Raw genomic sequence first — 288,358 nt, 5'->3', positions numbered from 1 at the left:
TTAAAATATTCATGAATTTTTTCGTCGCTGAAATAATAAACTAAACCCACAAAAAGAATCCCACAAGTGATCTTGAACGGCCGTTTGTTCGCGTTCACACCCGTTCATTACTTCTGTCCGTCAATTTTAATGAACCCCGTTGTTTGACGACGGCTTTTTAAAACTTTTAATCATACTATATTTGTTTACGTTCCAAGACAATGGCACTTGCTTTGAAACGCAAATCCAGATTTGATGGAAAAGTTTTGTCATTCTTTTCGTGTTTTATTGATAGTAAAAAAGAAAAATAGGTAAATAAATGGCAGGCATTGTTCGTGCAAGTGAATTCGTTTTAAAATCTTTTTTATTTATCTCTAGGCCCCAGGTTAACAATTTTTCTACTTTTTTTTTAAATTCAAACCAGCCTCCCCAGACAGTGTCATTCGTGACACTTTTAGTATCGAAATCAATTCGCTTCTTTTTGCACTTAGATACGTAACGTAGGTAACGTACGTTTGCGAATTTGAGTCTGTCATTCATGACCTTTACTTTGTCTAGGGGAACAGTAATGTCTATGCGGTTGAGATGATATTACTGCGGTTCTTTTCCCGCATCACACATGTTTTAAAGATTATTAGTAATTATTTTATATTGCACAAATTACTAGTAGTCTTGTTTCCTCGTGTTAAGCTAAATAAGCTTGTGTTACAAGTGGACTCACCACAGTAGTCCAGCGGGTGGGATCTCGAGTCGGCAAGTCCGACCCCTACCGTTTGGCTATCGTGGCTTCTGTATTTACTTTATTTATTTACTGTTCGCTCAGCTTCCATCCGCACACCACAAAATTACCTAACATCCCTCCAGTTCCTTGTCAAGGCTTAAAATATATTAACTCAAAAACAAATTGGATTTTACATCGCAGAACAATTCGCGTCGTAACACATTTACTTCAAAGAAGCCGCTCTTCAGTTATTTACCCACTTACTTCGCCTCGGGTAAGCCGTCTGGTGTACGAGTAGAAAAGCTGTATCTCAAAAATGATATTATCTGCTTCAGCAAAAACGTATATTCAGAAGCACGAAACTTTCTCCTTAATAATAATATTTTCTTGTATTGAATTTGGGTTTGTGGCAATAAAATCGTGTGTGGAATTTGCCTGGCGAAACTGATTTATTAATAAGAATGTTAATATTTTTTTGTTCAGGCCATACTCTACCGCGCGGCCCAATGCAGATTGGTAGTAGGGTTGCCAACATTAGTTACTGTAAGATGTTATCAAACCGCCTTAGCTCACTGAAAAATGGCATGGTTACTGCTTACACAAAAACTGGAGGTTGTTACTAACTTTGATCATGAGGAATAAAATGTTCTGAAAATTCTGTAAAAAAAAAACTATTTTGTATTGAGCTAAACCTGGTTTGGCTGTAAGTTAACACTCAGTTCGCAAGTCACTTTATTGTGTAAGGAGTAACTAAACATTTTTCAGTGTACTAAAACCTTAGGTACCAAGTGATATTAGCCTAGACTATTTAACATACCTTTAGAAGCACGAAGATATGGGCGGAATAGTTACCCATCTAAAACCAACAGCTGCGTACGTTACTTAAACTTTGGTCATCGCCACCAAAGCGCTACCGCCTCCGACCTATTCAAAACCTAGCTAGACCAAGCTCTAACAAAAAAACCTAGATTATACCTAGCTGTGAATATGTGCCCTAATCTTCTAAATATATACAACTCAAAGGTGACTGACTGACTGACTGACATAGTGATCTACCAACGCACAGCCCAAACCACTGGACGGATCGGGCTGAAATTTGGCATGCAGGTAGATGTTATGACTTAGGCATCCGCTAAGAAAGGATTTTACGAAACTCCACCCCTAAGAGGGTAAGACGGGATCCACGTGTTCGAAGTCGCGGGCGACCGCTAGTGTCTTATAACATCACAAGTAAATATTAGTACGTCCAAAAACTAATCATTATTAATGTAATGGACAAACAAAAAGTGCCAGTTTATGGCGTGCCTTAAGTGAGTCTATAAAAGGCCTCATTTATGATCGAACGAAGATGGAAATGTGCGGATGTTCTTTTATTCATTGGAATATTGTCACCTTTTGTGTAGAGAAGTTTATACTTTCAAATTTGAATCAGGGCAAAGGTCACATTACTGAGTTGGGAATTATCAATACAGTGATAATGTTATTTCCCTTTAAGTACTTCAAAGTCTCTAAGCAGAGATATTATGAAATCGTCTTCTTTTTCTTCTTCTATAATTAAAACTGCTAATAGTTATTATTATTCTTATTTTCAAAATTCTTTGTTTCCCTTTTTCATAAATAGCACATATTTCATACAACTGTATGTATAAGATACTAACTACAGTATTTAGCTAGAATTTGGACTCGTAAACTTTATGAAAGCAAATCGCTCTTCATTGTATAGTTCACGTCAGCTTGGGATACAAAAACATAACTTTGCGAGATTTTAAGAACAACTGGCGCAGAACTATTGCAGAGGGCGAACTTAAAGTAATATTTGCTGTTCGCGTCTGGGCAAACATTTTGTAAATGTTTTGAAGGGTTTTAATAGAGAGGGAGTACTAGGTGAGCGTATAAAGTTACCACTCGCAGTTGAGTAATAAGAACCCTAGGGCTACATCTGAACTTAAAAGCAGGTGAAATGACGGTCAAATTTGCTTCTTGTCCTTGGAAAAATGCAACGCATACCTGTCGCGTTGCTAAAGTGACAGGCTATGTGGAACTTTTTTGACAACAATAATAGCGCTTGTCATGCGTTTAGTGTAATTATTTGGCAAAACCAGTGTGCTGTAAATTCGCACCATTGAAGCCATTAGACAGAATAATAATAATAATAGTGTAATTATTTAAAACCTGCGGTGTGTAATCTTACCAGTTTGAGTTCAAAGGGACTCTAGAGATACCTACGAGTATCCTGTCTAATAATGCTAATATCTCATAATAATTAAATTAATAGTCCCATCCTTTATTTTTGATTCTTTGTTATAATTCTACTTATGTTTAGTTTAGGTATTGTTTGGTCGATTAATAAAATGTATTATTATTTACGTTTGTGAGCAAAGACGTAAGAAAAGGCTAGTATCCATAAATAGCTTATTAGGAAAGGACGTTATTTTACGACGCCGTTACACCGAATCAGTGAGGGGCTAAAAGTATCAGTGACATATATGCTTGAAGTAGGTAACATAGCATACATTATACGAGTACTCGTGAAAAAGTTTCTTTCATGATAATGAACACACAATATAAGAATACGCAGACAAAACAAACAACAATTTCAATTCATATAAAAACACTGATGCTTTCAATAGACGTTCTTATTTAAACTAATTTAGATGCTAGAATTCTGCACCAAACATTAAGAATTTAGTTTAAAAGAAATGGTAGAGTTCTGTACCAAATATAACGTTAAAGAAACTTTTTAAACGGCCGCTCCATCCGCAAAAAAATGCTTTAAAACTCAGTTTTAAAGTCTAAAAAGAACCTAAACTGTTATACAGACGATAGGGATGGTACCGGATCCGATCCACTGTCCAATTAACGTCATGTCTTTCGCATTTCGGCGCTCGAGTGCCAAATTAAAAATGTACAAAGAATAAACTGTGCAGTGTTTTTGGTCTATGAATAAATTGTGTAGCCACTACGTGGAATGTAGATCACTATATACATCGCTCATCATTTTAAAAGTTGACGCAAAACTTTGGTTTTACAACGATTTGGTCACCATAATCTGTCGAGTCTTCCAGAGACTTGGCCCACTTTTAGCTTGGTCCACGGGCCAAGTTAGAATTTTTAAATAGTTTTTCTTGTAGTGACTGGGCCCACCTGGACCGTTCAGTAGTTTTTGCGTGAAAGAGTAACAAACATCCATCCAGACATCCAAATTTTCGCATTTATAATATTATTAGGATTAAACACCAAATCATCAAAAATCTACTCTAGACGCATAGAAGTGGGCCCATTACATTACATTGTAATATATTTAATATGGGTTCGAGGATATATCGAATGGATAATATCAAGATATAATATCCGATAATATCGGATATTTTCGAACCTGTGGTTACAATAAATATTTGGCATCGCGCAGTCATCTTATCGAATTCCGATACATACTGTGCTGTAAATGGGAGTTCTATGCGATGGAGGAGACCTCTTTCAATATTGATTTATTTGCTTTCTATGGAGAGATACAGGGTGAAGCTAAAATCTTTTTTGTAATAAGATATACAGATTCACTACCTGGTAGCTAGGGAGTCCCGTATTGGATCTCATCATCACTTGCCATCAGGTGTGATGTAATCAATAAATAATCATATGATGTGACTTTGTTCCAAAATTATTTAATGTTTTACATTAATAATATATTATTGACTTTCCTACCTCTTCACTTGAACTTGACAAATTTTGAAAAAGATTGTAGGCGTCTTCGATTTTTAGGACCAACTGATATAGCTTTGTTCATGCATCCACACGAGCTTATGTAAAAGAATATCTATGAAATTCAAAGTGCTTTATACTAAGTGAGAAGTTTAACCCCAAAATCCTACAACACCCTGTATTGCGAGGCTCGTTAAGTTACATAACAGATCCCCCGGGCCTGCGTATCCGAATGCGTATAAAGTTTAACGCCTTAAGTGCGGTTCGAACATTCCTTATGCAAGCTCCGCGGAATCTCAACTACATTCTGAATGTTTAAAAAACAACAGCACATACTAAGGACTCTTTCCCACAGAGACATTCCGTTTTTTTGCAGAATCCCGTTTAATAGTTTGTTTGTTTTATCCAAATGACGTCCACTGCTGTGGGCTGAGTGTGAGTTTAAATCAAACGTCCTCACTAGTGAGCGCGTAAAAAAAATGAACGAAAATTGTAGTTCTTGAACGTTTCCGCTAGGGGCGCTGTACAATCCGTTATACATTTTTTTTAATTTGGGCATTTCTAATTTCAGAGAGAGCGCGGAGCTATTTATTGGTTTACGCGTTGCTCTCGCCTACGTGATTTAGAATAATTTTAATTGTTGAAAGATTTTAGGTTGCATAGAATGAAATTTTTTTACGTGCTCACTAGTGGGACGTTTGATGTAAACTCACATTCAGCTCTCTGGACAAAGGCCTCCCCCAAGGATTTAGTTAGTTTGCCGTTTAGTAGTGTTTTAATACTAAACATTCACACGAAAAATGAACACCCTGTTTGCAGTTTCCCACGAAAAACCGATCCGTTTGAATTTCGAATTCTGTTTTGTCAGTAACTGGACCAGTAAAAAACAGCATCCAGTTTACAAGTACTTCTTGTCTAATAGAAGTGTTCCCACTAGCAGTTCCCTGCATACATTTTTTGCAAAAAACTGTACCGCAAAATACGGAATACTGTCGTGTGAACTCACAAGTCGTGAAAAAGGGCACTTACTTGTAATGTCGACTGGGATGGGTTTTCCAAATCTCTAGTAAAATTCGCAATCGTTAGCTTAACTGAACACGTAGGCGTCCGTATCATAGTGAAATCTTATTATTATAAAATACAATAAGAACTCTTTCTTGACTAGACATTAAAAAAATATTCTTATTTTACAAGCACTAACTATAATAATAACGCTAACGATAATCTTATGATAGAAGCTACCTACTTTACTTCTAGCTCTACTTAACGACTTACTAAAAGATAAAGCAAAAACATACACGTCCGAAGAAATTATATGATACTAGCTTTCCGCCCGCTGCAGCGCCCGCGTGGAATTTTGCAGACAAAATTCCACGCGGGCGAAGCAGCAGGCGCGATGAAGTTTTTCTGTGACAGATCACAGAAAAACTTTATCGCGCGCGTTCCTGTTTCAAAAACCGGGATAAAAACTATCCTATGTCCTTTCCCGGGACTCAAACTATCTCTATGCCACATCAAAATCGGTTCGGTGGTTTAGGCGTGAAAGCAAGACAGACAGACAGCTGCTGATAGCTTTCAGTAGGCCTTAATTTCTTCTTTCTATTCTTCAGTTCTGGTTTTCAGAGTTCAAATAAAGTGTTTTATCAGCTTGTGCTGTAAAATAATTGGTTAATGATATAACTAATTAACTGCCCTATTGACAAATAATGTCAATCGATGTTAATCAACGCGCTTAATGATTTAATTTTAGCCTTTTAGACGAAAATGTACGTAAATTATGACCATTTAAATTATATTGGGGCACGTTTACGAATACTCGTAATATTTTTATTTTAATTAATAAATAGTGATTGATTGCTTCAATTAAGGAGTTAATGACTACAGTCAACCTATTTCTGTTAATTATTGTATAATAAACAGGGCTGCTGTTCATGTCGTTAACTTAGATCCAAAGCTTCTAAGTATAGGTTTTTCACTTTTAGGATTTATTGGCTCTCACTGTAAAGTACGGTATTTAGGTATTAACGGGACTATTCCCACCTCTCGTTCCCACCGCTGCAACTCCTGTGTAGCCAGGTTCTACAGCTTGACCGCCAATGAAAACCCAACTAGTGAAGGTCTTTGTCCCGGGGGAAAGTTAAACTGTCATTGGACCCGCAACGAAATTAATCGAAGGAACATAGGAGGAGTTCGGAATTAAGGTTCGACTCTCCAGTAGAACGTGATAAGGTATTAGCGTAGAACAGAAAATACCTAGGTATATTGTTTTGTTCGAGAGAGTTCACGAAACAAATACCTACAACCGTTGTTGGCAGTTTCCAGTCTAATATATGCCAGAATTGGTCAGCTCGTACGCTCGCTATCCTGAGCCAAAATAGTTAGTTATTAGTTTGAAAACATTGTTCGCGACTGTTTATTCTAGAGAATACAATTCTATGTTGCTTTTCGTGAAAGCCAAACAACTTTGGTGATTTTTAGCAGTTGGTAGTTAGTAAGCAGGATTATGCAAAGGTGCGGTGAATCGAATCAAAGATAATTTCAGATAAAGCGGAATACTGAGTTTGTCACGTAGTAATGTAGTATAGTGACGTAACAGATCTGTAATGGCATAATATTTTACGTACTGTGAAGGACACTTGTATACGTGGAAGTTGAATAGGTGCTCTGCCTTTATTAAGAACCTTAATTTTGTTCGATTTTAATGCATAAAATACTCTGTAGTCTGTCACAGAAAAACTTTATCGCGCGCGTCCCTTTTTCTATCCTATGGCCCTTCCCGGGACTCAAACTATTTTCATGCTATTTTTCTTTTCGGTTCAGTGTTGTATTAAAAATCGGACAGAGTTACTGTTGCATTTATTAATATTAGTAGGGATTAGGTTCGTGTACCTATAAACGTTAACGAAGTTAGTAACTTAAAACAAGAAGACAAAATTAAAACAAATGCTCTGTGGCGCGCAGTGAACTGCAACTTTCTGAAACGGTAATGAAGAATTTCAGAGACTTTAACCTTTTGTTCTCTGCAACGTCGTACAATAAACATGAACCAACACCGTTCCTCCAATTTCAAGTTATCAAGTTTCCTCTGTAGGCTCGGATTGTTCGAATTTTGGCCTAAACTCTGGCCCCTGTTTGAAACTTTCGCAACTTTGAATTAAAAGGTGTTGTTTCCGTCAATTAAAGTCAACCGTGACAGAACGTTCCGTTCTGTACGAAGTGTGAATGCTCTTTGTTTAGATACAGTTGAATGTAGCGGTTTGTTTTGAAGAACGTACCAATTTGTGGGCTTGTCTTTTGTTAAAACATTTCTACTTCTGACATTGTTGGAGTCCCTCTGAAACAACATAAATCACTCCTGGGTAACCGCCCTCAATGCACTCCTGGGTGACTACCCTCAATGTGACATATTTGCGGACCCTTGCGGCCTTGGCAAAAAATGTTGTCAACTTGTCAATCCTTTTGTGATCAGTGTTCTCTTTAGTCTTTAATATGTTGTTATTATGTTTATTGTTATTTAACTATTTAATTACGTAATAAGGTATAACATAATATATGCACAATAATGAGTAACTCTAGAGATACATATTAATATGAATGCAACTCCTGACATGCTTAATTTTTTCCTAGTGCTTTCCAATTGCAACGCATGTCGTTTAGTCTGAAATGCAAATCATTATATCATTTCAGCCATCGGATGTCCACTGCTGAACGTAGGCCTCCCCCATTGATTTCTACATTGGCTGGATAGAACCCATTTGATTTGATTCTATAATTTATGTATTTTAAAGCAACAAATACTTACCTATTATGTGTTTATATTTATTATTCTTCCTTAATGCAAGCTGTGACAGCTTTAGTATCCGATTTTACGATCCATTAAAACGCGATTGCAGAAGCGACGTCATCAAAAACTAAAGCCTTCGCTGTGTTAACCTCAAAACCTTGAGGCGTAGTGGATTAGCATAAATTATGTAAAAAGATGTTCGTCAAATATTTTTTTGCTTAAAATGCAAGCTTGCAACGGAACGAGTATCACTCGAGTTTGAGAGCTTAGGGTATATCAGCAGTTTCAACAAGCTTTCCCCTTTTTAATTATTATTGCATAGACAGCATATTAAGGTAAACACTGTGGCATCTTATGTTGTACCTAACAAGGCCGATTTTGCACCAAAAATATACAGTGTAATGTGATAGACTACGTGACTGTAACTTTTTCTGTGCTCACCATTTTTTCTGGCTTAAGTTACGTAACATACTTTTCCTAGACTCTTCTAACTAATGGACAAACTTTAAAGAATTATCCGACTTTGGTCAAGTACCTCTTGAAGTTTTATCAATTTAACTTTCTTGTTTGAATTTAATTTGAGTCTGTTGTGTAACTGAAGGAGTTCCTGGGTAAATACTAATTGCTTAACTGATTCTTTTCTTGATTCTAGATTTATTTCTTGTTTTAAATAGGAAACAAATAGGTCTATATTATTTTAACTGAATTGCGTCAATTTTTTACCATTGTATAACTTAATTAGTCGTTTATATGGTAGTAGCTTAGGTACTATGAAAACACTGAAAAAAGTAATTATTCAAATCTACCTATAAATTGAACTTAACACCAACCCAACTTGAAATTTATTCGCTCTGGAAAACAGGATCTTAGCAATTTGTTTGTCTAAAATCAAATTACTTTTTCATTCCATCTTCGAGAAATAACGTTTAATTTTATGTAGAGTAGGTATACTAAATCTAATGAATTTAATCGCGAGTGTTGAGCGTGAATTCATTATACGAAGCTTTGGTTATTTAAAAACTAGCGGCCGCCCGCGACTTCGTACGCTTGGATCGCGTTTTACCCCCTTAGGGGTGGAGTTTCGTAAAATCCTTTCTTAGCAGATGCCTACGTCATAACATCTACCTGCATACCAAATTTCAGCCCGATCCGTCCAGTGGTTTGGGCTGTGCGTTGATAGATCACTATGTCAGTCAGTCAGTCAGTCACCTTTGAGTTTTATATATGTAGATAGATACACCTACACAATAACAAAGACTTATAAAGCTATTACAAAGAAATTACATACTTTATGCTATAGGACTAGTGCTTAACTCAATCAGTGTCTGAGGTAGATATGGGGGCGGCATGGAAGGGTGTTCTTGAGACGTTAAACGTCAGCGAGACTTCAGATATGCTTCAGATTTGTATGTATGTGATATATCTTAATCTGTAAGGGCTATATTTCACCGGGACACCATGGCGGCGCAACCAGTGGCGGCTACAAACAAAATGTATACAGCTTTGCGCAACCAAACGGACACCAGGTAAGTAACTCTCTATATAGCTGTATACATTTTGTTGGTAGCGGCGACTGGTTGCGCCGCCATGGTGTCCCGGTGAAATATAGCCCTAAGTCTAGATACTCGTATTAGCACGTCACTACCTTGTTTAATATACCACGCTATTTCTTATAAGATACACCATACAAGAATACGTGGTAAATTCAGATAACTGCTCCTGAATCAATAATGTACCTACTACTGCTATTTCTATTTATTTATATTAACCGGCAGACAGTGGTGACTGAGTTTGTTGCGGCGCTTCTTCTCAGCACTTGCCAAATGTTGGTCTCGAAGCGCTGGTAGGGTAAAAAGATTGTGAGACATGTAGAGGCTCCTTAAGAGCAAAATATTTGACGATTTGTAAGTACTATCAGGCCTGTTCATCTCCGCGAGTTTACATCGAAAACAAAACACGCACGATGGCCCACCTACAGGATACTATTCGACAAGGCCTCACATACGAGCGAACATTGACTCACGCACGCGTATTCTTGTGTATGATGGAAGAAAATAAAGAAAATGGTGTACTAAATACTGTGCAGTATTTAACTGCCTAAATAATAATAAAAACACAGAATGTACTTTTTTAAGTTGCCTCAAGGCACTGAGAGGTAAATAAGTAGTTAATATTATTCATGATAATTCATGCTAAATCATGTATTTCCTCCGCCGTTTTCCGCAGTTTGGCACCTCGCGTCACATCATTTTACCGAAGTCAGCCCTATAGCTTCGGCGTAGTGCCGATCACTGACGTTTGTCAACAAAATGGTGCTTTACTCTTGAGACAGGCTAAATTACACCATATTGTTAATGACATTGAGTATACATTTTTTTAAATACCTTCGCGAAGTAAAACTTCTGTACTTAGTACTTATTATTATTCTGTGGTACTATACATATAATAATCTAGATAAATAAAGAAATTTTGACTTTGACTCTATGCTCTGTCAGTGTCACCCCTCCCGTGCCGCTGCCATACCTCAGGCATAGACTGAGTTGAGCGCTACCTATAATATTTGCATCTGATATTCAATTAATACACTCGACAGGAAATAAATCGCACCTCCTGCGACAAACACTTTCAAACGTATGCATCCCCACTTCCTACCAATATTGGCACCATTTAAAAGCCTAGTTCTAAACTTCATTTCATTAAAAGAAAGGTTTTTACCCCAAAAATGTGTCTTTTGAAGGATCCAGGGTCACTTCTTCAAAAAATAGGTAGTTACGCTTGAGCCAACTTTGATAGCTATAAAACTGTTAAGTTGGGATTAATCGCTATCAATCTGTTAAAGAGGATACGTGTGATCATTATTTGGTTTTATAACCATAAAATTTGGTCTAATTGATGCCAGAGCTGAGCCCAAAGTGAGGTCTTTTTTCAAGTCACATTTATGGTATATGTTAATAATTTATTAAAAAATTAAATGTGTTTTTCTTTAAGGATATTTATTGGGCTTTCAAATAACACCAATATCGTTGGGGCACCATGATTGTGTCAAAAGAAAATCTTTAAAGTTTGCGTCGCGGAAGATGCGGTTTATTTGATGTTGAGTGTAGTTAATTCATAATACTGTCAACATGAGCTAGGGCTTTGGAACTGTTCGGGGCCGATAAGATTAAACGGATCATGTCGCAGATGTTCGGGCAAACAAACTAACTCAAATAGTACTATTTCAGCTGGAACTTTTGAATTCATAGGCCCTTTAATTACGGGGAAACTTTCATTGAATATTTAATTTTAAGGCTGGGTTGCACCATCTTACTTTAACTTTGACAAACGTCAAAAATCTGACAAATTCCATACAAAAAACACAGGTTATCGATAAAGTTACGGTCAAAGTTAGGTGGTGCAACTCTGCCTTAATCTATGCATACATTATTTTTGGGCTTCAGCTTGAACTTTGGAATCTATTTTATGATTGATACTTGTATAAAACGATTCTATGAAACGTGTAGGTTGCACGTAAATAACCTTTTCACCCCCTGGATAGATTAATGCCAGTGTTGAAAATATACTTTAGTAAACCATTAATAAACGATCTTACTCTGTTTGGATTATCAATTGAATATTAAGCACAAACACGTGTCGATACGATCGCCTAATTATTCAACAAAGGTTATCGAATCAAATTTATGAATTTATGAATTTATTTACTTTATGGTTATGGCCTTTTCTAGCAAAGTCAAAATTTATTTATTTGAATAGACTACTTAAATAGTACTTACAAATCGTCTATTTCGCTCTTGAGGAGACACTACCAGCGCTTCGAGACCAACAATTGGCAAGTGCTGAGAAGAAGCGCCGCAACAAACAACAAAGTGGCTACAAATTAACCCTCCAATCCAGTAGTAGACGACCTTAACTCAAGGGACAATAAAGCTGAAGGTTACGCCAAGACAATAATTACTTTTCCAATTACAGCGTCAAGTGTCACTGGCAATTGTAGAAAGTGTGTTGGACTAGTAATGAGTCAGCAAATGAACCTAAACAAATCGAGGGATTGGCGCTGTTTGGGAGGGGTAAGGCCGTGGCTTTAGCTTAAGCGGGTACCATTAATCATGGGGTATTTTGAAAAGCGACTGCCCCTTTTCCATCCATCCATCCATCCATTTCCATTCTTTTATAATGTGAACAGCTAGGGACTGGTTTTCGCTGCCTGCTGCTGTCTTTCCCCAACACTATAATCCGGGCCTCTTCAAGGCGAGAGTGAATAGGCACTTACAGGGCAGGTATGTGACATCGTAGACTGCATCTCATTTGTAAAATACTTGCTCTGTTCTGCATACAATCTAAAACCAGATGAATTGATACTTTTCGTGCCTTTTTTGGGGTGCATACTTTTTCCAAGTCAACGAAGTGCGACGAAAGGGGTAAACGTAAAAGATCTCGATGGGTCGAACACGAACTGTACCATGAGCATTTCCACGTGGCTCTTTCTAAGAACAGAATTGTGTATCTCTCATAACCCGGTGGTCCGTCTAAACCAAAGACGAGTAAAAGCTCCCCGGACCATTTCCAACTTCAGTTCTACTCGTATAAGGTATCTTTCTCAGAAATATCTTCAGAAATTTTCTGTTCATAAACATTTTCACATTCGCTCACAGTCTCGTAACTGTGTAGTACCTAGTGGAATTCAAGATTTTATTTCATTTACTCGTAATGGATAAAGGTATTTTTATATGTGACTTTGTGATAATTTTATGAATGGTTTGTACCTAATAGTAAATGTTGGACTAAAAGTATTTTTCAGTTTTTTTTTTATCCACAACGAGGAAGCTCTTGGCCTGTATCTCGAATCCTCAACCACGGAGGAACTGGCTATCTTACCTCTAACTGCCGGAACACAACAATGCTGTAAACATTGTTGTTATGGCGACAGACTTAGGTAAGATGGTGGTAGCTAGCCAGGCGGACTTAGAACAAGCCCAAACCGAACAGAAAAATCTGCCCCCACTGGGAATCGAACCCGGGACCTCTGCGTCTGAAGCAGGTGGTCTTACCACTAGACCACAGAGGCGGTTAAAAAGTTAAATGTAGAGTAGGTTTACCTAGTTTTGTTGTTATGCATAATTTTGCTGATTTTTCTCTCTCTTTAAATATGCTTTGGCCCGTTTAATAAAATTTTCAACACTCCTAAACTGTGAGCTAGGGTTTGAGTAGGGTTAGGCATAGTAGCATTCTAGAGGGCCCATTCAAGAAAGGCTGAGGTTAAAGTATTCCAGTAACGTTGGGACTTGGGACTTCGTTTATATTATGTATTGCTGCCCTATCTATTTGCATCAAAAGTGGAACCTTTTGTCTGCCAGCATTGATTATTTACTGGCCGTATTGAAGGCCTGAGCAGACAGTGGGGCTTGAAACAATGGACCCGATTGTGCATGTGACATACGCGTCGATTGTGTTTAAAGTTTTTGTAAATTTATTCGACGATGTGATTGATCAGTCCAAAATGAAAGTATAACATAATATAGGATAAGGCGTAGTGTAGGCGTATAATTATAATACCCACGAAGGGTTATAGGTAGGTATTAATATAGAATATAGCAACAGCCGCCCACGACATTGTATACTTTAATTACCTAGGCATTGTTAGGTCTTGTTTTACCCAATTTTCAGAAATCGGCAGCCTTATATTCGAAATCTCCACTTTCACTGGTTGAAGTGGCACGTTTTAACACAATTTTGATAATGTGTATACCTACCTACAATTAAAAAAACTGTTTTAGGTAGAAAAAGTATAATTATGAAATGTAATAAATATGATAGCATCTTAACTCCCTTTAAATTAAAAGTGAAAGTAGTAAGAAGTATGTTTTATAACAGACAGGACTGGCTTAACACACTGCTGAACAACCGTTGACCCACTGCACGTCGTGGCGCCCGACCCGTGGCTATTTTCCGACCTAGTGGACTAACGTTTTCTGTTCGTGACTGCTTGGAAAATATCCCCACGTTTCGTATCGAATTTAGATCTATTCCCATTAATAATACGAGTTAAAAGTTTAACACTAAGTAAAATAATTTAAAATTTAGTTTTTAGTCATGAGTCCACTACACAATTTTCGGCTTCTCGATGGTCTTATTTCTTTTTCGTTATCAGTACCTATGAAATACATTTGAAAGGTTTCATGTCTTTATGATTGTTAGAAGTTTGTGATGGTGGAATTTCAAATAAACATAGTTACGCACAACCAAATAACACGCTCGACGCTCGTATTCACAAACGATGCTTGCTAAGGTGAAGTAGCAAATCGAACTCACAGCGTTGAATAGAGCTCTGTGATTGCTTCGTGTGAGACCCTATGCATCCACGCGCACTGTGAGACCTCATAGTAATGTTTGTGAATATGGGCGACAATGTTTCAAGTCACGTAAAAGTTAGGTACGTAGGTATGTTGCTTTCAGAGTTGTATCTGTCAGCGATTTTTCAGTCTGGCTTTCCCGAATTCACCGCTCGTGACATGGCTCAGTCTGTCTGACCGTTACGTCATATTATTATGTTTATCTGCCCTGATTCAGACAGGTTAGTAACTACACCTACACGGCTACACGAGTATCAGCCGGCTGAGTAGATGGATAAATAAAAAGTTTAATTTCCAAAACACACAATAAGCAAAAAGTAAGGGTAAGAAGCACAGGAGTAGCAGAAAAATAGTCACATTACAAGCAAAAAAAAAAGAAAATCCAGCGCTAAGGTGTAAGTGTGCCGCAGCGATGCAAAAAAGCAGAGAGCTCACTTTAAACACTGCTCTAAAAAGTGCAGATCACTGATTTTCAGCTCTTGCGTGGAAAAAGAAAGTAGTACTACTGGTAGGAGTAACTAGTAGGAGGTTTGAATCCCAGAGAGGTTATTATGATGAACATTTTGTACCCAGAGCTGAGCTCAGTTTTCAGGTGGGGTAAACAAATTAAAAAACCGAATTATGTATCCTAACTGGGAAAATTCTCTCGTAAATTTTTCAAATTCGGAAAAAACTGAACGTCCTTTTTCAGTGGGATTTTTGCTACTACGCGGCGCAAATATCGTGTGACATTGCAAAGTTTGGACAAGACTGTTTTGTTTTGTCTGCTGGGGTGGCTGTGTATTAATAACAAAATGTAGTTATTAATGCCCTAACACCGCTATTATCATCAGCCGTGACTGTTTCCCGAAGCAAACAAATTAACGACGGCTTTATTACGTAGGCCTTTGTTAGTCTTTCGCGATAACGTCTGAGGCTGACAGCCAGTTATTGGTTTTAATCTGGACCCTAGAACTAGGCCACGTTAGAGTATAAATAAAAACGATTATGATGTGCCAAATAAAGTTTTTCCCGTCGAAGTAAATTAGAAAGGATGGAAGAAAATTACTTATCTGGCGATTGGGAATCGAATCATCTCGATATTTCTATATTGGTAGTTTATTTTTGTTTGCTCTTATGGATTTAGCTAGAAGTAAATTGTATTATCTACGCGTTATATTGATAAGACTAAGATTAGAAACCTATTTTTATGATCGACATTGAACACCTAGAAAGAAAGAAACCTATTTTTTTGAAATTGTAGACTTTTACCCGGTTTATATGCCTTGTGCTTTCATTAATTAAACACTTTTTTTTAAATACCAACTAATAGTAATAGTTAAAAACAATTTTCGTCCACAACTTATACATTAATTTATAATATTAATAGTTGCCATAAGTGAGCTGGATCTATAGTTATATGTTAGTCGGGGAGTTTATTTTATTAATACAACCTGTCAAACCGGCTTATTTATTTAGGTCTCGGGGACAGCAGAGACAGCTGTTTTCGTAATATCAAAAAAGACAAGGGTAAAATTCACACATTTTTCCTTTTACTCGGACTCCATTCATATTTAGCAGCCGTCGCGGCGTCGTAGAAGCATTTAGTCGTGAAAAATAGATGAAAATACCCAACGGTGTCCGACTGGTCGAACTTATTTTACACTTTTTTTTTTTCCTCATACGGTACTTCTATGGACTCGTTCTCACGGCAAGCCAGCTTTGCAGGATTGCAGGACTGTCGTGTGAACAACTTTCATGTTTAAAGATGTTTAATTATTTTTTATTTTTTTCAATTACAATTAAATCTTCAAGGACAACTTGTCACAAGTGGCGTCCGTTTGCGTTTTATACAGATACCAATTTTCATGAATTTTCTTGCGTTTTCTTTAGCTTAATGTAGTCTTAATTTACCCACTAAATTTCATAACATTCGAATTTGTGGTTCCTTAAAAATTCGGAAAAATGTTACTATGGAAAAATTAATTTTCGTTAAATTCTCCATACAAATCGCTAATTTTATAGGTAAGGACCTAATATTAAAAACACGTATACTACTAAAGGAGATCCTGCAAGAACGGGATGTCTCTGTTTGAATAAGCCCTTAAATGGACGATAGTTTTTGTAATACCTTTACTTTTCCTTTTTCCTGGTACTGCTGTGAAATAAGGACGAAATCTTATAACTTTACGAGTACGATATATCTCTAGTAATTGACAGGTAACGTAGGTATTGAAGAAATAAACCATAAAAAATATCCCTCAAATTAGGCAGCTGCCAACCACTAGCCCCAGCAGGCACAGATATTATTGTCTTAAAACGTACTTACATTCCTAAAAAATAACTTTTAGTCCGTCAATTAATATCAAAAAATATTGGACACGTATATTTTTATTTGTCAATCAAACAAGTTATTACAAAGTTGTGATGCGTTAAAGTTCCGCGTGACGTCACAAAGTGCTACACTTTTAAGCATGCCATGACGTCACGGGCCTCTTCTTTTGAAATTTGGCGCACTATAACTCTTTAAATATTCATTATTTTAAAAAACTTAGAAATACGTGTCTCAAACTCTTGCTTTTTTACCCAGGAAACATCCCTATAAATGAAACCTGTATAAAATCTATGTAAATGAAACCTGTTTTGAGACAAATAAATACATTCTATTCTATTCTATTCTATTCTATTCTATTCTAGCGTTGAAAATCCAATTAGTTATCAATTAACTGTAATATAAAAATATGAATAGCTTGAAGATAAATAAAAATTAAGTCAATTGAATTGATTTGATGGTCATTTCATGACGTCGCTAAACTTTAAACTCCCACGAACAAAGTATTTAATTTATAGTTAGTTTAAACTCTACAAATGCATGCAATTAACAGTCAATAGCCAAACTTAAACCAATAGAGCATAGATGTTTAATTGATTTGCTTTATTAATTACAACTGTTTAAATATCGTCTGATTGGGCGCAAATGATAAATGAGTTTGGTATGAACTAACTAAAGGTCATCCAGGTTTGGAAAGAAACAATAGACAAGCGGAATGGCAAAAGTGCAGAAACATTGACACTAACAATCAATTGACATTTATTTTTAGGAGCTGTCAAACAGCGATTCCCCTAATCCTAGGCGCAGACCATCGATTTTTCGTCGGCCGATAGTTTAGTCGGGCAGTTGATCAGTATGGGCATGTATGGAAGTGCGCACATTACTCCGATTCGATTTGGCCGATTCTTCATACAATTTAAAATCGGGCACAACTATCGGCCAACTAAAAATCGGTGGTCTGCGCCTAGTCTAAGTTTTTGTAACAATGCTATGACGTCACTGGTTTGCCAATTCAATCGACTAACTACGAGTTTATTGACTTCCAATTCAAAGTAACTTAAAAGGTGACTACTATATTTTGTACAATTCGTGCATTGAAAGTACCTATTCATATGGTGTGAATTTACATGTTCTTTGTTGTCTGCGAAAAGTAACAGATATGTACCTTTAATGTGTTACGAATTTTGGTGAAATTAACTGGGTTTTTAATTTGCGTGTGCAGCTACCACACGCGAGTCATCATAGAAACTGTGGGAAATGGATAAATGTTTTAGGACTTGCAGTATTTGCACCGCAAATACAAAGCGCACCTGTTGTCAAAGCTAGCTTAATCCACATACCGTAAACTAGCGCCCGTATTCACAAACGATGCTTGCTTAAGTGAAGCAGATCGAACGCACAGCGTTGAATGGAGCTCTGTGATTGGTTCATGTGTCACCCTGTGAGACCTCATAGTAATGTTTGTAAATATGGGCGTAAGTACCTCTAGTTACCATGGACTACCTAAGAGTAAATTCATTTTAGAATTTTCCACGTTGGTCACGACAAAATCAACATAGGTAGTACTCGCACATTCAAGTACATTGAAATAAATTTTATTCCTAAATATGGAATTGGGAGTGAGGGAGTGACTAAATATTATCCAGACTCCCAAATAAGGCAATTCCCAAATACCGTTCACTTTACGGGTAATATGCGTTGGCTGTAAAGGTGAGGATACATTATAACTCCAAATATAATTATGTAACACCTAAATGTACTATTAAGGAAGCAATAAACATAATTATTGAGTATTGAGTACAACATTTTCTCGTAACGTAACATTGAGCGAATATAAGCAAAAAGCTTATTATAGTAGATACTCGTATTATGAACCTTTTCAATGCAACCCTCCAGTGTATTCAATACCAATGCTACTCGTATGTTTGTTGAATGAGAATATTTCTCGTTATTGAATACAGACGATCTGAAAAGCAATTTATATATAGTATTGGCATGCAGCGTTTGAAAATATGTGATTTCCCACTAGGCAAAAGCAAGCGTTTTAACTGCCAAGAAAACATGAAAAATAAGTTAACTTTTTTTTTAAATCTGATCATAGACTGCATTTCTCATCATCAATGTGATTACGGTCAAGTGCCTGCCTTGTTCTGCAAAAAAAAAACTAACCAATGAGTTCATTCGTTGGTCTGCTGTATGAGTACAAAATATGTATAAATATGCATATTTCTTCTCAGCACTTGCCATATGTTTGTCTCGAAGCGCTGGTAGGGCCCAAAAGATAAGGAGACATGTAAAGTGCCCCATAAGGGCTACCTTTTCTTTTTTTATTATTTTCTATTGACGTTCATAAGTGCCACTTGTGGTCTAAACTGAATAAATATTTTTGATTTTGATTTTGTATAATGTCAACGTGTGACACCCGTGAGAGACACAGAAGAGCCATCCAATGTTCTGTTACAACAAAATGCACTAATGTACGCTCACCTTTATAATACAACGCGGAGAGCTCGAGGGCTCTTTGCGCTTCAAATATTCAAATTTCACTAAACTCCTTCAATTTTCCCTTTTAAATTCTAAAATGGATGATGGATGTATTCAAATAGATTTGGAAATATATTTAATATCATAGGTACCTACGAAGCATATGCGTAGTGATTTCACTTTGGAGATACACCTTTCATTGAAGGGTGAATTCATTGAACTAATGCCTAACATAAAAATAAACTCGCTAGAAGCTTTATATGTCTGCTATTTTCATCAGAAAATGCATATTTAGGCATCATTATATTTCAATTCCAATAGCCCTTTGTGCTCCATTAGCATTCTGAGGTATTTATTTAAATATCAGTTAATCTAAAATATGCAAAAATATATTGGAAATTATAAAAATTTACATTCAAATAAAAAAAGCTTCAATTAATTAGTTTAATAAACATTCAAGTTTACTTAAATCCAAATCAACCAATGCTTATTTTTGTCCGTCTTTTATTGAAACCAAGTCTTTTCTGTTTAATTTATTGTCATTTTCCATTTCCTTAAAAGCATTGGACACTTTGTCATTCCTAACAATAAATAGAAGCGTTCAAAGAGCCGTCTAATGCAATCACCGGAATTAATTAAGTAAGTTACGATTATCCGGTAATTAGGATTCCGGACAACACCCGGTAATTAGGTGTGTTTGTTTGGCGGAAATTGGCCCGGACGTAGGCACGGCACAACATTGGAGTCAAGGATCATGTCTGGAAGTTCGCTACATTCACACGTCATACTACTTATTCATCGTCACTTACAAACACAAAAACTTATTCCTTCGGAACATAACTTTATTGTATCTACTTGTGTTACCTAGAGCAACGACGAGCTGTCAAACGAAACCGATTTTGGATGACACTGAATATCATTTGTGTGTCAGAATCAGGATTATTTCACTGTTTTGTACAATAAATCAATCATTGAACCAGTCACCGCATTTCTGAAGCACTACTTCTCATAAACATCCACGATTTCACTCACGTAAAATCTGAAAATATGTCAAAGTTCAATTTTTTAGCGTGTAAGTGCCTCTGAGTAGAATACATTTGTCACCAACCCCTACTCTTCCCGCGGGTGTCGTAAGAGGCGACTTAGGGACTACACATCAAACAGAGAACGGGCAGCAGCGCTCTCTGATAAACATCAATCTTTTAAACTGCGATCTCCAACCCGCCTGCCAAGCGTGGGGATTATGGCAAAACCCTCCACTGTAGTGGAGGAGGCTCATAGTCCAGCAGTGGACTGTAAAGGGCTGTTGATGATGAAGTGCCTCTGAACTGTCAAATAATTGCAAAAACGGTTCTGTTTGACATGACGTCGCATCACGCATCTCTTTCTTTGTTGCTATATTCCGATAGGTATAATATACCTTGGTACATATTATGTAAATATTTCAATGACTGAATAATTTATTTTAAATGACAAGAGTGCATGGACGTAATCCTGTAAATGGCATTTCCTGAAATAAATGTGAAACAGTGGGTCTAGACAAAGTGCAATAATAATCGCAAACCAGTCGAAAAGTGGTCGAAAAGCCCCTTTTTTGTATGGAATTTGACGGATTCGATTTTCGATTCGATCAAAAAGTGCGTTTTGTCTAGGGGGGCTGATTTCAGCTTCGGGGCTTTAAGCAGCCCCGAGACGATCAATTGCGATTGTCAATGTATTTACGTTCCAATTGACGGAAACGATTTTCAATTGCTCAGCGAAACGATCAATATTAGCTTCAATGGCACCTGTCAATAATTGGGCTTCAATTAAAATTATTATCAATTTGCTTCAATCACGTAAATTCAATTGACAATTGCTTCAATGCCTTTTGTAAACGATCAATGTCAATTGACAATCACGTAGAATTGACAATGGCGATTGATCGTCTCGGGGCCACTTTAGATATTTTGTTGCGGTGGCGTGGTAAGGCAAGCATATTTTAGGATGCAATAAGTTGAACACAATAAAAAGGGCCTAGATATGACACAAGAATTTCAATTTGACCTACAGTATTTAAAATCAGTCAGCAACGCCTTAACAACAGAATAGACGCAAATACAAACAAAGTTACGTACTTTCCCAACCATAATATTAGTTCGGATAGCAACATAATAATGACATACATTCGAATTCAAAGCTACGAACACAGTCAAGTGTTTGTTGTGACAATTATTATGTAAATTGCCTTCCTTGTCAACAAGCCCTTAATGTTTCGGTAAAACAATATTTATTTTGGATGTTTGATAAACTTTGGAAACAATAATAATAAGCAGCCTAAAGTAAGCCTTGTAACGGATAGATAAAATAAGTTTAATTCCGCTTAACCCAAATAATTTATAATTAAATTTATTTATGTAGTACCGAATCACCAAGTATAATCCAACTGAACTTTGTTTCTAATAAAAATATTTATAAACTCTGTAATTTGATGTCGGGGTTTTTCGTTTTTATTAGGTTAATTTTGATGAAACTTTTCAGTATCAAAGTAGCACAAAAATCCCATTGTGAGCTATTTAATTTAACCCTGTATGACGTGACCAAAAAGTTAAGGGCTTAGTAAAAATGTCACACGTTGGGAGCCAATAAAAAATTATCCGAAAAACCCTTCCCAGCTTACGCGAAGTTTTAAATGAATATTTTTGCTGGCCGTAGCGTCAAAGTAAAAGATCACAATCAAAGTAAACCATCTTCATTAAGTTGTGATTTTCGAATATGGTCCTGAATTTTTCGTAAAAAATAACATTTGAAAGTTCAAATTCTCTGAGTAGAGAATAACCTCCTCCTTTTTTGAAGTCGTTTAATTAAACCTCTATGTACTTGAAGTAACGAAAGCGCGATAAATTGTCAATTTACTTCATGCTAATTCAGAGTTTTGTCTTCTAATATTGTGATTATATTATCGAAATGAAAAAAAATATAAATGTGACTACAAGAATTCAAATGGTATTCGTATCGTATGGTTGCACTTATCCATGTTGATTCTTTGAGTCACAATGAGGTAGTGAGTACATACTTAGTATAAAGGTTTTATCTCATTTTTAAACCCTTATTATACTAGAAGTCAATAAACAAGGAGGCATTTGTCAGAAGTCAGATGCATAGTAAAGGTTCATACCAGTTGTTTAAACGTGTTAGGCATACTATTATCTTTTACTGTGACTTTCGGCTGACGTTGGTAACGAGAGGAACTTGAATATTAATGAAGGCCCTTAAAAGTTTACAAATCACACACGTAGCCTTGCTGAAAAAGTCTACATAATTTTAATAAAAATTCAGAACGTGTGACTCCGAACATTGATTAATATAGAAAGTATTTTTTTGAATCAATACAGTTAAAAATTTTAGTTTTTATTGGCGTTTTAATCATCTTTATATAATGGTTAGTTATAGTATGTTGTACCTACCTACCTACATTTTATTCCAATTCGAAAAAAATACGGTGAGCAAAACTGCGTGCACTGAAATACCTTTTTCATTCCATAAAATTTTACCCTTATCTATGTTCCACCCTATTCTACTCTAAACTACACCATATTTAACTCCATTCTATTCTACCTTACCTTACCTGCTTATTTAACTTTATTCTACATTTTTCTACACTTACCATCTCTTTTCAACGCCAATTACCACTAATATATGCTATTCTACCTTTTTATGAATCCTACGCTATTCTGAAACTTTCTACACTTTGTTTGTTACTCTACACACTATTCTTTGATTTTCCACTCTGTTACTTTTTCTATTTAACAATATTATAATATTCTACTCTTTACTACTCCATTCTATCCTATTTTACACTATTCTACTCCCTTCTTCTCTACTCTACTATTTTCTACACTACACTTTCCTACAATTTTTTACTCTCTCATACACTGTTCACTACTGTTCTACACTATTCTGGTAGGTACTTTCTACAATTTTGCTACTCTATCCTACACTATTCTTCTCTTTTCTACTCACTAATTCTACTCTTTTTACTCTATCTTTCTAATCTAATTTTTTTCTACTCTCTCTCTCTCTCTTTGTACTCTCTGAACTCTCTTCTCTTTCTACACTCTCCTCTCTTTCTAATCTTCCTTCTCTTTCTACTCGTTCTACTCTTTCTACTCTTACTTCACTTTCTACTCGTTCTACTCTTTCTACTCTTCCTTCTCTTCCTACTCTTTCTACTCCATTTACTCTTTCTACTCTTCCTTCTCTTTCTACTCTCTCTTCTCTTTCTACTCTCTCTACTATTTCTAATCTTCCTTCTCTTTCTACTCTTCACTCTTTCTATTCTTCACTCTTTTTACTCTTCACTCTTTCTACACTTTTCTCCACTATTATGCTATTATGTACCGTAAAAGTATGCGAGTTACTTAGCCTTACAGGGCAACTTTGGTTCAAAATAACTGTTAAAAAGGAGCAAACAATCTTGCATCCACTAAATATTTATAAGAATTAGTAACGCTTTTTAATATTACCCTGTCGAATTACGAGTATGTTGATATCCACATTGCTATGAATAGAAAAGGTGGGTAATTAAATCCCTTTTGTTTTAAGCTAAAGTTGCCCCCAAGGGTTACCTTAGTAAATACGGCAATCTTTCTATTGTTTTCATTTCATTTTACACTATACACGCTACTCTTTTAGCCTTCTATTTTACTAACTACATACTTAATTCTATTACCGACATTACACTGCAGTATACCTATTCAATTCCATCCCATTCTATCCTATTCTATTCAACTAAAATTCCCACTACTAAGTCACTAATTGTATTGTCAAATCGTAAGTTTTCGTTTCCAATTATTGCGCCTATTTGTCACAAAAAGTAGGTATTCGTACATATTTAAAGAACTTGTTTGAACTTGTTAGCTGAAATAACTTCTAATTAATTAGCTTTAGGCAACTTCAAGGTTCACGTTATTTATACCTTTTAAGCTCCAGTTTTCTCTTCAATTGTAACTATTTTAGTCCATAAATAATGTCCTAAATGTAGGTATCTAGCTCAACAGCTACTAATTAATGTTATCCCGACATTTCAGCTGCTGCTGAGAAGGATTATACAGTGTGTCCGGGCTTGTAGTGATCAAACTTTAATGGCGTAATCTATAGACAATTTTATCGATGAAAATACTTCAAATTTGGGGCTGGACCCATTTGTCGCAAAATTACGAGGATTTAAGTTTTTAAATTTTAGTTTTCACCTCTTCCTTCAAAAACAAGTGAACACGTGGGTAACTTAACATTAATAAGCGAATATTTGATATCATGCGATAGTCAATAAAATTATCTATTAAGTAGTACAAGTAGAAAACGGACACAAGTTTCATACATTTTATGGAAGTAAGAATAGATTGAATTAGAAAAAGACATGATTTTTTTCACTTCTTTTTCAGTTATTTTCCAATACAAGAAAAACCAGGTCGTTAAGGTATGTTTTATTTGCATTGTATTATTAGTATTTGAGCTATTCTACAAAACAAATGTATATTTATCAGTCTACGTTTATTAGTTTTGACGTAATTGTTGAACAAAGATACCCCTTCCCAGCCGGTTCCATAGCGCGTCGGAATAGGCTGTGTGATTCTTTCAGGCAGTGCATTTTCGCATGTTAGCAGCGCTATGGAACCGGCTGGGAAGGGGTATCTTTGTTCAACAATTACGTCGAAACTAATAGACATAGACTAATAAATTTACATTTGTTTTGTAGAATAGCTCAAATACTAATAATACAATGCAAATAAAACATACTTTAACGACCTGGTTTTTCTTGTGTTGGAAAATAACTGAAAAAGAAGTGAAAAAAATCATGTCTTTTTCTAATTCAATCCATTCTTACTTCCATAAAATGTATGAAACTTGTGTCCGTTTTCTACTTCTACTAATAGATCATTTTATTGACTATCGCATGATATCAAATATTCGCTTATTAATGTTAAGTTACCCACGTTTTCACTTGTTTTAGAAGGAATAGGTGAAAACTAAAAATTAAAAACTTAAATCCTCGTAATTTTGCGACAAATGGGTCAAGCCCCAAATTTGAAGTATTTTCATCGATAAAATTGTCCATAGATTACGCCATTAAAGTTTGATCACTACAAACCCGGACACACTGTATAATAGCTCTTTCATTTATTACGGGAAATACAATTATTCATGTAGGATTAATGAGTTTTGTGTGTAACGGAATAAGGATGGCGTATGAAAGATAGTTTATGATTTGAACGCTGAATGATGAGGAATGGTTGGTCTATGGAGGAAACGGAAGGGATGAATGAGGAACGAGGATTGAGAGAGAGAATAGTAGCAGGCCTGTTCATCTCCGCGAGTTTACATCGAAAACAAAACACGCGCGATGGCCCACCTACAGGATACTATTCGACAAGGCCTCACATACGAGCGAACATTGACTCACGCACGCTATTCTTGTGTATGATGGAAGAAAATAAAGAAAATGGTGTACTAAATACTGTGCAGTATTTAACTGCCTAAATAATAATAAAAACACAGAATGTACTTTTTTAAGTTGCCTCAAGACACTGAGAGGTAAATAAGTAGTTAATATTATTCATGATAATTCATGCTAAATCATGTATTTCCTCCGCCATTTTCCGCAGTTTGGCACCTCACGTCACATCATTTTACCGAAGTCAGCCCTATAGCTTCGGCGCAGTGCCGATCACTGACGTTTGTCAACAAAATGGTGCTTGACTCTTGAGACAGGCTAAATTACACCATATTGTTAATGACATTGAGCATACATTTTTTTAAAAACCTTCGCGCAGTAAAACTTCTGTACGTAGTACTTATTATTATTCTGTGATAGTAGTTTAAAAGTTTAAAAAAGGAGTCTATTGTATGCTGTGAGTGTGTTGTGAGTTGTGAAAGACTAATATTGTTAGTATACTCGCCGTAACTACATCCCTCACAAACTCGTAGTAAAAAGCATTACAGAGTTTAATAATTCCATTTACAATGCACTTAACTGCCACATAAGGTAAACACCTATTGCTCCCTAGCCAATTAATCACTTTTTCCATTAGGTAAAGGCGAAGCGAGGTAGTATGTACATGACTTGCTGTTAAGTTAACACAAACACAATTTAAACAAGTAATTATGCACTTTCATTATATTGACGGCAATTGCATTGTAGGTCAACATTATTGAACATTTCTGCCAACAGCGATGTTGGTTTTAAATAGCTGTGTACAGTAAACGTAACTATTTCAAATCATGCCGCGCCAACATTCGTTTAAAACTTCATTCGTTTCGCTCGTTCTAATCAACCAATAGCAACGCTCGATTCCTACGAGCATATCGATGGGAGTCGATCCTGATTGGCTGAGAAAACGAGTGTGATGGCCGTCCTCGTCGCGAGCTGCAGCGTTTAAAATTGCTGTTGCAAATATTTTCAATTTCGCTATATTTTGACTGTATTTCCGTCTGAGAAGTGTTGTGGTGTGTTCTGGGTGAATTATCTCTGTGCCCCATCGTTTGCACCTGAATCCGAAGACTACCAGCTGGGATCCGACCTGCGCGTGAAAACCGCGTGGCTGCAGACCGCACTCGCTAGATTTCAAAAGAGGATCAGAAGAAACCACCCTGTCCACTCGTACGTGGAAGAAAAGCCTGCTCCCACCGGTAAGTGGTTGTTTATTGGTGGTGGGCGAGCGAACCGCGATTCGTAAATTTGTTGGCAGGGCTCCTTTCAGGGGTTCTGACCCAGAGTGCTGCAATCGGCCTGTTCCGGCAGGGCCATTGACTGCACAAGCTGTTTACTCGTAAAACAAAAAGTGCCCACCCGTGGTTTCGTGATTAGTTTTCCTACAAAATGTATAAGGAAAAGCAATTCATCTTAGACGGAAAAATACAAGATAGTTTTTCCTTGACTCTACCTCTAGTCTCTGTTACAAGCAAGTAATGTTTTCAGTCTTCACTCTTATCTTAGTAGGTAAGTAGGTATTCTGAATGTGGTGAAACTTGATCTTTTTATAGGGCGCAGGTTCTAAAAAAGTTTTAGTAGCTGTACTAACTATTATTGACTTTCACAAAAGTTACACAAACTCTCATATACCCTGTGACAACAACAGATAAAGCTCTCGCGCCTTTTTAGGGTTCCGTAGTCCTGACAAGGAACCTTTATAGTTTCGATATGTCTGTCTGTCTGTCTGTCCGAGGTTTTGCTTGGAAACTATTGGCACTACGGAGCTGTTAATTAATTTGTAGAATGAATTAATTACGCCGACAAAACGGTAGAATAAAATTAAAAAAAAAACATGTTTAGGGTAGCTCCCCTACATGTAAAGTGAGGATGATTTTTTTTTTCATCTTCTATCCCATTGTGTGGGGTATCATTGGATAGCTCTTTTAAAATGACTTAGGAGTTGTATTAAAAGTGACTTTAGATGAAGTAATTGCTTACTTCTGAAATATATTTACCACAATATATTGTGGTAACGACGGACAAAATATTATAACGACGGACAACTACGGAACCCTACATTGCTCGTGACACGACACGCACTTGGCTATTTTTTTATACACACTTCGCATGTTTTGATTGAAAATAATTTTTTTTTATGTAAGTCACACACACGGCTATGCCTAAAATATTTATTATTTTTATACACCATTTCGCTTTATAACAGTTAACTGAAAACTAATTGGATTTTCAAGACCAAAATAATTAGTTTTTCGAGATGATCGTTTTCAATATTGGTTAATTGAAGTTTACAAGGACACAGCTTTAAAACAATCAAATATCCTTTCTAGTTAGTTCGTTCGTTTCAGCCGAAAGACTTTCACTGCTGGACAAAGGCCTCCCCCAAGGATTTCCACAAAGACCGGTCCTGCGCCGCTCGCATCCAGGCGCCTCCCGCGACCTTCACCATCCTTCATCCTTTCTAGTATTTAGGTGAATTCTTTTAATACTAAAAATATGATGTAAATAATTCAATAGCTACGTAATACTCGTACTCTAAACGCCCTCAATGTTTAGAGTGCGAACCATCTACTCGATAGAGAGCCATCGGGCCGTCAGTCGCGCGCAGACGTGAGTGATGTAGAGCTCTCTATTTCAACAAGGTGATAACATAGAGTTGGCTTTCATTAAAATTTCTATGCTGAGATGTTGCTATGAAAAATATGATAAAATAGATTTTTTTTTTAAGTTTTTTTATGCAGAACAAGGCAGGTATTTCACTGCAATTCCACCTGATGTTAAGTGAGATGCAGTCTAGGATGGTACATATCTGCGTTAGTGTCTATTCACTCTCGCCTTCAATAGGCCCGGATTATTGCTTTATGGTAGAGTTCAGTATAAGAAAAATATAATATCAGTTGTCCCAGTTGTAAGATTAAGTCACAATTAGTTTTACATCCTTTAAGGTAGATCAAGACTTGAATCTGATATAATTATGTTTATTTCAGCCCTGAAAAGTAAATTACCAATCGATTAAAACAATTCATAATTGATTATTATTAATGCTTTTGAAGCAAGAAAAGAAACAGAATTTCAGTAAGAATTTATCTGTTAATCACATGATTCAATATTATCACAGGCCAAGTAAAGACTAGAAATAATTAGAAAGGCACGTGACCAGGCGGACCATTTCTAATGTTCGGCATTCAATTAATATTAGTTTACTTATGGTATAATGAACTATGATTGAATTATGAAAACTGAGAAGTTTATGAGCCCATTCCCACGACCATCTAGTTTTGCGGGATTTGTAATGCAGGATTCCGAAAAACTGGACTGCCTTATATAAAAAGACACTGATCTTAACGCGACATTTATTAATGAGTTACATTATGTACTCACGGCTTGACGTTTCGGCTGTTATGCTGCAGCCGTGGTCACAAGCAGACTGGCGGCTCCCGGCGTCGTCCGTTCAGGGGGGCTTGAAAATTTTAAGTGATTTTGAATTCGAAAGGTCAGTTTTTTGCGGAACACTGAAAATGGGATGCAAACCAGTTCATGCAAAAAACAGGATTTCTCCGTGGGAATGAACGATAATAATAACTCGTATTTGGGAAATATTAAAACATGTTTACACACTTGATAGGCAAATTGAAATGTGTGGATTTTCCTGTTTCAGAATTTTTCCTAACTTTTCCGTAACTCTAGATTTCTTTTTCACATAAATGTGCTAGCACGTGCGTACAAATTATAAGTTCGTACACGTACGAGTACATCAATAGATATTCACGAATATTCTGTGATTTCACATTTCATCGGCATATTCTCTACATTGATTATGTCGTCGATTCGTGTTCAACGATCATTCACACTGTTCTCACTATCATTTCAATCTGCTTGTCTTTATCAGAACTATTTGACTCCACTCAACAATCAATAATTCTATATCTTCTCACTGCTAAGATATTACCTACAATACAGAGTGGAAAATGTTCAACAATGTCAATTGTTAATTTTCAGACATCAATTTAATATTATGTCATAACCATTAAATGGTAATCAATCATTATTGTAAAGCATTATTACGTATTACCTATTACGAAATTCGTTAACACTTGTGTAATTAATGGACTAAATGTCGTCCAGAATTACCTCTTTTGTGCAAGTGACAGAAATGATCAAATTTGACAGGTAAGTAATTAAGTTACTTACCTTAAATAGGCTTTCATTACCTAGTTAGTCTAGTTGAACACCTTTTTATTCACTTTATTAAATTAGAGAACGTTTTCACCGAGGGCTATGAACCTAAATCTCAGATGCTAAAGGTCTAGGAAAATTTTAGCGTTACTTTCTCGCGTTAAAAACATAATAATATACGACCCAGCTCACAGGTTGTAAAAGGTACAAATATACAGGGTGACTTTGCAAACAGTTGTAAAATTTTTAGGAGTGACTCAGAATCAGTACCTACCTAACTCAATCGATTTACGTGAAGAAAACATTTTCTTTTTTCGTAGTTACAAAGGACATCATCCACGTTTCATATATTTTTGGTCCAAAATCAAAAGTGCCGGCCAACAAAAAAAAGTGCTGTATTCTGACAGAATACGTCTGCCTTAGCATTTGTTACTATGGCACCAAAGCCGTAGCTCCACTGTGCGTCGAGTATTTGAGATCTAAAAGTCATCGACTATTCATACATTTTTTGTTCAAAATCAAAAGTGTCGGCCAATAAATAAAAAAGTGCTGTCTTCTGACAGAATACGTCCGCCTTAGCATTTGTTACTATGGCACCAAAGCTGTAGCACCACTATGCGTCGAGTATTTGAGATCTAAAATTCATCGACGATTCATACATTTTTTGTTCAAAATCAAAAGTGTCGGCCAATAAAAAAAAGTGCTGTCTTCTGACAGAATACGTCCGCCTTAGCATTTGTTACTATGGCACCAAAGCTGTAGCACCACTGTGCGTCGAGTATTTGAGATCTAAAATTCATCGACGATTCATACATTTTTTGTTCAAAATCAAAAATGTCGGCCAATAAAAAAAAAAGTGCTGTATTTTGACAGAATACGTCCGCCTTAGCATTTGTTACTATGACACCAAAGCTGTAGCACCACTGTGCGTCGTAGTATTTGAGATCAAAGTCAGTCGTTTCATATATTTTTAGAACTCAAATACTACGATGCACAGTGGTGCTACAGCTTTGGTGCCATAGTAATAAATGCTAAGGCGGACGTATTCTATCAGAATGCAGCACTTTTATTTTTTGGCCGGCACTTTTGATTTTGGACCAAAATGGATGATGTCCTTTCTATCCGCTGCGCGCAGTTTCAATATAATAATCGGCACTTAAAAATTTAAATAGGCACTAAGATTAAAAATAGTTACAATAGTTATACTTATTAATATAGCTTATTTAAAAAATTGGCAACACTTTTTTCACCCTGTATATCTTACTAAACATGAAAAGTTCGTGTACATTTTTTGAGTAGCTCTTAAATCCACCGATTAATTTTACGATAAGGACTACCCGTCACTTAAAAAGTTAACGGGACTCAGGAGTCATAAAAATGTTACTAAACTTGTCAAGTATCGCTGTTACAAGTATGTCCGTATTGCGGGTAGACAGGTTTTATTTTATGACTAGCGCAAGTAGGATAAGGTTTTGTCGATGTTCACTTATTTTGACTTCTTCGATCTTCATTTAAATATTTTCTTTTGGCGCAATTACACTATGCCGTAAATTGACCACGACGAAGCGCGCGCACGCACGCCGAAATATGGGCGCGCACGGCGAAACTAACTGAAATGCATGTTTACACTATACGTCTCGATCAATTTCCTGCATAGTGTAACTGCACCATTTAATAAAGAGTTTCGTTCGTTTCAAAGTCATGTGTGAACTGCTGGACAGGGCCTTACTATATGAACTACTATACTATTATACCAAAACCTTTTCAGAAACGCGTCTTGTTCGAGAGACTGTAAGCCGTCGAAAATGCGTATGTAGACAATTTGTAATTGTATTCTCTGTACGAAAACAGATTAATGTAGGTATTTGAATAATTAATATTGTTTGTGAAATTATTTATACTATGAACAACAATCAGGAACTTATTATTAACTTTGTTGTTGAAATGTCTCTCATTCGTTTTAAGTTCAGTAAGAAGCTAGCATTACATTAGTAGAACCTAACTTTGGCGGTCTTATAATTCTGTAACTGAACCTCGTATTATCTTTATTAAATCTAGTGCTTAGGAGTTAGCTGGAGTTAGTGACACAGCCTTAAAAGCTTAATTTAATAACCTACACACTTCTCGTAGTTACGACCCACATGAGTACAGTATAAGTAACAACTTTACTAGAACAGAAAAACTGGTTAAGTGTGAACTATATCAGCGTGGAGAGGGTTCCTTACTTTTGTAGAAGGTCACTTAGGGTGGATTCGACCAAACAAGAGTGAATATTTATCTCAGAATAAATCGTCTGTTTTGACATATTTCCCATACTGAAACCGTCAATGTGCCAGTTATACCAGGAGTTATTCTCGGATATAAGTTTGGTCGAATCGGGCCTTAGTTGTAGACTGAACACAGAACCGTGTACAACTAAAAGAAAATTAAATTGATGGATAGTCTTCTTCTTTCTTCTTCTTTTCCCTGGCCCTTTTTCCCATTGGGATCGGCTCTCCTTGTTTTGAGACACCAGGACACTCTGTCCTGAGTTGTCGAAATATTTGTCTGGGCACTCTAAGTCCTTGGCCACTGTGGACCGCCAGTTGATGGATAGTATAAACTCTTTTATAATCTGGTGTACCTAATAATTTGCAAGTTAAATTAACTGTTTTCAACAGTCAGTCAGTAAAAATAAGTCTGTTGAGTTGCGAATCTGCACTTGAAGGGTTTTATTCTACTCCACGTGAGTTATTTAGTTTATAAATGTTTTCTAATTAGATATTTAATTATTTTTTAAAATGTAATTACTCTATAACAAACTGAAAAACATGTGAATGACGTTAAATGACTAGATTTCGTTTTCTCAAAACTTATGTGGAACTCTAAAACTAAGTTTAAACAACAAACTTGTCTAGTGGGACACGATCCGGACTACGTAGTAGCGGTCGCGAATTTGAATCCCGAGAGGGGATTTTGTTTGTGTGACAAACAAGGGCATTTTATCTCTATGTAGAATGTTGTTTCTAACTTCTCTTTCCTTTAAGAAAGTCAAGAAAACCTTGAAAAACTCGCCCTTGAAAACCCTAGACATTGACTCTACTGAATAGGTTTAGGGCCTTTTTTTATCGTCCTAAATCGGATTAAATTAAATTATAAATGTGTGCGTGGATTCGAACTGGTGTGATTAAAAAATAATGAAACAAATGTATAGTTTTTTTATGCAGAACTAATCAGTGGCCTTATTCACGTATTTTGACAGTCAAGATCTCGCTGGACGTTTAGAAATCGTTCCATTGAAAAACAGTCTAAAACCGTATTCATAAGGGTACTAATTTTGATAGAACGATTACTCGATAAGATCGCATTCAGCGATTTGTTGTCGTTGAAGTTTTGTTACGTGAATGAGGCTACAGGTATTTGACTGCAATCACACCTGATTTTAAGTATGATGCGGTCTAGGATATCCATCCTTCATCTTTCTGCTTAGTTTGAAGATAATAGTAATTTACTTAAAGTCCTTCTCTCAACTGGCTCAAGTCTTAATCCAGACAACTGGCAAGCCTTGAGACCTAAGCAACCAAAACTTCAGACGTTCAGTGACTCCGTACTCCAGACCGCACTGCAACTGTTCCCAAAGGAGCTGTCATAACTTATGTATAGTTATTTGTTTACCAACTAGTCGGGAAGATTTTAATCAAGTCTTTGAAACGTTTGCGGTTTGCTTTGTGAAATGGACAACTTTTGGGGCAATTGTTGATATTTTACAAATAAAGTTAGCGTCAAATAGTTCGTGACACCACAGAATAATAAATAAGTACTACGTACAGAAGTTTTACTTCGCGAAGGTATTTAAAAAAATGTATGCTCAATGTCATTAACAATATGGTGTAATTTAGCCTGTCTCAACAGTCAAGCACCATTTTGTTGACAAACGTCAGTGATCGGCACTGCGCCGAAGCTATAGGGCTGACTTCGGTAAAATGATGTGACGTGAGGTGCTAAACTGCGGAAAATGGCGGAGGAAATACATGATTTAGCATGAATTATCATGAATAATATTAGGGTCAATTTCCCAAACACATTTTTTGAGCGGCGTAGCTGAAAATCATATGTTTTTTATGACATAGAACTTTGATTTTTTTTTACACGAAAATATACAGAGGTTCCATTTTGAGGACAACATTATTAATGAGTATTTTCTTTTACAAATTCGACAAAAAATAATTGAACTAAGCGTTTCTAATTTTGGTGCAGTGTCCACATCCTTAATTTCTTACAATATGTATTTTTTTAGCTGAAGATCAAAACAGAACTTAGGGAAAAAGTATATTTTTGGATTATACAATCTATCTATTATCTAAGATTACCAAATTAAGCAAGTTTCCCAAATAACTGTGATTAAGTCACGTCCTTAAGTTTTGTCCGCGAAAAATTTATGATTTTGGTGTCAATAATGAAATAGCTCGTCAGTTTCTTTAAAGATCAAACAGGATTTAAACACTCCCATCATTCGTTAGGTTTAGTACCGCCCCCGCGAGCAGTGACGGCAGACGGGTGCAAGACCTCTGCGTCTTCCCGCCAAAAACGTAAATGTGTTGTTTTTTTTTAAACGGACAACAATTCTGCAATTTTGGTGTCTTTTTGTATAAGATTTCTAAGCTATTCTTTTTAGTTGAATTCCTCGTATAATGTAAAGGAACTGTTTTCATACCATGTGTTAAAATGTTATTGTTATATTTAAAACAGATTTCATATAATTTAGCTTTTTCAACGAGAATCTAATTTTGGTGAGTCAATTTTGGTGTTTTTGGTGGTGCACCAAAGCATTTTTAACCGACTTAACTCCGTCAATTGTGAACCGATTTTCAAAATTCTTTTTTTGTTCTATAGGATACACTTATGTGGTGGTCCCATTGTCACCAAGTCAGGATCTGATGATGGGATCCTAGGGAAATCGAGAGTAAACCTCAAATTTTGTAGGAATGCAATACGTTTTCTAAAGTTATTCAAGTAGTCATCATCTTATGTTGATGAGGTGATGATGGAAGGTAAAACTCCTTAACGCTTAGGAGTTGGAGGATAATTCTTTAAATATTTTAGGTAGGTATGTACATACAGTTGTATTATTTCAGGTATTTAAGATGAGCTGATGATGAAAGGTCAAACAACATAAGTTAGGAGTTAGATGATACTCAATACTCATTTGTTGATACATACATTGACACATGATACATTGATACTTTTTAGTTGCCGATATTTAAAGTAGGGAGCCTGTATTTTGCTAGGAAGATTATTTACACTTGGATTGTGATTAAGACTATAATTTTCCATTACAAAATGGAAAATTATAGTCTTAATCACATTAAACATAGGTACTGTCCCTCTTCAGTGACAATAACAAGGACTAATCAACTAAAAAGCATGAAAAAAAATAATTTTAACAAAAAAATTAAAACTGACGCCAACAATCACTTAAAAGTAGAAAATAAGTACGTCGTTATTTATTTATTAGGACAATATACCATGATTAATATTTTTGGAGTCGGTGCTGGTAAATTTAAAACCATTTCTTGAGCTTGGCACTAAGATATGACCGACTGACAGCATATTTTCTAATTTTGGTGCTTTAATATAAATTTTGGTGTTCTCTTAATTTTGGTGTAAGGAAAATCTAAAAAACTACTGGACAAAATTTAATGTCTTAATCATTTTAGAAACAGTATAAGTTTCCAATAAATTTGATCTATAATTAAAGAATAAAAATACACAAATAACAATTTCCACCAAAATTAGGCAAAAATATGCACTTGTTGAAATTCACCCATTAACTACTTATTTACCTCTCAGTGTTTTGAGGCAACTTAAAAAAGTACATTCTGTGTTTTTATTATTATTTAGGCAGTTAAATACTGCACAGTATTTAGTACACCATTTTCTTTATTTTCTTCCATCATACACAAGAATACGCGTGCGTGAGTCAATGTTCGCTCGTATGTGAGGCCTTGTCGAATTAGTATCCTGTAGGTGGGCCATCGTGCGTGTTTTGTTTTCGATGTAAACTCGCGGAGATGAACAGGCCTGGTGACACTCAAAGTAGTTTGTTGCAATTGAAGTAAAGTTGTGGTATAACTTTTTGGTCATTTTGGGTGTCACGAACTACTTGTTTTTGACTGTTTGACGTCATGATATTCTCGTTTATGTGTAATTTCGGAGTCCTACTATATCACTAGACTAGCGACCCGCTGTGCTTCGCACAGGTACAATTTAATAAGCTTGAAATATTTCGTCTAGAATCACTCTATTTAAAAAAACCGCATCATAATCCGTTGCGTAGTTTTAAAGATCTAAGCATACATAAGGACAGACAGACAGGAAAGCGACTTTGTTTTAATGCGATACTGTTAGTGTATTAGAAATACTAAACCAACATCTAGATAGTCAGAGGACGACACTGGTTTTGTTTTATTAGGGTCGAGCTGTATATCCTGGCTACTCACGACTTTCAGGTGGGAATTGGAGCTCTGAATAGGCCTTGTTTTATATTGCCACTACTTTATTTTCCTTAGACTAACGAAGGTTTTGTCTCCACAAACAGAATCGTAGTGCCACATTGATAAGTTGATTAGTATACGCAACAATATGTCCAACTTGGTTTATAGATTACTAGCTATGCCCGCAACTTCGTACGCGTGAAAATAGTTTGAATAATATTTCCAGTTTTTGCAACATTTTTCTTTACTGCTCCGCCCCTGTTGGTTTTAAGGTTATGTTTATAGCCTACAGTCTTTCTCGACAAATGAGCTATCCAACACAAAAATAATTTTCAAATCAGACCAGTAGTTCCTGAGTTCCTTCCTTTATAATATCAGTAGAGATTCGATTTTCTTTGATGCGTGATCATTACTTGAGACTAACTAAAATAAACACCAGCGCAACCGAGAGCAAAGGTTAACGCACACAAACAAACTAAACTCCCATAGTACCATAAACAAAGAAAAACTAAGATAAACACCGAAGTTTAACAGCACATAAATCATGAAAATGTAAAACTACGTCATTATAAATTTTGTTTGTTATAATATTTACTTTGAAAATTACGACTGCACATTCGCAAGCGTTCAAAGATTGATGTGAATGTAAAATTAAAAAATGATCAAACGAAATTAGATGTTATAGTAGTCAGATAGAGTCCATTTTAAAGACTCAAAGGTGAAGCTGTTAGGTATTGGGCGTCGTAGTAGTGTAACCTTCGGAGGTACTGATCAACGAACGAGGTAGGTCTTCACCCAGGAGTCAGGAAAATATTCAATTCTGGAGGTTCCGTTTATATCTTAGTACTAGCATCTAGTGGTTTCCTTAGCTGAGTGAAACGAAATGTCTTTTAGACTCTACTTGCTCACAAGCCGACAGGATTGTCTTGTATTGATAAGATCTCTTTTAAAACTTAATCGAACGCTTAAATCATCTGTATCTGTAAGGCTTCCCATCAATTAGTTCTCAACTTTTAGGGAGAACAGTCTACTTTCCAAAAAACATCCTATAACTCCCCGCCACCTTAATCAGAGCTTGCGTCAATCGGCCTCAAATCAAATCAAAAACATTATTTCTTAGAAAGTGGTAACAATACCTATATTAAATACAAACAAGTTCAGCACCTTCTGTCACTAGGGATGTAGTATACTCACACTATTCCCGTTACTATTCTATTCAAGAGTCTTTCTTCATTGTCCAACAAAATAAGATGTTACTACATCCACGTTTTCACGACGACAGGGCTGTAAACATTACGTGCTATAAACCCTAGTCTTTTACACTCACTCCAACGCGAGCCATACGATGTTCTATGTGATTTAAGCCCTGGCCAAAATTTATAGACGTACTCGTATAAGACGAGCACCGCCCTTGATCAAGGAACTAATGCGAGTCGCTCTCGTAAAAAAAAGCACCTAAATCAAACCCCCGAAAGCACACATCAAACATTGCGTCGTGGTTCTTTGAAACAGTTTGTATAAAAACTCAGTAAAACTCAGTAAAACTCATTTATTTCTGTAAGTAAGCTTTAAGAAAGCACTTTTACACGTCCCAGTATTAACCCTACCACTGCTTCAGGACAATAAATAGGCCAGTGCTGAGAAGAAGCAGCGCAAGAAACTCAGACACTATTGTCAGCCTCTTTTTCAAAGGTATGTCTCTTGAAGTCGATCGATGAAAGTGAGAAATGAAGGGAAATTAAACCAAGTGGTGGATTTCCGTGAAAATTTATTAATTGATGTTTTGATATTCTACGGAAAGTGTCAAGTGACAGTAAATATAAGATCTTCGGAAGACACGTCAATCCACCTTCTCGGTTATCGTGAATTCGTTCGTTCGTTTCAGCAAATAACGTCCACTACAGGACAAAAGCCTCCCCAAGAATTTCCACAACGATCCGGTCCTACACTGCCCGTATCCAGGTAATTCCTGCGGACAAATTCCCTTCTCCAGATAATCTCCACCCTAGTGGGAGGCCTGCCCACACTCCGTCTTCCCGATAAATACCTTGTTATAATTGGCCAGTTAGCTTAATATAGGAATCAAGGTTTTTCCACCTGATTAGATCAAGAAAACTAAATTCAATCTACTTATACAATAAAATATGTAAGTAGGCTTCCCGAATCCCCAATATCGATGTAAGTGTGGCGCGAAGTGCCGTTTCTACATAATAAGGTAAGGCTCAAACTTTATATTTGGGTCATATTTGCAAACCCTTTCCTCGTAAGTGCCATTACTGGGCCTTAAATTCGCTCACCATTACATGCCATCTACCCTTCTTAGAGTGGGTGACTTGTTGCTCAAATCATAAACGTATTCACAAGTATTCTTTACACACAAAGCGTACAAAAAAGGTCCTATTACTAAAATAAATACCAGTGCTTAAAACTTAGTTGTGGCATTTTTCATATCTGTAACAAATATTATTAATTTATGTTTGTACAACTAGTTTATAAAATTTATGTTTCTACCTACGGCATAATTTCCAGTTGGCAAGTCACTTTGTAAAAGCCATATTCCTGGCAAAATGTGTCAATTACTTTTTTCATTTTATTCAGTCAAAGAAATACAAAATAACTTCACAATTTTTTACAACCCCCATTACGGAAATACGACCTTACAATTAACATCCTTTCAATTGTTTATGGTACGACTTGTTTTCGCCTTGTCCGTAATTCGGAAGCTTTGATTTTACAAAATATTGGGTACTTCCCTCGCTTCGGCATCCCTCATGGTTAGTTAACTCCCGAAATTGGCACACGGGCGGGACGCAAGAACTCAAAGCATTTTGAATTACCATTTATTGAGGATTTTACGCGGAATCCTGTTTGATTCGAGGAAATATCGCGATGTGGAATGTGATTTTCAACTTTAAATAAAGGAAACAAAGTGTCTGTTTAAGAACAGTAATATTTGAGCCAAAGGGGACCTCAATGCTTTAACTTCTAATAGGAAAAATTTGAGAATTGAATAAGCTTTTGAGACTGTTTAATGAAGATTAATATGACATCTTTAAAAGATCTATTTATCATTCAAAACCTGGGTTTTGTTGTTGTAAGCACGCAAACTGTCAATTAGACGAAAATGGAAGTGACTGTCGTAAGCCAAGGACGTTTCAACCAAAAGCCCTGACCTTTTTTCTTAAAAGATCTTTTTTCGAAAGCTTAATATAAAAACGCAAAGGAATAACATGGTGAGATCTCTGCGAAGAAATTGATCGTTATGCACACATGCCGGCTTTGCCTTGATGTGGGTGGACGCTAAGTTACGGCCGAATCCGGAAATATTTCTTGTCAGATCGAATCATGGGATTATTTATGTCTTCAATGTATTTTTCGATTCGAAATTGTTTATGGCTGAAACTTAGTAAAAAAGCAGCGTAAAATCTTCATACTTCATAGGCTTCGCTTAACATAGTGCCTGAGGTATGGGACCGGTACCGAGTGTTTTTGTGTGTTCAAATCTCCTTCTGATTTATATGCTCTGTCACGTCATAATATGATGTCAATGTCAATCTCCTATGCCGCTCTCATACCTCAGGCGCTGACTTACTTAAGCGCTAGATTATAAAGTAGGTTTTTTTTCACCAAAACTTAACCTACACTTTCCCGCAAGCTTTTTTAATAGTGAGTTTTGTACGTTTTTCTGCTTAGTTTTACAAGCTGGTTTTTAGTAGATAACTTTTTATTTTCTTACGAATACCTATAAAATGAAAATAAAATAAAAAAAAACGTGTGTAATGGTTATGGAAACACATACGACTCTGACATACTTTTATATTAATGTAATATTTAGGCGCAATGCGAACACGTTTTACTGCTCTATTTTTATGATCTACTTATCGAAATATATCTCTAAATTATTTTGATGTGGTACTTATATTTTGCATATTTCATATCCTACATTATTTTGTAATGAGCACTTTCCGATGTACTCGTATTAATGTTCCATGATAAATCGCTCTTTCAGCCTATATGAGTAAAATAATTATTTATTTCAGGCCTGGGCCCTTAAAACTTTGAAATAATGGAGGTTGATTTTTTTACAAAAGACGCTAATTTATTAATGTTCAATAAAGAAAATTTATTTTCTATAATTAGGATCTCAAAGAGCACTTTTACACGACCCAACCTTACCACGTACTTGCATAATCCTAGTTTTGTAGATAATTAAGTAGATAATAGGTATTGATCATACAAATAACTATTACAGTTTCCTTTCTTAAAAACATACCTAATTATAAAAACGACAACAAAAGATCACCAACAAGTTGTATAGTTTTGTTTGTAACCGACGATAAATGTAATCAAAGAAAAAACCAAACATTGATATTGCCTATTATTACCTACATTACCTACCATGTTTTAATATGGATTTCCTATAGATCTGCTCAACGTTTTTAAGGAAAATTAATTTTATCACAATATGTAATTCCACCAGGAAAAGCTGTTCTATTTCGTAGCAGGATTAATTTCCATTTAAAACATTATCCAGAATCCTCAATATAATTATTTGATAGGTATTTCTTTATTCATTTCAACTCAAAAGACTCACAAAATATAATGAAGAAAAATGGACGAAAGTATAATTTTCCTTCTGGAAGTCCTAGATAGAAAATTAAATTAAATTATTCGAATATAGAAGTTGGAATCTTGAATCGGTTGGACTAACTTTTTCATTCCACTTCCCAATGCAGATTGAAGCCGTGGTATCAATTTCTTGGGTCCAAATTCAAATTTCAAAGTGAAATTCATAATTGACCGAATATCGTTCAGTTTTCATTGACTTTCGGAACTTGCTCCAAAGTTTGTTGGGCGATACTTATTCATTTAAGGACAACAAATCTTACTTGGAATTGTTTAGTACTCGTGCCGCTTTCGTCGGAAATACAGGAGCATAGTTTGTTTTTTTTAATTTTTGCATTAATATAAAGTGTCTTCTACAATATGTTTATCTAGAATATACATTAAACAATAAATTCCATACAGTTAAACTATGTACCTATTTGTAGTATGAGTTTATTATAGAATTTTCATCAAAAACAATATAGTTATGTAAACTCATTACAGTATTGCAGATTTTGTTATAATGTAATAGCAAATTAAAAAAATTATAAATCAAAATAAGTATCTTTACATAATTTAAAAGATTTCCATACCTCTGTCTATGAAATGTCTTTCCCATACCCTAGCATTTCCACCGACATAACATAATGACACACTCGTTACTCGTAGATGACCCACGCTGAACTGTCCCACCAAACTCAATGACGGGGGGGCGCTACCATCGTTCAACTATATGACAAAAATCGGAACCAGCGATCCTGTATTGACGGTGGCGCCCCCCTGTCCAATGTCATGGATAGGACAGTGCAGTACCTATATTGGAACTATAGTTTCGACTACAAATGACTACTTTCACGATTCCAAATTACAATTCAAACAAAGATACCCCAACATGAGACTGTTCAAAGATCATTACAGAAGTTGAAGTTTGTTTCACATGATTGAGTTTCTTTAGTTTGAGTTGCTAAGACATTAGTTGTTACCTCCGAGCGGCTCAAATCTTTTATTTATTAAGGCCCTTGTCACTTACCCTTGTCCCAAATAATACCTTTTTCCAACATTTCAAGATAAAAATATCGACAGGTGTTGAGAAAAATATTCCTTAACCGTGGACCTATCGTTTTGTTTTTCTGTAGAACCTAGTTATGTAATACTTTTCAGAATGTAGATTTATCGAAAAACGAGTTCAGTAAAGGTCAAATAATACTTATAAGATTGAAAGTGACGGATCACCTACAAAAAGAGAACCGGAAAACGTAATGAATGGTGAAAAACATTGCTAAAATAAAAGCTAAAATTGGAAATCTGAAACGAAATAAATTTTGTGCCTATCGATGTGAGTTAATGTCACCACATTATCCCACTGGGACCACCGGGGGTAGATTAACTCAATACTCGGTAAACCTCTAGACTCTAGAGGCTAAATGTATACAGGGTGTCCCTGTAAGTATGGATAGAAAAAAGATTTATTCTACGGCTCAAATGTAACAACTTTCCCGAAGAGATGGAAGGGTCTTTTTGAGAATTTGGATATTGTTCTATTTTCATAATAATAATAAATTTATTGTTCTAATAAATTCAAGTCAATTCATAGTTTCTAACAATAAAATTAGCCTTATAAAAGGCATACAATAGCACATAGTAGAATCAATCATACTTACAGGGACACCTGGTACCTACCTACATAATTTTTAAGCAAAACGAACAAAATATAACAAAGACCTTTCGTTGCTTTATTTATTGCATTAAGTTCAAATCAGACCTTTTAAAAGTATTACAAGTTTTGTGCATTTAGTCCATTAGTTATAGGTGCCAGAGTACTGCGAAATAAATGTGCTTTTTTGGTGCAATCAATAAGAACCCTTTCGACTGTCGTAGACAGAGTTTATTAAATAACGTTTATAAAAGTATAGTTACTGTCTTTCATACCAACGAACAGATTTTATAAAAAAAAACTAGCGGCCGCCCGCGACTTCGTACGCTTGGACCCTGTTTTACCCCCTTAGCGGTTGAAGTTTGCAAAATCCCATCTTAGTGAGCACCTACGTTCTAAAAGGAATCCCAACCCAATCTTAGCACTTGTGGTTTCTGAGATTTTGTGATGAGTGAGTGAGTCAGTCAGTCAAGCAGTCAGTGACCTTTCGCTTTTATAGATATACCTAGTGTTTTCATTTCACCGTTCAAATATTATAAGACATTAGCACACTTCGTAGATACACGTGAAAATCGTTTACAATCAAGTCCTCTCATTTTTCTCTGCGAAATAAGTAATTCCCATTCATCAAACATGCAAAGACGCGAACTGTGAAACGCGCGTTTGAAATAGTCGTTTCCTGAAATTACCGACCAATTTTTTGCGCAATTTTCTTAATCTTTCTTTACATAATAACCTTCTACAAAGTATTAGATTAAGAAAATATGAATGAAATCGGTAAGACCAACAGGTTATTTCAACGATTACAAAACAAAAAATGTGGGACAAGTGTTTTTTCCTAATTTTGCTAGGGCCCCGCGATACCGCAATCGACATAGTGGAATACCGATTCAGGTACTTTCATCAATGGAAATACAAAATGGAAACAGTGAGATACAGGGAAACAGGGATTCGTTTATATATTATCTTCCATTCAGCCACATAATATGATCTCATTTCCGAATATGATACCGCAATAATACGGCGAATGTCAAGTGGTAGAGGCGAAGTGGGTAGACAAAGAATTCCAGAGAGATTTAGGCGCAAAAAGGTCGAGGATTTAGTACTGGGTTTTGTGTGTATAAATACGTGTTCTAGACACACATAGGTACTCGCTTGTTTAGGCTGTCACGAGACTACTTTATTGCTTGTGCTTAGGAATCATTGTACATTATTAGGAAATCCGCAGAAGTGGTTTACTTAGGGCTCTAACTGATTAAACACACCTGATGTGTACAAGAGCCCTTATTTAGTTTTCCTGTCTTATAACTTGTTCTAAGGGATCGTGTAAGTGATATTAAAACGCGTCCGTGGTGGTTAGTAATTTGCATTGTGCTATTATTTGAAAGTCATATTTTTTCCAATAAATAGATTAATTATATTCGCGTTTCGCAGATACATATTCTGGATACTTCTATTGTTGGTAAGCTTAGGTAGGTATTTAGTAGATAGTTTCGCTAATTTGCGTGGCATGTGTGTATTTGAATCGGTACCCCACGCGAGTAATAATATTAACGTAAAACCAATCAAAACAAAAACCACGCCGTCCATTGTTTTTCACAAAAGTAATACAGAGCAGTGTAGAGTTTATGTAAGTTATGAATATATTCGCTGTAGATTTCGATTCATTCAATCGCAGGACATATTTACACTTTTATCATTCTTACGAACGTTTAGGCGTACGAAACTTGTAATATTAAAATTTTGTAGCCACTTGGAAATTCGATTATATTTCGTCCACTAATCGACTCATTATAGGAACTATAAAACATTATTTACAATCAAAAATTCTATACACCAATGGAGAAGTGACATTCTACCGCCTATTTGAGAGTCGGTAGTTCGAACCCCGTCACCGTAGGACTACAGACTGAGGTGTCAACTGTTAGCTTAGCTGAAGGTCTGGAGGGATAACGGGAATATTTTTCAAAAATGTACAAATGTAGAGACCACCTTGTTTTCAAGAGGTGAACGGAACCCTAATCTTCAACCGTCTAAAAACAAAACACTACACCAGAGACCGCATTACCGTCCATTGTTCTCAAGGAGCAGCCGGGAGCAGTTAATCCCAGGGCACTCGACACGTGAGTCCAGCTTCTGCTATTAAAGCTGCGATGAGACTGAGCGGAACTGCGCTAAGTAACGCTAGGGTCTGATGATGGAGTCGATAGACACTTCAATATTATGAAGCTAATAGTTCCTTACATGAACATAATTGTTTGTATTAATCTGGGTGTTTTCATTACTGTTAGTTGTGAAAAATCTAAAACGTTATTTAACGGTGTCGTTAAAGACAATGAGCTGCTGTCATAGTGACATTGACTTAAACGTCAGATTAGAGGGATGCACGTGGACGACTCCCTGCGCTTTTGTGCTACTTGATGAATTGAATTTAAAAATGAGGCAATATAATGTGAAAGTTAAGTATCCAGTGTTTTATTAATGAGAACAGATGTACCTGCCTCTAACATTATGTACGTTTTAAAAAAAACTATGTTTATATTCGTTGTCTGCTACTCATAGTACAAGCTTTGTAGTTTCCCACTAGATGGTTTAACATAAAAATGTCTAGATATTTAATTAGTATGTATAGGCTACGTCTGGAGCCAATTACGACAATTTCGACAATTTCGACAATTTCGCCTAATGGATGGAACAGCGTATGAAATATTTTTATATTGATTGCGTTGCCTAGCACCTGGTAATAATTTGTTAGGCAATACAATATTAGTAGAGCTAATATGCGAAAACGCTAACACGTGTTGCTAACTAACATGCGAGTTCAATTTATTTTTATAGGGTACCTACCTAGTTACTGCGAACGCCTTAAGGAGGCTTAGAAGAAATTATTAGAAGTTGTTGTGGCCCACACATTAATGTCATAAAAAATTACGAGTAGATTAGCAGAATGATAGTATTCAAGTCTCGAACGATGCTAGAATTAGAACTAATTTGGGTTCTTCGTTTCATTTTAGATGTTGGTGAATATTCATAGTACACATTAGCAAATAAAACACGAGTGTAGACTAAAGTTTTCGTTGTAAGCCAGCCATTTCTGCTCTCATTGTTCGAGTCAAGTATCTACCTTTAGGAATAATCAAAACGGTTGTTTGTTGTTTCTGATACCTTGAGTCATTGTGAGACAGGGCTCAATGCAAATAATATTTGCCTAAGGGCTGATTTTTCAATCGTCAGATAACTTTTAACTGAAGAGTAAGTTTGGCACATTGACAGTTTCAATATGGGAAATATGTCAAAATGACAAGGTTATTCTACAGATAAAAGTTATCTGACGATTGAAAAATCAGCCCTTAATGTCTCCTGCGGGGGATAATAAGTTAACAGACTTAAATAATTTTACTGTTTTAAAATTGGATGGACTGGCATTTCGTCATACTTAACAAATAAATTATAAATGCAATCTGTAGAGTGTAAATGAGTAACCAGTCCTATAGGATGAGTATTTTACACGTAGGTTTACGTAGATTGAATATGTTCTTCCCAATAATATTTCATGTTTTTTCTACTATCGTATATTAAGTTATTGTAAGCTTTAATACACTTTGGATATTTTGTTAAAAAGCAATATTTTTTTCAACAACTTTTGAGGCAGTCACTTTGATTAGTTTCTATAATATTTTCAAGATGGCAAAGGCACTACCAAAGATTAAATTTCAGTAACATTCGAAACGAGTAGGGTTCAGTGAACATTAAATTAAACAACATATTGGATTGAAAGGGTCAACCGAGTGTAGACATTTAATTCCATAGTATTCGTATGTGCACTTTACCTAACCCTATAGTAAGGTCAAATAGTTCGTGACACCCAAAGTTGCCAAAAGGTTTGCCACGCCTTTGTTACAATTTGGACTAAATTGTTACAAAAATATAAATTAATAAAACTAATAGATAGACGAATAATGTTGGATATGGTTGTATTATATGACTTATGTCATAATAAGTATGACAGCTGTGAACTAATGAATAAACTGAGCTTCTCAGTACCAAGAAAAGCCTCTGTTCGTTCTTGTCGGCCAACTGAGACGTTTGCAATCAAGAAATATCGCACCGATGCTGGCAAACGATCACCCTTTAACAGATTGTTCATGATTTATAATATTAAAGGACATCATCCATTTTGGTCCAAAATCAAAAGTGCCGGCCAATAAATAAAAGTGCTGTATTCTGATAGAATACGTCCGCCTTAGCATTTATTACTATGGCACCAAAGCTGTAGCACCACTGTGCATCGTAGTATTTGAGTTCTAAAAATATATGAAACGACTGACTTTGATCTCAAATACTACGACGCACAGTGGTGCTACAGCTTTGGTGTCATAGTAACAAATGCTAAGGCGGACGTATTCTGTCAGAATACAGCACTTTTTTTTTATTGGCCGACATTTTTGATTTTGAACAAAAAATGTATGAATAGTCGATGACTTTTAGATCTCAAATACTCGACGCACAGTGGAGCTACGACTTTGGTGCCATAGTAACAAATGCTAAGGCAGACGTATTCTGTCAGACAACAGCACTTTTTTTTGTTGGCCGGCAATTTTGATTTTGGACCAAAAATATATGAAACGTGGATGATGTCCTTTAACCTTATCGACTTATTTAACGTCAAACTTAGTAAATTCAAGAAGGAAATCCTGTTACAGATTAGCAGTTGAGCGGACCCTTATGGCACGGTCTGTTTAATTGCTGAGCTTAATTTTATTCTTATGGTTTTTGTTTTTCATTTTTTGTTTTGTTTTTAAATTACACTGATGACTGGCTGCTGCGCTTTGTGCGCGGTATTGTTTGAATTGTATATCTACTTAGTTGCTTACTTTATGACTTTTAAGAAATAATTTATAAACTTAATTACCCTAAACCTAAGCTCTCAATAAAATATTTATAATGTAATATGTGGACATTGCTATTGGTCATACAATAGTTTAGATAGATAAGTGCAATTCTAGACTAAGACCCATTGTAAGACTGTTTGTTTGTATTTTGTCCCAAATAAATGAAAAAAAAAAATCACTAAGTAAATGTATTACTTTTATTCTTAGACAGACTTCTTAACCCTTAATTCAGGTTGACTCAAGCATGCGATGTCCTTCTAATCAAATTGAATTAGGTAGGTATATAAAGAGATTTCTTATCATCTGTTCCACAAAAAAGATTGTCGTATCTAATTAAATAATTAGCATTAGACATTCTTAGTCCCTAAAACAAGTCTGTTATATACTGTCTTTCATTGCTTTTGGTCTGGCCTTCGGAGAGCTGTTCTGAATGTAAGTATGGACTAGTAAAGCATTTACTTCTATCAGAACAACGAGCCGCTCTATACAGGGTGTTAGGTAAATGGGTATATGAGCCGACACTAGCCCATGTTAACATGGTCATATAAATGGTATGGTGAAGTCAGAAAATTGATATCTTCATTTTAACTATTTTAATTTTCATACAAATCGGATTTTGTCAAATTTATTTTGTATGAAAATTAAAAAAATTAAAATCATGATATCAAATTTCTGACTTCACCATACCATTTATATGCCTATGTTAACATGGGCTAGTGTCGGCTCATATACCCATTTACCTAACACCCTGTATGTTCTGTGTACCACCCTTTCACGAACCAAACGTTGTATTTACATTTTATCTGTATTGTACCTTCCGTACCAGGCATGTTATGGATATCCGTAACCGTAACCGAAACTTTCGGATATCCGAAATAAAAAAATATCCGTAACCGTAACCGATTCAAAAGTTTCGGATAGTTTCGGTTGTAGGCAGTTTAAATTATTTTTTGTATAGCATTATTATGTAAAGGCATAACAGCCTGATTTACCTTTTTAATACCATCTAGTATCAATTTTTATTTTTTTATTGCTTTTTATTCGATGTAAAATGTGCGGCTTAAATGAACCGTGTTGGACAACTATTGCAAATTGCTAAAGCAGAGATATCCGTAACCGTATCCGTAACCGAAACTTTCGGATATCTGAAAAAAAATCCGTAACCGTAACCGAAACCGGCATAATATTATTCTAATATCAGTAACCGTATCCATAACTGAAACTTCATATCCATAACATCCCTAACCTGTTCCGTACCATTTGTAAGAACGTTACATTACAGAGAAATGCTCTAGTCTATAACCTTAACACCATTGCGCCTTCCTAAACGAAATAAATGTGCCTAGCGACTGCTCTCTTAACCCCTTCGCAGCCAAACGCCAATCCTGGGATAAACGGGCGAATATTACGTTGGCTGAACAAAGATAAAAGCTCCGCAGGTATTCCGTGAAATAAAAGTACGCTTTGTATTCTCTCTTTGATCATATGTAAAAATGCCGCGTTTTAGGGGTTAGTTAGTCACAAATTTTTTTTTATTAAGACTTATTCGCAAGGTTATTGACCGCTTTTATATGTATTAAAAATATGTCTGAGGTTCACAAAGCACATGCAAATCGTGTGAAACGTTAGCTCTCACGTGCTTAAAAGCGTCCCTTCTGTTCGCTTAATAAAAACGGTAGGTATAGGTAGGTACTGGAACAAACACATTTTTTTAGAAATCAATCATCATGAAAATTAATAGTTAAGTATTTACTGAATCATGTGCAGAATTTATCAATACCTCTTAATCAAGTACCTAGAAAAGTTTTAGGTACTTGCTTAGGAATTAAGTACGGAACTTGTGACGACAATTTTTCAATCGCTCTCTTTACTTATTTTATTTGTGACCATTGAATAGCAACGTTTCCAGGCGAGTGGCCTGTTGGTCACTTGAGCTCACATTTTTGTCGGTTGCCATAGCAACAGCCTTTGTAGAGCCCCACGATTGAGTCCTAAGACTTTATTGTTATTTTTGAGCACTTGTTAACATTCTCTAACATTATTTATGTTTCCAAAGGCCCTTTGGCTAGCTCAAATAAAAAGCATTTTTAGATCTATATTACTGAAGATTAGTCTCATGGTAACACGACGTATACAAGCGTGCGTGGGTTGACGACCGAATACCGTGATCGGTCAATACCTTTAGCATTCGTAGTATCGTAGTACCTACTTTTATTCTGTGATAGTATCGGTATTGGCGTATCATTACTATAATATTCGTAAGTTAATAAATCTTGATTTGTATCGAATTATTAGTTATAACCGATAATATTAGGAATAATAATGCACACAATCGATGTTATTATCACATTAGTTAAACGATCAATTATTCTGAAAAAAATATTTTTCAAATTTTAATGTCATGTTCCATCTTTTACTTTGCAGATAATAATATTATTATCCGATCATTAAAACCACCCCTTCAGCACCCTCAAACGAACCCTTCTTTTACAAAATAGACCGTTTTAAAATAAGCTTAATGCCAATGAATTTAAGACCGTTTAAACCGTGCCGAAGGTTAACTATCTCGCGATGGCAGTAAAGGGACAATTATTAACAGTTAATTTTCAGCTGTACCACAGAATAATAATAAGTACTACGTACAGAAGTTTTACTTCGCGAAGGTATTTAAAAAAATGTATGCTTAATGTCATTAACAATATGGTGTAATTTAGCCTGTCTCAAGAGTCAAGCACCATTTTGTTGACAAACGTCAGTGATCGGCACTGCGCCGAAGCTATAGGGCTGACTTCGGTAAAATGATGTGACGTGAGGTGCCAAACTGCGGAAAATGGCGGAGGAAATACATGATTTAGCCTAATTAGCATGAATTATCATGAATAATATTAACTACTTATTTACCTCTCAGTGTCTTGAGGTAACTTAAAAAAGTACATTCTGTGTTTTTATTATTATTTAGGCAGTTAAATACTGCACAGTATTTAGTACACCATTTTCTTTATTTTCTTCCATCATACACAAGAATACGCGTGCGTGAGTCAATGTTCGCTCGTATGTGAGGCCTTGTCGAATAGTATCCTGTAGGTGGGCCATCGTGCGTGTTTTGTTTTCGATGTAAACTCGCGGAGAAGAACAGGCCTGGCTGTACTTAACTGTCTAGTTTACAGACCCAGATTGGATTCCCGGGGGTTTAATTATGAGTCTATTGAAACATTATTACATTCAAGGGGCCGTGCAAATTGCACTCAAGTCTGAAAGCTTTCTTATTTTGAACTTGAATTTTGTGTACCTTTTTAAGTACAGTTGTGAACATAAGTGCCCGTTTCGTAGAAATGGTTTTCATTGTCGACAATGAGTACATAAAGAGCATAATGAAGTACATACTTTCAAGGAAGAAATATTTCGTTATAATTTTCATGTTTTTTATTCCTGTTCCAGAAATGGTAGGTATAAATATTTCGACAGGATGAAGTATCTTAATTAAGTTAACTATCTGAATTCCTATAAATTGAACTATTTCTCAGAATCAGAATTCCTACTTTCGAAAAATGTGTTTATCTAAGAAATAGCTAAACGCAAGTTAACCACAATATTATGCGTTTAACGTGTGCAGTCTTGAATATTAAGTATGTAACTACGTTTTCATATTTTGCTAAAGTAATGTTTGCTGCCAAATTATAGCTATGTAACTAATCCCTGAATTTGGGGCATTCCCAGGATCCTAATCGGAGCATTGAAGCCTCCTGAAACTGAGATAACGGATTAACCCATTTCAAAGTCAATGTTACTCGCATACTCTAGTCCAATTTGAACAAAACCTAAATTGTTAGGCTCATCACTTTGAAAGTGACTGGATATTTTAAAACTTCCTTTAGGAATATCAACTAATTCAAGCACAACCTTATAGTTATGATGCTTACGTTCTTGAAACGTGTGTCGTGTTGTAGGTACTTATAAATAAGAAAAAATTTAATTAGGATTTATGGAATCGAACGATCGAATTTATGGAACTGAAAAAAAAACGCATAATCACAAAAATATAATATTCTATTATCACTCAATCACATAGTTAATATAAATAACAATCTATAAAGAGGCCATTATACATCGAGATACAAAAAACTCGCCACACGAAACCACTCAATCGACAACATCAATTCCATTATAATTTACAATAGGTAAGTACAGTCGAGTGCAAAAACTTTTGTTCAAAAAAGATATGTGATCGCTTGACGCTAAGCTCAAGATAATGTCGTGAGATATATTTTTGAAAAATGTAGAGTACCTAAACGTTCGATCAAATTTCAGTGAAACCTACCAAATCTATGTAAGACCACTTATGTAGGTACCTGGAATTACGCAAATAAAGACATTTGATTTGATTTAGGATTACGTATAAATACGAAAACAGAATCAGATCATTAATTTTTGGTATGAGATGCTACTACGGTATAACCGGAAGAATATTAAATTCTAGTGAAAATAAGAAAAAGAAGGAGTCGCACTGTCTTAAAAAAAACAGGCAATGTTCTAGCTACTCATTTGCTGTTTGACAAAAAACGAGTGATCAGTCTATTAGTATGAAGAAGCGTTATTATTGTAGATGTTAATCCCATATAATAGGACGGATGTTTGCATACTGTGTTAATTCAAAAATTAAAATATGCATAGAGACAAGCGTAAAATAATTGTATGTATGAAGTCTATGTTAAATTAAAGCCATGCTCTCTGAATTTGATTCGTAGCTTCAGCTCAACGTCCACACTATTCAAATAGTTTAATTCATGCGCATTTGTTAACCACACATCCCTAGACAAACGTGCTCACAATTTTGAACCCAACTGTACTTTTGATTACAAACAAACCATCAACAGTTTGTTAACTTTACAAAATATGAGAGGAAAAGGACTGAATCGACTGTTCCAAGGTTAACTGAAATAACCAATTATTCATACACTATTATAAATATTTCCATAATATTAACAAACTGATCAAACATTCCGCCTAATATTGCTTACAGCTGAAAAATTGTATCTATGCAGGATCTATATTTATCGATCAATATGCGAAGTACATTTGGCATTAGAGTGAACTAAATTTTATAAGATTATTTTAAATTGACCTATAGGGAACTATATTACGATTTTATTGCTAAACCTTTAACATCTCAGTGAAAATGTGCTACAAATATGAAGTAGTTACTACGTCCCGTAATAACAGCCCATTACTGGCCATTGATTCAAATTCCAAAGGAAAGTTCCGGGAAATTACCAAAAATAGTATTCGGCTTCGTTATGGATATTGAACAACTTTATCAATGAAATGTTTACATGTTGTGAAACAAGACCGTTTTCCCTTTAAGCTCATTCATGAACATTAAACGGCCATAAATAAACAAACTTGTAAAGTTACAAGGTCCTTTACACATAATGGCAAAGATAATTCCAATAATTTCATTATAAATAATTAATACAAAAAGCATACCATCATCGATCCAACGAAGGCTCCTGACAACGAGATCGCTACAATACTTGGAAGATCTCTACATCGTTGTCCAGGATAGGGTTATGTCATTTCTTCCCCAGCAAATCTTCAAGCAAGTCCTGGTTACTCATGCCGTCATCCAACATATTCGTCTTAGACTCAGCCCTGGAACTCCTTCTTCCTGAAATAGACCTCTTCCTTGTAGCTGGTACAGAATCAGTCAAAACTTTGTCAGTTAACATCTTGAAGTTATTATTCAATTCAGTCAACGCTGCCTCAGGAATTTCTCCATTAAAATTGACGAATTCGTTTATTTTATCCACAGCCTCCAACTGCTGAACTAGCTTGTCACTCTCGAATCTGGAGTTGTTGAATTGCTTCACGTGTCTCTCGATAAGTTTGTTGCTTTTCTCAATATCATGTATTATGTCTTTGCAATATTTCTCAACAGGTTTCCCAGATAGCTTTCTCTCTAACACACTGTTTTCTCTAACTGGTTTACGATCTTCGTTGTTAATGGTCACTGTAGTAGTAGTCTCCTCAACGGTGACATTTTCAAAGAACGAAACATTTGAGTTTCTTCTTCCTCTAGATTTGGGACGTTCTGCTTCCTCCGATTCTACTATCTCTTCTTCTATCGACTCTTCTGTAGACATTCTTCGAAGTGCACTAGGCTTTCTTGAAGGAGCCTCATCACTTTTTATTTTGTTTAGTAGATCTGCTTTAAGAACATCAATCTTCTTTTGAACTTCATCAGGAGATGAGTTTTTGAAGTCGATGTCGTCGTCAAAGATAGCAAGATCAGCCATGCCATCTTGAACAGTTTTCGCCAATTCAATCATGTCGTCAGAACCTTTGGAATTCTTTCGGTTCTGGCTAGGTGTCGAACGGGTGCTATTGGAGTTAGTGCGACTTCTAGTAGCATACCGTGATTTAGGTTCCGTGGAAGATGATGTTTCTTCGTCGTGGGATAAACAACTGCTCAGACTCCTTGAATTCTCGCATAGCTTGGCCAAGATGTTTTGATCCATCTACAAAAAAAATAACGATAAAAATACGATAACGACGAGCAACAAAAAAGGAAACTTGAATAATTACTTACGTTTGATCTTTCCTCGGTTCTAGCGATTTCGACGCTGGATTTAGTCTTGCTAAGAGGACGAGCACTTGTGATTGTAGACGGAGGCTTAGTGGGAGACTTCACGTTTCTACTAGCAGCGGTGCTCAACATTTTTTCTTTCATCTAAAAATAAATTGCAAATTGGTATGTGTTGACATCTTGCTTGCAAAAGGGATTTAACAGATAAAAAGAAATTTAATGAAGGTCGTAGGAAAACAATAGGCAAGAAATTGTAAAGGTCAATAGGTCTGAATAGTAACTTATTTTTGTCAAACGAAAACTTCAAAATAGACGGTGAGATAAACTGCACTTCTCTAAAACATAAGACCACATTTTATTATACCACTCTTTCTCGATGAATAAATAATCTTAGAATTTTTGATATTGATTACAATTTACTGTAAAATAGTAAATGCTATAAAATCGTGAACTCTACAACTTTAGGTACCACTTTACTGACCTCAATAATAGTAGTAAGCTTATCAGCATTGTTGATAGCCAGGTCGAGATCGTGCCTCGTGTCCTTGTGCTTGTTGATCTCATTCTGCAGCTGGTGCCTGAAGTTCTTCGCTTCGAGCGCTATGCGGCGCTGCAGCATGCTGATCGTTTCGTTCTGCTGCTGCACCCGAAGAGATAGGTCCGACACTTGGTTCTGTAGCTTCTCGCGTTCTAGCAGGTTCCTGAGTAAAAGTTTTTCTTAAGAATACACTCTTGACACTAAGTATTTACCTAACTAAATAAAATATTATGGGGCTTATTACAAAAAGTTAAACACTATTTTAAATTGACATAAACGGGTTGTTTAAATAAATACAATAAAATAAAATATGATTTATAGTCAAACGATTTTGAAACGTCAAGTGGAAAAAATCGGACCTAATAAAACGCAGTATTGATAGTAGGTAAATAGCCCTCCTGTAAATGTTATAATTATATGGTTGTCCAACGTGGCCAAACTCGGAACTAATAATCCAGTATTGATAGTAGCGCCCTTTCTTTTTTTTTATGTGACAGGAGGCAAACGAGCTGACGGATCACCTGATAGTAAGTGATTACCGTCGCCCATAGACACCCGCAGTCCCAGGGGCGTTACAGGTGCGTTGCCGGCCTTTAAGGTGAAGATACGCCCTCTTCTTGAAAGCTTGCAGGTCGTATCCGTACGTAAACACCGCAGACGACAGTCCATTCCACAGTTTGGTTGTACGGGACAGGAAGCTTCTAGAGAAACGTACTGTTGTGGACTGCCAACCATCTAAGTGATGGGGATAGAAGTGCTGTCGGGTAGATCGCCCTCCTGACAATGTCATAGCTGGGACGATCCAGTGTTGAAATAGGTGCAACGGACAGCGTTCACAATATAACTTACCTGTCCTTACTCAACTCCAACAAATGTTGGTGGTCATCCTTCAGCTGCTGCAGCTGCATGTCCCTCTCCTTGAGCCGCTGTGACACTTCTTTGTACTGCTGCTTCAACTGCTTGTACTTGCTCTGCTGGATTCTGATCTCCTCATTGTGCGAGTTCAACACTTGGGGCAGCTCTGCGTTGGAATTCTCGTATCTAGAATCATAAAAACATTGTAACATGATGATGAGTAGCCACATGAGTCCGGCAGAGTCTAATAGGTTAGCCCCACCCTTTCCGCGGATGTCTTTAAAGGCAATAAAAGAATAAACGTGCTAACAAAAGACCTCCCCAACCTAGCGTGGGCAGTAGGTCAAATCGTCAATTTGCCCCTAGTTGAGTTCCTGCAGTGGACACTGCTCTGTATTTCTGTCTCAATTGACCTGACAATGATGAAGATGACTTGTTGTAAGTAATTATTATAGCAAAATAAGAAAAACTTACGCGATCCGCTTAAGCGTCGAAATTTATTTAGACCTAGAATAGATTTCAATTTTATTTTAGAAAGCTTTTAGACTTAATTTAATTAAAATCTCAGCTCTACTTTCATCTCAGTGATAAAACATGAGATTAGGCAGGAAAATATTAGTTTTAGTAGTTGTAAAATAACTATTCATGGATAAAGTACACAAATTGTAGCTTGCATAATAAATAATAGTACACTATTCCAACTTTTGTTGTTGTCAATGACTGAGCTTATAAACACAGAACTTTACTACTTTCAAAGCTTTTACATCTTTCTGAATGAAATTAATAATGAAAAAAGAGCTTTTATGTTGACTACTTAGATGACGAAAAAAATCTAAACAATAACATTTCGCGGCTTGTCTTTTGGCGCAGGGTTCAACGGGTCAAAGCCTCGTCGGGTTTGAACTTGTGACTTGCCTTTATTTTTCATACTCTCATTCAACATACATAGAATAAACAATGGAACTGGTAGGGCCCAAAAGATAAGGAGACATGTGAAGTGCCCCATAAGGGCTACCTTTTCTTTTTTTATGTACTTAAATAACATTTTGACGTTCATAAGTGCCACTTGTGGTCTAAACTGAATAAATATTTTTTGATTTTGATTTTTTGATTTTGTAGCTACTGACACTTACCGCTGCAATGCAATTTCTTGCTTCTTTTGTATTGCCCGCAAAACGCGGTTTTCGTTGCTCAGCTCCTGGAAATTTTAATTAATTAATTTCCATAAAACGCACCCAAGGCGACAATAAAACTAAGAAAATTAAACAAACTTATTGTGCCAACAGGGCGGTAGTAGTTTTCGGGTGTAGCGTTGCTTACAAGTCTTTCCGTTTGTGGTGGAAGTATGAATCGTCCTGTCCACACAGCTTATAAACCGCAGTCTGTGGAGGAACACTATAATGTTCCTCACAGTGAGAAATGGGAGGGAAGAGGAGAGAAGATCTGTCTCCGATGAGTTTCCACCAGGGACTAACTTGAACTTTTATTTGCGATCAATCTGTAGATCCTAGCTACACAGTAGTAGCAGCGGTGAGAACGAGAGGTGTGAATTAACGTATCTTCGATCAGCCAGCAGCATTAATCAGGTTAGTCTCCATTGGCACTAGTGGCATTCTCACCTGAAGATGATAAGGTTGGACATGTCGATGACAAGATTGAAACACTTGTTGAGCAGATTCAACCAAGAGTTGCTGTTGTATGAGCATCCTATTTCTTCACCCAGAAGATTCCTCTCTGGACATGACACTGGTGGGGTCTAATTTGCAAGAAATCTCACCTGAAGGTGATAATGACCTTCCGCCGGCTGCCTTTATAGCTGCTTGTCTGAATATCTCATTTCTCCACTCAGAAGAGTCTTTTCGAATGGTGTCACTGGTAGGATTAAATCAGTTTACTTTGGATTGGCATACCTGAAGATGATAATGGGCGTCAGCCAGCTGGTTCTGCAGCTGCTTGACTCTGTGCGTCTTGGCTGAGAGCACCCACTGCGTGACGTAGCGGTCGCCACCCGCCTTGCTATTGAGCGAGGGGCTGGACATGCCGTCGACAAGATTGAAACGCTTGTTGAGCAGTCAACCTGGAGTTGTTGTTGTTTGAGCATCCCATTTCTTCACCCAGAAGATTTCTCTCTGGACATGACACTGGTGGGATCTAATTTACAAGAAATCTGACCTGAAGGTGATAATGACCTTCCGCCGGCTGCCTATATTAGCTGCTTGTCTGATGCCCGTTTTCACCATCAATCCCTAATTTTTAAGTGACCCCTTTGAAAACAAAATTCCTGTTATGTGTAAGGAATCACTTAAAAATTAGGGATTGGTGGTGAAAACGGGCATCAATATCTCATTTCTTCACCCAGAAGAATCTTTTCGGATGGTGTCACCGGTAGGATTATATTAGATTAGTTTGGATTGGCATACCTGAAGATGATAGTGCGCATCGGCTAGCTGGTTCTGCAGCTGCTTGACTCTGTACGTCTTGGCTGAGAGCACCCGCTGCGTAACGTAGCGGTCGCCGGCCGCCTTGCTGTTGAGTGAGGGGTTGGACATGTCGACCAGGGGGTTGAGGCGCTTTTTGAGCAGATTCAACCAGGAGTTGTTGTTGTCTAGGCGTCCCATTTCTTCACCTAGAAGATTCCTCTTTGGAAATGACACTGGTAGGGTCTTATTTGCAAAAAATCTCACCTGAAGGTGATAATGGGCGTCAGCCAGCTGGTTCTGCAGCTGCTTGACTCTGTGTGTCTTGGCCGAGAGCACCCGCTGCGTGACGTAGCGGTCGCCGCCCGCCTTACTGTTGAGCGAGGGGTTAGACATGTCGACGAGGGGGTTGAGGCGCTTTCGTTTGTTGAGCAGGTTCAGTCGGGAGTTGCTGCTGTAGACGCTCTCTAGGGATTCTTTTCTGGAATAAAAATAGATAATATCAAAACACAGACGTATGTGTTGTCCGCATAGGCGTTACGTCGGCAAAACACGCTTTGCGTGTGAGCCCGCACGGCCGTATGGAGAATCTATACTTATAATAAATCTGTAGAGAGGTCAATTCTGTACATGAAATATATTTTCAAAATAACTATCAGGGGGTGATTAGTGATCGATACTGATGCCAAAAATGCAATCAGTAGAAATTTTGTCTGTCTGTCTGTCTGTATGTCTGTCTGTATGTTCCTTATAGAAACAAAAACTACTCGACGGATTTTAACGAAACTTGGTACAATTATTCTTCATACTCCTGGGCAGGTTATAGTATACTTAGAAATTCCCACGGGAACGGGAATTAGCGGGAAAATCCTTTTGTATGAAAAATCTAAACCGCTTAAGTTAGACGCTTGAAATTTGGCATGCAGGTATCTTAGTAAACATAAAGCTTAGTTACAACAGGATATTGCAAAATTCCCACGGGAACGGGAGTTAGCGGGAAAAAACATTTGTATGAAAAAATCTAAACCGCGTAAGATAGATGAAGGGGGTAAAACGGGATCCACGCGTACGAAGTTGCGGGCGGCCGCTAGTTTTATTATAAAACACGTAAAACGTGAGCGGCCGCACAGGCAAAACAGAAAAAACACATCCGTATGTGTTCTCAGCAGTGATCGTAAGCTGTAATCAGAGCCTCAGACGGTAGAGTAGAATAGAACCACCCCTACGCTACTCTACTACCGCCTTTACTTTTTACCGCTTTTAAACAACAGCTGTCCTGTAGGTTGACTGGAAGAGATAAATGTTTAAATTGGGCCATATTTTTTGTGCATTATCGTTCTTTTATTATCCATCTGTCTCCTTTTCCCATGGATGTCGTAAGAGGCGAAAAAATGAGAAATATGCGAACATCGGCACTCCCCAACCCAGGATGTAATGTACGCGAAATCCTCCATTTAGCGTCTGGTAAATGAAAATAAAAGTCCAGGAACAAAAGGCAACTTCTCTCATTATTTTAAACTTATAAAAATTATGAGCAAACTAATCTGGATCGCAAATAATTTGTAATAAGTAATAATAAAGTAATAAATAAAGTTACGTAAGATCTCAGAATCTACATCTCATTGTGCTGTAAGGTTCATTAAGGAGATCTCAGAATCTAGATCTCATTTTGCTGAAAACCTATTGAAATTCGCGATTGCATTAACACAAATAGACCTTGGGACTGATGATTCTAAGCAGATTAATCTAATTTGCACGTGTAGGTAACCTTATAATTGATGCATCCCCCTTGTGTTTCCTATCTACCTACATCATGTAAAGCCCCGTTAACAAGACTGTAGCTTTCTCCGTAATTCCGTTATTCCTACATAACGTCGCATCGAAAGGGCTAATTGGCAAATAAAATTACCTATTTCAGTGCAGATTGCTGTGCATGTGAACTTTCTTAATTAAAAAGGCCACGCTGTTCTTGAGTGTCAAAAGTACAATTTCAAAGTATTTATATTTGAGCAAGCAAGGGTCTTAGAATATATGGGCAATAGAAAACTTAAAAAGAAAGCTTCTGTATTGAGCAATTCTTCCGTTCGTAATTTCTATAGGACCAAGGTTAAATGCCGAAAATTTGAAGACTGGCCTAAATTGAGTATTTAGGGTTCCATTAAGGCTTTAGGTTCTATTAAAAGGCTTACCTAATATAATAGAATGTTGAAGAAAATACTTAGCGTAACAATAATAGCAAGGTTAAAGGTGTTAGATACGTACCTACTATTTAGTATTTCATTCAGGGTCTTGTTATAATTCCTATAAAAATGTCGAACCTAGAGGTAGGTAGATAGTTTTATTATTATATTAAACTTTCTTCCAATTAAATTAATTACATAATGTAATAACTTAGTTACAACGAACTCGACAACAAAAACAACAAAAATCTAAGTACCTACTTACTTACCTATTATTTTTTTAATAATTATCTACTACTTGAGGTAGGTATATGTATAGAGGTATTTCCAGGACCTACTAGCCCATAACTTCTTAGGTAGTAAGGTCTTAGGCAATTGTATAAAAAAACTAATTGAAATAGAAAAAACACGTGAGAAATAGAAGAAACATAAAAAGATCCTAGAATTATTTTAAAGAAAGCAAATCTAACTAAAGTAGGAAAATTCGAGTAGTTTACTAACAATCCAACTTGAAATTAGTTCAAAAGTCTACCCTAAAAACTAAAAATAAAGAAAATAATACATTCTAAGTGTACTACAAATAAAACTTATTGAATAAACTTACGTGAGAGTTCCAAGTAGGTATTGTAGCGTGATATAAACAGCACTAAGTAGCTAGGCAGACTTACTTACTTACCTACTTGATTTAATAAAAAAAATTGCTAAGGAAAAAGTTTTGCCAATACTTTTGCGCCGGATAATTCATTGCCTCTAGTCTCTACGGACAATTCTAGAGTCTAGAAAACCATTCTTCATCTGAAATGTAAATAAAAACAAAGCATTGCAGATAATTAGCCAACAAACCTGTGATCTTTCCTTTTGTCCTCCGGGATCAAACTCAGCACTGACATTCTTCTTATTCACAAGAAAATATCCATTTTCTGTACAAAATACAAAACAAAGCTCAAAAAGCGAGCCAGAAACGATATTTTCGACGAAAATAAATTAAAAATTGCAGTTTTGTTGGTGATCGCGTTGCTATGCGACCGATAACATGTCAATCGATTCGAAAGGTGATGACACTGGCCGATTTGTGTAAAGAGGTCGATTAAGGAATTTATTAAAGTTTTTACAAAAGTACATTTTAGGTAAAGTAGCCATTCTTTAGGCGACTCTTAAGCTTACAGTATTTTAGGCAGATCTAACAATAGACCCTTGTAGTTAACTAAATTAACTTGGAGTAGGTAACCCTAACCGTAAGAGTAGGCGCACATCGTTGATTTTTCGTCGGCCGATAGTTTAGTCGGGCAGTTGATTAGTATGGGCATGTATGGGAGTGCACACACTACGCCGATTCGATTTGGCCGATTCTTCATACAAATTAAAATCGGGCACAACTATCGGCCAACTAAAAATCAACGGTGAGCGCCTACTCTTAAGCCTTGAACATTAAGGAACAAAATGTCAGAATAATTCAAGAGCAAACATGTCACGCATTATTTAGGGAATCTTAAACCCTACTTAACATGTGACACCGCTTTTAACTCTAATTACTTAAGTTATAGAAGTGTTTAGTGTACCTAATGTAAACATAGGTATGAAAATTCAGACAAATTAATCTTTGTTGGCCTGAATTCAGGCACCTAGGCTGTGTCGCCTCCAAGTTATTTTCGTTTGAAATACAACAAACAAAGCAAATCTTATTTCCAGAAATATTCACCTAGAGAAAAATAAAATTGGGTCTCTTAGCTCGGGGCTAGACCCGCGTAATATGTGACTTTTTGTCCCAGACTATTGCGAACCCCTCGAAAATGGCATATCCAGGATCCCAGGAGTATTAGCTTTCAATTTTCTGTTCAAAGATTGTCGGTCAGAGCTCAGACTGCGTTCTCAGAACCTAATATTTTTCTTTTTAAGTAAATAGACCTAATACTCAGAACGAACAGTTAAAGGCTACCAATTCTAATTAGGTACCTATACAGGGTGGAAACGTTAACTGATCTCACTCGATTATTTCTAAACTATACAAGATATCAAAAAACTGATTACTGATCCTGAAAGTGCTTTACGAGCTCTTTCAAACGATATCAGTAATAGGTTACAGAATTAACTGGATCTATCCGAAAATTCAATATTTTCAGCCTCCATACTAAATGTATGCCACTATGCCAGTCACACAATATTAGAAGTGTTATTTTTTTATTTTAAATAATAAACACTTAAAATTAATTCGTAAATTGCATTCTAATATAAAATTATTCATGGAAAAAATTGATTTTAGGCTTTACTTGCTATAATATTATCAAGACATGAGTGCCATGACTGTGGCAGTATTAAATGTATGGAAGCTGAAAACATTGAATTTTCGAATAGATCCAGTTTATTTTATAACTTATTATTGGCACTGTTGGATAGAGCTCGTGAAGCACTTTCAGGATCAGTTACCAATTTTTGGATATCTTGTATAGTTTTTAATATTATGTGGTTTTACTAAATGTATGGAGGCTGGAAACATTGAATTTTCAGATAGATCCAATTTATTGTGTAACCTATTATTAGTACCGTTGGATAGAGCTCGTGAAGCACTTTTAGGATCAGTAATCACTTCCTGCCCCGTACAACCAAACTGTGGAATGGACTGTCGTCTGCGGTGTTTCCGGACGGATACGACCTGCAAGCTTTCAAGAGGAGAGCGTATCTTTATCTTAAAGGCCGGCAACGCACCTGTAACGCCCCTGGGTCTGCGGGTGTCTATGGGCGACGGTAATCACTTACCATCAGGTGATCCGTCTGCTCGTTTGCCTCCTATCACATAAAAAAAAAAAAAAAAAAAAAGTTTTTGGATATCTTGTATAGTTTAGAAATAATCGAGTGAGATCACTTATCGTTTCCACCCTGTATAGGGATCTAAAAAAATGCATCGTGACTTTATAGGGCAGTTAGGTAAGTAGGTACATTATGACCGTTTTCACCATCAATCCCTAATTTTTAAGTATAATAGGGGTCCTATGAAACAAAACTCCTGTTAATATTATGTTACCATAGGGGTCACCTAAAAATTAGAGATTGATTGTGAAAACGGGCATAAATCTCATAAGTTTATGAATACTACTTTACGTTACGTTTTACAGCGTTACGTTTTTTTATAAACTTACTCAATTTAATCGTTCACTTATAAAATAAAATGTTGAAACAATCTGATCATTCCTGTTAGGAATCTAATTTATTTATTTAAAACTTAATAACAATCATCTTAGAAAAAAGATTAATATGATTCGAATTCTCGTTTTATTTACGACTAGCTTTTGCCCGCGGCTTCACCCGCGTGAAATTTAGTTTGTCACAGATTGTCATAAATTATAGTCTATGTGTGTTATTCTGGGTTATAAACAATAATTTTGTGAAGTTTCATCAAAATCCGTTCAGTAGTTTTTGCGTGAAAGAGTAACAAACATCCAGACATCCAAACTTTCGCATTTATAATATTAGTAGGATTCTGGGACCAACCGCGAACAAAAACCACTCGTTAACACGGTCAGGGCTTAGGGATTTAATTTGTTAGTTGTTCCTATTTCGCTAAGCCGATGGCTCAGATATCAATGAGCGATTACCGTCCAATATACTGTAATAGCCTGCGTCACGCGGGACACGGGATTACTGATAATGAGACTTATCTGCCAGATAAATTAGGGATCCAAATAAATAACTTGGGTCGAAACAATATTTATTATGTACTTACTAGTTGTGCCCCGCGGTAAAACTGTGTTAATCCAGTGTCAGCTAACTCCGTACCAAATTTTATTAAAATCGCTCCAAGTAACATAGGTACATTTTGTATGGATTGTGGCACAAATTGTGGCGTCTTTTTTTTTCGCGTGGCCATCGACCAAACCATGTTTTTTGATTACAAAATAGTGTAATAAACCAAACTTACTTTGACATGTAATACCTACCTCTTTCTTTCGCATTTATAATATTAGTAGAATAATAATTTAAAATATCAAGGTTTTTACATAACTTATTATAGAGGCGGTGCAAAATGTCTTCATTTTATGGAATAATATGAAAGGTTGAATTCTTATTCCTATTTTTTTTACATTTATAACACCCAAAGAAAATTATTCTAAGATTTTCAACAAATGGGATGACCTTACTAAAGCTTTTTGTCGGTAAAAATAAAACAATGAATTGTAATCAAAATAATATACTTATTCAACAAATTATGTTCACTGTACAATGTACATAAGTATCAACGTACAATATTTACATGTAGGCGGCAAGGCTTGCCTTTAATAGTAGAAGTGCTTACAGACATTTTATTATCAAAATAACATAAAAATAGATGAACCAAAATCTTATTATTTCATTGAAAAGGTGGAACAATGTTCGTTTATAATAGTAACAACTATTCACAGTTTTTTTGTTACATACATAGCAGCTATGTTCAGTAGAATAATTTTTATTTTATTTATTAAAGTAGGTATTTTCAGAACAACGATTTTGAACATGTGTCAAGTTTATTTGATCTAATATTACATACTTGTGATACAATTTGATTTCAAGTTTAAGAGGTAGAGACTAGAATATTACAATATTAGGCCACGTAGACATGAGCTCATAATTTTTTTTTTTCTTATTTTATGCAAGTATTTCTTCATGCCTTTAGTGACTGTGTTATTTATACACTTCTAAGATAAATAGGGTGTACAGTTTTACAAACAAATTGTATAGCCTCAGCTTAACATTCGTTTGGAAAAATAATAATTTTGTGTAACTGCAACTTCAAGTTTTTCATGTAGTCTCATTGGCTACTTCAATATGCCTTCACTTAAGTCAGTTTTGCTTTGAATACAAAGACATCGATCCAGTCAACTTTAGGTTCGGACTACGCGTAACTTTATATTCCAAATCCTTTAGTTACAACACGCTCAAAATTTAATACATATAAATAAATACAACGAAAAACATAAATAAATAAAAATTTTCACAGCGTCATCTAATTTGCAACAGGAGTACCAAAGTGCCAAAGAAATGGACATAAACATACATAAATACTTTTTGATACATAAAAAATACCGAGACTGATGTAGGGTAAACCACCCAATCATTGGCACTCTACCAATTTATTGGCATGCTCCAGTTTTTTAAGAAAATTAAGATTCTTTGTAGCCAAACCTTATATTTTTTAGTAGAAATTGAAGAGTAATATCATTTATTACTCAACTGGCTACACACGTTTTTTATTTTTTCAAACATCGCGGCGCTTCAACCATTTGTTTGACAAACCGGGACCTGTGCGAAAAAAACAATCGAAATATTCGTTTTTTACTAAGGTAAGAGCTATCATAATCTTTTAAAAAAATGCAAATCTATTTTGTTGTTCTTATACATAATCATTTTGTCTTATTATTGAATATATTAACTGCCTTTTTAAAACATTATTTTATAATTTAACCGCCAACTTTTAATTATTTGCAGTATGCCAACATTTGGTATGCGTAAAATCTGTTTATCCATTTTATTGGCACACATGCCAATAAAAGGGTATTTAAAATAATTTGAGTTTATTAAAAATTATACCTTGTTTGTCTCAAAATTGAGTTTAAATTGCATTTAAAATATTTTCTAACGTTTTGGATACACCAATCCAAATGTTGGCCCACTGCCAATTATATAAAATCCATTTATTGGCACGGGTGTCAAACATTGGTTAAAAAGGTGCCAATAAAAAATATTATCTTTTTAGCCACTTTCAAAGCCTTTCAAAGTCTTATTCCAGTCTTAATCCCCGTTGACAATCCCCGTCAACGGGATTAGTGAACTTTTTGTTCATTAATCCCCGTTAACGCCAATGGAGTTTATAATGGGGATTAATGAACTAAAAAGTTAATTAATCCCCAGTACGTTAAAAATAAAATACTAATGTAAGAATCAGGTACCTTCTATTTATTATTGGATAAGAACTCACTTATTATTTTTATTATCAAATTAAATTAAATTTAAGATTGATTACAATACTTTAAAAAAATTAACACTTACCTGATTAACCCAGAGCACTATGGATATTGAATCGTTATTCCCCATTCATCATTTAAAAGAAGATGGAAACGATTACATACAAATTTCACCCAAATGTAACAAGATAAAAATGGTGTAAATTAATAGCTTTGTAATCAGGCTTAAATTAAATTTAATTTGATTATAAAAATAATCAATAAGTGAGTTCTTATCCAATAATAAATAGAAGGTACATGATCCTTACATTAGTATTTTATTTTTAACAGTTTTCTGAATAAAGAAAAATAAAATAAAGTTATATTTATAAGCTCCATTGACGTTAGCGGGGATTAATGAAAAAAAAGGAATAAGCCTGTGAAAGGCTTTGAAAGTGGTGCCATGGTCTACTATACAATTCAGATTGAAACATCCTGATCATCGCTCTAAGCCCGGTCCGTTCACAGTTTTAACTGACGAGGAAGAACAGCTTTTTGTTGACTGGATAAAATAAAAATCAGTAGCAAAAAAGGATTTCTGAAGAGAAAAGAAGATTTGATAAAAGTGTTTATGGAAAGTTTAAAACCATATTTAAATATAAGCGTTTGAACTGATATGGTATGTTCCTATACAAAAAAAAAATGTTACTTTTCTTTTAACAAAGGATTTTATTTTGTTTATTTCTATCATGAATCTCTTTAAAACCTCTACATAAGACCTAGCAGCTATTTTTCAGTCTTGCGAGAACAGTGCCAATAATAGGTAATTATCACTGCCAATAAAAGGTTTGGCTATGCCAACAACTGGTATTTTGAGGTATTTTTTTAAAAGGTACACTATATTGAATAAATGATTTAATGTATTAATGATAAGTACTTTATCATATTCTGCAAAGATTAAAAGACCAATATAAACGTTTTTATCTTTGATAAAACATATTTTTACATGTGAATTTTACCGGTTTTGTGAAGTAGCTGCTTAAAGTGCCAATAATTGGGTGGTTTACCCTATAGTGTCTCTAATAATAATTATGTGTGCGGTGCGGGCATCGAACCCGCGACCGACACACGAATCACCAAACTACAGACAGCACGTCAACGTAAACATTGTAGCATCTTACATAACTTTAGGAGATGCGATTTTGTATAGGTCGCGTAACAAAACTTGAGGCGACCATCACAAGCTAAGATTTAAATAAAATAAATGTTTGGACAATTTCACACAGCGTCAGCTAGCACCAAAGTAAGCAACTTATATGCTTGTCTTATGGGGGCTAGCTTAACGGATATACTACATACTAACCCCCTTACTAATAAAAAGTTACATAGTTGTTAAACACTATTTTAAAATGACATTTCCTAAACGTCACTTTAAAACACTGTTCAACGAGCGTGTAAGTTTTATTAGTAAGGGGGTTAGATTTGTATCTGTATACGCTTTTCGTAAACATTTTGCATATTTTGAGATATTTTATGTTCTAAATTCAAATATTATATCAGTGTAAGTGTTAGCCTCAAGATTCGTTGCGCGATATATATCAAAAATGCATGGTCTTCAATGCATTGACTGTACATATAATCCGAGCCAAACAGTATCAAATACACTTTATCAACATATCACTCATTTGAGCGGTATATCCTTGTTCTGTTTCTCCCACAGCCTGTAGTACAACGACTTAGGGTTGTTTATTAATTCATGGTGTTGTCCTCTCTCGGAGATGGATCCGTGTTCCAATACTAGTATTTCGTCGGCGTCGGCGACGGTGGATAGTCGGTGCGCGATGCAGATTGATGTGCGGCCTACGGTCGCCGCTTTGAGCGCTTGGAGGATCGCCTGGAAAGAATAAATAAAAAAAAAAATCTTTGGACAATTTCACACAGCGCCAGCTATGTTATGTTAGTTATGAGTGCTAGCTTAACGGATATACTACTTATAGCCTGACCAGGAACATAAAAACCCTGGCATAGAGGCGCGTTAATTGCATTTGATAGTGCAACACTGAGTACAGTCGTACCTGTGTTAAATTAATAGGCTAACTTTATGTATCATGATTCAGGATTACGTGCTAATTTGATATTTTCATAAATTAACGAATAAAGATTATATAGGTTTAAATAAATTAAATGAAACCATCAATCGAGCTAGTTGGATTTATTTTATTATTCATCAATAATCAAATTCAGAACTTGAATATATTCAACTGCAATGTCTGCTCATGAACGCTTCAAACTCGGTACTTCTAAAGAAGTACTTTTTATGGAATTGGTAAACCAATTCCATAAAATTCAATAGTTACAAAGGGACAAAAAACTTTAAAATAGGTAGTTAAAACAAACCACAGTTAATTTTCATAGTGGACTGTACTATACGATAAACATGTCAGTCAATTTGACAACCTTTGTCGGAAACATTATTCAATGAAATATTGTCCGAACCCTTAGTATTTCTCTTCGACAAATACTTTAACACATTGTGAACCACTTTTCTTTCACGACTATACAAAGTTTTTAGCAATTTAATTCACAAAATCAATTGCACACATTTAAAATAAAGTTTGTTTACACTTTGACAGCAATAGACTGACATGCAAGGTGACATGTCAATGAAGTTTTCAGTTACTGTTGCCATTAAAAGAAATTAGTACCATTAATTTTCCGCAACATGGCGAGGGTTTTTATGTTCCTGGTCAGGCTATATATCCTTTTTTTTTAATACATAAATATTATACATAGTCACACCCAGACTCGTCACAGAAATTAAAATTCATCATTTCAATTTCTGCCCGGCCGGGAATCGAACCCGGGACCTCTCGGCATAGTAGTCCGTTCTGAACCACTACACCAAACAGCCGACGAAAGAATAGTGACATTATTTTATTCCAAAAACATTACGTATTCTCAGAGCCACAACTTCTGCAATAGACTCACAGGTCTCTATCACAGTATTTGCATTATGCCAATTTTCCCACTAAAGTTATCGTTGCTACTTCTAGCGGGAGTACTTACGAGGAAAATTCGTTATTGTGCAAACTAGTTTTTTTAACTTAAAGCTTAAGGTTAGGTGTGCCAATACCTTGCGTCACATGTGTTATTAAACTCACCCAGTAGTGAGTTAGGGGTAGGAATCACAACAAGACGAATAAGAAGAAAATAGGAGTTCATAGTTAGAAAAAACAAGCTCAAGATTAATCAGAAGAAAATGGAGTTAGAAGTTTGAAGAAATAAGCCCCTCCCCATGTGTTGAAGCTTGATTCAAAATCACACTGCGCTGCTCATACTATTTTTCGATACTGACACGTGTGCGTAAACGCTGAATAATCTGATGCTGACAACGATTAGTGAAGACTATGAAACCTCAGCAGCAGCCGATATATTATCCCGAAGTGGTTCTAAAGCAAGTTATATTTAGGACGTATACAAGTGTCGAGAATAGAACTAACTGCTTAAGAATTTGAAACAAATCGACTTACGTGCTCAGTAAGTGAATCCAGACTGGATGTGGCCTCGTCGAATACTATGATGGGAGCGTTCTTGAGTATCGCACGTGCGATGGCCACGCGCTGCTTCTCGCCGCCAGATAGTTTCAGTCCGCGTTCACCCACTTGTGTGTCGTAACCCTACCGATAAAATATAAGATAAATGCCTACTCAATGTGCTGCAGTCAGAATGGCGCCTTACGTGATTCAAGATGATGACCACGACCACCCTGGCAAGATTGTACCGACTAAGAAGAAGAACTCAATAAATGATGGTCTTTTAGTAGCTTAGGGCGGACTAAGAACAAAATAATGACCGTTGTAGAGCATATGCAGATTACATTATGAAATTATAAGATCGGCATTTTTAACACTGAAAAACTATAGGCTCCTTTTATTAGTTTTAGTTGGTGACAAGAAATAAAGTCTAGAGGAAGCTAAAAAGATCTGGATGGTTTGAAATGCGCTACACAAATGCATGGCCTAAGTGAGATAAGACAAACTTGAGCGTCAATTGCGTTAAGTTTCTTGTTTCATTATTATAGCACTTGGGTGGGCTGTCTATATTTCTCTTGTCTGCTGTCTTATGATTGGGTATAAAATCAATTAGCTACCTTGTAAGTTATACCACAGAATAATAATAAGTACTACCAGGCCTGTTCATCTCCGCGAGTTTATATCGAAAACAAAACACGCACGATGGCCCACCTATAGGATACTATTCGACAAGGCCTCACATACGAGCGAACATTGACTCACGCACGCGTACTTCTGTACGTAGTACTTATTATTATTCTGTGGTACTACGTACAGAAGTTTTACTTCGCGAAGGTATTTAAAAAAATGTATGCTCAATGTCATTAACAATATGGTGTAATTTAGCCTGTCTCAAGAGTCAAGCACCATTTTGTTGACAAACGTCAGTGATCGGCACTGCGCCGAAGCTATAGGGCTGACTTCGGTAAAATGATGTGACGTGAGGTGCCAAACTGCGGAAAATGGCGGAGGAAATACATGATTTAGCATGAATTATCATGAATAATATTAACTACTCATTTACCTCTCAGTGTCTTGAGGCAACTTAAAAAAGTACATTCTGTGTTTTTATTATTATTCAGGCAGTTAAATACTGCACAGTATTTAGTACACCATTTTCTTTATTTTCTTCCATCATACACAAGAATACGCGTGCGCGAGTCAATGTTCGCTCGTATGTGAGGCCTTGTCGAATAGTATCCTGTAGGCGGGCCATCGTGCGTGTTTTGTTTTCGATGTAAACTCGCGGAGATGAACAGGCCTGGTTATACCGTGCCATCCACGAAGACGCGCCCCAGTAATATTTGGTCGGGGGAAGCGCGGTGTGCGGAGACTGCTCCGAGCAATCCGAGCGGCATTATTGTAGTGTGCGTGTGCTCTCATGGATGATTTATCGTGTACCGATAACACTCAAACATTCGCAGAAGAATGGTAGGGCGCGTCTTGGTGGATGAAACGATCTATAACAATTTACCTTGGGCCAAGTCTTGACGGAGTCGTGCAGTTCGGCCATCTTGCTAGCTCGGTAGACCTCCTCGGCTGGCTGCGACAGGTCGCCGTAGTGCAAGTTGTGGAATATCGTGTCGTGGAATAACACGCAATCCTGGAAATAGGCAATTGAAGAAAGAAGTTAATTGGGAGATTCGGGGAAAGCCTGTCAGAAGATGTTAAGGCAGTAATTTTTACGCCACCTAGTGGACTTTGCGAGCAACTTGAGTATATTGAGTGTGTCAAAGTTGACTGTTGGGCTAAATTTTGAAAAGCTTTACGAGACATAAAGCCACGGCAAAGACATTGTTGTTCTTCGAAACTTTTTGATCTTCTTCTAGCACTTTGTAAATGTATATTAGAAGATGTCCTGATTGATAAGGGACAGACATAAAAACAGTTTTGCGATTATCACTAACGACCCGCTCCTGCTTCGCACAAATACAAAAACAGTGTATTATACTTAAAAACCGCATCAAAATCCGTTGCATAGTTTTAAAGATCTAAGCATACATAAGGACAGACGGCGAAGCGACTTTGTTTTAGAATATTACGTACAGATAGTGATTCGTCCATTTGCGACGACAGTGTGACATCTTCAATGAGGGTTTTCGCGATTGAAAAATCCGTCAGATGACAATACGTAGACGCGAGGTCCAAATGCTGCATGATTGGTTATTTTTGACATGACATTTACAAGGTGGACCGAATCATTAAGGTAGCAGGAAAGCGCTGGACGCAGGCCGCTACCAATCGATCGAAATGGAAATCATTGAGGGAGGCCTATGTTCAGCAGTGGACGTCCTATGGCTAAAATGATGATGATGATGATGATGATGATGATGATGATGATGATGATGATGATGATTACCTGTGGAACGATAGCGATCGCTTTTCGCAAACTGGCCAAGTCAATATCCTTTATGTTCTGTCCGGCGATTGTGATCTGCCCCGATTGAGGTTCGAAGAACCGGAACAAAAGTCGCACCATTGTTGATTTGCTGAAATTTTATAATAACAATGGTAAATATTTATTTAGCAAGTAATTTCAATACATATCTTATACTACACTCGCGAGCAAAAGTATGGAATCACCCCATTCGTTTTGAGTAATCTTTGCAGTCGCATAGTCGTTTACTATGATGATTAAATTAAAAATGATACTAGTTTAAAGGTTACATTACAAACTTTAACTTGATACCATAGATGTATAGATAATCATTGAGTTCTTCAGATCGCTGGGAACAAAACAAAACACAAGAGGGTGATTCCATACTTTTCCTCATAGTAATTGTGCCCGCGACTTCGTACGGGCAATTTTTTATACAAGGAAATAAATATATCGGCAAATATGTCTATAGGGATAGAATGCATTCGGAAATTTGTCTACAAGGAATTTTTTTTATACAGAAAGTAAAATTATCGGAAAATGCATGTAACGAATCGTTCAGTTTATATTCTAATGATTCAACGACAAATAAAATCTGCTTACTACCAGATCGTTTATGTACTATCGCCAACAGTGTTAACTGCCCATTGAAAGTCATCTCGTTCTATCGCCATTTGATTAAAGAGAGAGCTAAAACGGAAATGGATAGTTAACAGTGTGGGCGTGTGTACATTTCTAGGAATGACATTATTTAATTGCATACATAAAGTTAATATTCCTTGGGAATAGCAACAACCACGAGCTGTGAACGAAACTGATTTTAGGATGTCTCTGGATGTGTGTCAGTTTTCAGGATTATTTCACTGTTTTGTACAATAATCAATCACTGAACCAGTCACCACGTTTCTGAAGCACTATTTCTCATAAACATCTACGATTTTACTCCCGTAAAATTTTGGATGGCGTTTTAGACATTTGAAGAACAGATTAAAAAGATGCGTTTTTAAAAGTGATTTTAAAAATTATATTTGCACTTTTATGTTAAAATATCAACGTTTCCCGATTAGTTTTTATGAAATCTATTAAAGACATGCATTTTTATATATTTTCTTACATGGAGTAAAATACCCTATTGTCAAATAGTTTCGAAAAATGGTTCTGTTACGCGAATCACGCATCTCTTTTTATCACAGTGTTGCTGCTAGTAACATCTCGCTCGCTAGTCCTCCCATTTATCCCGTTAAGTATATTAACTTTATGATTCCGACACATAAATATTAGAAATTAATACATACCCGCTACCAGAACCGCCCACGATGCCAATCTTCTTGCCAGCCGGGATGGTGAGGCTAAGGTTGTTGAATATCGGCTTCCCATTGATGTATTTGAAGCTGACATCTTTGAACTCTATGGTCGATGTCTTTGTGTCCACTATTAGGGGTGGAGCTTTGTCTATTTCCTGGAAGAAAGACAAATTAGGTAAAATACGTGCCAAAAACATAAAAGAATATACTACCCGTTCGCGCTAAGTTTGCCGGTCCGTGGATTGCGCGTCCCCTCCTCCAACCGCGATTAAACGCAATTAATGTGTATTATTTTACGCAAGTACGCACCTTTTATCAATAATAATAAATAAAAAATATTTTAAATATAGTTTGATAAAGTTATAGACGATTCCCTTCGAGTGACGTCATATCGCCAGCAGCAAACTTAAAGCAAACGGATAGTAACTATGTATTTTGTTACTAGATTAAAAGGTATGTACAACAAAATATAGCTAGGTATATCCGTTTCAATGAGGGGGAATGTGCCTTACCCCAACTGTGGGTGGCTCAGGAAGTTATAGATATAAAATTTACTCCGAAACGCTGTTTACCTAGTTTCGGGTCTATCTATCACAGTCACTCATGCTGACATCTCGCTATGTGTGACAGGGATGACAATATTCGAAACTTTGGACAACGTTTTTCGGAACCACTTTGCGAAACCGCTCTGAGGCCATTAAAAGTAGATAAAAGGCGCGCGCGCATGGAAGATTTTTGTTACCGTAACAGTCCTATGTATCTCTATAGATAAGAATAAGTCACCATCCACGAAGACGCGCCCCACCATTCTTCCGCTAATGTTTGAGTGTTATCCGTACACGCTAAATTATCCATGAGTGCACACGCATACTAAAATATTGACGCTCGGATTGCTCGGATCAAACTCCCCGCACCCCGCGCTTCCCTCGACCAAAAAATTGGTGGAGTCTTCGTGGATGGAACGATCCATACTTACTCTTTCTCACTTTATAAAAGTGTAAGAGAAAGATATACTTTCTAAGCGGAAATCGCAGCGTAGGACGTCAACCCACCACAAGGTGGACCGACGACCTCATAAAGGTAGCGGGAAGGCGCTGGATGCAGACCGCCACCAACCGGCCATTGTGGAAAACATTGGGGGAGGCCTATGTTCAGCAGTGGACGTCCTGTGGCTGAAATGATGATGATGATACTTTCTAAAGCTTGTTCCGTGAGCACGTAGAATTTTGTTCAATGACCCCAAGCTACCCATCCTTATCGCTCGCGCGTAATTATGTTGCTGTCGCGCTCGCACACTCACTGCGGGCGCCCGTCGCACAGTCGCGAGCGATAAGGATGGGTAGCTTGGGGTCATTGGACAAAATTCTACGTGCTCACGGACCAGGCTTTAAGATAAAACAAGTGTTACGCTACCTTGATCCTTGACTGCACGGTCATAAGGGTGAACATGGTCTGCATGTCGATGAGCGCCTGGCGCACCTCGCGGTACACCGAGCCCAGGAAGCCCAGCGGGATCGACAGCTGGAACAGCAGCCCGTTCACCATCACCAGGTCACCCACTGACATGTTGCCTGGAACCATTTCGACCTTAAGGTTAGGATGTTAAGGCTAAAATTGGTTGCAATCTAATTTGTATTGCACAAATGGGCTAGTTTAGTTAGTTAGTAGTTAGTTACATAACTTTGAAGTCCGTCAATTATATTATTAAAAATATTGAACACGTATATTTTTATTTGACAATCAAACAAGTAATTACGAAGTAATGATAATATGTGGAAGTTTCGCGTGACGTCACAAAATGCTACACTTTTAAGCATGCCTCGACGACACGGCACGGGCCTCTTTTTTTTAACTTTGGCGCGCTTTATCTCTTTTTTTTTTTTGTTTTAAAGTGAAAATGACGTGTCGAGTATTTTTTGATAAGTTAACTGACAGACTAATTAAAACTCTTGCTTTTTTACCCAAGAAACATCCCTATTACTAATAGTCCCGTTAGCCCCTCGTGGTAAGCTAAATATGCTTGTGTTACGAGTGGGCTCACCACAATAGTCGAGCCGCGGTGGGATTCGAACCCGCGTTTCGCGGATCTCGAGTCGGCCACTCCGACACCTTCACCGTTCGTCTATTGTGGCTTCTAATCTTTCTATCATCATCAGCCTTGAGGTTCGTCTCCGAACATATAGGCCTTCTCTTCAACCTTCCACAGACTGTCCCTGGCCACTTGCATCCAGTTTATTCCAGCTTGTTGCCGGATGTCATCTGTCCATCTTTTAGGCGGTCTTCCTCTGCCACGGGTGTTATTGCGGGGTCTCCACTCCAAGGTCTTTCTGACTTAGCGATCTCCATTTATGGCTCTCAATCTCTTCCACCACGTCGCTGACCCTCTGATCCACTCATTTCGAATGAATAAAGTTAGAAATTGAAACAATCCCTTCGCCAACCCATGGATCTACTTCCTTTTTCGTTATACTTCGCTCCTTCTAAATTTCTCTATTCCGTCCCTTTTCAATTTTAGTTATTCCCCTCTAGGGATCACAAAACGGTACTTCACGCCAGGCTGCTATCGTTGATAAGTACTTCAATTCTTCTCGTAACTTCGCTTTATTGTGTGCCAGGAGCGCGCTAACCCGCGCAGTGCGACCCAGTCACTGCGACTACTCGTGAGGTCCTGGTGTAAACAGGTCCTCGCTCGGCTCTCTGTATTGCATCCAGCATTTTCTGTCGAGCTTCATCATAGAGGTTACATTCCCAAAGTGCGTGATCGCGGCCTTTTCGACTTCCTCGCCTCATGGGCACAGTGCCTACTCGCACAGCGTCAGCCTATGTAGGCACTGTCTGAAGCAACCGCGTCCAGTTAACGATTGGAAAACAACGTAGTCCGGTTCCACTCAGCCGAGTGAGAGCCTCATCGCCACAATGGGAAAGAAATCGAAGGGAAGGGATGGGGTAGGCAGACTATTGGTCGTTACGAAGGGCAACGGTAAACCTCTTTGATCCGAAAGCGTATAAGAAAGAAAAGAAACTTAAGAAAGAAAACAAAGAAGGAAAGAAAACAAAGAAAGAAATAAAACAAAAAAGAAAATAAAGAAAGAAAAATAATTAATTAGGTTCGAATAAGGTTACAAGCCTATAAATTCTTTTCTTGCACTCCCTGCCTGCACCGAAATATCTCCGACGCTTAGCACAGTTTTACCCGTGGCCGATCTTCGGTCACGGCACTCAGATTCATTAATTCTATTACTGAGAACAGTACAGCGTCATGTGCAGCTGATCTTTCCGGACATCTCTGGTGCCTTTGACAACGCGTGGTGGCCAATGATATTATTGAAAGCCAGTATTCCACCTAACATACATCGATTATTAGTTAATTCACAAACCGGCGTCTGGGTCTCTATATGGGGGCTCAGACGTCGTAGAAGCAGCACAAAGGGATGTCCTCAGGGATCAGTAATGGGCCCGATATTATGGAACCTACTCCTCAACGACCTCCCGCTGCTGCCGTGTCCTGAGTGGGTACACTGAATAGCGTGCGCAGACGACGTGACGATTGCGATCGAGTTCCGAGATTGCGAACGTCACTCAAGCGACGCTAAGTGTGACCCTCGACGAGGCTAGGTCCTATGTGCCGTATGCGAGATTTGAATGCTGCCATTGCTTTTGGCAAGCTATATGGGGCGTCAGATACCCGGCCCTGAGTGTTTTGTACGCAGGCGCTCATGTGGCCAAACTGACATACGCTGCGGCCGTATGGTGCCGATGCTCGTCGACTTTTGATGAGAAAGGTGGTTGGAGGGTACTCAGCTCGGCGCTTATTGTGCGGGACGAATTGTGGAGGAGGGACACCAACTGGCCCCAGGGAGCGCCGGAAATTGACCACCGTTAGAGAGGATGCCGTTGCCGTTTGGCAGGACCGGTGGGATGCAAAACATTGACGACACTTGCTTGTATTTCCATACAAAATCTTTGACCTACGTTTTGACTGTTTTGAAAAGTGCGTCAATTGATTGGTGGTGTCAAATTGTTATTGAACCAGTTCTTTCCCATCGTGGCGGTGAGGCTTTCACTCGTCTGGGTGGGACCAGACTTCGTTGTTTCCCAATTGTTAACTGTACACGGTTGCTTCATACAGCGCCTACATAGACTGACGCCGTGCGAGTCGACACTGTGCGCAAGCGGCGAGAAAGTCGAAGAGGCCGCAATCACGCACTTCGGTAATGTAACCTCTATGATGAAGCTCGACAGAACATACTAGTTACTAGATGCGATACAGAGAGCCGAGCGAGGACCTGTTTACACCAGGGCTTTACGAGTCGTCGCAGTAACTGGGTCGCACTGCGCGAGTTTGTACACTCCTGGCACACAATGAGGCGGAGTTTCGAGAAGAATTGACGTACTTGTCAACGATAGCAGCCCGACGCGAAGTTCCGTTTTTCGGTGTCAAGCCCCATAAGAGGGAGAATTTCAATGAGAAGACGTACGCCGTGAGGCAGGTAGAACCATGGGCTTATTTATTTATTAAAGGAAAATCTACAGCATGTTCTTATAAAATAATTACATGTATGCGCAAGTAATGCCAATTACAGCTTTTCCTTAGTTACTTAGTCTAAATGTGAGTCGGAAACCTAACCTAAAAGTAGATTGTGTTGGCGGAGGGATCTTAAGGATCCGTGATCTTAAGGTCCATATATTTGTTAAAGGTTACTACCTTTGTTTTGCCACCTGTCATCCGCTTCGCACTGGAGGGAAATCGAACTCCTATGTCCTTCTGATTAATTTTGGAAAAGTTTCACCTGGCCTTTCAAAATTGATCTTCACTGGTTGGGTTTTGATTGCCGGTCAAGTTGTAGATCCTGGCTACACAGGACATGCAGCGGTGAGAACGAGAGGTAGAAACAGTCCCGTATACCTGTTACGATTATGGCCGTTGGGGCAGAAAAGTTTTGGAGTGGCGACCACGGGCCGGAAGTCAATCCGGTGAAGGTTGCTGGAAGAAGCTGGATGCGGGCAGCGCAGGACCGGTCGTTATGGAAATCCTTGGGGAGGCTTTTGTCCAGCAGTGGATGGTTTTCCGCCATACCAGAGATGGGAACAGTCCTGTATATCTGTAGGAGTTGCAGTAGTTTCCCAGTACCCTAGAGATGGGAACAGTCCCGTATACCTGTAGGAGTTGCAGTGATTTCCCGCCACACTAGAGGTGAGAATAGACCCGTATACCTGTAGGAGTTAGAGTGGTTTCCCGCCACACTAGAGGTGGGAACCACAGATCATAGAAACTTAAAGGAAGATGTGACAAGGGGGCAGGGCCGGTGTCGCAGGCGTCGCAGCAATATGCCCAAAAACAGAACACATGACTCGTGACAGCAATGATGACAGCAGCGACGTCATTATTTTTGCTTGCTTGCGTAATACTAAAGATTATTCGAACGTTGAGTACTGATATCGCAGTGGATTATAAGCACATATTGTGATTATTTTGTGTGTGAATTTCGAGCGTGCTGGCCGAAGTTGAGCAGCGCCAGGGCTGGAACCATCTTCAGTGGTGTCTCACACTAGAGGTGGGATGGGAACAGTCCCTACAGGCCTATTCAAACCTGAGCGATATTCGCTGCCGCTGTGGGTAGAGGCAGGCCTGTTCATCTCCGCGAGTTTACATCGAAAACAAAACACGCACGATTGCCCCCTACAAGAGTACTATTCGACAAGGCCTCACATACGAGCGAACATTGACTCACGCACGCGTATTCTTGTGTATGATGGAAAAAAATAAAGAAAATGGTGTACTAAATACTGTGCAGTATTTAACTGCCTAAATAATAATAAAAACACAGAATGTACTTTTTTAAGTTGCCTCAAGACACTGAGAGGTAAATAAGTAGTTAATATTATTCATGATAATTCATGCTAAATCATGTATTTCCACCGCCATTTTCTGCAGATTGGCACCTCACGTCACATCATTTTACCGAAGTCAGCCCTATAACTTCGGCGCAGTACCGATCACTGACGTTTGTCAACAAAACTTCTGACAAACTTGCTTGACTCTTGAGACAAGCTAAATTACACCATATTGTTAATGACAGTAGGTATGTATTGGGCATTCTAATTCACTTTTTTCTTCACCATTCGCTCTCTTCGATCGCTCTTTTATGTAGGTAGGTATCTCGTCTTTGAATGTCAATTGTATTTGACAATCTTGCAAACAAATAACACTTAAGCTAATATTAACACCTAACTTTTGATCGTTAACCTATTTTTGATTGCAAACTGTAGTAACGTGGAGATTACGGTTTCTGTTTTAGTTGCTTTATAACTTGCTTTCTTAAACTTTTGAAGAACATTTGCGTTAGTATTAGGTCAGGTTATGTTTTTAATGTAAACGTAAAAATTTTACACATGTCGTTGCAGGTGACTGTACTTTAAGTTCAAAACTGTGTTGTTAGTTAAAAATATACGTGAATTGACATTATTTCATAATTAGAGTATTAGGGTTCCTTGTTGAACACATAAAATTCAAACAGTATCCCGCCCGTCAGTCATTATAATTCCATTTACAATTGATATCTTGTAATAAGTTTGTTTAGATTTTGTTGTTTACATTTTAATGACTAGCATAAAGAATATAACTCAACATAAATACTTTTAATGTTTTAATATCACCTACAACCAGTGCTCACACACCAGAGGGTTATAAAACTAATGAAATCAAATTATTTTAAATAAAAATTAAATTGTCATAATATGAAATTCGTTTAGTTCTAAAGAGGAAAACAACATGTGCCTGTGGAATATCTAACAACAGCGTTTATCAAAATGCCTTATTTTATTTGTGTAATATTCTACAGAACCTTTTCTAAAGTAACATTTCATAATTATTCATTATTTATAGCATTTTCCCACGGCTTCGCCCGTGTGAAATTTAACTTGTCACAGATCTTTATAAATTATAGCTTATAATGTTATTCTGATGTACCTATAAACAATAATACCTACTGTAAAGTTTCCTCAAAATCCGTTTAGAAGTTTTTGTGTGAAAGAGTAAAACCATCCACACATCCACACAAACATTCGCATTTATAATATTAGTAGCATTATTTCATACAAGCAACAGCTACCTATAATATCATGTTGCAGTATCCGTCGGGCTGACGCTAATACCAGGGAACCAAGTGCTGACAAATCAAAAATGAATCAATTCTATCGTTCATTTGTGTTGCACCAGTGTTATAGTGATCGCCATGGGTTTCGCACTGTCTTGCGAGGTTTCTTTTCTAGGTACTAATTATTTCGAAACAAGTAGGACGCATAGCACAATGTGTTTAGTATTTGAAACTAAGTTCAGATTATGTTGATACGACCAATCGGGCCTGAACGAGCCACTCCATAGCGAAAGGTTCCGGTTCAGGGTGCCGACATTTTCTGGCAAAAGTGAGAAGAACGACATGTGCTTGTCCGAACGAAGTATGAAATAAAAGTACGACGAATCGCGCTAGAATAAACCTTCAGCAATAAACAGGCTAAGCGGTTCCCATCGAGCGTGATCTAAACAGTGAAGTGCAGTTTTGTGAATATTTTGTGTTGTGTTGTGGATACTGAAGCATAGCTGATTACTAGTGAGTTTTCTGATTATTACAATAAATCGTTTGGTATGTATTGGGCATGACTAATTCACTTTTTTCGAATGAGCGATCGAAGAGAGCGAATGGTGAAGAAAAAAGTGAATTAGAATGCCCAATACATACCTACTAATGACATTGAGCATACATTTTTTTAAATACCTTCGCGAAGTAAAACTTCTGTACGTAGTACTTATTATTATTCTGTGGTAGAGGTACATACCGCGCGGGTTTCGCACAGGTATTTTGTGTCAAGTACCGCGGCTAGAGCGTTTTCTCTGCCGCAGACGGTAGCGAATACCGCTTAGGTCTGAATAGGCCTTACCTGCGGTGATCTCGTTGGCGGTTAGCAGCATGATTGCACTAAGTCCCGCGCTGAAGATGGCGTGCTGGCCGAAGTTGAGCAGCGCCAGGCTGGAGCCATCTACAGTGGTGTCTCACACTAGAGGCGGGATCAGTCCCTAAAGCCTGGTCCGTGAGCACGTAGAATTTTGTCCAATGACCCCAAGCTACCCATCCTCATCGCTCGCGCGTAATTATATTGCTGTCGCGCTCGCACATTCACTGCGGGCGCGCGTCGCACAGTCGCGACAGCAATATAATTACGCGCGAGCGATAAGGATGGGTAGCTTGGGGTCATTGGACAAAATTCTACGTGCTCACGGACCGGGCTTTACCTGCGGCGATCTCGTTGGCGGCCAGCAGCATGATAGCGCTAAGGCCCGCGCTGAAGATGGCATGTTGACCGAAGTTGAGTAGCGCGAGGCTGGAGCCATCTACATCCCATATACCTGTAGGAAATGTAGTGATTTCCCACTACACTAGAGACGACGTCATTTTTTTGCTTGCTTGCGTAATACTAAAGATTATTCGAACGTTGAGTACTGATATCGCAGTGGACTATGAGCACATATTTTGATTGTTTTGTGTGTGTGAATTTCGAGCGTGCTGGCCGAAGTTGAGCAGCGTCAGGGCTGGTAATATCTTCAGTGGTGTCTCACACTAGAGGTGGGAACAGTCCCTAAAGCCTGGTCCGTGAGTACGCAGAATCCCGTCCAATGACCCCAAGCTACCCATCCTTATCGCTCGCGCGTAATTATGTTGCTGTCGCGACTGTGCGACGGGCGCCCGCAGTGAGTGTGCGAGCGCGACAGCAACATAATTACGCGCGAGCGATAAGGATGGGTAGCTTGGGGTCATTGGACAAAATTCTACGTGCTCACGGACCAGGCTTTACCTGCGGCGATCTCGTTGGCGGCCAGTAGCATGATAGCGCTAAGTCCCGCGCTGAAGATAGCATGTTGACCGAAGTTGAGCAGCGCGAGGCTGGAGGCAGTCTTCAGCGACGCCTGCTCGTACTTGCGGAGGCTGTCGTCGTACTTTTGGAGCTCGTATTGCTCGTTGTTGAAGTACTGGAAAGTTTACATTGAGTTGACACTCGTGTTGATTTCTCAAGGATAGTCTAAGGCTAAGAACTCACGGCGCGATTTTCACCCGCGCCCGCGGCGGTTGTGGAATTACAGTTTTATTTCAAAACTCACAAGAGCGGTTATTTGCGCGGTAATCGCGCCGCGTGCTAAGTCACTGGTACAAAATGGTCGCGGGACCCGATTACAACCGCGCCCGCTGTGGGCAAAAACCACGTCGTGGGTTTGTGCATTAGTTTTTACATGAGTATCTGCATTCTGCAGAAGCTGCGGGCCCGCAAACGCCGCGGGCGCGGTTAAAAATCTCGCCGTGAGTTCTTAGTCTAAACCTCCCCAACCCGTCTGGCCAACGTGGGGAGTGTAAGCCTAATCCTCCATGTCTCTGGTAAATTAGAGAGGGTCGTGCTCATGCAGTGGAGACTAATGCCCGTTTTCATCATCAATCCCTAATTTTTAAGTGACCCCTGTTGTAAAAGTAAAAATAGTATAGTCTATGGTCTGATTAAGCTATTATAGTCTATGGAATCTGTCTTTTGTAGATTTGTGTAATGGCGTCTATGAATTGTGCTATGAATACAACTCTTGAATGCAGATCATCTTTTATTTAATAAAACATGGCGACAGCGGTGGATTTTGGGAAATTGATAACCGAAGGAGACATGTGTGTCAACTGGGCGACGTTCAGAAGAAGGTTTGAAACATACATTGCGGCTTACCATGCTGATGCCAAAGATGCACAAAAGATTGGAATATTACTGTACCACGGAGGAGAATATTTACAAGATGTGTATGATACTAATATGCTCAAGACAGAAACAACTATTGACAAAATACTCATCAGATTAGACGAATATTTCATACCGAAAACGAACTTAACCTACGAACGTTACAAGATGTTTACGAGGAAACAAGACCAAGAAGAGACATTCGAACAATATGTTACGGCCCTTAAAAAGTTGAGCCAGTCCTGCAATTTTGGATCACTAAGGGACGAAATAGTCAGAGACTTATTTATTTGCGGCCTGAGAAATCCGGTACTGCAGAGACAATTACTTGGGCTCAGCGAGTTGTCACTAGAAAAGGCAGTAGCAATATGCCGCCATCATGCGATTGTAGATGAACAAGTTAACCAATTTGAAAAGGTTGGCGAAATAAAAGTGAAAAAGGAAGTGGACATAGACATCATAAAGAAGAAAATGAATAATAAGGAGTGCCAATATTGTGGATTTCGACATGAATATGGTCGGTGTCCAGCTTATGGAAAAACGTGTGCCATCTGCAAGAGGAAAAACCATTTTGCAAAAAAGTGTAGATCCAAAAAAGTCAACATATTGGAAGAGTCTTGTGGGAGTGACACCGAGTACCAAGTGGCAATTCTAGCATTGGACCAAAAAACAAAATATCCCTGGTACTGTGTTAAACTACAAATTAATAAGTTATTAATTGACTTTAAGGTTGACTCTGGGGCACAATGCAATGTGTTAAGTGAAAAACAATTCTTAAAATTAGGAAAATGTTCTAGTTTACAAAAAACAAATGTCAGAATTACTTCTTTCACTAATGGAAAAGTTCCAATTATTGGTAAATGTGTTCTTACTTGTCAATACAAAACAGAATCTTATCCAATTGAGTTCTACATTGTCAAGTCAGATTGTTATAATTTATTAGGCTTGGAAACTTCAGAAGTTTTAGGTCTCATTAAACGGGTCGATGAAGTTAATAAAAGCTTGAACAGCTTGGAGTCAGTTATTCCAGAAAGATATCATGATTTGTTTGATGGGAGTATTGGATGTGTACCCCATATAGTCAAATTGGAGGTAAATGAAGATGTCAAACCAGTAGTGTCTCCTGCTAGGAGATTACCTTACAGTTTGATGCCTAAAGTGAAGCAAGAACTGGACAACCTAGTGGAAAAAGGAATTATTGCTAAAGTTGCTGAACCAACAGACTGGGTAAGTCAGATGGTTGTTGTTCAAAAGAAAGATGGCTCTCTTCGTATTTGCCTAGATCCCAGGCCTCTAAACAAGGCATTGAAGAGAGCACATTTTCCTTTTCCAAAGATTGAAGATATTACAGCGCGTTTGGCAAGTGCTAAGGTCTATTGCAAACTAGATGCGCAGTCAGCATTTTGGATGTGTCCTTTGGATGACAATAGTTCACGGTTATGTACTTTTCAAACGGCGTGGGGAAGATACAGATTCTTGAGGCTACCATTTGGTATATCTCCTGCACCTGAAATATTTCATAAAGTGGTCTGTGACACATTTCAGGATATTGACCGGGTGGCTACGTTTCAAGATGATGTGCTGTGTTGGGCGGAGTCAGAGGAAGAATTGCAGAACATTTTGATAAAGGTATTAAACAGAGCTAAAGAAAATCAAATTAAGTTTAATCCTAAAAAGTGCCAGTTTTTTGTAGATCAAGTGAATTTCTTGGGACATGTTATTGGACAGAATGGTGTAAGCATTGATCCAGAGAAAGTCAAAGCTGTAACTGAGCTGGCACCACCAAAAGATAAAAAGTCATTGCAAAGGGTACTAGGAATGTTTAACTATCTTTCTAAATTTATTCCAGGATATGCAGATATCACAGCACCATTAAGAAATCTCTTGAAAAGCGATGTTGATTATAGATGGGAACATAACCATGAGAAGTGTTTTGAGCAACTTAAAGATTACATAACCAAGGCACCAGTTTTAGCATTTTATCAGCCAGAAAAAGAATTGACACTCAGTGTAGATGCGAGTTCAGTGGGATTGGGTGCAGTTTTGCTCCAGAATGGGTGTCCTATTGCCTATGCTTCAAAAGCACTAACAGATGTTCAAATTAGATACTCACAAATTGAGAAAGAGTTGTTGGCCATTTGCTTTGGAGTAGAAAAATTTAAACAATACATAATTGGTAGAGATGCAGTACGAGTTGAGACTGATCATAAGCCCATATTAGGAGTCATGAATAAACCATTATGTAAAGTACCTGTGAGGCTTCAGAAAATGATGATGCGGTTACAACCCTTTCATCTGAATGTTGTATACACACCTGGAAAATACTTATATATTGCTGATACATTATCAAGAGACTTTTCTTTAAGTGGGTGTGATATTGAAACCAATCTTGAGGAGGATGTAGAGTTGCAAATTTGCCTGTTACTGCATAACTTACCTGTCACAGTTGAGACCTGGCAGAGAATTTCAAAGGCAGCTGAAAATGATAAGGTTATGATTAGACTAAAAGAGATGTGTTCTAATGGTTGGCCTAAAATATACAAAGATATTGAAGAAGATATGAAGGCATACTACCAGCATCGAGATGAAATAGTTTTAGTGAAAGATCTATTGTTTAAAGGCGACAGAATCATCATCCCAAGAATACTGAGACAAGAAATGTTAAAAAGCTTGCATACTGGTCATCCTGGCATTTCAAGAATGGTGAGTAGAGCTGAATTAACTATGTATTGGCCTGGCATAGTACAAGATATAAAGAAATTTGTAAAAGGTTGTGAAATATGTCAAAAATATCAGAATAATAAACAAAAAATGGTTCTCAAGTATAAGGAAGTCCCCATGCTACCTTGGCAAGAGGTTGGATGTGATATTTTTGAGTTTCATCAGAAACAGTATCTTGTGGTTGTGGATGCTCTGTCTAACTACATTGAGGTAAGCAGCTTAAAAGATTTAAGAAGTGTAACAGTAATTAATCAGTTGAAGGCTATTTTCTCAAGACACGGCATACCTTTGATTCTGTATTCTGATGGTGGATTGTGCTTTGATTCTGAATTGTTTAAGACATTTGAGCATGACTGGAAATTCACACACATAAAATCAAGTCCGCATTATCCAAAATCGAATGGTTTAGCTGAGAGTGCCGTTAAAATAGTAAAGAAAATATTCATAAAATCAGAAGACAGCGGTGAAGATCCTTTACTTGCCCTCTTACACCAGAGAAATACACCTAGAGGTAAAGTAAACTCACCAGCAACAATTTTAATGGGGAGGCAGCTGCGGACGGATAGTCCATGTTCTTTTGTGACTCTGATCCCTAAACTTACTTATGATAAAGACAGAATATTACTAAATAAACAAAAAGATTCTTCAAAAACTAACTATGACAAGACGGCAAGTAAAGGAAATGTTTTCAAAGAAGATCAGTTAATTAGTTTCAAAAAGAAACCTATGGATAAGACATGGTTAAAAGGAAAAATAATACAGAAATGTAACAATCCCAGGTCATACATAGTAGAAAATGAGGAAGGAAATAGGTATTGGAGAAATGAAGTTTTCATAAGACCACGAGAAGTACAGGTTGACACCCAGACGGCTCAAACACTTGATAATATGCAAGACAGTCAAGACGCCCAGATGACTCAATTTGCACCAAATGAGACATGTACGGGACCGTGCTTACAAGAAGAAGATGAACAGAATAAATCTGAAATAGTGGTAACTGACTCCAATGCACAGCTTCCGAAAATGTCAAGATCAGGTAGATTAATTAAGCGTCCTATCAAATACTCTGAAACCTATTAAATTTATAGTAGCTCTTTGGACTTGCTGTAATTGAAAGTAATGTTAAGCTTAAAGTGTTAAGTTTAGTATTATTATGTTCTAAATATTAGGCAACCAGAACGTAATGAATGTAATAGTTTAAGTTATTCATTATAAATTAGCTATGTGGAAATTTAAAGTTAACAAGTGTTATTTGCAATTTGTATACATAGGTGAGATTAAAGCCTTGCTTGAAAATTAAAGAAAGGAAGATGTTGTAAAAGTAAAAATAGTATAGTCTATGGTCTGATTAAGCTATTATAGTCTATGGAATCTGTCTTTTGTAGATTTGTGTAATGGCGTCTATGAATTGTGCTATGAATACAACTCTTGAATGCAGATCATCTTTTATTTAATAAAACAACCCCTATGGTAACACATAACAGAAATTTTGTTTTCATGGGGTCACTTAAAATTAAGGATTGATGGTGAAAACGTGCATAAATGACCTAATGATGATGTTGTTACCAAGCGTAGTGCGTTCAGTGTTCCAAACATTTTTGGTACATCGCTTATTCTATTCTATAATGACACCAATGCGCGTTTTATAACGCGCTTTAAATACATTAACGGGAAGCCGATATTTAACAACCTAAGCCTTACCATATAGCGCATAACTCATTTATTGCCTCAGATATGGGAGTGGCACGGAGGGGTGTTTTTCTAACGCCAAATGTCAGAGAGACTTCAGATTTATATGCTGCCGCGTCATAATATGTCAATGTCACACCCATGCCGCTCCCTAACCTCAGACACTGACTGAGTTAAATGTTAGAGCATTTATCAGCATTTCTATCTATTCAGCGTATAATTCAACACAAACCTTGACAGTCTCGTAGTTGATGAGCGAGTCGATGGCTTTATTCCCCGCCTCGTTTTCGGCGCGGTTCATGTACACGCGGAACTTGGTCCGCCACTGCGTGATGGCTAACGTGAACACCGCGTATACGCCTACACAACTCACGGCCAGACCTGCACAAGAGAAAATGGGTTTTATTTAAGCTAAAAGACCAGCTGAGCTAGAATGAGCGCCGTGATAAAATCTTATCGATGATTTTAGACGACAAATGTATGAGCTCATCGCGTAGAATCGATAAAACAGCGTGATAAACGCTTATCGCGGCGCGCGCCACCCCTGTAGTCCTACGATGAGGCCTACAAGGGGTGGCGAAACTTTATAATGTTCCCATTTTTTGCAACATTTTTCTTCACTGCTCCGCCCCTATTCGCTGTAGGGTGGTTTTATATTGCCTAAAGCCTTCTTTGATTAATGGGCTATCCAACAGAAAAAAAAACATTCCCAATCAGTAGTTCCTGAGATTAGTGCGTTCAATCAAACAAGCAAACAAACAAATTCTTTAGCTTTATAATATTAGTCTAAAGTCTAATTTCAAGTAAATTATGTCATTCGTGGTGTACCCTAAATATTATGGCGCGTGCCATCAATAGCACGCGTGCCATTGGTTCACCATTTAAATTAAATAAAATAAAATATCTATTCTGAACGTAAGCATCCCAAAAGGAACGCTAAAAGCGTGATATTACGCTTTTAAAGCCGAATTTACATTGCGATACAAGTTTCATGCATGATGAAATTAATATCATGATTTGTTAGATGTATTTTCCGATATTTTTATTTTCTTGTGTAAAAAATTTCTCTTCGTCTTTTTTCCCTATAGACAAATTGCCGAATGCCTTCATTTCCTGTAATTTTTTTAACATACCTGTGTAACTAGTATAAAAAAAATTGTGTCGTGAAATTCACAGTATGTCTGTGTTCAACATCGAGGCTTTATTTAATTGCATAATGTCAAGGTTACCTTAACATACAAATGTTATGGTAACCTCTAAAGAAAAAACATTTCAATTTTTTTTCGACAAACGTCGCCCACCCTACATGTACTGTGAAAATGATGTAAAGGCCACGCTCTTAAATGTTCCGTCGCAAAAAAATGCACATTAGTAAAATGTAAATTGAAATATGTGATTGTCACATCATGACAAACAGGAAATTTTTGTTAGAAACAACCATGAAATATCTTGCGAAGAGTTTCAATAAAACCTATTTAAAAATATATGACTGTACTTGTTATATGACAGTACTTTACTACATTACGAGCTGGTCTAAAAAAATTCCCGTTGGCCAGACCTGACCATCAATCTGACCAGTGGGAAACACCGTATCCAAGTAGGTACTCGCTACGTGACAACAGCTATCAAGACTATTAGATAACATGATGTGTAGAAAGCATAATTAAAATACAAACAATTAAACTGTACGATGAAGATGTATACCAAAACATCTGTTTCAACATGCGTAATATACGTAATATCTAATTTTAAACTTATTTAAAGTATGAAGGTAATTAGGGTTCCGGTGCTCAAGGATAAATAAGGAAAATCCTGTAAATAGTACATTTTGTGATTTATAATCCATATTTTTTGCCATTGCATTTGCATCTATAGCCTGACCAGGAACATAAAAACCCTCGCCATGTTGCGGAAAACTAATGGTACTAATTTCTTTTAATGGCAACAGTAAATGAAAACTTCATTGACATGTCACCTTATATGTCAATAATAAACTGTCTATTAATGTCAAAGTGTAAACAAACTTTATTTTAAATGTGTGCAATTGATTTTATGAATTAAATTGCTAAAATATTTTTATAGTCGTGAAAGAAAAGTGGTTCACAATGTGTTAAAAAATTTGTCGAAGAGAAATACTAAGGGTTCGGACAATATTTTCATTGAATAATGTCTCCGACAAAGGTTGTCAAATTGACTGACATGTTTATCGTATAGTACAGTCCACTATGAAAATTAACTGTTTGTATTGAATTTTATGGAATTGGGAAAGAAGTACCGAGTTTGAAAAAAAAATGTCTTAAGAGTAGGCGCAGCCCACCGACTTTTAGTTGGCCGATAGTTGAGTCGGGCTGTTAATCAGTATGGGCATGTATGAAAGTACGCACACTATTTGATATCGTCCGATTCTTCATACAAATTAGAATCGGGCCTAACTATCGGTTGGTGGTCTGCGCCTAGGTTTAGGTAAATCGATTAAATTACTGATTCTGAATCGCTCTTAAAAATTTAGCAACTGTTTGCAATGTCACCCTGTATACTTTCAATCAAATAATGACTTAACAATGAACATAGAAAATTAGCAAAAATTAGCTCACTTTGAGCGGAATGCGATAGTATATGGAACTCTCAGACGCGATTCCGATTGGTTTTTCATAAATTTTGTCGCCCATCAATATTCAAGGCAGTAAGTAAGTTAATAATTAGCGAATTTTAAAAACACCTGAACATATACATATTTCGATATCCAAATGTAATACAAAAACCAAAATTAACACTATCTGTCTGTGACACTTTCATTTTTATAGCGCTGAACATAAAGAGCTAGTGGTCACCAGTTGACGACACTGACGAATTAATTCCCGCCACTCCCTGGTGAAAACTTTCAGGAATACATCCGGAAGTTCTTAAAAATATTTTTTACTTGACAATAATTTTGTTACTTTCAATATAAATAAAAATTAATTGCTGTTCGTTAGTCTGATTAAAACTCGAGAACGGCTGGGCCGATTGAGCTGATTTTGGTTTTAAAATGTTTGTCGTAGTCCAGGGTAGGTCTAAACAGTGAGCAAATAAAGAAAAATTGCAATGGCTTATTTATTGCCTTTAAGGCGGAACAGAGTTCGCCGGGTCAGCTAGTAAGATAATATATGTACTTGTATGGTATTAATTATGTAAGTAATATGGTAATAATTTATTTCTTATTAAGTTTCGAAGACTCTTTTATAATGCGAACAGCTAGGGACTGGAATTCGCTGGCCTGCTGCTGTCTTTCCCAAAGATAAAAGATATGATCTGGGCCTTTTCAAGGCGAGAGTGAATCGGCACTTACAGGGCAGATTATGTATCATCCTAGACTGCATCCCACTTAACATCAGGTGCAATTGAGGTCAAATGCCTTGTTATGCATAAAAAATTAAGTAAAAATCTTTTTTGAAAACTTCCGGAAGTTTTCAGGAATAATTTATTAGAAGTGGATTTTGTTACATTAAATGTACTCTATAAATCTATAAATTCTCAAAATTAATTGACTCGTGCGAAGTCGGGGCGGGTTACTAGTTTCGAAATTAAATTAAACAAGTGTTATAATATCTTTTCAAGTATTACGCACATAGTATAAAAGGACCATATGTGTTTCGGCAGATGCTTTTTATCGTCGTAACAATAGACACGACCATGTATTTGAGACTGCTTGTTTTCGCCGTAATAGCGGGCGACATTTGCGTACATTCGCAACTGAGCATCCTGTCCGGCCTTGAAGATGCGGCATTGACGTATACCGGACTCGCTGCAAAGTACGGTCATCCGGCCACCACGTATAAGGTAACCACCGACGATGGATATATCCTCACACTCTTCAGGCATCCAGGGAACACCAGCCGGCCTGTTCTCTTAGTCCATGGTAACACGCCGACGTCGGACTGTTTCATAGACAGGGGCAAAGGCTCCCTGGCCATCACCTTGGCCGGACTCGGCTACGACGTGTGGGCCATCAACATACGAGGCACGCGCTACTCTCGCAGCCACGTCACTTTCAACCCCGACACGCAACCGAAGCAATTCTTCAACTACAGCTTCTACGAGGAGGCCGTTTACGACCTTTCCGCTACCATCGACAGGGTTTTAACCGAAACCGCCCAAAAAAAATTAACCGTCGTATCCCACTCGGTGGGCACGACGCTTTTATACGTCCTCGGCTCGGAAAAGCCGGAGTACAACGACAAAATCAAAATCGGCATATCTCTCGCGCCGATAGCGTTCCTGAAAAACGTGAGAGGATACGCGGGCGTCATCCTTCCATATCTCCTGGAGATCACGAGTCTTTTCGCGGACCTCGGTATAGAGGAGGTGTTCAGTTACGAGAAAACCGGAACGCTGTTGAGGTTGATATGCGACGTGCAGCCTTTCGGATACGAGGTTTGCGTCAAAATAGTGTTGTTCGGAGTCCTGGGCGTGGATTCGAACGGTTTCGAGATGGCGTACACACCGACGTTTTTCGGGCATTACCCCGGCGGTTCGACGCGGAAAATTTTCCAGCATTTGGGGCAGGTGTACAAGAGGGATAAGTTTGCGAACTTCGACTACGGTGAAGAGAAGAATCTGCAGTTGTACGGGACGAGCGAGCCTCCGGACTTCGATCTGAGCAAGGTCACTATGAAGACTGCTCTCTTCGTCGGCGAGGAAGACTACTTGGGGACCGTGAAAGACGCGGAGCGCTTGAACCAGTCTCTGCCGAATGTCGTGTACTACCAAGTGATGCCGTACAAGAGTTTCAACCACGCGGACTTTGTGTGGGGCAGGCAAATGGCTCAAAATCTGTTCCCGTACTTATTGCCCGTTATAGATAAATACACATAATTATTTTTTCAATTATACTCCTCGCTGTATTATTTTATACTTGAACACAATTTCTACCATGTAGTTTTTTGTGTGAAGCATACAATAATTCCGCGGCTTTTCATATTGCATTTAAATAAGGCCGCCGAAAAAGTCACCAAGCCGCGTAAAAATGGCGTCGTTTTAATACTGCATGTATTATTTTTTATGTATAAACGTGTATATTAATAATATAATGTAACTAAAATAAATAAATGTGATTTGCTTCATTCACTTTCCTAAGACAGAGTTATATGGCAGGGAAAGTCGTGTAATTCTATGTTTATTTAATGTAATGTATTTATTTGAAATACTTTGTGTGTGTGAATTTCTAATGCGACACTGAGTTTCGAATTCGGCGCATTAGTTGGCATCTCTCTAGAAATCTATGGTATCAACCTTGTGGTCTATGGTAGCAAGCTATATTTGGGACGTGTATAAATGCCCTACAAAGGGTAGAGATGAGACGTATTTACTAGAACAGATCCACACACTAGGTATTTTACAGTACTAGGCGGCACCTATTCCAATTTTTTAAATACTTGATCCACCTAGTATTTTATAAATTACACGATTTCCGACCCTATCATCAAAGTAATAGAGGTTATTATTGCGTAATCCCTAGTCGTGTATTACGCGCACCGAGTATTTCTCGCTAAGCTTATGTGCGAACGTAGAGATTCGCTCCGTCTCTGTCTGACCAAACAAATTTGAGCGCGACGAAGCAAACGCACACAAACGTAGTCAAACCATATTCATGTAAATAAGAAAAAATATGTAAATATTTTTATGAAATTGATATCTTTTAAATACGCCAACTTTTGTTTTGCCAACAGTTGGCTTAGGACTCCTAAGCCTGTTGAAGTATGAAGGGAGGAATTATTATTCAATTTCAAATTGCATTATTCATACTACGGTTGTATCTTTAAAAAAAAAGTAGTATTTTAAAGTCATATTACGTGGATTAGTCCGCACTAGTCGCGTGAAGTATGCTAAATTACTACGTACTAGGTGGAATAGGTATTTGAATCGAATATTAATAAATACTAGGAATAGGTGCACCTAGTATCAAATTTACCTAGTATAACCCATCTCTAACAAGGGGCCTATGTACTGAATAAACTATTTGAATTGTGATTTGTGCCGACGTTACCTGCGAAAGCCATGCCTCCTTTCAAGCCGAGTATAGCCGAGACGAGCGCCAGTTCGAAAATAGTCGGCACCACGTTGAATATCATCGCTGATAACACGAAGTTGATGGCTCGGGACCCTCGGTCTATCGTCTGAAATTATACATAATACACATTCTATGTTACACATAATGCCTGAACATTGTATATTTGTATTAAGGAATACAAAGAAATAACGTCACTTTGTATGTTGGGCAGAACATCTGAGCAGTGATATCACCTAGTCTTTATAAGTTGTAAAACGCCTACACTTTTTGTAAAGCAAAAGAAATGGAAATTCATTCACTTGGATTATATTGAAATCCGTAGCAACTAAGTCGTAATTTTCAGTTGATTGATATTGAATTGTGTTATTAAGTGATATTTTGTTTGTCATATTTTGTCTCCAGCGGGATTCAAAGTATTCAAACTATGTCGCAAATATTTTTGTACACGGACTTTTAAGTAAGTGGTTTCGCTTTTTAGCACCTGTCTAAAATCTTCTTGACTGCTGCCTAAGCAATTTTCTTGTATTCCGTTTCCAATGTTCCTGTTCTGCTCTGTCGGAACCACACGATTAGTTTTATAATAAAGAGTCTTAATAAAGAGTCTATTAACCGCTTGAGCCCCAGACGGCATTAATTAATGTCATAACAATTGATTATCTATTGTGTCTAGATTCGCGGACCTTGAAGGATTAAGTTTCAGCTAAACCGTGCAGATCTCATCGGCGATGACGTCTTTTAATCACCTTGGACAGCGCGCCAGTCTGCCTCCCCAGATGGAAGCTGAGGTCCAAATTATGTAGATGCGTGAACACGTTGCAGGCCAGCCGCCGGATGGAGTGCTGCGCTACCTTAGCGAACACCGCGTTACGTAGCTCGTTGAAACCAGCCGCTGTGGCTCGGGCTATGCCGTCTGGAAATTATGGGGATAATGATCGTTGATTGATACAAACTGTCTTACTGAACACTACGGCTTTAACATAAAAGATTTACTAGGCTATGAAATTGATACCATCACTAGGTACATAGTATAAAACAAAGTCGCTTTTCGCTGTCTGTCCCTATGTATTCTTTGATCTTTGAAACAACGCAACGGATTTTGACGCGGTTTTTTGTATTAGATAGTGATTCAAAAGGAAGGTTTATATGTATACTTAGCACCCGTGCGAAGCCGGGGCGGGTCACTAGTATTAGGATAACTGAATAATAAATACTTCAATGAGACAAGATTTCAAACCACGAAACATTTTGTCACTGTCGATACAACAAGTTACTGCAGACACAGTCCCCGCCGGTAGTGTTAACGTGAAGATAAAAATAAAGATTTGGGGTTCAATTAATAATTGCTTCAGGATTCAGTCCTGATGATTAAAGAGAGTGGCAGAATAATAGAGACTGAAGTCGAGAAACTCGACTTTGTAAAACACTCATCATTTCCATTGGAAAAAGAAGAAACCCATCTAGATCTTCAGCATACAAACTGAAGTACCTAATTTGAATCTTATTGACAAAACCTTTCACCCAGAATAAAATATTGCTACATCAACGACAGAAGCTAACTTTAAGGTTCAAATTAGTATAACCACTCACATCCAATCAGGAGACTGAAGGCAGCAGTGCCTAGCGCTTGAGGAACAGTGGCCATTCCAAATAAAGCATCCCCCGCTGGCGTCGCGGTGGCCATATTGACTTCGTCCACCGCGTACTTGAATAAGAACGGCACCGATACGTTCATCACCTTCGCTCCGAATAGCAAAGAAAGGGACAGCATCACCCGATTCCTGATCATTGCGTTGTCCTGGAAATGGGATTTTGTATAGAGTTAATTTGGAGCTCTTAAAAAATGAATGAATAACTTGCCACTTTACAATTGAAAAAGTATGAAGTTTTATGAATGAAGTGTTCTACATTTAGATCCATAGAAATATAATGCGGTTAAAAATAAGATACTAGCTTTTGCCCTTGGCTTGGCCCACATAAATAACATGTCTGTTACAAAAAATTACTTTATTTTATTTATATGTTTCTCGCATCGACAGACTATTTCCACCACTTCTCAGTGCTAGCCCATACATTGTTCTGAAGTGATGATAGGGCAAGGTATATTTGGGTCATATACAAGTGCCCTGCCATAAGGGGAAAGAGCCTAAGTACTGAATAAATGATGATGATTTGAGACAGAAACATAGACTATTACTTGTTCATCATTTAACACTTTGGTGGACAGTACAGGTTATGAATTACTTCCCAATACGACACTACCTATTCACATACATTGCCTATGTGAGTAGTGTCAATGTAAAATGAGTAAAAACTATGACCTCTATAGGCGTTCTGTCAAATCATCCTTTACTACCTGAATGCCTGTGGACATTACTGTCCATCAATCAATGTGTTAAAAGTTCCATAAATCATAAATAATGAGAATAGTGTAACAACAATAATTTACGCTCACCTTCGGCCATACATATTCCAACATGCCCCTAAACATGTCCACTCCGGAAACAGGTTTGGCATCCCCCAGGTTGATATCTTCACGAGACAAAACAGATGCACCTGGGTGAAAGCAGTCCCGTTTTTGGATACCTAGGGATAGGACACCTCCATCAGGATAGCACGGATAGTCTAGGAAGGGTGAACACAGGAAGGATGCAAGCGGATGTATAAGGATGCGTGCGGGAAAAGAACTGCGTTTCAACCAAGTATTAGTAACATAACAGCGTAAATTAGCAGACGGTGTTGAATAAACAAAAACAATACACAACATAGCGCTAAGTCTTTTGGATGGCCAAAACCACTAGTAATTATGCTACTACTATTTTATTTTACAAACACAAATAAAAGTAATGTAGTGCTAAGATAATGGAAGGCAATAGTCATAGTCAAAGCCATAGTCATTTATTCCATTAATAGCAAGTATTTTTAAAACAATGTCTCTTTAAAGCTACTAAATACAAGATGAAACTCTTTTTTTATTCTATTGCATTTTAAATTTCTCATTTTAAACCATTAAATCAATTTTATTTTTACAAATATTGTTGATAATATGGATAGTCTACATGATTAACAAGAAATTAATACTATCATCAACAGGCATTTTGATCAAATCATCAAAAAAGCTCATCTGTATCATAGTACCAGTAAATAAAGAAAAAACTAATAACAGAGATAAGGAACACAATATTAATTACAGTTAGTAAATAGGTATCTACAATGTGATAATGAATGTTTATTATTATTATCATAAAATCAATATTTGGTTAAGGTCATTGTTTCATACAGGCATACAGGGACATAAGACTACATTTTAGTTATAATATAGACCCTATTGCAACTGCGTAAGATACAGTGTTTACATTGATGTGCTGTTGTAGGTACATACATACATTCTAACAATGATTTTGAACAGACTATAAATAAATACCTATACAAGATATTATTATGTATCAAGAAGTATTTAGTATCAATGTCATATTATTGAGTACTTCCACAAAAAATACTATCTGAGAACTTTTTACACATAAATTGCTGATAATGAATTTCGTACTCATCCCACAAGGTCAAGACCAAATTATTACATTATGTAACTCCATGAATTCTATAAAAAATATCCTTGAATATTTTTTCTTGTATTCTGTGAATATATTTTATTATAATAAGAACCAAAGTTATTAGTTTATTTACATACCAACTGGAATTTTTCCAGTTTTAGGTTTGTTTGCCAACACTGCCGCCAATACATTTTTCGCTGTATCTCCACCTCCAGAGGCACCAGTACTGCTTGGAGGTGTTGTTGAGTAAAACTAGAAGAATAAATTCACATTATATTAGCATTTTAAATACTAAAAACTTTAAAAAATATGCGAAAATCACTAACATAGCAAAAGACATAAATGGAACCAAAAACATACCCTGAAATAGCTCGTAACCGCGCATTGCTTACAAATTAAATTTAACTGTGGTTTGTTTAGAATTATAGATTTCTGATTACTATACGCTTTTGTAAATTTTACATGATTTCGAAATATTTTGTCGAATTTCCTGTTTGACAGGAGCGCGGCCGCCATGGTGGCACACTGACAAGTGTTAACGATGTTGCCACCATAAATAATTATCATAATAGAAGAAATGAGTAAAAAATTAAGAAAAACAGAAAAAAGATTGCAATAAATTATTATAAAATTTGTTCATAAAAAACGAATAGCTGTGCCTAATATTTATTTAATCTCGTTATCTCATTATCATCACATTCAAATCTCACATATAAATTCGTATGATACACAAGTGATCAAACTCGTTCGTTAGCTTTGTTCTTGTAGTAACTATTGGTTGAATGCATAATAATTACGTAAATATTCATTAAGAAAGATTGTATGCCATGAAGTAAATTTGAATTAGGTACTTACGTAGGTACCTACTAGTGCTCTACTTAAAATAATTGAACCCTAGACCTAACGCTCATGACAGTTCACTGTACCACTATGCCATAGGGTAGTTAACTAGCTTATGTAGGTAACGTGCTCTGTGGGTAGGTAGATAATGTAACATGCTTGTTTATTTATGAGTAGCTAAGTAGCCCTAGTAAGGGTAGCAAGGGTAGCCCTTAGCTACTGTACTGCTTTGATCTAGGTAATAAAGCATGTAGGTAAAGAAATTTTGGAAAAAAAAGACATTTATTATTACAACATCTAACATTTAATAAATTTCTCTAATATATTAACATATTGACACATGAGCTCTACACAATTACTTAAAATAACACATCTACTATCATTATTCCTTAATCTATTAATTGATTCTTTGATATTTTTCACCTTGTTCATAACAAGTGGTGTAATTATATCATTTAAATCTTTATTGCTAGAACATACAGCTGCTGAATAAAGCAGCCGACTAACATCTTTACTGTGATCATAGTAATACTTTACAACCATTAAAAGTCCATACAAATTAAAACTTAGGCCTCTAAAATCGATGTACAAGTCTTTATTTAGACCATGACTAGTTATAAACGAACATTGTTCTTGAGACAGTTTGATAGATTTGGTACCTAAATATGTTACAATATCTTCAAATGGAAAACACACATAGTCCAAGTCATTATCTGGCAGAAAAAATCCATATTCAGTGATCAATTTTAAATTATGACTATCACCATAGCAAATGAACACTTGGGTAAAGGGTTCAAAATTGTTTTTTGTATAAATTGAAAACCACACATCTGAAAAAAAATCTTGATCTAAATTCACAATGTTGACATTCTCCATACTCTTCCGTACCATCAATTTGGTTTCATTTCTAGCATTTGCACTGTGATTTATCATGTCCAAGTAAGGGCATAGTGATATTTTTGTGTTGTCGTTAATCAAGTTAAGTATGGAGTCGCTGACATTTTTAAGATTTAGCACATTTGTTAAGTCCATAAACACACATCTAGTGTTCACTGTAAAATAGGCCCACTCATATACAGACACATCAAAGTTGTTTTGAAATTTTGCCACAAAGTTATTCTTACTTGCACTTGATCGTAAAATTGTATAAAAAATATCATAAGAAGACCTTATTATGTCCGTTTGCTTGGATATCACTGTCTGTATATCGGAGTGAATGTCACATTGTATATTGCTGGGTAAAAAATATGGCACAGTATATTCTCTGGGTAGGCTATTCAAATACAAGTGCCACTTTGTCTCACTACCTTGTACTTTCAAATAGGTCAAATAAAAAGCTAGAAGAGACTGGAATGAGACTGACTGCTTGTAATCTAGTAAGCATGAAGATTTATTCTCTAAAAATATACTACAAAAAGCCTGATCTGTCAGTATTGTGATCACATTCAAAGTCGAATTCAGAGGCAAGTTGATCAGCTCTTCGCCCGCCAATATCTTCCTTTTTGTAAGCACTCCTCGGCCAGTATCCTCGAAGACAGCTAGAACTAGCTTTTCGTTTCGCCTTATACTCTGTTTAGAGAGCCAAGTGTTCAATAATATCAAATCTTTCTCATCGTCACAAGTACGAAAGTTGCGCACTTTGTTTTGTTTTCTTTTCCTCTGTGTTCGACCCATCGCGGTATTTTTCACACTTATTAGGGGACATGAAAGTAAGTCCTGTGACTGTAACTATTTATTTAATAGGTTTCATAGAATTTTATAAAGATTTCAGAGAATATTGTTTTGGTAACGTTACATTTTCGAGTTTGCGTGCGACGATGTTTTGGAAATTTTGGCATTTTGATTTATCATGTTTGACAGTCAATTAACACGTTTTATTATTCAACATGGTTGATCCAAAATTCCAACAGAAGAAAAGATTACAGTTATTAGAAATTATTGATATCGTTAATTATGTTAACTAGATTATTTTATTCTGATTTAATTATTTTAATAAATAGCAGCTCACTGAACAAATTTAAATCAAACTCATTGCTGCTTTAGAATAGAAACAACCAAACGCTTTTCGTTCATCAACAGCACATAGTTTTTGGGCGTATTTACTTTTACACCAAAAAAAGAATATTCTTTTGCTGGCTAGAGAATTCAATCATTTTTTAAGGTTGTTCGAAATAATTAAAGTGAAAATAAAGAAAGAAAAATCGTTTATTTGGTACCAAAATATAATTTGAAACAAAACAAATAAACACATGACATTTTGTGTTTCTGAACGACAAACAGGTGTCAAATTTGACATTTAATTCATTTCACCGGCCCCAGTTTGCGCGGTTCAAAAAATCGACCGTTGTGTTGTCGAAAATCAGTGTTTCTTACTTTCTTTCAGGACTAAAGTTATTGTTTTTAAGGTTCTGCTATTATTATTTCGAAAGAAAGTACCAAAATGTCGCAGCAACAAACTAAAAACTGCATTACCCTTCGTGGTTCTGCTCAAATTATTTGCGAGTATCTGAGTAAGTCATCCTTCATTTTATTTACATTACTCCCAAGCTACATACTCATACAAAAGTTTTAATTCTTTGTCCAACAAGTAGCTGTCTCTTACTAATATCCCGTAACATTAAATAAATATAGGTACAAAATGTAGATCTACCTAAATCTCTACCTAATAGGGTAGCAGTTGGATATTGTATTTGCATTTGCCAGTCAATAAGAATACTCTCCTTGTCCTTAGTTATTATAATTTTCGCCCAAATGTGGAAGATCATAATAAAATAATTATGTATTTTCTGTGATGGCAGACATACTTTATCAGCCTAATATCTTGCTTCTAGACTTTGCAATCAACTCAGTCCTTTTCCAACGAGGTCTGTACCCACCAGAGATGTTCAAGGCAGAGCAGCAGTACGGGATTACATTGTTGATATCTGAGGATCCTCAAATTAAAAGCTTCCTGACCAATCTTTTGAAGCAAAGTGAAGGTAATAATTGGTTCTTACTAAAATATTCCTCTGAACATTCTTAAGGAATTAATTCATGAATGTTTCTATTTCAAAGTACTTTAACCACTAGATTTGGTGGGAGGTGAGATTTGGAAAAACAATTTGAGAAATCACCTTTTGCAATTATTTGCAGTTTAGTTTGAATTATGCCATTACAAACTGATTGAGCTAATGGAAGATTATAAAACCTATCGAACAATCATTTCAATTTTTATTATTCTTAGACTTTATTACATTCCAGAATGGATTATCAACAAAAAAGTAAGCAAGCTGTCCTTGATTATATTAAACGTAGCAAACAAAGAAGTCTTGGAGTGCTGGGATTTTAACGTTCAGTACGAAGAAGGTGACATAGCATTATCTAAGGAGAAAAACGAGACCGTAGGCAGTAAAGATTTGAAGAAAATACAGCAGGAAATCAGGGATGTGATGTTACAAGTTGCAGCCACAATATCGTACCTACCATTCTTAGACTGTCGGTGTTCGTTCGATGTGCTAGTTCATGCCAAAACGGACTGCGATGTACCGGAGAAATGGGCAGAAGCGGAACCAGTGTCGATAGCCAACGCGCAGAATGTTCAGCTCAAAACATTCACGACTAGTTTACATAAAATGGAAACGGTTGTTAGTTATAAATTAGCTGATTAAGATATTTATTGTTTTATAACAATAATTAAGTTGTTTATTTGCTCTTGTAAACTGAAAAGAACTTACCGAATTATGTAAGTTCCTAAGTTTAGGAAGCAAATTTTTGTACCTATTTTGAGCATTGCTAAAAGCTATACTGCATAAAGATGGAGTTTCCACTTTGTACCTGTCTATTTAAATGCAGTTTTTAGCAACTAAAATTGGATTTTCTAATGAAACCAATCATTAAAGCAAGTTGCTGTAAGTCAGATAATCACAACAAGGGATACTTGTCATATGACTTTTTAATTTACCTGCCATTATCATACATAATCTCAACATGAGAAAGACAGATTGATCAAAAATGTATGTCAGTTCCTTAGTCTCTGTCACATAGTAAGTTCCGCTTGGCGCGGTGTGAGCACAGTTTGACGATTTCATACAATTTTCTTGCCTTGTTTTAATGGTGATAATTGCTCGGTCCTATAATAATACAACCATGATGTGGTGATGATGATGTGGTCTAGTCTCGTGACGTAATAACGTCAAGAGACGAGACCACATCGCACCTTCGGTAGAACAAGGGCACAATTGCACTTTTTGCAATTTTACAGGAGAGCTATTAATTATTAGCTACACATTTTTAAAGTATTTCTGCATACTTAACTCATTTTTGCAATTTTTGACAATTGTGCCCTTGTTCTACCGAAGGTGCGACATCCCATCGAGAATCGCCCAGAAACCGTGCGACTTATGGTTTATTCCCGTTGTCTCCACTATTTTCTTTTATTAAATAATTGAAATTTATTAGCTTTTTATTCCTGTTGAATCCGCCTCGCCGGCCGGAGGAGTGGAGGACAACGGGAATATTTTTTTAAATTATTTAACAAAATAAATTGGTAGGGACAAACCTTGTGGGGATGCCCGGACGATGTGAATAAACCCCGATTATCACTGCTTATACAAGTTCTAATACCTGTGTGAAGTGGTTAAACATACGAACTGTATAATGTTACGTTTATAATAACATTGTTATTATTAATTTTGCAATCGTCGCGTTCGCACCAAATGTTGTACTCTCCCGCAGTCACACTATTTGACAGAGGCTTTAGATCAGACATAGGTACTGTACTGGTGGCTTATCCAGCTTTTGTAAATATGTAGCTGAACTGATTTGGTCAAATAGACATGTTCCTTATACCAACCAACTGCAACATAAGTAAATTTTGCCTTTGATACTATGGCCAGAGTAAATACAAATGAGTAGGTCATCTTCATAGAAACGCACCGAGCGCGGTTTGTATGAGAGCGCGCCAATACGTATGCGGCGCGCGCGCACACACGTTGACAAAATTCGGGGCAACTCACCGCTAAATTTTGTCAGTGTGTGCGTGCGCGCCGCTTACGTATTGGCGCGCTCACATACAAACCGCGCTCGGGCGTTTCTACGAAGATGACCTACTCATTTGTATTTACTCTGCTATGGCTAAATATCTGATATGGAGACTGACCTCTATAAAAAGGTTGAGTATCACTTCAACTGATGGTTGATAAATTATTTTTCACATTATGGAATACTCACACAAATAACATTCCAAAGTACTGTTTTTGAACAAGTTAGTTGCAGTATCTTGCGATTATTATCGACTGGGTATCGCAGTATTCGTGTAAATATTATGGTAGCTAGTCTAAGTTGTAGTGTAAGGTTTTTACATTTTAATTTTAGATGCATTTTTCGGAGCAATCAATTTATTAAAGGATTGTAACAATAACTTATTTATTTTATTTATCGTAGACAGATACATACGCCCGTATTCACAGACGATGCTTGCTTAAGTGAAGCAGCAAATCGAACGCACAGCGTTGAATAGAGCTGTGTGATTGGCTCGTCAGTCACCTGCACTGTGAGACCTCATAGTAATCTTTGTGTATAGGGGCGTTAAACATTTACATGGTTACCAACACATTAGGGATTTTGTATCGTATTTTTCTGTGTTAAACCAATCGAGTCATGCAATAGACTATAGGGCTAAGATGCGCGCCATGATATAATCTTAATGACTCCTTTAGACGACAAATGTATGACATATATCGCGCCAAATCGATAAAATACCTCAGTAAAAGTTATCGTGGCACGCATCCTATGCCTAAAGGTAATAAAACAATTAATATACTTTTGATTAATTTATTATGTATAACAAAGCTCTTAAAATAGCGTTTACAAGCTACAATAAATATCATCTATTCAGCAAATAATACTGTACAATCTGTTAATACAACTTAACATTTCAATAATTCCGGGCACTTGAGATCTTACAGAAAAATGCGAGGCAAGGACAACATGTAGTTAAAAACTGTTTTATTTCTCTTAAAAAGGGTCCATAAAAGTATTTTTTTCACTATGTAGTGTGGCATGAATGACATGGTACGAACGAACGGTATAATTCTCGCGTGTACCACGTGATGTGAACACATCTTTATTATTTATTCAAGTTAGCCTTTTAAGTCCATAATGTAGTTTGATTTTCAAAGTAGGTATTTAGGGTTTCATGATGACAATGCACATGCACATGATGTTAATGTATTGTCACTCTTTAGCCAGGTAGCTTCACATTTGGCTCATGTAGTAGGTAAAATTACAAAATGGTCCTATTTGCATTCGAATGCCAATGGTAGTCCCATTTTTAACAGACTTAAAAAAGGAGGAGGTTCTTTAATTCGTGACGAAATGCGTATGAATGAGACGGTCTGCGTCAAACCCTACACCTACGCTCCTCTGAAGCTGTAGGTAGATTTAAGTTTTGTTTATTGTAATTGGTACCAAATATTGATTTTGCTTTCTTTCTTGAAGGATAAGTAGTTGAGACTAATTCAACCTCTCGTTTCCACCACTGAAATTCCTGTCAAGTCAGGGCCTAGTATAGTTTAGGCTACCTACCGACTATGAAACACAACCAACTTTGAAATTGCCTACTATAGTGTAATTTTGGCGTTAAGAGAGACTTAATGATGTTTTAATTATGTCAACTAAGGTTTAAAAATAGAGGAAAATGTGAGATATCGTAAATATTTTCTTCTATTGAATTAGCGCCCTTTACATTGTATACAATAAGTCGCATTGTAAGCACCACTATTATAAATTAACTTAAAACTAATCGAAATTATAATACAAAAGCTTATCCTATTGACCCACAGTAAAGTTTAATTACACCGAAATGCGTCAGCAATCTGCTATTTAATCGGAAACCAATGGCCAAGGCATTCAAAGATTATTTTGCTTAAAAATATGTAATTTTACATTTAAAGAAAAATATGTAACTTTACATTTCTTTTTTCATAATTTGCCAACAGAAGGTCTATTTTGCAAATTGATTCCAACTTTAACATCTTTTTCTCTTTCACTCAGCCTAGCATTCTTAATGAGAGTGAGAGAGATGACTAAAGCCGAATTGTAACTAGTCAATGTATAATTTTGTGCAGTAGGACCTCAGGAATGATTTCTCTCCAAACTTCAAATTCGTTTCCAAGTTGAATCCTACCATAATGGTTCTCCTTTACCTGTAACAGAAAAAAAAGTAAACAACAAATATTTTGCTATTTTTTTCATTTTTTGGTGTGTTGCATGCAGTGTTACCGCGTTTATTTATCTCACAACAAATAATTAAGTTTTTTAAATAAAATGTACCCATTTATAGACCATGCATCTATGTTGTTATTTGTTACAATATTTACTAAGCATTAGTCACTAAATACAAAATGGGAAATGAAAAAAAACCTTGTCACAATACATAATAAAAAAAATATGTAAAAAATGCAAAGTATTTTTTCCATTTCGTAAAATGAGTGCTGAGTGTTAATTCAGTGCACGACATAAATAAAATTTCGAATAATACATACCATTTTTCATGTTGGCTTCCAACTTTCGCCATTTTGAGGATTTAGGTAAATTAAGATAAAAGAAAACAAATTGTCGCCATTCTGTTAATTCCAACACTCATTCATTTATTGTGATTTTGGTATAGTATCTTTACAATGACTTAACACAATCGCCTTAATATTTGTTGTGAGAAAATGGGCACGATGACGTCATTGAAAATGTTATTGATTACTTTTAATAATTATTAGCCTGTAGGTATTAATCTTTTTCAAAATTATTTTTCCATTAATCTCTTTTATTGAAATATTTCAATGATGCCACTAGCCTCAAGCATGTAACCATCGATATGTATTAAAAATAAATAATTCCCTTCTGATTTAATTACATATAAATAGTGAACTTAAAAATTAATAGAAAACTTTATACAAAATGAAAACTTTAAAATTAAGATTTAAACTGCCTATTGAGTGAGTATTCGGTCCCAAAAACGGATTTAAAATCGTAATGTGTTTGAAAAAATCAAGAAATATACTAAAAAAAAATATTTCACTACAACCCCAACCATACTTCCAATTGACACTCAAAAATTATACATAAAATTCAATCTAGGCTAACCTAGCTATAGTATTAAAACTGATCTCTGACTAGGTATCTAACGAAATGAATGAAATATTTCACCATTCAGAATTGATTTGTGATGTAGTTGTCTTACTCGCTCTACTGAAGATAAAATAAAAACTAAAAAGATACCTAAGTGAATAAAAATATAATAAATCTGTCTAATTAATTGATAAATAAAAAATAAGAGAACAACCAAATAAGTACAGCGAGCAGAACGTAATATAATTTTTTACTATGATGTATAATTTGTTTCATAAAAACTGCCTTAAACTAAAAGATATGTACATAACTTGCTAGTCTCATTTCAGGACGTTACAGCTACGAGTTACCAAACCTTAACATAAATTAATAATAACAATGAAATAAATCGTAATAATACAAATGTGTAAAATATTTACAACTTCAATAGAAGGAAAATTAAAAGCTTTTACTATGAAGGGTTCAGATTTGTTTAAAGTTTAAACGAAAAGCAAATTAATATATTTTTCGGTTGCATCTCAAAGCATTCATAACTACATTAGCCTACTATTATTTCGGAAACTCGTTAATCTAAACTCGAATGACGTTCAGTTCTTTTATTAAATATTAATGTAAATATTAATAAATGTCGGAACATAAATTAGAAAATAAAATGCTTAAAAGTTATAATCTCACTGGGCCAGCCATTTACCTATAACTGGAAGTTGAAGCTATATCTACTATAGCTCTTCTTGCCGTTTAGCTAAGTGCAGTTTCATAAATTATCAGTACTAAGATGTACTTAGTGAGTGACCTATGACTATGAAATAACTACATAAGGTACTGGGAGGGATTTGAAGAGGTGGTCTAATTGGCCACGCCCTTTTACTTAGGTAGATACCACCTACAAATCGTGTAGAAGTTTGTCTACGTGGGTGTTTGTGCAAATTAGAATTTTATTAGAATTCTGACGGTTTAACTATATTACTTTTCTACACTCGTATACCTTCTTATAACTCCATATTTTTATAATGTTTTTGTTCGACTCGTCTCAATAGTGTTGACTTGGTTTGACCATTTTTATTACTATCTACTTGATGGTATTATTTTGTTGTTTGAAAAGCATTTTATTCTAAAAAAGTCGTTTTCAATATCTATTGCAAGATATTTCCAACTTCCTCCTTCAAAACTGCCTTGAGCAATACTAAATTACTATGGTAGAGTCGAGGAAAATCTCAGAAACTGACTTAGCTAAACGGCAAGACTACAACTAATACAACTAATAAAAAATGGAATCTTCACAAATCCTCATCCAAACGTAGATGAGACTGAGATTCGGAAAAAAGTGTATTTACAATAGCCATTAAACAGCTGACCCTTAACTACAAACAAAAATAGGCATGTCTAGCTACATCGACACAAAAACCAACTGGATTACAGTCCATTCTTGTAGCGATTGCGCGTTCCGGACTACAACCCTAGATGATACACCAATCTCTATTAAACTACGCTGGACTAACGTAATAATAACCGATGGAATTAACCCATAAAAATGTTATTGGTTACACTAATTTAATCTACTTTTATTAGCTTATAAAATAACACTCGTGTCAGTGTAATGTTGGTTGATTGCTATGATCTGTCTTTTTGCATACGTCCTGAACTAACGTAAAAATAATACTTCCAGCTTTTAGAATAATAGACATTGCTATATGCATAAAAACCGTTTTCTTAATTCAAAATAGGAACTCCATATTTTTCATTTGTTTTTACGAAGGGTGTAGTACAACGGAACGCGCGAGCTAAAATTTAAATTCAAAATTGGAACAAGGTGGGTTCTGCGCCGGCGCAACCGCCGGCTAACAGTAGAAGGACGTCGATAAGCCCAATTTGCATGTATAGGGGTGGTGATACATACTGCTTCTATTTGATACGTCCTTGTTCTCGCATCTTTGTCCGTTGAAGCCTTCTGGACACCTGGAAAATGTATTTTTTACATTAGTAATTTAGATTTAAAATGTCTAGGCCATTGTTTATTTTGGAAAACCAGGGTTTTAAACGTTATGTAATCAGAAGAGATTAATAAACAGTTAAACCACTAGATAAGGCCCAGAACAGACGGTGAAACGCAACTGTAACGAAACTACAACATTCTGATTATTCTTATGAATGAAACTGAAGCTGAAAGTTTCAAACTGGTCGCGTCATGTGTGGTCTCTCAACGGACGCTATGGCAGAAACTTAGATGCAACTCAAAAGTAACTAGCAGTTGCAGTTGCGTTTCACCGTCTGTTCTGGGCCTAATGGGTTCAAAAAGGTTATGGTAGTTACGAGTAACTCGCAATGTATGAGAATACTTTGGTAACTTTTTGGCAATAAGTAAGTGTTTATCGTTACGTAAACGTTTTGCCTAAACTTCGATAAATCTTGGAATGGTACTCCAGCTCATACAAGAACAAAATATAGGTACTAGATACATTACTTACTTGCAAGCCTGCTCCCGTACTGGTTCAAAATATAAACACGTGCCTCCGTTGAGGCAGTACGAAGAGGGGTCCGGCATCGGACAGGGCGCACCCACCGACGCTGAAATCAGAAACATAACAAATTACTTACTAATTCTGGACCTACATTATTACACCAAAACAGCTCGCCGCCACCTTGTGCTGCTCCAGCAACCGCCAAGCACCATAGGCAACAATCCGCAACCTCTTCGGCGCCGCAATGGACACTGCACTAGTACTACTTCAGAATATCGCCCTTAACCGGCAATACCGAAGGACCATGTACAAGTCCCAAAAAGCCCACAGGTAGTAACTTGAATAAAACCAAGATTCCAGTGGCAAGTCTCATTTATTCCGAACCAAATTTGAGTATATGTAGGGGCCGTCTAAAACTTACATACTGCGATTCAACCTACAGACAGCGCCATCTATCGGTAACTCAATACACTACATAATTATATGAAGCTTAACATTGAACAACCATATAACGGTTATTCAGGTCATGATAGGAAATGTGTGGGATAGTGAGATAGATAGGCTCTAACGAAGACTACACAAAAATTACAAAAGAAATACAAAATAGGAATGGCACAATTAAGGCGGGCTTATCCCTGGGAAGTGGGGAGCGATCTCTTCCAGACAACCCAGGGTGGATCCAGAACTGTGACTCGGGGAAGTCGGGGATAGGCCCTGAGTCAGATTTTGCATAGTAGGTAATTAATAGGGCGTAAGAGCGTTGGCTGAGTACCAGCAACATAGGTTTTATGTCCAAATGACCTCGTCATCACCTGAGCGCGAGAAACCACCACAATGATTGGCGCGAATTGGAGAAGACTCCAATATTTAGCAGTCTACGTTGAAGATGCTCCACAGGGAATTGATTGGAATTCTAGAATCTTCTTGTGTCGACAACAAACCTACACGTTGTCAGCCCAAAGCTGCTACAAGAGTGGCGTTGTCAGTAGCATCCATTAAAATTACATATTCCTGCGTGCAGTCACTTGGGCACGACACTTCTAGAATGTTCTCGAAGGATAGGTACTCACATGTGTCAGGCGGTGACGTGCTTGGCGTCATTACGCTGACGTTGGCAGAGGCCGTGGCCGGAGGCCCGACGGCGCCCTGCGCTCTACACTCGTACGTCGCGGAGTCTTCGTACCGCGCGTGCCTTATTACTAACACCGAGCGCCTCCTGGAATTAAGGAAAAGATTGGTTGAGAAGATGGAACTAGAATCAGCTTTAAATCTCAAGAATATGAACTGAAATCACTAGACTGCCAAGCAGTGTATTTTGGAGAGATCGCATGTGTAAGCATTGGCAAAAAACATGTTCTTTATGACGGTAAATAAAGATGTAACGTAGTAGAAGGTAGGTAGGTATAGGCTCTACTAATTAATAATCAGCCCACCGAAAGAATTGCACTAGAAAAATAGTAACTTACGGCTTCAGCAACTATATTAATGTCATCAGTTAAGCATCCAAAAGATCTTTTAAAACAACAACATTTCATATATCCACTTAAATCCAAAATCCATTAGCAGGTAGGCAAGTACATCTATTGTTAAAAATCAGTTGCAAATGATAAATAAACAAAAGTCTCATAAGGATCTACTGTAGGTAGGTACATTGAACTTTTAATAGCAAACATTAATGATGTGCAATAAGTGGCCGTCATTTGAAATATGCAAAACACTAGCCATAATCCCCTGCGTGACATCATTATGATCACTGATGACGGGTTCTATAAGATCCTAATGATTCTAAAAGTCAGCGAGTCTTAACTCTACAAAATGATTTCAAAATATCGACTCTATCCGTCTTTTTTACTCATCCCAGCAACAGTTGACGAGTAAGAGAGATAGGATCGAATAAACCGATATCGTTTACCGAGTGGAACCTAAAGTTAGTCACTGATGTCGAACAATACATCAATCTCGCAAGCCCAGATCGATCGCTAAAATACCATCAAGTAGGTAGTTACTGCGATAGAATTCCAAAGACAAAGGGTGACTCACTTTTAAAGAAATAAAGCAAGTATTGAACTGTAGATGAATCGGTGTTTGTTTCAGTTCATCGCAGACAGACAAATTGCATTTATTCAGTTGTAATACCATCAAACGGTGATGTCTGATATTAATCTCAAATGACCCGTGAAATTGCTCGCGTCACTTCGTCATAATTGCCTGTTACAGTTGCTGCTAAGTGCATCATTTGGCACCCTTTTCACTGAGTAATAAGGCCCTTTGTCTATTGGCTGGTGGGCTAAGTTGTTGATACCTTAGCCGGTCAATGACAGTCGACTGCAGTTGCGATTAGCTCAATCTGCGCCTGAGCAATGAACGCTAATGCAAACACCATATGAATGCAAGCACCATTTGTTTGGTTACATCGCGCTGTTGTTTGTAGAAACAATTTTGGATCAAGATCAAGATTGCGAGTTACGAGCATAAGTGGGTCATAACGTTTAGCTGGAAAAAGAAATTGTGTCACTTAATCAGCTTGCGCTCATTATATCGTAATATTATAGTTACGAGGAAAGGTTTATTCCTTTCAGTGTACAAGCTGACGCCTCTTCAGAATGCGAAAAGACTTGTTACGTGCCATTTGACACAAATGGAAAATTGATTGCTATGCCATGCAAGTTTTCTGCTTATAGTTTCTTCTAACTTAACATCAAAGCTCGAGCGATTCAGATTGCTACTGATAGAGAATGCATACTACTTACGTGTCACGTGTGCCTACGATTTACTCGGGTTTGGAGTCTGCTCTGTCCTGTTGCCTAAAATTTTTTCAGTAAAATTTTTCACTTTCGGCTGTAAACTATTTTACTCCTATACCTACATAATAATAAAGGTTTCCACTAGAGAAGAGGAGACGAGAATTAATTTGATTTCCAAACGCATCTCTTCTCCGCATGGAAACCAGGCCGAAGTTAATTGTGTTTGATATGGACCAAGCATACTCATAGTACCTATTGCTAAATTTACCTGAATTTCTGCACCCGGAATCGCCTCAACGCAATCTCTGCGACGGGCTTCCCGTCCTTATACCACGCAATGCGCGGGGGCGGCCGCGCGCTCGCCTTGCATTCGAGGCGCACGCGCGCGCCTCGCGTCGTCCGTACTGACGTCATCTCGCTCACTCGCGCTGGACTGCCTGGGGAGGAGAGGTGGTGGTTAATGTGGTTGATAGGGGTCTACTAAAAGTGGCACTCAGTATCTCATCATCATCATCATCTCAGCCATAGAACGTCCACTGCTGAACATAGGCTTTCCGTGTTGCCCGGTTGGTATCGGCCTGCGTCCAGCGCCTTCCTGCTATCTTTATGATGTCCGGAAAATTGGTGGCAATGAAGAGCCTTGATGGCGCCATCAAGGCGTGGATAAGCAAGAGATGGCAGAAGTTAGGGCTTTAGCAGTCTCGTAAAGTTGAATCGTAATCTAGTTTCAGCTTCTCTGCTGTCCTCTGACTAAAAGGCGGTTAAATGACATATGGCAATTTTTCACTTTATAATGTTTGTTGCTTTAAAAAAACTATCGACCTATCTAGGTACGGTTTCTATCTTGTGTCGTTATTAGCTTAGTTCTGTGGAGTGTACTGGAGTAGGGTACATGGTCTCGGAATAATAGTTAGGGAACCTTAGAAGGTTGATCATCAAAGTGCTAAGAAAATGATAGAGAGCAGAATTGTTTGTTGCTGTTGTTCATAGGTAAATCAAGTTTTTACAATGGATTATGTGAATGAAAGGAATTTAGATCTTTTTAAAATTATTTCCATTAAAAAAACCTTATCACTATCTTATATCGCACACCTTATTGAACTTTTCGGGTGTCTTTTTATCTGCATTGCAGTATTTTCTATATTTTACGCGCTTGTTGGCCGCTGGAGATGCATGAACGGTTCTCGCTCCGAATTCACCTCAAACACAAAAATGAGTCGTCTTCAAAAGTCCCTCACTAAAAATAACGTCCCTGTCATTAGGCCAATGGCCTTATTATTTCGTCTGACGAGTAACATTTGTAAGACCAGAAATAACTTGTGTTATCTAAACGAGAGCCACTCGTTTGGACATCCATAGGACAAAAAATTGGCCGCATTTCAGGGAGTGAAAAACTCCGAGCTAGTTGTAAATCATTTACTATATCTTTAGAGCGTGTCAGCTTAATGCTTGTTTGTAATAGATTGGGCGGGATTTTCAAGAAATTGCGCCACGAATTTTCGTGAAAATAAATGTTGTATTTGTATTTTTTAAATTGAAAAGATCGGTCTGTGTGACAACACTATATTGTATACCAACGGGACTAGACTTATGTACTTTACTTGGGATTCCAAATCTTTTTACAAATATTAGGTTTCAGACGGACGCAAATGAAAGCTGAAAATATTAACTCTTCCCGATGTTATACCCTTATAAATTATAAAGACATTTTCCACTTTTCTTGTTGGTACCTACTTAGGTTCATTGGAGCGTTCTTTTAACGTGTCTCAGAGACTGCTGCATGTTACCTACCGTGACAGTGATAGAAAGAAAAATTTAAAATCTATCTGCTTGTCATGAATTTCCCTAATCTTTGCTACGTGTGCTACCCACGAGTGCTCATAAATCTCCCTATAAATATGACATTGCGTCACCGGCCCAGATACTGACCCCTGACATTCGCGTCCATCCCCAAGCCTTGACGTCATCCATTCAGGCCCGTATTTGTTCCACCCACGGTCCCATTCATAAAGATATCGGCCGCAAATAGATGTTTAGGTTGCCATTCGCCATTATCTGGGGAGTGCGTTTTAGACAACGTTGATTTATTGACAGCTGCGTAAACAGTTGCTCTATTGTTACTGCCGTCAATAGGAGCCGTATCGTAATTACTAGAGTGAGTAGGCACATTAGCCATTTGAGTTCCATTGTGAGCAGGAGAAGATTTTTCAACAGCTTTGATCATTTTCAGTCTTCTATCGTTTCTATCGCCCGTATTCACAAACATTACTGTGAGGTCTTACAGTGGGCATGGACGCACAAGGTGACACGAACTAATCACAGAGCTCTATTCAACGCTGTGCGTTCGATATTTTTCTTTACTTAAGTTAGAATCGTTTGTGAATACGGGCATGTTTATTTTTTGTTAGCGAAGCCCAGATATGAAATGTGAATATTGGAGACCGATGCTGGCTGATGTAATTAGATTATTGAAAAAGCATTCCTCTAGAACTAAGGGTATCTTTATTCCCGTTGTTCCCACTAATAAGTCCCCACCAATTTATTTCATTAATTAAAATTTATTAGCATTTTTTTTATTCCCGTTGAATCCGCCTTACCGGCCGGAGGAGTGGGGACAACGGGAATTAAAAAAACTTAATAAAATAAATTGGTGGGGACAAGCCTAGTGGAGTGGGGATAACGGGAATAAACCATCAAAGAGACTTGAAGTTCTTTATTCATAAACGCAGAAGTCTAGTTGTTGCGAAGTAATCGAGATGGTCGTGTTGATCGTAATGTTCAGACAAACATAATCTGTGTCTCAGATTGTAGTGAGAAGGTTCTTCCTCGATGAAAATTATATTTTTTAACCATACCTTCAATTCAAGTTTATTGAAACGGAAAAGCTACCCACCGCCTTACATCATAGGCCTTCACAGAAAGGTGTTGCGTAAAGACCACTTGAAATTCCAACCCAAGAATCTGGCGTGATCATAAATGCGAGGAGCTTCGCATTTGCGAATCAAATGACCTCATCTCCTGTAAGTAGGTGTTGAGATCTCTTCAAGCAACGGTGCAGCTATGAATGATGTGACGTGGTTTGTTAATGTTGGTAAAAAATAGGCCTTTACACCATCAAGATACAGTTCAGGAAGCTTAAGTACGCAACAGACATGCGGCGTCCTTGCCAATTTATATGCCCACGCGTCTAGCCGGTGATACGTCACAGGATAATGCTCTCTGTCAAGGATGTGGGTGGAAATAGTTTGGAAGTAGATTCGGAGAAAGTAAAAAGCATCGTTTTTATTTTAAATAGTTATAATTTTAACGTCTTTGCGGCACGGTCATCCCGATTCTGCAATACGTGCTTTGCTACATTGTAAACGAGTGATCTTTCGTTTTAAAGTAGGTAATATTCGTTTCAGCCAATTTATAAAGTTTATTAGAATGTCGAAATTTTTACGTTTACCTACCTACGTGACAGTCAGTAGGTAACTGGGTAGGTATAAATAAAAACAGTTATTTTAGAGAGATGGATCTTCGTTCATTCATACCCTTGTAGTAGGTACACAGTAAATATATGATCTACTGTGGTAGGTACATAGTTGTTGTTATGTAGTTCTTCCATAAGTCAGTCAGGGGGTTCTTACAAATTCATAAAGCTATCAATTTTGATCAAGACCTAAAAGCCAGGCCCCATCTAAATGCGTATATGGATCACACACTCCTGGGCATCAACTCCCGTCCGCAAAGAAAATTCACCAGTTCAACAGTTGTACGTGTTCCCCCGAATCCAACTAATCAATTGGTTCGTCACTTGTTATAAATAGGCTGGGCAAGCCGTGGACGGAAGCCGAAGTGGGACGGCGCAGGTGAGCCCGCTGGCCGACGGCCAACTGTCTTACTCACGACGAAAGTGCAAGTGAGGGCTTAGACGGGGCTCTATGGAGGACTAGGGAACTCGGAGAGTACAGATGGCGGCAAAACAAGCTAAAAAATACACCAGAATTTTATGTATTTGTCGGTACCCACGACAAAAGTGCAAGTGAGGGCTTAGACAGGGCTCTATGTGACTAGGGGTTATTGGGGCTTAGAGTACAGGCGACGACACAAGTTAAACACAGCGGGTTAAGAATGTATTTGTACTACTCATGATGAAAGTGCAAGTGAGGGCTTAGACGGAACTCTATGGAGGACTAGGGACGGCTAAAGTAGATACAACAGACGGTGGCACATGCTAAACCAGCGGCATCTTGTAGTTGTACTTCCTATTCACGACGAAAGCTCAAGTGAGAGCTTAGATGGGCTTTAAGGTGCTAGGTGCTATTGGGCTTAGAGTACAGGCGGGGACACAAGTTAAACACAGCGGGTTTTTATGTATTTGTACTGCTCACAACGAAAGTGCAAGTGAGGATTTAGATAGTACTGCATGGTGGACTAGGGAGGGCTAGTACAGACGGCACTTTGTAGTTGTACTGTTCACGATGGCAGTGCATGCAAGTGAGGACTTAGAAGGGGCTCTGTGGAGGACTAAGAAGGGCTAAAAAGTAGGTCCTATAGACGGCGATAAAACAAGCTTAACACAGCGGTATCTTATGCATTTGTAGGTAACCACGACAAAAGTTCAAATAAGGACTAAAACGGGGCTCTATGGAGGGCTAGGGAAGGAGGGCTAAAGTAGGTAAAAGACGGCACGACAAGCGAAACACAGCAGCATTTGTACTACTTAGTTGTACTACTTACTCACGACGAAAGTGCAAGTGAAGGACTTAGATGTGGCTCTATGAAAAACTAGAGGGAGCCATCTAGCATCCCGTGGCCGCCCAAAAGGCGATCGGTCTCGTGTATACGGGGAGACCACCACTGTTTCGCGGCCTCATCTATGATTGGGTGACCAACGCAAACCCACAACGGACATGAACTCGCCTTACGAATCGGAACTCGACAACCAGGAGATGAAGGCCTGTGCTCCGTAGGTACACGCCGAAACCAGCAACCATAGCACGACGAACAGGACGGACTCCGGATCATGGGTCGGAGTCTTCCGCAACCTCTGCGTTGCCGGATGGAGGCTCGCCGGAAGGAGCCTGCCTCTGTGGATGGAAATTCTTTCCTCTCGGAAGAGGAGGCGGCATCAGCGCCGGCTCCGCCGGCACCCAAACCTAAGCCGAAGGTGAAGTTGACCCTTCCCCGCAGCGCAGCCATCGTACAAGAAGGTGCTCACCAAGGCAAAGGCTACAGTGGACCTAGCCGAGCTGGTAATCCCCAACATTAATAAGGTCACTGACTTGGCAACTGTAGCTCGCAGGTCTAGGTAGGTAATAGGACTAGGGTTGACAAATTACTCTGAGATTAACGCCCGTGTTCACAAACGATGCTTGCTTAAGTAAAGCAGCAAATCGAACGCACAGCGTTGAATAGAGGTCTGTGATTGGTTCGTGTGTCACCCTGTGCGTCCACGCGCACTGTGAGGTGTTAGGTAGGTATCTGTTTTTCGAATTCATGTTCATCTATTTCGTTGAAATCTTTTGTATAGGTACAAAATAATTTGAGCAATTTTATTAGGGATGTCCTTAGATTTGCTTTGTTTATGACGGTTAGTTTTTCAAATATGAATTCTTTCGTCTCCGGGACTATTCCCACCTCACGTTCCCACCGCTGCAACTCCTGTGTAGCCAGGTTCTACGGCTAGACCGCCATAAAAAAACCCATCACATGAAGGTCAAGTTTGTCCCGGGGGAAAGTTAATATGTTATTGGACCCGCAACGAAATTAATTAGAAGAACATAGGAGGAGTTCGAAGTAGTAATGTGGGCATTAGTAGTTAAATCTGGGGATAATAAATTATGTGATACCTATTGAAACTCATTACTTCCAATTTCTTTATTACTAAAACTTTACTGAAACTTGTTAGGTAGGTACTGGTACATATTTCCAATTACTTAATTTCTTCATTACCAAAACATTAATTTACCATCCAAATTGTCTAAGCAAGGCAAAATTAAGCACTAATTTGTTTACCCGACAATCAAAATAAGAGGGCTGAAGCGGGGGCTGATATAACTATCAGTGGTAATTAAAGACAGGGCAGACAGCCGACGAATCAAAATAAACCTCTTGGTATTTTTAACCGCACAATAGATGCAGCTGTGTGCGGCACTCTTTGACACCTCGCAGTCAAGATTCTAGTGCGTTAGTTCCCAAAGTGAGGGGCGCGCCCCCAGGAGGGGCGCAAATACCTTTAAACCTTTACCCGGTAGTGGCAGAATTGTTGCCACCAGATTTTGAACCTTATTGAGAAAACAAAGGTACAAAACTAATGAAAAATATTTTTCTCTATACCAGAAGGGTTAAAGGGGGGCGCGGGCCATCTGTAAGAAACCTGCGACCGCTGAGAGAATACATTCCAGACTGCTCGATACGACCAATAAATAATCTTGACTGGAGGAGGGGGGGGCGCGGAACTTTTTGTATGGTCAAAAGGGGGCGCGTCTCAAATAAGATTGGGAACCAATGGTCGAGTGTGAGAAGTCTTTCTTAGGTCTTTTAAAGGAACTAGTGGAGTGGTATAGTAAAGACAAGGAAATTATGCAAAGTTCCGCATTTTGATCTGCTCTGTATATTTACCTAAGTAATTGATGGGCGTCTATGTATGAGGTAACACTAGTGGGTGGTTAAGGACCTACAAAGGTCGTTAGTAACTTACGCCAGTATTCACAAACGATGCTTGCTTAAGTGAAGAAGCAAATCGAACGCACAGCGTTGAATTGAGCTCTTTGATTGGCATTGGTTCGTGTGTTACCCTGTGCGTCCACGCGCACTGTGAGACCTCATAGACGTTTGTGAATATGGGCGTTACACTAAGGCCGGGTTGCACCATCTTACTTTAACTTTGACAAACGTCAAAAATCTGTCAAACTCCATACAAAAAACACCGGTTATCGTTAAAGTATCGGTCAAAGTTAGGTGGTGCAACTCAGCCTAAGTAGACTAGGTAAAGCGTACAAATATCTCCCCCTTTGCGAATTCTTAAGTTTGAAACACAATCGAGATAGGTACGTTTCTATTACAATTAAAAAATATAGGCTCTAAAGTTTAAGTTCTAAGTTTTTTCTGCTAAAACTTATACACAAGTAAAGACCCTTTTCAAAGACAGCCGTTCCCCGTGTCTAAGACCAGTATACTTTGTAGTGCAACTACCAAGTGTGTCACATTAATTAGTTAATATCAATTAATCCGTGACACAGGCGGTTCCGAGAAGTTTTCTCGCCGTCAATTAGCGGGATCGACCGATTTCTTTGGATCGATACTTATAAATTGTTTAAATTAGCTACCATTTAACTAGGCGGTGATAGAAGTCTAGTTTAAACTTCTTGAGTACCAAGATCTATTTATTCTATTGAATCAGACAAAACGTGATTAGCGGTCTCAAACAATGAAATCTAAGTCTAGTATCAAATTCGACTAAGACTAAATGTGAAAGTTAAGAGAGAGGACCAGCTTTATTGTAACATCTCACACATTTTTCTTTTAAATTTATATTAAGACTATAAGCCTAAATAGGTATTTATAACATGGATAGGCGAAAAAAATAACACAAACATTGATAGAATAAATGAAAAGAATTCGTACGACTAACGACATCATCTGGCAACGTCAATACTGAATAAGGAATGGCTTATTCAGAAAACAATTTATTGACGACTAATTACCATGTACCCTATTAACATTTCCACAGCATTAACACAGCTGACAGCTTGACTTATCAAACTGCTTCCCGTACCAAGCTGGACCTTGTTTCAAATGGACCCATAGGAACGATCTCTGCCAAATCGATCCAAAGACATATTTACCGAGCACGCGCGATCCTCAACAATATAATATAAATCAACGTGATTCAACATTCAACGTTTCTCAGAAACGAAGGTGTGCTTGTGATTTTTTCTCGAGTGGCTAGTGCCAAATGAATTTTCGCCGGTTTTCCTTGGCCAACGCATTTATTCTTACCTTTTTACGATCGGGTGATAGTGACATAAATCGTTAGTAATCTTGGACAGCGTGATAAATTTTGAAAGAGTTTTTGGTTCGAGAAATTAAAACCGCACTGGATTTAAATCTTAGCTGGCCATTGCATAGAATTTGATGTAGCCTTCTAGGAGAGCCCAAAGAATAAGATTTTCCACCTTTTTTTTTTATGCTAGACAAGGCAGGTATTTGACCGCAAGTTTTCAGTCGTTCAATGCCAGAAATCATCTATAGCAATACTTAATCAATTTTACAAACGTAACAAGGACCTTCATTTCTTTATGTGAATATTATTAAATCTCACAAAGCTTTTTAGAGTTTTCTCTACAAACTTGTAAAGGAATGAATATTGCATCAAGCTGTTTTTTCCTAAAGCATAACATCATGAACTTATATCTGAAGGTCGTTGTTACACTGCGGTTCTTTATTAAAAACTGCAGTTAAAAATAAAACGGTGACGTGGAAAGTTAAAAATACCGTTGTAAATTAAAAAGAGAGGTATTTTAAGTGTCCATCGTCAGGATTGGCGGTGGTCGAAGTATAAATATTTTCCGTCATCAGCGGATTAAGGTTTGTTTTGGGAAAGGGGCCAGTGCGTTGTTTTAAAAAGAATTTAAAAGAAAATAAATGATGCGCTGTGAATTTTGGGATTTTTAAATAGGCACCATCAACCAGTAAGTGTTCATATATTACAAGTGTACTGACCGCACTTTCGTCTACGCACTCGAGTTCTTTCACCTGAAAACTAATATTTAGAATTAATTTTCTCGCTGATAACTCGCTCTTTGCTTATCTTATAAAGATCTTTGTATAAACTATTTGTTAGAATAAATCTTAAAACAATTTCGCGCCTAAATCTAATAAAAATTCTCGTGTCACAGACCATACTTTTGTAACGAAACTCCGAAACGGCTTGACAGATTGTTATTAAATGTGTGTATACTCAGGTTTGATCAGGATAGGACTATTTTTCATACCCCTAGGTACAAAACGACGTTTGTTGGATCAGCTAGTGTGTATAAAAAGCTTAAACTTATGTGGCAACGTTACCAACACTTAACGCCATGCGCCACGACGTCAAGTGTCAACCTGCCTTCTAAACGTCCACTTCTTTTACAACCCCGATCTTCTTTGAAAATCGCTTGATTTTCCTCAAACGGACAAAAACAGCACACACGCTAAACACAGTTGCGCGATTGTTTACGATGACCGCGCAAAAAGCGCGTAGTAGGAATACGCGCATTCTACTACGCTACGGCAACCGGTGCGTACTTTTTATCGCATTCGGGTTTCCTTTTGACTCGGGCCTTTAGGCCGGGAGCTAGATGCCTTAGTGGTCGAGTATTTTTTTTATAAGTATCATTATAAAATTGTGAATTCAGTAACTTATTGTATAAGTGAGAATGTAAACGGTAAAAACTCTAAACTTCATGGCTGAAGGTTTTATAGAATAAGACTTTTCAAGGCTTTTGTAATTACGATGTATTTTATAAAATAACTATGTACTACCTATAGTTCCAAAAGTTTGAAATCTATTCTCTTGTTAGCTTTCACCCTTTTATCGGCTCTCAATCAAAATTACTTTTTATTTTTAATGTGCTGCATATTCGCAATGAAAAAAAGTACATTAATACGAAACAGACATACATACCTACACAAAAACAATGGCAAATTCTATCACGATAATCCATCACCTGCCTCGCATTATCCTCATTTGCACCCAGCTCCTACGCTAGCGAGTTTTTTCGTTAACGCCAGGTTTGGCGCGGCAACTCCATAAACAGTTACTCGCGAGGCAACCCCGTGGAATTGCTTTTAAATGACGAGTGCGCGTGCGCACGCCGTACGGCAAATTACGGTGCGCGCTTTGGGAAATGTTGTGGCATGAATTTGCGGGTCATGTGCTATAAAGTTGAAGTCGTGTTTAATGTAACTTGTGTTATGAAATTTTTTAATCGTTAAGGTATTTTGACAAAATGTCTCCGCAATATCGTTCTTAGGCTGAGTTGCACCATCTTACTTTAACTTTGACAAACGTAAAAAATGTGTCAAATTCCATACAAAAAACACCGGTTATCGTTAAAGTTACGGTCAAAGTTAGGAGGTGCAACTCGGCCTTAGTCTATAAAAAATGACATAGTGGAAAACGACAGCAAACAGAGAAACAAGTTAACTGTAGTAGCAATGTTTTTATTGCAAAAAACCTCTCTACCTCTGTGGATCTAGCATAGGCTCAGGTGAAGTAATAGGTACCATACTATGATAATATCAAACGACAATTTAAAATAGACCAGAACCATTTGTAAAGTATTGGATTTTATTGAATTAGAACAACTACTTTGTGAAATGGCAGATGCAGCAAACATTAATCAAGCGATTATTTCAATAAAACGATTTCTAATCGTCGCACAGTCATCCACCGCGTAGCTTATAGTCGGCAAAATCAATACGATCTTTTGTCCGTCCTCACATGGCGCGCGCCTCGCGTACGGAGGACAGTAAAAGTATCCATTTGTTTCTCTTTTTGCCACCCATCCCACTGTTTATTTACTTTTTCTTTTACGCAACCCTCAACACACACCTATAGAAGATAAGTCTTCATAGAAACTACTTAGAACCCAGAAAAAAATTACAACAAAGTACCACCTGTAATATAATCTACTGAATTTCAGACACAATTTATGTACACGCGACAGCACATCAGCGTACCCATTTTTGTTACAAACTCGCCCCTATTACAACTGCACAAGAACCCACAGTGGTTACGTTGACGTGCCGTCGTCTGTACATAGTTAATTAGGTTTTTGTAGTAATGGGCGCACAATATCTACCACGGCCATGCCTAATATTTTGACTAAGGTTAAGGTTTGTAAAGTTAGGGCTACTCTGAGAAGTTTGGCTCTACATGAGATTTGACAACTTTAGCAGTTACACCTAAGAAGCTTGGCTCTATGTGCATGAGATTTGACAACTTTTTCACGGTGCGAACCACGGTCGTCTTGGCAACACTTTACATGAAAATGTTTTTGGTGGGACAAAGTGTTCACTGTTAACTTGCAACAATAGGTGTCGTAAGTGATAGTCCCCTGTAATCATTTTCACTTAAAATATTCCAACTGCTGATTACCCAAAATGGCAGATAAATAAATCCCTGAATCCCCTACAATAAGCACATTCGCACCCATTTTGCGTTCGGAATCGCCGAAAATGTTAGACTCTCAATTTTTATGATGCGATCCGACCGACTCCCCGTCATAACGTTACTCCGCCTTGTATGCAAATGCGCTTGCATGTCGTCGGAGAAAGAAATGATATAGAATTAGTGCAGTATGCAACATTCTTGTGGTTCGATAACGCCATAGAGATGCGGGGAAATGCAAGTAATGCAACGTTCTTATTGCAAAAAAAGTTGCAATTTGTTTGCAATATTTGCATGATTATTATGAGTTACTGATTCAAATAACTTGTAGAGTTTAATTAAAGGGAACAGTTGTCCCGTTGTCCCCATTAGGCTTGTCCCCACAAGTTTCTTTTTTTAAATAATTAATGAAATGATTAGATTTTCTTTATTCCCATTGAATCCGCCTCACCGGCCGGAGGAGGGGCAACGGGAATAAACAAAAATTTTAATTATTTAATTAATTATTGAATACAATAAGCTGGGTGACAAGCCTAGTGGGGAAAAAAAGTATTAAAGATACAAGTAGGTACATATTGCGTTCATAAAATCAGAAAAATATATATATATTTTTTAATATACCTATCTTTGGACAATTTCACACAGCGCCAGCTTAGCCCCAAAGTAAGCAACTTAATGCTTGTGTTATGTGTGCTAGCTTAACGGATATACTACTTATATACTTTTTTTTTTAAATACATAAATATTATACATTATTATACATAAATATGCCTAATTCCTATAGAAATACTAATTAATACTAAAAGTCAACAGGAACAAAAACTTAATTATATTACTGTTCAATGTAAACACCACTGGCAATAATGTCATTGACCATGATCTATTAGTAAACGTTATTATGTCATTTCGCCATTACTCAGATCAGACGTTATAAGAAAATGTAATCTCGCGATGATTACAATAATTACGACCGTAATTAGCGTCTCGACATTGTCAGGACCATATCCGATTCAAATCAGCCTAGGACATGCTGGTGCTGAAATTATATGCCCAAATAGATCTAGAACTGTGCAAAAAGTTATTAAGTTATGAGGCGGTACACGACTTTAGAAGCTGTGCTTGTAAATATCTGAGTTTTTAGATGTTGCGGATATCATTTTAGGCTAAACCTTAGGCTGAGTTTCACCACCTAACTTTAACGGTAACTATGACGATAACTGGTTCATTTTGTATGGAGTTTGACTGATTTTTGACGTTTGTTACTGGTAAAGTAAGATGGTGCAACCCAGCTTTAGTGTCTGAATGTTAGAATGAGGTTAGACTTAATTGCAGTTTAAATGCGGTGACCACACTCCTACATCATCTCTATTATCAACTAGCTAACCCGGCGAACTCTGTTCCGCCTTAAAGGCAATAAATAAGCCATCACAATTTTTCCTTATTTGCTCACCGTTTAGGACTCACCTGGACTAGGACAAACATTTTAAAACCAAAATCAGCTCAATCGGCTCAGCCGTTCTCGAGTTTTAATCAGACTAACGAACATCAATTCATTTTTATTTATATAGATAGATTAGCACCGGAATTAGAGCTTTTTACCACCGTACCCGTGATCATACGAGTAAATCAAAATAAGCGACGTACTCTTTGGGTCCCAGTCTGTATTCTACAGAGGCTGACGTAAATAGATGAGAATGGGAGCATTCCATCGCAGAAAAACGAAAACGTTTAAACATATCAAAAATGCTTATTAAGAAGCTCACAACTCTTTGAACTTATTCGCGGAATCACGTTAATATGACAATTATGCTAAACCGCATTCCCAATGAATACTGCACATCGCATGCACAAAAATTCGGAATACTAATCGCAGCTTGCATATTTATCGCAGCTGTGTGGCACCAGACAATATTGGTAGCTCGCGGCCTCTCTGAATATTTAGCATGCGTGGTAGCTTTACTATAATCATCGGATTCCAATAATCATCCCCCGACTAGATCGCGTGAGTGCGTTAACCGATTTAGGAAATATTATAGGGTTCGATGACTCCGCCTTCAGAGGTCGCTGTGCGGACGAGCCCATATGCCACGGACCACAATAAAGTTAAAGCTGTTAGAAGGAACGCCCACTCTGCAGGAAGAAGGAATGCATTAGGACATGATCCTATTAGAATAGCCGATATATCACAGATTAGCCTGAAATCACTTCTGCGCTACGAAATAAACATCTAAACTTTTCTGACATCACTCAAAATTTTCTGATTCAGTTACAAGTGCGGTTAGGAAGATCGTAAATGCGTTAGATAAGGTTTCGCGACCAGTAAGCCCTAGCATCCCTCATACCAGCTTGTGCCTTCTGAACTTGCCATCCATGCGGTGAAGCTGCAAAGGCCGTCTGCGGCCAACGGCACAAACCCTAAAGAAGATCTCACGCACGCCACAGCAATTTCGCGCGCACGCACCGCGGTCGCGTGACGTGACGCATTGCGCACGCGCACGGCACTGTGCACCGAGCCTGCTGACTCTTCGTCTACCTCTATTTAGCATACCATCTGCAGGATGAGCCCAATTTTTCTCCAATTTCAATTTCAGTCTCCTCTGAATTAGCATGTCTATCGCCGTGCTGTGACCAATTGTTGATAGTCGTGCGACGACGATTTTAAAAATAAGTTGTTTTCGAAACGCGACCTGATTTTATAATTACGATACGAGTACATTTTCCCCGAAGAGAGTGGAATTAACACGATGTGATATGAGGGCGTGATGTATTTGCCTTATCCTCGTAAAAAAATTATAGAAAATGTTAATCTGCTTCCATATTAAATGTATCACCTACTCCATGTTTCTGAATTACCTATATTAACAAGAGTAAAAACTGAACAATGATATTTCGATATATTTATGGAAGATAAATTACCCACTATTATGGCGAATAATGTTAATGTGGGACATAAAACAGGTTGTTTCGACAATAGCATTTGAACTTACCGAAACCCCGATTGTTGATAAAGTCGTTGATAGAGCAACGGAATGTGTGGATTGCTAACAATTGAACCAATAAACAATATGGTAATTCAAACAGCGCTGACGGCACATAAGTAGGCGGCTACAGAATCAAAGGCGCCGAAACATTCCCGAAGAAATTGTAACAAAAACTATCAATATTTGAACAAGCACTGATCAAAATGCTGAAGACACTTATTTGTTTTCCGATATTGGAATGGATTGGGTATATTATAAAGAAAGAGATGATGGCATACGTGACGTTGAAGATGAAAAGGGACAGTCATAAGGAACACTTGCGACCACAGCGGCCCGTGATGAAGGAGGCTCTCGAATACTAATGAGGCCTGGTGACAATGCATTGGAATCCAGAGACGGCCAGCAAGTAGGTTAAAAGGTGAGTCTGACAGGTATTACTGTAATTAGAGGCAATGGCATGCTGATGTAAATGAGATACCAACACCGATTCCATTATGGTTTATTTAAGTATATAGTCGAATTATCAAATAATTAGATTTATTCAGAAATTTGTACAAGGTGTGTATAAGATTTGACTATAAATTAGGTTGACCTCGCAAATTATCTGGTGCATGCGTGTAACATAGTACGACGTATGAGTACCTACGTCTCTGAACCAATGAGTGATTGATAAGATCAGCTTCTGTCCAAATTCAAGCCCAATAACCTGAGCTTTAATCTTCAGAAAACATTTCGTTTCATCGCATTTAAATATAAATGAAGTGCAAAAGTATTTAAGTAAGAGGCCAAAGATTATGTTGAACTTAGAACTAAAAAGCTTAACTGAGTTCCGATTATTTTAAAATTTAAAAACAATAAGCTACAAGTAAGCTACATCATCAGTATGCTTAGAGTATGCTTCTGTTTTGTAATCAAACCTAATTATTTATTCCGTTTTGGTTTGATCCTTTTTAGAATCCAACGATTTGCAAGCAATTTTGGTCTACACCTTTTGTAGTCTATCGCAAGAAATTTGTGAAACCGAAACTGCATAAAATTATCATATCATGCGCAAATAAGTGATCCCGATTTGGTCCTGTTAGTTGCCTAAAACTCGAATGGGAAAAAATCGGCCTCACAGAGTGAGGAGATCGTGTAGGAATCCTCTCGGCTTTAAATCGATAGCAATCGTCTTAATTACACTGCGATTAAAGGCGATCATGGGACCACCGCAAAAACAGTATTTTCAGTTGCTCCAAACGATTTAATTGGGTCTTTCGCTGATTGTTTCCAATCGCATTTTGATGAGAAAGGTCTGACCGATGTTATCGCTTCGTGTTTCATGAGTGTAATACGTGTACTTTAGTATCTTAAAAATATGTGGTTAATTTTGACCTTAATCTTTAGAGACATTTTTTAGATGACTGTGAAAGAGAACTGAAAGATTTTAGATTTGCCCTAACTAATCTACATATTATAGTACCTATCTAGAATTAATAAGGACACAAAGATAACAATGAAAAAAAAGCCTAGAAAAACATACACGTCAAAGAAAACCAAAGGAAGTTCCGCCGAACATTTAACGCGACCAAAACTATAAAACAGCATAATAAAGTAAAAATTGTGAAACAACGGAAAGTGGGAGATGTGACACGATATATTTAAACACTATTTAAAATAGCGGTAACCTAAATAATCGATGGGCAGACAGGAGTGCATTGGTGGGAGGCCTTGACACTTTGTTACAATTCCATGGAATTTTATACGTCTGTGGGCAATTAAAATCATTCAAGTTGAAATTTAATCAGTCCCTGAAGTTTTATTGAGTTTTGAGCTATTATTAGAATAGTTAGGTTAGTATAGAGCAAGCTATTGTTAATGGATCAGGATCAGGATCGAAACTTGTCTTCACAAACTGCATGTTTGGAGACATTGGCTTTGACAGCCTCTTCAACAAAATATAAATCGCCGATGTTATCCAAATCCGCCCGAACTGGAAACATCCCAAATCATATATTGCAGTGATTTTCATAACAATATTTTGTAACAAAATTTAGCGTTACTTCAGCGAATCGCGAGAGAATGAACGCACCGTATGATTCAGTACTACGCTTTTATTAAAGAGGTTTTTGGCACTCCATCTGTTACGGCATGTCGCCACTATCAACTCGGTTATGTGAGATTCTCGGGAGTTTGAGATGAAAATATACGCTCAGATAAAGCTGTTTCGAACTTTTCAACATCAATCTTTAATTATTGTAATTGAGAAGAGTTTTGAATATGCGTTCTATAATGTCCTTATTTAGATAATCCTAATGATAAAACTCATATAAAACCCGAACCTTATTTTTGCAAGTAGGCTTTTAAAAAGCACTTTTACATGTCCCAGTATTGACCCCTACTACTGCTTCGGGACAATAAATGGGTGGTTGGACCAGTGCTTGAAGTACGTAAGTAAAATTTTTAGAAAAAGAAACCTTCACTACTTTTGCGCTATAGTATGAATTATTTGAAACCAAGAGCAGCGATAATGATAAACAAACTAAGTCAGGAATTTTCACAACAAAGCCTAAACTTTTGGCATTGTTCAACAAAAACTTTACGGAGCCGCCTAATTCGTTAGAAAGTAATTTAAATAAGTCCAGGGCTTCCCATCTTATTCGGGCATCGCACCAATACCCTTGCATCCCTTTTGCAGAGCAAATTCCATCGTTTTTCTAAGTCCGGGATGTTGCCCGGGGGACTAACGGAGATCTCTTAGCTGGGTTAACAGTATCTCAATTTTATTGTCCGTGGCCTTTTGGTAGCCTTATTTTGTCTGCGTTTCTCAGATCGCAATCTTTGATTTAGGGAGTCGGAGATAAAAACGTTTTAGCAAAATCTGGAGTGGCAAATTAAGTTTTTACTTGGGCAATGCGAATTGTTATTCACGTTTGAATTATCTTTAATAGCTGGTAATAATGTTTAAGTATGCAGTTTTGTTGACAACGCTCGCTTGTTATTTTGAGGCATGTTTTTGGGTGATGTTGTTTTGATTGTATTCATTTGATTATGTTGGCTACCGCTGGACTAAAGAATTTGTTTTTACAACCTATTCTTAAGTTCTTATTAAATATTTCTGTATCTACTAAAACTTTTCAATGTATGTATTTGAACTCTATCGCTCTCTTTACTCATCGTAGCAGATTAGCATGAGGTTGAAAAATAGATTTTGATTCTAATCTTTCTTTACGAGTATACCAACCTAAGGTTAACTTATTGCTATAGTAGGTAACTATAGTAAAATTAAAGGGTTTCACCATAGGCTCACACGGTAACGAGCCCACCAAAAGGTGTCACGCAAAAATGTGTCAACTCGAAAAAATGTGCTTTCATCTCCCACGTTTTTCTCGGGTTCTTTTTGCGAATTGGCATTTTCGGAATTCTGGCATTTACATAAATACCGCAGGTTCTTTGTTCAGCCGCTATGGCGCCGCGCGGCGGACGGGTCGCTTGCGTACGCGCATCGTACTCTGTAGGGCTGCCGTTTATGGAGCAGGAATGCGAATACGTTTTCTAGCTGTGTCAACTTCATTTTTTTTGTGACCTATAAGGCTGTGTGAACTTTTGTGAAATATGTAATACATAGGCATACGTAATAATGTTCATGCAGTTTATTTATATGTATGAAATAAGTACATACTTATGCTCACACATATCTGACTCAAAAGTTTTTTAAGGTCGATTATTATGCATAAACTCAGTGAGCTAAAAATTTTAATTTTGAGTCATTGAAATAATTACACCTAAATACCTACAATAAGGCTTCAATCATAGATTTCGTTGCGTAAAAAAAATACAATTAGTGTCACAAGAGAGACTAGAAAAAATCTAATGGGATCGTGATAATTTTGTGGTGACCCTAATCCCTTTGGAAAAGGCGAAGACGGGTGCCCAAGTATTTGTTGTCCTTTTTTGCTAATCGCCGGCGATGCAACTGTTAAACCGCCTCTATTGTTCGTAAATAAAGTCAAAAGCGTATTCGAAATAGTGGGGATTTGTAGCCGAAGTATTATTTTCGATTTCGTAAACTATCAAATGTTTCAGAAGAATGTGCCAGTACCTACGAAAATAACTTGTATTTAATATTATTTTCAAAATTGTTAAAATAAAGACGCTAGATAGAGCTAAAATTAGCATTTCAATAGATAGGTAGGTAATAAAAGAGAGCTTATTGATTTTAAGAATAGTGTTTCACAATTTGCTAATGTCATCAAGAACCGCAAACTATAGGCATAAAATATCTTCGCTTTAAAGTACGTCCAATTAGTTCCAAACCCTCCATATTTAATATCGGGAGTCCAAATAGGTCATCAATCTTAACCGAGCTGTCTTTCACTGTTCCTAACACCCTACCCCGTAAAAAAGAAAAAAAATCAGAAAAAAACAAGAGACCGCGCGCCGCTTCTTTAGAACGCCCGAAATTTGCCCTATAATTTTACACCTATCCACGCCAAAATCAACTCTATTTGTGAACAATAAGAGTGAGGTCAACTGCCTTGGTTATTTTGGCTTCGGTAATTAGATTCTGACAGTTCGGAATCGGCAAACGGCTGTCAAAAACCTGGCGCCAGAATGGAAGCACAGATAATAAAAGTTAGGGTTTAATACAAACTAAATTATGTGTCGGCTCTTATGTTATTCTGTATTATTGTTTCTATTGACTCATAGCAAGAGTAGGTTACTAGGTTATTTAGTAAAATTATTCGCGGTTTAGATGATAGAGTAAAAAACGCGATCCTTTTCTATTCCTAAAAAAATAAACAATCGAACCACCGATTACCAAATTACAAACAGTCAAATCTTTTCAATTCAAAGTTGATCTTTTAATCGGTATTATTGGTATTATTAAGGAAAATTCCAATTAATTGACAATTATTCTACCTCTCCAGGAAAAATAAACGAATATCCAATGACTGAGTAGGTTAAAATTGCAAACAATTTTATCTCATAGATAAATACATTATTGTAACAATTAAAGTCTATATTATTTTGTGTTGGTATTTAATTGCAAAACAATATTCATGTGGCAGATGCGTAATAGTAATTAATTACAACCGATTTAATTTCTACGTTTGTTCTAGACATAACATTCTGAGTGCATACTCGCTTCACACTATAACGCGTTTGCATATGCCGTCTTGGGAATACTTAATTAATTTGCACTTAATAATAAGGCCATTTAATGTACAATAGTGATGTTACTTTTATGGCCTGGAGCCGGACCATAATTCTAAGAATGGTCATACGCCAGACACCATGCGTATCTATTGGTAAGTATTCCGGGTTATAGTGGTTGTGAATTGTCAAAATTATCGTAGATGCTTTTTCGAAGGCGAAGAGAATTTATTTATTTAAAATTATTGCACTTAAACCACTTAAACAATGTACAGTGGCTGACTTAGCCGGGATTGCACCATCTTACTATAACTGTAACAAACGTCAATAGTCTGTCAAACTCCATACAAAAACACCGGTTATTTTTATAGTTACGGTTAAAGTAAGGTGATGCAACTCGGCCATAATGCCTTAATTGGTATAATAAACAAACAAGTCTTGTTAAAAGTCTATTACTGCAGTTCATGCATAAAACCGTAACAAAAATTCATGCCTACTCAGATTTTTTGTGTTTTTAAAGTATAGTAAAAATTTAGAAGAATAAGTTTATGCACACACTTGCTATACGATCAATAAGCACAAAATATAGCCATATTATTCATATTATTATCTTAATCATTCGCTTCCGATGCTTAAATTCATTTTTATAAAACCCACCCGTTTCTAAAGACGTTATGATTGAAACAAAAATATTAATATCAATTGGCAACGAGCACATTCGTTTAGCATTTGGCAAGAGTTGCAAAATTATTAAATAACGTGCGTACGAGAAATTGTACGAGAAGTTATGTAAATTATTAATAAAAAGTGAATCAGAATCGAAATTTTGTATGTTGCCATGCGTAATGTAGCTACGAGCAGTATCGCAACTTGAAGAACCTATATAGGCTCTAATCGGAGTTCAGATTTAATATTGTGCTATGTTGTTGTGTTAATTGCATTGTTATTGTTTGTTATCTGTAGCTGTGCCTTAAATAAACTAAATAAATAATATGGAATTGCCCGTACCAGATTTTTATCAAAACACCTTAAAATACACTCTATTATAGCGTATTTTGTGGTCACTGTAAAGCTGTAGTTTTTTTATTCCCGTTGAATCCGCCTCACCGGCCGGAGGAGTGGGAACAAACGGGAAAAAATATTAAATAAAATAAACTGATGGGGACAAGCCTAGAGGGGACAACGGGAATAAACCAAAATCACAGGAAAACGTCCACTTCTCCACTCTTGTAATATCAGAAGATTAGATATTCTACTATTCTTACGGTAATTAGGAAAACCTATAAAGTAAACTAATAATTGAGTACTTAAAAAGGCCATAAAAATCGATATCTCTATACATATACGATAAACTGTAGATTCTGGCTACACAGGAGTTGCAGCGATGGGAACGAGAAGTTGGAATAGTCCCGTATAATACGAAACTAAAGACAGTGTCACATGACTCATCACTACGATAACTCAAACAAAAATAAAATGCGATAAATAAATCAGCGGAAAATATTTACATCTGAAATAATATTTGCGTCTAGTCTAGATTGTATAGCTATTCACAAATCACAAGACTGGAATTCTCACGCACTTCCCGCCATCGTAGTCCGATTCAGCCTAGACTGAAAAATTGTTGGCTGATGTAATGCCTAGGTTCTTGACACTTAAATCTGCCTACACACTTTATAAAAGTATTCGTAGCAATTCTGGTTTTATTTATGTACCTAAAAAAGTTTCAGATTGAGTACGGATTTTGATGCTTTACAATGCAAATATTTGCAAACTGTTAATTTTGTAGATTATTAAATTAAGATCAATAAATAAATATCATTCTAAATCTTTGTGTCGTACCTGTTATTTAAATTTTAATATTTTTGAGATGGGACATTATTTCCGTGCAAGTTCCGTGGGACATTTGTTTAGTGGTACTTTGGTAATTTTTTTAGAAACAGATAATTAAAAAAAAAATGGCTGTACCATACGGACGGACAGACGGACGGACGGACAGACAGACATGACGAATCTATAAGGGTTCCGTTTTTTGCCATTTGGCTACGGAACCCTAATGATCAAGGTCCTGGCCAAGTGCAAAAACTCTTTAATCCAATAACAAATCTATCTATACTTATAATAAATCTGTAGAGAGGTCAATTCTGTACATGAAATATATTTTCAAAATAACTATCAGGGGGTGATTAGTGATCGATACTGATGCCAAAAATGCAATCAGTAAAATTTTTGTCTGTCTGTCTGTCTGTCTGTCTGTCTGTCTGTCTGACTGTCTGTCTGTATGTTCCTTATAGAAACAAAAACTACTCGACGGATTTTAACGAAACTTGGTACAATTATTCTTCATACTCCTGGGCAGGTTATAAGATACTTAGGAATTCCCACGGGAACGGGCATTAGCGGGAAAATCCTTTTGTATGAAAAATCTAAACCGTTTAAGTTAGACGCTTGAAATTTGGCAAGCAGGTACCTAGGTAAACTTAAAGCTTAGTTATAACAGGATATTGCAAAATTCCTACGGGAACGGGAATTAGCGAGAAAAAACATTTGTATGAAAAAATCTAAGCCACGTAAGATAGATGAAGGGGGTAAAACGGGATCCACGCGTACGAAGTCGCGGGCGGCCGCTAGTTGCATCATAAAATAGCCAAAATCAAAGCTCAAAATACTATCCCAACTAATATTATAAATGCGAAAGTAACTCTGTCTGTCTGTCTGTCTGTTACGCTTTCCCGCTTAAACCTCGCAACCGATTTTGATGAAATTTGGCATAGAGATAGTTTGAGTCCCGGGAAAGAACATAGGATAGTTTTTATCCCGATTTTTGAAACAGGGACGCGCGCGATAAAGTTTTTCTGTGACAGACAAAATTCCACGCGGGCGAAGCCGCGGGCGGAAAGCTAGTAATTTATAAGTGAGTAATGGACCATTCCAACGAAGTTCTGAATCACCTGGGATTGTCATTGTTTTCTTAGATAAATTAAGAGGAAACGGTTCCTGTTTCACGTAACACTTATAGAATCATCGAGCTTCTGAGAATGATTTCGCGAGTGAGACAGGAGTCACTCCTGCGCGTGAGGTGTTGAATTTAATGGAGAGTCACCTACACATTAATATACCATTCATTTATACTTAGTAATAAGTTTAATTCAGATTAAGGTAATCTTCTAGATAACATTCAGTTTATGTATAGAATCATCGCGAGCTTCGAGAATGATTTTGCATGAGACAGGAGCGACTGAGGTCTTAAGTTTAATGTAGAGTCACCTACATATTTATCCACTCACCTACTTAGTAAATGGTACGTTTTATATACTTGTACATGTCGCGAACGGCTATAAGAGAAACAGCTATCCTACTAATATTATAAATGCGAAAGTTTGGATGTCTGAATGTCTGGATATTTGTTACTCTTTCACGCAAAAACTACCAAAAAAAACTAAAAACTTTACAGTATTATTGTTTGTAACCCAGATTAACATAAATAGGCTATAATTTAAATTCAAATTATTTATTTGCAATAAATAGGGTTTTCAAAAAGGTGTTTCAAAGAGATAAATGTTGCTTTCACCTATTTAACTATGATATCACAGCATGCTTTTCGTCTTAAAACGACTTTTTATAAATTACAATAAGTTTGCAATTAGATAATACAATTATTATTAATTTAACGATTACCACTCATATTTTTTTTTTTTTTTTTTTATTTGGCTTACAAAACTGGGTACAATCAAATATCATGCAAAAGTAAGTAATGAGTGTAAAATCAATTCATACTGATTTACCCTACTCGATGTAAGCACAGCATGCATATAAAAATAATTAATTAAACCACCTTAAATTAAGAATATTACACAGATAAACCAGATCTTACATTTACACAGAACTAAACAAAATTTGGACTAATTTTAGACTATTTTAAATCAAGAATAGCCGTATTGATACGGCGCTTGGCGGAGACGAGAGAACCAAAAAAGATGTCAAAGACAAAACGCATAGAATTGTAGCAAGTACACATGCGATGTAACGGGGAGTGCTGACCGAGTCGAGTCCTGCACGGAGGGATAGAAAACGTCTTTCGATTTTGCACGCGGCTGCTACTACGAGGTACGGCAAAGGACAATGTTCGTTCTCCATACATTGTTCGCCTAAGAACCAACAATTTTGACATATTACTACCCGAAAGCGAAATAATACGATTCTGTGTGTAAGAACAATGATTCCTGATGGACACTTGCCATAAAATTAATGATTAAGAATATTAAATCACAGCGATTTTATAATATGTCGTTTATGACAACATGGCGTCTAATGTATTGTGTGAATGTATGAACACCGATTCGCAAAAATGTTTTGTATTGTCGTCACGCCGAGTCGCAGCCAAATAGTATAAAATAATAGAACAAGTTTTAGAAATACAACTCGGCATTCCACTTTTATAATATGCCCACATATTGCACGTAAATAAACAACATGAATCGTACGTTGTTTCCACCCTTGTCATCTGACACTTGAAATAAACTCCTATTGTATTATAGATATCGAAGCCGAATCGTATATAATAATAGAATGGGTTTTGGAGATCACTCGGGGTTCCACTTTTATAAAATACCTATATATTGCATAAATATTGCATAAAAATAACACGAATCATGAGTTTTCTTTTCACCATTTACATCTGACACGAGATAACAAACTCCTATCTCCATGACTACCGTCGTAGTCTATGCCAAAGACTACAATATTTTAAGCAAGAAGTTTCAAACCTTAGCGGCTACGGTAACCCCTGGGCCACATACATCATGATAACATTCGGTCGACACCGGAACGAAATCTTGCGATTATGCAAAAAAGCATCGTATTCTAATTTCTAGTGCGGCTATATCACGTTCAACCGGAGTTTTAATTCGACTAAAGTCCTGACTAAAGACTGGAAGAAAATACGCCGCATTGTATGAGCACTTCGTGTTAGTTAAAGAGGCTTCAGATCTAGAGCCCACATAGTTTTCTTTCCAATAATATCCGCAAGTAGCGCTGCATGATCTTTACAACAATAACGGCAATAGTTATTAAGGTGCTAAAATTATATGATTACTTTGGCACGGTATTATACACGTTCGAAGATTTGTCATTTTCATTCATTTCATCATCATCATCATCATTTCAGCCACAGGACGTCCACTACTGAACATAGGCCTCCCCCAATGACTTCCACATCGCACGGTTGGTAGCGGCCTACATCCAGCGCCTTCCCGCTACCTTTATCAGGTCGTCGGTCCACCTTGTGGTGGGTTGACATTGCAAAATATGACTTTTGATAGGTTCATCATAGAATTCGGCGGGGATATCCTCACGGAGGAAGTTCGTAAAAGGGCGGAACAAGATCTTATAATAATGCAAGGCCGAAGCTGTAACGCGCGTGCTCCTACGTGTAATCCGGCGAGTATGCAATAAATAGTAATGTCTGGTAAATAGTGGTAATACGTATCGTTCGTTCGTTCGTTTCAGCCGAAAAGACGTCCACTGCTGGACAAAGATAAAAATGGAGGGCAGAGTTGGAACAAAAACTTGAGTCAAATACCTACTTATTTCTATCTCGCTCTCTGCGGCCCTACCTCTCTTTTTAGTGTGAACTGTAGTATTGCTATCTTCTGATTTAAATCTCCTTGTAAATTCTTCGAAATAGCCAATTCACTAACCAAATCAGAAGTTAAACAAATAAATAATTAATATTTGAAACTAAGATTTCCTAGTTAAATAAAAAATCACAAAATTGTCGGCCAATTAGGCTTAATGTGTTGGCGAATCAGGGAATTACAATCCCAATTCCTGGGTAATCGGTACCATGTGGCAACATCGGCCCAATCCGGCCCATCATAGCGGTTGTTTACTATTTTGTTTATTGAGCAGTTAATTTCGTTTGAGATTGTTTACAGGAAATAATCATTGTTTTATCACAAGAATTGGTGCAAAATTTTGTAGTGCGTGGTTGCGGTAGTACGTGGTGTCCTGGAAGTGACATAAGATTCCACGCGTAAGTGTTTATTTCGTGATTTCCGACATTGGAGCATTTTAAACATTTTTCACATTTTTTACAGTCATTTCTTCCTAAAACGTTTTACCAGTAATTACACTTATCATTTTTAATGATACCTATGTCAAGAAATAAAGATTTTACATTGGTTTCATTGAATTTGAGCAATTTTATATTTTTTGTTTATTTAGAAAGAGCGAGTCTGCCCACAGAGAGCGAGATAGTGATACTTAGTTTGTGCTTCAAGTAGGTATTCGGAGTGTGGCCTCCATTTTTATCTGTAGCTTCATGGCCTCCCCCAAGGATTTCCACGAAGACCGATCCTGCACCGCTCGTATACAGGCACCTCCCGTGACCTTCACCAGATCGTCGGTCCACCTAGTGGGAGGCCAGCCCACGCTACGTCTTTCGGCTCGTGGTCGCCACTCAAGAACTTTCCTGCCCCAGCGGCCATCAGCTCTACGAGCTATGTGCCCCGCCCCGTCTATGTCTATATGCGCTACGATTACAGGGTATCATTTTGCATAGTCGCAAGACTTCACTCCGCTGCTGTCAAATCAATGTCGCATAATGTTATCGCAATGTGTGTGGCCCTTGGCCAAATCACAGAAGCCTATGCGAAGAAAGAGCACTTGAATGACAATGAAAATCAGGGTTACCATTTTATAAGATCTCCTCACTATTGAGGGTAACAAAGTAACATTAATAATCTAGCCATTAATTACATTTATTACCTATACGAGAAAGTAAAGCAACATGCGGTTTTATTTTAATTTGTAAAATATTTGTAACAGTTTGTTCCAAGTTTAGTTTTACAACAGTATTGCTGTTTCAGCTGTCACTGTGAAGCTTTGGGAAAATAAATAAATAGAAAAAATATTAACATAAATATTTATTTAAGTTTTATGTTCATTATCATAATATGCCAATTTAAGTTACACTGTGTGACAGTCTTTGACACTAAACAAACTCTTCAGCTTAATAATACCTACCTACAGGGCGTTTTTATAGTTACTCTTGCTGACGAAACAAGAAGGGTTGATTCTACTACTGAAATACAACTACTTTTCTTACAGGACCAATATCAAATTCTCAAAAAAATTCACAGCCTCGTGATGGTGATAATTTCTATGGAGAGGTTTTTTTTTATATTCGGTCTCTTGGGATAAGTTATTCCATTTGAGCAGTAGAATTAATCCTTTTTATTTGATCACATATAAAAATAACACAAGTGTTTAGGAAAACTTCTTCTTTGGTATGGTATCACTACGGAGTTATAATGTCGGCAACTCTGTATCACTGACTTGTAACTTTCAAACAGTATGAATAATAAGGGCACCACATTGGTTTTCTTTCTGAAAAAGGCTTTCACTTTTAGTACTAACCCTTTAGCACTATTTCATTGAAATAAAAATACAATAAACGCACAGAAGACTGAAATTGAGTCAACTGACGTGACATTTATAATTTGTTGACATTATGACAGTTTGACAAGACTAGGGATTGAAAAAGTTTTAATTGAAAAAGTAAAATGACAATTTATTAAAACGATTCACAAGGATATAATCGATTAAAAATATTTATAAAATGTTCTGATACTTGCCTGTAGCGATTATCCAATCCTGGTTTCTATTGAAAAACTACCTCGTGGCAAGATTTTAATAAAATAATAAAAATTCTCTTTCACAATCTATAAAAGTTCATTTGGTCTATTATTATACATGTGCTATGAATGAGGGTTTTCGCGAAAATCCGCGAGATGGCAATACGTAGACGCGAGGTCCAAATGCTGCATGATTGGTGGATATCTGTCAATGTCATGTCAAAAATAACCAATCATGCAGCATTTAGACCTCACGTCTACGTATTGCCATCTGGCGGATTTTTCAATCGCGAAAACCCTCATTGGCATAGATTATGAGAGACTGGCAACTATACTAGGTTGATATATGTTTCTCACACTTCAACTGGCATTGGATTCAACATCGGATTCTGACACTTTTACAGTTATGATACCATGAATATCAGTTTATGGTCCTAATTATTTTTATTTTATTTACGACCTTCGACCAGTTGGACACTTTAGATAGCTTCTTGTATAGTTCCAAAATACTGGACTGTCCTGTCGATGACATTGACAGTGGGGCGCCACCGTCAATACCGGATCGCTGGTTCAGATTTTTGCCATGTTGGAAACCATATAGTTGAACGATGGTAGCGCCCCCCTGTCATTGAGTTTGGCGGGACAGTTCAGCGTGGGTCATCTATAATAGTGTCAATATCTTTTTAGCTTTTAACGCAAATCTAGTCTTCAAAGCAGTTTAATCGATTTATTTTATTTTCAAAATCGATATTTTATTGTCTATGATGGCCGCAGGAACATCACTATACATGGACTCCCAGCAATAAAGTACGGTAATGCCTCGTACAGATTTTATCGGCAAAAATTATGGAACTTGATTGGTTTTAGACCATGCCACGCACCAAAACGTCCGGAAGTTGTAATAGTATTATAGAATAAACGTTAAAAGACTTATTTATTTAATTTTTCAATGCTTAAGTGTCCATTAGAATGAAAGGGTGCTTATTGTATTAAAAAAAATAGAAAATAATTATGATGGGTTAATGTTTTTGGGCGGTTTTTAGGCGGTTTCTGACAATGTCCTTTTAAACGTTCCAGTATATCCGGGGCATCGATAAGACCATTAACGACCTTGAAAAGGAAAAGTAAATCAGAAGCTTTCCTACGGATGTGCAATGGAGTAAGACCATAGTGTGAAAGGCGAGCCTCATAGGACTGTAGTGAACGACACATGTTATCTGAATAGCTAAGATGATACAAGAAGCGTTTTTGTACACGCTCCAGTCTATTTGAATGGACTTGGTAGTCGGGGCTCCACACCGGGCTACAGTACTCCAGTATACTGCGGACTAGACTGTTAAAGATAACAACTGTGATCTGAGGTTCTTTCAAAATATTCATCTGTCGTGCGATGAAGCCACTGAGCTTAGAGGTCTTTTTAATAATAGAATCTATGTGCTGATTAAAACTTAATTTGCTATCGATTATCACTCCTAAATCTCTTATACTGGAAAGTTCGATCAAAGGGACCTCGTTAATAAAGTAGGTTGAGGTAATTGGAAGTAATTTTCGTGTAAATCGAATCACAAAACATTTACCCGCATATATAATATATAGGTAATTGTATTCCATATTAATTATTTATCATGTCAATTTAAAATTTATTATTCTTACATAACAGCATTTTCATAGAACAAATATTGTCAAATTATGAAATAGTCAAATCACAAAAAGTCAACATGCATTATCATTTTATGCCTATCTGTGACACTAAATTTCACGCGGGTGAAGCCGCGGGCAAAAGCTAGTTATGTATAAATGGGGATAAGTGATATGGACATGAGAGGTGTATCGTTGACTCCTACCCCAGGACGAATATGCCAGGGCGCCTAGGACCAAAGGGGCAGCTGTATTTTAATGATATAATAAATATTATCGTCAAGATAAATTCCGTTTAAAGTGTTAAATGTAGGTATAGTTAATTTTAAAAATAATCCTTGTTGTTACGTTCTGAAAGATCATGGTTGCTCTTATCTTTGTGTGTTGGAGTTGGCATTTTTCGTAAATGTTCCTAGAAATGTGGGTAGGGTCAAATATTAAGCCAATAATAGCTGTGGGAGGAGCTTTAATGCTGGTAATTAGCCTATAGGGTATTTTCAATATACATATCGAGGAAACAATTATCAGATGTTTTCTTCTTGATGCAACGAAAAATCAATAGATTACCTAATGAACTACCAATTGGTTAATCTACTGCCTTTTCGTTTCACCAATCGCCCACTGCACAAGCAATATTGATTGAGAAAAATCTGGATTCGCAAGGATTAAAAGAAAATTTCTTTCATAAGACTATTCCTGCCCAGACGCCCATCAATAAATAATAAAAATGTCATATCTCCGCGATCCGAGACTTATATAACTGCGATAAATTTCATTCACAATAAGTATTCCGGTGCAGTCCCCGACGAAGTATATTTAGCGTTAGACGAGACGGTTTTTTCTTAGAGGTATTTTGGTTGCAAAATACGCATCCGACGATGCGTGGAATAGTGGACGGTCTTTACATTTTCAAGGTATTTGGTTAACCGTGATTCAGATTCTTTAAGTTATCTGCACATGTTATCCATTCCGTATAGAAAAGATCTATGTAGGTAATTGGTGTGAAGGGATTTCAAATCTGTGAGTGCTTGAGAAATGGATCGTAACGTAAGTATGCTGATATTCTATGGGTAGGTAAAGTTACACGTACCTAGATAATGCAAGGAAATCTAGGTACATAAGATGCACATTTTACCATTTCCAATCCTCACGGTCTAGGCATATTGCAGCAGCCGCTATAAAACTAACTGTAATATTATTGAAATCTTACTTTTATAACCTTCAAAATAACAATCAAATCATAACTAAGTCTTAAAGGAAAACCTTTCATTTACCTATTACACGTGCTTGAATAATTTCGCTAAACTCAAAAGCCTATCGAGTATAACTTTCGTATTATTACTTAACTAGTTCTGGCGAACTTCGTAGTTCGTACCGCCTTTTTTCATCAGAAATTATGTAGGATTCTAATGGTGAAAGATTTTTCAAATCGGTCCAGCAGTTTCGGAGCCTATTCAATACAAACAATGAATTCATTCCTCTTTAAAATATAAGTGTAGACAAAAACAATATTCCCAAAACATTATTACAGCCCAAGCGTTAATTTCGCGCTGCCTTATTAACAATCGCCGTCAAACAAGCAAACAAACAAGTGTCGATCATCGGCATAACATCGGAATGTAATGAGACCCCTTCACCTCGCGTTCGGATATTGGCTGTAATGTCTCAATCCGAATGTGCGTGCTTCGGGAAAAGAAACAACCAAGGTACCGTCAGCGCGGCAAGCGTCTGAGAGCTTTTAGAAAATATTGGGGTGATTACAGAAATAATTACGATAAGTTTAGAGGCTGTGGGCTTTTTATTCTAAGTATTATTTTAGAAAGAAAATTGTAAAATCCTTTTCCTTTTGGTTAAGTTACATTTTAATACTAAAAGAACGAATGAAAGTTAGTTAATATTATTCAATAAATGTTACATTTTTTTAAACAGGATTCACTGTTTTTTTTTTAAAGTAGCTTTGTTTAGAAACCACCCACCAAACATCTTCAAAGATCAATGATTGATATACATAACTAAATTGTAAGTACGCAAAAGACATAATTACTATGCCTACTGTGTCGCAGATAACGTGAATAATTAGTTGCTTTAAAGTGAAAAGCTAAAACGTGCGCCTTTTTTAAATACAAATAATTCTATTATAACGATATTAATTAAGTCGTTGAGCGATTGAGCGAATAGAAAACAAGGTAAACCAAATTGTCAAGAAATTACGACGTTATAAGGAGTTTGTCGTTAAATCGAGTTCGTTCGTTTCAGCCAAATGACGTCCACTGCTGGACAAAGGCCTCCCCCAAGGTTTTCCACAATGAACGGTCCTGCGCTGCCCGCATCCAGGCTCTTCCCGCGACCTTTACCAGATCGTCGGTCCACCTAGTAGGAGGCCTGCCCACGCTACGTTTTCCAGCCCGTGGTTAAATCGAGTAACGTTATTAAAAGTTTATACTGTATACTAAATAAACCTAGAGTTTTAAATAAGATAAGTAGCAATGTCCACCCCCAAACAACCGGCCATTGATAAAAAACATTGGTAAACACGTCTGCGCTGACCGTACCCGCCGCGCCGTCTCGCCCGCGCTATTTTGGGCGCCGCCCGCCCAGCGAAGTTTATTGACTTCAGCGATACCGCTCGATACTTTAGTGCAAGTGCAGTTTGTGAAAAGCCAACTATCTGAAGGAGCTGGACCTGCCTGGTGGACTGTCGGTTTTAGGTTCAAATCCTGCTAGGGGCAGATGTTAGAGGTATATGAGCAATATGAGCATACCCGAAATATACACAGTAGGTACACGTTTAGCATATTATTTTGTATGTTTATCTGCTGTTTTAGAACAGACATCGGCTCACCAAACTATACACTGTGGCAGCTTATGTAATTGTACTTTATGAGTGATCCACAAGCTCTACTTTGCTAAGGAATAAGCTCGTAAGTAATGGCAGTGACTAGATGAAAAAGTGAAAGATCATGCTTTGTTTGATCTCTTCGTCCCTCGCATGACTAACTATCCTATCTGTCTTTTGGCGATTTGAGTTAGGACTACAATTTTTTTCCTGCTTCCATTGTCTACGATTTTCTCTAACTCACGTATCTGTATGTACCTATTTTTCCTCCCACGAGGTCCGTAAAGTATAAACAGAAACTAAATTTGAAATGACCTAACTGAAAACCCGTGGTTTTGAGAAAGTGGCAAAACTGAGATAAGAGAGTTATGTAAGGGACGCTTTGAGAAAGGCTTCCCTAAATATTTTAAACTTATAGGTCCTGCATGATTGTTCTAAGATAGCTCGCTCTATTTTGCATTTTGCTCTATTTCATGTTAATTAAATATTTAACGTAAAAGTAAACTTTAGTATTTCTCACTGAAAGGCATAGACTATGGAGTGGATTAAACCGTACGCTCCAGTGAGTACAGAATATCATAAAACCACATTATAGGGTTTCTGACAAAACTTGACGACTAACTTCAAGCAGATCAACTTACATTATTTTTAACAACATCGCAAAAGTACAATACGTAGCCCCTTTGTAAAATTAAACGTCAAAAATTCGCAAAAAGTGTAATCATATACGCAAATAAATTAATTCGTCGGCAAAAATTGTAACGTACCCTTTAATTAGTAGTAATTAAAGTAAAAAGTACTGTCGCTAGCTTCCACCTTGCAGGCAAGGTCGCGAATAAACAGGCAAAAAATAACGGGCAAGTACGAGTCTAGGAGAAACATGTGGTTCTTAGGTTGACATTGATATTTGTTGTAGAGTAATTTTAGATATTTATTTTTCTTAAGATTGATGTAGAAGATGTTATGCAATTTTGAATACGATTTAGTTACCTATATTACTCAAAAACTATTGTTTCAAAGTCGTTTGGACCTAAATGTGTGTATGCATGCAGTTGTGATTCTTTGGTGGTAAACATTTTCTGACCGCAACTATCGCGAATACACGAATATCTCAAAACTTACGTGGTAGCTATTAAAAATTAAACGGCTCTGTGTTTCATTAACTATCAACTAATTATTCTAGGAGTAAGACTTGAGTATACCTGTAAACATTAATTTAGCGAATTCTTGTTTTATACGATTTACCAGTACAAGTTTATTGGTTGTTACTGGTTGGTTTAACTGTATTTCAACACTAAAACCACGGTTCACATCTCCCTACGGGCCCCTAAGGCACGCGTGCGCGCGGCAGATGCGCCCGCAGCTGCCTCTGTCTGCGCGCGCGGCGACAGCTATCGCTGGTAATGAGTTATTCGGCGCGCATTTATTGGTATTTATTTTTATTTTTCTTTTTCTTCATTGCTAGGCTTTTGTTTTGTGCCAGGGTAGAAGGGTTTCTTGGATGCCCTGTACCTACTGAACGAACACCCACCGTTCCTTTTTTTAAATATTTAATTTAATTATCGTTGCATCCTTACTAAGTTTATTCTTTTTTACTAGATGGCTTTTGTTTTGCGCCAGAATAGAAATCTTTTCAAATGGTGAATCTTAGCTGGCTGAGTTGCACCACTTAACTTTGACCGTAACTATAACTATAACCGGCGTATTTAGTATGGAATTTGACAGATTTTTGACGTTTGATAAAGTCAAAGGAAGATGGTGCAACCCAGCCTTATATTTATCAGCCCATCGATCTAGATAAAGTAGTAGATAAAGTAGTAGTCTAGTAGAACATTCGCTAGTAAGTAAAATTACAACTAGAATAGTAGTTTCTATTATTGACTAGCCTTGTCCCGCGAATCTCTAGGGAACCCTAAAATCTAATTAGATTTAGTCCAGAACACATGGGAATGGTACTGGTACATAGGCGGCTCAGATGACTGACAGTAAATTATGATGTTATTTATATTCGTAAAAAGTAAATTCTAAATTTTTGTTGGTGGCAATGGACCGATGACCTCATAAAGGTAGCGGGAAAGCGCTGGATGCAGGCCGCCACCAACCGGCCATTGTGGAAATCATTGGAGGAGGCCTATGTTCAGCAGTGGACGTCCTATGACTGAAATGATGATGATGATGATGATGATGATGACAGCAACCGCCTCTAAATTATTGATTAACTAGCTTTTGCCCTTCACCCGCGTGAAATTTCGTTTGTCACAGATCGTCATAAATTATAGCCTATATGTTATTCTGGGTTATTATAAACAATAATACTGTAAAGTTTAATTAAAATCTGTTCAGTAGTTTTTGTGTGAAAGAGTAACAAACATCCAAATCGCATTTATAATATTAGTAGGATTACTCTTAAAAATCCTTAGACTGATGAAATAGTAATTTAATTTAGTAATTCATTCTTTATAAGCTCTACCTATATCTGTTTCGCTACCAATTGCATAGTGCAATGTTTTTACACACCAGATGACGCAGGTGAGTTGCGCCCGCGCATTACGAATAAATTACGGATCTTTAACTTGTTTGTGTTGATGCGTTTATTGTTTAGCGATGTTTGGTTGAAACACAAACGTTTTTGAATTTTATTACTCGTAGTAGGCAAGCCTACTTTTAGTTATGAAAATAGTAGGTTTGGTAAATTACTACGACTTTTCATTGTTGTGTGCTCTAAACGTCTGTCCAAGTTTTTTCAATAGAAGGGTTTATTTATTGGATTTCTTTACCTAATAAATCATATTTTTAAAATTTATAACTAGCCAGAAATTGATCAGGTGCGATTGTGGTCAAATACCTGCCTTGTCATGCATAAAAAAAAGGTTAGGGCATATTAATTATATAAATGAAAAGCGCTTTCTTAAAGCCTATTATTTTTCATCTATAGGTGTACCAGAATCTCATGGCAAATAGGGAAAATAAACTTTGGAACTGGGGAAATTGGAATAAACGATCTTGATACTGTTTATTTTTTTACTTTTATGACTTTAATATTAATGAACATGAAGTACGAATATACATTTTAGGTAGGTATGTGTATGAAGAATGTTGTTATACATCGGGAAAGTGTCTTGAAAAATAAATAAATCGTATTATTAATTTAAGTAACTAATTTTATTATGCATCATACTTTTAACTTATCACTTCATTCAGAACTAGAAAACGATTCTAAGAACTCCACTTGCAATTTCTTGTTCTTCAATAGATGATCAAAATAAAGAGATAAAATCTTTTTCAATTTTCTTTACATGGTCATAACATTTTGACCATTCCCCTGCACCAATTTGTGAGATATACCTGAAAACCCCGATAAAGCAGCTATTAAGAATAATATAAATAAACATAACCCTCCTTGTGACGTAATTGGGTAATAAACTAAATGTATCAAAATATTTCAGTCCAACTTATTGTCAACTCGACGACGCGCTTTAGAATAAAAGATTGACTTTGAATTATGCCTTATTTTACAATTCACATTGAAAACAATATGACTTGCTTGAGCTTTTTCGATTTTTTCACAAAAATAACAAATAGTCAAGAAGAGATTACAAAATTTTTGCAGCGGCTGACAGATTTCATAATTTTCTTTGACAGGTGACAATTAAACCATAGACAATTGCCATATGAAAAACACACTTTTCCAATATTTTTGTTTGCCATGAGATTCTGGTACACCTATACGAGTATACTAATATTATAAATGCGAAAGTAACTCTGTCTTCTGTCTTGCTTTCACACCTAAACCACTGAACTGATTTTAATTAAATTTGGCATAGAGATAGTTTGAGTCCCGGGAAAGGACATAGGGTAGTTCCGGTTTTTGAAACAGGGACACGCGCGATAAAGTTTTTCTGTGACAGACAAAATTCAACGCGGGCGAAGCCGCGGGCGGAAAGCTAGTAAAATAAATAACTTTTAAATATTTTTTATATTCACAAAGTCAAATACATTAATATCTTCTACGGTTACTTGCCACTAATTCACGCGACCCCATTCCATTACGATGTGCAAATTACGACTACAAATACTCGTAATTACGTCAAATCTAGTTTAAATCTGTGTTAATGTGATCTAAATAAAGCTTTGATGTGTGATTAGGCAAAGCTTTATACAGAAAAGTTTAAAATATAGATAAAGTTGTACTTTACTGCACTTTGGGAATAAATTCATTCATTGAATCTCCCAAAATAATTTCAGTTGTAAATGAAAATGAAAATGTCTTTAAATAGTCAGAGGTTCGTGTCAGCCACATGACGTCCACTGCTGGACAAAGGCCTCCCCCAAGGTTTTCCACAATGCACGGTCCTGCGCTGCCCGCATCCAGGCTCTTCCCGCGACCTTTACCAGCTGCAGTGGACGTCATTTCAAAATCAAAATCAAAATTATCTTTATTTGTTTAGACTAATTAAATTAGTACTTGCAAATCGTCAAATGCTCTTAAGGAGCCTATACATGTCTCATTCTTTTTTTGCCCTACCAGCGCTTCGAGACAAACATTTGGCAAGTGCTGAGAAGAAGCGCCGCAACAAACTCAGTCACCACTGTCTGCCGGTTACATTTGGCTGAAACGAACGAACGAACAAAGTCAGAAGTTGCATTTGCATCTAATAAAGCATGACAAGTATATGTGTTTTAAAGAAAATCAACAATAGCAGTGGGCCCTAAACTAGGCATTCTAAATCTTGGTGGCCCAGACAGTGCAGTTTGCAAAATTAAGTGGCTGGCACAAACTTATTTCTGCAGTTGATCTACATTTCCCTCTGGAGTACATAATAATCTTTAGGGTTTTCAGCTAGGATAACATTACTATTGTCTTACTCTTAATAAGTTCGCTTTGAAACCTCACCTTTCTGTTTTGCGCCGTCTCTCAGCCTATTTGTCTTTCACCAAAAATAATTTCACGCAGCGTGTCGCCAATTTAATTTTAATTGGCGGTCCATTTACTAATGTGTTATGATAATTCTAACTCAGCTAGAACACAACACAGATATGAACAGAAGACATTATACAAAGTGCGCTACACTCATCTTCCTCAATAAACAGTTAGCCTAGGCGCAGACCACCGATTTTTAGTTGGCCGATAGTTAGGTCTGGCTGTTGATCAGTATGGAGATGTATGAAAGTGCGCACATTACACCGATTTGGTATCGGCAGTTTCTTTATAAAGTCAAAATTTCATTATTTCTATAGACTATTTAAATAGTACTTACAAATCGTCAAATATTTTGAAAGAGCCTCTACATGTCTCATAATCTTTTACCCTACCAGCACTTCGAGACCAACATTTCGCAAGTGCTGAGAAGAAGTGCCGCAACAAACTCAGTCACCACTGTCTGCCGATAAGCTCTGGGTAAAATTATCGGCCAACTAAAAGTCGGTGGTCTGCGCCTAGGCTTAAGATAGGAACTGTTCGGCGTCCCCCCCTCTAAATACTAAACTGTTAGCTGGAAAAACCTGGAAAAATTCATGATAAAGTGCTTTTTATTTTTTAATAGCTAACATGCCTTGTTACTGATGTAATTAACAATTATCATCTTCAAATCGACACTTGTGGTCCATATTATTCTGTGCTTTCTACCTTCGGACTGGTGTGGCAGCCTACATGAAAAACCGGACTATTTGGCCGGACAAGTCCGTAAAAATCCAAACATGTCCGGCCAATCCTACCCCGCCCTACCGCGAGCACCGAGCTTAGGTACGAAGAGGGCACAAATTGGTGACCCCGACGAAGAACCCGACGAAGCTTATGAAGATGGCACAAAGTACATGCAAGTGATTGTCTTCTGTTCGTTTCTATTTTGTGGCTAGAACAACAGTACAGACTGGGCTAATTAGACCGATAACCGGTTCGAAGTGGTTTTTGCCGGTTGCCATTGTCTTAGTTCTTGGGCTCGTATTCCCACGACCTCTACGAAATGGTGTTCAAGTTGATTTTATGTGCGACATTTGTATCGCGATCTTTGAAAGATTAAATAAAAAGTTTATGATTTTTTTTTATTTGATTTGTTTTCTTTCTCCACAAAGAGCGACACACGCAAAATTGTCATTAAAAAGCTGAAAAGTTGAGGCTTTAACATTTCTTATACGACTACGATTATTTTAAATTCTAATAAGAACTCGAGTTTATGTTTCAATGCTACGGGTGTAACGAGACTTCAAACAATAAATTGTAAATACTAAGCAAAAAGCTTTATACGAGTAGGTGCTTTATTTTAAACTTTTATAAACTCTATTATAAAATGCGAACAGCTAGGGACTGGCATTCGTTGCCTGTTGCTGTCTTTCCCGAAGACTATAATGCGGGCCTTTTCAAGGTGAGAGTGAATAGGCACTTACAGGGCATGTACCATCCTAGACTGCATCCCACTACAAGGCAGGTATTTGACCACATCAGGTGCGATTGTGGTCAAATACCTGCCTTGTTACGCATAAAAAAAATTACTTTTATACAAAAGTTCATTGGAAACTCACATAGCTCAAATTAAAAGTCATACTGATACCAACTCGTTGGTTTAACGATGAAACAATTGAAAGCTTATTCTGTCTCTACCTCCAGACTGCAATACAAAGTTTCAGAGTTGGGTTACGCGAAGTGATCGTTTCCCAGACATTTAGCAAACATTTTGACGTCTGCTACATTTGCTCCAGTACGAAAGTCAATAGTAATTAGCTGTCAGGTAGGTCAAGGTTGTGTGGAGCCGCTGCCAACTCCTCGGTTTTCTTTTAATATTCCCGTCTTTTAATAATAACCGAGGAATTTCACACGATCTGTTGTTGTTGTGCAACGTGTTTTTGCTGAACGGTTTTGACAATCTGAAGCCTGAGTAAATGGTTCGTTAAATTAATACGTCGATATTTGGATAGGCAAACTAGGCAGTCATTGTTTTGGGCTGCGAAATGTTTTTCTTCGACCTGATAGTTTGTTTTTTGCATCTCTTAAAGATAGCTAACCCTAAAGACTTAAGCTGCAGTAGGAATCGTTCGTTTCAGCCAAAAGACGTCCACTGCTGGACAAAGGCCTCCCCCAAAGATTTCCACAAAGACCGGTCCTGCGCCGCTCGCATGATCGCATCCAGGCGCCTCCCGCGACCTTCACCAGATCGTCGGTCCACCTAGTGGGAGGCCTGCCTACGCTACGTCTTCCGACTCGTGGTCGCCACTCAAGAACTTTCCTGACCCAGCGGCCGTCAGCTCTACGAGCTATGTGCCTGCTCACTGTCACTTGATTTTAGCGATTCTGCGGGCTATGTCAGTCACTCTGGTTCTCCTACGAATCTCTTCATTTCTGATTCGATCACGCAGGGAAACTCCGAGAATATAACCGAGGAATAACAGCTATCATTGAAATTCAAAAATTATAAGTTTACTCATATTCTAAGTTGGTAGTTGTTTTTGTGCAATAGCAAGCCAAAATCTAAAAACACGAATTTTCTAAGCCCGTTCGTTTTTTTATTTTCCCGTGGCTCGTTAATTTAAACCCAGACCAGACCAAACCCAGACATAATCTGTATGTAGGTACTTGTAAGTATTTTATTACTATAATAGACTTTGGACTCGACATAAAATATCATCAGTCCAGACGGCCTATAGGCAGCTGGGAAGTGAGCATATACATATAAGTACTAAGTTGTGCGAGTAATAACGATGCTATAATAAGTGACAAAGAGTAATAAACAGAAATGACTCACAGCATTTAGAGACGTCGGTCTAGTTAGGTTTCATTGTGATAATATTTCTTCATCGTCCACTGTCCCTCTTGGGACACTTACCAGACAAGAGAGAGAGAAAGAGTACAGACCTAAGTGAAAATGCAACAAGAGAGACAGTCGGTGCGGGAGTTAAAGTGCTCTTTGATTTTTGATTCTCTCTCTCTAATAAATAATAGAAATTATATTATTCAAGAGTTTGCTTTTCGGATTTTCGGCAATCAATATTAAACTAGCGACCCGCCCCAGCTTGGCACGGGTGCTAAGTATACATAAATCTCTTCAATCACTCTATCTATTAAAAAAACCCCATCAAAATCGGTTTTGTAGTTTTAAAAATCTAAGCATACGTAGGGACAGACAGACAGACAGACAGGAAAGCGACTTTGTTTTATAATATGTAGTGATTTAAAAAAGTATAAACATTGCCTATTCTGTAACGTGTCTTCTCTATGCCAGACATGTGACACTTCGCATTCTTCAGGTTGTTTGTGCGGCTTATCTCTGAAAGTTCCGGTGCTCCCGCTGAGTCTACCCTTCTGCATCCCGTAAACATTCACTTGTGGGCTTGACTTTTATATTGGGATGGGTTCATACAGTCTTTTACCGAAGAGTTTAATAAAATAAAAAATAAAAACTAATCTATGAATAACTATCTTCAAATATTTCCCTTAATACTATTTTTCTCAACGACTTAAAAAACGAAAAATAGTTACTGAAATAATCACAAGTTCTATGTCCAGCAATGAAATAAGACAAAGCTGAAATTCAGACGATATTTCACGAAAAAATAATTATCCAATTCACTTTGTTGACAGTTTTGACACTACCTTTCTACGTAGGTACGGCGGCAAAATAGCCTAGTACCAAATATCAATTTCTATTATTCCCCGACAGAGTTCACCGACCTTATTTAATGCCTATCATAAACCGTCCTCTGAGCTGATTAGAGTTCGCTTTAACGACGCGCCCGACGCGTGTTTATTTTGCCGCACTCGCGTAAATTTTAACATCCAATAACAAAGTGGAGTCCGATTTTAATGTCAATCCGGGGTTGTTTGGGATATTGTGGTGTGGAGTTGAGGAAAACATTGTATCGGATCTTTGAGGTGGGAAAGAATAGCGGAGATATAAGATCGTGCCGTCCACGAAGACGCGCCCCACCATTCCGCTAATGTTTCAGTGTTATCGGTACACGCTAAATTATCCATTAGCGCACTACAATAATGACGCTCGGATTGCTCGGAACAAACTCCCCGCACCCCGCGCTTCTCTCGACCAAAAATTGGCAGGGCGCTTCTTCGTGGATGGCACGTTCTATATGGCGAGTGTTAAGAGAGGCTAGATAGACGCCATCACAAAGGCTACTGAGTCCAGTGTACTCGCGACGCCTCTAACCGTCAGAAATGGAAGCACATCACCAGGAGAGCTGCCCTTGGAGATGACATCACCACACCATGTACCTCGTCAGCGCAACCACGACCACTCTGACAAGAGTTCCCGACTAAGGCTGTGTTGCACCACCTGCCCGTAACTTTAACGATAACCGGTGTTTTTGCATGGAGTTTGACAGATTTTTTACGTTTGTCAGATATAGCAAGATGGTGCAGCTCAGCCTACGAAGTTAAGAGAGCCTCATGCTTAGGTGTAGATGATAACGATGTCAAAATATTATTCTTAAACCTAATTGTATTAAAATAAATAAAAACTAGACTACTAGAAAGTAGGCAGGAATCGTTATGAGGTATTCGCTGTTGTCGTTTGCGAATCTTTTTGTTTTATAAAGATTTAGGCTGAGTTGCATTGCACCACCTGACTTTAACCGTAACTTTAACGATAACTTGTGCTTTTTGTATGGAATTTGACAGATTTTTGACGTTTGGTAAAGTTAGAGTAAGATGGTGCAACCCAGCCTCAAAGTTTATTGTTGTAGCTAAGAGATTCAGTAATAGAATATTCTCTGATGATTAATGATAGACAAGTGTCATTTATTTAAAACGCATTCACTTTGCTCATTAAACCAGAGCTTTAATATTGTTTCCATCAAAAAATAAATACCCATTTATTTTCCGTAAAACACACTTTACTGTTTATTTATAACGTTTTTTATAGACCTTTTTATGGATAAATGCCATTAGATAATGTTTTTTCATAAACTGCATACTTGAAAGATGTTTGATTGCTCGTAACAGTTTTATTACGTAATCAATCACTGGAAATAAGATATTTTCATAAGGTGTTTATAGGTATTAAAGACCTGTCTGATTTACGAGTGATCTTTGATCGGGTGATTTGTGGTGCTACCAATAAATACCTAATATTGGTTCTGAATACCTTAATTATGTATTAAGTGCTTTTAACAGAGAGTGCGTTATATGAGACTATCATATTACAGACGTAGACCCTTAGTTATTAAATAAATTTAGCGGGCTTTCTTTCTGATGTTTTGCTGTGCCCTTCCAGGGCGTCACATGTATACCTCTATTTTGCAACAACATATAAATTGTAATGTGACATGCAATAAACGTTCTGAATTTGAATTTGGCTTCGACGCTCATGAGGGACACATTAAAGTGAAAGAAACACCAAAGTACCTACTCTAAGGCTGAGTTGCACCACCTAACTTTGACCGTAACTATGACGACAACCGGTGCTTTTTGTATGGAGTTTGACATGTTTTTGACGTTTTAGTTAAGCCTTGCTTGTTTGAAAGGTGAGACGAAGAGCTTTGGTTAAAACATAAAGGACTCGGTCAAATCAGACCCCTATGGCGACTCACCATGGAATTCAAAGGTTTTATTGATGAGTTGACATCTACGGAAATAAACACTAGACTTAATAAACAGACAATAATAATTATAATATTTCTTATACATATATTGTGAACAAAAACGCAAAACTACTACGATGCTACGAGAACATGTCCGATTCAAAACCAACTCGTAGGTATAAGCCTCTTCAAACTGAATGAATTCTAAATACACTTATCATAATCTTTATAAACCGCAAATTAATATGCTAACTGAACACAATCTCGAGTGCATTAGTACCGATTTTATTATCCAGAAAATTTTGCTTGACCGTTCAAAAACCGATCCTGTTTGTAGAGTTATAAGAATCAAAATTGTAAATACATTTTCATACACTACAGTTACAAGTACTGAGCGTTAGTGATGACCGTCGGTTGTCGACAATCGACAGATACTAGTAAGTGCTCGAGTAGTTTATTTTAATAAATTTGAAGACGAGTGCTTTAAATATGCCGTGGCGAGTATGATATTAGTGAACTGTATTATTTTTGTCTGATTCACTTTAAGATCCCGGTAACGTAGTTTTAAATCAACCTTAAAATTGTTGTATTGATAATAAAGATTCTTAATAACCACTTGTACAACCAGCAATGCAATAAAAAGGTTTAATAAATATCCGTAGTAATAAAAGTTCTTCAATAAAAATAAAACCTAAATCATTAAAACCAGCCTGCGAGTGTATTTTTTTGTAGAAACAATGCAATGATCAAGCATTGTGAACCTACAGCTTATTAAATAACAAACTTAACTGTAAAATATAAAATAAGAGCTCTATTTTAGTAAACACTAGCATTTTTTTCGTTAGCCACAAATAAAGCGTCAGCAACCATTAATATTAGATACAGACAGCTTCGCTTCGGTCCCAAACTCCCGAGAGCCCATAAAAAGTGGGCTGTGAAAATATAAACATGCATCAATAATTAACCTATATTTAGCAAACAAATCTGGTTATTATTTATCTCGTCCTGAAATAGGACCGAGTGGTAAAATCGACAGCTTTATAGGCTCAGTTTTTGGGTCATTCTCTATTGTATTTTGGGAGATTCGTGTTGTAATGATGGTTTTTACTGTAGTATTTTAATATGATGGAATTTGTGACTGAAGGTGTAATCTCAAATCTTAGTTACGAGTATGTATCGCTTAGTTATGTATCTCAGCGTTAATACACGTGTAACGTCACCTAATTAATTTTATGAATATTACTCAACACTGTATTCTTTTACGCTCAGTAAAACAACAAATCTCGTGCTCACACGATATGACGGATTACTAGCAAAGCAGTGCGTTTTATTTTCATTTTGATTAATATTCGCAACAATAGGAATGAATTAAGGGCTTTTTACCACGGGAACATCTCGTTTTTTGCAGGATCTTGTTTAATAGTAGGTATATGTGTTTAATATTAACGTTTACGCGAACATCCCGTTTGCGTTATTCCGCAAAAAAAACCGGTCCATTCGAATATGTAACTCGTATTTCAAACACATAACGTGTGTTCACATGACAGTTCAGTTTGCGGGATCCTGCATTACTGGGTTATGTAAAACTGGATTGCCGTAGAAATGAGTCCTAACTAGTCTAAATTGACCCAAACTTTTTACTTATAACGACAGTTATAAATATTTTTCCCCAGACAAACAATGCTGTCATATCGACTAATGATGTACAGTCGCGGAATGAAAAGGTTCGTGACCTTAGTGTCGGTTTTCGCTTGCACTAGGTACTGTAAGAGTCAAACCTGCCAACATAACAGTACAAGAAACAGTGCTAATAACATTTAAATAAATATGACGTTTGCTAACGAATAAGGTTTTGCTTGTTTATTTTTCTATCCCATCATCAGTGCAATGCAATGATGACATTGACCAATTGACATTTTTTTTTATTTAAAAGAAATAATAATGGCAGGTTAAACCAACAAGAAGGTTTTAGTTTATCAATCATAATAATCTTCTTGACAAGATAAATCGTCAAACAACTTTGATCTGAATAATTTTGAACTTAACTGACGAACAGTTAAAGATTATCTTCTCTAACTCGAGATTATTCTGTAACATAGTTTCAAAAGGTAATATGTGCTCGCGATTCGTTGAAGGAATCAATTTGAAAACTGACGAACCTTTTCATTCCGTGACTGTACCTACTGTCTCACTATTTACCTGCTACCAGATGAGGTCGTGTGTTGTTTGTTGTAACTGGGAGCGGCGCCAAACGTATTTCCGAGGTGAATAAATCAACATGTGCTTTGCTACGATTTGGTTCACAATCATTATCTACGGGCGGGACTACTGAAGTGCTATCTTTAGTGGTATTAATGACAAACAAAAAGAAAAAAGAAAACCTTTCATCATATTAATTAGAACAGAAGATTATGATAATATTTATTAGCCGTAGCGAAACCCAAAGAACACTCTTTTAGAGTGACAACAACCAACTAATATTGTTTATAAATGTATCGATAGCTTTCTTAAACTACAGAGCAAACTAGCGCTGTCATTTAATCTCTCGTTTTTAGACTAAAATTCAAAGTATTTAATAACAACTTTCATCGATAATATCATCTTCTTAGTACATCACTAGCGGGTGTCACGTGACGCCACTTGTCTGTGCGCCTCGTTTGTTGTGACTGGAGCCGCCTTCGCCGAAGCAGCCGCCCGGCACTGATCGCGTTCGCGGCGGCTAATGGTCTCGACAATCGACCCTCAGTTTCCGTAGTTTTCGGTTACGGAGCAATGGTTCTTTCGTAATTATTGTTTTATTGTAATGCTAAGTTTTAAATTATTAATGTTGGAATATTGTAAACGTTAGCTTTTTGGTATTTTAACTAAGTCAATTCATTAATAGATCAGAATTCGATAGGGACTTCAAGATTAATTTATTACTATAGGTACCACACCTACACGCATTCGATGTTAGGCTTTTCCCGAATAATCTTTAGTTGAAAGATTTTCTTGAGAAATGATGAATCACTATCATTCTTCAAAGATAAGAAAATTTACGAAAAGGTGATAAACGCTAACTGGTTTGAAAATAGTCTCACAATTTTAGCAGCTGTTGCACTTTTTCAACAGCCAATCTATTTAAATAGAAGCAAATGTAAGACAATGCCGCAAAAAATAGTTTTTGCGATCGAACGCGGGGTCACCGCAGCCAGTGATTAGCGTGCGCCGACGAAAGAAATCGATAGTCGATGCGGCGAACCGTGGCGCAGCACTTTTTGCTCTCGACACAAGAAACAGGCTGGGAGCGAATTTTGTAGTGCGAGAGTAGGAGTGAATGAATATTACGTGAATGAGGAACACCTGTCCGATGGACGGATGATTATGTAGCTAGTCATTGATAGACAACGTGGTCGGCACTAACGCTGTCGTTGAAACAATGTTTTTCAATTGCCACGTTGACGTGGTAGGATAAGGTAGACCCAATGGGGTCTAGCGCTTCGAGTGCAGAACTATCCATCCATAGGTCGCGGGTTTGTTGCTTCACAGTCCCGGAGATAAGACACTGGTGTGGATTGCTTAGTTATAGGGCATCATGTGGTCTTAATCCGGCACTGAGTGGTATCAGTAGTTTGTTTTGATACAAATGCAGGTTAGTACTATCATAATTTGTCAATATCAATATTTCTGAGAAGTAAGTAGATCTCAGTATCCTCGTAGGCCATCATAAGCCTCCGTGATAGACTCTCGAAACTTGAATCTCTTGATTAAAATTTTTACATTTACGCGATGATGCACCTTTTTAGAATTTCACGTTCAACGACTCCAAAACTTGTAGCCTCCATTTTTAATTCAAATTTTGAATGCTTTTAAACCGTATCTATCTCGAAGTTTCCGCGACTTCACACGATTTGAACCAAAACGCAGATTATTATGCAAATTACAGTTTATTTAACTGTTTTTGTGTACGCCACGGTGTCTTGCGCTGGGAACAGACAGTTTTTATCTGGCTCCACCAATTAGTTATTCTGAACTCTAGTCTGAGGGAGTTAGCGCTGCAACACGTGGATCTTTTTAAAATGGATATTAAATAGAAAACGGTACTCTGAAGTTAAATTTTATAAAAAGGCGTCATAAATATTTTGGTGATCAAAAAGCTGAAGAATTAACGGGTGGACTGAAATGAGCTTGTAGTCTACAAGCTTATTTGCTATATAAAGTCACTAGCCGTAGTATGCTTTGATTTCAACAGAATGACGTCCACCGCTGGACATACTCTCCCAAAGATTTCCACAAAGACCAGTCCTGCGCCGCCCGCATCACCATCATCAAATCGTCAGTCCACCAAGTGGGCCTGCCCAAACTACGTCTTCCGGCTCGTGGTCGCCACTCGGGAACTTATTTGAGAACATATTTGACATAGGTATACGTAAACTATCTCCTGCTCGCTTATCGTTGACAAGGTGAGCTTTTATATTATTTCACCCTGTTCGTATGTCAAAAAGAAGCATTTTGTAAATTCGCTGTCATACAATTACAGAACTTGTTTTAAAGGAAATACCTACTCTGTAACTATTTCTTACATTTTCACTACATAGAAGATAGAAGAAAAGGTGATATTATAGATACTCGTACTTAATGAGAGTCTTAAGGCCACCATCTATCAACGGGAACGCGTGGTAAGTAACTTGCTTCTGAATGTATTGTAACTTCCTACTTTTTATATTTTTAAACCGGCAGACAGTGGTGACTGAGTTTGATGCGGCGCTTCTCAGCACTTGCCAAAAGTTTGTCTGGAAGCGCTGGTAGGGCAAAAAAATAATGAGACATGTATAGGCTCCTTAAGAGCATTTGACGATTTGTGAGTACTAATTTAATTAGTCTACACAAATAGAGATAATTTTGATTTTAATGGAAAGTCCCTAATTTCCCCCACATTCCGGCGTGACGCGCGGGCCACGTGGCCGAGTACTATCGAGGCGGATTTACACGGCGCGGTGTTTACAATAAAAATATAAAATACCTGGATGTCAGCAGAATTACTCAGAATATTAGCGCAAGTTTAACAAAGAGCGCTAGGATTAGCGAAGCACAAATGCTATGGGACAATATCACAATGTTTTGTCTCACATTTGAAGGAGAGAAGTATGTCGGCTAAGAAGTCTTTAAATAAACTAGTGGCATTTTAAATTAAGCAAAATAGAAATAAATCTTAATCTATCGAGCGGATGTTACTTAGATATTACGACCCTCAATCGTACCGATTAGCTTAATGCGGCAATTATTTCTGTATACAAAACTGAAATTGTGTTGTTCAGTTTGTGTGATCACTAAAAAGGTCAGCAACAAAATAATAATAACAGATTAAACAGAAAACCAGAAATGTATTTTAACTTATATCGTTTTAAGACTTCATTTTTCGCCTCTGCAACACGGTTGCTCATCAACATCACTAGACTTCAGCCCAAATCATTGAATGTAGAGAAAACTTTACAATATCTTCGTTCGTTCGTTCGTTTCAGCCAAAGGTCTCCCCCAAGGTTTTCCATAATGAACGGTCCTGCGCTACCCGCATCCAGGCTCTTCCCGCGACCTTTACCAGATCGTCGGTCCACCTAGTAGGAGGCCTCCCCACGCTACGTCTTCCAGCCCGTGGTCGCCACTTGAGAACTTTCCTGCCCCAACGGCCATCGTCTCTGCGAGCTATGTGCCCCGCCCACAATACAATATCTTACAGTACCAAGAAGTAAATAGTCATACAGTGTAAAGCTCACACAAACCGCCCAGCACTTTGATCCGTCATCGTGCGAGTAACTCAGGGCGGCGTTACGGCCAGTGGGTGTACGTCAGACTCCATTGAGTGAACGTTTAGAAGATAATGAATAGTACTGAGATTATGAACTTTAGTTTTGTCCGATTTAGGCTTGTACTCTGAAACTTAACTCAATATATAGGTTCAATTATAGTTTAGATCGTTTGAGTATTTTCTTGAGTTTAATTCAAATTTAAACGTGGTTTCAAAGGTCTTTCTTGTCAGAATGAGTATCTAAGAAAATATGGATTGAAAGGTTCAAGAAAAGGGTAAGAAGTTTAATAGCTTAGGAATTGAGTATCGTTCTAGTTACAAACATGGAAACTTATTATTACAAGTTGCCTTAATAGTGTGAAAATTGCAGATATCGGTGACTTAATTTTTCAAATTGAGTCGCATGCATATTCAGTTGGTAATTACTGGATTTTAGTATACTCGTAGATGACCTCATTATATTGGTATTATAACCGATTCTAGACTTTGATTGGGGTCAATTACTCAAAGTATTTTGGAACGTCTCTATCTGGCACTGATACAAAGAAACTAGAGCAATGTTGGAGTCGGACAGTTTGAGTTTTACACATTTTGATATACACAGAACTCGTAGAGCTGTTGACCTTTGAGGCAGAAAAGTTCTGGTTTATCTACTATGGGCCTGAAAACATAGTATGGGCAGGGTTTCCCATGGTAGAACGACGGTATGGTGAGGGGTGCGGGAAGTACTTGTGTGCGGGTAGTTGTGGACATCCTTGGGGGGAGGCCTTCGTCCAGCAGTGGAAGTCATTTAGTTGAAACGAACGAACGAAAGAACATTTTAATTAGTTCCCTCGGACACCTTATGAAGAGATAAAGAAAAAACAAATGCCTACTATGAATCAGAAAGATTATTCTCATGTCAATATTATCATAGAAAATTTAAAAGATCTAACTGGCTGCACTTTTAAATTTAAGTTCAAAGGAAAAATGAATGATCTATCTAGACGTTAACAAAACGATGAATGAATATTCCCTGGATTTTCCGCAAAAATGTGATCTTAATTAATTTCAAATCGATCGACATACAAATTCAAATTGGATACTATTATACTTCTCTGCAGCTAAGCATTGACAACGAGTCAACAATAGCCTCTTACTCACGCCTGTGAGTAGTCCTAAGTATTATTAGAATAGTACAGTCGCATATACTATGTATTTATATCTTCCGCTTACGTGGATCCATTCTCGCGCAGGTAGAGTGTCTTGGTGATTGAGAGATGATATCGACTGAAATTTGGGTTACCATGTGGAACTTATGAGAACGAACACTTTAGTTAGATACATTTTCAAATAAGGCAACTGACGACTTTAATTTATAGTAAAATAAGGCCGAGTTGCAAGATTTAACTTTAACAAACGTCTAAAATCTGTCAAACTCCATACAAAAAATACCGGCTATCGTTATAGCTACCATTAAAGTTAGGTGGTGCAACTCAGCCAAATGCCCGTTTTCACCATCAATCTCTAATTTTTAAGTGACCCCTATGGGAAAAAATAAACAGGAATTTTTAGAGGGGTCACTTAAAAATTAGGGATTAATGGTGAAAACAGGCATAAGAGCCTGAATAAATCCTCTTTTACACATGAGCCATTCCCTGAAAAAAATTACTACAAAAATAAATTTTGGCTGATTTCAAAGATACTCTGTCGTGAAATATGTTTGTTGATGAGTGCACGCAAATCATTCATCCGTATTGACGGTTCGGATACTCGTTCGAGCCTCTTTAATGAGAGATACGTTATCAGCTTCTTATTTATCTCCCACCGTAACTTAGCAGTTACCTCAGTATCAACCAGGGATGCTAAGGATATGAAGTTTCGGTTATGGATACGGTTGCGGATATTAGAATAATATTATACCGGTTACGGATATGAAATCATTTCGGACTATCCGAAAGTTTCGGATAATTTCGGTTACGGATATTAGAATTTTACAAAATTAAATGCAAAATTTAAATAGCAAGATGCTGCGTGACTCACATAGCCACTTTATGTACTATGACGACACCTATGATAAAGGTAAAATAGATGGTGCCAGGGAATGCAGACAAGTAACAAATATTAAAAAAAATATAATATTTAAACTCCGCCTTTATCCGAAACTATTTAATCGGTTACGGTTACAGATATTTTTTATTTCGGATATCCGATAGTTTCGGTTACGGATATCGATAACATCCCTGGTATCAACAGGTTATTTAGTAGTTTAAGGCTTGTCCTTTGACCTTTGCGCCACCTTCACCCAGATGTCGGGCTGTGATGCATCATCGGAAATTACACCATTACCCTGTTCTTATATGTGATCACTTACTGTTTGCGAAATTGGTAGACTTCTAGATAACGACAGTCATTTTGTTAAATCGAGTGTAAATTATTACGATTGTTTTGCTCTATTTCAAAAATGTTCGGATATTACTGAAAGGTACCCAAAATGGACATGCTACTCTAGGCACATAATAAAATTAATCCAGAGATTATTTTCATTACACAAAGCTTTAAAGCTTAGTAAAGCTCTTTTTAACTTGGCATCGGATCGAGTAGGTATTAAATTTATCTTATTGTGGTTATTAGCACGTGTAATTTTCATCGTATCGATTCTAATGATCCATTGAATCTTATATGATATTGGGAGACTTTCCCTGCGTATACATATCTAAGGTAATTTAGATTTAAACTGAGTTGCACCATTTTACTTTAACAAACGTCAAAAATCTGTCAAACTTCATACAAAAAACACCGGTTATCGCTATAGGTACGGTCAAAGTTTGGTGGTGTAACTCAGCCTTACATTTGATCGCTTTTGCTAAGGTGCTTGTATCTACGCAATTCTTGAAAGACGTGTGGTGTCTTTATATCCAATACATAGAAACGCGAGTGGATCCGCTGGCAAAGGCTCGTCATGAATAAAATAACCAACTTTATACCATCGTTACATCTAAATAATGTGTGAATAGCGCTGAATTGTAAATGTTAATGTCATAAAGATGTGTTTTATGATAACTAGCATCGGATTTATTGGCTCTTATTGCTGAAGGCTGATCATCATGACAAATACGTTTAATGTCACTCGATATAAAAGCGATTCAGGGGTGAGGTTACGATGAAGATGAAGTCGCAAATCGTTTTCATAAATGCTTTACTATGAACGGCGTTTGGTGTAGTGGTTCAGAACGGACTACTATGCCGAGAGGTCCCGGGTTCGATTCAGGGCCGGGCAGTAATTGAAATGATGAATTTCAATTTCTGTGACGTGTCTGGGTGTAAATATGTATATGTATAATTTATTTATTTATTAGGTACACCAACGATAGGTACAACAATACACAATATCTTAAAAAATACGCAAAATATTAAGCTAATTGCACTATCACTTAGAGGTATACACAGCTTGCAAGTAATATAAGTTGCTGCTTAATATGTATGTATTTAATAAAAAAAGAAAAGTATATAAGTAGTATATTATCCGTTAAGCTAGCACCCATAACACAGGCATTGAGTTGCTTACTTTGGGGCTAGCTGGCGCTGTGTGAAATTGTCCAAAGATTTATTATTATTATTACTATGATAATAGGCCATGTCTATCTAAATCTATTGAAGTGAGGTAATAAGTCCTTGAATTTGAAAAGTTTACGAAAGTGATTGAAAGCTAGTGAAAAAATTAGACGTTGAACCTAAACAAACATTGTAGGGATCTAGAGGGGAGACCTTTACCTAGCACTAAGTTTGTAAATAAATAACCATAGTATGAAAAAATAAATTTCTTGACAGGATATTATGAAAAAGTTACGATCCTGCTACTAATGAAATCTTACAGCTAAAATAAATCTACTGTTTATGTTAATTTCATGATAAGTGATCATTAATTTACGTAATTATTTAAAAATCATTAGAGACGACTTAATATTTAAAAGAGTGTTAATAACTGCCTTGAATTTTGATGTAAGTTTAGATTCCTTGGCAGCTTAAAGAGATCTTATTACTTTTATATCGTTTTCTCAACAAAGTTCTAACCTAAACCAAATCTGCACTTTTCTATAAGGTGACCCCGTTCCTAAAAAGGTCACCTGCCTGTTCAAATCTATTTACTGGATCACATTTTCAGTTTCAAGAGTTCTGAATCCTGTTCACGTTTCCCAGTAGATTTTATGAAGCCGTTTTGTTTAAGAGTAAGTATAATGCCTTAACTAGGAGTCTAGACAACATCTTAACTCCTGATGTCTGCTGTATAATCGGCTCTTCTTCCATTTCCTCACAATACTCCTTAAAAGTAATACAGTTACCTACATATTCATCAACACTTTATATAGAATTGTTTCTGGATCTCTCCTTAACAGCCCGCTGTGTAATGTTTACACTCCGACTGCTTCGGGTGTAAATAATCCGTTATTTGTAGTAAACAGAATAGGGAATATTTACGTTGCGGCGGGCCGTTTGATTTACCCTAACTTTTACTGGTTCAGATTAGTTGTTTTAAGCCCAATGATGTAATGTTTCATTAGTGTAATTAGTTATTGTTACTGGGTAATTAATCGTAGCTTTTGTGTAAATATTTTTATGTCTACTTTAGTTAGCACCTATAATAGCACCATTTATGTACATACTGTCTTTAAATCTAATATAGTTTTAACTATGGACACATAATAACAACAGAATAGGCATAATTCAATAGCTGAAACAAGTAAATAATTTTCCGAGCTTTTTAAAGTATTGAAATCATTAATGTTTTCTTTTTGCAACTATGACTATCACTAACTTTAACATTATTTACCTATGATTACTCATTCAAATAAAAAAAAAAGAATTGCCACTCTTGTAGCGGAGTTTTGGGCTGACACACTATCCTCCCAACCCAACCGACCAGTTTCAGGGCCAGTCTGAAAACCAGCGCTCAGCATTATGCTGAGACTGGTACCTTTTGCTTACCTATAAAAGTGTAACATCATAAGATTCAAATTTTTGTTTATAACTTTTTCTTTTTTCTTTATTTCTGTGTACCCATTCACATGTAAGTAATTTATTTTTTAGTGAAGCAATAAAAAAAAATCATTTTCATTATAACAATGTGTTGGTTTATCGTCGACACGATAAGAAGAAGAAAATAATTTCCCAAGGTGCACTCATAAGTCCACCATTTTTTAAACGTTCGCAAATTCAAAATGACAACCAAATTATGAATTTCTATCATATCTTCACCACAAAGATTATCGTATTCAAAACTATTTACCGATAATCGAGGTGAAACGCGTACTGTTTCTCGGAAGCTAGCCCGAAGGCGGCGCCAGCGTTCTGTGAAGTAGCCAAATAAACAAGCTTGCTCGAGATCCTCTCATGGTGGGTAAAAGCTTTAGATCTCTTTGGATTTCCTTTCAGATAATGAATCTACTTTCCTTTGGTTTTCCATAAATCAGGGGTAATTAGCTGAACTTAACATTTTAGACGTAAGTAACTGATCTTTAATCATTTTTTTTATGCATAACAAGGCAGGTGTTTGACCACAATCGCACCTGCCTGATGTTAAGTGGGATGCAGTCCAGGATGGTACATATCTGCCCTGTAAGTGCCTCTATATACTCTCGCCTTGAAAAGGCCCGGATTATAGTTTTCGGGAAAGACAGCAGCAGGCAACGAATTCCAGTCCCTAGCTGTTCGCATTATAAAAGAGTCATCGAAACGCTTAGTGCGAGCTGGTGGAATGTCAACAATATAGGGATGGTACGCTAACCTGCGTCCGTTTGATTTCTAATTTTTATTTTGATAACAAATTTACGGTCAGCCTTCCCTTGATCGTGGCCAGAAAGAAAATAAATCGATCTGCAAAATGAGATTTTTCTTGGAAACACTGAACAATGCGTTGACCCGTATGTTTACACGTCCGGCCGGCACAATTTAAAAACTGTTGAGATAGAAACGTAGGCACATTTTTATGTGCACATCGAGTCTGGTTTGATCATCTGATCTAGATTTTACTGGTTTTATGTCAGGAGCGATACATATTTAATTTTGAAGTTTTTTTATGTGACAGGAGGCAAACGAGCAGACGGATCACCTGATGGTAAATGATTACCGTCGCCCATAGACACCCGTAGTCCCGTGGCTATAATCAGATGGATCATTGTGAAATTTTGAAATATTTTGAGTTCTAAACATTCTCTTACAGTATCTACTTTAATAATGTTTTAAAGATTATGTATTATAGCGTTAAGAATCGTTTTAGATTTAACATGATTGAGGTGTAAAACCTGTCGATGTCCAACTGGCACATGGCCAGCTGCCGTAAAAGGAATATTATTTAAATCTAACTAAAGTTTACAAGATATATTGTTTTACTACTATTCTAAAAGACAATATTTGTACAAATATTGGTAGGTGTATGAAATTTAGATTTAGCTTTTTTGGCCATTTAAAAAGGAATTTATCGAGAAACTCTGCCAATTACACTATTTTAGGTAGCTATGACGCAACTACAAATCAACGATTATTACTAAGGACAATGCGTACATTCTGATCTAGAGCCAAATGATAAACGAGTCAAGTATTGTACACAAGTCTAAAGTTCATGAAAAAGTTGAAACCTTTTCAATATCAAATTATAGTAGTAAAGATAAATTTTCTTAGAGTTTTAGACGCGATGTTTTTGCCATTTCCGTATTGGGATCATAGAGTCAATCAGGAAAATTATGAAAAGCAAAACATTTGGGGTCTCTAAAAGTATCATAAAGTAAGTGAAAAAGTCAATAATTTATGTGAAGGTGCGTGTAAGTTATTAGTTAATGCGAAAATTATAACTTTAGAACCATAATATTGGACCAATAACAAGTTTTAGTCTCTTAATTATCGGACTCATGACACCCACCATTTCAAATCAGTAGTTAGCACACAGATCAGTCTGTAATCAAAGCATGTCACTCCACAAGTCTTGCATACCTGACCGCATGTCAAGCGTCGGATTCTAGGAGCGGACTCCTACTGTTTGGCTTTAGACAGTGGGGTAAATGTTTAGTCTAGCCTTTTGTGGGGTCTAGACCATTGTTGTTGTTACTGAGAATTTGTAGTATCTTAGGCCTGCTACTCGTAGAAGACTGTGAATTAACTTACAACTTTGTTACATCTTCAAGTTTCACAAAGTACAGTCAAAGCTCATCACAAAATATTTTTTTATTTCGAAATCTACTTGGTTATATCTACTATCTACTTGGATTTATTTACAAATTTATTAAGACATTAAAGATACCACAAAGCTTGATAGACAGTGGCTTATACAATCTTCAACTTTTCACCATCAAGAAAAGTATTGCCAAAGTAAATAAAGTCGTTCAAATGCTCAATATTGTTTACATAACAATTGCTATCTGCTTTGTCTTTTACACATTTGTTGCCTCTATCAAAGCCAGGATGTTTTTCGAAACTTTTCTCACAAGAAGAAAATTGCTGTTCAGACCGCTAAGTTAGATCAAGAAAAACAACAACAAAACGATAAAATTCTATGTTGCGGTGAGGTTTCCTAATAAATGGCGCTCTAATGTAATTCAGGCCTTGTTCTAAGTTGTAACATAAATACAAATGGCTGTACAGAGATTGGAGATTGATGTGTCAACTTATAACTCTATAGGAGCTGGATTGATTGGAACGTGTTTTGTGGCCCAAGTTGCATACTCTAGAGGGGATATTCATATCTTAATCGTAAGAAAATTCAAAATAGAACATAGAATTATCTAACGCATACGCTGTTGAGTAGAGTTATTTAAAAACGTGCCACGAGTTTTATTCATTATTGAGTTTTCACGTGATCTTTTACACCGTTTATAAATTCTACATCCACATCTATCATTATTGAGTTTTCACGTGATCTTTTACACCGTTTATAAATTCTACATCCACATCTACGTTTTACGTGAATTATTGTCTGCTATGATTAGCCGACAGTATATTTAAATTTCTTTGGCCCTATGGGAATTTCTCTGTTTTTTGGACATAATGAATAGTTATAGGCAAATATGAGGGAAGTTTTCTGACAAAGAAATTACAGTTATATCATAATGTGATTATTTCAAAAATTAAAAGTTCAATTATAACAATTTATTTCCATTAAAGGAATATAGGCGTCTTTTAAATCAGCTAACTACGCTCCTAACTTGCACCACACCTAGTAGTAGAACCGAGGCCTTGCTTCATATTTGGTTATGTGGATGCGAGCCGCGTGCGCAATGAGCTAGCGAGGTGCCGATACTATCGCAAGGAAGGATACTGGGTCCAGTAGCTTATCACCTATACGGAAGACGCCTTAACCTTAGGAGACGTAAGTTGTATTGATTTTTTTATCTACACTAATATTATAAAGAGGTAAGATTTGATCCTACAATATTTCTGATGAACAGAGGCGATACGAAGTTCGCCAGGTCAGTGTAGTAAAAGGTTGACTAAGTTTTAAATAGCCTTATCTATACCTTAACTGTTTGGGGGTAAAACTATTGGATACCTTAACTAACTCTTTTGATACTGTCATATAAAATCGTGAGAGAAGATAAATCTTTTTTCTGAAATTGGTTTGCAGTCAAATATTTTATCCATTCTTATGCTTTCCTAAAACCATTAATTGCATTTGGATATCTTCCAACGGGGAGAATCTAATTGAACTGGAGCAGCATCACATACATTTCACATTTTAGGAACATTGTTAGCGTGATTCAGTGTTGTTTACAGCGCCATCTATTATTTTGTTTGCTATATCAATTCGACCTTTATAAGAATGTCACCTCGGACCATGTTTATAGGATTGCAAATTCTCACGAGTTGAAATCGTTGAGCGATGAAGTCAAGAAAAATCTAGTGAATCAGATATGTAAACAAAGGGCTTCACATGCTATATTAAATTGAAGACAAAACAAGATATAACTAGTTACTAGTTGCGGAAAAGATGATGCGAGTCGTCTTTGCATCAGAGTTACTTGCCCTTAGACTGGAATACGGTATAAGCAGGTATTTTACTTTAATTTGAATCACTAACGATAACCATCTCTTGCAGAACAATAACAAGGTTTAATATCATTTTATTGTCCCACGAAACTTAATTAAGATTAAAAAACTAATATTATAATGTTAACTCTTACAACCCCTTTAGATATTCAGTCTAACTTGTTGGGAAAATAACAATGAAGATGTACCTAATAACGACGTAACACAACTCCTATTTGTCTAAGAAAATATATCAGGCTCGTGATCTAACAATTTTCACATTACTTATCTAAGTTCTATGGAACATTTGCATTTAGATTTTTGCCGAAAGATTATTTTACTCTATCTTACTGACCAAAACTAAATAAATTTCCCCGAAAGCTCGTCAAAATAACCCGCCGGTTGACAAATGTGCCCGAGGTCCGCATTCGACCTGTTAATAATCGACCCCCCAATAAGGATAGGCTGGTTTTTAGACCCTGCCTTACATACCCCGCTCGGTCGAGACTCCGTTAGCCGAACGCTAAAAAGCATAATGAACCTTAACGTGACGTAATAAGAGCGAGGGATAATCCACCAGATTGACATGTCGACTGTTGTTGGTGTTATCTTATCAGTAGGTCTGTATGCGGATACTGCCTTAATTAGTGGAGTACAGGTGAGAAAGAAATTAAAGGAGGTAATAAGAAAAAGAGAAATAATTAAGAAAGGTCTAGATGTAACAGATACCAATGACAGAGTAGACAATCGTCAGAAATTACGTCGTCAGTTGAAGTTCATACTGAAAATCACGTACTCTTGAATTTGTCAATCATTTATGCCTAGTTGCTACTGAGACAGACACTTGTCTGATTTTTTAGAATTTTAATACAAATCTTAGAGAAAGAAGTTGGAACTGCTTTCTGTTGGAAAGTCACATAATATTACGTGAGAAATGTCACGGGTTTTTTGATTTCAGTATAAAACCGTCCGATACGGAGTGCGTTCCCAACTTTTTTATTTATTATTGTCGAAAAGGAAGCGCGTTGCTGAGTGATATGCGACACGTGTGGTGGCCCGTGGGTAAAACGTCACAAATGCACAACGTGTATACGTTGCAAAACAAACTTTAACAGGTAAAGACAAGGTTGAGAGTGTGTTGTGCTCCCAGCTCGGCTGGTCGGTCTGTGAACTCCTAAAATAATATTTCAGTTCGAACCACTTCAGCTGTTGCGTAAGCGGCGTTATAATTATAATGTTAGAACGACGGTTTAGGGCAAACTTGGGGTCGACTCCGCAAAACGTTTCAATACAACGCATCTATCCTCCTCTTTTCGCTCCAGAGAAAGCGAGAGAGATTGAAAGATTTAAATATGCCGGATTCGCGTGCGGAGTAGATTCTTAGCAAAACGGTGGTTCGATTTGGGTGATTTAGTGTCGTAAGTTCAGAAGTTTTTATGGGGTGTTTATGGGTGTCTAGGAGAAAAGAAAGTTAGGTAAGAAGTCATTGACTTATATTACTGGCACTGGCCTATTTTCCTTTTTCTTTGGTTTATATTCGTTGATAAGGGATGAGTTTGTTTTTCGGGCATATCTCTTGGATTCTTTTAGGGATATTTGCTGCTCTTTTATCCCCATGATTCCAGCCTTATTCTCCCAGTCAAAGTGTTGCGCAAAGTTCATTACTACTTCTATATTTACCACTTCACTCATAGTCAGGACATAAAGGTGACATTAATTTGAAATCGTTAGAAAAACTCAGTCCCATTATGGAGTGGCGCCGGGCGATGCTATCTTACTACGTGAGCGGCGTATACACGGCTCACTGTATGGATATTAGAGGAAAACCGGTGGATTAACATAGTAATTTAATTAGTATTGTGCTAATGTCGATTGATTGGCAATCCTACTGACATTAAATGGTAGACTCATCAGAAGGATCATTAGAATATAAATTATTATTTTAATGGAGTGGGTATGATGGCTCGTTGTAGGCCAAAGGCCTTCCTACTCCTTTTCCACCTGATTTCCCTGCGTGAACGTGTGCCTTAATTTCATAATATGGAACTGCAGATTTTGTAGAGATCTACGAGCAAGCGCTCAAGAGACTGGTCCAATATTTTAAGCGAACAGATTTTTGGAGAAGTTCCGAATAAAAATTGATAAAGCAAAAGAACTACCGCGCGGGTTCACTGTATAGAGTAGATAGCTCTATACAGTGAACCCGCGCGGTAGTCCAACAAACGTTTTGCAGAATAGTGTCAGATTTATCGGATTTTATGTAGAGTCTAATCCTCGATTTTCTGGAAATTTTTGGAGAAAAGAGTACTTTGTAATCTGAAAAATTAATTACAAATCAATCCAATCCATTTCCAATTTTCCATTTGAACATAATAAAAATGTGGAATTCAGTAAACCAAAATCACTATAAACTATCTATATTATAGCAAAAAACAAACTGAGACAACACGCATTGAGCACAGTTGTGGTGGCGCGTAACCTACAAGTTCCAACTTGTTCAATCATGCTTTAGGTGTATAAGATTTGCCGAAAATTGTATATACAATCGATAGTGATAGGCTTGTGTGATGATAACTCTGATTAAAGGATGTGCCATATTAGCCAGTTGAAGAATTATCGAGGGTCCACAGTCACTGTAGTTTCTTCTTTTATCTTTTAAACTACAATATCGTATAAACGCGAAATGAAACGCACTTCTTAGTCTACGATATCCTTAATCTTCAAATTACTCCAAAAGGTGTATTTTATTATCTGATTTAACATGATCAGCAACTCGATGTTTATCAGCACAACCTGTCAGCGAATCGGGAGCGTACACATGCAACCGTAATAACCGAGCAGCGGACTCTCCCGGTGGTCCGATATCGGTGTCCAAAATACCATGGACTCATTTTTCCTCCGTTACACAGACCCGCGCTTTCTTCATTAATCGGTCGACATTTTCACTCGTTCAATTGCGCCCTCCAATTAATTCTAAATGTCATATATGTTGCTCTTTGATACATTTAAAGCATAAGCGTCAGCGGGGGAAATTTGAGTCAAAAGAACAAGAAATAATTCAATTGGGGAGACTATGTAAATAAAAAAAAAGTTTTTGAATTCATGATATCAATATAGCGAGTCAGTACGAAGTACTAACAGCCCTTTATCATAAAGGTTTCATTCATTGGCTAATGTTTGAAATTAATTTATCTATAGATTTTGATAGATAGATAACAGATATCCATTTTATACATGTCATACACAATTTTTGATTTGTGTAAAAGTCCAAAAAGTTTTTCCACTTGAGGATCGAAATCTCCGTAAAATCTGAACATTCTACAAACTGGTAGAGCAGTTCGGAAGAGGGCTAGAGGAGCATTTTCTCTCGAACAGGACTATAATGCATATTTTTTCATTAATTTAGTTAGAAGAGGACTAGAGAGGCATTTTCTCTGGAATAAGACATTTCATTTCATCATCATCGTCATCATCATCATTTCAGCCATAGGACGTCCACTGCTGAACATAGGCCTCCCCCAATGATTTCCATGATGGCCGGTTGGTGGCGGCCTGCATCCAGCGCCTTTCCGCTACCTTTATGAGGTCCTCGGTCCACTATTACATTTAATATTGTTGTTAATTTAGTTTAAAACTCATCGCGTTTCGCTCGTAGCCTGCACCGCGCCACGCCCTCGACATTTGCGAGTTTGCCGAAACTGGCTCGAAGCGCGGTCAACTCTTGCGCAATGCCCGGGTTATCATTTGCATCCATTAAATTTACGAGGGAAAAATAGAGTGCGATATTTGAGGAGAAAGTGACGCTGTGTGGTCGTAAAGTCACTTGTTGGTATACAAAAATTATGTAACGTTTTTGAGTTTTCAATTGCAGGTGGTTAAACAATTTGCTTTAAGGTTAAATCTCATATTTTATTATGACACAAGATCTTTTAAGGTGATTTTTATGGACAGAAATTCTTAACTTAAATTACTTTTCACGGTAATCAGCAGATAACTTTATTTAATGCAACAGTTTAAAGGCTTGGACATTCCGTTTTTTGCAGGAAATGTTTTTCTTAGGATCAAGTTTAGTAGAATATTTAGTTCACGCGAACATCCCGTTTGAAGTGTCCCGCAAAAAACCGATCCGTTCGAATTTGTAATTGGAATTTCAAAAACACATTAATGTGTGTTCAAATGACAGTACAGTTTTGCGGGCTGCGTAACTGGATCCCGCAAGACTGGATTACAGTGGGAAGAAGTCCTAAAAGACTCAACATACGAAGTGGGCGTCCAGACCAAATTGTAAGACTGATATAGGAGTCATATAGTCAGTCAGTATATTTATTTTTGAATTTACATTCTCTGTTAACATACTCGTAGAAGTGCATACTACGAGTATAACTTTTCGAGCAGACAGAAAAAATAAGTAGATCATCACCATATACACCTTACGATTTCATTACACAGTCACTCCTAAGATCCGTGTTTTGCCAGACGCGATCCGTTCCTGTGTTTCGGCGCTCTCGCTATAAATTCGTGATGCGGAATTTTTATTTGTCACATTATGTCGTCTAGGTATTTTTGTGGTTCCCAATTAGACGTCTGGACGTCTGGGAGAGACGGAAGCAGGCTAGATGATCCGAGATCGTGTATTAACTGTAGATGTGTCCATAAAAACGTCGTTAACTTGCAAGCGAATTCGACGCTGGAATTTTTTGAGTCGTCACAGTTTTGTAGTTTGTACCTGAAATATTTTCTAATAAAATCTCATTATTAGGGATTCCTTTGTCTTTTGTTGTTAGAAAATCCTTGTAGTAACTGTTAATTAGTATAAAATTATTAGAATTAATAAAACTATTAGAATTATAAAAATAAAATTTTAAAGAATATATTCTTTCAAAGACCCGAAATATTGTCGTTTTTAAATCTAATTATTTTTATCATCCGATCAATTTTTAGAAACTAAAACGTCTTATCAATCACCATTTTAAAAATACTTCTTGACCGTCATCAATACTATCATTATCATTCACCCGCTTCGATAATCCTCTCTCAGCTAGCACATCGTCAATTCTTTCCCCAGTTTGTTTCCCGCTTCCCACCTCGATGTCATTACTTCCCTGCTGCGGTAGGTGCGTAATCCTTGCATTAGAGCCCACCCGCCACGGTGCAAGTGCTATGCAGATTTCTTGCGGGTCCACAAATCTAAGACTTTGCACTCTCTAAGATAAAGCCTTTAATGGGTAATTACGAGTCATGGTAATCAGCTGAGGAATTTTCAATTCTAAAAAGTCTAGGTGTTTTGTTGCTTTGAAGTATGGTTTCTTTTCTAGGTATGCAATTTATTTAAGTATTTATAGAAAACAGTGATACTAGCTAGACAATATTATTTACAAGAGTTAAACTGATATTTTTATGTAATTCTAATCATTTTGTGGTTCATTCAATACGCAAAAATTTCTGGACGACGATGATTATATGTGGTTAATCAACTTTTTTTTTCTTTAATTTTCTTTACTTGGCGTCGGGAAGGGGTGCCTTACAACCACTCCAAATCCCGACTGCTTAAACATTTCTTATAACATTTAGCATTATCAAGACATCGACATTATTTGGTCTCCAATCCCATATCAATCGAGAATATCAATTTATTTTAGTAACATTATTATTTGTTACGTAATATTTTCTTTAATTAACAAATTGAGAGACAGGTATCCGAAATCTTATTGGAATTAATAATGAATCAAAACATGGCGTAAGTAACTTTTGATACTAATACGATAGCCTCAGTTACGATGTCTCCAACGAAAATAAACGTTTCGCCATCGTGACCAGAAATCATCATAAGCCTCCCAGGCATTTGATCTGCACCAATCATTGGAACCTAAGGATATGGATCGCGAGCCTTACAAGGGACATTTGCTTCTGAATCCAGTTTGTATTGACCTAGATCAAAAGATACGCGACGATGAGCCAAAAACGATCATCGGACTCTTTGAATTCAAATTAAAGCTATTGAATTAAATAAACCCAATGAGTGATGATCGGGTCTTGTAAGTTATTAACATCCTCATTAATATTGGAATCATGTAAGGATTTTAGACATTCCTTCCTTATTAGGGAAAATAGCAAGCGTATCAGATATCCATTTAGATATCCAATTTCGCAAATATTTTTAATTTTAACTAGGGAGGCCTTTACCAAATTCTGTTCAATCTCATGAACAAATCAATTACAAAATAAACTTAAAGATGTTTTAGGGTTTGGTAAACGTTTAAAAAATATCAACTCTTATACGATTGCTACTTGTAATTTATGCATGTCTTTCCGTCAATAAGTCTCAGCTAAATTTCTTATGAAATTCTTACTGGATCGTTAAAATCTATGACTGATTTTGTCCCAAAGAAGGAAGGCAAGAAAAAAATTGCGATGTGTTCTATAGACATCGTGCGTGCTTTAGGATACTTTGTGAAGAATCAATTGATAGCTTAGTTTACTATCATGCCATTGTTTTAAGTTAAGTATTAGATACAGAAATATCACATTGATTTAATTAACGCTTAATAACAGACATCTTAATTACTTAGTTAATGAATATCATCAGTATGAGTCCTAGTCTGTGCATCTAAGTTGTCATTCATCACTCGTCTAATGCCTAATTTGCCTGAATGACTATAAAGTTAAACACGGTATCAATCAGGCCGGGTCGATTAGTCGGGCGTCAATGGGCACCATGGGTGGGTGCGGATGTTCACTACAAGGCCACCGCCATTGATTGTCGGAGCTAGGGTTCAGTTCGAATATTATGGAGTTTAAAGATCATGGCCGAAGTTGGAATTAGATGATCTGCTGGGAATAGTGGGGACACGTCAACGATTAAATCGGGTCCAATTTTCAATGACGGGGTTAAAGTTATACTAGGGCTATTTGCAGAAAATGAATGATTTTTATGACTTTTCAACTCGTAGATTCAAACGAACGTCTATTCATTTAAATTGACGAGCTGTTCCTGCTTCTGTGAAAACTTACGAGATTAGAATTTGATTTAATTAAAATAACATCGTGAAATATGCTGTAAAAATATAAGTGCTTTGTAGTAAATTAATTAAAATATAAGTCTACTCGCTGCTAACATCTGATGTGCACATACCGTCTTTTATACCAAACAATATCATGCCAAGTTTTTTACTGAGACAATTAAATCTTCGGTATAGAATATGCGCGCTCGTCTTCCATTCGTAACCGCGTCTTTTATAACTAGATCTTCAAGATTAGTCTTTGCTAGTGCTATTTGAGTATTATCTTCAAATCTTAACAACTCTGATCGTAAAATTTATAATACTACGTATGTTAATATTTTAATAGGACAGGAGTCATCGGACCATGGCAGGAATAATGGACGGCTGTCAAGGCGTGACGGCAGCGCACGACGCTTTGAGAAAATTAAAAGATCGTTCTATTAGTGATTAATGTAGAATATACATGTTTGTAAATGCTTTTGCTTTTAGGGGGATTGTAAATGATGTGATGTCTTCATACGGAAGCGCTATCGCTCGTCAAATCTTTGAACAATCCAACGTTCATTGCAATGTCTATTCTTATACCAATGTTTACTCTGAATTCGATTAATTTAGCAAATTCCACGCAAAATGCATACTACGAATACTCCTATTTACAAAACATATCAAAACGTCTTCATATGAATCGTAAACAGAATTTTTGGCATTGCAAAGATTTGTAAACACCATACAAATAAGTGACGAGTCCAAACAAGCCATCACATTAAAAGCTGCGAAAGTTTTGAGTGTGTACATCAAAATCTTTGAGACAGATTTACAGGCTATATTGAAAGAACATTAACAAAGGAAAAACTGAGGATATATCCAGAAGGTAAACATTAAACAATGTGCTTCAAGCGTCGTGTAAACAGAAGCAGCACTATGGTTGGAAAACTTTTCCAGTGATACGGAGTTATAATGGGTATGTGGAGATTGATTTCCCCAGATAGATATGGATTTGACCTGTGCTTTGTATAGCCCGTATCTATGAGCATTTAGGAAAGCGGTAGTAGAGAATCTGACAAAAGTGAAAATACTACTAATCTTAATGTCATTGCATTACTATTCACAAGGTTTAAGTTTAATTAATAAACTGGATAGTAAATATCAAAATGTTTTTACATATGGTTCGATGACAGTATAAGAAGCAGAATATTGAAATTGATTTTAAAATAATGAAAATATTTATAAGGATGAAACATAATGAGGAACAACGACACATAAAAATAATCATCAACATTTTACTTTAAGTATCGGAGTATGTAATGGTAGTCTTAGAAGGTGTTGGTAGAGTCATTTTGATCACCTGTCTCATCAAGAGGTTCTATTGACAGAACAGGTGGATGCAATCCTTCATCACAGTGAAATTTGGACTTTATTGTCTCCAAATTCTAGTTTAAATTCCTATAAGACCGTGGGTCGGTCTAGACCGGGAGTCCACTGTCAGCGGTCGGATTCGGCACGGCTCTGAATGGGTGACGTCATTATACGCTCCAGTTCCGACCTGTCCGTCCGGCGTAGTGTTGCCAGGTGTCCCGGTTCGTGGGGACATTCCGGGCTTTTGTTTGGGACAGCGTAAATCGGAATTGTGAAACGAATGGAAGCAAAGGATTTGCTCTTACGCATAATTTGTCGATCAAGCGATTGTAATTTGTAATTGGTGATTTTCGATGTTCTTTGTGTTAATAAATAACTTTGCTTAGTTATGCGATTAAAATGAACTCGTCATTATACAGACTAGAAAATAATTTTTGATTTCATAAGTGATTTTAAGTCTATTTTGTTACATTTGACCTATAAATATCATGTGATCATTAAGTCATGTAAAAATATATATTTTTTACAATCTTTATGTAGGTTTTTAACTATGAGTGGTTAGGTCTTAAATTGTTATTGGTAATGCAACTAAACAAAAACTAGGTTTAGGATCCTTCCTAAACCTGTATTCCTATACAGTGGTGTAGTAGATGTTGTTGTTTAATGATTGAATAAGTTTATAAAGATAGATCATTTTTAGTTTGTAGATTTTGAAATAAATAGTTATATCTAGAAGTAAAAGTAAATGTAGAGTGCTTATCAAATTAACGAACAATTCAGTAAACAGAACTGGGTATTAAGGGTACGTGACTAAGGACGGATAGTTAGTCACCGGGATCAAATTGTCAAATCGATTGAGCGTTAACGGTAATCGTTGCAACACAAGCCGAAGACGATACGGATCTTAACTGCCATTGCTATTATCCGCCACTTATATTTATATATATATTTATAGCCTCTAAGCTCCTATTTCCTTGCCCCTGAGCCGAGGGGTGCATAAATGAGCGCGTGCAGTCGCCCGCTGTAGTGTATAACCACCTTACTCCCTATGACTCCAGGGTTGCCAAGATAGATCTATGGGGTTTGGAAGGGTTTTGCAATGTCATGTTGAATATTTTTTAGATAGAGTGAGTTGATGTTGTATCATCTTTGGATTTCTTTAATAGTCTATGATTGTGTTCATTGTCTATGGTACTGAAGAAAGACGGCCATGTTGTTTTGGCATCTTGAGGGAGCTGGTTAATAAACATGCAGTGTCAGTAATTCATTCAGTATTTTATTTATCTACTGCCTCTTATCACATGGTGGCAGCGGTAAAAGTAATAAATGGAGAAAAAACATAAATCAGACATGAAGGAGGCAGAGCAGGGTGGAAGAGGCCACCAAGCCAAGGTGACGCCACCCGGAATTTTCAGTTTTGTGCCGGAAGAATGGCCGAAGTATAAAACCAGATTTATGAGGTACATGAGTTTAACAGGTCAAAACAACAACGTCGACGAAGAAAAGATAAATTGCCTCATTTATTGCATGGGAGAAAGGGCAGAAGACGTAATATTGCAGTTTGGGGAGGACGCCATGTGCTACCTTAAGCTATTGAAAAAATTTGATGATTTTTTCGCTCCCAAACGAAATGTAATCTATGAAAGATTCAAATTCAACGCCAGGGTGCAACTACAAGGCGAAAGGGTTGACGAATTTGTCACTGAAATACACCGACTTGCCGAGCACTGTGAATACGGCGTTCTGAAGACTGATTTTATCAGAGATAGAATTGTCGTTGGTATTGCAGATAAAAGTCTAAGCGACAGGATGCTACTCAAACCAGATCTTACATTAGAAGAAGCCATACAAATGGGAAGACAATCTGAAATACAGCAGGAAGAAACTAAGAAAATGAGGGGTGAAGTGACAGAACTCATGAAAATTGAAAAAAGAAAAAAGACAGGAAACTGCTGGTTTTGTGGGAAGGAGCGACATCCAAGAGAAAAATGTCCCGCGGAAAAAGCAACTTGCCACAATTGTAAACGTGTGGGACACTTTGCTAAATTGTGTCGGTCTAAAGCAGTTAAAATTATAAAAGAGGATTCAAACGAGTATGAGGTGTGTATGATACAAGGTGGGAAGTATACGTTAAATGTTTGTATATTTAATTCAGACAAATTTGTGGATAAAATATTTTTTTTAATTGATACAGGAGCAGATATAAGTGCTATACCAGAAAATGTTGCAGTGAAGGCCAAACTACCGTTGGTGAAATCAGGTGATAGTGTAAAAGGGCCAGATGGGACCAAATTGAATGTACTGGGAACGGTGCAACTGAAATTACAATATAAGGACAGGATATATGAAGGTAAAGTCTATGTAATCAAAGATCTTAGTACAGCAATATTAGGCAGGCCATCAATTGATAGTATGAATATTCTAAAAGTTTGTGCTATCTCAAATTCAAGTCAGATCAGTGACACACATTCAAATGTTTTAGTAGAAAAAGAATTCCCAAAAATCTTTGATGAGTTAGGGGTTTTCAAAGATGAGTTTCACATAAAATTAATTAATAATCCTAAGTCATATGTCCAGGCAACACCTCGCAGTGTATCAATACCTCTTTTGCCCAAAGTTAAGGAAGAACTGGATAGATTGCAAAGATTAGGTATTATTAGTCCAATTGAGGAACCTACTGATTTTGTGTCACCAATTGTGGTAGTGCTTAAGAATGATAAAGTGAGAATTTGCGGTGACTATACACAAGTAAACAAAAATATTTTGAGGCCAGTTTATCCAATTCCTAAGGTACAAAATACATTAAGTAGACTGAAAGGTGCTAATTATTTCTCTAAAATCGACGCTACTTCAGGATTTCATCAAATTCGTCTGGATGAGGAGTCTAAAAAGCTGACAACCATTATTACACCTTTTGGTAGGTATATATACAACCGTTTACCATTTGGACTTAATTGCGCACCTGAATATTTCAGTATGAAGTTCTCAAATCTGCTGAAAGACCTAAACGTAGCAATACATGTCGATGACATTCTGATTTTTGAACCTACTAAGGAATCCCATGATCAGGTACTTAGAGAAGTTTTAAAAAGATTGCATAATGAAGGGATAACAATTAATAAAAGTAAATGTGTGTTTGGGGTAAAGGAGGTAAGTTATTTGGGACACATTGTTAACAAAGAAGGAATAAAAGTAGATCCAGACCGAATCAAAGCCATTAGTGAATTTAAAAATCCGTCTAATAAAAAAGAATTACTACAATTTTTAGGCATGGTTAATTTTGTAGGAAGGTACATTCAAAATAAGTCTCAAATCCTTGCACCATTACATGAGCTTTTAAAAGAAGACCGGCTATTTATTTGGGGTTACCTTCAGAGACAAGCATTCCAAACTATAAAGGACAATTTACTAAGGTCACCCACTCTAGCACATTTTGATCCGGAAATGAAAATAATTATTTCAGCAGATAGTAGTTCTTTTGGGCTAGGAGCAGTTTTATTACAAGAAGATAAAAAAGGCCAAAGATCAGTAGTGATGTATGCTAGTAGAACATTAACAGAAACCGAAAAGCATTATGCACAAATAGAAAAGGAATGCTTGGCTCTGACATGGTCAGCTGAGAAATTTAGAGATTATATATTAGGTATTCCTATTATACTAGAAACTGACCACAAACCTCTGCTGCAAATATTGCAAACAAAACCATTTGATGACCTTAGTCCGCGACTCTTAAGATTTAGATTAAGGTTGACTCGTTTTGACTATGAAGTAAAGTATATCCCTGGGAAAGAATTGGTAGTAGCAGATGCCCTGTCCAGACAGCCACTGCCAATTTATCTTAGTTCAGATAAGGAAAAGGAGTTACAATTCAATATCAATTCACTTGTCAGTGAAACTGTGTCAGAGAACATTCTATACAAAATAAAATCCAGTCAGAAAAACTGTAACATATGCACTCAAATTATAGACTTTACAGTTCATGGGTGGCCTGCAAAACATCTGTTAGGTAATTTGAAACCATATTATCAGTATCGGGGCAACTTCTCAGTGGAAGGGGAATTTCTTTTGTTTAATTCAAGAATTGTAATACCTGACAACATGCAACAAGAAATCTTAGATAGAATTCATGAAGGACATTTAGGAATTACAAGGTGTAGGGAGCGTGCAAAACAGTCCGTTTGGTGGTTAGGTCTATCAAAACAAATTGAGGAAAAAGTTAAGACTTGTTCAAACTGTATAGAAACATCACAAAATTATAAAGAGACCATGGTACTAGACCCACCACCAGATAGACCCTGGCAGAAAATAGGAATTGACTTATTTAAATTTTCAAACCATTGGTATTTAGTTGCAGTTGACTATTACTCTAGATATCTGGAAATATTTAAACTACATGATTTGACTGAAGACTGTGTAATAGTTAAATGCAAAGAAATGTTTTCTAGGTATGGAATTCCAGAGGTAGTAAGGTCAGATTGTGGTACACAATTTAGAACAAAGTTTAATAATTTTGCCAAAGAGTATGGGTTTCAGTCTATAACTAGTAGTCCCTACTATGCACAAAGTAACGGTCTAGCCGAATCCGGAGTAAAGATTGCAAAGTCTCTTCTAACAAAAAATAAGGATATTTATCTAGCTTTACTAATCTATCGAAACACCCCTTCTGAGATAGGTTATAGTCCAGCAGAATTAATGTTTAACCGAAAACTTAGAGATAACCTTCCTATTATATCTAGTAAACTTGATAACCCAGTAGTCTTAGGTCAAGAATTCAAACAAAAGATGTTGGAAAAGAAACATAGAAATGGGTGTTATTACAATAAGAGACATAGAGCAAGGGATCTGCCAGAACTGAATACTAATGATAGAGTGTGGGTTACTGATTTGAAAATATATGGAACAGTTGCATCAAAATGTAAGGAACCTAGATCATATATAATTAATACTGAAAGAGGGAAATTTAGAAGAAATAGATGGCATTTGAAGTTGGCACCTACTGAAACTATTTCACCAACGGTAGGAGGGTATGTCACAAATAAAAATGTAATTTTAGATGAGGAGCATTGTAAGGGTTCTGCTGATATTACAAATCCTGTTGAGGATCAGATTGTTGATTCTGCAGAATCCATTGAAGTTAATCCTTCTAATTCTAATGTTAGTAGCTCGGAGGAAACTGGATTTGAACAAAATAATACCAGACTTAAAAGATCTGTAAAGCGTCCTGCTTATCTAAATGACTATATGTGTTACTAGGGTAACTTAACTAAAATAGAAATAATTGATGTAAACCTCTACCTAAACTTGGTTTCAGCAGTGTAACAAATCACTGAACCCAAGTATTTATTTACGTAGGGCTGAAACCAAGTAACTAGGCAATACAATTATTTAAGTACATAGAATGTAATAGCTATGTTATGAAACTTAAAATAGTGGTTAATGTTGCTGTTTAACCTAAGTTTATTGTAACAAAACATGAAAGTATTATTTTGTGTTAGTGTTATGTATGTTGCTGTTTAACATAAATGTATACTGTAACAAAACGGAAGTATTAGTTGTGTACTTATATTAACTTAAAATTAGCTGCATAATTTATTGTCATTAGCCGTAATACTTGTGTTAATGTATTAAGTTTATCTTAGCATTTCTGTTTCTAAAAAGGGGAGATGTTGTATCATCTTTGGATTTCTTTAATAGTCTATGATTGTGTTCATTGTCTATGGTACTGAAGAAAGACGGCCATGTTGTTTTGGCATCTTGAGGGAGCTGGTTAATAAACATGCAGTGTCAGTAATTCATTCAGTATTTTATTTATCTACTGCCTCTTATCACAGTTGATATTATGGGTTTTGGGGAAGCTGCACTTTTGGGTTTATGCAAATTGATTTTGATTTTTATTGATCATCTTATGAAAATTGAAAGGGTTATTTACAATTTCGTATATTTTAATGGGTTTAAGGAAAGCAGAAATGTGTTAACGTAAATTTTGTGTTCGGTTCTGGATTTAAGGCGTTGTAATTTTTGGCCGTTAAGTACAGAACATTTATGAAAATTAACTAGATTGAGGAATTATGAATTAAATAATCGTGTTCCGGGGTTGGCAACCCTGAGCACTGCACCTAAAATGGACTCGTAATAGCTACTTGTTCCCACCATACACCTGCTCTTGCAAATTAAAATTTGCTACCAGTAAAATTTATTGGCATCTTAAATTCTATTTGTGTACAGTGTATATGTAATTTATGCTTTGTTATTAACGTCTGCGTGGTTTTCTTTGAACTATCTTAAAAATAGACATGCAACTGAACCACATGGAGAGAAGAAAAATCGGGGGTACCTTACCATGTGGCTCGTTGCTCACAACACATAACACAAGGCACTCACTGTAGCCCGGCTTGTAGACGGCTCGGATGCGCCGGAGCAGATTCTTCTTCTTCCGCAAGGGCGGTCCGAGCGCGACCGCGGCGTGGCCTCTCCGTTCAGCGAAGACGATGTAGTCGCGGCGGTTCTGTAAGGGCACTTCGAAACGTCCGGTGCACTCGAGGGGTTCCTGGGGGGGCAGCTTGAGCCTGATGACGGAGTCCTCCCGCGGCCAGTGTCCCTGGCGGCGGAGGACACGGCGCACCTGCACGGTGGCTGCGTCCGGAGCGAGGGACTGCACGCGGGCCTCGAAGGCCGCGGGGGCCCGGTAGGCCCTCCAGGCGACGTCGGCTCGCTCGCAGTAGAGGCGGCGCGGCGCGGCCAGACCGCAGGCGACGACGGTGACCAAGCCCCAGCACCACGCCGCCGTCCCGCAGGCCCTCATCGCGCCATCGCGGTCCGTTCACACTTCACGTCACGCTCGCGTTCCGTACGCGTCGGCCGCCTGCGCTCGACTGGCGCTCGACTGATTCACTTGCTCCGCCTACCAAAATAGTACCGCACGGAGCGGGCACGCGCGTCTGATTTATCTCGCACGATGATTAATTCGCTTGTTAGTAATTAGTTACCACCTGATTGGGGGTGGTATTCACGCTTTTTTCTACCACTAGCAACTTGAATCCTGTTGGTGTAGTTGCGGTTACATTTTAATAGTAATAATATCCAAAGATGTGTGTAAAATTCGTATGTTATCGAATAAACTGGGTTATAGTAAATAGGAAGACAATTATTACAATTAAAAACGCTATTTGATTGATTCAAAATGCTTAATTCTATACTTTTGTGGTCTAGTAGTAATATAATAAAGCCGATGTCGCTTAACTTTTATTTAAACGTTTTTGTACATTAATTAGTTTATAATAAAAACTTATTTTTCATTGCAAAACCATTATTTACATGCAGGTGAGACGTGTATGATTTAATCAAATGAATAATAAATAAATGAAGTAATTGCAAATTCATGCAATCCCAACTAATATTATAAATGCGAAAGTAACTCTGTCTGTCTGTCTGTCTGTCTGTTACGCTTTCCCGCTTAAACCTCGCAACCGATTTTGATGAAATTTGGCATAGATATAGTTTGAGTCCCGGGAAAGAACATAGGATAGTTTTTATCCCGGTTTTTGAAACAGGGACGCGCGCGATAAAGTTTTTCTGTGACAGACAAAATTCCACGCGGGCGAAGCCGCGGGCGGAAAGCTAGTTACTTATAATTAAAAACATATTTACATACAAAAAAATTAAGCAACTTGTAAAATATTTTTTTCAACCGTAAAAAAAAAACCTACACAAATTACATAAATATTTTAGCAATTTTAAAAATAACTTAGCGAATGTTGTTTAAAATAAGAAAACCGGCTTTTAGTACCCTTAAAACATTTTTTTTGTCTAAACAGTAACTAATAAAAAAATTCTTAATCGTTAGTGTTGTCAATTTTTTATCGATGTTTGGTTTATAATTAATACACAGGCCGGATAGTAGGTAATTGATTCTAACGTGTTTTGAGCTCGTAGCGACTACGATGTAGCGCCGTAGCTGTGACCCCACGCAGGTCCGAGATTTGTCGGTGTTAGCGAGTGTAGAGTTAGGTAGGAGGCAGATAGAGTCATTTAAGTACTTTTTAAAAGCCTATTTGCAAAAATAAATGAGATTTATGAGATTTTATTTTATTTGAGTACTATACTAACTTCATTTTAAATAAACAACTTGAAAAAAGTCCCGCCTTTGTTAATTAAAAATTTGGTAATTAATAATTAAAAAAGCAGTGGACGTCATTTGGCTGAAACGAACGAATTAAAAATTTAGTTTGAGAAGCGACTCCTTTTGCTAAGAAATTTTAATAGGTATTAACTTCGCTCGCGCCCAATTCTTTATTATTAATATTAGAATTAGAAACTACTAGGTGGACCGACGATCTGGTAAAGGTCGCGGGAAGAGCCTGGATGCGGGCAGCGCAGGACCGTTCATTGTGGAAAACCTTGGGGGAGGCCTTTGTCCAGCAGTGGACGTCATTTGGCTGAAAAAAGAAAAGAAAGAAATATTAGAATAATATTTTAAGATACATACTTTATTTATTAATAAAACTCACAATTTTTAATTTTGTTCGCAGACGTTAGTAACAAAGTGGTTAATATCTTGGGTAGAAAAAAGACATTAATATCTTGGGTAGAAATCAGCTTCTTTTTTTTCTAATAATTGCTATGAAATTATTTTTATTACCTACTTTTTTTTAACAACAATGACGTCACGTATACTTTCACCCAGCCCCAAATTCTCATGTGACAACTTAATCAACAAAAGCTCAAGTCATCCCACAAGGTTCCCAAGAAGGCGGGCTTTTAAAAAAAGCTGTCATTCACAAAATGTTTCTCACAATCCAGGAGGCCGTAACGGTCTCAAATCACATCCGGCTAAAAAAGTAAACAAATTGAGGAAAACATCCCGGTTGCCCAGGTAGGTGTTCATTCACCAATTTATGAATGACCGATACAGTTTTTTTTGGACCAAAAAGACCGGCGGAACTTAGGCCAGGAGACAAAGTTACGTTCTAAAAACGTTACCTGTTGGAAAAGTAGAGTTGAATGGGGAACAAATTGGACGTTTTTTAACACGTTCAACTTCATAATCTGATAATGAAAATAAATGTTATACGTTCAATTAATCGCTATAGATAACAACTTAAAACAGTTGTTGAACACTGTTTTAAAATGACATTTCCATACTAAACGTCACTTTAAAACACTGTTCAACGAGCGTGTAAGTTTTATTAGTAAGGGGGTTAGTGTACACAAAATAAAATATATGTTATGGTGTGTAATGAATTTAATAATTGAGCATTTAAATGAAGAAGTTGAAATTAATTATGAGCAGTAAGTTTGATTTATTTCTCGCAAGTGCGTTGAAAATCATCGCATCGCATGACACGCGTGGACATTGATTATTACACCCTTGGCTTCATTACTTGCCTTCGAAAATAAATCACTAACATTGTTGCATATAAGTTATGGGTAAATATACTTATAACATTATTTAATAGGTTTGAATATTAAGGTCAATTCCTGGAAATACGAAATACGAATTCAAATAATGATAAAAGTTACACTACGAGTGTTGCGAACGATCCTCCTTCCACCTTTATACTCTTTCGGCCTATAGATTTTTCAAAAACAAATTATCAGTGCCATTGTCATCTTCGTACTTTTTGTCTTGTTGTTTATTAAACATACCTATTTCTGTTCGATCTCGCATCTCTCTATCTTTTATAACGCACAAATACAGTCCACATTTCGTTCACAACAATGAGTATTTTTACTGATTAATCTGGAGAAAATATGTCCTTAATGGCCAAACGAAACGAATTTCTATTACTGCAATCTGTTCGAGTAAGTAAATAATAAAAAAAATATGATAGTGGTTATAACATAGAAGTATTTTATGTTAAGTCTAATTAGTTGCCTGTCCCCTAAACTACGCATTATTAGGAAGTGGTACCTTTAAGGTTCGCACGTGGGTACGCGCTATTGTGGACCTTTAATTGGTCGCCGGATCAGGCTTGTTTCACGTCTTTGACGAGCCGGCGTCAGGACCTTCAAATCGGGATGGTATTGAACGGGAACTCCTATTTATTTCTTTGGAAACACAGCCAGATATATTAAAAAAAACATAGGCAGAAGCTCGCTTGGCGCTTAGCGTCGTCTTGTGAAGAAAGTGGAGCTTAAACTACTTTTTAACGAAGCTTATCGAAGCGATTTCGATCTCGAATCAAATTCTAATGTAAGGTCTACCCCTTATATTTATTAGCGGGCTTCGGTTTGTGCATCTTCGGTGTAGAGTCACGCGTTTGGCACAATTTGAAAAGCTACCGCGACAAACTTGCATTTCGTTTTTACGCGTAGATGACGGAACATCAACGTAAATTATATTACGTCTTAAGTAAGTCGAAATAGGTATCATTTTGCAAAAAAAAATGTGTTGTTCATAAAAAAGAAAATATTATGCTAAGCATATTATCTAAACATCCTTCATCCGGTTACAACCAGTGTCTCCCAAATTGCAGGTGTTTTATTACACCATTGTTTAGGTGTTAACAAGATATTTTCTTTATCTTTCGCCATGACCCAAAGGTTCCCACACCCCTGTAATGGTGACCACGTGCTGCAAACAATAGTGTTAAGGGATGACAATGAGTATTGTCTTAGCGAAGGTAGAGTCGCTGGGTTGTAAAGCAGAACCAGGTGTTTAGTCGTAAAGGTGTAAAGATGAGTAATGTTAAACGGTTTTGTAATTATGCAACTTTTGATATGGGCTTGTGAAATTGAGATAGGAGTGTATCTTAAAGTTAGCCTACATAATACTATGTGAGGGATGAGTGATTAATAGTGCAGTCTATGACAGCTCATAGTGTAATATCGGGGTAGAGTCCTGAATAGGAAATATGCATCGATTTTAAAAGTTAATAGATTATATATAAATACATGTTCGTTCGTTCGTTCGTTTCAGCCAAATGACGTCCACTGCTGGACAAAGGCCTCCTCCAAGGTTTTCCTCAATGTACGGTCCTGCGTAGACGTAAGACGTAGCGTGGGGAGGCCTCCTACTAGGTGGACCGACGATCTGGTGAAGGTCGCGGGAAGAGCCTGGATGCGGGCAGCGCAGGACCGTACATAAATACACACTTTAGTTAAATCATAGAATTTCTGAAAAATTAGTATTGAAATCGGAATGGAATCAAAAGTTACAGGTGTCTAAACTTTGTATGGAAATAGCTGAGCGGACGTCAAATGTCACCAGCCCATGTAACTTGTATGGGACTCTGCGTGTTATTCTAACATGACCAATGACGTCATGAGATCTCTAACGTATTTAACATAGGAATCTTTTGATTTTTTTGTTAAAAAAGCACTGATTGATTTGATCATACTGAAATGTGAGAAATAAAAAAACCTTGCATATTCCCTATTTTACGTTACAACTAATATAAAAGAAGAAAAAGTTAAAGGTGAAAGAGACTGTATCTAAGATCAAAGAATATAGCAAGGTGTGTTACTGTAAATTCAAAATGTGAACTATCAAAAAAGAATTTCATAATGTAACACAATTTGAATACCGCAGCCCACTCGCGCGCACTTCAAGGCATTAAAGTCTCCAGCATCCGACTCCGGCGCATATAGCATTATAATAATGTAAGTAAACCCAGTGCATATTTAGCAATTTCTTCAGTAGATTAATTTCTTTATTAAAGGGCGCTGAGAAGTCAATTTTAAAATGAGGTTTTAAAGATATTACGTACCAACTAAAGAGACACTGATGCAAAATTGCGCATGGAAGGGTACTCTGCTAATACGATGAGTAGGTATAAATGAATACGTAGCTACTAGTAAATACCGCGGAATGGAGTTTCAAAGTGCTGCCTGAAACCCGTATGAAATTTTAGGAAAAATGGCATCATACGGTCTAGCTAGTCAGTCCAGTCTATCATAGTCATGTAAGTGGATTTTGTAAAGTCTTTTATGAGAATAAATTCTTTAAACTACCTGTTTGCATATTTAGAGAAACTGTTGAGTTGCCGATCTTACATATCAATTTAAAAAGTGCAACGCTTAATTCTTCAATTCCTAACGATTCACATAGGAACGTTTCGTTCACACTAAGTTGTCCTGAAGCAGTGGTAGGGTTAATACTGGGATATGTAAAAGTGCTTTTCAAAAGCCTACTTGCAAAAATAAAATGAGTTATTATGAGTTTTATGTTAGCAAGTAATTCTACAACTTTCAGTAATTCCCGTCTTAGTTGGACACGTCAGAGGTGATAATGATAATACAAAACTAAAGAAAAAAAAGATAAAAATGAAATTCATACAGGAGAACCAAAGATCCGCAGGAGAACCAAAGTGACCGACAGTGGGCGGTCCACATAGCTCGTAGAGACGATGGCCGTTGGGGCAGAAAAGTTCTCAAGTGGCGACCACGGGCTGGAAGATGTAGCGTGGGCAGGCCTCCTACTAAGTGGACCGACGATCTGGTAAAGGTCTCGGGAAGAACCTGGATGCGGGCAGCGCTGGACCGTTCATTATGGCAAACTTTGGGGGAGGCCTTTGTCCAGCAGTGGACGTCATTTGGCTAAAACGAATGAACGAACGAAATTGACAATAGCTAAAAGACTCAGAGGGCTTAGTGTGAGCTTACATTTTAGTTCTTGAAAGTTTCCGCTGAACAAGCTGTCATACATTTATATGTTCAGCCCACAGATCATAGAAAGATCATTAAGATGTTTTCAAGTTATTAAAAATCTTAGGATGGTAGAGCCCCTTCCCCGCCGAAACGCCGGCCACCCTCGGCGCGCGTATTCTCGTTACCGCGTAATTGTTTAAATTGTCATAATTTCGCCCGCATAACGTCCGCACATAAATATTTATTTATCGACCGATAACCGGGGGGCGGGGCCTCGATTTATAGCCAACTCAAATAATAATTATAAACACCCATTATTTTAGTAATTACGCGCGTCACGTGACCTTTCGAGGGTGCCGATCTGTGGTTTCGACTGTGGCAAAGGCTAGTGAAAGTTGAGAAATATCAAGTCCACTTAATTTTTTTTACATGTTGTAAGCTAAGAGCGTTTATTTTCTATTACACTACTGATAAAGTCAAAAAAGAGAACCAGCATTGAATGATTTACAGAAATATAACGTCTAATATGAAGTCTGATGTGATATTTTATGTTCAGTCGAATGCAGCATGTGTAGTTTTAAACAGATTAATTGATAATGGCTTAGTACTAACCAGACTTGACAAAATGGGACAACAAGTGCCCACTCTATGGAGCGTATAGGAGAGACAATTCATTAATTTGACTGTAAAACGAGCTGCCTATAAACTTTACGTAATATCAAAATACCACATTTTTCCATTATCTGTCTTCTTCTGAATCTCTAACTTAAATCACCAGTTACAGTGACCGGGAACTCAAGATGGGCAGTTTTATAGCTTAGATATTGCCAATTTCATTTAAAAACCTATCTAACTATGATTTTTATACTGCAGCTTGCTTACTCTACATTTATTATCATAAATCTTTTGGTTCTATATCTATTGTCAAGAAGACCTATTTTATATTATTGTGGTCATGATTTAGTCCAACAATTCCATCCAGCTAGGTCAGTTTTATCCTCTATAGTGATACATCTTCTAAAACTCCTACAAAACTGCCGCTGTATAAAACGATATTGCTTTAAAATCACAACCACAATGATTTCAGTTGTTAAAGTTGATATTTAGCCTAGCACGTGTAAAAATGCTGCTCTACATTCTTCCGTATCTTGCTAGGTAGGAGAGTTGTGACATTGTCGATTTTTTGGAACTTTGTATAAATAACTTGAAAAAATCGAACTGCCTAAGGCGGGAATCGAACGTTTCGCTTGCCGGGCGACTACTCTTTCATCTGAGCTACTTAGACACCGAGAAACGACTCTAATCGCTAAGGAATTATTTACTACTAGCGAGCTCGTAGCAGTGCGCATCTTAGTTCAAGTTTCGAGCTAACAAATATGCGCTGTTGCAAGGTCTCTGATATGGTTAATAATTTGACAAAATTTGACAATGTCATAGCTCTCCTCGGTCTCCCCTACTGCCAATCCTATCCTATTATATTAGGATATAATGACTTGACTAGGGTCAAAAGTGAGAAAGAATGGGTGTTTGTTGCTCTTTCACGCATAAGTTACTGAACAATTTTCATTAAATTTTACAGTAGGTATTGTTGTTTATACATCATAATAACTTATAAGCTTTAATTTCTAACGACATTAACGCCCGTATTCACAAACGATGCTTGCTTATGTGAAGCAGCAAATCCAACGCACAGCGTTTAATAGAGCTCTGTGATTGCTTCGTGTGTTACCCTGTGCGTCCACTCGCACTGTGAGACCTCATATTAATGCTTGTGAATTCGGGCGTAAGTTTATTAGTCGAATTAAGTGTTGTGAGTCAGTCTTTTCGTGCCAGATTGATTTTCACGCGGAAGGAGCCGCGAACAAAAGCTAGTTTAGAATATTCTCTCAAAAATGGCCACAGAATCCCACAAGAAACAGACCAAGGACGTGTAAAAAGTCAAAGGACTCTAGAACTATAACCGTGGCAACACCTACAGCCGAAAGCATTTGCCGCGGGTGTGGTTTATTTCTTTCGCGCCCGCAAGTAAATATAACTCCAACGTTACGGATATCTAGGTGGGTACTATTTGTGTGGAGACGAGGGTTAGGTGAGAAAACGTCGAAGGATAATCGAGCGAGTCCAAATTGGTTCGAGTTTCGGTCGAGTTTTTCAACAATTCATGGGAAATCGTTGTTGATGTAGAAATGATAAAATGTAGAGCGAGGACGTTTGTATCGATTACGAATAGTATATTTTTCTAGGTGGTAATTTATTTTTGTCAATATTATCTACAGAATTGTGAAAAAGGATCGTGAAATATCAGATTGGTATAATTCAAAACCAAAATCAGATATAAATAAAGTAGACAAGTTAGTAACTGAATTTTAGTATAAATAAAATCATGCTAAATAATAAATTAACTGAGAGGGAATTGGATTCTAACCTACTTTGTTCGCCTTTATATTTATTTTTAACTCTGAAAGAAAGCATAATATTAATTTTTGAATGAAATCTGTTAGCAGTAGAAATAATATTCATGTGAGAGTAAGTAACTCTTTTCATGGATTTATATTCGACTTTCAAATCGATTTGCAATCGAGTTCCCATAGTACCTATATTCTAGTGAACACGTGACTCTGTGACGTGTATTTTCTCTCATAATGAGTGTTATTATTACGGTTAACAACTTTATCTTAACTGATTAGTAGTCAGTAACAATGTGCTCGGATGTTAATGTTGAACTTTTGGACTTCGTAAGTTCGTATTGTTTTAAAACGTAAAATATAACCAACGGAGCTTGTTTTACTAGCGGTACAGTTACTGTAAGAATACATTAGTAGGTATGATTTTGATTCTAACTTTTAGTAGGCTTCTATGTAGTAATCTAGATCAACTTTATAATAATCTGTTTCATTTACTCACACTTATATCATTATTTTATACAGGGTGGCCAGGGAGTTGACGTTCAAAGCTAAAATTTAGATTCCTTACATCAAGGTGTATCTAAATCACCTATGGATGTTTTTAAAAAAATTCTCACTCTGGGAGCTTCTCTAGCGTAAGTAAGTAAAAACAAACTACAAGTGCTCGCCAGAATGAGAAAAAAAATTAAAAACCCACCATAGGAGATAGTTAAGGATAAATCACAAAATTAACTATCTCCTAAACTAAGCAAAATCTTAGAACATGGTACATGGGGGTGATTTACATACACCTTGATGTAAGGAATCTAAATATTAGCTTTGAACGTCAACCCCCTGGCCTGTATAAAAAAGCTGAAAAAAGTTTCTGACATTTCAGCATTATGTTGCTATGATCACTGATAAATGAATTAAAAATAATAATAAATTCAAGCGTTCATTTAAATATCATTTACATTATAGGTTAATCCCAAGTACTTATTCATTTTTTTTAGATAAGCCATAAGCGAAACATAAGCGAAAGACTTCCAACGAACGCGACTCTACATCTGCTCAGTAAATATCGAACTATAAATAATATTTTACCAATAGCGAACTAAATTACGTGCACAAAAATGCATGGAATGTTCCCGTATGCAATTATGTTAAAGACGATACGTGTATGAGTTAATTGAATGCAATAATAAATGCACATGAGTTCGATTTAGGTATTTAATTGAAAAAACCCGCCAAGTGCGAGTCGGGCTCGCACACCGAGGGTTCCGCCGTACAAACGTAGCGGTTTACAATTTATGACGTATTAAATCAAATTACTTACTTGATTCCGTTGCGAGTAGTGGCGAATTTCAAAATATGCGGTATGATTATTTTTTATTTATTTATTTTTCCTATATTTGCATTATAGGTAGGTACCTACCTCAGCGTTTTGAATTTTTGCGTTGATTTAGAATTTCTCATAGTTTAGAGGCAATTAGATTTAAGAAGTGTTTGATATGAATTTCAACTTTAATATCTCTACGCGTTCATGTGAAAAAGGGTAGGTAGTAAGTTTATAATTATTAAAAAAATATTTTGTCATGTAAGCAAAAATAATATTTTAAATTTTATATAACTTCAAATTTATCATTTTCGCAATTTTTCCTTTATCTGTACTATATAACGTTGCTTCGTGCCGAATTTCAAGATTCTGAGTTCACAGGAAGTACCTTGTAGGTTTTGATTCCCTAGCGTGTGACGGAAATTCGTCTAAGGTGTCGGTATAAACTGCTGTATCTTTTGATCGCGTTAACTTAGAAGTTTGATTTTTTTACTTCTTAAAGGGACAATAGATCTAGGTATTTGGTATAAATTTCAATTTGATACCTTTATTCGTTCGTGAGAAATAAGGTAGTAAGTTTCATTTTATTAAAATATTTTTATTATATTATATAACTAAAAAAATGAAATTTTCGCAATTTTTCCTATATTTGCATTATATGACAATGCTTTATGCCAAATTTCAAGATTCTGAGTTTACGGGAAGTATCCTGTAGGTTTTGATTCCTTTGCGAGTGTCGAAAATTTTTTGAAAATATCGACATAATCGGCTGTATCTTTTGATTGGCTTGGCTTAGAAGTTTGATATTTTCACAGCTTAAAGGGACAATAGACCTGAGTATTTCATGTGAATTTCAGCTTGATACGTTCACGCGTTCTTGAGATAAAGGGTCTTGACAGACGGACGGACGGACAACAAAGTGATCCTATAAGGGTTCCGTTTTTTCCTTATGAGGTACGGAACCCTAAAAAGAAGTCAATATAAGACACCAGAGGCAACACCGCATCCCATCTGCGGGTCGCGTGTCGCAGCTTAGTTAGAAGGACAGAGAAAGGTGTAGAGTAGCTTGAAAATATAATAAAACTCTTCTAATATTAGTTTATTAAACTACGAGTACTAATTAAATACTTATAAGAAATAGTCGCGAGCTCGAGCCAATTTTTTAACTGCAAGAATCGTGCTAGTGGAAAGCGTAGAGTCTAACGGTCTTATTCATAATAAAATGCTAATATAGGTTTAAAACCTACATTAGCTAAAACGTTTGATAGGCTTAAAACACTCTTATAAACCTCTGATAAAAAACGTTATTCATAATCGTTTATAAACCTTTGATAACTAAAACAGAGTTTAATATTTTCTTTCCACAGACTATACAAAAAGAATGAACGAAAACAGCTTTTTTGGTGATTTAACTTGATGGACCATGTAAAATCATAGACAAATCGCAGAAAAAAAAAACAAAAAATTGGCAGCTGTGACGTTTTACTTACTGACATTGACATTTGGCACGAAAATTTAATAAAGTTTTCGGTTTTTTCGATCAACTCCCAAGTTTTATCAAACTTTTATAAAACTTGGGATTGTATGTTCTGGATTCTGTACCTCTTACCCTGTACTCTGCAATAAGCTCTTACGACGACCCGGCTAGTTACATCGGATACTAATTATGTCCATGACGAAGGAGAACAGACCGCCTAAAAGGCAACGATCAGAAAACTGGTTGGAGGAAGATAAGGTAGTACTTATTTTTAGCCTGATAAAGTGCCTACTAATTTTTGTAGCATGGTTTTATTTATGTTTGACGCCTAGTGTTTGCTTTTCAGTATTTGCTGAAAGAGTTGGTGAAAGAAAGAGTAAATGCAATCGAAAATAAAAATACAGACACTAACACGAATAAACGGAAGGTTGCGGCTTGGGCTGATTTACAAACAACGTTGGTACATCTTTTGATTTCTGCCTTCAATATAAAATTTTGCCTTTACCTGTAATTCAAAATCCTGTCATTTCTTTTTCAGGTTTAATTCAATGTGCGCTGGTATGAACCGCTCCATTACCCAGTTAAAATCGCAATGGAGCCTCATAAAAATCAGTGCGAAGAAAGACAAGACCATTGCTAGGCAGGCTCAAATTAAAACTGGCGGTGGTCCACCATTATCAGTGCCTGACGATAGGGCTGATGATATAGCATCTTGGTTGCCCAATGAATTTGTAGTCGATGTTAACAGATTTGACTCGGACTCAAATAAAAGTGAATTAATTAACATTCAAGAGGAGGAATCAACTCAAAATACGCAAGATCAGGAATTGATAAATAATGAAGAAATCCAATATGAATTGGTGGTACTTGATGAAGAAATAGAAGATACACATGCTTGTACTACTAGAGGCATATTGGAAGATAAAGAAAATAAAAAAGTAGAGGCAAAAGAAAATAAAGCAAAACCTAATTTTAAAGCACCAGCAATCAAAAAAAAAAGGAAACTGTTAAACAAAGAAGGCTTAATTGATTTAAGCAAAGTTAGGATTTCCGAAATTGCAGAAACAGAATCAAAATGCCGGATTGAACTGCATGAAGTTCAAATGGAAAACGAACGGAAGAAAGGGAGAAACTTGGATCTTGAGCATCAATTATTACAGGAAAAACTTAAATATTACACTCACATTAATAAAGAATAATAAGTCTTTTGATGTTAAAGTTTTTCAAGTACTAACAGATTCTAAATAATAAGTTAGTTCCTCCCTTACTTCTGTTTGTTTTTAATTTGTATTTTATGCAGTTCCAATCCGCATTTTGATTGTGTTTCTGCAATATATTTAGACGGCTATGAATATGTTTACTAGTCATAACTTAATAAGAGTTTGAGATTACTATTAACTAGCTGTTGCCCACGACTCCGCCTGCGTAGACTACTATTTCTGTAACCTACAGGATCTGTGCATTTTTCCAGGATAAAAAGAAGCCTATATGTTATTCGAGACTATATAATCTATCTGTTTTAGCAATTTATTTGTTTATAAGAATTGAACTGTGATTTTTAGTAAGTAAGTTTAATAATTGTACTTAAATTAGTGATATAAAGTAAATACACATATGCCTAGTCACAAACATTCGCCTTTATAATAATAGTGTAAATTATGGTTATTTTGTTTTAAATGTAGAAGGTTGATAACCTCCGAATAGAAACGTTTATACTTAAGCAATTTCTTTGTTTTAAAGAATTGAACTGTGATTTTTAATAAGTAAGTTTGTTGAAACTAATTGTACTTAAATTAGTGATATAAAGTAATTTGTTTTGAATTTTTGCAGAATAATTGCTTTTTTAAAGAGAACTACAGGTTTTGTTTTTGTGATAGTAACAAATTGGACTGAAAATTGAAATACAGGTATTTTTCAATCAAATATTCTTTTTATTTTCATTAAGATGCCAGGAACAGTATCTGAAAAATTAAAATACAACATTTTCATGAACTCAAATGACATTACATAAAAGTAAATCGTTGGAATTTATCAAAATGTATTTTAGTACCATTCAAAAATGTTGATTTATAAAATTTTGTAGTATCAACTGCGACCTACGCCTCAACAATGAAGGTCGGTTGTCGTGAACACTGTTCTCCGTCGAAAGTTGCGGAGTTACAGGGACCTGCTCCATATGTTGTTCTGAAAAATATTATGAATTTGTCAACATTTTGTCATAAAGATTTGTATTCCTTATGTACAGTCAAATTGATAACATTTACCTAACAATGTGTCATTCATATCAATGGCTATATTATGTAATACAGCCAATGCTATGATCACAGCTTTTCCATTTTGGAGGCTTACTGGTAAGCCATGGAGTAGGCATTGGAACCGCTGCTTCCACACCCCAAAACACCTTTCAACAGTGTTCCTAGTTGAGATGTGAGCATTATTGTATGCTTCTTCTTCTGGACGACTAGGCCTTAAAATAGGTGTAAATAGATATGGCAGAAGAGGGTAGCCCGAATCGCCAATAAGGCGTCCTCTAAACTGCCTATCCTCAAATCGTTGTTTTATATTGCTCTCCATAAAAATTCGACTGTCATGTGTACTGCCTCGCCATCTAGCCACTATATCCATTATTTTGAGGTCAGCATCACAGACAACCTAAAATAAAAAAAACAGTATCCTGTAGGTAATCCATCCAATAATATAGTGTTGAATGTTGCTAAAATTTAGATCATACAAAGTAAAAATTATAGACATTATTAAAACAAATCTTTCTCTGTTGTAAACTGTATAAAATCAAAATATATTTTACCTGAACATTCAGGGAATAATAGCCTTTTCTATTAATATAGTACTGGGCCATGTCACCTCCGGTTTTTTTAATTTTAATGTGGGTGCAATCTATGGCTCCTATCACCCCAGGAAAATTTTTAATTGCTCTAAATTTGGCACTAATTCTTTCCTGCTCTCCTATAGTGATAGGCATTTTGATGAAGGAATTTGCCTTATTCGCGATTGCATGCGCGACTCTGGCGCATATCCGGCTCACTGTCGGCTGACTTAGGCCATGGAGGTCACCAGCATCATCTTGTACCTGAAAATGTATGAAAATAATTATAGCAGCCACGACAAAGGGATAAAATAAAACACTTTTTTGTGCTTACCTCACGACGTCCCCAACATCTTATGGCCACTAAAACTTGCAGTTCAGGACACGTGCCACCACCTCTAGCGCTCTGAACCAGATCATCTTCCACCAAATCTATGATGGTGCGCACTGTGTCCTTATTGAACCTATATTTTATTTTAAAATTTAGGTCCCGCAAATCGAATGGGTTGCTTCGTTGGCGGTAGAGCTTTCTACGTCGCGCTGGGTCGGCATTATTGGCTAAATGCACAATTGCATTTATAGCATTCATTTTCACAAGCAAGGATCACAGCAAGGATATTTTGAATAAATAAACCAACGAAGTGACATTCATATGAAATGACATTTATAAAAGTTAGGTTAAAATAGGTTTATTAGAGCTTTAAACAAGGCCCGAGCTCTCGATAACTTATCACACAGTTATAAGAGGATTTTAGCGCTAAATGACGATTATGAATAACAATTTTTATCAAACGTTTTATAAACCTCTAATAAGCATTTGATAAAATGTGAAAAATGATTATGAATAAGACCGTAAGGATTTAATTTATTGTGCGAAATAACTAAACAAAAAATTAACTTAAGGCAAAAAACGATAAATCTTAATACAAAGAACAAAAACTGCATGTAATGTAAGGCTGGGTTGCACAATCTTACTATCTTTGACAATCGTCAAAAATCTGTCAAACTCCATACAAAAAGCACGGTTATTGTTTAACGGTCTTATTCATAATCATTTTTCACATTTTATCAAATGCTTATTAGAGGTTTATAAAACGTTTGATAAAAATTGTTATTCATAATCGTCATTTAGCGCTAAAATCCTCTTATAACTGTGTGATAAGTTATCGAGAGCTCGGGCCTTGTTTAAAGCTCTAATAAACCTATTTTAACCTAACTTTTATAAATGTCATTTCATATGAATGTCACTTCGTTGGTTTATTTATTCAAAATATCCTTGCTGTGATCCTTGCTTGTGAAAATGAATGCTATAAATGCAATTGTGCATTTAGCCAATAATGCCGACCCAGCGCGACGTAGAAAGCTCTACCGCCAACGAAGCAACCCATTCGATTTGCGGGACCTAAATTTTAAAATAAAATATAGGTTCAATAAGGACACAGTGCGCACCATCATAGATTTGGTGGAAGATGATCTGGTTCAGAGCGCTAGAGGTGGTGGCACGTGTCCTGAACTGCAAGTTTTAGTGGCCATAAGATGTTGGGGACGTCGTGAGGTAAGCACAAAAAAGTGTTTTATTTTATCCCTTTGTCGTGGCTGCTATAATTATTTTCATACATTTTCAGGTACAAGATGATGCTGGTGACCTCCATGGCCTAAGTCAGCCGACAGTGAGCCGGATATGCGCCAGAGTCGCGCATGCAATCGCGAATAAGGCAAATTCCTTCATCAAAATGCCTATCACTATAGGAGAGCAGGAAAGAATTAGTGCCAAATTTAGAGCAATTAAAAATTTTCCTGGGGTGATAGGAGCCATAGATTGCACCCACATTAAAATTAAAAAAACCGGAGGTGACATGGCCCAGTACTATATTAATAGAAAAGGCTATTATTCCCTGAATGTTCAGGTAAAATATATTTTGATTTTATACAGTTTACAACAGAGAAAGATTTGTTTTAATAATGTCTATAATTTTTACTTTGTATGATCTAAATTTTAGCAACATTCAACACTATATTATTGGATGGATTACCTACAGGATACTGTTTTTTTTATTTTAGGTTGTCTGTGATGCTGACCTCAAAATAATGGATATAGTGGCTAGATGGCGAGGCAGTACACATGACAGTCGAATTTTTATGGAGAGCAATATAAAACAACGATTTGAGGATAGGCAGTTTAGAGGACGCCTTATTGGCGATTCGGGCTACCCTCTTCTGCCATATCTATTTACACCTATTTTAAGGCCTAGTCGTCCAGAAGAAGAAGCATACAATAATGCTCACATCTCAACTAGGAACACTGTTGAAAGGTGTTTTGGGGTGTGGAAGCAGCGGTTCCAATGCCTACTCCATGGCTTACCAGTAAGCCTCCAAAATGGAAAAGCTGTGATCATAGCATTGGCTGTATTACATAATATAGCCATTGATATGAATGACACATTGTTAGGTAAATGTTATCAATTTGACTGTACATAAGGAATACAAATCTTTATGACAAAATGTTGACAAATTCATAATATTTTTCAGAACAACATATGGAGCAGGTCCCTGTAACTCCGCAACTTTCGACGGAGAACAGTGTTCACGACAACCGACCTTCATTGTTGAGGCGTAGGTCGCAGTTGATACTACAAAATTTTATAAATCAACATTTTTGAATGGTACTAAAATACATTTTGATAAATTCCAACGATTTACTTTTATGTAATGTCATTTGAGTTCATGAAAATGTTGTATTTTAATTTTTCAGATACTGTTCCTGGCATCTTAATGAAAATAAAAAGAATATTTGATTGAAAAATACCTGTATTTCAATTTTCAGTCCAATTTGTTACTATCACAAAAACAAAACCTGTAGTTCTCTTTAAAAAAGCAATTATTCTGCAAAAATTCAAAACAAATTACTTTATATCACTAATTTAAGTACAATTAGTTTCAACAAACTTACTTATTAAAAATCACAGTTCAATTCTTTAAAACAAAGAAATTGCTTAAGTATAAACGTTTCTATTCGGAGGTTATCAACCTTCTACATTTAAAACAAAATAACCATAATTTACACTATTATTATAAAGGCGAATGTTTGTGACTAGGCATATGTGTATTTACTTTATATCACTAATTTAAGTACAATTATTAAACTTACTTACTAAAAATCACAGTTCAATTCTTATAAACAAATAAATTGCTAAAACAGATAGATTATATAGTCTCGAATAACATATAGGCTTCTTTTTATCCTGGAAAAATGCACAGATCCTGTAGGTTACAGAAATAGTAGTCTACGCAGGCGGAGTCGTGGGCAACAGCTAGTTAATAGTAATCTCAAACTCTTATTAAGTTATGACTAGTAAACATATTCATAGCCGTCTAAATATATTGCAGAAACACAATCAAAATGCGGATTGGAACTGCATAAAATACAAATTAAAAACAAACAGAAGTAAGGGAGGAACTAACTTATTATTTAGAATCTGTTAGTACTTGAAAAACTTTAACATCAAAAGACTTATTATTCTTTATTAATGTGAGTGTAATATTTAAGTTTTTCCTGTAATAATTGATGCTCAAGATCCAAGTTTCTCCCTTTCTTCCGTTCGTTTTCCATTTGAACTTCATGCAGTTCAATCCGGCATTTTGATTCTGTTTCTGCAATTTCGGAAATCCTAACTTTGCTTAAATCAATTAAGCCTTCTTTGTTTAACAGTTTCCTTTTTTTTTTGATTGCTGGTGCTTTAAAATTAGGTTTTGCTTTATTTTCTTTTGCCTCTACTTTTTTATTTTCTTTATCTTCCAATATGCCTCTAGTAGTACAAGCATGTGTATCTTCTATTTCTTCATCAAGTACCACCAATTCATATTGGATTTCTTCATTATTTATCAATTCCTGATCTTGCGTATTTTGAGTTGATTCCTCCTCTTGAATGTTAATTAATTCACTTTTATTTGAGTCCGAGTCAAATCTGTTAACATCGACTACAAATTCATTGGGCAACCAAGATGCTATATCATCAGCCCTATCGTCAGGCACTGATAATGGTGGACCACCGCCAGTTTTAATTTGAGCCTGCCTAGCAATGGTCTTGTCTTTCTTCGCACTGATTTTTATGAGGCTCCATTGCGATTTTAACTGGGTAATGGAGCGGTTCATACCAGCGCACATTGAATTAAACCTGAAAAAGAAATGACAGGATTTTGAATTACAGGTAAAGGCAAAATTTTATATTGAAGGCAGAAATCAAAAGATGTACCAACGTTGTTTGTAAATCAGCCCAAGCCGCAACCTTCCGTTTATTCGTGTTAGTGTCTGTATTTTTATTTTCGATTGCATTTACTCTTTCTTTCACCAACTCTTTCAGCAAATACTGAAAAGCAAACACTAGGCGTCAAACATAAATAAAACCATGCTACAAAAATTAGTAGGCACTTTATCAGGCTAAAAATAAGTACTACCTTATCTTCCTCCAACCAGTTTTCTGATCGTTGCCTTTTAGGCGGTCTGTTCTCCTTCGTCATGGACATAATTAGTATCCGATGTAACTAGCCGGGTCGTCGTAAGAGCTTATTGCAGAGTACAGGGTAAGAGGTACAGAATCCAGAACATACAATCCCAAGTTTTATAAAAGTTTGATAAAACTTGGGAGTTGATCGAAAAAACCGAAAACTTTATTAAATTTTCGTGCCAAATGTCAATGTCAGTAAGTAAAACGTCACAGCTGCCAATTTTTTGTTTTTTTTTTCTGCGATTTGTCTATGATTTTACATGGTCCATCAAGTTAAATCACCAAAAAAGCTGTTTTCGTTCATTCTTTTTGTATAGTCTGTGGAAAGAAAATATTAAACTCTGTTTTAGCTATCAAAGGTTTATAAACGATTATGAATAACGTTTTTTATCAGAGGTTTATAAGAGTGTTTTAAGCCTATCAAACGTTTTAGCTAATGTAGGTTTTAAACCTATATTAGCATTTTATTATGAATAAGACCGATAGTCTCTAACTCAGCCTAAGAATATAACGCATAAACAGGAATTTCTAATGACATCTTGTTTCAACATTCATTTATTTCATTTACCATTACTTTCACTTTAGAGTTTAACTTTGAGAGTTTTTACAAGCTGCTTCTATTTATCAAACCCATGCGACGACTATTAATTCGTGCAGCATTGAACCTGACCCTCAGTGTTGTAGATTGCGCTTTACAAATAAAACTTGTCATTCTCGCTCGACTTAAATGTGTTGTAGATGGCGCTTTACACCAAAATCTATACACACATTCGACTCCATAGAACCCTGTGCGCAAACGGTCCGCGCACACCTGTAGTGACGCCGCAATAATACGTTAAGACGTTATTTTCATAAATTCGGCGGGTGGCCCACTACCGCCCGCGGGCGAGCGTTAGGTCCGCGCACTCTGCTAAGTTATTTGAATGCCATAATATTGCGGAATTAAGTAAGTCATTTTCAACCGACTTCAAAAAAGGAGGAGGTTCTCAATTCGACCCGTATGTTTTTTTTTTCTATGTTTGTTACGCGATAACTCCGCCAATTATGAACCGATTTGAACAAATCTTTTTTCGGCTTATAGGTAATACTTCAAGGGTGGTCCCATTTAAATTTAATAATAGAAAAAACAACCCCCAAGGGTGGAAAATTGGGGATGAACTTTTTTATACGCAATATCTCCGCCGATTATAAATCAATTTGAACGATTATTTTTTTGTTGAATAGGTATTATCAAAAGGGTGGTTTCATGCGAATTTGAAGAAAATATTTCACCCCCAAGGGTGGAAAATTGGGGATGAACTTTTTTATACGCAATATTTTTAATTTTTAGTTTTTTTTAGTGTTCACGCATTTGAAGTCGGTTTTATTTATTTTTTAAAGTTAATTATATGATGTCTATACATGCTTGCTGCCTGCGACTTCATCAGCAATAAAAAATAGATTAATTACATTCAATGGGCCGAGTGTGAGTTTACATCAAACGTGAACTAGAGAGCGCGTTAAAAAATTTATAAAAATTTTAGTTCTTGAACGTTTCCACTAGGGGCGCTCTACAATCTGTCATACATTACTAGTATTAATAAACTCACACTAGGCCTTCTACTGTTCTGGCGTATTACAGCACTGCACCTAACTTCAAAGTAGGTAGAGTCATCATTTTTTGAAAAGTGTCCGCCGCCATTAGTAAAACCCTCTCTGAGGTGACCATTGATTTGGGTTCTATCTTTGAAAGCTCATCGGTCCATCTCCCCCACAATTGAACGTGGAGTGTACACATTAATGCTAAGAAGAATGTACACATCTTTTCTATCGTTATCGCCTATAATAACGCATAGCATAACATGGTAACATATAGCATGTGAATATTTAAATCTAACAAACTTTTGCTTCCCTAAATCCTATAGCAACCACTGTGCACCAACCCAATCATAAGGGAGGCAATCATTATTTTAGAGCGATTTTAATCGTCCATCGCGGCGATCGATGGAGACCGACATTTAACATTTTTAATACTGATTGGTTCCTTTGATTGGAGATAAAGTTTGTGCCAAATATTGGCCTAATTCTCGTTTGGCCAATATTGGATATGAAATCACAAGTTCTAATGATTTGTAATGAAACACATACCAAATATTGCGGAAAAGTCTTTCGAAACGTCAGTGGATACTCCTGGATAGTCCATTTCTGCTGTTGTAGAGTTCAATTGCTAGCGCAACTACGCCCATAGATGTTGCACGCCCAATGTTAAGCATTGTTGTGTTCCGGAAATTAGAGGTAAGATAGCCAGTTCCTCCGTGGTTGAGGATTCCGCTTCCACCTTCGGCCTGACACAGGTATCTCACCATTAGGTGAGATACAGGCCAAGAGCTTCCTCGTTGTGGATAAAAAAACTGAAGTGCAGTGTGCCGGATTATGTAAGTGTGAAACAATTCTAGTAAGATTAATAGCTAAATTTTTATTAGTTATGGTGACAGTCTAATGCAATAGATATTGATAATTGTTATATGTATAATTTATTTAAAAAGTTATTAGAATTTCGTACCTACTCGTAAAAAGAAAGCATTTGAAACTTGCGCCAACTTTGGCCGATCTCACGCCCAACGTTGGTCATAAACACCGCTAAGTTCGCAGAACGCTTTGATATCAATCACCATATAATTGTTAACGCGGTGACAAGACGCGGCAAGGATGAAACCTGGAACAGGGCGCAGGGACAAGCCGAAACAGGGAATACAGATCGCTATCCCGAATTCCAGATCATTAATGATTTTCAAGGAAAAGAAAGCTAAATCAGAATAATTTTCGCGTATTATTCGCAATAAAATATTTAACTAATCACTTGAAGATAACTTTGAGAAGAAGTGTTGTCCTAGTGGTTATAAGTGAATTTGTAAAATGCCTAGATTATCGATGGTACCAATATCTTGCAATTTATCCAAGGAAGGCTAATAACATTTCTTTCCGCGAATGCTCTTTGTGATGCCTAGTTTTTAAATGCTCGTTGTGAAATGTAAAGCCTGTATCAATATTCATAGACATATCAAAAACTTAGATGCTCTTTGTGACCCCACATCAGAAGAAGAAGAATTAATAGCTAACAATCTATACTAATATTATAAAGCTAAAGAGTTTGTTTGTTAGTTTGGTTTGACGCGCTAATCTCAAGAATTACTGGTCCGATTTGAAAAAATATTTTTTGTGTTGGATATCCCATTCATACCCAACATCACCCTAGTGGAGCAGTGAAGAAAAATGTTACAAGAACGGGAAATATTATTCAAACTATTTTCACGCCTACAAAGTCGCGGGAACAACTAGTATATAAAATAGACAATAATTCTACTAGACTACCTCCCAGGAAGGCTAAATGACCTCAGCATCGCACCTCATTAGTATTAGACGGGCTAATTAATAAATGCGGCGTTCTCACAGGAGCGCGATAAATCTGCATATTTATCTTATTTCAGCTCGCATTGTTTTAGGACCTGACAAAAAGTCTAGTGACGTCGCCACCTACGATGGAGGTCAATTAGCTGTTAGGGCATACTTTGTGGATGGGGTCCGTATGTTTTTGTTTTTCGAACAAAAAGGGGGTTCTACTCTGTTAACTGTTCGAATATTGCAGAAAATGGTTCGTTATAGGACTTTTCAGAAGCCTAGGTCATCATCATCATCATAATTTCAGCCATAGGATATCCACACCTAATCATAGGCCTCCCCTAATGATTTCCATATTGACCGATTGGTACCGGCCTGCATCTAGCGCCTCTCTGATACCTTTTTTTGTTTAGTGTATCTTACATTTAATAATCATGATAAAATTTTATTAATGATCAATAGAAGCGTGGTAGAGCGGTCCAAAAGAAAAAGAACGGAAAAGGTAAGGCTTCGTAAATAAGGGTCATTCCACCGGCCAAGAAAATCACGTGTCCGGGGCCAAAAAGTACCCGAATATCATAATATTTAAGTAACAAATATTTTTATCTAATAGTATAACTTTGGATCTTGTTGTTAAACCACAGAGATAGTTAATAATAGTTAATTAAGTAATTTAAAAAAAATCGTAAGTCGTCAAAAATTGATTACCACGGCGTGTCCGCGCTCCCGATTTCAGAACAAATTTGCTCGTATAAATTAATCCGTTATTATTACCGCTTTCAATGCTTATGTAATCGATTACTGATTAAATAAACATTGATAAATTAAATACGATATAACTATATCACTAAAAGGTTTTGTAAAATAACTATTTGAAGTTGTGTCCGGGCGTTAACCGTGATTACCCCGACACGTCGCTAATGTGCGCCTACGTCCCTAGCTACGCAATTTAGAAACGAGCTCTACCCTCCCCCGTGAACCTTTAGTGGTGGCCTCCGTGCCGAGGTGTCCGGTAATGCGACTCGTCGCAAGATTTCGGAGTTATCGAGATAAGAATATGATTACCCAGACCTTGGTTCAGTGCACGGTTGATTACTCTATCCTGTTTTTTTAGGTTTCTTTACATGGAAAGTTTTTGAGAATGTACAGGAATAATAGTCCATGTAACCGCATTTTTGTGTATTAAAACATTTGGGATTCAACTTACAGATTGGGCAGGGCTCAGGATAAACCTTAATTTTTTGACTACCCCGACCTTGATTACCCCGACTTTTGTCACCGGGTAATCAATAGAACTGTAATTTTACTAATGAATGATTAACTAAATAACGTTTAATAAGCAAAAATAACCATTTACTGATATGAAATCCTGTTAATACATATTATTAATGATAATAATATCTTATCCTATCTTCCGCCCTACCGGTGTAACAGTCGCCACTACCACGCCTGAACATCTGTGGGACCTGAGACACTCTACTCCACCTAGGCTGCTCGACGTCAACGTTAACCCACCAACCCGCGACGAAGTGACCAAGGCTATCCTGTCTCTCAAAATTGGCAAGACCCCTGGACTCGACTTTATCACCGCAGAAATGCTGAAAGCCGATGTGAACTCCGCCGTCGACGTCCTGACACCTGTCGCCGAAAACATCTGGATGGAAGAGGAACTCCCAGATGACTGGCATAAGGGGCTTCTAATTATTGTGCCAAAAAAAGGGTAAAGCAAGGGTATCAGTATCGGAAGACCCAAGAGATGCGATCTGGTGTGAGGAATTGCACACCGTTGGTGCAGAGGCTGTGGAACGAGTCCACAATTTCACTTACCTCGGGAGCATCGTGTCAGAGCCTGGAGGTACCGAAAAGGACATCATTTCGCGCATTGCCAAGGCCAGAGCTACCTTCGCACAACTTCGAGCCGTATGGCAATTACGGAAATTGACCCACGCAAGATCAAAATATTCGGGTCCAACGTCAAATCAGTTCTGCTCTATGGGTGTGAAACGTGGAAGGCCACTAAGGTTATCTCGCACCAGCTGCAGATCTTCTTCAGCCGCTGTATTCGCCGAATTCTCCAAAATCTCCAAACGACAAACTCTTGGTACGCTGCTACGAAATACCGATCGGCCAGCAGATCAAACGCTGCAAGTGGAACTTGATCGGCCACACTCTCCGAAGGGACCCCGATAATATCCCCAAGCAGGCTCTAGATTGGAACCCCCAGTGCACTGTAGCAGACGAGGCGAAGAAGATCGGCAAGACTTGGAGCGAGATCAAACGCGAAGCTCAAGACCGAATGCGATGGAGGACTGTTGAGTTGTGGACGCCTTCTGTCCCATATAGGAGACATAGGACATTGAGTCACTAATATTATATGTATAAGCGAAAGTTTTTTACTCTTTTACGCAACAACTACTTAACAGATATTGTTGAAACTTTACAATATTGTCGTTTATACATCAGAATAACAAATGGCTAGTTTTAATAACATTTATTTCACCATAACCTAAAAAAACCTTAGAAAATAAAATATTTTGTTTTATTTTTGATTACTCTGACTCCCAACTTTGATTACCCCGACCATGGAAATTTTGATGTCACATAACTTTTTATTCCTGCTTGCTACAGATGGGCCAATATAAAAAATATGCACGTAACAATGTCTATTTTGAAATGTTTTACCTAAACTTACTCTAAATTCAAAAATAAAAAAGGTCGGGGTAATCAACTAAATAATCCAGATCAGGAGAAATACCCATAAATGCAATGTATGGGTTATGAAAGACATACGAGTACATATAACAAGAAAAATGATAAGGAATTTGCACGTTGGTATTTTTTATGGTGTTGATGGTTTCATCTTCAAAATCATAGATCCCTAAAAATCGTTTCCTCCCGTTTGAAATCCTGTCCCCAATAAATCGTTGGGGATTTATTTGAATGCAACAAAGGAATATTTTAATTAATGTCTGCATCGGTTTAGTTGGATAAAAACTAAAAAACTATGGTGTCCTACTACAGTTAGAACTAAGTAGACTTACTACATTCCAAACAAAGCTAATTTGGTACTGGTTGAACTACAACTATTAAAAAAGTATCGAATTTTTCCCACACCAGCTACATGCTCTTCTTTTTGACCGACTTAAAAAAAAGGACATGGTTCTTCAGATTTTTTATTAACCGGGTTTGGCTGGTGCTAAAAGAAATATTTTCTAATTTCACTTTCTTAACGATGATAGATATTAGATATACTAAATATCTATGTAGTAGTTTAGTCTAAAAAATGTGAATATAATTATAAAATAATTATGAGGCATAAAGACTATGAAAGTAATTATTTTTTTATAGATCCATACTACACATAAGATTGAGTTAAGGTCTAGAATCTAGATACTGAGCCTACTCATTGTTTTTACAGTGTGGCCACCATCCTTAGTCCTTAATTTATTGACTCACGCATTTACACTGTTTTTGGAAAGGACCTAATTGGGTCAGTGGTTCGTTAAAGCCCTGAAGCGCTGGGTTTGATGCCGTTATAGCCTTCTTTTTAAATTCGGATAGAAATGATGGACTTCGTTAAATGTTAGAATTTTTACTACATTTTTGAATGGAATTTATTTATCAAAATTGATGCTGCTTGGTTATCAAATCAATACGCCAAAGTGATTACATTACTTCTCTCAAGATTTAATTAAAATAATATTTCTTACAGACAAATATTTGGACAACCCAAAACATTGTCCTGGCGCCTCAGAACAAGGATAGCTGACCTCAAATAATGGAAAAAAGGATAAGAAGATGAAGAAGAAGACAGAAAACTATCGTCGATAGTTGTAGGCAGTACCAGTTCATTTAAAACAACCTTAATAATTCATGGAAATCTTTGGGGGAGGCCTTTGTCCAGCACTGGGACGTCATTTGAAAACGACGTCGACGACTCTAAACAAATTAAGGCTACAAGTTCGATGACCCGAGTATTAAGCAGGTAGGTAACGCATGACAACGCAGTACCTTCAAAACTGCAGCACCTTAGGATAATACGCGTGGGAATCCCCCGAGTAAAATATAGCGACGCCTTCCACGGAGGCTACAAAGTGTTAAAACAAACGGCGCGAACTTTCTGTGATTCACTTTCACATGGCGGATCAAGATGCCCGTTCCGGTCGCCGCGTGCGCCCGCGCCGCCTTATCGCTGCCGTGTAATTATAACGCCGGGAGAACTATTTGGGCATCGCTCGATAGGAGCTCACTACTCTTGAGCAAAAAGTAAAGTGATCTTGTAGCAGTCACACTGCTGGGTACGGTAAGTTTGGCCACTTGCCTTACAATCGTGTACCTACACCTACCCTTCCACAACTCAATCTGCACTGGACGTTTGTGGTGGATATGAACCACCTCGAGTATGTACGAGTAATTGATTACAGGCTTTTATAACACATGCACATTATTCATATCGCTTTCTACCGTAAAATATGTGGTTAGGGAGCATAACATTATCTAGAACAATTTAGAGCTTTGGTTCTTATTATTTTCTAATACGTAGATTGCATTGTTGCAGCTTCGCAGTTTGATTTAATAAACGAACAAAAGTACACCTTTGAGCACAATCAAATGTCACTAAAACTATCTGATGTAATTTAAGGGCTAAATTATGATTGCTGCTTTATCGACATAGGTACTCTATCTGAACAAACCCATCGTAACAAAATACATTGGGACGTTCGAAAAACCAAAATATCGACCATCTAGGCTCTATCTATCGACTCCAGAATAGTCCAGCTAGGGGCGTGTTCCCCGATGCGTGGCGGCGAGGTCGCGCCGGCTGCGTCTGCCGGTGACGGCGAATTTAGACCCATTAGACCAAGTCCCACTCAATGAACGTTTTGACGCCACCGGGATAACATGATAAATGTTTTATCTGTTATTGTTATTCAAGGAGGGAAATCTACCTCTCCTTGGCTCCCCTCATAATCACAAAAGTTATGGTCAAGCGAAGAATTCAAAGCCATAAGCTAGTCCTCAATGAAAGCGTTTTGACGCCACTGGGAGTTACGAAAACATGGTAAATGTTTTGTCTGTTATTTTAGTTCAAGGAGGGAAAGTTACCTCTCCTTGGCTTCTCTCATATTCACAAAACTTATGTTTATATCTTCGTAGTCAAGCAATTGAAGCTAGTCCTCAATGCGTTTTGACGCCAACGGGTCCTCTACGAGTAGTAGGGATTCGAGAGTTCTGGCTCACCCAACTCTGGCTCACCTAAATCCGAAACTCCGGGGGCTAAAAAAAAAAAAAAAAAAAAAAAAAAAAAAAAAAAAAAAAAAAAAAAAAAAGGTTTAGGGGGTCACTTGGAGCGATTGCACGCATCCCCAGCTTCGTATCTGCAACGGATCCGGAGATAAACATCCGCGAATGTGTGTCCTACTTTATTTGTTAATTATTCCTTCATTAATTACCAACAACTAATGACTCCATTATTGTATGACTCACCACATTATATTCCAAAACCAGTAACATAACATCTACCACATTCCAAGACAAGTTACTATTAACTAATAATATCTATTAAAAATCCATTGCTAAATTGACATTACTGGTATAAATACCCATATACATCACTACTTTCTTCACACTTCTTCCTCTGAATTCGTATTCAATACCTATCAACACACAAGACTCAATAACATCCATAACTATGGAGGTAAGTAACACATTAATAATCATTTTACTATAATGTTCTTCAATCTACATTTTTGTTTAATTTTCTTAAGTAATATCTTTTTTATACTAACGTTGCATATCTTTCCTTAGTTACAGATTCCTGAATCCGAATGTAATGTTGCATTCGATGAAAATACATTTAAAAACTACTACTTCCCTTTGTCTGATGAAGATGAGATTCCTCCATACCAACAAAGTTCAAGTTCAAGCAAGAGAACAAACAATGAATCCATTGACGAATTCTTCACCACACCAAACAAGAAAGCTAAAACAAAAAAGTCCTCGACAGTGGGACGTCCGAATCCAAATATTGATTCTATATCCTATGTTTCATCTAACGCGGATGATGGATCAAAAGCGACGCACTTAATTAAAGTTGAAATTTATGAATTAAAAAAAATTGAAAACATAGAGCCATCTGAACAATGGAAACATGCGGATGTACGTGTGAAATATTTCACAAAACCAACAAACGATTCCATACATAGAAAAACTCGACAATTAGTTTACGATATAACAAAGAGCATATCGAATGCACCGGGGTGCCAAAAATATACGGTAAGCAATAAAAAATAAAAATGCTTTGAGATTCCTCCATACCAACAAAGTTCAAGCAAGAGAACAAACAATGAATCCATTGACGAATTCTTCACCACACCAAACAAGAAAGCTAAAACAAAAAAGTCCTCGATAGTGGGAACGTCCGAATCTGAATATTGATTCCATATCCTATGTTTCATCTAACGCGGATGATGGATCGAAAACAACGCACTTAATTAAAGTTGAAATTTATGAATTTAAAAAATTGAAAACATAGACAAATCAGAGCAATGGAAACATGCGGATGTACGTGTGAAATATTTCACAAAACCAACAAACGATTCAATACATAGAAAAACTCGACAATTAGTTTACGATATAACAAAGAGCATATCGAATGCACCGGGGTGCCAAAAATATACGGTAAGCAATAAAAAATAAAAATGCTTTGAGATTCCTCCATACCAACAAAGTTCAAGTAAGAGAACAAACAATGAATTCATTGACGAATTCTTCACCACACCAAACAAGAAAGCTAAAACAAAAATGTCCTCGACAGTGGAACGTCCGAATCCGATTATTGAATCCATATCCTATGTTTCATCTAGCGCGGATGATGGATCGAAAGCAACACACTTAAATAAAGATGAAATTTATGATTTAAAAAAAATTAAAACATATGAAATATTATACAAAACTAACTTTTTAAGTAATTTTAAGTTTTCTTGTAAATGTAATATAAAATCGTTTATTGAATAAAAAACACTTTTTAAGCATTTTCTTGTTTCCTTTATCTTTTCCCTTTGGTTTTTTGTTCCTTAGCAGATAGGTTACACAAATAAAAGTCATAGTAAATTTTTATACATATTTTTTATTATTACATACATTTTTAACATTATAAAATTACATCATAAAGGACTTAAACATTTCTTTTAACAATATATCATTATTTATCAAATTGTTACTAAACATTTCTATAAAATCTCTTAAACTCATTCCTCTTAACTTAAAATATAAGTAAAGCAAACAATATTCACCACAAACAGATGAAAATATGCTTTGTATAGGCTTATTGTTATAGATATACCAGTTTGTATTTCTTCTTAAAAATGCTAAATGATAACCATCAGGTTTACGACCAAAGCTATCAAAATATTCACCAATACCATCTGTATTTACGTATATTGCTACCCAATGTGATCCAGGTTCAGTATCGGAGTCAAGATTACTGATCATGTAAACAGGTGTTGTTACATGAATTGGTATTCTATTCGCAGCAAACACATTAAATTCTAAGGAATGATATATTTTTTTCATGTATTTTTGAATTTGTAAAGTATCCATGATAGTAATAACAATATGTACGTAGTCCTACACACTCTAAATTTAACTACTAAAATCTACAGTAACATTCCTGTTTTTATCAATTTCAATAATATTATCAAATTCAGCATATACCATACAGTTAACAGTTTGTGTGAGAGCTGTTTCAAATCGAACTTCTAATCGAACACTACCATGTCGTATAAGATTCCAGTGAGCAGTTGAATTTGCTGATAAGTCTGGAGTTAAGTCAAAAGCCATTAGACAGTAACCATTCGCATAATTATCTCTAGAAATTCCGTTTCCATCATTCAAGAAATGGATTCCAGTTCCAGAAAACAAAGTATGGTATGTTGAAGTAAACAAATTGTTATGAAATGCTGGCTGGAGGGCTTTAGATGGAATTTGCATACCATCAATATATAAACTGAACGTGTTTATACTGTAATTATAAAAATCATACGGATTTTTTGTAAGAATACCATTGAATGCCGTATTGTCTACGAATCCAATTACACATCTTTTTGGTACTTGTCCAAGGAAAACATTATCAAGAGTTTTACCTTGAATCCCTGATGGAATAGTTAAAACTTTTACTTCAGCTCTAGTTATAGGATATTTGGCAGTAGTTGATGCTAAAACTTTTTGATGAGCAAGCAAAACAGATGGATTTATACGAGCTTTTCGTATCATAAGTGTTGCATCTACAATAGAAACTTTTAGTTTTACATCATTAGATGAACACATCAAATTAAACGCATCACGAGATCTTACTAACTTTACACACATTTCAACACCATTTATTAAAAATTTCTCTTGATTGAATATATCACCATGTAAATGTCCTATCATTTCTACTTCCTTGCTTTCTTTAACGAGGTTTTGTCTTTTCATGAATCCTTTGTTTGAATCATCCGTTGAATTCATGTTTCCAGCAGTATCTTCATACCAAAGTCCACAAGTAAGATGTGATTGTTTAGCTGGTTGAGCATAGTTTAGTAACGTTTCAATATATGCACGATAACCATAAGTATTATTTGGTGGTGAAACAAGTTTTTGATTTAAATAGACATCTAACTGACTAAATAGTGAGTGAAGCCAATTATTTACAGGAGCCACTGTAGTTGTAGACAACAAAGGTGTTAAGTCCTGATTTAGAATTTTTGCTTTTATATGTATTAAGGTATGTGACAAATCAATGTAATCATCACCAGTCCCTGGGATTTGAAATTCTATAGGTCCATCATCACTTAGAGATGAAATTGGTTTATAGTGTATCCATTGTCCATTTTCAATACTAGTTTGAGTAGCCGGCAACGCAAATAAATCTAATTCAGACTTTATACATTCACAAGAATGATTATGTAAAAATGACATATTGTAAACTAGGAAAATATATCTTCAATGTAATTATTTTTAGTAGTCTTCTTTCCTTTTTTTAATGTTCTCAGTTTTGAATGTTGTGATCGACTGATACTTTTTAGTTGTTGACTTTTTCTTTTATATCCTGAGCCTCTCATTACACGATCTAATTTATCATCAGCTTTCCTTTTTAAGTTAGAAGTCGCTTCCTTGAGACGATCTCTGATTGATTCATCAAGTGGTTTAGTCTGTGTCATATCGGACAAGAGCCCAACACCTGCATTTAATGCTTCTTTACCGATGACTTTAGCTCCATTTGATAGAAGAGGCAAAACAGATCGAAATAATCCACCTAAAAAACTTCCAATACCATGTCCACGTTGATGTGATGCACCTTTATAAATTACCCCTACACCAGACCCAGCTTGATGTGTATAGTAATGTTCATAAGGACAAATATTGTTATTATATTTTGAATACATTATTATTTTCGTATGAAATGTAGTTTAACGCAAGTCGTTCCAAATTGAAATGGAACATTTGCTCCAGTGTTCGTTCTTATATCTATTTCAATTGTATCAAATTCTCTTCGCATAACAGGTACATAATGTGGTGGAGAAAAAATTTGCATTCTGTTTGACCCATATGTATATTTTGCAGTGTCCATTGGAACTATTCTTAATAGTGAACATATGACATCACCAACCATTTGTGGTTCAATGATATCGCAATATATGAATAATTGTGATGGTAACCCTAAGTATAAATTGGGAGGAAATCGCCCGATTTTTTTAGTAGCAACATTTGTTTCTGGATCAAATCCGAACTGAAGACTTAACTTTGGTGAAAATTTTAAAGATATCAGTTTTTTATCTTCATGGGTTACAGTTATATGTTTTGATATTTTATCATGTCTTAATTTAAAAGATTCTCTAGAATTAACAGTAGATACAATATCATCGATATTATCATAACTGTATGGTGGTATTTGACTTTTGTATGTTACAATTGATTCATTCATTTCATCACCTGGAACTTTCATTCTTTTGGTAATGAATATAACGTTTTCTTGGTTTTGAACAGTAAACATAGTACATGGATATTGAAATTCTACAAGTCCAACTGACCATTCTCCATCTAGTTTAATTGATTTTGGTAACTTTGTACAAAAACTTGCTGTTTTATTTTCAGGAAAATATGTCATAGAACTGTTACTAGGTAAGGTTAAATAAAAACTGTCACCAGTCATGATTCTTCCAGGTGAGATGCTAAAATCCAACTATTAAATTTATTTGGATAACCTTTCCACTTGACTAACAATTCCTTTCTGTGACCAGAGTAACGAGAACGCACAATTTTATCTATTCTATGTTTCATATTAGAATCATATTGAACTTTTTGTAATTCTTTTTCGTAAAATGTTCCGGTAATAACTTCATTTTGTAGATCTTTCAAAGTGTATACCACACATGGAGATCTTTCTATAACTGATGTTATAATAAATATTTCATCACTCCAATTGGTTTCATAGCCTTTTTGAAAAATATGTTTATATTTTGTAATTCTAACGTAATCACCAACACAAAATTTCGGATTATATTTTGTTTTATTTTGATGTATGTTAACTTTTTTGTCAGAATATAAATTACACCAAACTGTCATTATGTTATTGGAATTTACATCACAAGGATTCATTTTTATGCTTCTATGAAAACTGTGATTATAGGAGTAAAGCAAATCTTGCAATATGTCAATATAACGAAAAGTGTCGTTATGTGTAAAGTAACGCCACATTTTCATTTTTAAAGTTCTTTGAAATCTTTCCACTATACTTGCTTTAATATCGGGGTTATTAGTAGTATAATAATTAATGTTCAGTGATTTTAAGAACATTTGAACATCTTTTGCAATAAACTCCGTTCCTTTATCTGATTGTAAATGTGTGGGAGTAACTTTCGCTTCCGCAAATATGCTAGCAAGACATTGTTTAACCGTATGGGAATTTTTTCTTTTCATAGCTCTTGCATATGCATATTTACTGAATACATCAATAACACACAAAATGTATTTATAACCATCATTATATTCATTGTAAGATCTCATATCACTTAAATCAGCTTGCCAAAGTTCGTTTAAATTAGATAAGATATATTTGTTCCTAGAAAAGCGACGTTGTACTGGTTTATGTAAGGTGTATGTTTCCTGAGATTCCAACCATTGTTTTATTTCCTTAACAGTCATTTTACTTTTCATTGCATTTTTTAATTTATTTAAACTACCATATCCAGCAGGATGAGATACATCATAGTAAATATTGTGTATTTCTAATAAGGGGTCCATTTCTGCCAGTCTATCTTCTTTTTCACTTTTTCTTTAATAATTGGACTTGAATGGGGGGTAGAAAATTCAGATTCTTTTTCTATGTTTGATTCAAATCTCTTTCCAAAGTCGGGAGTATTAGACATAACATTAATAAAGGTCGCTCTTCTTGGGTTACCTATGTAACTCAAAGGTATTCTTAACTCTTTTAAAACAGAAGCAAACTCTGCCCAACCATTAGGAGAGCTATTTTTCAGAGGTCTAATAACATCATTCAGTAAGTCTACTATGTTGCTTTTGTAAATCTCCTTTTTATTGATAAAAACAGTACCTCCTTGGTTCCAGTAAATTTTATCTTTATTTTTCATCAAAATATCTAGTAAAAGTTCGCCTTTTACTTTATACGTTTTAGGTAGAAGTTGGATTAATTGTGATTTAGTGTAATTTTCATTGATAATGTCACTGTTTTCGTCTGTCTTCGAGGTGTCTTGTTTAATTTCTGAACCCTGATCTTGATTACTCACATTTTTATTATTTTCTGATTCACCAAAAGATAGTATGGGTATTTCAAAAGGTTTTCGACCTTGACTTATAAAATACAAATATCTTTGTAATGCTTGTAAATAAAGAGACCACTTTTCTCGGTCATCGGTTTTTGTTTTTAAAACTTTATGCATTTCTTCATCCAAGCGGGACAAGTTATGAACATTGCTGTTTGTGTTATCATTTTTTAGTTTTTCTATTGCTTCAGGTTCAATTAATATCATTTTCTTGGCATTCTCCATCATGTATTTTATTTGACAATCGAATTAAATAATGCACTTAAAACAGATCCTATGATGATGGGTAAGAAAGCACCACCTCTCTGTATAATTATTTTCTTCCTTAAATTATTTTTTCCTCTAGAAATAAGTTTTCTGAGAATGTTTTTATATTTATTTAATTTTTGTTTTTCTTTATCTGGAATGGGTATTTTACCATGAATAACATTATAAATGCATTCACAAATACAATTTATTTCTTCTTGGTTACAAGATTTTAATAATGCTTTACGAAATTTCGGTTTAAGTACATGTAATGCTTTTAGAAAATCTTTATGTGTAGTAACTCGTGTAATCATTGTTATGAAATGAGATCTTTTTGTTGGTATGCACTGTATTTATATCCCTTCTTAGCAATGTAACAGATGGTGTACTCATTTGGAAATACATTTGTTTTGAAACGATACATATCTTCAGTATTTTGTTTCAAGTCAATCATTAGATAACCATGAGCTTTATTGGTGGCATCTCTATAAGCATCCTCAACAAACTTTGAGTTTTCTGGGGAAAGTTGACGACTTAGATATCGAATTTGTGTTCTATCTCGGGGATTTTTGAAGTAAATGATGTAACTTGAGTTTAATGAGATATCTCGTTGCCCTTTTCCCTGGTGAAATAAATTTTGAGTGATATAAAATACACTTAAATTTCGGTGATGACTTCCTTTGGTGAAAATATCGACAACACGACCATCAATTTCCCTCATGAGATCATCAATTATTATAAGTTGAGGTTCCTTTCCATCAAACATATTTAAATTAGGAATACCCTGATAATAATTAACATTATTGAAATTGTACAGTGGTTGCATTTCATCATAACACCACAAGATATTTTGAAATCCTACATTACACATTTGTTTGATATTTTTAATAAACCCACATACAAAATTTGATTTACCACAACCACTAGGACTAGCAACAATAGCTGTGAAAGGATGTTCAAAATGAAACATAATTAACTATGTAGGAATTAAAACGTGTACTCTGAACTAAAATTGAATGGAATATGAAATAAAAGTAAATATCATCAGTTATAAAAATAATTTTATTTCTCAATATTGATTAACAGATTATTAGACACACATCACATAAAGATACATTACTTAAATCTAGTTAACTAATTATATATTATTAAAACACTATTAAAATAACTTTATAAAATTAGGTTAGTAAATCACTTTAATGAATAATGACCCCAAGCTAATGTTTCAGTTGAGTCCGGTATAATGTAGCGCTTGGAGTCATTATATGACAAACATATTTTGTTAATTTTTTGAGTAAAAATAACATGTTTCATGGATTTAAATCGATACATTTCAGCAAGTTGAATATTTTTATCGAATAAGCAAGACTTATAATTATCAAACTTTAATTTTTTTATCACACTTTTATTAACCCCTTTGGCTTTTGATATTATTTTATTATTTACCCTCATAGCATACATTTTTGATCGTAAACCTACAAATTCAATAAATATATTACCATTATGTTCATCTTTGAAATATCCTAATTTCTTCTTATTAACTAAAGGAAAAGCATAAATGTTATCTATCTTATAGTCGGAGGTATCAAAATGGTTTTCTAGATCTGGTTTAATTTCATCATAAAAATCTCTACAAAATATCTGATAAACAAGACTGTCTGTGTCTGTATATAACAACTTTAAATTTTGGAACTTCTTCTTCATATATTTGTAGTGGAAATCATACATTATTGTTTTTGAAATATCTAATATGCTAAATCCTAAATATATGGGTTTATTAAATAAAAGTTTTGTTTTTTTTAACTGGACCGCTACTAAATTTTCCGAAAAAATTGATAAACTATGAAATTCAGGTTTCGCAATTAAACTTTGAACACCTGTTGTTTTACCATTATTTTCCCAATGTGTTAAAAGCTTCACATTAACTCTTTTTTCAATGTTTTCCATTGTCTTTCCAAATATCGAATTGTTCATTAACTTGTAAAAGTCTTTTTCGAAATCAGATGTTGCCAGTGTACGTAAATTAGTATTTAAATCTATATATTTCTTCAACCACGGACTTTGTTTGAATTTTAAAACTCGATGAACTTTTGTTAATTTTATTCCTAATTCTAAACATTGTATAAGATTTCTATAATGTATAATATATTTCTTCTTATCATCTAAATTTGGAACTAACTTTCGTTCCTTAGATTCACCAACACAAATATTTTCAGGACATAACGGAAAATCGGAATGACTATCATGAAGATAATGAGGATATTCTAAATCTACTTCTAATATGTATCCAATATCTGAAGTTATTGATACATTAAAATCAACATTATTTTTCACCCATTCAAATTGGGAAATAGGTAGATATTGGGACATTGCCCAACCATACAAATTGTTTGCATCTAAATACGTTAGATATGAAAGAGGTTCATCAACTTTAAAATTTTCCATGTAGGGATTATTAGCTTTAGCATAACGATTACTGCACTGAGATACACCACCTCTAATACCCGATTTTATGAAGGCTATTTTATCAAAATCTGTTAACAGCTCTAGTTTAGTTTGTGTAAACTTAAGCATAGCATCCCAGCTTAATCCAGGTGCAGTATAATAATGTGCAGGATCCAATCCATAAGTTTTTATACAAACATTCCTGAAATTTTCAAATATGTCACTTAAAAGCAATACATCTGTTTTTAGGTACAGGTTGGAATATTCCATCATATTCGAACATTGGAACTGAGACCAAACTTTTTTTGCATGAGTGTAGTCTTCATCAGAAATAGTTGAATCAGTTAGTGAACTATAAAAATCCTCCATTTCTGGAAGTGATGTTGAATTTAATGTTTCAAATGAAGTAATAAATTCATAAGGGAAAACACCTTTTCTTTTTAACAGATTAAAATCGTTTTCGTTGGGATATTGTTTTCGCAGTTCAATAAACTGATCATTGTTTAAATTACTCGCTAAGGAATCTAAACTACTTGATAAAAATTTAAAGGAATCGATAAATCTTAAGTTTACTTTTTGATCATTTACATGGAGAACTTTTGAAAAAGAGATATATTTTTCCTTATTTTGAGGAATTATTTGAACTTCGCCTTCGGCAAAATTTAACGCGTGAACTATAAAATGAGCATCGTAATTACTGAGATTATGTAATATAACAGGTATAAAATCAATTTTATGAAATTTTCTACTACAATTTTCATGAGATACTCCAAGAAAAGATCCCGTGTACCAATCGTGATCAATATGTTGTTCGGATATTAGAGTTTTCTCACATATGTAACACACAGTGACTTTTTCAATATATTTTTTATTTTCAAATGTGAGAGGGAGAGGTGCAGTTTGAAAACAATTTTTCCTACATATCACTTTTAAATCATCTTGAAGTTTACGTAAAAAGACATCAGAACAATTTTCTCCGCTATACGTTACATATTTTGAAAGATTATCATTATATGAACATTTAATATAATAACCAAAACTGTACACATCATGTCTCTGAATATTTGTGGTTGATGATTTATTAGGATCCACAGAACAAGAAGAAATTGGTTTTAACAATGATTCGAAGTCAGCGTAAATTACAAAAGGAACTCTCTTCTTTTTATTAAATGTATCAAAATATATTTTATCATTAGGAACATTTTTACCGAACCAATCTTTTTTAAATACGTTTGAATTGGGCAACACCGTACGAATATGTGTACAATCATTTTCCTGATGAAGAGTAAGGGCATTAGTACTAGGGAAATATAGTAAACAACCATCACATATATGGATAGCACCATTGCGTGAAGTGATCTGTCTACTGACTAGTCGAGACAAATTTTTAATATAACAGTAATGTCCATTATTCCCATTAGTAAAATAGAGTAAATTTATATGATTGGATTTTCTAGATTTCGTAAAATGTAACGGTCCAATTACATTGTGTTTTTTATTGTCATCGTTAAATTCTAAACCAAAAACATTGATACTTATATTATTTAATTTCTCTACTTTAGAAATATCTGCTAATTTAACTGGAAACTGAACCCCGTCAAATTTTAATTTATTTTCATTTTTTATATAAGAATTTACACGATCAGCGTTTTTCGATACTGGATATAATGCAGAAAGTAAAGCCCACTTCAGACATTGTACATCAGCGTTTTTAACGTTAACAATAGCCTTTTTTAATCTAATATCATGAGGTAATTCAATAAATGATGATGCATGCAAAGGATTAAATTTGTTAATATTCATGTCTAAACTAATTATATCTTTAAGACTCCATCCACTATCTTTTTTCTCAAATTCACTCACTCTATGTTCTAAAGTTTCTTTCAGTGAACTGAGAAATATATGAATATCGTCAGATTCAGAAATAATATAATTTTGTGTTTGGAAATCAAAAATATTGAACGAATTTTTAGTTTGTTGAATGAAATTTGCACATAAAATGAAGTTAACTTTAAAAGTTTTTAACTTTAATATACAATCTGTAAATAACTTAATTAAATTATCATTTATTGAATTAACAAATGTTTCAACAGTTTCCAGATCTCTTGCATCTGCTATTGAAGTAATCCTATATGTTAAAATTCTTTTTCCGAATGCAGATTCAATCAGAGTAACATTTGGCAAATCATTATGAATTTGAAAAGTATTATTTTTATGACGGTTACTTTTAAAATGATTTGCTAAATACCTTTTTTTAATATAGATGTTACATGCTGAACAGGAAACCATATCATTGTTCTCAGTTTGTGATGTATCTTCTGCAACACCTCTCGAAGTCGATGGTTCATCAAGGTTTTGTGCACCTCCACCACATTGTACGTGGACACTGTAGACAAAATGAAATAAACAATTTTAGTATCTAAACATTATTTTGATATTTTATGAGAAAAAATATATTACCTATCAAAGTTTAAAACTTACCTACTTTAGTGGTATATCTGCAACATCACTCAAATTGGACGCTTTATCAAGTCGTTGTCGTTTTGGATTAGGATATGTTATACTATAATTAGATTTGCGTTTCAAAACAATGCTGGGTAAACTAGACATCCTTTTTTCTACATCTTCACACAATTGCACTAGGTCCTTATCGAAATAGGGATCGAAATCTTCAACATTTTCACACAATTGCACTAGCTCTTTGTCGAAATAGGGATCGAATTCTTTTTCAACCTTTTTACAAGTTTCAAGTAGAATATTATCAAAATAAGGACAATGTAAATCATTTTCATCATCATGAGATGATGAAAAAAGTACACTGCTACACTGGTTATTGGTCATTATTAGATATGTTACAAGTTCACTGCCAGAATTTATTTTTAAAAGTAAGTTAGTTGTGTTTTCTGAATGTATTTATACTACTATCCGTATTTACTAATGACTTGGTAAATTAGACTTCATCATAGAGACCTGTAAACTAGTTAAGTTAGGGAGTCATAAAGTAATAGTAATGGTAGTCATTAGTTAGATGTAATAAGTAATGTTACTGGTTTTGGAATACAATGTGGTGAGTCATACAATAATGGAGTCATTAGTTGTGGGTAATTAATAAAGTAATAATTAAGAAATGAAGTAGGACACACATTCGCAGATGTTTATCTCGGGATCCGTTGCAGATACGAAGCTAGGGATGCGTGCAATCGCTCCAAGTGACCCCCTAAACTTTTTTTTTTTTTTTTTTTTTTTTTTTTTTTTTTTTTTTTTTTTTTTTTTTTTTTTAGCCCCCGGAGTTTCGGATTTAGGTGAGCCAGAGTTGGGTGAGCCAGAACTCTCGAATCCCTACTACTTCTACGTTCTTTCGAATGCCGTTGTTGCGACAAACGCTGTAGCGATTTTTTCCACTGCCTCATATAGTTTGGAAAGCTTGTGGACTCGAATGATGTAGGTAGTCGCGAACGACGTTGTTCCGAAAAACATTGTTAGGTAAATTGGATCTCTTGAGAACCCTCCCAAACTACGTATACTTGTGGATCTATGTTTGTATGATTTTTTTATACATAACAAGGCAGTTAATTGACCACAATCGCACCTGATGTTAAGTGGGATGCAGTCTATGATGGTACATATATGCCCTGTAAGTGTCTATTCACTCTCGCCTTGAAAAGGCCCGGTTTATAGTCTTCGGGAAAGACAGTAGCAGGCAGCGAATTCCAGTCCCTAGCTTTTCGCATTATAAAAGTGATAATGATGATTACAATCTTAATAAATCGTGTTCGATTTTCGTGCTTTGAATTGCACATTTGACACAGAGAGTAATGTATCTTGGTTACCGCGATCTTACGCGACATTATTAAGAGGACCATAACAATATTAAAATGGAATATAGCAAAGCAATAGCTCGTTTTAGATGTGATTATAGTAATTATCTGAAGATGGCGCCACTAACAACGCTTTTCCGGCTCCAACTTATTTCAAACCTCCAACTTTTAATCGTAGTCATTATCGCCCACGTGTGCTCCAACCGATCTTTTCGAACCCGTGGCTTTCTTATCAGGCTGTTATCAGTCTGCGATCTCCCGCTGCCCTCGCCCGCCAAGCGTGGCGTCTGCGAATGGCGATGGCAAATTATTATGTGAACTTTTAATTTCTGTTGTCATTAATAAAGTCTTATCGCTGTTTTTTTTGTGAGCGTTGTGTTATTATAACGCCATGTAACGGCCAAGTTATATAAAATAAAATACCTATTGCAAAAACATGTACCTAAGTACGTAAATGATTGTTTAAAAATATAAATTAGTTGTACATATTTTTTAAGGCTCTGGTGAGCGCTCATTTTATCGGTCTTTATACAATTTTCAACTTCCGATAATAATTTCATTTCGTCTTAATATTTTACTTGTAAGTAGCATTTTACAGATCCATTTAGAAGCATTTAGGTTAAACAGAGCATTCACAGACAGGTTAACCCGTTGATATATAATGTTAATTTTAAAGTTAGGTAATTGATTATTTATTTATTATTCCGTCGAATAACAACAGAATTGAAACGATTTGCAAATCCTTCCTGAAAATATTACAGACGAGTAATTGCATGAAATCTTAACGATCTAGACATTCAAGTGCGTGTAAACATTGTCGCAGCCATATTCAATTTATGAAATTAGCAGTAAAAGTCCTATAAACCGGTTATAACGTATCCCAAGTGTCCAGACGGACGTTACACTTACAGTGCGCATTAAACTGCTGTGATAGCATGAATATGTTACTATTATGAGGCACGGAGATGTAGAGCCACTAGATGTGGCAATGCTGGCAATACAACCCAATTTAGTTAACTGCACACCTGCCAGCCGTGATGTCACATCCACGCCCGCGTTTGCTAACCGCGAACGCGGGCAGTTAGCTCGATCGAGTTGTAATTTTGTCGCGGTTGAGAGCGGTTGCTGTGTATGAACTGATGAAGGCAAATTATGCTACCATTTAGCACAGTTTGAAAAAAAAAAACAGAATTTAGTAATTAGATATTAAAGAAAGAAAATATTTCCCCACTTTAAAGTCCTTCCACATCGATTGTTATCTTTATTATGTAGGGGTTTCAAGACCTTAAACGCATGTTTGATGCTAATTTGAAATTGCAACCGATCGCCAGTTGTAAGTGACACGATAATAATATTATTAAGTGAAGCATTGGCGACTTAAATTCTGAAATATGTTAGAGAAATACATTTCCTAGGTATTTTAAACTCCTTTAAAAATAACAAACATTATCGTTGCCACATCTATCAGCTCTACATCGGGCGCCGAGGGCGGGCGGCGCCGGCGCCCCGTTGCCTGGCAACCGCAGGCGCCGCGGAGGCTCCTGCGTCTGGCTCATCATTACACAATCTGAGGTTGTTTACTCAACGAACACTGTATTAAGATATTTTATGTGAACCTCACTCAAGTTTGTAGGGAAATGAGATTTACGGCCAGTCTATTGTAACTTTGAATCTAGTTTTCTTTTTTAATAGAAAGAGAGATATGAAGATACTTACCTCCCAAAAAAACTGTCCAACGAACTAAACGTGTGTGAATCTTTTCAAATAAAAAAAGTATGAGACCAAATCTAAGAAAGCTTTCTTCATATCTACTAGGTATATGACTGATCAGCTGGTAAAATTTAGATGGAGAGGCGAACTATTTCTCGAGATTAGATACTACTGTTATTTATTATGAAAAAGAGGCTGACAATAGTGACTGAGTTTCTTGCGCTGCTTCTTCTCAGCACTGGCCCATTTATTGTCCTGAAGCAGTGGTAGAGTTAATACTGGGACGTGTAAAAGTGCTTTTTTAAAGCCTACTTACAGAAATAAATGAGTTTTACTGAGTTTAGTTTTTTATTTTAAAGTCCATACTTAATACTTGTCCTTCGCAGGACTCGAACCCGGTAGCTGACGTTACGAAGTGCGTTACCTATACCACTAGGTAAGGCACCACTAAACTATACATAGTAATGACTAAGTATTTCACTAACGAGTGAAAAGACGTCATGTCTAACGCGATTTGTCGAACGACCTGCGCGAATACCGAACGCGTTTCCTACGTTCGTTTAAAATGTCCTTCTGAATAAGTACGATGGCTAGTTTTAGGGTTCTTGTGTGAAATATAGACACTTTAATTTATTAAAAGTGAATTAGGAGATTAAGAATAACACAAATAATTAACCTACATAGACTAAATACTTACAAATTAATTCAATTCTGGATGTTGGTCTTCGATGATAACAAAAAAAATGTTTTTATACACAAGACGAACTTTATTCTGTAACTTTTGGGTTAATCAGTGCAGTAAATAGTATTATTAGATATAGACTGCATCTCTCTTAACATAAGGTGCGATTGCAATCAAATACATGCATAAAAAAAGTTGCACAACATAACTCTATCAAAAATCAAAATATTAGAGAAAAAGGAACGAGGATTTTTTTTATGCTAGACAAGGCAGGTATTTGACCGCAATCGCACCTGGCATTTATCTAGACTTTTTGATTGATTTTTGAGAATCAGGCTTTGTGGCTTCTAACTTAACTACGGAACTGCATTATCTTCCGAAGTCTCTCTTGTCATGTCATTTACGATGCGTTAACGTTAACGTGCCGTCAGCGACACGCTGGCGCGACGTTACGACTCGGTTAGGTACGGCACGGGATGGGCTGTTAACAACAACGATGGATAATTTCGAGGTGGACTTATAGTGTGGTGTCTTATAATATTCGAGATCTCAATAAATTAGTCTGAGAGTCCTCCACCTGGACATGAGCTCCCCTGGCTTACCTGGAAGTCTTTAAATAGACTTCGGACGCAGGTCGGCCGTAGTAAGGACAATCTGGTCAGGTGGGGATTCTCAGATGGATCAGAGTGCAAGACGTGTGGTTGTGTTCCCCAGTCGATGAAGCACATGATGTCGTGCCCTGCGTGCCCAAACAACTGCACGCAGGAAGATTCAATGAATGCTACTGACAAAGCCACTCTTGTAGCAGAGTTTTGAGCTGACACTGTGTTTTTTTTATCCATAACGAGGAAGCTCTTGGCCTGTATTTCACCTGATGGTAAGTGACGATCAGGCCGAAGGTGGAAGCGAGCTTCACCCGGAATCCTCAACCACGGAGGAACTGGCTATCTTACCTCTAACTGCCGGAACACAATAATGCTGTTACATTGTTGTTATGGCAACAGACTTAGGTAAGATGGTGATAGCTAGCCAGGCGGACTTAGAACAAGATCTACCATCAACCAAACCGAACAGAAAAATGAGAAACCACAGAGGTCTTATAGATCGTTTCATCCACGAAGACGCGCCCCACCATTCTTCCGCTAATGTTTGAGTGTTATCGGTACACGCTAAATTATCTATTAGTGCACACGCACACTACAATAATGACGCTCGGATTGCTCGGATCAAACTACCCGCAGCCAGCGCTTTCCTCGACCAAAAATTGGTGGGGTGCGTTTTCGTGGATGGCACGATCTATATGTTTGTTGTCGACACGATAAGAAAAAGAAAATTTAAACACCACTAATAATTTTTACATAATAAATCAGGCTGCAGTCACAACACGCAATCAAAAACAGAATCGCTGCGAATTTCCCACGTCGATAACCGAGTGGTCGTAAAGTGGTGGAATTGGGCAAACTGCGAAACGGCCGACCACCCAGCCGCATTGTGCGCTGCCGCTCGACCGAGCCACGCTGCGCGATGGAATGCTATCGACTAAGTATCGAGTCGATAGTGACGGGAAGGTTAAGTGGCGATGAATAGAGCTAGTTGGACTTCTTGTTCTTGACATGTTTGGGCGACTATTAATGTGCAATAATGGTGGATTATTAACCATTGAGTGTTCGTGAACGTGCATGAGTGTGGGCAAGTGAAGCAGTGCATCGTGATTCTTCTGGTTCTCTCAAGTTGTCCATAGGAGGTCTCAGTAAACCACCACAACTTTACTGAGACTCAAAGGGTGGGAAGGGATATCATCTATCATCCTTCATTATATCATTATTTGATCTCATTTTGTAACTCGTATCACTTATAAACTTGAAAATGGCACAAATCAAGTCGACTTCGACGTGTATTGCCAACATCATCAAAAAAGAAGAAGAAGAAGAGCTAGTTGTGTGAGAGTCACCGGTTGACGAGGATGAAAGAGCCTTAGGTCTACCAGCTAGGCCAAGATGAGCGGCGTGATAAAATCTTATCGATGATTTTGGACGACAAATGTATTGGCCTACAGAGGCTCTTCGTTATCAATGGTGTAGCGGACAGCCTCTCGGGTGTGCGGAAATAATAAATACCTTCGGTTCAAAATAAAGGTGTATTTCAGCAATATATGCCCACAACGGCTAAAAAAAACAAAAACGGCTATCAAAAACATAACTTCAAAAACTAGAAACAAAAGGTAAAAAAATAATTAAAAAAAGTATAAAAACATAGATAATATCAAAAAGAGGTTGGTCCACGTATCGGTTCCCAACAAATGGTAATATTAAAACATCAATTTTAGGAAGATAAGTAATGAGTACCTATAGCCTGGGACGGCCCCCTGTAGAATGGACCGTTACTGTGCTGTTTCGCTCGCACACTCACTGCGGGCGCCCGTCGCACAGTCGCGACAGCAATATAATTACGCGCGAGCGATAAGGACGGGTAGCTTGGGGTCATTGGACAAAATTCTACGTGCTCACGGACCAGGCTTTATCTGTATTACCTAGAATAGATACAATACAACCATACAGTCTTAGGCAGATGACGAGTATAGTCTGGGATGACCCCACTGTTCGATTGTTCGATGGACAGATGATCTGATACAGATACTTCGCTGGCAGTCAATGATCTTAGGCCTATGCTCATATATACAGTGTGAGTCACGTTAAAGTGTACATATGAAAATAGATGAAACTAGACCTATTTTTATCGACAAAAAAGAGGTCAAAAAATTTTTGAGATTTTTTTTAAATTTTTTATAGAATTTTTTTTCTTCCAATTACTTATTGTAAAGAAAACGTAATAACTTTTAAACTAAGCGGTATATCCTGATAAAATAAAAACAGTAATAATGCTAAATAACAGGCAATACTAAAACAATACATAAAATACACAAAAAATGCCAACAAATAATAAAAAATGATACTTTTTGAAAAAAATCTGCTTAAAAATTCACAATTTTTTGGTTATTTGATAAATTTCTCCAAAAAATGCCCCTATAACAGATGGTTTTTATTACTTTTTCTTATTCTCTATCGTATCACTTTTGTAAAAATAAAAATCGCATGTCTCTATCCCTATCACAACATTTACTATGATCGTTTGAACAAAGGTCTGCCACCACATTTTTCTTCGCTACAAGTAGAGACAATTTTAATTTTAACTCAAATGCTTATTTTACTTCGAAATCTTTTGTTTTTATTTGAAATCTAACTTGTCTTTATCAAAATTACAAATCTAGAGTCACTTTCAGTTTCGTTGTTAACGAAGCGTTGAATGGCGCGCCCGGAGAGGCTTAGTTCAAACGATCATCACAGAATACATAATAGTAGCAACAGAAATTGCACTCCTTTGTGTAGGATCAGATGCCGACATTTTAACGGTAATAATAATAATGCAAAATATCCAACGCACATGGTGCATTCGAAATCGCACCTTACTGCTACGCTCACAAGAGCGCAATTTTTTTGTGTTCAGAATTGGTCTACCTCACAGCTCAAGTGTCAGGGTTGTATCAGCAAAGTAAAATAAATAAAAACTTAATTTTAAGAAGCATTATTGTATTTACGATTGGTAAACTTTAATCTAGTGGTGTTTGTATAAATAATCGTACCATCTCTAAAGACCTATTAATAAACATCAGTGTTGCGATAATTCGAAATTGGACAAACAGTTTTAAAAGGTGTAGTGTCGGAAAATAGACACGGTGAAGTAAAGTTAATGTTTTTATTAGCTAAAATAATTTTTTTGCTACAGTTTTTTGTCATATTTCAAAATTATTTAAAAAGTGTATTTTTTTTATTATTTAAATTACTACAATTAATTATCATTCCTAAATATTACGATTTTCCATTAAAGAAGGATAACAGTGCTGTTGGAACAATAAACCTTGATTTTTATTTTATTTTATTTTATTTAATAATACAGGTTACAGTCATTTACATTATCAAAATAGATAAACAAAATGAACACTGTCTAGACTCCAACCTACAAGTAGCGTACATTTAAGTTACGATGATTTTCATTTACGTTGCACAATTAATAAACACATACAAAATGCTCAAATACACAACCCTATAAACTGTGTTAAAAAAGAAAAAAGTTATCAATTATTTTTTGTATTATTATCAATATTTATATTTAAAACTGTGTCAATGCTTCTGCGAAACGAGTGTAATTTTTGTTGAAATATATCAAATTCCGGATTCTCTAACGCCATGTCATTATAAAGTCTGCGCATCCTAACCAGGGGATTGTAAAAAGAGGTGTTATTTTTGTAAACTTCTAGTGGGAACAGTTTAGAACGTCTACTTCTATAATTGGTGTTAAAATTCAGATTGCGACGATGATCGACCGAGCGTGTATAGAAATACGCGTGTGCTCACAGGCGCATGGCGGCCCTGACTGATTTGCAACTTGAAGTTGTCGCGCGCTGTAGGTAATTATCTCGGCCGGCATAGGCGAATGACGGAGGCCTGCGATCATTGCAAACGTTGTGATAGGGATAGAGACATGCGATTTTTGGTTTTACAAAATTAATACGATAGAGAATAATAAAAAGTAATAAAAACCACCTGTTATAGGGGCGTTTTTTGGAGAAATTTATCAAATAACCAAAAAAATACGAATTTTTAAGCAGATTTTTTTCAAAAAGTATCATTTTTTATTATTTGTTGGCATTTTCTAGGTATGTCATGTATTTTTTTAGTATCGCCTGTTATTTAGCATTATTACTGTTTTTATTTTATCAGGATATACCGCTTAGTTTAAAAGTTATTACGTTTTCTTTACAATAAGTAATTGGAAGAAAAAAAATCTGTAAAAAATAAAAAAAAATCTCAAAAATTTTTTGACCTCTTTTTTATCGATAAAATTAGGTCTAGTTTCATACATTTTCATATGTACACTTTAACGTGACTCACACTGTATATAGGTCGGGATTATGAGCCAGGCCCAGGACCTACCACAAGCTTTAAGTAGGTTAGGCTAGCTTTTTATTCGGATGTCATACGTATGACCATATTTTAGGTAAATTTAAGGTAAGCTCAAAACTAAAACCGATAACTACACCTTTATGTGAAGCAAAAGTTTTCATCAAAACAAATACGCGTAAGTTACAGTTAGTCGAATCGAAAATGTCCCTGCCCGCGTGGGAACCCGCGCCCGCGAGATTGATCCGTCTCGCGGTGTTTCTTACTTTGCATACTTACTATGCAGTTAAAACCGCTAACTCACAAACCATTTTAAACCTTACAACTATAGCCTTTAGGAGACAATCTAGAGACTGCATTTTGAGGCACACTGTACACGCAATGCAATATATTGCGTACGCGTTTTTGTTGCGACTGCTGAGCTTTGTTTTGATAATAAAATAAATTCTTCGACGTTTTAAATATTTGTGTTTCATTTATATGTGAAACACAGTACGATTTGACAAGTAATTACTATTATAGTAGAATCACTGCCATCTTAAATTAAAAAAAAAGTTCTTTCTTATTATTTACCAATTAATTATCACCTTACGTCACTTTATTCAGTACATATGAAACCTAGACCAGAGAAAGCTAGGTTTAGATATTCCTAAAGACTGGCCTAAGCTAGGACAATGACCACCTACCAAGTGATATGTTGTACTTACGGAACTCGACAAGATTATTCAAACATCAATTAACGTACAAATAATTACAATAAATAAAAGCAGGATATGTTTTTTAAACAAAAAATATCTTTGTGCGCCCTAAAAGGGTTAGGACGCATTATTTCTTATTAACATCATACACGTCGATAGAGCATTTATTTTCTACGAGGTGCTTCCTTTTTAGGTCACATAAAATTATTACATCAAACGCATGGCGGCGTATATGCTTATTATCCCTGACTCAGAATCTAATGCCTAATAGGAGTTATGACAATATTAATGTCTATATTTATGGTATCACCGACGTAGAACGCTGTAACTACTACTTACGGACTTAGGTCAGGTTTCCACCAAAGCGAAGCGGAGAGGAGACGAGAGGCGACATGTGAACTGCGCGTAGCTGTCAGCTGTCAGTCTACACTGAAAAAAATTTTTGGTTACGGTTTATACGAAAAGTGACTACCGAACTAGAGGTTACTCTACTAACTTGATGAATAAAATGTTGTGTAAACTATACAACCAAATGACGTCCACTGCTGGACAAAGGCCTCCCCCAAGGTTTTCCACAATGAACGGTCCTGCGCTGTCCGCATCCAGGCTCTTCCCGCGACCTTTACCAGATCGTCGGTCCACCTAGTAGGAGGCCTGCCCACGCTACGTCTTCCAGCCCGTGGTTGCCACTCGAGAGCTTTCCTGCCCCAACGACCATCGTGTCTACGAGCTATGTGCCCCGCCCACATTTGGCTGAAACGAAACTATACAAACTATTTTATAGCGAGCTAAACTTGGTTTGCTGAGTGGAGAAGAGATGTGGAAATAACAAAAAACTGATTGCTTATTCAAAACACGAGCTGGAAAACATAGCGTGAGCAGGCCTCCCCACTGTTGAAGGTCGCAGGAAGAACCTGGATGCGGGCAGCGCAGGACCGGTCGAAAATCCTTGGGGGAGGCCTTTGTCCAGCAGTGGATGCCATTTGGCTAAAACGAACGAATTAAAAACACATCTCTCCTCTCCGCTCATCTCCGTGTCGGTGGAACCGGGCCTTATGCGATGATAATTGCCAAGTCTCGGAGCTGCGCATACCGAACTAAAACAATCGCCACCCGATCCCATAATCCTTCATTGGTTCAAGCGCTATTTACAGTCGGCCCTTACGCCGTAGAAGTGAATATTGCATTCTTGACGTGCCATTTGTGCTGGTGTAAGTCATAGGAGACAGTTTTTTCTTTGTCCAGATCTTTTTTTTTATCCACAACGAGGAAGCTCTTGGCCTGTATCTCACCTGATGGTAAGTGACGATCAGACCGAAGGTGGAAGCGAGCTTCACCCGGAATCCTCAATCACGGAGGAACTGGCTATCTTACCTATAACTTTCGGAACACAACAATGCTGTTAACATTGTTGTTATGGCGACAGACTTAGGTAAGATGGTGGTAGCTAGCCAGGCTGACTTAGAACAAGCACAAGCTTCATAATGAGAAAAATGCATTTTTAAATTGTTTTGCCAAATTAATAGATGATTAAACGAACTAAACGAGACGTGAAGTTCAATCTGAAATATCCTGTTTTCGCCAAAAAACTGCTTGTTTTGCATTGCACTTAACTTTGCGATTTTGAATTTAATTAAAATAGTAAGACACGAGTCTTAACGCGACGTTTATTAATGAGTTACATTATGTACTCACTATTTTAATTGAAATGGAACGCGAAAGTTTAAAATCTTATATTAAAAGTGTATCTAATCAAACGTAATAACTGATAATTACGGGACTAATCCCACCTATCTTTCTCGCTACTCCTGTATAGCCAAGATCTACAGTTTGGCCTCCAATAAAAACGAACTAGTGAAGTTAGGAAGTCCTAGGGATAGCTAAAATAAAAGATCTCTAGCGACTAGTTAACTATATCTAATGATTGTTTTTCCCCCTATTTCTCTTATGTAAGAACACATTATTTTCTTTTCCATTTCATCTCATTGCTTATTTCCTTCGATACTTATTCTTCGAGCTCTAAGATGCGCGCCGTGATAACTTTTATCGACGTCAAAATGTATGGGCAAATTCGATAAAATGGCATGATAACCGCTTATCGCGGCGCGCATCTGAGGCGTACAACAGGTTCTCTATTTTACCTTAAACCTCTTTACCTATAATATTTTTGCCTTTACCTAGAGTTCACCCGCTTTCGCTTATGACCTGCCCCGCCCCCCAAAACGGCCAATGTGAGAATTTGCATCGAATGGTCTTGGGACGCGCCGACGCAGTCCGCTGGGACACTCGTATACCTTATATTTGTTATTGCGGCTTATTTACATATAAGGCAATTTGGAGGCACTTTATATACTATTTTGATAGTAAATACTAATTTTGGTTGAGGCAAGCAGGTGTAAAATAAACTCTATTCAATAGTTATGGATAGTGTTTTGTGTTCATCATCATTATCTTCAACCTATGGCAATCTGTTGTTGAACATAGCCATTTTAACATGTCTTTGAGTTGTCGCTAACTATGAACCTTTCTCTGAAAAATCCTAAACCTTAATTTTACTGGTAGATTTTTGAAATGAGTCTTTTATTGATGAGAACTCCCTTGTGATGCTTATACATTGATTTATTTAAGCTCGTCTCTATGAAATGTACTCGTATGTAATTAATTGCCTAATGTTTCTATGTTGTGGATATTTATGGTGTGTTTTCAGGTGTTTTTACTATCAACGTCATGTGTACTATACACAAATAACTATATAAAACCTGAGAAAATTTTATAATGACGGATGAGTAAATAAAGTTTGTCAACTTGCCTATATCACAAAGAAGATAAAGAACGAAGCAAAAATAATAAACTGCTATATGTGGTCTTAATATTCCATTTATTTCAAACCCAGCATCCCTCATGAAAGGTATCCAAAACCATTTGGATCGCCGTCCGGTACGTGTCACAAGGGTTGCATAGCGGATTAAACAAATAAAATGTACTAGGAACACCTTTATTGTTGGTGAAACTTGAAAAAGACACGTCTCGGTAGGCAGTCGCTCCTTTGGCGGGCGTTTTTTGGGCCGTTCTCAAACTGTCGGAAGTCACGAATTGACTGCTACGTAATGTGGGAATTGATAAGTGGTGGAAATGTGGGGCAACATACAAATACATAGGCGTCTCTTATGTCAATCAAGGCATATCTTATGCTTCTGGGTTGGAAATGAGAGAAAATGGGGCTTATTGATATTTATCGCTTTATTTTAATCTTCGAGCTTAGAATGAAACGTGTTCAACTTCTAAGCACGCAAGGCCATACCATTATGTCATTGGGCCTAATTTAGTGCAACTTTGCAAGAATAATAAATTGGTCAGATGATAATGGTGGCTGTGTCACTGCTGTGTGTGTTATCTCCCTAATACTCTGTTAAAATTAACAGTAAGATATCAGCGAGAATACCAATGTTATGCCTGTTGTAGCTATACTTTTGATAGCGTTCGATCCACAAATCGAAAGCAATTCAATGCCAAAAAAGTCCACGTTAAATTTTAATTGATCTATTCCACAATTTAGAGGCAATCTCGCCCGCTAACTCTCTCCTTACAGTCGGTTAATAAACAAATAAACATACAAGTGATTACGGAGGACCGCCGGTGAGCGCCAAAAGGTAAAAAACTCGCGAGAGCCGTACAACTCAATTTTGGAGGCGCACCGCGGTAGGAATAAGAAAAAAATCGCGAGGGGCATTTATTAGCGAGCGACCAACGGTACTTTATTTGTTTCGCTTGATTCCCTGCGTGGTAGATAAGTGTAACTAAGTTAAACCCTATGTATGTTACTATATTTTCTTGATTTGTAAGTGTTATTGATGAAGAGGACGAAAAAAGGGAAGAAACTGATATTAAAAAGGTGAATAAATTGATGCTAATATGGCGTGATGACTCGAGAAGGAAGGTATAAAATGCTTTGTAGAGTCTAAACTTACAAAATTTTCTTTCATCGCTAAAACAATTATCCCCTAAAATCAAATTTAGCTTTTCAATCTTTACAATAAACTCACTCACTTATGTATAATGCCTTAGGTATAAAACCTAATACCGATGAAAAAAAAGTATATTGAAATGGAAATACTAATTATGTGGTTTCATAACGAAAGTATTCAACACGAAAAAATCTAAAATAGAGTTATCAATTTGTAATTTTCTCATCGTACGACCATAATAACCAAATTAAGACCATACCAAAACCTGTCGAATGTCAACGTGCGCACGGTAACAAAGTGCCTCTTGCGCCCGCGCTCAGATTACAGAGCGGCGGCGCGCGCGGCGGTGGTCCGCTCCACGCGACCCGCCCGCCACCTAACGAGCCGCGTTACGGGCCCCGGGACGCATTCAGGGCTACCTTAATGTGACCTAGAGCTGTATAAAAGGCTTCGATAGAGCTGTTTAAGATAAAGATAAAGATAAAGATATTTATTTACATAAACATGTGTGAAAACATATTACAAAGCAACATGATTTGGTCTTACAGTTTTAACAGGTGATAGGTACCTACAACATGTTTTACCAAGATATTGGCATAAGACGCTTTGAAAGGGACGTGCCCTTGGTAATATTGAAATGGGTTCGACAGTCGAGCACATAGGGACGCACTCAGGGCTACCTTAATATGACCTAGAGCTGTATAAAAGACTTCGATAGAGCTGTTTAAGATGCTTTGAAAGGGACGTGCCCTTGGTAATCTTTAACTATGGATTCGACAGTCGAGCACATAGGGACGCACTCAGGGCTACCTTAATGTGACCTAGAGCTGTATAAAAGGCTTCGATAGAGCTGTTTAAGACGCTTTGAAAGGGCAAACCCTTGGTAATATTTAACTATGGGTTCGACAGTCGAGCACATAGGGACGCACTCAGGGCTACCTTAATGTGACCTAGAGCTGTATAAAAGGCTTCGATAGAGCTGTTTAAGACGCTTTGAAAGGGACGGTAATATTGAACTATGGGTTCGACAGTCGAGCACATAGGGACGCACTCAGGGCTACCTTAATATGACCTAGAGCTGTATAAAAGGCTTCGATAGAGCTGTTTAAGACGCTTTGAAAGGGACGTGCCCTTGGTAATATTTAACTATGGGTTCGACAGTCGAGCACATAGGGACGCACTCAGGGCTACCTTAATATGACCAAGAGCTGTATAAAAGGCTTCGATAGAGCTGTTTAAGACGCTTTGAAAGGGACGGTAATATTAAACTATGGGTTCGACAGTCGAGCACATAGGGACGCACTCAAGGCTACCTTAATGTGACCTAGAGCTGTATAAAAGGCTTCAATAGAGCTGTTTAAGACGCTTTGAAAGGGACGGTAATATTGAACTATGGGTTCGACAGTCGAGCACATAGGGACGCACTCAAGGCTACCTTAATGTGACCTAGAGCTGTATAAGACGCTTTGAAAGGGACGTGCCCTTGGTAATTTCAAGTATGGGTTCGTCGAGCCGCGTTACGGGCCCCGGAACGCACTCAAGGCTACCTTAATGTGACCTAGAGCTGTATAAGACGCTTTGAAAGCTCTTGGTAATATTTTAGTATGGGTTTGACAGTCGAGTGAATAGGTTTTCAGCTAACGAACGCGTTACGCGCCCCGGGACGCACTCAGGGCTATCTTAATATGACCTAGAGCTGTTTAAGAAGCTCTGGAAGGGACGTGCCCTTGATTTAACTATGGGTTCGACAGTTCAGCATATAGGTTATCACCTAACAAGCCGCGTTACGGGCCCCGGGACGCACTCTGTGCTACCTTAATGTGACCTAGAGTAGAGCTGTATAAGAGTCTTAAAAAGGGACGTGCCCTTGGGAATTTCAACTATGGGTTCGTTGAGCCGCGTTACGGGCCCCAGGACGCACTCAGGGCTATCTTAATATGACCTAGAGTTGTATAAGACGCTTTGAAAGGGATGTGCCCTTGGTAATTTCAACTATGGTTTCATCGAGCCGCATCACGGGCCCCGAGACACATTCAGGGCTACCTTAATATGACCTAGAGCTGTATAAGACGCTTTGAAAGGGATGTGCCCTTGATTCAATTATGGGTTCGACAGTGACTGTGAATATAACCTAGAGCTCTAAAAAGAGGCTTTGACAGACACATGCTTGGTAATATTGAACTAGGGGTTCAACAGTGGGACATTTGGGGTTTCACCGAACAAGGGACGCGTTACGGGCCCCTTGGACGTACTCAGGGCAGACTACCTACCTTAATATGACCTAGAGTTCCGATAGAAGTCGCCGTCGGTCGGCGTCCACCGTACATTTTACACAAGTTACACAGGCTAGAGATCTAAAGAAAGAGAATCACAGTAATATTGTCTTAAGTACGGGACTATTTCCAGCTCTTGTTCCCACCACTGCAACTCCTGTGCAGCCAGGATCTACAGCTTGACCGCCAATAAAAACCCAACTAGTGATGGTCAATAATTAATTAAATTCAAATTCAAATTCAAATTCAAATTTTTTATTGCATATTAAGTGTTTACAATTGGGTCTTAATCTAAACAATGAGCTTATAACTTAATAACCCGTTAATGGGTATTGCAATATTAGTGGTGAGAGAGGACTAGTCTAAACTTAGGTCTAGCAACTTACATTATGAGATGCCTTATCTTAAAAGAGTTTGTTTACTATTAAAGAATTCATCTAATGTATAAAAGCAGTTGGTAATTAAATATTTTTTTAATTGGTTCTTGAAAATTTTGAATTTAGTTTGGTTTTTTATCTCTATAGGTATTTTATTATAAATTTTTACTGACATAAATAGTGGGCTGCAGTTAAGTTTTTTAATTCTAGATTGTGGCAGAAAGAGTTTATCTTTATGTCGGGTGTTTAAATTATGAGTGTCTTTTCTCTTTAAGAAGAAGTGCATATTTTTAAAGACGAATGTGCATATTTCCAGAATGTATATCGATGTGAGCGTGAGGATATTAAATTTTTTAAAAAATGGTCTGCAACTTTGGGTATTTTTAATTTGGGCCATAATTCGTATACATTTCTTTTGTTGTAAGAACAGATCATTAACATTAACGCTATTCCCCCATAGGATTATGCCATATTTGAGCCATGAGAAAGCATACGCGTAATAAGCTGAAAGGGCTGTCTTCATATTGGTACTTTGGTTAATTTGGAAAAGGGCATAAGTAAAACGAGATAGCTTGGTTTGAATTTTCTCTATGTGAGATTTCCAATTTAAGTGACTGTCAATATTTATTCCTAGTAGGTTTAACGTGTCTACGGTTTCTATTTTTTCATTGTGGTATTTGATAGATATGTTTAATGGTGATTTATTATAAGATCGATATTCCATTATTTTAGTTTTTTTTAAGTTTATTCTGAGATTGTGGTTTTCAAGCCATGCAATTACGTTTTTTAATGTATCGTTAATTAGGGTTTCATGGTTGGTTTTATCATCAGATTTAATAAGTATTGATATATCGTCTGCGAACAATACCGGTAGTGTTAATTCTTTGTTTAAGCATTTCGGGAGGTCGTTAATGTACAGAAGAAAAAGTACGCAGCCTAACACGCTTCCTTGAGGGATAGATCCATTTAAGTGTTTCACCGCTGACTGTACTTTTTCTAGCTCGTTGGTTTCTATATTGTAATAATCGATCTGAACAATTTGTTTTCGGTTGTGTAAATATGATTTAAACCAGCTGTAGACTTGTAGACACTCTGTCTACACGCTGAACACCGGTACTGAACGCTGCCATTCCACCATTGTCCGAAGACAGTCCAGGTGGTCCCCGATCGGACTCTCGCGCTGTCAGCGTAATGAAAAATACTGGGAAAGATAAAAATTCACGCCAGCCTTATCGGCCTCGTCGCAGGTGGCACTATGCCTTTTCGCCGAACCACACGGCCGTCCATAAATCATTTGAGTACTTAATTATTTTGATTAAAACCGAACTGCACCGAAATTGGTGCCGCCACCGATTTCTGGGGCACATTCCTTAGTAAGTATTTAAGGTTCGCTGGACTGCGAGTCTGAGAGTCTAATCAATAAAACGTTGATTGTATTTTTGGGGCTTTGGGATGGGATTTTGCATGTCGTAAAAGTTTTAAAAAATAAATGAAATTGTATAAAAAAATAAAAAGAGCTATTTTTTGTTTTATAAAAGACAAAAAAGTAGTTAAAAAAGTAAAATTAGTTTACGAGTAGTAAACTTACCTAATGTTTTTCAATCATCAATAATGCTACCAATTATTTACTGCCACTGTTTTCTACCAATTAATAAATTAATATGAGTTTTTTTTATTAACAACAAATCCCCCTAACTAACCCCCTTTGAATGCCGATTACTGTCTCAATAACCGCTCTTATAAGACGTTTATACGACTGAATAATATAGATCGCACTTTAAATAGCTATTATTTATTAATTAAATCTATACTTATAATAAATCTGTAGAGAGGTCAATTCTGTACATTGTTCTGTTCAGGGGGTGATTAGTGATCGATACTGATGCCAAAAATGCAATCAGTAAATTTTTTGTCTGTCTGTCTGTCTGTATGTTCCTTATAGAAACAAAAACTACTCGACGGATTTTAACGAAATTTGGTACAATTATTCTTCGTACTCCTGTGCAGGTTATAGGATACTTAGGAATTCCCACAAGAACGGGAATTAGCGGGAAAATTCTTTTGTATGAAAATACTAAACCGCTTAAGTTAGATGCTTGAAATTTGGCATGCAGGTATCTCAGTAAACTTAAAGCTTAGTTACAACAGGATATTGCAAAATTCCCACGGGAACGGGAGTTAGCGGGAAAAAACATTTGTATCAAAAAATCTAAACCGCGTGATAGATGAAGGGGGTAAAACGGGATCCACGCGTACGAAGTCGCGGGCGGCCGCTAGTTATTATTATTAATTAAATTCAGATTTGAAATCGTTTTAGAATCCATGTTACAATTTAACCGGTAATTTATTTACTTATTTTAGGAAGACCAGGGTTTACATAATTATTTACGGTAAGTTATTTTACAAACTAATAACACTTGATAACACTTGATAACCACTTGATAAAACCAAATTATTAGAATTTAGAAATTATAAAAATGATCCACTAGAATTAAGTATTAAAATTGACAATAAATTAAAAGAAAAAGTGCCTGACATAAAATTCTTAGGTTTAAATATAGATACTCATATGAACTGGAAGGCACATATCGAGACAATAAATAAAAAATTGTCAAGTGGTTGCTATGCCTTGTCAGTTCTAAGCAGTGTTTCCTCAGAAAATGTAACTAAGAACGCATACTATGGGTACATATATCCTCTATTGACATATGGCATAATATTCTGGGGCAACTCTGTTAATGTTCAATCGACATTTATACTTCAAAAGAAATGCCTTCGCAAAATGTACCACATTGACAAATATGAAACTTTGAGAAATGTATTTAAAGATTATAAATTTCTGACTTTGACGGGTATCTATATACTTGAAACATGTGTATTTGTAAAGAATAATAAGGATCATTTCTGTGAAAAAAGTAAAATTAAAAAGAATCTTAGATCTCAACATGCTTATAACATTTGTATTTTGAAATCATCAAGTTATATTTATAGCAAGAGTACCTTGATTACAAGAACTCGAGTGTTTAACCATTTGCCTAACTGTATAAAAGCACTAGAAAACCCGCAATTCAAACAGAAATTGAAAGAATGGTTGTTGCAGAAATGTTTTTATAACCTAGATGAATATTTTAATAACTTTTGACATAATATTATTTATTGACATTTGTTTTTTATTATTATTTTAAATTTTCTATTAACATATTGTACATCCGAAATGGATAACTGTTGAAGCCACTAAATTATTGTTACCACCTTTTGTACACAGTTTTGACAATAAAATTATGATTATGATTATGATTATTACCACTAATAAATCCCCACAGATAGAAACATAGATTTCCCTACCAATCCAGAAAAACTTCAAAATTCGATTCAGACTGTTCAACCATTCGATCTAAGCCCCACTATCTGGCCAGTACTCCCAGGATATAATTAGGTGTAGATCCAGGTGCTTTCCCTCCGATCCTCTATTTTGGTCCGGGTGAATTGGGTCAAAGTGCCACTGTCGTTTATGGTGTAGTGTATTTTTGTGGCTTTTCCTCAATATGACCCATTGAGTCTTATAGGTACTTTGTTGTTATTCAATACTAATTCTTTTTGGGAACTTACTATGCTATGCTACTCCATGTCATGCAGTCGCAATGTATTGATTAGTGACACTTATGCCCGTTTTCACCATCAATCCCTAATTTTTAAGTGACTAAAATGGTAACACATTACAGGCATTTTGTTTCATAAGGGTCACTTAAGAATTAGGGATTGATGGTGAAAACGGGCATTATTCATGTAAATGGTTTTGTAGAAGCTTTAGCTAATTTTAAAAACAGTTTAGTATAAAAGAAAAGTGACCGGAGTGTCTACAGAAAGTGCAATTCCTTAAGCACAGACGACAGGACTTTGACTATGTATTATGTCACAATAAAATTGTTAATTCCGTCGGATTATAATCTGACGAGTTGGATTACAATCTAACTTAACCTAATCCACTGTTAGTTTACAATCTCACGCGTTATATTATAAACTAACGGAGTTCACAATTTCACGTTGACATTTATACATTTGTTGCAAATTCACCCCTATCATAACCGCATGAGAGACCTGTGTTAAGCTTGACCTGCTGTCGTCTGAACAAATAAAAGGTTCTTTTAAGAAATCGGCCAGAGTCGCAGGCGAAACTTGTAGGTTAAAATCACAAGCTTGCCTTTAAAGCGCTGCACTAAATCTCCCGAAGAGCTTCCGTATTCACATAAAGACCGATGGTATACAGGGTTACTTCGCATTTTGAAGTAGGAGTGTGTCAAAACATGTCAGATTCTGAAGTTAAATTCTAAGGCTGGGTTGCACCAGCTTACTTTAACTTTAACAAACGTCAAAAATCTGTCAAACTCCATAGGTACAATAATCACCAGTTATTGTTAAAGTTACGGTTAAAATAAGAGGGTGCAACTCAGCGCTTAGGCTGAGATCATCTTAGGATTTCGTTAAGTCTTAACTTAACTAAATCTTGAAAATCAGGTTGATCAAAGTTTACAATGATGATTACGGATTTACTTACGAGAGTACTATTTACACGTTCACTTATTAAAAATGTTACGTTACTTACTCGGCCTTTATTTAACCCATTATTTTAATTGATTCAAATACGACTATTTTTAACACAAAGCTACAAGTATCAACAAAAGGAAGAAAACTATAATAATTTTGGTTAAAATTTTTATTTCTAACGTATTTGTCAAATTACTAGTAACCCTGTATACATTCGTCAAACATAGAGTAGAGACTCCAATACAGGGCGGGAAGTTTATACTTTATAGTTTCCAACGAACCCATAGACAAACATTGTTCTATCGATCCGTTATGGTATAATGCATGGATTTAGGACTATTCCCATAGTAGTTTGATCTTTATTTACGGTTTTTATTTTGGAAACTGTTTTGATGACCCATTTAGGATCCCACAGCTCGTGTATGGATTGATGTTAGTGTTATGGCTGGCTTTATACCTCGAGATTGGCTTTGCATAGCTAGCGAGAGAGAATACGTTTATAGAATGTAAAGCTGTGTTGGGGGAGGCCTATGTTCAGCAGTGGACGTCCTGTGACTGAAATGATGATGATGATGAAAGCTGTTACAAATACATAGTTCGTGACACTAAAAGTAGCCAAAAAGTGCGCAACACGTTTTTATTAAAAGTAGAATTAGGTTGTGTTGTCAAATTATTATTGTATGTCACAAACTATTTTATGCTGACTGTACACCACATAATAAGCTCATCACTACTCCCACTCCAGCAAAACACTATACTTGATTAGATGTGTTAAAAAGCTTATTTTTGTAAATTTTTCATTCATCATCATTTCAGCCATAGGACGTCCACTGATGAACATAGGCCTCCAATGACTTCCACATCGCACGGTTGGTAGCGGCCTGCATCCAGCGCCTTCCTGCTACCTTTATCAGGTCGTCGGTCCACCTTGTGGGTGGACGTCCCACGATGCGTTTTCCGGTACTTTTAATTTTTCATTAAAAGGTAAGTGAATTTTTTTTACTAGCAACTCCATACAAAATGCCTTCGAAAATTCGGCAATGTTTGGGACCTCCCTAACCAGCTGTTCCCCTCATTCCATCGTGTGTTGTATTGACTAATATCACAAATTCTAAGATACCACGAGCTAGTTACGATAATTATATCGATAGATTTAATTTTAAAAATTATATTGCATAATCTTAGCGTATTCTTTATAAAAAATCTGATAAAAAACCTAACCAAATTGGCCCGTACGAATATAAAATTATTTTGTAAAGTGTATTCCATCTGAGAATCGAACTTGAAATCGCTGAGTTGAAGACGTCCTGTATGTAACCACTGGACCACGGAGTTTTTGTTACGAATCTTTTTAAAATAGAATTGATTTTCTATTCAATTCATCAATAATATTTTTTTCTTAATCGAATTAAAAACAATTATGCTACCTAATAAGACCTTAATCATTATTTGTGATAGTGGTACATAACGCCATCTAGGAGCACACAAACAAGGTCGTAACTAAAGATGTAAAGCAACTTTCCCGTGCTTTATCTGAAACGAAATGACTAAACCAACCGCTAGAGGGCAGAAACTCAGTAAAGCAACGCATTCTTGCTTGCGATGTGCACCAACAGATGGCAGCACGAGTTTTCGCAGTGCATGAAAGCTGTGAAAAAAATGTGGAGTCACAGATATAGAAATTCTATATCTGTGTGTGGAGTAAAAGCTATTTATGAAAATTCTTTTGGCAAATGTGAACTTTAATTAGTAATTCTATGTGTGTTATAAAATGCTGTTTGTTTTCTAACAACAAAATAAAACATAATTCATTGCAACATTTTTTCAAATAGGTAGGTAGAGTTTTTTTTATGTAAGACAAGGCAGGTATTTGACCGCAATCACACCTATTGTAATTAAGAAGTTGATTATAATAAAGAAACTTTGGTCATATCCAAATAGCAGTGCCACAAATAATGGTGGCCAACCAGTTTCCACGCCAATAAGTTGGGAAATGTAACAAAACGCATAGGGTTGTTGGAAAATATTCAAGTTTGAAAAGTCCGTTTACACAGCAGGGTAATTTTTACACATTACTGAAATGAAGATTGAATATTTTATACTCATTAGAAGTTGCCACTTATAAATACTAATGCTAGATTCAGTCTATTATTAACTAGCTTTCCGCCCGCGGCTTAGCCCTCGTGGAATTTTGTCTGTCACAGAAAAACTTTATCGCGCGCGTCCCTGCTTCAAAAACCGGGATAAAAACTCTATACCAAATTTCATCAAAATCGGTTCAGTGGTTAGGCATGAAAGTGTGACGGACAGACAGAGTTACTTTCGCATTTATAATATTAGTATACTTAGAAATAGATTTCTTATAATCTTGGAAGGCACTCTAAACTATTGGATGGTTTAGTGAAAGTTCTAGCCTGAGTTAGACAAGAAAAACTTGTCTAAAATTAATTTTCATTACATGATACATTTATAGTACGAGTCCTTTATTTATTATAGTTTGTGGATTTGCGTTTTAATACTCCAAAACTACTTTACTAATAAAGTTACTATTCATACACAGTATTGACATGCTGAGTTTCTCAATTTAGTTTTATGACATTAATTTAAAATTACATTCACAAGTTCACAAACTTAGATATTAAAGAACTAGCGGCCGCCCGCGACTTCGTACGCGTGGATCCCATTTTACCCCCTTCATCTATCTTACGCGGTTTAGATTTTTTCATACAAATGTTTTTTCCCGCTAACTCCCGTTCCCGTTGGAATTTCGCAATATCCTGTTGTAACTAAGCTTTAAGTTTACTAAGAGACCTTCATGCCAAATTTCAAGCGTCTAACTTAAGCGGTTTAGATTTTTCATACAAAAGGATTTTCCCGGTAATTCCTGTTCCTGTGGGAATTTCGGGAATTCTTTTCTTAGTGCACCTCTACGGTACCTAAGCTACGTCCTTTATAAATTTCAAGTGCCTACGTTTAGCCGTTTAAGCTGTGCGTGGGTATGTCAGTGAGTCAGTCATACAAAAGGAATTTCCCGCTAATTCCAGTTCCCCTGGGAATTTTGCAATATCCTGTTGTAACTAAGCTTTAAGTTTACTAAGGTACCTGCATGCCAAATTTTAAGCGTCTAACTTACGCGGTTTAGATATTTTCATAAAAATGTTTTTTCCCGCTAACTCCCGTTCCCGAGAGAATTTTGCAATATCCTGTTGTAACTAAGCTTTAAATTTACTAAGGTACCTGCATGCCAAATTTCAAGCGTCTATGTTACGTGGCTTAGATTTTTTCATACAAATGTTTTTTCTCGCTAATTCCCGTTCCCGTAGGAATTTTGCAATATCCTGTTATAACTAAGCTTTAAGTTTACTAAGGTACCTGCTTGCCAAATTTCAAGCGTCTAACTTAAGCGGTTTAGATTTTTCATACAAAAGGATTTTCCCGCTAATGCCCGTTCCCGTGGGAATTCCTAAGTATCCTATAACCTGCCCAGGAGTATGAAGAATAATTGTACCAAGTTTCGTTAAAATCCGTCGAGTAGTTTTTGTTTCTATAAGGAACATACAGACAGACAGACAGACAGACAGACAGACAGACAGACAAAAATTTTACTGATTGCATTTTTGGCATCAGTATCGATCACTAATCACCCCCTGATAGTTATTTTGAAAATATATTTCATGTACAGAATTGACCTCTCTACAGATTTATTATAAGTATAGATTTACTAAATTACCAAAAAAGATTGTCAGTAAGTCTAATGTAATAAAGATTTTTCTTCTTACAATGAAAATGATTTTTTAAAACTTTAAATGTAATTCATAAATGTGACGCGAGCAATAACCAATAATGAAAATATCTGTTGTATTCCTAAAGTTTTGTTAGGGTTAACTATGAGTATTAGTTGTGTATCAGTCTTGTGGTGTAAAATCAGACTCGTTGAAACCGTATCAGTTTAGTGATGACGGAGTGACAGTGGAAATGTCGATGTTTTAATTTAAATTCACTTAATTTGTTTATTCATTATTAAAACCAACAAGAAAAATACAATACAGGCAAGGCTTGGAACGCATTACTTTAGTGCTCAATTTTATTATGCCTTAATTGAAGGTTACGTTAGTGTCTGAATTTAAGCAATACATTGCTGCTGTGCATCACTATACTTCGGAATACTTTTCTATATTAATGGTAGACGTTTATGACATGGAATAACTTTTCAAAATTTTTACCAATAACAATTTGAGTATTTTATTTCATAAATCATTCACCGGTAGGAGGTACTGATGAATTTAACTAAAAGTATTTTAAGATTGTTGATGCAGAGTCACAGGGATAAAAGTAAAATAAAGACCGTTTTTTAATAGAAATTTTAAAATATCTAAAACATTTAAGCGCCTCACTAGTTCTATAGTAGAGTCGGTGTAGATTGGTTTACGACTATCCCAATCAAGAGGCGACGCCGCGGCTAACTGTCGCTCCCTGGGGAACACTCCTGGGGCGGGTTGCAGCGGGCTTTGTTAAAGTCAGGTTAAACAAGAGTTAATAAAGGAGACGTTTTGTTAACAGAAACAATAGTCAAATAAACTATTAAAGCCTGGTCCGTGAGCACGTAGAATTTTGTCCAATGAACCCAAGCTACCCATCCTTATCGCTCGCGCGTAATTATATTGCTGTCGCGAATGTGCGACGCGCGCCCGCAGTGAGTGTGCGAGCGCGACAGCAACATAATTACGCGCGTGCGATAAGGATGGGTAGCTAGGGGTCATTGGACAAAATTCTACGTGCTCACGGACCAGGTTTTAGAAAGCTCAAGACTACAATTAGTACAGTAAACGTAGATTATTACTGTTACAATAAACTGTCCCTAGGGCACAGGCATACTTATTATGACATGAATTAACTTAAAATTGTCAAGAGTTTTGATTAGCAATCGGAAAAAAACATTTCAGTAGTAACTTATTGTGAACTCTAGCTGTAATTCAGTCATATTCGGACATAATAATCATTGTCTATCTTTTAAAATATTTTAAATTCATAAATTGTAGTGTTTTCATTGCCGTGAAAGATGATTTCCTTTTGTTAATTTGATTAAGTTAACAAGCCGTTATCAAAACTTAACCAGTTACCGTAACACCCGCCCGCACCAATGTTCCGCACTCAATATTGGTTAATAAAACAATAATCATCAAAGCTTGGCGTCGCGATGCCATAATGTCGCCACCGCATCAGCCAAGTGCCAAGAGCCAAAACATTTTGCCATGAAAGCTTTTATTGCTGGTGAGAAAGTTCAACCGAATCTGCACTGTAACCAAAATAACGAAGAAAATCTGAATTGGCATTGCGGTATTAATATTTTTTTAAAGTTTTTATAATTTTATATGGCAATTTTTCTGTTTCTGTAACTAAGTATAGTTGTTATTGTAGACAAAAATAGTCAATTACTTCAATATAATAATTTTATACAAATATTGTGATGTATAAACATGAAAATCTGTCAGGATGGGTGGATGGATATTTGTAATTCCTTAACGAAAAACCTATTGAATCGGTTTGAACTAAACTTTAATTCACAACTAATAAATTAGAATAGCAATTAGACTTACACAAAAAGAACTGGAGGTTACTACTTGCTACTACATTGGTTAAGAGGAACAAAATGTTGTGTAAATTAAACAAACTAAACTTGGTTTGGTTATACTTGTAGTTAACAATTAATTCGCCAGTCACTTTTTTGTGTAAGCAGTAACCAAACAGTTTTTCAGTGTACTTTTAAGTACTTCTCATGAAAATCTACACAGAGGAAGTCGTGTGTAAAAGCATTTTTTTTTAGTGTATACCTAAGTATTTTTCATGAAAATCTACACGGACAAAGTCGCGTGAAAAAGCAAATACAAATTAAATTTCGGGCATGGATATCCCTACTACTTCAAGTATTACAGTAGTAATTTCCTCGACTTTATTACAGCACGTTTCTAACTAGAAATCCCCCTCCGGTTGTAAACGGCGATCAATAAAAATATAAACAAATAACCTTGTTTTGCGGGTTTGCTTAATTTGTTCAATACAGTTTTGACTTATTGTATTGTTTTATTTAAGTGGGTTTGTTTGTTTCGCGGAATTGTTATAGGTTCGGCGAACATCTTCCGAGCTATTTGGATGTTTTCGTCTTGAGAAGTTTAGATGAGGTTTTCTAGAATATTTTGGGTATAGAAAATTGTTGGAGTTTTATTTTTCTCGTGTAATACGTTTTTTTATTTGCTAGTCATTATTGTGGTCAAAGCTAAATAAGATCTATTTTTAAGCATGTGACGGTTTATCCTAAGATTTCGCAAATGTGAAACCAGCACAGACTTGTACGAGTACAAAAGAAAAAAAACCTTCCTAGGTACTTATGTTTGGTTTGCGTTGGACTTAAAACTCGGAGATAGGGAAAATTGTAGGAGTACCTACTTATACGTTGATCTGCTTTAAATTTATCAATTTCAGTAACTTTATGTTTTCTATTCACCAATGTATAAACTCTGCTTAGTTTGGGACTAGATTGATATAAAAATTACCTAATATTTGGAATAATAATGAAAACTGAGTTATAATACCTATACAAAAACAGTTAACTGCCTTAATAACTAAATATCCTTATAATCCTTATTTCCATTTCACTTAGGTACTCTTACCAGTTCTCATCTATCTCCAAGCTAATAAAAACCCAAAAAATACCAGACCAGATATGTTTGCAAAAACAGGGGTATGGTAGAGCAAATGATGGAGGGCCTATTACTCATCGAGTGTTTGCTCGCATACCTAATAAGCCGTAACGAAGCTTTGTTAGCAGATCTGGTAAAAATAACTATGGCGAATTGCCTATTGGAAATATGGAATCATTTTTGGAAATAAATCTGGAAATTACGCAAAGAAAGGGACCAGTAAATAATTATTTTCATTTGTAATGTTTATAAATAATCAAACTATCTCAAAACTTAACTTAGAAGAGCTTGTACATATTATGGTGGATAGAAGTGCTAACAGAAGGATTGAAAAAGTAACATTATGACTAAAAGCTCTAGCTGTGTTTAAAATTTGCAGTAAATTAATCAACAAAACAAAATACCAAAGTCATAATAGAATACGTATTAAACTGTATAAATTTTTTCGAAATAATATAACATCAAAAACCGAAATCATTTCAATACACAGAGTAGAGACCGACTGTGCACCGACAATATTACGGTCGTTTCACTACCCCCATATATATTACAATTAAAGAAGACAAAAATGAAATGTAAACAAGTAGCTATGTTACACATCGTAACACATATTTTCCTTCATGAGAATTAAAAAAATCCTTGAAAACTGAATATCCACCATTTGTTTCAAGTATTGATAAAACCCAATCCGTAACGTGACCAATGTTTTTTGCGCCGTAAACCCATCAATCACTTCTCTATGAAACTTATATTATCTTTTTCGCTCGCCCCCATTACGGAGGCCCATAGATATTATCTGCCAATGGGAAAAACACTATATCTACTGATTGACCAAATAAAAAACGGATGATTTATCATTTTTATTGCGCGAAAAACATGTTTATGAGCATCTTAAGAGGGTGGGGATGCGAGATCAAGTAATTTCTTATATTAATGTTATGAGGCCGTTATTTGGAGAATTCTTTTGGGATTTTTCGTAGTTAAAAATAAGATACCTATTTTTTGTAGCGAAGTTAAAAAAATATCGTTCGTTCGTTCGTTCTTTTCAGCCAAATGACGTCCACTGCTGGACAAATGCCTCCTCCAAGGTTTAAAAAAAATGTAGGTGAAACTAAATACTTAATTACTCTATGGGGAATAATACCTAATGAAATCTTTAAGAAAAAAAAGCGTATCTCTTTAGAATGCAAGTAGGGCATTAGTAACTTTCTACAGTAACATGAGCACAAGCCTGAATGGTCTTTTCTTAAAAAGAAATAACCATGGTTTCTGTAATTTTTTTTAGCTTTTAGCTTATTAATTTCGAAGAAAGAATTACGAGTTTAATAAGGCATTTTAATCTATTTTTTATAGGACTGTGTGGTTATGCTAAAATTGCGATCACCTAAAATGCTGTTTACAAATGAAATTTTATAGTAATAAATACATTGACATCCCATAGTTACATTTCCATTATCACTTTGAATCCAAAATTTCCCCTACGTGTTGGTTTCAAAATAATAATCGGGCAATTGCATCCCCGGGGCACTGTTTCAACCGAACGACTTTTGATCGTTTTTTGGGGACAATACTTTGGGGTAAGTAGCGGTTTTTGATGGCAACACAAACTTTGTAGAGGCTTAAACAAAAAGTTATTTATGTAATTTTCCATGAGGGACAAATCAGTAACTGTAGGTTTGGAATGAAATTAAAACTTTTTTAATTTTACTTTAAGCAACCCTGGTTGCCTGGTGTAGTTTGGTGAAGTAATTTTACCAATGGCTGAAGTAGGAACATAATGATGATCATGATAATTTAAAATTCATTTTTTTTTATGCCCGACGAGGAATCTCTTGACCTGATGGTAAGTGACAATCAGGCCAAAGGAGGAAGCGAGCTTCACCCGGAATCCTTAACCACGAAGGAACTGGCTATCTTACCTCTATCTAATATTGAATTGTTTCTTTACATTTGCTGTTGATAATGCTCTTTAAAAAGTTTCTGTTCAGTCATATACCCATCCAGGTTATTATTTGAGTTGATTACAATTTTAGTAACGGCCACCAAAGAAGTAGATAATATTTAAAAATAATGCATACTTTAAACCGTATTTTCAGCGGGTAAGGATCCAGCGTCTCTAAGCGCTATCTCTGCTCTGTATTCAGAAGGTGTTCGCAGTCGTTACTCGCGCAGTATAGATGTTTAAGTGAGCATTTAATATTTTATTAGAGCAAGATTCGCGAGAGCGTTAGGGTTGCCGCTCTTATGTACTACGTTCTGGTAAAGTTTGTGGACTTTGAGCTTCTTCAACAAAAAATCATCAAAATTGGTTAACGAATCTCGAAGATATCGACGCATAAAGTTGGAAGAATCAATATTGCAACAGCGTATTTTCAGGATTCTGAAAAAAAAGCTACTAATTAAATCGATTCATGTTTTTTCAGGTATCTAGAAAACAATTTTCAAACCATCCTAAGCGTCTTTAAGTAACCGCGAAGCGTATTAAGACTTTCACAACGAACCTGCGCTGCCCACATCCAGGTGTTTCCGCGATTCGAGAAATTCGGTCGCGAGTCGGTAGATCTATCGCCCGTATTCACAAATAATACTATGAGGTCTCACAGTGCGCGTGACGCATAGGGTGACACACGAACCAATCACAGAGCTCTATTCAACGCAGTGCGTTCGATTTGCTGCTTAAAAGGTACAAGTCCAAGATGGACTGCAGACCGCAGACTGCAACCGCAAACAGCAAATATCTATGAAATCCCCACTGCGGCTTGCAGTTGCGGCGCGCCGCGCTGCAGATTTCATAGAGGTTTGCAGTTTGCGGTTGCAGTCTGCGGGCTGCAGTCCATCCTGGACATTTACCTTTATTTAAGCAAGCATCTTTTGAGAATACGAGCGTTAGTCTTTTGTTGAGTCTCAATTTAAATTTGAAATTCGCCTGAGCTTTTGGCAGCCCTACCCGCGCTCGCGAGCGTTATCTTGATCACGTAACGCGAGCGCGCTCGCGTCTTGCATATTCCACGGCTTTAAACCTTATCGTTTTAATAAATTAATTACTCGGAACAGAGATCGTGGTTGTGTACTATCTGGGGTTAATTGAAACATCGCCGCGCTGCCGAGTTATGGAGCAGCTTTATGGCGCTACGTGATTTTGGATCAACTTGTCTTGTGGATCTTAGAAAAAAATACCTGTAGGTTTTGACATCTTCTTGACCTTTCATGTACCCGCGAATTGAGACAATAGAAATTTATTGTTACCGCGGTGTCATCCGACGGCTTGGGGTTTGATGGGTTAAAAATGTATTATAACACAAATTGAATTTTATAAAACTGTAGGTTTTGGCATCAAAAAAGTGTATCATATTATTGTGCCATTACTTGACAGGTAATATGTAGAGCTTCATCATAAAGGCAACTAGAACTTTATTTAACTGACATTCTATGAGAGAGATATGTTTCTGGTGTGGAAGTCTCTGAGTATAAATGCTTCTGCTTAACAAACCGTCATTTGGCTAGTGCCGTATTCAAACCCAATAGTTTTGTAAAATCGTGAAGCTAACTAAAAACCAACGTGAATATGAATGGATACTTTCCACTTCTCCACATAATCTGCAATGACATATTTGTGATGACAAACCTCACCACTAATTCTGCCAAAGAGTTTTTCCAATTCCACCCTTTAGTTCGGCACATACACGTAGTTCCTGCCCCTCAGTACATAAGAGTCCGCTATTCGCGTTTATATCGGCAATAAATCGGGCGATATCGCCAGCGGAATCAGATTCGCCGTGTCGCCTCCTATCTGCTAAAGTTTCCCAATAAATACGCGGATCTGCATAACTCCGTGCGCGGGCTCCGCGGAAGTGCGCGGATGTGAGAAGTGGGATGGAGAAAGCATGTCTTTATTACCTACCTACTGACGTCATATTTCTGCCTTTTTTGTGTGTCAGATTTCATAGCTGCTTGCTATAAGCATCTGTCTTGCCTCACAATCGCATAATAATTGTATTGTACCTTTGCGGGAAAATTACTTTTACTTCATTTATTTAAATCGGATCGCCCTGCCAGCCATCTGAAGTTCAGAATTATATTAAAACTAGCTTTCGTCCGCGGCTTCACCCGCGTGAAATTGAGTTTGCCACAGTTCGTCATAAATTATAGCCTATTATATTATTTTAGGTTTTATACAATAATACTGTAAAGTTTCATCAAAATCCGTTCAGTAGTTTTTGCGTGAAAGAGTAACAAACATGTTGACATCCAGACATCCATACAAACTTTCGCATTTATAATATTAGTAAGATTTCTGACAGTAGGTTTATTCACCCTGCACTGTTTTTCAGGACCTTTTATGATGGTAAATGTTAAGAAGAGTTCATACGGCTAAGATATCTTCAATCGACCGTATGACTATGTAAGAAAGTAATAGAATATTATCATTTTCGTCGAACTTTATTTCATCTGGATTAAGTTAAGTTTTGGTACAATAATTTAAAAATTACGTTATTGACCTAAAACATTTGGGATTCACTCCCTATTATTTCAAGACTTCAAACTACCACGTCCCCATCTTCCCACATCCCAGCGCATCCACTCGGTTGAACATAAGAGAGTACCACAGAACCCTCTTCCGTATAACTCCCGAACAACTGTTTGTTTGTCTGTCCTTAGGAAGCTCGTGTGTAACTGTTATGCATATTCTGGAGTTACATTGTTTGAAGTTGTTCGACCCTATGTACCGACCGTTCCAGTATGTGAAAAGTTTGATTGAAAATAAGAAAAATCCATGCCAAGTAAGAATTATATCGTTGGACAGGTTTAGATATCGTATATACTTTTTTTAAAGTCTCTACAAACGATATTTTCATTGCATACTTACGAGTAGATGAAAGATTTTTTATGCAATTTTCTAAGCTCGACTGTCGTATCACTGTACACAATCATTGCCCAGAAGTTAGTGTATTCTTGATAGTCCGAAAATCATCTTATAGTGTAATATGATGCCACACATATCCCAGGCCCACTGTTTTTATCGTGGGCGTAATTAAGATGCAAGCAAGTACAAATTCACAACTTTAATTTGTGCCTACTTACCTATATGACCTTACATTTACACTGAATCTTAAAAATAAAACATTATACTTTGGACCAAGTGCCAAGTAGCCAATTTGACGCGTCCAATAGCCAATATTGTAATATTGTAAAGAGGGTAAGATTGTGTGCAAATTAGATTGCTTGGAAATATGCCCCTCGGTCATCTCTAGAGACGCTTTGTTTTATTACCTGTTGTGTCGAGAGAAAATAATACCAAATATTTTAAGTCGACAATTTTTCAATACATAAAGAGAAGAGATACATATAACCACGCTGCAAACGTAATGGAGTGCATTAGCAATAATGTATAGTGTATGTATACGCCTGAAAAGGAAGAACTAAGAGATGCCTGTTAACCTATTTATAAGAACTCTTGTAACCTTTGTTCATACACAATAAAGACTTGTCCACTTCTGGACCAAAGCCTCTCCCAAGGAACGCAATTAGATCCACACAGTCAGCAATTTTCTTGAGGTCCGACAAGGAGAGCATCCTACATAAAAGTAAAAGGACAGTCTGTTGGTCTTCTTCTTTTTCTTGTCGTGTCGACAACAAACCTTTACAGAAGAAAAAGAAGTCTGTTGATGATGATCAGTATAAATTCTATTAGACGAAATGAGAACACGAAACCAATCAATGTTTTTTTCAAAGAACAAAAACCTATTTTATATGGTCGTGACTTTTCAAGTGTGAGAGATGTTCTAGTTATTTTTTTAAACATGTTATCTAGCATAGGTATCTGCATCACCAAGGTGTTCTGTGTACCTACCATGAGTTTACGTTAGGTGTGCTCGCTAGCGAGTACGTCAAAAATCTCTATGAAGATTTTGTTTCTTGAAAGTAGCCGCTAGGGGCGCTGCACAATATGTCATACAATTAAATGTAATTTTTTTACGCAGTCGCTAGCGAGCACACCTAATGTAAACTCATGGTAAGCACACTGATGACCTTCTCTACATCCAAGATCGAGTATCGAACAAAAAGCGAAATATGCTATTATAATATTGGAGGCGCAACAAATGAGATGTCCGTGGTAGCCGCGCCCGGCCCGCCTACCTATTACCTTGCCGCCGCGGGCTAGGTTGAAAACAAAGAGTTAAAATACTACTGGAAACCGCAAAGAATTGAGTATTGTTCTATAGTCTGGTCGCCGAACACGTAGAATTTCGTCCAATGACCCCAAGCTACTGAGAATGAGCGCTCCGCTCGCACACTCACTGCGGGCGCCCGTCGCACAGTCGCGACAGCAATATAATTACGCGCGAGCGATAAAGATGGGTAGCTTGGGGTCATTGGACAAAATACTACGTGCTCGGAGACCGCGCTTTAGTCATTTCCACATTTCGCCTGATCATCACTTATCATCAGGTGGGATACAGGTCAAAAACTTCCTCGTTGTAGATAACAAAAAAATCTAATTCTGGAAATCTGAAGAAGATTTATTACGACTGTAAAAGGGCTTTTAAAAAGCCTACTTGCATAATTAAATGAGTTTTATGTTTTATGAGTTTTTCTTTTACTTCACGGAACTGGTGGGCACAGGAAGTATCACACACTCCAGATTGAAACGGCATAGTGTCGCTACACTTACAGTGAGATTTTTTGATACCAGATAAAATGAATTCATAGGAATTCCCTCTGCTGACAAGATAAGATCAAGATACCTCATCTGAATGGCTTATTGTGTTAACACAGATTGCCAAGTTCCAGAATTAAACAAAAAAATCTTCACGGATCATCCGCTTACTTCGTTTGTTCATTCATAGTTATTAGTTCTAGCTTAGTATAAAGTCCCTTTTAGTAATCTAAAGCCGTGAAACTATTCCATGTGGGATGAAAAAATATGAAAATGTCGGGTGAAATATGAAATATCCATATTGGGATCCGCGGCCGGCCGGCATATTGGGTGCCCTACTTGTGCTCAAATTGTAATCGCTTATTTGCTTACTATGTTATTTATTTTACGCTATAACATGAAGGGTTTCTAATAATACGCAGTAGTTATTAGTTTCAACTTTAAGGGAACTTTAAATATTAACCCTCTTACTACCTAATAAAAAGTTACACAGTTGTTGAGCACTGTTTTAAAATGTCATTTCCATACTAAACGTCACTTTAAAACACTGTTCAATGAGCGTGTAAGTTTTATTAGTAAGGGGGTAAGTCACAAAACAAATAAGTAGTAGTCAGTCAACTCAGATCAGTCATAGTGATCAGCTACGAATGCTACGAGGTATTCGCAATGCTACGGTCTTTTGTAACGGGTAATCTACCTACGTGAAAATAACCTTATTCTTGAAGTCGGTTAAAACATGACGAACGTAGGGGCAGATAATAAAGGACATAGAAAACACTACGTTTATAGAAACGTGTTCTTATTACCTATGGAGAATCCACCTTTGATTGTATGTACTTACGATAATACCTAAAATTTTGCTGAAGCAATTCGGATGTAGTTTTTTAGCATTTTAGAGTAATCTTAGCAATTTCAAGTACTTTTACGCCCCACTTTAAACAAAACGAATTCTCGAGCCAATCGTACTCTATTACATTCATCAAAGTACCAGCAACCCAATTATTATCCGTTCAGCAAACAATAAAGTCGAAGTTGGCACGAGTTGACATTAAATCACATAAACAAGTTGCCGACTCGTTTACATACGCGCGGAAGTGGGAGCTATGGGGGCTGCGAAGTGTTGTACAAGTTTCGATATCGATTTATTGTTTTAAGCTTTCATGGTCACTAACATAATTATTATTACTGACGGGATTGCTACCATGTACCTTAATTTTGAGTTTTAAATATTTCGGCACTGTTGCAAGCGCCAGGTCACGAAGTCTGCCCATAACATCTCACCCGCAAGTTTCCTCAGTTACTCCTTGACTTTGCTTTGCTTGCAACAGTGCCAAAATATCGGAAACTCAATATTAGGGTACATGGTAGCAATCCCGCCAGTAATAATAATTATCGATAAGGATTTATACAAAAAACAGTGAATATTTTCGAATAATTCTTTAGCTGCCAGTAAATTAAAAAAAAAACCTTAATTACATGTTTTTTGACCTGCTACTTTTACCAACTCATCCGGCTTTATCCCACCACACTTTCCCAGCACTGAAACTCCTGCAGGTATGCCAGTAAAGCTTGGCCTCCAATGAAACTAACCAAGTTATCAACTCTTAGCCAAAACTACCAAGTTTATCTTAAAGTGGTAAATTGTGTGAAGATTGTAATAAATATGAAAATTAATAATTTTTCGTACAGTATTTGCGATTCTTGGACCGTGCAGTTTTGATGAAAGTGAGTGTACCTAATTATTGCCATTAATTCCAAAGAAAAAAAAGTATATTTGAGTATTTAGATGATCTATCAATTAGTATCTATCGATGTTATCGACAATTAAGTGTTGGTGCATCACTACTTGCTTTCGGTCTGGGGTTCCACCGGATCTGAGCTTCGGCAGGCCGTGGTTTACGAGCCCCGTGCAAGTTGGTAAATAACGGGGCTGATGCGAAAAACAGGGCGTATAAATTACAGGTATGATGTTTGTGATGGACGATATGTATTCGTTCACATACCTACACAATACATGAATAAATAGGTAAGCATTTTCTCATGAAATCTTTGATGGACATAATAATGAATATTGGACATAAACTCTACATAATATAGGTACCCACAAAACAAAGTTCTTTCCCGCTTCCGTCTCTCTGTTCGCGATACACTAAGGCTGAGTTGCACCACCTAACTTAGACCGTAACTGAAACGATAACCTTTGTTTTTGTATGGATTTTGACAGATTTTTGACGTTTGTCAAAGCTAAAGTTATAGTTACGGTTAAAGTTAGCTTGTGCAACTCAGCTAGAAATTACTGACCAGATTTTCATGAGAATTTTACCAATAGATGGTGATTCATGAGGAAGGTTTAAAAAAATATTTAGTAGAACCGATATTTAAGTAAGCGGACTAAGCCGCGGGCAAAACTTAGTTGTAAACAAATCAAAAGAGTCGTAGGGAAAATGTTGGTTAAATTGTAAATGTATGTAAAATTATTATTATTGTTTGCTCAGTATGGTAGAATTTAGAAAAACATATACCTACCTAACAGATATCTTGTCACTGAAAAAACTGCGGTGGAAAGCAAATAACCATAAACAACAGCTAAGTTGACGTCACCACGTGAAATATATAGAAACTTTAGACACAATAACATCCACACCAATCTGTGTGAACAGACAAACAGCGCAATATTCGTTTACTATAGCAAATATGCAAAACTTCTCGTGTGAAAATAACTTACAGTTGCTATAAAACGGGTAGGCGATAAGATATTATGTAGAGGTTGAGTATAAAGTAACGAAATTCTGAGAGGAGAACTTTAGCAAACAGTATAGACATTTGAAATAAACTATTTACTTAGATATGGTTACTTTTAGCCTTAACACAAGCTATTACAAGCTGGGATACAAAAAATTACAACTTCTAACTCTGTAAATAATGTCTTTAGTTTTTGCATTATTTACTTTGATAGGGAAATTGTATAATTGACCTCAGCACCTCGCAATAACTGAGTCTCTTTCACAGAAAAGCCCTAACGCACAAAACTCTCTTCTCTTAAAAACTAAATCGAATTCAAACCTTTAAAAACATTGTAAGTGCACATTACCTCCATTTTATGCGCTCTATTCAATTACCATATCCTGGCAACACTACGCACAATATGTAAGTCCAATCCGACGTAAAAGCCCGTATGGTCCGAGATATGCGCATAAAAATGTTTTCGCTAAAACATAACGCACTTTAAGTGGCGTGTTGAGTAATTGTGACACGCAGACGCTTGGCAACATAGTTTCGTAGTCTTAAAATTTAAACAATATTGAAATAAGAATAAAAAGTACTTAATAATAAAACACCTAAATTACATATTATGTTTCAATTTTGTGCTTTTATTATTTGTTTTGTGAAAAACAGAGTCCCTTTTCTATATTATTTTTCGCAGCAAATTGATAATATGGATTCGCGATAATTGAGTAGGTAAATTGATATCACTTTATGTTATTCCTTAATATTTAAAGATAGGCCTTTAGATTTTGTATAGCAATAGGAACATGATGACGTTGTACGTTACGATGTGTGTTAACTCAATCGACTATTTTTATTGAATTCTACGAATAGTACCTAATCTGGCATATTCTTTTCAAAGGAGCACTTCAGACTAGGTTACCTCCGCCATATCGAATACCAATTGATCGAAAATCAAAATTCGATATTTTTAACGTTCGATATTTTGACATTTCGATTAATAGTGTTCGATAATTTGATTTTCGATCAATTGGTATTCGATATGGCGGAAGGTAACCCCTTCAGACTACACAATAAAATTCATTTTTGTGGCAACTTCGCGCCTATAACAGCTAAGTAACTCTAGGTTGCCACAGTTATACCGTGACGCACCGTCCGTTCTTCAGACCCAAATAAAGCACATTCTATCCCCGGCAGCTATTTATTTGGGCACAACAAGCTGAACAATAATGCACGCGCTAATATTTTAAAGTGTACTGTCGTGTTCTCTCTGCTCGGCTCCGGTCGCATATTTCATCCGCCCGTCGCCGCCCGCAGAAGGACTTATTCTATCAAAGCTGGAGCTTAATATAATATATAAATTTGTTTAGACTAATTAAATTAGTACTTACAAATCGTCAAATGCTCTTAAGGAGCCTATACATGTCTCATTCTTTTTTTGCCCTACCAGCGCTTCGAGACAAACATTTGGCAAGTGCTGAGAAGAAGCGCCGCAAAAACGCTTAATATTAATATAATTAAATTACTAGGCTTTTACCCGTATGTATCTCTTTATAAATCTATGTGAAATTGTGTGGGTTACCTTATTTATTTTACGAATCTCCTAAATTCTTAATCGATTGAGCAGGCAAATCCGAGTATAGCACGTCACTCCGCCCTTTTAGATGGCCTTTTACAGTAAGTTTTAAGTTTTAAGTACCTTTACCTTAGTAGACCTTAGTCTGAAATTCTAAAGAAAAGCACAATCGCGTAAGCCTAACCGTAAGTGGCAGAATAGTTATCGACTAATTTGACCGCATACAGGACAAAGTACAGGCAGACCCGTAGGTATACTGATGACCTGGCGAAAGTCACAGAAAGCAATTAGATCATGAAATTTTATTATGGAAATAATTAGGGAAGGCCTTTGTCTAGCAATAAACGATTTTCAGCAGAAAAGGAGGTATGATTCTGAGATGACCTAAAACATTGTTCTTTCTCAATTTGTTTAATTGTGTAACGAATTATTACAGAGTTTGAACTACTTTCGATAGAACATTAAAAAAATTAAGTAGAATTAAAACAAGTTCTTACTAATTCCAAGAGATATCGCAACGACATCGTTCACCCTCCCATAATACTGCTCTCGGCTCGTCCGGCAGTTAGGTTCATTTTGATTGAAATTTACTGCTATATATTGTGCCGTGCGGGGCAGAGGGCGCTGCGATACAATAAGGCACTTTGGTGATTAAATACAGTATGATAAATATAGAATTATGATTTAATGGAACACTTTATAAAAAGGCTATCATGAGTCGGTAATTTCATTTTAGGCAAACAACATGTTTCAGAATTATCTTAAGTCTGCTTAGAAAAATGATCTAACGATGTTCCAATGTTGCAGTGGCATGATTAATTCTATAAATTGTAAGAAGAACTGCCCAATAGAGTTTTGAATGGACCAAAATTTATTTTTTAAATCTACTTAAGTGTTTATGAGTTTAAAAAACCTGATACTAACAATTACAATTCAGGTTTGTTGAAATTAGGTGGATGTAGGTAGGTCACACATCAATCAAATGTAAGTCTAGATATTAGCACGTCACTACCTTGTTTAATATACCACGCAATCTTGTATACCCATTCTTATGATACACCATACAAGAATGCATGGTAAATTCAGTGAACTGCTCCTGAATCGAATGTACCTACTACTACTATTTCTATTTATTTATATTAACCGGCAGACAGTGGTGACTGAGTTTGTTGCGGCGCTTCTTCTCAGCACTTGCCAAATGTTGGTCTCGAAGCGCTGGTAGGGTAAAAAGATTATGAGACATGTAGAGGCTCCTTAAGAGCATATGACGATTTGTAAGAACTATTTATTAGTCTAAACAAATAAAGAAATTTTGACTTTGACTTTGACTTTGAATCATCAAACCATGTCTTAATTCAGTTAGAGAAAAATGTTATGCTTTTTTGAGCAGAAACAAAGACTGTAAATACAAGTAAGGTTGAATATTGCCAGCAACAAAATATTTTGCAGCTTGACAGCAAAAAGCAAGTCGTGAATTTGACGGCAATTTTATTAGGTCCCAGAGCTGGAGCCAACAATTAAATCAGTCATGACAGAATGAGGAATGTGGGCGAGGCTGCATTTTTGGCTAATATAATTACATTGGAGAGCGCAGTGGCGCTGTCACCGCGTGGAGCTAGGAAAATTGGTGAGAAATAAGTAGTGTATTGTTTATTTTTTGGCGTAGAAGTGTTTTTAAATTCTAAATTCAACCCAACAAATCATTTTGACTAATTTGCAATGTCACTAAACGACGTATTTCAAAAGCTAACTTTCCTAAAGTAATCTAAAAGCATTATACGAAAAACTTCCTGTGAAATACAGAAAACTTTCAGATTTATGCAATAACCACCTAGTTCACATAAAAATACGATTACTTATTTAATCTTTGATGAGTTTCTTACTTTTTAAGGTTTTTTAGCCGGTTAAAAATAGGCTGATAGTACTGACTTGTGACATAGTGCATAACCACTTTACGTTTTTGACCCTAAATCAGTAGTAGGGTTAAGAAAGCGCTTGAAAAAGCCTTTAATTGTAACAAAAGCGTTACTAATGAGAAAATTGTCATCTAACAAAACTGAAAGAACACAAATGTGATTGTAAATTGCTAAAAAATACACCCCTTTTTCTTTTACGTAGCATTACCAGAACATTCAGCGACTTTATGAACTACATTCTCAATCCTACCTCCTTGACTGTCTCCAAGATGCCATTTAAAAGATTGCAGTGAGCTGTCACATATGCCGCAGTTGACACACTCGGGCCAGACAAAACGTCGGTCTGTTTGTCCACTGTGATAGATTTATTTGTCGCGAACATGGAAAATGTTATACATGATGAATTGCGAGGGTAGTAGGTGAGGTTTTATTTATGGAATCAGCTGGAAACTAGACTGTAGCAATAGGTTGTTTGGCAATATGTATAAAAGAATGTGTAACTTCTTATAAAGCCCGCGACAATAAACTTGTTACCTAGCAAAGTTTCAGTAAAAAAACTAAATACTATGTTAGGATGTAAAAGACATTTCAATATATTATATTTCAGACAGTTTTTCAGCACTCATTTTAACGCTAGGTTATTTTAACAATGTTGAGACCAACAGTGGAAATTCTCTTCATAAAAATAACTGCTCTTGATATTCCAGTGTAATACGCACTTTATGGAATAATGGACATTGCCAACTAACTACATATTAATTAATGAAATAAGGTGAATTAATCTCATAAAAGGCAAGTGTTCGTCGATCATAAACACCAGCGTTAAAAATGTGACTTTAGATCCATCGGTAATTAAAATCGCGCAGCACTTTTTAACCTCTTATTTTAGTGGACACTAGTATATGCGTCTGTTAGCATATCGCACAATCTGCCGAGTGCTGGTAATGAATTGGCTGGCCCGTGATTGATGCGGCTCGCGCGTCATCCGCTAATGGCCCAAATACGCACTGTGGGGATATAACGCGGCGTGAGTGAGAAAGGAGATTTGTAAAAAAAATGAATTGCTGTACAATAGAAACTACTACTCTACATCTTTTAATACTATAACTCACTAGATTTTTTTTTGTATCCATTTCTGATAATTTTCTTACATTTTTATTCAAATGTTGCACTTGAATTATGTATCACTGTTATTTTATCTAAAGGATATTGTAATAAAATTTTAAAGGTTTGCTGTGGAAATTAAATGAAAGCTTAGATCCAAGTTAGGTTTCAAAATTTCTATTTTATAATACGAGATGTTATCTCTATCAAACGTACATTATCAAACGGCATAGCACAGTTGCAAACACAATCCGAAAGCTACGGCTTCTTTATAGATCAACAACTTGATCACCATCAGAAACTCAACCACAGAGGGCCAAGTTTTTCTCAGAAGTAGGTAATTAAAATTTTACAAATTCAAAATCTTTATTACACTTAGTAAAAGTGACAATTTGTAATGGTGGAAATTACATAGACATGGGCTTAAGATTAACCTAGCAGGTATTGCAACAGATATTAATAATACTAGAGATAAACATATAAACTGCTACCCGTATAAGACGACCGAAACGTTTTCCTCGCCCAGTGCGTACAAACATAGGGTGAGCCGAGCATTTCATTACATAACGAAATATGATTCACTGCTGACCGGTGAGATGGAAAAGACGTTTAGCCGCGTTGCGCTGCTGCTATGACTGGCGCTAATGAAAATATATTGTACCGAATTCTATTTATACGGAAAGAAAAATAACAAGCTTCGAAATAAGTAAGTAAATATAAATAAAATGTCGTTGTGGAATCCTTGGGCCTTCTGAGATCTCTGTCCAACAGTGGACGTCATTAGGCTAAAACGAACGAACAAATAATCTATTTTATTGTTTTGTAAGTAAGTTAAGTTTTGTAACCGTTAGTACTGCAATTCACACAGCTAAGTAATGCAATTCTCTGCGAATTCCAATTAAATTTTGTGACAGACATAAAACCTTTGGACTCTAGGTATTATTAATTAAATACTCTTTCTATTAATAGTTCGTTCGTTCGTTCGTTTCAGCCAAATGACGTCCACTGCTGGACAAAGTATTATTATTACTCTTAGCTCATGATTTCAAGACTTATATTCCAAAAGCTGCTACAGAACTGCTATCATAATCACCTATTACAACACCCCTATCCTAAACCCACTGAATAAATCTTTCACCGGCTACCATAGACATTTTCATGCAAATGTTGACAGCAATAAAATCGGTAGGACAACTCGGAAGCCTGCTAATTGGCAGCCCTGATGTAAATGGCGCGCATTACGAGGGCATGGGAACTGCTGGTACGGTCGGCAGAAAAGGGGTAATATAGCGAAATCGGAGGAGAAAAAAGAGGTGGTGTAATTAAATGCCATCAAAGCCAAACGAATACCAGAATAGTAAGTTTCTGATTCTTCGATGTAAGTAGTACTTGCTTATCCACAATATTAGCAATTTTGTTGCAGTTTGTACTGTGTCAAAGTCAGTTACAGTTTAACCTAATATATGCCTTAGCACTGACCAGGACGAGTCACAATCATTTTCGCATCTAGAAATTCGGCTTTCGATCAGTTTAATAGTTCAAAAGTTATAATGTGTTTTATTACTTAGTCTGATATTTAATTTGACCCCTTTCACCCTAACAATGCAAAACAACACTCCTACCACTTCTAACCTAGAACCTAGAACCACAGCTTGACTATTTCATCTAAGCCTTCTACTAGAATTACAGTTTAACTAGTAAATAACCGGACCAGTAAACGTTACATTATACTAGAGGAAGATAACCTAACAAAAAACCATCGGAACCTATATCCTTGGTCCGTGGTGGCGCGTGGCCCGCGGCACCGCGAGATTGGAATATGCAAATGCCAGATCGAGTTTAACTTTGACAACTGTTGTGCTGCTGTTAAGCTTGGCACTCACAGGATTTGATGGTCTTCGTAAAATATATAAAAGAAATGGAACCTCATCGCCAGAAGAGCTACCCTCGGAAATTGTACCTCGTGTACCTCGTCAGCGCAACCACGACCACTCTGACAAAAGTGTCCGACTAAGAAGAAGTAAAATAGGCTGGTAGTTCAAGAATTGGTGAAAACACTCTAAAGCCACGAATCGTCTGGAAACACATTAACTTTTAGGTATACCTACCCACTTGAATCGTTGGGCAATGAAGTTGGTTAACTGATAAATAACTAGCTGAATAAAACTTTGGTTTTGTACGCATATGTAACGTGAATTATTAAGTGATTGTACTTTTTCAATTCTGTTTCTGAGATCTATTACTACCTCTAAATGTAAAACGTTTTTTATTTCGTCAATGTCCTAGAAATATGCTATAGATAAATAAGTAGCTATACGAACTAGAAAAGATTCTGGAAGCTTTCACCCTATCGATAAATTCAAAGTGATGTATTCACGAATCAAAGAAACAGTCGAAAACGCTTAAAAGAAACCTGTTAGAAAGAAGCAGCATCAAAGGGTCAATAAAAAAATGAAAAAGAAAAACACTCACCATTTTGCAGCTCATGTTGTCGTCCAATACTCCAACACCTACCTGTAACAATCAGAAACTTTGTCTTATTTACAAGTAAATAAACGGTTACATAACTAATAGAAAACATGTCAGAAAAGAAACTGTGTGTAGTGTCAAGTTAATCTTAAAAAAAATGTTACCGGACAGTTGGGAAGTTGCAAAACTTGAAATCAATTTTTTATTTGTAACTCCAAGTTATAGTACTTTGTTATCAAATATTTAATAAGTATAACTGAGATGATAAGTAACTAAAATTCTAAACATTTCTAGAATGGGTTTGGAACTTTGGATCATACACCACTTTTCTTTTCCGAGGTGTCAACCACAGAAACTTAAAATTTAAATTATTCAGCCGGGGTAGGATGCGCGCGCTATACTCTTTATAGACGTCAAAATATATGGGTACAATCGATAAAATGGCGTGATAATCGCTTGTCACGACGCGTATCCTAGGCCTACAGGTCATAAAATATGAAAAATATAAAAAGCTATTTTGTTTTATCTACAGCGAGGAAACTCTTAGCCTGCATCTCACCCAATGACAAGACGTGATGATCAGGCTGAAGGTGGAAGCGAGGTTCACCCGCTCGTCAAAAGTAAATCCAATCCTGACCATCAACAAAACAAAACATCATCGAAACAAACGCCGAGTGTAGGTATAGGAGCGTGTGCACTCCCCCTGTAAATCAGTTAGCGAAGATTGCGCTCGAGATGACGCTGTAACGCGGTTGGCGCGGATACGCTACTGTTTAGCACCCCTGACGGTGGACAGGGTTGGCGAACACGGAAATACTATCCGGCATTCTTCTTCTTATCGTGTCAAATACAAACCTACACAATGTCAGCCCAAAACTCAGCTACAAGAGTGGCGTTGTCAGCAGCATTCATTAAATCCTTCTGAGTGCAGTTGCTCGGGCACTCAGGGCACGACATCATGTGCTTTATCGGCTGGGGAATAAAACCGCAGCTGCACTCCATGTTTCAGCCAAGAATCCCCACCTGACCAGATTGGCATATCTGACATTAAAAATTTCATATAATTATTACCTAGAAGAAACCATTGGAAGATAACGAGAAGTGAATTACAGGATTTTGGTTTTAAAATTAGTTTCATACATGTTTTATCCACCTTTGTCCAGCAGTGGACGTCATTTGGCTGAAACGAACGAACGAACGATGTTTTATCTCGCACCTATCTTCATAGGAAAACTATATGAGTTATCACGTGATTGTGATAAGTTATAAAATAATAGTTTTCCTAATCAAAGCACAAAGCGTCAAGTGTGGGAAAATAAAAAAAAATTAAACTTTGATATTTCTTAAAATATGATTTAACCCAGTAAGAAACTATCCATGTAGCGCATACGCTACCTATGATTGGTTGTAGTTTTTTTGCAATGACAAGAACAACTAAGGCAGTAACAACGAACGAACAAATATGGAACAACTAAGTATTTTTGCGAGAACATCAATATTACGATTTATCTCGAGTATTGTCTCATCATCATCGTCATTTCAGATGCTACGCTTTACGCTTAGTATGCTTTTTATAATCGATCTTTCTAGCCAGCTTACATTTGATCCAATTCTTCTTATCGTGTCGACAACAAACCTACTCAGCGTCAGCTCAAAACTCCGCCACAAGAATGTAATAAATTTGATCCTATTGTTAATACAAGAGCAAGAGGCAGCCCTACCCATCGCCGTAGCCTAAAGGGTTTCTCTCCCGCCAAATTGTCGTTTAAAAACAACGCTATTAAACAAACCGCCCTGATGCGTTTTGGAACTCATAAATATTAAGCAGACATTGTTACCCGCGAAATGAACTGTGCGAGGTGTTCAGGTAATTCTTTTATGCCGCAGATTTGGGGTTAACTGGAGGAATGCTTTGGAAATTGGATTTTGATGGTTCATGACTGTCCTAATGTAGAGGCGATGACAAAGGTTTTTGAGAGCTAGTAATAAAATTGTAATATTTAGTTAGTTTTGTGTTATCGTTACGAAGAATTACCTAGGTGATTGATTTTAATTTTTGAGAAAAATTCACTCAGTCAATTCAGTTTCATATTTCTGGCATTGAGAAAATGGGTGTTGTTCATTGTATATCTTGCTGTTTACAGAAGAGCAACTTGCGAACCTATACCAAAATAACTTGCGAACCTATAGACAGAAAAAAACGCATTGTGCGATGTATAGCCACAAGGGGGACCGACGACGATGATGCAGGCCGCTACAAACCGGTCAATATGGAAATCCCCAATGATTTAGGCATATGTTCAGCTGTGGACGTCGTGTGGCTGAAATGATGATGATGATAGATAGCTGTTTTAAAACAATTTCATCTGATGTTAGTGTTTAAACAGTCTAGGATTTTCTTGCTTCTGAACCAAGTTGAGTTCAATTTAAATAACAAATTCACCACTCCCGTTAAGCCCATACACATTTGGGAAGGTGAAAATTATCTCCAGTCACATGCCATAAAGCCGGGTATAAAACACGCAGTTTCCAATACATTTGATTGGGAAAAACGTCGGAGACATTAGGCTATCGCATTAACGGCACACACTCGGATCGGCTGCACTGCAAAGGGGTTTCCATAAGCCATTAGCAGGTGAGAAGCGAGAATATCCAAAGTATTGTGATATAATGGCGTTGTATTTGGAAAATTTTCGAAGTGTGTGAAAAGTAGGTGCGAGTTTAAAAAAGTTTCAAGAAACAAAAGCTGTTTGCTGTTTTGATAATTATTAAACTAAGCTGTGAAAGGTTTTCCATAAGCCACTAGCAGGTGAGAAGGGAGAACTGAGAAATGGCGATGTATTTGGACAATTCGAAGTATGTGAAAAGTAGGTGGAAAGGATGGGATTGTTATAAAAGCAAAAACTGTTTTGCCCACGATTTGAAGGATAATAAGCTGAGCCATGGTCCATAAGAAATGAGCAGGTGAGAACCGAGTTAAGTCGAACTGATATAATAACGCTGTATTTGGAAAAGTGTAGGGAGTGAAAAGTAACGAACTAAGACACTACCTTAAAATTTCTAATCCTTGGACGCCGTACTAGAAATTATGCCTGAATAAGTAGTAGAAAACCCAATATACTTCGTATAAATTGTTGAAGTATAACAAGCTCTGGCTATTATCATGTGAAACAATAAAAATGGATATATCTAGGCTTTGGAAGTAACCAACAAAAAATTACTTATATCAATAAAAAATTTCATTACATAGCTACTTTAGACCTTTCATTGCCTTAGAATTTAATACGTTGTAATGAAACAAAAACACACATTCATTCCAAAAAGCGCCTATAAACAAAAAGCATCCATATTTTAAAACCGATAGCGAACAAAAAACTGGAAAGCCATAAATCTTCGGTGGACAATACAGCTTACTGAAAGCTTTTTTCAGGTTTTACCGGATGCGGGCCGCCGGAAGCTGCGGTCGCTATGGCAACGCGCTCAATTAATATTCGCAGATGAGATTCGCTGTCCTTCTCATCCGTCATATGTCGGAAAGGGCGGGGTTTTAAAGCGAAAATTGAATGAACCGCTCCAGGAAACAGTAGTCGATCCACTGAATTAATGACTGCGCGGTGGAAATGCAGGTGTGGGAAACGGCGGTGGAAATTGCAGAGAAAAATAATTTGGCGGTCAAAAAATTAAACCAGAAAATAAATTTTAAAGGAACGTCAAAACCAAAGGCCGGCAACGCACCTGTAACGCCCCTGGGTCTGCGGGTGTCTATGGGCGACGGTAATCACTTACCATCAGGTGATCCGTCTGCTCGTTTGCCTCCTATCACATAAAAAAAAAAAAAAAACCAGAACCTTACCTATACATTTCTAGGGTTATAGCTATAATTTAGATCGTTACGGTTACGATCGTATTTCTTTTTGCACCCATAAGTGTGCAATCCAGTTGTTAAATCTTAAAAAAGTTTATATTAGAGAAACATTTAGACAATGGCCTGAAAATACGTAAAAACTAATTAAATTAGGTAGGTACTGTTTAATAGAAATATGATAACTATAATATGAGAGTGTCTAATCATGGATGTAGTTTGATGGATGTGTTTTGCGAATTACTAAACGGATTTTGATGAAACTACACAATGGAAAAAATTTGCCAACAAAAAAACACATAGTGATATAAATTAGTGAAAAAAGTAGGATATAAATTAGAGAATAAAGTAAATGAAAAATGTTGACCAGCTCTGCCGGCGGCAATATTTCAGATACACAATGGAGGCTGTGTCCGCGCCCGCTCACCTGCGGATATCGGCCGCGGGCTCGCGGCGCACGGGATTCGATTACCGGCAGGTTTGCAGCGAAAACTCCGAGCTACCTATAGCGTTTCTTCCTGCTTTCAGTCATCATTAACGAGAACTGTTTGTCTTCATACGAGTTATTAGACTGTATTTTAATCATTAATTTTAAACTTTCGTGTTGCATAATTATTGAATTAATTTAAACAGGTTTTAAAGCGATACGCGGATAGATAACATTGAAATACGAATATTACCTGTATTTGCCTGAAGTCTCGACTGAGTTGCACCAGCCGTGGTCACAGGCTGACTGGAGCGTCGAGTGCGCGATCCGTATGGTGGGTAGAATCAACTAATATTTTTAAATTAATGGTTTTAAGTAGGGATTATTTATGACTACTTACTAGACTAAATACTCGTAAGGGTTCCACACACATACGAGTATAATCACCAAATACTTATTATATTATTTGTCAAAGGAAATATTCGTGATGGTAGATAGTTTTTAAAACATTGTCTTTTGTTAACGATTTCTATATTTGCCAGTTCTTTATGTTCAAACTAAGCAAAACGAAAATGTATTTTATGTAACTCGTTAAAATTACATTCAGTTTAAAAATACAGAATTAGGTATGAATACCTAATTACAAATAAAACCTTACAAAATTAAAGATGCAAATCAAATTATTAGTGCAATGCTACAATATCTATAATGCGATTTAACAAAATTAAACATAATAAAACCACATTACAATTTCAGCGAGTGAAGCTACCAGATTAGAAAACACCTAGCGCGACACCGATACCTATCTATCGCTGTATCCCCTAGCTTTTATCCCCATAGCTTTAAAGTTCACAATCGCACAGCCTGCTGAAACAATGGTATTTTCAGTATAATCAAACGGCCATGGATGTTCCGCCCCGCGTCCGGCCAATCGCCTGATAAATTGTTATTGGGTCGATTAGGAGCGGAAAGAAGCGAGCTTGGTATATCCTGATTTGTATAATTAGGTAGTTGTTTCTATTAGCTATGTGTCATTATAATGCTATGTAACGAATGATGGTTACTGGTGATGTTATCGAAAAGCCCTAGGTTCATCATCATCATCATCATCATCATCTCAGCCATAGGACGTCCACTGCTGAACATAGGCATCCCCCAATGCTTTCCATGTTACCCGGTTGGTAGCGGCCTGCGTCCAGCGCTTTCCTGCTAACTTTATTATATCGTCGGTCCACCTTGTGGGTGGACGTCCCACGCTGCGTTTTCCTAAGGCCCTAGGTTTTGAATCATTTATGAAAAAAAACCTTATTAGTAAGTTGTTATGATAAAATACACGTCTTGATTTCTTAGGTATTGGGCAGATTGTTTTACTAGTAATCAGTAGGTAATGTTTGGGATTTTACCTTTAGTTTTACCATGAGTACTTACTATTTCGTAACAGAACACTTTGGAAGACCATTACTTTTCCATGGCATTATCATTAATGTAGTTGCAAAAAAACGTTCAAAAACACTTGTTTGTTTTGGTTATTGCGTACAGATAACTTCATAACTATGAGTTGTTTTTTGTGTGTAAGCTGAGGGCACGTGTCCCCAGCTGACACATCTGTATATGTTCGTTAATATTTATGTTACGATAATGTATTATACCAGATCGTCGGTCCACCTAGTGGGAGGCCTGCCCACGCTACGTCTTCCAGCTCGTGGTCGCCACTCAAGAACTTTCCTGCCCCAGCGGCCATCAGCTCTTCGAGCTATGTGCCCCGCCCACTGCCACTTGATTTTAGCGATTCTGCGGGCTATGTCAGTCACTCTGGTTCTCCTACGGATCTCCTCATTTCTGATTCGATCACGCAGGGAAACTCCGAGCATAGCACGCTCCATCGCTCTTTGGGTGACCTTGAGCCTTCTTATGAGGCCCATAGTAAGCGACCACGTCTCAGAGCCATACACCATCACTGGCAACACACACTGGTCAAATACTTTTGACTTGAGACACTGCGGTATTTCGGACGTGAGAATTTCGCGAAGCTTCCCGAACGCTGCCCAGCCGAGTTGGATTCGACGATTAACCTCTTTCTCGAAGTTGGACCTACCTAACTGGACTGTTTGTCCCAGGTATACATAATTGTCAACAAGTTCGAGTGTAGTGTCTCCAACCTTCAGAGGAGTGGGTACAACACGGGCATTTGACATAATTTTTGTCTTGTCCATGTTCATTTTAAGACCCACTTGTTGAGAGGCTCTACTGAGGCCATCGAGCATTGTGTTTAGGTCCTCCACGGTCTCAGCCATGACTACGATATCGTCCGCGAAACGAAGGTGGGTGATATACTCGCCGTTGATATTTATGCCGAATCCGCTCCACTCCAGAAGCTTGAAAACATCTTCCAGGGCGGTGGTGAACAGTTTCGGAGATATGACATCTCCCTGTCTCACCCCTCGCTGCAACTGGATAGGTTTCGAGTTCTGATCCTGGAGGCGGACCGACATTGTGGCGTTTTCGTACAAGCCCTTCAGCGCTTCGATGTATCTATAGTCAATTTGGCACCGTTGGAGAGATTGTAGCACTGCCCAGGTCTCGATCGAGTCGAAGGCTTTTTCATAGTCCACAAACGCCAGACAAAGTGGCTGATTATACTCCTCGGTCTTCTGTATAATCTGCCGTAGCGTATGTATGTGGTCTATGGTACTAAAGCCTTTTCGGAAACCGGCTTGTTCGGGAGGCTGGAAGTCGTCGAGCCTGCGTGCGAGACGATTCGTGATGACTTTCGAAAACAGCTTGTAGACATGGCTCAGAAGTGAGATGGGTCTACAATTTTTCAACAAGGTTTTGTCGCCTTTTTTGAAAAAAAGTATCACCACACTTCCGTGCCATGCCTGCCGTGCCATGCCGTGCCCAAGGTCGCGGGAAGTACCTGGATGCAAGCGGCGCAGGACCGGTCTTTGTGGAAATCCTTGGGGGAGGCCTTTGTCCAGCAGTGGACGTCTTTCGGCTGAAACGAACGAACGAACGAACGAATGTATTATACCTCAAAAATTACAGTCGAATCTAATAAGTAGGCTCTCCAATTTTCAAGACTTTAGCTCAAATACTGTTAAAACTACGATCAAAAAACTATGTGATTAACAATATTTTCAAGCTTTCGTAGGACTCATTTTATCTCAAGCGATTCTGACTCTTAATGTCATTAAAGTTTCCCTCAGTTACAAAGTACGAGGAAGTTCATCCCTTTGAAGAACACAGGTAGCTTATTTATCACCACTACTTCCTGCTACCACTTATTTCACCAAGGGTCATGGCACCAAATTGTGGGCCATCAAACAAAAGGTCCTCGGAAGGGCCTAATATTGGGTCCATTGTGTGCCGGATGTACCGGAAGTGGTTTAGTTTGTGCACTGATATTTATGATCGGAGCCTTTGTATGAAACGAAGGTGGACAAAACTATGGTTCTGAAAGGTTTGTTTTGGTTAAGTTCTCGATTCTTTACTGCCACGTAGCCGAGGTTATGGGGTCTAGTTAAATTATTTAAATTAATAAATATTAAAAGATAAATTACACTGAAAAAAAGTATGTTTGGTTACTGCTTACAACTGAGTGTTAACCTACATATAACCAAACCAGGTCAGCTCACTACCTAAAAAACTTTCTTTAATTTACACAGAATTTTGTTCCTCATAACCAAAGTTAGTATGTATTTAGTAGACCTCAAGTTTGCAAGTCACTTTTTTGAGTATGCATGCAACCTTTTTTTCAGTGTATATGAGTATAGTATTCCATCCAGCCTGCACCCGAAGCGGAAACATTATCAAGTGATTGACGAGACCAAAAAGTTTAAGGACATTTGGTCTAACTAAGGCATCCACTAGGAGGACATGATCGCGAAGGTCGCGGGAAGTACCTGGATGGGGGCAGCGCAGGACCAGTAGTTATGGAAACCCTTGGAGAAGTCCTTTGTCCAGCAGTGTCATTTGGCTGAAACGAAGGAAGGCACCGGTGGTACCTTTTTTTTATCCACTACGAGGAAGCTATTGGCCTGTACAGTATCTCACCTGATGGTAAGTGCCGATCAGGCCGAAGGTGGAAGCGACCTTCACCCAGAATCCTCAACCACGGAGGAACTGGCTATCTTACCTCTAACTGCCGGAACACAATAATGCTGTTAACATTGTTGTTATGGCGACAGACTTAGGTAAGATGGTGGTAGCTAGCCAGGCGGACTTAGAACAAGCTCTATCATCAATCAAACCGAACAGAAAAATCTGCCCCCACTGGAAATCGAACCCGGGACCTCTGCGTTCGAATCAGGTGGTCTTACCACTAGACCACAGAGTATAAGTACATTATGAGCATAAAACTAACTAATGCATTATACGCAAATGAAACAATTCAAAATACTCTACAAATCAAACAGCACTATCCATAAATAGCGAACTTCAATCGGCTCAACGCAAGTGCACCAATTGGGTGGCTCTATAAAATTAAATTCCGCGTCGCCATTAAGGTTCGATTTGGACGCATAAATCGCACATCGCATTAGCTTGATGCATGGAGTGACGCCGCGGCGCAAGATTATAGGAAACTGTTAAGGAGAAGCTGTATGGCAAAGAATATTCGAAGAATATGACCAAATTATTTTTATGTTTTTGTGCTTCAATTCAAATAAAAATAATATTGTGTGCTGCACAGAACTGAAAATGAAGGTGACTCAATAAGTTGAATAAAAATTCAACTTCTCATTAAACCTAGCCGCAGACCATCGATTTTTCGACGGCCGATTGTTTAGTCGGGCAGTTGATCAGTATGGGCTGTATGCAAGTGCGCACACTACGCCGATTTGATTTGACCGATTCTCCATACAAATTAAAATCGGGCCCAACTATCGGCCAACTAAAAATCTTTAGTCTGCGCCTAGTCTAAGCTAAACTTCAAGGTCTATTATGTTATGGTAATAGGTGCTAATTTCAAACAAAAATGTATAGTCTGACGTGCAAGTGTACCACTGTATAAAGACAGTTATCATTACCACAAATTGAACAATAATGCACAGGATTAATTGGGTACAATTTGTTTTATGTGTCTTATAAGCATTTTAACTGTTGTGCTAGCAACACTCAAAGGGTTTGGGCCTTGCAATTTCATTATCTGTTGGATTTCGCCTTGAATGGGCCTACATTTTTGAAACAACTGACTGTCGCATCATTTAAGAAATTAATTTAAGCGTTTTTAATTTCAACTTCTACTTCTGTCATGCCTAGAGCTCCCCCTTAACCAAAATATGATTACGTTGTGTCAAACGATTGGTTGATGGCGTCTGATCGCTGATTTATAGATCACCAAGAATGTGCTCTCCTTGATTGTTTATCGACAAAGATTCTGTAACGAGCTCGTAAAACGGGAACCGAACTCGGGACACTCTGTCATCGGCGCGAAAACGTTATTAAGTTAAAGACGTGAGACCCATAAACTTAATACGTCAAATTGGCGATGTTCTATCGCGGTATTTTGTTCCTGTGGATGAAAATACTTTTCTTAATCATATGATAGCATATTGATGGAAGTCTCAATGTTCGACTTGAAAATACTCGAGATTCGCCAAGGTCTCAGCATTTACGAAAATTATAATCTTGCAACATTCAACATTCCATAAAGTTCAAATTAAAACAACCTGATTGAACTAATTATGGACTACAAAATGTTCCGATAGGAATTTGAAATAACAAACGCCAATGCAATCTGAATAAAAAACGCAATAGCCAATTTAATTACTTCCTGAAACAAACAAAAAACCTCCACCGTTTCCGCAATAATTCTTACATTCGTGTGTTCAGACAAGAGCGAAATATTGTTTGGAGTAAATTTATTCAAGAAATAAAACTCGCCTCGCTTCCGATAGAGATAAAATATTGACAACGCCATTGTCAAAACGATACCGCGAACGAAATATGTGGGACGAGCGTTTAGGTTTATTGTGGGAGATAGGGCGCAGAAATATGGGTGTTTACGTCCTTGGGCGATAAGAAAACTCAAGTTTTGAAGGCATGTGAATCGGGTACCTACTGCGTAATGAATACTTTGTATTATGAGTACCTTACATTGTCCTTGTGTGATTTTGGTGATGCAGTTATCGAGTGTGATGATTGAAGATGTGCATCCTGTGACGAGACATCCTAGTCGCTTCGTGTTTTTCACTTGACGATAAATATCAGATTAGTTAGGCCGCAGCTTCGCCCGCGTTAAATATTGTCTGTCAAAAACAGGTATAAAAAAAACTATCTTAAGTCCTTTCCCCAGGACTCAAACTATCTCTATGCCTTTCATCAAATTCGGTTATTTTAGGCGTGAAAGCGACACAGATAGACAGAGTTACTTTCACGTTTATGATATTAGTAGGGATTATAATGAGGGCACATAAAATTTGGTAGATCACAAAAAATGGTAGGTAGATATTGCTCGGTAGGTAAATTCTATATAAGTTTTTATTGTTATTGCACAATCCGTGATAAAGGATAATCTTAAAACTAACAAAGAGGATCGGTGCTTTTTACAATTATAAAAAAAATGATTTATCTTATTTATTTATTTATTTGAACACCAACAAGGTTACATTGAGGCTTCACAAAAGTAACTATAAAAAATGACACTAACTTGTTAAATGCAAACTTAATTATAGGTGAAAACATCATGCGTTAGAGACTAAAGCAACAGCAATTAGGGGTTAAAAACTGAAAATATTTAATATGGTGTAAAGAAATCTTTTTAATTTAAGCTTAACAAACAACGTTAAAATTAAAATCTTCTAATTCTTGCTGTGTCAACATAATGCGCGGATGTTAAGTACATACTTTATTCGTTGAAGTAATTAACCCTTTCAATTCCAACAAAAACGTAAATCGATTCCAGCAAAACTCCAAATCGGCATAAGTCATTAACGGGTTATTATTCGAGTCCGCTGCGAAGTTGAAAGTTTTTGGCACTTTTATCAGATTGGCCGTTTCCGTGATTTGTGTAGTGGCGAAGCTTTCGCGAGCTTTTAAGCTAATCGCGATTAAACTTGCGCAGTGGCAGGAAGGCCGTTATCGGCGCGCGTTGATTTGGTTCTGGTGATTTATTAGGATGTTTAATTTTAATTAGATCATTACTATTATAGTACCTGAATCGAGGTACCTGGGCGCGGGCAGCATGGGACCGGTCGTTATGGAAATCCGTGGACATTTGGCTGAAACGACGACGATGACGACCTAACTCTACAATATCTTTTTAAATGCCTATTAGCGAAATTAGTGTGCTTTTATTTTTTCTTACCATGTATTATTGAAACCAGAATTTTCTTGTTTTCAATAATTTTACTTAGTAATTTATGTACATTTAAAAATGGGTTGCAGAGAGCCTTTGGAAGTAGACAGCACAGATAAGATCGGTGGCGTACGCATGGTGGCAGAATGTAAACTAATAAAGGCTGATGATAAAAATATATCTACATAAAGGCTTTTCATTCCTAAGATACGTTTCGTAGAACAATACCAAGAACCATATTTTCGCCCAGTCCGGTGATTATGACCCTAAAATATACGAAACGGTAGTGTCTCATATTTTAAGAGAAATTATTGCGCAGGCTCTGTTTTTGCGATTTAGCAGATGGCAGACGAGAGGCGCAGAATAACCCTAAAATATATGAGTTATTTCGCCTTATTTACATTTTGCAGAATCATCTTTTATTTTGTTAATAAAAGATGATGATGATTTGGAGTGGAGACGTAGTTTTGAAAATAATTCAAGTTTCAATCCTACAAGTATTTCGATACTGCGCCAATCGTTATAGATTCGTTTCCAATCAATGTAATAATTTAAAAAATGCAGAACTCTACGAAAAATATTAAAAAATAAAGTAGTTTTCATCGTTGATGTGAAAGGTTTGTCAAACGTTGTATTTTTCAACTGTTTACCTACTACTCTACCAAATTTATAGATACTCTACTGAAACTCGATTTCAATTTGACTTTTCTTCAAAAAGTTCAAAAATTATGGTAAAGGTACATTAATCTTGTGAAAAATCAAAATGAATTTTAATTATGAATGATTTGTAACTCTCCATAAAATAAGCAGACTAAGCATATTTTAAGATAGAGGTATGTAAGTCAAGTCTAACAATAAATAAAATTCTTGTTGCCGTCTTCAACAATAAAAAACACCATTTTAACAATTTACTTAAATTAAACTTGCACAAAATACAAAATAACTTTTCGATAGACAACAACATCCCGGAAACTAACAAATAAAGTTCATTTCAAATAACAACGGTTGACAGAGCCCCGCATTTATTAGCATACGAATTAAATTCGGTGAAATATGGTTTAAATTAATATGGATGTATGCCGCCGCTTGCAGCATTAACTGGGACGCTCCTTTTTGTACTGAGATTTGTACCAAAAACACTCATTTACCTGCCTATATTGATGTTGTTTGAAATTGATAGTTATTCATTCATACGCGTCAAAGATAGAACTGCAGCTTGTTGGTTGGGTATTGCAAAAAGAAACACTGAAGACAGCTGCATATCCAGAGGCGCTCTATGTAGCAAAACGTAGAAATAGTTTGTCATTGTTTTCAACGAAATCTTTTGTAGAGCTTTTCATAATTAATTACTTCCAAAGTTCCAATTAAAAGGCAACATCAAACATCTCCTCAGAAAACGGAATCCGAATACATTTATCACATTAAATAACAACAGTGCCATGAAGTGTGGCAATAAAATTATGGCCTCTCACAACCCACTTGATACAAGAGGATTAGAAAACTAAACATTTTTATGATTTTCACCCTGATTTGGTTCAAAACACAGCTCCAAACAGAGCCGTCCTGTAAGTTGAAAATAATAAGCGAGCCGCGAGCAATATTCGCTGAATACATTACTTCTGTCTTACTCCCGCTCGAGTTGCTCGCTCGTGAGTTATTAGCAGTTTTCGAGTTGGCACTGTGTGGGACTTCCGTAAGAGTTGAGGATGATATGCAAAATACTCTTTAGAAACTTGAAGATTTCTGTGCTTCAAACTTTGGGAATGAGTTGGAGTTGAAAAAGAGGTAGCAAAAGAAAGTAGGTGTGCTCGGTGTTGCAATTTATAAAATAGAATAACTAGTGTTAAGAATAACAAATTGATATCACATCTTTGAGCAAAAATCTGACGTAAGTTGATAGAGTTCTAACCGGCTGATAAGAAAAATGCTTCATTCTTTTTTGTCCAAAGCCTACAAACCTACAAATCTCTTATCGACTTATAGTTACCGCCACAAGGTGTCTTAATTTGACCACATTATATGTAGAAATCCTGTATGTATCAGCGCTATACCTACCTATACCAGAAAATTAAGTTGCAGATTCTTAACCGGGTAATACGTGTTTAGTATTATGAAAATGACTGTGACATCAGTAGTGTGTTATTGGGCGTTCTAACTCACATTCGTTCGGTCGCAGTTTGCGACCTCACTCTGTGCGTTAGATCGCCCAATAACACGATCGTAAGTAAACCATGCACGATGAATATGAACCTTTTTCGAACTACATCTTTTAACCATCGACGTGAGTATATTGTCCTCAGTTCTTTGAAACCCACCGATCACAACAGTCAAGTTAAAAATTCTGTTATGAAATTTCTGAAACAAAAAGAATCACTTAAATTGGAATGCGTCTGTCCTGAAGCATCGAACGAGCTTAAGCGTCACGGGAAATTATTGCCAAATACTATACGTAGTATCGTGTGCGGTCCATCGAACTGTGGGAAGACCAATTTAGTTATTAGTTTATTGTTACATAAGGATGGACCACGTTTTCGTAACCTGTATGTGTATTCTAAGTCTTTATACCAACCCAAGTACGTATTTTTAGAAAAAGTATTGGACAAGGTTGCAGGCACATCTTATAACAAGTATAATCATAATAGTGAAATTTTAAGTCCCCACGAAGCATTGCCTGAGTCGATTATCATATTTGACGATGTTGCTTGTGAAAATCAAAACAATATACGCGATTATTTCGCCATGGGTCGGCATAAAAACATTGATTGTTTTTATATGAATCAAACTTATACTAAAATACCTAAGCAACTGGTAAGAGATAATGCAAATCTTATCATATTGTTTAAGCAAGATGATATAAATCTAAGACACGTTTACGACGAACATGTTGGGTCTGACATGTCATGGTCACAGTTTCGTGAAATGTGCTCAACTGTATGGAGTAAACCTTACAGTTATGTGGTTATCAATAAAGATTGTGAACGAAACAAAGGCTGTTATCGAATGAAGTTTGATACATTCATAGTAATGGACTAAACTTTTTATAAGTATAGATGTTAAGTTATCAAACATTCAGTTTAATTGGAGAAGTCAAACAGAGCAGGAATCTCAATAATGGAACGAAACTTAAAGGAACAAATAGTAAAATCTGCTGCAGCTGTAAAAAGAAAAGTAGAAATGATTAAAGATGTAAAAAATTCAAATGATATGGCTTTGGACACGATATTTAAACCTATCATTGACCCGCTGAAACTACTAACAAACCAAACTGATGAAAAACGTCTTATAAATGAAGGATCGGAGCAAAACTCAGAAGCTAAAAGAACTAAATACAGTGAAAGTGAAGCATCAAATACTTCTGCTGAAGATTATGAAGAAAGCGACGATGATGAAGAGGATTTAGATAATATAGATGTTTGCAAAACATCTAATAAAACCCTTACTACATCGCCTTCGGTGGATTATGATGTACATGAAAACTCATTTAAATCTCTTCAATCGTCACCGAGTACCAATAACGATTCTTTATCATGGTCGGTGTCATCTGAAGTGATGAGTGATGTACCTTATGGTATTAGAAATGTAAAGGGAAAGCTGATGCTCGGTAATACGCGTGTTCATGATGATGACCGCATTTTGAAAATTGGAAACCGTAACCTAAAAAAGACTCCAGGCTTAAAAGAATTGTTGTACAAAAAAATCCCAGATTTAAAAATTATTACGAATGAGGACTTACAAAATTATAAATTAGTACTTATAGATACCAATGCACACAAACGAAACTGTGATCCATCAAAGCCAATAAACAGTAACAAGGGATTTAAATATATGAACGTGATCAAACCTTTGTTTAAGTTCTCTAGAAGTCACACAAGTAGTGTAGAAAGTCTCCCACGAGGTGAAGGTGTCGATATTTTGAAAGAAGTTAAGAAGGATACTGATTTAGTTTATTGGGATGATCCAAATGAATTAGTGGAAAGGTTAAAATTACTATTTGGATCATGGGCAGCTGGTAACACTGGAGTACAAAATGAAATTTATTCAATAATAGAGGAATTGCATGAAGCTGGTATCATAAAAGATATAAAATATATAAAGCTTCCAACAGGAGGGTTTGGCAGTACCATTACACTACAGAAGCCGAGCAGACGGCAATGAATATAGATAAATTTGGTCATCACGTTCATAAGCGTTTACGACTGTCTGAGTTTACTAATATTCTTACAGATGACACATTAGTAAGATCAGATACAGGCGACTTTGATTTAAAATCATCGAGATTAAAAGGACTACCAACTCCTAAAAACGATGACGAGGCTGTAAATAAAGAGTATGTGGATAAATGTGTTCAAGATTTAAAAAATGAATTGAAAACCATTCAAAGTAATATTAAGAAGTATCTCAATAATTTGGAAAAATTAACAACTAATAATTTATCTACATTTTATTACACGAAAGAAGAAATCGATCGGATGATTACAGCAAAATCTATCAAGAATGAGTAAACAAGATATAGTCAACGAGCTACACAAAGCAGCGAGAAGAAATTTCATCCGTCGACATACGATTATTAAAGGGATAGATGATTTATGGCAAGCTGACCTTATGGATTTTCAAAAATATTCATCATTTAATAAAGGATATAAATATGTTCTAGTTGTTATTGACGCTTTTTCAAAATACGTATGGGTTAGACCGTTGAAATCTAAATCCAAACAAAGTGTTACGAATGCAATGAGAAGTATATTTACCGAATCAACACGAAAGCCTAGAAATTTGCAAACAGATCTGGGTACAGAGTTTTATAACGATTGTTTTAAACAGTTAACAAAAAGTTATAACATAAATCATTATTCCACATACTCTATTAAAAAGGCGGCAATTGTAGAACGAGTAATAAGGACGATAAAATCACATCTCTACAAAATATTTAGTTTATGCGGTCGTTATCAATGGTTTAAAAATAATTTAGATGCAGTTGTACTGCAGTACAATAACACTTTGCATCGGATTACAAAATTCAAACCAATAAATGTTAATGATTCCAATGAGATTGTTGTTAGATCTAATATTATTAAAAGCCAAAAGCCACAAACGCATAAACGATCAACTTTTCAAGTTGGCGACTTTGTTCGTATTAGTAAATTCAAAGGAGATTTTTATAAAGGTTACACACCTAATTGGTCTACCGAAATTTTTCGTATCATAAAAATCAAACAAACAAATCCACAAACGTATCAAATTGAAGATAAACACAATCAAATTATTCTTGGTTCTTTTTACGGATATGAATTACAAAAAACGAAGCTGCCTGATCTTTATCTTATCGAAAAAGTTATAAAAAGGAAAGGAAACAAACTTTTTGTTAAATGGTTAGGCTTAAGTGATAAGGAAAACAGTTGGGTTGACAAAAGTGAATGTGTATATAAATAAAACATAAATTCCTCTATAACTCACTTTGTGATAATCGATGAAGGGAGGCAGTGGTATAATTAATACATTGATAGATCATTTACCGTTTGAGTTACACTTACCTGGATATCAATTTTGTGGTCCTGGAACTAAACTTCAGAAACGATTACTTCGAGGCGAGCGTGGGATCAACAAATTGGACGAGGCTTGTATGCACCACGATATTGCTTATTTGAATAAAGATTCTGGTGCTCGACAAAAGGCTGACTTAGAATTGTTAAATATGGCTAAAAAAAGGTTAAAATCAAAAGATGTTGGAAGAGGAGAAAAAATTGCTTCATGGATAGTTAAAAATGCGATGAAAGCAAAAATCAGAGCCGGTCGAGGTATAACGTCATTTAAGAAAGGGATAAAGAAAATAAAAACAGAATTAAAAAAAAATAAATCTAAAGATAATCACTCTGCTATAAAATATGCTTATGCAGCTGCAAAAAAACTGTTCGCTAACAAAAAAGGAATACGATTACCTCGATGTATTCCTCTTCCAAAATGTGGTGGACTTTTACCACTTATTCCTATTTTTGCGGGGTTATCGGCTTTAGGTTCTCTTGCTGGAGGAGCAGCTGGTATAGCAAAAGCTGTTAATGATTCTAAAGCCGCACAAAAGAGTCTAATGGAATCAGAAAGGCATAACAGAATGATGGAAGCAGTAGCCCTTGGAAAAGGACTGTATATAAAACCTCATAAAAAAGGAGCTGGTTTATATCTCAATCCCTCAAAAAACTGATTAAGCGGCTACCTAGACGTGCGCTCACTAACTTGGATATATTAGAACATGCTAGTGATATTCCATTCTTTCGTGGTGTATTCATGAGAGATACATTACCTGCAAAACCTAAGAAGATAGAATGTGCAATCATGAATTTGGATAGTAATAAAAATCCTGGCACACATTGGGTAGCCTTTGTAAAGCAAAATGATTATGTTGAATATTATGACAGTTTTGGTAATTTAAAACCTCCATTAGAATTAGTCAAATATTTTAGTAACTTATCTATAAACTATAATTATGTACGACATCAAGCCTTTGGTACAATAAACTGTGGTCATTTGTGTCTGAAATTTTTAAGAAATTATTGGAAAAAAACATTTATATAATGAAAATTATAAATAAACGTGTCAGTATAATAATGTCTTTCACTGTGTCTATAACCGGAACAGGAGCCTCCTTAACAACAAATTATTCACCGACTTTAGAGCTTCGAGAGGACTACGAATGCGGTCTTTTATATTTTTCAACCTTCAATTCAATTCCCAACATAGATGAAAGAAACAACAAGTTTTACTATGGTGAAAATGAGATCATCGAAATTCCTGAAGGGTCTTACGAGCTTCAGGATATTTGTGATTACTTAAAAAATAACATCAAGAACACTACATTAAAACTTACTTGTAATAATAACACATTGAAAACAAATATTTTTTGTTCTAAAGACGTTCATTTTCATAAAAGTAGCTCAATTGGTAAAATTTTAGGTTTTGGAATGCAAACAATAAATGCAAATATAAGTACTGAATCAAAGTATCCTGTGAGCATTCTATCAACAACCATTGTGAGGATCGAATGCGATGTAGTCAGTGGTTCATTTGTGAACGGGAAAGCAAGCCATATAATTTATGAATTCGTGCCTAATGTACCACCTGGTTATCGAATAATTGAAATACCTAAAAATTTAATTTACTTTCCTGTCAATCAAAGTTCTATAAGCGCTATCAATATCAGGCTGTTGGATGCTGAAAACAAAGAGATAAACTTACGAGGTGAAGAAGTACAACTTTATTTACATTTCAGAAAAAAATGATTAACTTCAATAAAAATCCTTCTACATTGCGCACTCCACTCAGTTCTAAAAGAACATTCCACAAAGACAGACCGCTTCAGCTTAAAAAGAAGCTAACAAAGACCAATAAAGAATTTCTCAAATTAATTGGTTTAATAAAATGAATATTTTAAATATATCTCAACAAACATCATACGATAACAGCATTGAAAGTTTCGAGTATCATTCCTACAAACCATACGTGACAAGTTTCAACAAGAATGATGAAATACGAATACCTATCAACCAACAAGACTTGTACGTGTTACCTTCACTTAGTAGTCTATATATCGAAGGTAAAGTAGTTGTGTATAACAGCACCACCAAAGAAAAAGTATCAAATGTGCACTTCGTTAATAATCCAGGCTTATTCCTCTTCCAAGACATAAGATATGAACTTAATGGAGTCGAAATTGATAAAATTAAAAATGCTGGTATTACTACAACAATGAAATCTTACCTATCCTTAAATGAAAATGAATCCAAATGTGGTCGAGTTTGGGGGTGGTCAACCGCAGGAACCAACAATACAAGTGGTGGAGCATTTTCTGCATCTATACCATTAAATAGAATACTGGGATTTGCAGAGGATTATGAAAAAATTATCATTAACTGTAAACACGAGTTAGTGTTACTGAGAAGTAATACTAACCTTAATGCGGTCAAGTTAAATGCAGGTGAAGTTGTAGATGACATAATAATCAATAAAATTATTTGGCGCGTTCCACACATCAAAGTTTCAGACCGTGAGAGGATTAACCTATTGAAACACTTGGAGAAAGATCGAGCTATTCCATTAGTGTTTCGTAATTGGGATCTGTATGAATATCCATTACTACCTAAAACACGTAAGCACACTTGGTCTATAAAAACTTCATCGCAAATAGAAAAACCACGATTTGTTGTAATTGCCTTACAAACCAATCGCAAACATAATGCTGTGTTGTCAATGGCGGAGTTTGATCATTGTCACGTACGAGATGTAAGAGTCTTTTTAAATTCAACATATTATCCGTATGAAGGACTAAATGTCAGTTTTTCAGAGGAAAAAATTGCTTTATTATACGAACAGTATTCAAGATTTCAGCAGTCGTATCACGGACGCCGGTCGGAGCCGTTGTTGAGCTTGAAAGAATTCAGAGACGTAGCTCCCTTATTTGTTATCGACTGTTCAAGACAACACGAAACTTTAAAAGGTTCGATCGACGTAAGAGTTGAAATTGAAACAGACCAAGAGATACCAGATCAGACAGCTGCTTATTGCTTGATTCTAAACGATTGTATATTTGAATACAAACCTCTGAGTAATATCGTCAAGAAAATATCATGAATAGCAATAATATAATCGTAGATCTGCAAGGATTTAAAAATAGCAAAAATGAATTTATAATAAAAGAATTTGCTATAGCTACTCAAGAGCATACTCACATATTTTTGATTAAGCCTCCATACCCGTTTTCTTCATTGACTGCTGAAGAAAAAAAGCAAGTTTGCTGGATCGAAAAAAACAGAGGCTATCGGTGGAATGAAGGATATATTGACTATAGAGAATTTCAAAGACTTATCGTACCTTATTTAAAAGGCAAATATATCTTAGTAAAAGGAGAAGAAAAGATCAAATGGGTGCATAATTTATGTAATCAAAATGACGTTTTAGATGTAACTTGTTTAGGCGCTCCAAATTTAAGTACTCTTTACAAACTTTATTGTTTTGATAACCCTACATTATTTAACTGTTTTACTCATAAGAAATATTGTGCATTAAAGAATGTGATGTGTATAAAGAAATGGTGTGTTGAAAAAAATGTAGCAGTATAATATTAACTTTAATTAAATTCTTTAAATTATGTATATTGACAATTTAAATAAAGTAATTATTTCTTGATAAAAATGTTGTTTAATTTAACGGGAATACAAAATAAGAAGACACTTTACATCTGACTGTAGAACTATATTTACACAAAAAACACTTATAATAAAAATACAAAAATCTTATTACTTACATTACACTAAAACTACACTTATAAAAACACTAAAAATACAAAAAAAAAACTTATTACTTACATTACACTAAAACTAACACTTGAAAAAAAAAAACACTAAAAGTTATCACCACAAAGTTTTTTTGATATTTTTTGCACTAGATTGTCGGTGAGGTCCATGATCTCATCGTATGAATCCTGGACCACGTATTGTGCGCTTAGCAGCACATTATCCTCTTGATCTTCGATTTCTGAGGATGAAGCCGAACCCATTTCACTTAAGTCAACTACTTCTATTTTGATGAGCCTCTTTCCTTTCTGGTTTTTTGTTATCACATAGGATTTCGTCGGTCCTAGTCTTCTTTTTGAAACGCCTTTTTGATGTTTAGGCTTTTTCACTTTTCTTTGAAGACAGGCGTGCGCGTGTAGTCTTGAACTCAGCTCTGGAAACTCTTGTGTAAATCCCTCTAGCGGATCTTGAGCGTATTGGGACAACATGATGTCAGGAGATTGAGCCATTATCTATAACAAAATAAAGTTTCATTAGTAAAAATATTTTTAATGTAAAACAAAGTGTAACGCAAACTACTAAATGAATACTTACAAAAATAGAAGCTATCGTCCAACTTCCGTCAGAGAAAATGTGTGAATGGTAAAAAAAATAATCGAACTGAGGAATCAATCACATTTTGCTGAGTTTATAATTAATATTGTCGTCACTGACGACCTACATAATACTCAGCACGTGTTCATAAACATGACATCAGTATTGTCGATTATTTTTTGCGTGAATTTTATAAATAATACAAAATATTAATATAATATGTAATTTATTTAATAATAAAAATAAAAATATTAAAACTTATCTAATAAAATTAACTATTAATTATTTTCTAAATTACATTTTAACCTAAACTTTATATAATTTTATTATGACCCCAAGCCCAGGTTGACACTTTGTCTGATTGAATTAAACGTTTGTCATCGGAATTGGACAATGCTATTTTATTAACATTTTGTGTAAAAATCTCATGCTTGATACATCTGAACAAAATGTTTTTTTTCCGTATCACTGTGTTATGAAGCAAAGCTGATCTATAGTCAGACGATGACAAGTCTCTGACTACATTTTTCTTAACGCCTTTTGCTTTCTTAATAAGTGATGATTCTGTTTTTATGCAATACAATTTAGACCGCAAACCTACGAATTCAGTCATTATTTCACCTCCTAGCTCGTCTTTAAACAAGCCAGGAATTTTTTTGTTTTTTATCGGTAAACCAAAAATATTATCTACACTATAATTACTAGTATCAAAGTAACTTAAGAAATTATTCTTTAAATCATTATAAAAATCTGATGTTTCAATTTTGTACACAAAACTATCAGTATCTGTGTAACATAACTTTACTTTATCCCCATAGTGAGGTTTTATAATTGAATAATGAAATTGGTACATATGGCTTTTTGAGAGCTCTAATACAGCAAAACCGATGTAAATTGGTTTGTCTAAAAAAATTCTCTCAGGTTTCATCTGGACAGCTACAAAATTTTCTGAAAAAATTGTAGCACTATGAAAGTTTGGTCTTGCAATTAATTTGTCTGCTGAAATAAACTTTTTTGTTTTATTGGTTTCGTCAGACCACCTATTAACCAATCTCACATCTACTCTTTTTTCGATGTCTTCCAATGTTTTACCAAACACGGAATTATTCAACAGTTTAAATAAATCTTGTTGAAATGGAGTTACCGCTTTTTTCCGTAGTTCAGTATTCAAATTAATATATTCACCTAAAAAGGTACTTTGTCTGAATGTCAATACACGATGAATTTTGTCTAACACAAGACCATTTTTAATGCAGGTTTTTAAATGAACGTAATGAATCACATACTCATATTTTGAATACAAGTTAGGAATTAGTTTAGGAGTTTTACCACCAGGTGGTATGAATTTTTCTGCACAGAAGGGGTAATCGTTATGAAGATCATGTAATTCCTCAGGATAAATTAAATCCACTTCGAGAATAAAACCAAAGCTTG

At 36.6% G+C, this 288,358-nt stretch overlaps 9 protein-coding genes and 1 long non-coding RNA gene across 11 annotated transcripts; 4 read left to right on the top strand and 6 right to left on the bottom strand.

Moving 5' to 3' along the window:
- Positions 1–52,238: 52,238 nt before the first annotated feature.
- LOC135071285 (lebercilin-like protein) lies at positions 52,239–61,190 on the bottom strand. Its single transcript, XM_063965074.1, has 7 exons — positions 61,014–61,190; positions 58,258–58,471; positions 56,707–56,771; positions 55,568–55,759; positions 54,662–54,881; positions 54,184–54,324; positions 52,239–54,112 (listed from the first exon to the last, which is right to left on the bottom strand). Exons 1-7 carry the CDS (start codon positions 61,058–61,060, stop codon positions 53,168–53,170), a joined length of 1,824 nt encoding a protein of 607 aa, XP_063821144.1. The 5' UTR covers positions 61,061–61,190; the 3' UTR covers positions 52,239–53,167.
- Positions 61,191–67,143: 5,953 nt separating this feature from the next.
- Positions 67,144–97,636, bottom strand: LOC135071288 (iron-sulfur clusters transporter ABCB7, mitochondrial). Its single transcript, XM_063965078.1, has 14 exons — positions 97,468–97,636; positions 97,245–97,359; positions 96,012–96,142; positions 95,147–95,354; positions 94,303–94,469; positions 93,536–93,665; positions 87,743–87,891; positions 82,186–82,360; positions 74,749–74,906; positions 73,327–73,490; positions 72,014–72,143; positions 71,129–71,257; positions 69,613–69,759; positions 67,144–67,976 (listed from the first exon to the last, which is right to left on the bottom strand). Exons 1-14 carry the CDS (start codon positions 97,621–97,623, stop codon positions 67,764–67,766), a joined length of 2,172 nt encoding a protein of 723 aa, XP_063821148.1. The 5' UTR covers positions 97,624–97,636; the 3' UTR covers positions 67,144–67,763.
- On the top strand, positions 82,850–86,943 carry LOC135071571 (uncharacterized). The gene is made up of 3 exons (XM_063965344.1): positions 82,850–84,327; positions 84,646–84,729; positions 84,950–86,943. Exons 1-3 carry the CDS (start codon positions 82,990–82,992, stop codon positions 84,974–84,976), a joined length of 1,449 nt encoding a protein of 482 aa, XP_063821414.1. The 5' UTR covers positions 82,850–82,989; the 3' UTR covers positions 84,977–86,943.
- A 574-nt stretch (positions 97,637–98,210) lies between the features above and the next one.
- On the bottom strand, positions 98,211–99,781 carry LOC135071570 (SET domain-containing protein 4). Its single transcript, XM_063965343.1, has one exon. It carries the CDS (start codon positions 99,619–99,621, stop codon positions 98,245–98,247), a length of 1,377 nt encoding a protein of 458 aa, XP_063821413.1. The 5' UTR covers positions 99,622–99,781; the 3' UTR covers positions 98,211–98,244.
- Positions 99,782–100,271: 490 nt separating this feature from the next.
- Positions 100,272–102,835, top strand: LOC135071569 (mitotic spindle assembly checkpoint protein MAD2A). The gene is made up of 3 exons (XM_063965342.1): positions 100,272–100,457; positions 100,779–100,925; positions 101,188–102,835. Exons 1-3 carry the CDS (start codon positions 100,388–100,390, stop codon positions 101,592–101,594), a joined length of 624 nt encoding a protein of 207 aa, XP_063821412.1. The 5' UTR covers positions 100,272–100,387; the 3' UTR covers positions 101,595–102,835.
- A 907-nt stretch (positions 102,836–103,742) lies between these two features.
- LOC135071287 (protein vein) lies at positions 103,743–183,140 on the bottom strand. 2 transcript variants are annotated; one of them, XM_063965077.1, is made up of 6 exons: positions 182,666–183,140; positions 111,522–111,690; positions 109,580–109,725; positions 108,516–108,615; positions 107,948–108,006; positions 103,743–105,131 (listed from the first exon to the last, which is right to left on the bottom strand). In XM_063965077.1, the coding sequence occupies exons 1-6, from the start codon at positions 183,084–183,086 to the stop codon at positions 105,109–105,111; spliced, it is 918 nt and encodes a 305-aa protein (XP_063821147.1). In that variant the 5' UTR covers positions 183,087–183,140; the 3' UTR covers positions 103,743–105,108. The 2 variants fall into 2 exon arrangements, with proteins under 2 accessions (XP_063821147.1, XP_063821146.1); XM_063965076.1 differs by lacking the exon at positions 103,743–105,131 and having other exon boundaries at positions 105,550–108,006.
- LOC135071283 (uncharacterized) lies at positions 178,049–182,079 on the top strand. Its single transcript, XR_010257234.1, has 2 exons — positions 178,049–178,384; positions 178,479–182,079. It is a non-coding gene; the product is annotated as an uncharacterized LOC135071283 (long non-coding RNA).
- Positions 183,141–195,997: 12,857 nt separating the features above from the next.
- On the bottom strand, positions 195,998–197,756 carry LOC135071568 (putative nuclease HARBI1). Its single transcript, XM_063965341.1, has 5 exons — positions 197,228–197,756; positions 196,876–197,157; positions 196,334–196,721; positions 196,120–196,253; positions 195,998–196,030 (listed from the first exon to the last, which is right to left on the bottom strand). Exons 1-4 carry the CDS (start codon positions 197,480–197,482, stop codon positions 196,123–196,125), a joined length of 1,056 nt encoding a protein of 351 aa, XP_063821411.1. The 5' UTR covers positions 197,483–197,756; the 3' UTR covers positions 195,998–196,030; positions 196,120–196,122.
- Positions 197,757–197,930: 174 nt separating this feature from the next.
- On the top strand, positions 197,931–199,678 carry LOC135071567 (putative nuclease HARBI1). Its single transcript, XM_063965340.1, has 5 exons — positions 197,931–198,448; positions 198,519–198,800; positions 198,955–199,342; positions 199,423–199,556; positions 199,646–199,678. Exons 1-4 carry the CDS (start codon positions 198,194–198,196, stop codon positions 199,551–199,553), a joined length of 1,056 nt encoding a protein of 351 aa, XP_063821410.1. The 5' UTR covers positions 197,931–198,193; the 3' UTR covers positions 199,554–199,556; positions 199,646–199,678.
- Positions 199,679–200,107: 429 nt separating this feature from the next.
- LOC135071566 (uncharacterized) lies at positions 200,108–201,877 on the bottom strand. Its single transcript, XM_063965338.1, has 3 exons — positions 201,349–201,877; positions 201,151–201,260; positions 200,108–201,068 (listed from the first exon to the last, which is right to left on the bottom strand). The coding sequence occupies exons 1-3, from the start codon at positions 201,415–201,417 to the stop codon at positions 200,408–200,410; spliced, it is 840 nt and encodes a 279-aa protein (XP_063821408.1). The 5' UTR covers positions 201,418–201,877; the 3' UTR covers positions 200,108–200,407.
- Positions 201,878–288,358: the final 86,481 nt, after the last annotated feature.

This window comes from Ostrinia nubilalis, chromosome 4 (assembly GCF_963855985.1).
Source record: "Ostrinia nubilalis chromosome 4, ilOstNubi1.1, whole genome shotgun sequence".
Lineage (NCBI taxonomy): Eukaryota > Metazoa > Arthropoda > Insecta > Lepidoptera > Crambidae > Ostrinia > Ostrinia nubilalis.
Note: the sequence above shows the minus strand (reverse complement) of the source record. Positions and strands in the feature narration are given on the sequence as shown.

Bases quoted from the DNA above. Each gene is read 5' to 3' on its own strand.
- LOC135071285 (XM_063965074.1), bottom strand. From the start codon at position 61,060: ATGTCAGTGCTGAGTTTGATCCCGGAGGACAAAAGGAAAGATCACAG. The intron at 54,882-55,567 runs GTAAGTTATATT...ACTTTTACTCAG, and splicing joins TTGGAGTTGAGTAAGGACAG to GAACCTGCTAGAACGCGAGA. The intron at 54,325-54,661 runs GTCAGTAAAGTG...ATTTATTTTTAG, and splicing joins AGCTTACTACTATTATTGAG to ATGAAAGAAAAAATGTTGAG.
- LOC135071571 (XM_063965344.1), top strand. From the start codon at position 82,990: ATGGCGACAGCGGTGGATTTTGGGAAATTGATAACCGAAGGAGACATG. The intron at 84,328-84,645 runs GTAAGTCAGATG...GACACATTTCAG, and splicing joins TTGCTGAACCAACAGACTGG to GATATTGACCGGGTGGCTAC. The intron at 84,730-84,949 runs GTATTAAACAGA...AATTTATTCCAG, and splicing joins TGCAGAACATTTTGATAAAG to GATATGCAGATATCACAGCA.
- LOC135071288 (XM_063965078.1), bottom strand. From the start codon at position 97,623: ATGGCGGCCGCGCTCCTGTCAAACAGGAAATTCGACAAAATATTTCGA. The intron at 95,355-96,011 runs GTGAGCGTAAAT...TCCCATTTCCAG, and splicing joins TGGAATATGTATGGCCGAAG to GACAACGCAATGATCAGGAA. The intron at 87,892-93,535 runs GTAACGTCGGCA...TCTCTTGTGCAG, and splicing joins AGGAGGCATGGCTTTCGCAG to GTCTGGCCGTGAGTTGTGTA.
- LOC135071570 (XM_063965343.1), bottom strand. From the start codon at position 99,621: ATGGGTCGAACACAGAGGAAAAGAAAACAAAACAAAGTGCGCAACTTT.
- LOC135071569 (XM_063965342.1), top strand. From the start codon at position 100,388: ATGTCGCAGCAACAAACTAAAAACTGCATTACCCTTCGTGGTTCTGCT. The intron at 100,458-100,778 runs GTAAGTCATCCT...TCTTGCTTCTAG, and splicing joins AATTATTTGCGAGTATCTGA to ACTTTGCAATCAACTCAGTC. The intron at 100,926-101,187 runs GTAATAATTGGT...ATTACATTCCAG, and splicing joins TCTTTTGAAGCAAAGTGAAG to AATGGATTATCAACAAAAAA.
- LOC135071287 (XM_063965076.1), bottom strand. From the start codon at position 183,086: ATGAGGGCCTGCGGGACGGCGGCGTGGTGCTGGGGCTTGGTCACCGTC. The intron at 109,726-111,521 runs GTAAATTTAGCA...CCTTAATTCCAG, and splicing joins TTCCGGGTGCAGAAATTCAG to GAGGCGCTCGGTGTTAGTAA. The intron at 108,616-109,579 runs GTGAGTACCTAT...TTCTGATTTCAG, and splicing joins CACGTCACCGCCTGACACAT to CGTCGGTGGGTGCGCCCTGT.
- LOC135071568 (XM_063965341.1), bottom strand. From the start codon at position 197,482: ATGAATGCTATAAATGCAATTGTGCATTTAGCCAATAATGCCGACCCA. The intron at 197,158-197,227 runs GTAAGCACAAAA...ATACATTTTCAG, and splicing joins GATGTTGGGGACGTCGTGAG to GTACAAGATGATGCTGGTGA. The intron at 196,254-196,333 runs GTAAATGTTATC...AATATTTTTCAG, and splicing joins TATGAATGACACATTGTTAG to AACAACATATGGAGCAGGTC.
- LOC135071567 (XM_063965340.1), top strand. From the start codon at position 198,194: ATGAATGCTATAAATGCAATTGTGCATTTAGCCAATAATGCCGACCCA. The intron at 198,449-198,518 runs GTAAGCACAAAA...ATACATTTTCAG, and splicing joins GATGTTGGGGACGTCGTGAG to GTACAAGATGATGCTGGTGA. The intron at 199,343-199,422 runs GTAAATGTTATC...AATATTTTTCAG, and splicing joins TATGAATGACACATTGTTAG to AACAACATATGGAGCAGGTC.
- LOC135071566 (XM_063965338.1), bottom strand. From the start codon at position 201,417: ATGTCCATGACGAAGGAGAACAGACCGCCTAAAAGGCAACGATCAGAA. The intron at 201,261-201,348 runs GTAGTACTTATT...TTTGCTTTTCAG, and splicing joins ACTGGTTGGAGGAAGATAAG to TATTTGCTGAAAGAGTTGGT. The intron at 201,069-201,150 runs GTTGGTACATCT...TTTCTTTTTCAG, and splicing joins TGGGCTGATTTACAAACAAC to GTTTAATTCAATGTGCGCTG.